This window comes from Phyllobates terribilis, unplaced genomic scaffold (genome assembly GCF_046119375.1).
Source record: "Phyllobates terribilis strain yellow unplaced genomic scaffold, ASM4611937v1 Scaffold_5__5_contigs__length_657084704, whole genome shotgun sequence".
Lineage (NCBI taxonomy): Eukaryota > Metazoa > Chordata > Amphibia > Anura > Dendrobatidae > Phyllobates > Phyllobates terribilis.
In genome coordinates, this window is record NW_027362765.1 from 227,028,035 (window position 1) to 227,316,392 (window position 288,358).

The window sequence follows — 288,358 nt, forward strand, 5'->3', positions numbered from 1 at the left end:
GTTGGTGACACTTTTAGACCCCCGCTACAAGGAGAACTTTCACTCTCTTATTCCTGAGGTGGAGAGGTCTAAAAAAATGGGGCAGTACCAGAAGGCCCTTGCTGCAGAACTGTTAAAAAATTCCCATCTAAACACGCTAGCGGCAGAGGTCACAGTTCGTTGCCCAACCAAGGCGTACAGGCAAGAGAGACACAACTACAATCCAGCAGAGGCAGGGGAACACTGTCAACATTCTGGGACAGTTTTCTGAGACCCACCCAGCTTACAGGCCCTGAGGCGCGGGGTACTCTCACAAGGAGTGGAAAGTTTCAAAAGATGGTGAGGGAGTACCTCGCCGACCGTACCAGCATCCTCCGTGATTCCTCTGTGCCTTTTAATTTTTGGGTATCAAAGCTGGACACTTGGAATGAACTCGCTCTGTACACCATGGAGGTCCTGGCCTGCCCTGCCACTAGCGTATTATCGGAGCGTGTTTTTAGTGCCGCTGGGAGAATTATAACAGATAAGAGCACTCGCCTGTCAACTGACAATGCTGACAAGCTGACTCTTTCAAAATGAACAAGGGCTGGATTGGGCCAGACTTCTCATCACCACCAAATTACAGTAGAGTAACATAAAGTCAAATCCACTGTGTTATTTCAGGAGCTGCATTCCCATGCACCGCTTCACACCCACACATGGGTATACGCTTCCTCATTCCAGCTGTATTTTGCTCTTCTCCTTATCCTCAGCCTCCACCACCACTATACCACCAGGGTGACCGTGGTCCGTGTTGCCAGCATTGCAAGTTCCTCCGTCCTAATTTTTGGTAGCTTTTGCTTGGAAGGCATAGGCAAAGACTATGGGAGACCCACTCCCCAATAATGGGAATAATGTTTTTAAGATGCAGTACTGCATGGCTCTTGTTTGCCAGCATTGCAAGTTCCTCCGTCCTAATTTTTGGCAGCTTTTGCTTGGAAGGCATAGGCAAAGACTATGGGAGACCCACTCCCCAATAATGGGAATAATGTTTTTAAGATGCAGTACTGCATGGCTCTTGTTTGCCAGCATTGCAAGTTCCTCCGTCCTAATTTTTGGCAGCTTTTGCTTGTAAGGCATAGGCAAAGACTATGGGAGACTTGTTTGCCAGCATTGCAAGTTCCTCCGTCCTAATTTTTGGCAGCTTTTGCTTGGAAGGCATAGGCAAAGACTATGGGAGACCCACTCCCCAATAATGGGAATAATGTTTTTAAGATGCAGTACTGCATGGCTCTTGTTTGCCAGCATTGCAAGTTCCTCCGTCCTAATTTTTGGCAGCTTTTGCTTGGAAGGCATAGGCAAAGACTATGGGAGACCCACTCCCCAATAATGGGAATAATGTTCTTAAGATGCAGTACTGCATGGCTCTTGTTTTCCAGCATTGCAAGTTCCTCTGTCCTAATTTTTGGCAGCTTTTGCTTGGAAGGCATAGGCAAAGACTATGGGAGACCCACTCCCTAATAATGTGAATAATGTTTTTAAGATGCAGTACTGCATGGCTCTTGTTTGCCAGCATTGCAAGTTCCTCCGTCCTAATTTTTGGCAGCTTTTGCTTGGAAGGCATAGGTAAAGACTATGGGAGACCCACTCCCCAATAATGGGAATAATGTTTTTAAGATGCTGTACTGCATGGCTCTTGTAAGGGGCATTAAAATAGTCTTGTTAAACAACTGTAACCTCCATCGCTTTTCCAAAGGGCATTTAAACCATCTTGTTAAGCTACTGCGACGTGCACGTCTCTTCCAAGGGGCATTTAAACCGTCTTGTTAAGCTACTGCAACCTGCACATCTCTTCCAAGGGGCATTTAAACCGTCTTGTTAAGCTACTGCGACCTGCACGTCTCTTCCAAGGGGCATTTAAACCGTCTTGTTAAGCTACTGTGACCTGCACGTCTCTTCCAAGGGGCATTTAAACCATCTTGTTAAGCTACTGCGACCTGCACGTCTCTTCCAAGGGGCATTTAAACCGTCTTGTTAAGCTACTGTGACCTGCACATCTTTTCCAAGGGGCATTTAAACCATCTTGTTAAGCTACTGTGACCTCCAACGCTCTTCCAAGGGGCATTTAAACCGTCTTGTTAAGCTACTGCGACCTCCACCACTTTTTCAAGGGGCATTGATATTGTCTTTTTATTCCACTGCGAACTCCACCATTCTTCCAACGGGCATTGCATTTCCTCCTAATTTTAGTCAGCTTTTGCTTTTCAATGCATAGGCGAACACTAAGGGAGACCCACTCCCCAATAATGGGTAGAAGGTTTTTAGTATACTGTAATCCACGTCTGTTTCAAGGGGCATAGCAGTTCCTCATAATTTTTGGAAAGCCTTCCATCCACTGCTTAGGCCAACAGTGCACAGGAGACCCAGTTGCTATAAAGGGAAAAAACGGTTTACTTAAGGCCCTCTGATCTCCATGTCACTTCCAAGGGGCATTGGAGTGCCTCAAAATTTTTGGTAGGCATTGCACTCACTGCATGCCCTATAACTGTGTAGCCGAACCTCTCCTTTTGGTACAGAAACATATCCTACTAGATATGTGTGGTTGACTGGCCTTATATTGATGTGAATGGTCCCTGTTCCTCCTGCTCTTTCTCCTTTGCCACCACCTCATCTATCATTCATCACCTGAAGCTTTGTTTTAACGGGAGTCATAGAACTGGGATAGTAACAGGAAAACATCCAGCAATACTCAGAGGAGGTAGGATATGCGTCAAAACGCTGACCACCTCAGGCTTAGCCGCTACTACATACATGCGCTTGCATTCCAAGAAAACAAAGCAGATGCTAACTACTATCATCATCATCATGCTCCTCACCTTGGCGCTCTCAACTCCCCTGATGGAAAAGCCAGGGCCCACCGGAGGAGTCTGGTTCTCTGGTGAGCTCGTCCAATGCTGCCCTAAAGCAGGCTGGGCTAAGAAAAGTCTGTGGGGATGTTCCACGGAGAAATCGGGGCAGCTGGGGACCGTTTATGGACAACAGGCCATCCCCAGGCGGCTCGGGACCGTGTGTGGACACCCGGCCGCGGGGCGGCTGGGGACCGAGTATGGACACCTGGCCGCCCCCTGGCGGCTGGGGACCAAGCATGTACACCCGGCCGCCGGGCGGCTGGGGACTGAGTATGGATACCTCGCTGCCGAAGCAGCCATGAGGTAGTGGCCAGCTTCGGCCTCCTCCAAACTAAAACGCCCCATTTCAAGTGAAAGCTAGCAGTATGGTATTGCAGCCTGGTTTGGCAGGTTGCACACTTACGCTTGCATTCCAAGAAAACAAAGCAGATGCTAACTTCTATCATCATCATCATGCTCCTCACCTTGGCACTCTCAACTCCCCTGATGGAAAAGCCAGGGCCCACCGGAGGAGTCTGGTTCTCTTGTGGGCTCGTCCAATGCTGCCCTAAAGCAGGCTGGGCTAAGAAAAGTGTGTTGGGGAAGTTCAGGGGAGAAATAGGAGCGGCTGGGGACCGTTTTTGGACACCGGCCGCCCCCTGGCGGCTGGGGACCGAGCGTGTACACCCGGCCGCTGGGAGGCTGGGGACTGAGTATGGATACCTCGCTGCCAAAGCAGCCATGAGGTACTGGCCAGCTTCGGCCTCCTCCAAACTAAAAGGCCCCATTTCAAGTGCAAGCTAGCAGTATGGTATTGCAGCCTGGGGGTGGGTGGGTGGCAGGCTGCATACTTGCGCTTGCATTGCAAGGTATGGGGGAGGTACAATTGAACACTGCCCTGGGACAAGAACTTGTACGGGGATAGTTGCAAGTCTGCATCTTCTGATGCGGAAAGGATCACTTCTGATGGGCACACTTTTAGGCAGTGACCTGGGTGTCAGAGATGCTTCCAGGGGTCTTCCCCATTCTGTTCCCATGTTTTCTCAGCACTGTATGCATGTGTGACATAGCACATGGCCAGATAAGATTGTAAAATATTAAAATGACATTTCCTGGTGAATGCATTTGTCACGGTTGAAAGCAATACAAAAGTGCAAAAACGCATAAAAAATGCTACTTGTGAACATAGCCCAAGGTGTGGAGGAGTATTTTTGTTTTTGGTTATTTATTTTACCTTATACACAAGTCTTTACCCTGGAAAGGAACTTCCTTAACATATTTCACAGGAAAGCACTTTCAGTTTTGTTTTTGAACGTTATCTTGTGAGCCCTTAAAAGTTGCTTAATACCTCTGACCACGTTGTTGACAGCAGTGACCTGGGGGTCAGAAATGTTTCCTGGGGTGATCCCCATGCTGTCCCCATGTCATTTGAGCACTGTCACTATGGTTTGGGGCACTTTTTAGGCTTTTTACAGACTGCCGGGGGTGCCGCCGCAAAAATGTTCGGGTCTCCCATAGACTAACATTGGGCTCGAGTATCACGGTGAGCTCGGCCTGAGCTTCGAGCACCCGAGCATTTTAATGCTCGCTCAACACTAATAATCATCAAAATGAAATAGATCACTCTGTTTGTAATGAATCTATATAATATGAATTTCACTTTTTGTATTGAGGAACTGAAATAAATTAACTTTTTGATGATATTCTAATTTAGTGAGATCCACCTGTATTTGCTCATATGATGGTAACAAGAAAGGAAATCTTGTTGAAACAGCAAGAGAACAGACAAAATGGGACAGTTACTAAATATTCTCCACCAATCTAGGTTGCCATTAGATTGTATTTTCAGATAGTTTATAAATAGGAATAGGTATTTAGAGCCTTGTCTATGCATCTAGGTAGTATGGTATATACTCGAGTATAAGCCGAGTTTTTCAGCACATTTTTTGTGCTGAAAAAGCCCCCCTCGGCTTATACTCAGGTATACACTCAAGTATATATAAATTCCCTTGGTGGATAGTAAGGGGGGGGGATTGCGGCAGCGGGGGAGCGGGACACACGCAATAGCCGCAGCTGCAGCTACCACGTGTGCCCGCTGCTAAAGGGAAATGAATATTCCCTCTTCTCCATTCCCATGGCCATGAAGAAGAATGAATATTCATTGTCTTTAGTAGCGGGCACAGAGGAGCGCTGAGCCGCAGCTCCTGCTGAGAATGCCCGCTACTAAAGAGAATGCATATTCACTCTTCTCCATGCCCATAGTCCCGGCGTGGAGAGGAGTGAATATGCCGGCAGCTCACATCAGCGTCTGCGAGCGCATGGCAGTGACGCCATGTGCTACTCAGGTGCTGACATGAGCTGCTGCAGCAGAGCAGGATGCAGCGCTGGAGCAGAGGTGAGGAAGGTGAGTGTGTTTATTTTTTTTATGTGTTCAGGAATGGGGCCATACATAACAGGATTGGGGAATGAGGGGTGCCATACATACCGTGATTAGGGAATGAGGGTGCATACATACCAGAATTGGGGGATAAGAAGGCCATACATACCAGGATTTGGGGATTAGGGGTGCCATACATACCAGGATTGGGGGATGAGGGGGCCTTGCATACCAGGATTGGGGAAGATGTGGCCATACATACCAGGATTGGGGGATGAGGAGGCCATACATATCAGAATTGGGGGATGAGGGGTGCAACACATGCCAGGATTGGGGGATGAGGAGGCCATCCATACCAGAATTGGGGATGAGTGGGCCATGCATCCCAGGATTGGGGATGAGGGGACCATACATACCAGGATTGGGGGATGAGAGGTGCCATACACACCAGGATTGGGGGATGAGGGGTGCCATACATACCAGGATTGGGGAATGAGGGGTGCCACACATACCAGGATTGGGGGATGAGGGGTGCCATACATACCAGGATTGGGGGATAAGGGGTGCCATACATACCAAGATTGGGGGATGAGGGGTGCCATACATACCAGGATTGAGGGATGAGGGGTGCCATACATCCCAGGATTGGGAGATGAAGGGTGCCATACATACCAGGATCGGGGAATGAGGGGTGCCATATATACCAGGATTGGGGGATGAGGGGTACCATACATACCAGGATTGGAGGATGAGGGGTGCCATACATACCAGAATTGGGGTATAATGGGTGCCATACATACCAGGATTGGGTTATGAGGGGTGCCATACATACCAGGATTAGACATGACGGGGCCATACATGCCAGGATTGTAGATGAGGGGGCCATACATGCCAGGATTGTAGATGAGGGGACCATGCATACCAGGATTGGGGATAAGGGTGCAATGCGTACCAGGATGGGGAATTTACCAGTAGCTGCTGCATTTCCCACCCTAGGCTTATACTCGAGTCAATAAGTTTTCCAAGTTTTTTGTGGTAAAATTACGGTAGGTACCTCGGCTTATATGGTACTTATAAAGGACATCCACTGCAGATGTATGTTGCTATGGGGTTACATGTTGAATTAATGAAGTCTTGTGTTTTCTCTCCTAATGCTATTTATGACACAACTATCTGGAACTTGTATTTATTTTTATTTATTTTACTCACTTATATAGCACCATTAATTCCACAGCGCTTTGTAGACATTATCTTCACTGTTCCCATTGGGGCTCACAATCGACATTCCCTATCAGTATGTCTTCGGAGTGTGGGAGGAAACCCACGCAAACATAGGAAGAACCTACAAACTCCTTACAGATGTTGTCCTTGGTGGGATTTGAACTCAGGACCCCAGCGCTGCTAAGCAGCAGTGTTAACCAGGGCTGTGGAGTCGTTAAGCCAAACCTCCAACTTCAACTCCGACTCCTCAATTTCCATGACACAGACTCCAACTCCATGACTCCGACTTCGACTCCCTCACACATGGCTCATGTTTAAGTGATAAATTTAGTGTAGTAAAATGGTAAAATCAGGCTTTTAATCATTATTATGATGCAATATTCAAGCTATTTCGATAGAACATAAAATATATTTATTGGAATACAACTTTAAAACCAAAAAATCTTTTGCATATTTACAATTTATTATACACTATGCAGAAAGTGGAAAAAAACTGTTTTCAACAAAAACATACTGAATAACATTTGTGCAGTCTATGAATTTGTTCTGAGAAATAGTATCGCCTCCATCAGATCCTCCTTCATAGATGACCTCAAATCTGACCTAATTTTAAAGCTAGAGAACAAGCTCTCTACACTAACTTGGGTTGGTGGCAAAGCAGTAACCACATGGGCAAGATCTCTAACAATTTAGGGGTATAAAGGAATTACCTCGTGCACAGTCAGTTTTGATGAATGATTGAACTCTTCTACTTCTTTGACAGCAAGTGAAAAATTTTGCTGAAATATGGTCAATCTGTTTTCTACGGGAGTGGAATCTTTTTCCCTGTGGCAACGCTTTGCATGCTCCATGCCGTCCCAATACTTTTCAAAATCAAACTCCTCATCTGATGAGACTGAAGAAATGGCAGCAGCAGCACTGGCAGGAGAGAGGTGTGAAGTAGCTTCAACAAGATCATCTAATTGTAAATGTTACACGCACGCCGCTAGGTTCAGATAGGGCGAGACGGGTTTCATGAATTCTTTGGAATCCTGGGGGAACCGTCTCTCAGGCACACAATAGATTGAATTGCTGACCAGACACATCTGACAAGAATCATTTTCAACAGTTTAACAGTGGAATTTAATCTGAAGCACGTCCAGTGCAATTCAGGGATATTACAGCAACATTCTTCATTACAGTATAGTCTGAGTTTCTTGAGCAACCGGCTCCAGTAACAATACAGTAGTTTCTTAACAAGGCACAGTATTACAGTCTCTTCAGTAGCATAATTCAGCATAGATTAGATCTCTTAGCAGCACACTTCTATGCATACACAACCACAGGATTTTCCTTCACAAGGACACAATAGTACACAACATTCTTTATCCTGCATGGAGATGGAGGGGGGGGAGGGTTTGATAAGGGAGATGATCCCTGTGTCAAAATTCTTTCCAGTCCTTATCTTCCTGCCCAATGATAGACTTCCTGAACTAACAGTGCAGGGTATCTGACCTGTGTTGAGCTTCACCCTGGAATTGAATCCTGTTCTCTTTCCTGCACTTATGTGAGATACAGATCACACACACCACTTCTCCCTTTGGCTGCAGCCAGAATACAATAACAAGTTCTCCACAATCCCCCTGGGGATCTGCTAAAACAATCACTGTCTCCTGTGACTGTGTTAACCCCTCTAGTTGCTGGATTCTTCTGAAGCACAACACTTCCTGTCTCCTGTGCTTGTGTTATTTGTAACAGTTGCTTGATGCTTTGGAAGCAACAGCACTACTTCTGCATAAAGAATCACATAAAGAATCATTTTGCTGTTTTTCTGTAGTAATATCTGTTTGTTCCTCAGTTATGGGAACAGGACTGTGGCCTTCCATCTCCAACATACTGAATCTGAAATGTTCTTCTAGCTGCTGTTCACCTTCATTAATCTTATTCATCAGTTTAATTGTACTTATAATGTTGAAGCATTATCAGTTATAATACCAAGAACCTGTTCTTTTTTTATTTCATAATCTTGCAGATCTTTTTCCACTAAGGCCTGGGGAAACTGGCCTTGTCACAAACACGTCAAACGTTGATAGCAAAATAGTTCACTCTGTGATGTGTGCAGGCATCCATTTTAAGAAACACAATGCATCTCTTGATAGTCTTTTTAAGATCTTCCTTTTGTTTAAGGGCTTCTTCAATGACTAATTTTCTAATACTTTCTCTTTCCAGAGAAACACCAAGTTTGCAGGCCATTTCTCCATTAAGAGCTGTAAAAGCTGGTTGTGCAAATAATGATAATGGTACACCATCCTTCACAACAAGCTCGATGAGCTGTCTTTTCAAAATATCTGTTGTTAACAGATAGAGACCTTCAACATCAACTCACCAAACAACCATTGGTGACCTGGCGTAAAGCCAGGACTCTGGGGAATATGGTCTTGAGGAGTCATTATGTTCCCCCTAGAAATCAATACTTGTTTGGCAGTAAGGGTCCACCATGGGGCTGTTCCCCCTGTGGTAGGTGCTCTATATGTAAATACGTCCCTAAAACCACTGAATTTTCTAACACTAACAGGGAAAAGAATTTAAAAATTTTGCATTTTATCACTTGTGAAATAGAAGCGGTCATTTACCACGTCAGATGCCCATGCGGCTTAGTCTACATAGGCATGACTACAAGACAATTCAAAATTCGTATCCAAGAGCACATCAGGGATATTAAAAATGCAGCTACCTCTACTGACCCCCAACTACTAAAATCCATTCCCAAACTTTTTTTTTGATGTCCATAATTGCAACCCCAAAGTCCTTTCAGCCAGGGGTATTGATAGCGTTTACATGGGTATCAGAGGAGGCAATCTAAAACAAAAGCTATTAAAAAAGAAACACGCTGGATTATTGTACTCGATACGGTTATGCCCTCTGGCCTTAACGAATCTGTGAGCTTCAAGTCTTTCTTGTAAATCTTTGCGCCATTTTAATAGTGAGCCCTATGTGTTTTTTATTTTTAGTTTTGTCCTTTTATATTGTGTTCTAACGTTCTTACATTTCTACTATAGTTCTTTGGTTCAAATGCGATAATATATCTCTGATGTCATCATATGAACAATATCTCTTCAACTTGGCTCAGCTTCAATCAAGTACCAGGATATTTGAAACATTGTCAGTACTACTATCAACATTATATGTATGGGTCTATACCATCCGACTCTATATTAATTATGGATTTTATTCTGGGCCATTACATATAAACTTTGCGAGCAATAACCAATACTGTTGGTATATGCTGATTAACTGTTATAGACTGCATTATGTAAATTACTTTGTCACTTAGTGGGATTTAATATGGAAATGTATTATTATGAATATCATGTGACATCTGATTTTATAACTGTTGGGGCTCCTTATGGGACGTCTAACTATCAGATATGATGTTTCTGTATCGGATACCTGTTTAAACATATGCGGATATTATGTATAACATGAGGAAATTCTGGATGCATTATTATTTTTTGTTTGATCCTCCTCTTTCTTTACAGTTCTCACACAGGGCTATCCCCTGTGATGCATAGGACCGATATACAGATACTCTTTACAGATAATCTTTTTGTATATCACCTTGTATGTCGGCTCCCATTTATCTCCTTCTAGATCAGACTAGTTTGGCTGATATTCTTTCTATTATATCATCCTTCTGACAAATATCTTGTATGATTGATATTGCCCTAGATTCTACTGATCAGCCTTATGCTCTTGATGCGGTTGTGTTGTCCTCACTGACAGCGGGGGACTGGCAACCCCCCCCCTGCTGGCGACGTCACACCTGTATCCTCAGCTATCACATTCTGGCCCTCTTACCTTAGACGCGCTCCGTCTATGCGCTGCTGCGCCTCCTTGGCGTCTCGGGCTGCATGGCATTGCCTGTGCGACTGGGGGGATGACATTGTTACTCCTTCCAGCCTCTCATGCTGCGTCTCTGCCCTTGTCATCACGATAGGCGTGGCAACATTGGGAATAGCACGCCGATTGGTTTTACGCCACATTACCACTACGTAAATAGGACCCATCTCTTATTTTAGACCACGCCCCCTGATGAAGCCGCTAGATGAAACGCGCATCAAGGCATCAGCTGTTCCCCCATTGAGCCCCACGCTGGTATCTATTATGACCTAAGGTAATCCTCAGTATGACTGACCCTTAGGCTATACACTCTTGCACATTATCTTGGTCACTTGCATATGGACCTAATTAGGTATTCTATCTCTATATGCTTTACTGACATGCTGTCGCCAGTTTGTGCAGCCTGCTGTTCCATGCTGATCTGGCATACTATGTGACAGCATCCATGCAGGTTTCCGGCTATATCTAACTGGTTCTAGTGTATGTGAGTGTAAATTCCCCCAGATGTCTTACCTTTTATCTGTGCAGCCTGCCATTAGGTGTTGACATTGTATGCTGTCCAGAGTCTTTTTCTGCGTGTACTGAGATTATGTTAGATCACAGCTGATAGACATCATTACACTATCACATTGGCTGCATGTCTACATGATGTGTAATTGCACATTTATATATTTACTCCTCGCTTTTACACTTGTGCCTTGTTGTATCTATCTGGAACATTATTCAGATCATATCATTCCCTATCCCATTCCCTATAGTTCCTCACACTGGGTCATTGATACCAGCTTCTTTATAGTCTATATTTCTAGTATCATACTTACCTTTTGGCTCCATTTGGGATCATTTCCAGTTCTCTGTTTGGGGTGTTTTCCATCACATCCCTGTCTAGTTTTAGCCGCTCTCTTCCAGAACTTATTATGTTATGTCAGCTATTATATTGATGTAATTTTTTAACTAATAAAATAATAATAAAATATCTTTTGTACTTCTTCAGTGTTTGGGTTTTCCCCAGAACCTACAAGTGACCCTACTCATATCAGCATCCCCCGGGAAAAGAACCCTTTGTAAGGTCGTTTGTTGTTTACTGAAGTATGCATTTCACAGCCAGGTGATTTGTTTTATGAGTTAGCTATATCTGCTGTCATTGTTACAGTAACTTTGTCACTTACAAAATATCTTGCACCTGATGTTTGAGATGCTCTTTCCTCCTCCTTTGCCTGGCAGGAAGTGCTGGGCGCAGGCTTCTTGGTGCTGCTGTTATCTTTCTGGTCTGGGTGGAAGCGTTGTAAATGTCTTTTTAGATTGGAAGCTCTTAAAGGAGCATTTTTATCACTGCCTGAGTATGCACTGATTTTGACCACAGAATTTGTTTTCATCTGGGTCACTTGTCATACACTGACACACAAAATGTTTTCTATCTAGAGTCACAGTGAAATGCTCAATTACACCTGACTTCATAAGATGCTTCTTAGACATTTTGTAATCATGTAAATTCATTCTCAAAATAATTTTGTCCTGTTAAAAAAATAAGGTATATTGTAATTTTTGCAAGAATAGGGAATCATGTACTGTATAATTTGGGATAGAAATAAAACAATCTTTGCATAAATCAATAGGATAGATGATAAGTGTAAAGTTTGTAAAATATGTTATTAGATAGCTTTACTGTGAACTTTCAATGTCAAGCTTGTCTCAGGGTACAGCTCACTAAATGCTTCACAGTCTATGAAGAGGGGAGGAGGGAGGGAGCAAGTTTGTGCTGAATTATATTCCAGAAAAACATACACACATATATACATAAAAATACAGATGCTTCTCAATAAATTAGAATGTCATCAAAAAGTTAATTTATTTCAGTTCTTCAATACAAAAAGTGAAACTCATATTATACAGTGGTTGCCAAAAGTATTGGCACCCCTGCAATTCTGTCAGGTAATACTCAGTTTCTTCCTGAAAATGATTGCAATCACAAATTCTTTGGTATTATTATCTTCATTTAATTTGCTTGCAAGGAAAAAACACAAAAGAGAATGAAGCAAAAATCAAATCATTGATCATTTCACACAAAACTCCAAAAATGAGCCAGACAAAAGTATTGGCACCCTAAGCCTAATACTTGGTTGCACAACCTTTAGCCAAAGTAACTGCAAACAACCGCTTCCGGTAACCATCAATGAGTTTCTTACAATGCTCTGCTGGAATTGTAGACCATTCTTCTTTGGCAAACTGCTCCAGGTCCCTGATATTTGAAGGGTGCCTTCTCCAAACTGCCATTTTAAGATCTCTCCACAGGTGTTCTATGGGATTCAGGTCTGGACTCATTGCTGGCCACCTTAGAAGTCTCCAGTGCTTTCTCTCAAACCATTTTATAGTGCTTTTGGAAGTGTGTTTTGGGTCATTGTCCTGCTGGAAGACCCATGACCTCTGAGGAGACCCAGCTTTCTCACACTGGGCCCTACATTATGCAACAAAATTTGTTGGTAGTCTTCAGACTTCATAATGCCATGCACACGGTCAAGCAGTCCAGTGCCAGAGGCAGCAAAGCAACCCCAAAACATCAGGGAACCTCCACCATGTTTGACTGTAGGGACCATGTTCTTTTCTTTGAATGCCTCTTTTTTTTTCCTGTACACTCTATGTTGATGCTTTTTCCCAAAAAGCTCTACTTTTGTCTCATCTGACCAGAGAACATTCTTCCAAAACGTTTTAGGCTTTCTCAGGTAAGTTTTGTCAAACTACAGCCTGGCTTTTTTATGTCTCGGGGTAAGAAGTGGGGTCTTCCTGGGTATCCTACCATACAGTCCCTTTTCATTCAGACGCCGACGGATAGTACGGCTTGACACTGTTGTACCATCGAACTGCAGGGCAGCTTGAACTTGTTTGGATATTAGTCGAGGTTCTTTATCCACCATCCGCACAATCTTGCGTTGAAATCTCTCGTCAATTTTTCTTTTCCGTCCATATCTAGGGAGGTTAGCCACAGTGCCTTGGGATTTAAACTTCTTGATGACACTGCGCATGGAAAACACAGGAACATTCAGGTCTTTGGAGATGGACTTGTAGCCTTGAGATTGCTCATGCTTCCACACAATTTGGTTTCTCAAGTCCTCAGACAGTTCTTTGGTCTTCTTTCTTTTCTCCATGCTCAATGTGGTACAGACAAGGACACAGGACAGAGGTTGAGTCAACTTTAATCCATGTTAACTGGCTGCAAGTGTGATTTAGTTATTGCCAACACCTGTTAGGTGCCACAGGTAAGTTACAGGTGCTGTTAATTACACGAATTAGAGAAGCATCACATGATTTTTCAAACAGTGCCAATACTTTTGTCCACCCCCTTTTTTAGGTTTGGTGTGGAATTATATCCAATTTGGCTTTAGGACAATTCTTTTTGTGTTTTTTCATTGAAGACAAATTAAATGAAGATAATAATACCAAAGAATTTGTGATTGCAATCATTTTCAGGAAGAAACTGAGTATTATCTGACAGAATTGCAGGGGTGCCAATACTTTTAGCCACCACTGTATAAAGTTATTACAAACAGAGTGATCTATTTCAAGTGTTTATTTCTGTTAATGTTCACGTTTATGGCTTACAGCCAATGAAAACACAGATGTCATTATCTCAGTAAATTAGAATAATTAACAAAAAACACCTGCAAAGGCTTTCTAAGTGTTTAAAAAAGTTCCCTTAGTCTGTTTCAGTAGGCTTCACCATCATGGGGAAGACTGCTCACTTGACAGATGTCCAGAAGGCAGTCATTGACACACTCCACAAGGAGAGTAAGCCACAAAAGGTCATTGCTAAAGAAGCTGGCTGTTCACAGAGTGCTGTATCCAAGCATATTAATTGAAAGTTGAGTGGAAGGAAAAAGTGTGGTAGAAAAAGGTGCACAAGCAGCCAGGATAACTGCAGCCTTAAAAGGATTGTTAAGAAAAGGCCATTCAAAAATTTGGGGGAGATTCACAAGGAATGGACTGCTGCTGGAGTCATTGCTTCAAGAGCCACCACACACAAATGTATCCAGAACATGGGCTACAAGTGTCGCATTCCTTGTGTCAAGCCACTCATGACCAATACGCAACGCCAGAAGCGTATTACCTGGGCCAAGGAGAAAAAGACCTGGACTGTTGCTCAGTGGTCCAAGCTGTTGTTTTCAGATGACAGTAAATTTTGCATTTCATTTGGAAATCAAGGTGCCAGAGTCTGGAGGAGGAGTGGAGAGGCACACAATCCAAGCTGCTTGAGGTCTAGTGTGAAGTTTCCACAATCAGTAATGGTTTGGGGAGCCATGTCATCTGCTGGTGTAGGTCCACTATGTTTTATCAAGACCAAAGTCAGCTCAGCCATCTACCAGGAAATTTTAGAGCACTACATGCTTCTGCTGACAAGCTTTTTGGAGATGGAAATTTCATTCTCCAATAGGATTTGGCACCTGTCCACACTGCCAAAAGTACCAATACCTGGTTTAAAAACAGTATCTCTGTGCTTCATTGGCCAGCAATCTCGCCTGACCTTAACCCCATAGAGAATCTATGGGGTATTGTCAAGATGAAGATGAGAGACACCAGGCCCAACAATGCAGATGAGCTGAAGGCTGCTATCAAAGCAACCTGGGCTTCCATAACAACTCAGCAGTGCCAAAGGCTGATCGCCTCCACGCCACGCCACATTGATTGTAATTGTTGCAAAAGGAGCCCCGACCAAGTATTGAGGGCATTTACTGAACATACATTTCAGTAGGCCAACATTTCGGATTTTAAAAATATTTTTCAAGCTGGTGTTATAAAGTATTCTAATTTACTGAGATAATGATTTTTGTGTTTTCATTGGCTGTAAGCCATAATCATCAACATTAACAGAAATAAACACTTGAAATAGATCACTCTGTTTGTAATGACTCTATATAATATGAGTTTCACTATTTGTATTGAAGAATTGAAATAAATTAACTTTTTGATGATATTCTAATTTAGTGAGAAGCACCTGTATATATGTCCTCATCGATACTGTTGGTGTATTTCCGAATTTGAGATGTTAGAAAACAGCTTTTCCCCTTATATTCTAAATATAGTGTATATATAAGTCATCAGAGCAGCTAATTTCTCCAAACATGAGCTTAGAGGAAAAACAAACTAAAACATCAGGCATACAGAGACAACATACATTGGACTATTGATTTATGCACAGTTTATTGAAAGTTTAGATATGCTTTAAGAAGTACGTACCTTAATCCTGCTTTCCTTTTCACTCCAGCAGTTCTGAGATGAGTGCAGGCATTCCTTGATTTTCTTCCCTGTGTGTTTGTTTTTTTTCCCCCTTATCTGTAGAGGAGAAGCTTCACTACTTATCATGTACAGAAACTGCAGCACAGATTCATCTCAGCTAAAAGTCTTAGATCAGGAATAGAACAGACATTTATAGGACATTTCATGACTTTCCCAAATTCTTATGAAAAAATAATCCCCACAAACTGCATTGAACTACTGTACCCAATTTATTATATATTTTAGGAGTCGACTCCGACTCCATGATTCTGACTCCAACTCCACAGCCCTGGTGCTAACCACTGAGCCACCGTGCTATATAAGGCACTTAGCTCTCAGAATCCCATCCCTTGTCATTTCATTTTTAACCTCTCCTCTATTTTCATCTTAGCTAAACAATGCTCTTTAGAGATGATCAAATTGCTTTGATGTGAATCGAATTTGTATTGAATTTTATGAAATTTGTAGGTCCCCAGTTTGTAATTAAATTTGCACGAATTGCAGAAGATTTCATCAGCCACAGAAGTCTCACATGACTTCTGGTGTGACAGCTCAGGCTTCCTCATAATGCCTTGTACTTATCACATCACATGTCAGATAAAGTGATTGTCTGGCCTTAGGCTACAAATCTGTAGACAATCTGATGCGCCCCCTGGGCTTGGGGCACCGGAGCCGGGCCTGTTGTAGATGTTGGGGGTTGTAGTCACCGTGGCGGCGACCCGGTCCGTGACCCAGGGTGGTCAAACCAAGGACGTATTATATGTGTAAGGTTAATGTCCGACTACCCCACCTGTGGATTGCGGTTATTGATAACCGCCGCTGTGGAGCAGTCCACTGAAGCTGGTGGTATGTGCAGCAAGGTGATGTGACTCCCCACAGGAGGAGTGTAGTTTCAGGGCAGCGTGGATGGATGATGATGATTGTAGTGCGAGGCATCAGTAATGACAACACAGAGTCTTTGCAGTGCAGTCCCAGGGTCTTTACTCACAGTTAGTAACTTCCAAGTTACAGACGTCAAGGCAACTTCCCACGTCGTGCTGTGCGTACTCAGTGAGGGGTTCAGTCCACCCTCAGATATCTCCAGAGCACTTATCAGGACCCCGTTCAATGTACCTTCCTCTGGCCTCTTCCTGAACCTCACACCCAGAGCCACTTCTATCCGGTACCCTCGGGCCTTAGCGGGCGACGTATGTTCCGTCCCCTGGTCCTATGTGGACACTTTCTTAGGGTCACTGGTGTGGATTATGGTTACAGCACGTTAGACACTGTAACCGCCGGTTTCTAGCTGAGCCTTCAATGTTTCTCCACTAGTTGAGGGATCCGGTTCCCGATTCTGGCTCTAACCCCTCCACCTCCTGGCAGCAGCGGGCGTACGGGTGGCCTTCTGCACGGCCCGTATCCCTAGGGTCCCTTCTGGATTCCTGGAGCCTTCCTGCCCCTTCTCTCTCTCCCAGGCTCAGGCCTCCTGAATAGGCCCACCCGTGGAGCAGAGCTCCTACAGAGCCTCTGCTCCTGTCACTTCTTCTCTCACACTGTCCTTTCCTTCTAAGAAGGCTACTCTCTTTTATATCTCTCACTATGTGCTCCCCTTAATTACTTCCTCCACCCATCCACTACACAGTTCCCCCTAACTAGGTGGTTCCCCTCACTCCAGCCAGGGATCAGGGACAGTTGTGCTCTCCCTTAGGAGCATTGTCACCCTGTCCCCCGGAAATGTGGTGTAGTGAATGCAGTGTTAGGGTCCTGAGCCATACTCCTTCCTTACCTGAGAGTGAGATACCACACCTCTGGGTGAGATGCAATACCTCTATGGCGACCGAACCCTCAGGGGCGCCACAAATCTATGTGACTGCAGACTTGTGAATCCTCACATCTCACACACGGCATGCTGTGAGGATTCTCCGGCGCCAGTCTCGGGTGTGTGACTGCAAGTATGTAATTTGCATACATGTGGTCATGTGCCAACTAGATGGGTACTGCCTCACTCAATGCAAGGGTACTGAGTTAGGCCAAACAAGTCTAGTCATAATGTGGCCAGAATTGTGCAAATTGCATACTTGCGGTCACATGATCGCCCACTCCTGATGCCAACACCAGAGAATCCTCACAGTGCACACTATGTGAGGATTCACAAGGCTGCAATCACACAGAGTGACTTTTACAAAAGTGTCAACAGTCACAGTCACTTTTTTGGCTGCAGTACACTGACAATGTGTTCATGATCTGGCAGAAAAACCTGACAGAATTGGCCTCCTTTTTTGAGCAATTAAACAGCAACAATCTTAATTTGCGTTTAACATACAAATTCAGTTAAAGTATCGACTTTTTGAAGTAACTGTGAAGCGTGATCACTGTGAGATGCTACAAACAGATTTATTCCGTAAAGAGACCTCTGTGAATGCTGTTCTTAATGCTTCATCTTCACGCCCTGTACAAGTCATTAATTCTATACCGACAGGACAATTCTTAGGAAACCGACGCATCTGTTCATCAGTTGCTGACTTTGAAAAAAGAGCTACAGATTTCAAAGAGAGATTTTGTGAACGTGGGTATAGCAATAGATCCATCAAATATGCGTAAAGAGGGCCAGAACTCCAATCGTCAGGATCTCATCCATACATTGCAAACGCGTCCAGCTGATAAAAATGTGAGAATAATCACCAAATATCAATCACAGTGGAAACTGATGAAGAAATGCATCTCTAAATATTGGCCAATCCTCATGGCTGATAAGACAAACAACATCTACCAACGAAACCAACTATTACACTGAGACGTAACAAAATCCTTAGAGACATACTGATTGAGAGCCATTATGACAAAAGTGATCCGACGATGTTGCCATTCTCACAGTCTCATCGGTCTAGGTGAGCATGTGCCTCAGGTGGGGAATGTGTCGCGTGCCCTAACGTTGAGCATACTATGGTATTCCACACTGCCAATGTGGGCGTACGCATCCCTGGGCATTTCTACTGGGTCGGCACTCCAGTAATGTGACCTGACTTGCACTCACATGATCCATGTGAGTGCCGACTTGGGTCCCGTGACCGGACCGCCCTCCTTAATACAGTCTCGAGATGCGCCTTCCCTAGTTCGTTGGTGTGATGTGTGCCGAATTAGACCAGTGTTTCGGCCACGTCCTGGATGGATACCATAGGGTGATCCTGCCAGGGCGTATTTTGAGTTTTATATGGGTCTTAAGGAGGTATAAGTATGGCTTTTACTGATGCATGGGCAGTTACCTTGGACATTAAGGGACTCTCTAGCTCCGCCTTTATTGGTGTAAACTAATTTGTGACTGCCTGATGGTGTAGCAAGTAAAATTCATGTTTAATTGAGCATGCCCTCCCTGTTTGTGATAAATATGACTAAATTAAATATTAAGCTCCGTAAGACCCACCTCCTGATACATTCAAGTTAGCAATTAATTCAAATCTGGTCTTCATTTTTGGGCTGATTGGTCACATATTTGTATAAGAACTTACCTCTGTAGGTGTGATGTGCTCACAGAAGAAAGCAGCAAGCTGAAACGAGCGTTGGCACCACATCCCAGTTGAAGCAATGACCTTTGCTATATAACAATGCTCTCTTGTCATCTGTTTCCGTAGTTCACTTGTTCCTGTTGGTTTAAATTATTTTATATCTAACATGTTCTTGATATCATATGAAGTAATATACTTCCATTAGGATCTATAAGATTTGTTATATGTAGGATAGAGATGCAAGGATTCTAACGCCATCTTGTGGTTTCCCACTTTTTAACATTCTTTTAATGCATGATTTTTTGTAATGTTGCAATTAAAAAACTTTCTATACATTTTTTGCTTCCCATGGTTCTTGCGTAGATTGTTTTCGAATGATTATATGACATACAGTGACTGTAGACTTGTAGCTTGAGGCTGAAAAACCCCTTTAAAAGCAATATGTCACCTCCCCGGGCGATATCAGCCCTTTACTATGGCCATACTATGGCTATGTGACAGGCCCTGTGACGTGCCCAGCTCTGCCGACCCTCCCACGCATGCACAAAGCACTGCTCCAATGAAGCGCGCTTTGTTTCACAGGACCCTGTGACGTGTAGGGGAGGGGAGAATATGGTAATTTAGCACAGAGGCCGCGATTTATGGGAATAGTAAGCAGATAGGAAGGGTTTGCTTGGCATCCCCCAGACTCCAAGCCTCTGGAAAACAGACTTTAGAAAACCAGATTTCTCTGCAATCAGACCTCTGCTATGGGCCATACAGGTGAGTATAGATTTACTTTTCTATCACCTGTATACCCATAGTAGAGGTCTGATATCGCCCAGAGGGGTGATAGATTCCCTTTAAATTACTATACTTTAAAGGACTATCAGAGCCTATATAAAAATCAAGGTAGGGAATGCAGCAGCCATTTTATGGATAGAGAGAGGATGTCAGAGTTCACAGCTCAGCAACAGAGATTGGAAAAGAAAGCCTTAAAACGCTGGACAAATATTCCAAACAGTAATATGTGGTAAAACTGCAGCACTGAAGAAGAGTAAAGTAGTCTGAGAGTAATACAGAGATTTGATAGGGGGAGAGAGAGATAGCTGTGCCAGAGTGCATTATTGATTAGTTATATGGTTTAGCTAGCTTTTCTCTTGCTGCATTTGAATTAAAATTACCCCTTTTGTTTTCCTTCTTTTCTTCATTTTTTGAAATCACATTAGCAGCACTGCAGCCAGTGAGCTCAGCAGCTCATGCCATCAACCTGGGTAGAGCAGCTGGGTGCAGTAACTGCCTGCAATGTTGTCAAATTGACATCAAAACTGCAGTCAGTAATAGAAACTGGAAGCAGTGACAGAGACCTAGTGTTGCACATGGGGAGGATGAATAAAGCATGGTTTGTTTTTTCTAAAAAACAAAATAAAAACTACTTGGGGGAGGGGGGTTATCCATAATAAGAAAATTCCTTTATTCCATTTGAAAGCAGCAGTAAGCCACAGAAAAAAATATGAAATCAGTATTAGAGACAGGGTGTTTTTTAGGCACAAGTGACTGTACTGAGGTTTTTAATTTCTTCAGCAATTTTTTTGTGAAGCTGCTAATAATTGTTTTTTTTAAGAATACAAAAGATAAATTCCCAAAATCTAGATTTTTAACTGCACCTGTCTACCTTACAAAGTGTGCAGATCGCTAACAAATTTATTTTGCATGTCAACAAAAGTAGAAGTTTACATCAGTACATGCGGCACCAATGTAGTCCCCTGTTTCTGTGGCTGGCTTTTTGGACTTGAACTTAACCCCTTCACACCCAAGCCTGTTTTCACCTTCCTAACCAGGCCACACTTTACAATTCTTTACCACATTATGAGGTAATAACTCTGGAATCAGGGCCGGCGTCAGCACCCGGCGCACCCAGGCAAGTACCGGGGCCCTGAGCAGGCGGGGGGGCCCACTCGCCATCGGGCACCCCGCCGCGCTATGGGACCCGTGAGTGGAGGAGAGCGGTGTCAGTGCCCGCTCCCCCCCCCCGCTTGCTCAGGGCCCCGGCAGCTGGCGGCACAATACTTACCTCTCCCCATGCCTCCGCAGCAGCTCCGGTCTCTTCCGCATCCTCTGACTGTGACGTCTCAGATCAGAGGGCGCGGTGACGTCTTTCCATCACGCTCTCTCCTGAGCCGTCACAGTGCAGAGCGGGAAGACGCTGGAGTCCGGAGCAGCAGCAGCAGGTGAGAAGTTAGGAGAGTATTTTATTTATTTTTTTTAATGTATGGAGGCGTGGGGCATTATAAGGGAGGGGGGTGACATCCTGCATGGGGCATTAAAAAAGGGGGGGAGTGACATCCTGCATGGGGCATTATAAGGAGGGGTGAAATCCTGCATGGGGCATTACAGTGCTGGCCAAAAGTATTGGCACCCCTGCAATTCTGTCAGATAATACTCAGTTTCTTCCTGAAAATGATTGCAATCACAAATTCTTTGGTATTATTATCTTCATTTAATTTGCTTGCAAGGAAAAAACACAAAAGAGAATGAAGCAAAAATCAAATCATTGATCATTTCACACAAAACTCCAAAAAAGGGCCGGACAAAAGTATTGGCACCCTCAGCCTAATACTTGGTTGCACAACCTTTAGCCAAAATACTGCAAACAACCGCTTCCGGTAACCATCAATGAGTTTCTTACAATGCTCTGCTGGAATTGTAGACCATTCTTATTTGGCAAACTGCTCCAGGTCCCTGATATTTGAAGGGTGCCTTCTCCAAACTGCCATTTTGAGATCTCTCCACAGGTGTTCTATGGGAGTTAGGTCTGGACTCATTGCTGGCCACCTTAGAAGTCTCCAGTGCTTTCTCTCAAACCATTTTATAGTGCTTTTGGAAGTGTGTTTTGGGTCATTGTCCTGCTGGAAGACCCATGACCTCTGAGGAGACCCAGCTTTCTCACACTGGGCCCTACATTATGCTGCAAAATTTGTTGGTAGTCTTCAGACTTCATAATGCCATGCACACGGTCAAGCAGTCCAGTGTCAAAGGCAGCAAAGCAACCCCAAAACATCAGGGAACCTCCGCCATGTTTGACTGTAGGGACCGTGTTCTTTTCTTTGAATGCCTCTTTTTTTTCCTGTACACTCTATGTAGATGCTTTTTCCCAAAAAGCTCTACTTTTGTCTCATCTGTCCAGAGAACATTCTTCCAAAACGATTTAGGCTTTCTCAGGTAAGTTTTGGCAAACTCCAGCCTGGCTTTTTTATGTCTCGGGGTAAGAAGTGGGGTCTTCCTGGGTATCCTACCATACAGTCCCTTTTCATTCAGACGTCGACGGATAGTACGGGTTGACACTGTTGTACCCTCGGACTGCAGGGCAGCTTGAACTTGTTTGGATGTTAGTCGAGGTTCTTTATCCACCATCCACACAATCTTGCGTTGAAATCTCTCGTCAATTTTTCTTTTCCGTCCACATCTAGGGAGGTTAGCCACAGTGCCATGGGCTTTAAACTTCTTGATGACACTGCGCACTGAAGACACAAGAACATTCAGGTCTTTAGAGATGGACTTGTAGCCTTGAGATTGCTCATGCTTCCTCACAATTTGGTTTCTCAAGTCCTCAGACAGTTCTTTGGTCTTCTTTCTTTTCTCCATGCTCAATTTGGTACACACAAGGACACAGGACTGAGGTTGAGTCAACTTTAATCCATGTTAACTGGCTGTGTGATTTAGTTATTGCCAACACCTGTTAGGTGCCACAGGTAAGTTACAGGTGCTGTTAATTACATGAATTAGAGAAGCATCACATGATTTTTTCAAAGGGTGCCAATACTTTTGTCCACCCTCTTTTTTAGGTTTGGTGTGGAATTATATCCAATTTGGCTTTAGGACAATTCTTTTTGTGTTTTTTTCATTGAAGACAAATTAAATTAATAGAATAATACCAAAGAATTTGTGATTGCAATCATTTTCAGGAAGAAACTGAGTATTATCTGACAGAATTGCAGGGGTGCCAATACTTTTGGCCAGCACTGTATAAGGGGTGTGACATCCTGCATGGGGTATTATAAGCGGGGGTGACATCCTGCATGGGGCATTATATGGGTGGAACAGCCGGTGTGGGGCATTATGTGGGGGGAAAAGCCTGCATGAGGCATTATGTGGGGGGAACAGCGTGCATGGAGGGCCAGTATACTGTATGGAGCGTTATATGGGGGCCAGTATCCTGTATGGAGCGTTATATGGGGGCCAGTATCCTGTATGGAGCATTTTATAGGGGCCAGTATTCTGTATGGAACAATAAATTGGGGATATGGGGATAAATGTAAGGTAATGCACTTGGGCAGAGGAAATAAAATGTATAATTATATGCTTAATTGTAAAACCCTGGGCAAAACTGTAACTGAAAAAGACCTGGGTGTATTGGTGGACGACAAGCTCACGTTTAGTGGCCAGTGTCAGGCAGCTGCTGCAAAGGCAAATAAAATAATGGGATGCATTAAAAGAGGCATAGATGCTCATGAGGAGAACATAATTTTACCTCTATACAAGTCATTAGTGCGACCACACTTAGAATACTGTGTACAGTTTTGGTCTCCGGTGTATAAGAAAGACATAGCTGAACTACAGCGGGTGCAGAGAAGAGCTACCAAGGTTATTAGAGGACTGGGGGGTCTGCAATACCAAGACAGGTTATTACACTTGGGGTTATTTACTGTGGAAAAAAGAAGGCTTAGGGGTGATCTTATTACTATGTACAAGTATATGAGGGGACAGTACAAAGACCTGTCTACTGATCTTTTTACTCTGAGGCCAGAGACGGGGACAAGGGGGCATCTTCTACGTCTGGAGGAAAGAAGGTTTAATCATAATCACAGACGTGGATTCTTTACTGTAAGAGCAGTGAGACTATGGAACTCTCTGCCGCATGATGTTGTTATGAGTGATTCACTATTAAAATTTAAGAAGGGCCTGGATGCCTTTCTTGAAAAGTATAATATTACAGGTTATATATACTAGATTCCTTGATAGGGCATTGATCCAGGGAACTAGTCTGATTGTCGTATGGAGTCGGGAAGGATTTTTTTTCCCCAATGTGGAGCTTAGTGTTGCCACATGGTTTTTTTTTGCCTTCCTCTGGATCAACATGTTAGGCTATGGGTTGAACTAGATGGACTTAGTCTTCCTTCAACCTTAAAAACTATGATTCGCCGGTTTCTGAGCTATTGTGGAATTTACAATAGATATCGGTCATGTAATGTAAGAAGTGAAATCTTTGCATTGTACTATATATATATATTTCTCTGCGGTATCTGTGCATCATGAATCGTGGTATGTGTTAAAGGGACCCACTGAGACTCTTTCGCCCAGGACCCCACAAAAACCTGGAGCCGGCCCTGTCTGGAATGCTTCAACGGATCCGACTGATTTTGAGATTGTTTTTTCGTGATATATTGTACTTCATGATAGTGGTAAAATGTGTTTGATATCACTGGGATTTATTTGTGAAAAAATCGGAAATTTTGTGAAAATTTTGAAAATTTCGCAGTTTTCAAACTTTGAATTTTCATGCCCTTAAATCAGAGAGTTATGTCACACAAAATAGTTAATAAATAACATTTCCCACATGTATACTTTACATCAGCACAATTTTGGAACCAAATTTTTTTCTTTTTAGGAAGCTACAAAACCATTTTTTAGGGACCACATCACATTTGAAGTGACTTTGAGGGGTCTATATAACAGAAAATACCCAAAAGTGACACCATTCTAAAAACTGTACCCCTCAAGGTGCTCAAAACCACATTCAAGAAGTTTCTTCACCTTTCAGGTGATTCATAGGAATTAATGGAATGTGGAAGAAAAAAGTGAACATTTAACTTTTTTCACAAAAATTTAACTTTAGACCCAAATTATTTTATTTTCAAAGGGTAACAGGAAAAAATGGACCCCAAAATTTGTTGTGCAATTTCTACACCGATACCCCATTTGTGAGGGAAAACCACTCTTTGCCTTACAGAATTTTAAAATATTGGGACATGAAAATTAAATATTACGTTTTTTTCATGAAAAAGTTGATTTAGCCTCATATTTCTCATTTTGACAAAGGAGGGTAAAAGGAGAAAATGGACCCCACAGAAAATGTGCAATTTCTCCTGAGTATGCCGATACCCCTCACGTGGTTGACAACTACATGTTAGCCACAGTGCAAAACTCAGCTAGGGAAGGAGCGCCATATTGAAGAACAGATTTTGCTGGAATGGTTTCTGGGTGACATGTCACATTGTCAGAGCCCCTGAGATGCCAGAACAGCAGAATCCCCCCAAAAGTGACTGTATTTCATACTACATCACAATTCATCTAGTGATGTAGTGAGTATGCTGACACCACAGCTGTTCCATAGAAATTTATACCATTGGGTGGTGAAGAAAAAATAATTACCACTTTTTTACCACTAAAATGTTGTTTTAACCTCACATTTTACATGGGAAAATAGGTAGATAGGTAAATGGTCACTACACCCACAGATGAATTCCCAGAGGGGTGTCATTTCCAAAATGGGGTCACTTCAGGAGGGATTCTGTTATTCCAGAACTTTTCAGAACCGCTAAGTGCCATTTTGGAAATGACACCCCTCTGGGAATTCATCTATGGTTTTAGTGACCATTTTAACTCCCTGGATGATTTCCAGAAATAAGCACACATTGGAAGTTTTAGATTTAGGAGAAACACCCGCCCCCCACACCTGTAAATTGCTAAGTGATCTCTACTCGAATGTGTCATTCACTAAATAAACCAAATGTTTGAATGACAAAATGGGATACATTTTTAGGGTATGTGCACACGATGCAGAAATGAAGCAGAAAATTTCTGCATCATTTCTGCATCTCCCTGGCAGAAAAAACGCATGCAGATTGTGCATGCGTTTTTCCTGCAGAATACATGCGGATCCACATGCAGATTCACATGCGTTTCCGCATGCAGATTGACAAGCACTTTCCAGGCGATTTTAGCATCACCTGGAAAGTGCTTGACAACTAGGTCACACTGTATAAATCCATGCAAACAGCATGGATTTATATAGTGTGACCCGAGAGAATGTATATACTTACCTCCGATGGCCCGCGCTGTCCTGCTCACTCCGTTCTCCCTCGCCGGCAACTTTGAATTGAAAGACCTGCCGACGTCAGCGTCACGTGACCCGTCACATGACTCTGACGTCACCGCAGGTCCTACAACTCACTGCAAGTACCGGGAACCAAGCGGGAGCGCTGCGCGGGCCGACAGAAGGTAAGAATACATTTATTTTTTATTTTATTCTTTTTTTTACAGCTTTTTTAATGGTACCTGGGTGTGGATGAGACTCTCCTCTCCTCCACACCCGGGTACCATCCGCACATTAGAACGCGCCAATAACGCAAGTACAAATGCTGTCTTGCGGAATTGGCGCGTTCTAATGCAAGTCAATGGCGGCGAAATCGCCGCGTTTCCGCAAAATTAATTGACATGCTGCGGATTTTTGACCGCAGCGTTAACGCTGCGGAAAAATCCGCATCATGGGCACAGCACATGCGGATTTCCATTGGGGAACATTGCTTCCCTTCTACCATGCGTTTTTCATGCATTTCCGCGGCGTTTACGCAACTGCAAAAACGCCGCGGAAACGCATGAAATACGCATCGTGTGAACTCAGCCTTACAGCTTAAAAACGTTGTTCTGTGTGGAAGATTTTAAACCAGTCAGTGAGCCATAAGGCTGGCAATAATGGACATTGTGGGCAATAGTAGCGAGTATTATGCCTCATTCCTCTCTTGGTACATACACGGCATCTTCTCTGGGGGTTCTTTCTTGTTTCTGTTGCTGTAATGAGTACAATAAAATGTCGCTCAATGAGTCTTTTCACATCTTCAGATTCTAATGGATGAGCGAGGCTAACATTTTCAAAAACAAGATTTTCAATGACCTTTTCCTGATAATCAAGGAAAGTATCTGAATTTCCTGCTTTTTTGTATAACACAAAAGAATTGTAAGTGGCTACGTGAAACAAATAAATTACTAACTTTTTATACCAGGTATATAATTTTCTTGATACTTGGTATATTTGTAGAACCTGGTCTGCAAGGTCCAAACCCCATGTGTTTGTTGTAGTTAATGACTGACACAGGTTTTTGCTTCCGAGTAGTGGATCCTAGTTCTACAGTGGCCCTTGTACATCTGTTTGGATCAAGCTGAGGACAAAAATATCCTTCTTATCCTTATACTTGAGGATAAGCAACTCTCCATTTCGTACAGCCCCTGGCTGCCCCCTTGTTTAACCAGACTTTTAAATAGGAGTATGCTGGTGTAGTTATTATCCACATACAGATTGTAGCCTTTTTGTAAAAATGGACTTCTCAGCTCCCAATTGATTTTTCCAGATGTCCCCAGATAAGTAGGGCATCCTGGTGGGTTTCGTTGGCTATTTTTCCCCTCATAAATGCGAAAAGATGATGTGTATCCAGTTGCACTCTTACACATTTTATACAGCTTTATTCAGAACCTTGCCCTCTTAAATGGAATAAATTGCTTGAGGTGCAGTTTTCCTTTGAATTTTACAAGGGATTCATCTATAGAAATGTTTTCTGCTGGGGTGTAGAGCCTTAAGAACATTTCTGTTAAGTTTTCATTGATGGGTATAATTTTATATAATTTGTCATGATCTCGGGCATTTCTACGCAGGCATTGACTATTGTCGTTAAAATGCCAAAACCTCATGAGCATTTCATAACGGGTCCTAGGAAGAATGACAGAGAACATAGGGGTGGCTTGAACAGGGCAGTTGGACTAGTAGGACCAAATGCTCGTTTTTCTAACAAGCCCCATGAAAAATGTAAGTCCTAAAAATGTTTTAATTTCTGGAACATTAGTTGACATCCATAAATTTGCCCTAGCATAATAGGATCGTGGATTCTGGCTGATAAATTGGGAAGCATATAAATTTGTTTGCACAACAATATGCAAGCTATCTGTCAAAAACAAATGAAAAAAATTAATTGGTCCAAAATCTTCCACCTCCACATTTATACCAGGAATTGCGTTAAAATCATGGCTGAATGGAGTAGCCGAATCCAAGCCTCCCATCTGGGAAATGCTACATCAAAGCCCCTTGTACATTGGCGTGCGCCAATTCAGTAGTACTAGGGTCAGCGCTTGTACTGGGCAGTGTTCACTGATTTGGAGACATTTCTCCAGTAGCGCTAATTGCCCCTCCTGTACTGGTCCTTGTGTTTGAGGATGGACCAGAATCACTACTCATTTCTGAGCTATCACTGTCACCGCTAATAAAGCCCTCAAAATCCACATCTTTATCTGACATTCGTCACCGTCAGAACATAACAGGGCATAGACCTCCTCTGCAGTATAAGACTGATGGGCCATTTTATTCATTTTTATATTTTTTGACGTGACTAATTGATGTGACTGATGTGACTAATTGACGTGACTGACGATACTAACTGACTTGACTAACTGACGTGACTAAATGACGAGACTAACTGATGTAACGACTATCAAGTTATTGGTAAAACAATTCTGATCAAGCCTAATTGTAGGCTAACTCTAACCCCAGGCTAATCCTAGGCTAACCCTAACCCTAGGCTAATCCTAGGCTAACCATAACCCTAGGCTAACCCTAACCCTAGGCTAATCCTAGGCAAACCCTAACCCTAGGCTAACCTGAGGTTAACCCTAACCTTGGCTAACCCTAACACTAAGGTAATCCAAGGCTAACCATAACCCTAGGCTATCCCTAACCCTAGGATAACCCTAACCCTAGGCTAATCCTAGGCTAACCCTATCCCTAGGCTAACCTGAAGCTAACCCTAACCCTGGCTAACCCTAACACTAAGGTAATCCAAGGCTAACCATAACCCTAGGCTAACCTTAGGCTAACCCTAACCCTGGCTAACCCTAACACTAAGGTAATCCAAGGCTAACCATAACCCTAGGCTATCCCTAACCCTAGGCTAACCCTAACCCTAGGCTAACCCTACACTAACCCTAACCCTAGGCTAACCCTAAGCCTAACTAGCCTAACTCTAACTTTCTTTATCTGTTTTTTGTACTGTAGCAAATCGCTGACTGACACATCTCTTGTCAGCAGCACTTGTCACACTATTTCTCCTCTGATCTCTCACTGACAGGAGATCTGAGGAGAAACAGCATTTTTATGAGGCAGATCGCTCGGGAAAGTTTGTTGCTACAAAAAACTTTCCCAGTGATCGCTCTCATTGACTGGCATAACGCTGACATCATCGAGATCTGAACCAATTAGGTCTCGATGAGGTCAGGGGTCACAGCCAGCATTCTGCACCAGGATCCCAGCATTATAAAGGTATGTGGGGGTCCTGATCACCGCAAAACCGGAGGTCACTATCTTTTAAATGCCGCGATCGCTATGGATCGCGGCATCTAGAAGATAGGAACAGGTTAACATGATGTCACCTGTCAAAGCTGTTGTTCTGCACCAGAATCGCAGTGCTTGCAGGACTCTGGAGGTCCTAAGCGCTGCGAGACCGACGACCGTTCATAAACATCTGCGTTGCACAGAGCCCAGCAGCGTAGACATTTATGTACAGTGAGCGGTCTCTAACCAGTTAAAGGGAACCTATCATCAGAGAAAATGCTATTAACCTGCAGATATGATGTTAATCTGCAGGTAGAGATGAGCAAACCCGAACTTAAAAGTTCAGTGTTTGTACTGGACAGTTAGTGTTCGGTGCTAAGCACTGAATACGGACTGTCAGGGACGTCAGTAATGACACAGGGGAGATCACACAATATCCCACCGCTGCTGTCACTGTCAAAATTGAGCAGGGATTCGCGCACACCCGATCCCGATTACTCACTACGTAGCTATTAGCAAGCAAGCAGAAAATGTATGGTATACACAACTCTGGATTCCAACGCATGAAATATTTGTGTACGCCCTTGTATGGTTACTGCCAGCTTCACGATAACCCAATTATTGTTATTCGCTGCCACCACCTACCCAATTTGAAATATAATACAGGCCTGGTCGGACACCTGTATTTTGCTAGCGTATGGCTTTGGGGAAGGGAGTGAATACAGGACAAAAGAAACAGGACTATAAAATTGTATATTTAATCCAAAAGGGAGGCAGTGTTTAGGAAAAATGTACAAAAGATTTTACAAAAGGAGACAATACAATACATATGCAGTTACACAAAATTATAAGGATTAAAAAAGAACTTACTATAAGATCGCAGAGATGATTCAGTATAGCTGGAGGGGGGACGCCCCACTTTGATTTGACTGTTATCAAACGTGATCCTTTGCTTATAGTCTCTATACCCCCTGGCAATAAATACTCGCCCCCCCATCAGCTGTGTCTTTTATGCCAAAGGGAGAGACCTGCCAACACACCCCCTGTAATGACCTCAACGTGGTCTGGCCTCCAGCCTTCATATTTTTATTAGAATCTCTAACTTCTGGGATAACTTATCGCTAGTGGATCGCAGAAGCCCAAAAGTGGTACCATATTTTCTATTATGAATTTACCTTTTTCCAGAGACCACACATGACCTGACTGCGGTCCGTTATTCTGGTACTTTTGCACCACAGCTCACTGAAGGGGCTTACAGCTACAGTAAAATATCCACATTGCTCCTTAGCTGACCCTGCCACTAAAAATATGGGTCCCATTATTATCAAAATTATGGAACTTCCAATATTCAATATTTCGTGTCAGTTCCTAAAAGTCGGCAGTTTGCTGTTAACCCGAAGGATTTTTCAAATGAGGGTGACCCTGCCATTATGTGGAGTGTGATAGAGTTCCTTTGAAGCCCATCTGCTCAAAGTTGTCAATCTATCACAGGTCTGTGCTAAGGGGAACCGCATTTGTATGTTAATTAGAATGGGTAATGGACCTTCTTGTACTGTTATTTGCATAAAGACAGCTTCGTAGAGTGTCAGTTCTTCTCCTCTGACAAATACTATAGGGGAGGTGGGGGTGAAGAGGGGTCTGGGAGAGAGAAATTCTTAATATTTCTATGACACGGACTTTCCCCGGAAGTCTGTTGCAATGTTCTGTGTTTTGGGGAAAGTCCATTGGATAGAGAGAAAGAGATTTTTGTTTTCAATGGGGTTCAGGTCCTTGTTGAAGTTCTGGTACAGTTCCGGTAGCCAAACCGAACTTTGGAATAAAGTTTGGGTCGAGTACCAGAACCCGAACTTCCACGGGTCCACTCATCCCGAACTGCAAGTTAATAGCATTACTAACCTGCCCAGCACCTGTTCTTAGCCAAATGCTGCAGTGAGAAAATAAACTTTATTCCCCCCCACCAGCATTCTGGTTTCAGTCACGTGGGCGGCATCGGTGTGGGTTTAGTCACCGCTCTGAGCATACAGAGCAGTGGCTGTAAGTGCACTCCCAGTACTGACTGACACTGGCTCTGCATTGGGGCCGGCTGTTAGTCAGGTCCTGGGCATTTTTTTTTTATAGTGACAGGTTCCCTTTAAAGGGAATCTGTCATCAGGTTTTTACTGTGTAATCTGAAGACACCAAGAAATAGACGCGGAAACACAGGATTCAGGGATGTGTCACTTGGTAAAGTGCGTGCTGTAGTTTACTAATGGTGAAGGATTTATCACTAAGAGATTAACATTGCTGGACTAGTCTGAAACCAAGCACCTCACTGTCTAACTGTCTATGGACTTTCTATATGGAGATCCTGGTGTGAGCCGGGTTATCTTTCTCGGCTATGCTTCATTCTTAATCTAAAAGCTCTCATTGTCAGAACCGCTGCACCCAGGAAGCTAAGTGATAAATGATTTGAATTCAGCTTCTCTTTGCCTATATCAGGCTGCTATCAGATGAGGTAGCAAAAAGCTGCTGATAGATTTCCTTTAACTATCATTTCTTATTTCATCATTATTTGGTAAATTGTTGAATTTTGATTAAAAAAATAAACGTTTCAAGAAATTAGTCATTTAACTGTGCATGTCATTTTTTGCACAGATTTTACTATTCCAATCTCACATTCGAACACACTTTATTCATGCTGCAGCAAGCTACCACATTTTGCTTTTTTTTTACGTGTACCTATCTAGTACCTAGCATTTCTTGTTAAGGTTTGAATACCTGGAGTTGAACAGATTGTCAATAGTGAAATTATATTCTTGTAAAAATATTAAAAGAAAAAGCATTAATTGCAATGGATGGGCTAGTGTAAAAGAAAAAAAATGGCTAAAAATGTGGAAACCACTAACAGAAGCAGAAACACCACAACTATCAATTGCAACAGATGTTCGTGCATGCGTAATACCAAAGTCAGGTCACAGTTGGCCTCATTTGACTCTTGTAAGTGTGCATCAATTATGTGCATCAATTACACACATGGTCAAAATTGTTGGTACCCCTCATTTAATGAAAGAAAACCCCACAATGGTCACAGAAATAACTGCAATCTGACAAAAGTAATAATAAATTAAAAATCTATGAAAATGAACAAATGAAAGTCAGTCATTGCTTTTCAACCCTGCTTCCACAGAATTTAAAAAATAATTAAACTCATGAAATAGGCCTGGACAGAAATGATAGTACCCTTCTTAACTTAATATTTTGCTGAACAACCTTTTGAGGCAATCACTGCAATCAAACGATTCCTGTAACTGTCAATGAGACTTCTGCACCCCTCGACAGGTATTTTGGCCCACTCCTCGTGAGAAAACTGCTCCAGTTGTCTCGTGTTTGAAGGTTGCCTTTTCCAGACGGCATGTTTCAGCTCTTTCCAAAGATGCTCAAAAGGATTTAGGTCAGGGCTCATAGAAGGCCACTTCAGAATAGTCCAATGTTTTCCTCTTAGCCATTCTTGGGTGTTTTTAGCTGTGTGTTTTGGGTCATTATCCTGTTGCAAGACCCATGACCTGCGACTGAAACCAAGCTTTCTGACACTGGGCAGCACATTTCTCTCTAGAATCCCTTGATAGTCTTGAGATTTCATTGTACCCTGCACAGATTCAAGACACCCTGTGCCAGATGCAGCAAAGCAGCCCCAGAACATAACAGAGCGTCCTCCATGTTTCACAGTAGGGACAGTGTTCTTTTCTTGATATGCTTCATTTTTCCATCTGTGAACATAGAGCTGATGTGCTTTGCCAAAAACTTCCATTTTTGTCTTATCTGTTCATAGGACATTCTCCCAGAAGCTTTGTGGCTTGTCAACATGTAGTTTGGCAAATTCCAGTCTGGCTTTTTTATGATTTTTTTTCAACAATGGTGTTCTCCTTGGTCATCTCCCATGAAGTCCACTTTTGATCAAACAACAACGGATGGTGCCATCTGACACTGATGTTCCTTGAGCTTGAAGTTCACCTTTAATCTCTTTAGAAGTTATCCTGAGCTCTTTTGTTACCATTCATATTATCCGTCTCTTTGATTTGTCATCAATTTTCCTCCTGCGGCCACGTCCAGGGAGGTTGGCTACAGTCCCATGGATCTTAAATTTCTGAATAATATGTGCAACTGTAGTCACAGGAACATCAAACAGCTTGTAGATGGTCTTATAACCTTTACCTTTAATATGCTTGTCTATAATTTTCTTTCTAATCTCCTGAGACAACTCTTTCCTTTGCTTCCTCTGGTCCATGTTGAGTGTGGTACACACCATGTCACCAAACAGCACAGTGAGTATCTGTAGCCCTATATACAGGCCCACTGACTGATTGCTAAATTGTAGACAACTGTGATGCTAATTAGTGGACTCAACTTGATTTTACATGTCCCTTTTGTCACATTATTTTCAGGGGTACCGTCATTTCTGTGGATAATGTTACCTCTGACAGTGAGACTATCAGTTTGAGGCCATGGCCCCACTATTAGTATTTGGTCAGTATTTTTTCTCAGGAGTGGGAGCCAAAACCAGGAGTGGGTGATAAATGCAGAATTGAGACATTTGTTTCTATTATACTTTTCCTCTGATCATTCCTCACTGGGTTTTGGCTCTCACTCCAGAGAAAAAATGCTGACCAAATCCTGACCAAATACTGATAGTGGGGCAGTGGCCTGAGTCAGAAGGTCTTTCTGATCACAAATGACTGGGAGATAATTTTTTTACTGTTTATACATTTTTAAAAACATGAAAAGTGCACTTTGTTATTAAATGGGCTGTTGGTTACAACTGGGTTACTATGTGTTTCATGTTGACATTAAAAAAGGAATATTCTCATGTTATTAAATTATATTACTTAGAGAACTTATAATAAGCAAGTTTGCAATTGACTTGTGTTACACTCACGCCCGGACTGTTTGGCCTGAGAGTGGTTTGTGGTCCCACTGGGCCACGAACCGAGGAGTGTCTGGAGTGGCGTGACTAGGAGCCTCGCCAGATCCGACCCCAGGCGGCGGCTTAACGACTCCGCGATCCGAGGAGGGACGAGGGAGGTGGCCCAGGTGCTACTCCAGGGCAGACCTCGGTCACACAGCTGTTGACCCACACTGGGTTATGCTGGAACAGGCTGGTTTGGCTGGTGTGTAGCTAAGCACCAGCAGGTGTGGTAGGTCCAAAGGGAATGCAGATAGGCAGGCGAGTACTGGCAGGCACGGCTGATGCACAAACAGGCGGGCACGGCTGGTATACAGGCTGGCAGGTACTGGCGGGCATACAGACAGGCAGGCATGGCGGCTATACAGACTGGCAGGCAGGTACTTTCTGGTATACTGGCAGGCAGGTACTGGCTGGTATACTGACAGGCAGGCAGGTACTGGCTGGTATACAGACAGGCAGGCAAGTACTGGCAGGCATACAGACAGGCAGGCATGGATGCTATACAGACTGGCAGGCAGGTACTGGCTGGTATACAGACAGGCAGGCAGGTACTGGCGGGCATACAGACAGACAGGTAGACAGGCTGGATAGGGACCAGTACAGACTGGGATACAGGAGCAGAGTGGCAAGTGTGGACTGGATGCAGTGCGGACGAGAAGTGAAGCAGAGCAGGGCAGAGCGGAGAGGCCAGGCAGGAATTCAGCAGTAGCAGCTAGGCAGGACAGGGCTCTGTTCACATGGAACATACAAGGTCAGAAAAGCGCAGGAAGATAGCTGGAATACAGAAGGTAGACACAGGGCCAGGGAAACAGGACAAGCAGAGCCAGACACACACAAGGTAGTTGCTATGAACTAGCGAGTGGACACACTCACAAGCTGAAGTACAGAGACAACAGGTAGGAGATAGGTGCTGGTGCAGACACTGCAGGATATGAGAAAGGTACTGGAAAAGACACAGGAGGTAAAGGGAAGGATCGGACATAGAGGCAAACAGGTACCGGTAACAGGCTTGGGTACTCAGACCCCAGCGTGGCAGAAACAGGCAAGATATAGGACAGGACCTAGTAACTCACAGTTGCACAGAACACACGGAAAGATAGTGTGGCTCAAGCACCTCCCACTGGCGCTGCCGCCCTAAGCCTGTAGACAAGAGACATGCACACAGCAGACAGAGGAACACAGCCTCTGCGTAGCCTGGACTGGTGGGTAAGTAGGCGGCCTTGCATGGTGGGAGATGGAAACCCATGCCGGCATACCCCCAGGGATGTTACAACTTGCTTTATTATCTGATTTTATTTTATCTTACATAGTACATAGTACACAGCTTGTTTCTGAGGAGATTGAACACCAGAACCTGGCCAACAATGCCCAGTAGTTACATTCCAAGCTGAGGAGTTAACGCATAAGATCCCAGTAAGCTCTCTTAAGCTCAATTCTAGACAGCAGTTAACTGCTCACCTACTTCCTCCATCCCCTCCCACCCTTCCCCCCCTACAATTACCTACTATACTTACCATCCACAGTTTCCAAAGCAGTTCTCCTATTTAAGGCGCTCACTTTTCTGAGCCATTTGCTTGTTCAAAGGTCCTGTTATCGCTATATGCAAATTTAATGTTAGCGGTATAGACTTCAGAACAATGACAGACTTGTCACAGTAGCAAGAGAAGCTACTGACCAAAACTGTCACTCAAGAGAGAATTGCCCACATTCCCCACAAGCAACCATAAGGTAAAGAGGCTGCAGAAAATAACTTGAAATGAGTTGGTTACAGTCCTTGGAGATTTTAGTAGATTGCACACATCTTTTCATGACAATCCAATTGGCTGTATTGAGATTCACAGCAAATCAATTAGCTGAGAATCATTTTTTTTAAACAGCTTCCTTTTCAAATATGCCATTGTGACATTGATAATCAAGAAAATCCCTCATGAGCCCTTAGTCTCCTCCATCTATCAACCTCAATGGTGACTTACATTTTCCTTCATACTGCGTAACAACATATTTACTCTGAACTTTCTACTTTTTCGTCTGGCAATTCTTCATTTGACCCATTACAATAAATACCAGAAACCTCTTACCAAAGTTACCAATGGCCCACTAACTGTTAAATCTAAAGGCTAATAGCTCCAATATTTATTGAATTCTCCTCCACCTTTGACACTATTAGGTCACGGCCCCACTATCAGTATTTGGTCAGTATTCGGTCATTATTTTTTCTCAGGAGTGGGAGCCAAAACCAGGAGTGGGTGATAAATGCAGAATTGGTGACTTGTTTCTATTATACCTTTTCTCTGATTGTTCCTCACCTGGTTTTGGCTCCCACTCCTGAGAAAAAATACTGAGCGAATACTGACCAAATACTGATACTGGGGCCGTGGCCTTATTCACTCAAGGTCTCTCTTGAATAATCTTTAATGTCTCGAATAAGAAATTTCGTGTCATCCACTACTCTTTAAAACCCTTTGCGTTGGAGCCAATTTTCATTGTTGCTCTATTGTTATTTCCTACCCTTCTTTCAAGATTCACTACTTTTTTTTTATTTTCCACTGGTATAGCCATACATATTAGGATTTGCTTATTGTGGGAAGAGTTGTAGTTTTGGGCGTCACTCTTCATTTTACCATAAAATGTACATGAAAACATGAAAAAATTCAGGGAAATGGTGAATTATATGCAATTCTGTCAATGTTTTTAAGGCTTTTGTTTTTACACACTGTTCACTGGACAGTTTAAAAAGACCTGGCAACACAATTTGTCACATCAGTATGATTATGGTGTGGCGACCACATTTTTCTTTTTCTATTCACAATGTTTATCTTGCAGATTAATACATTTTATTATTTGGTAAAGGGAATTTTATGGATGTGGTGATACCAAATATTCTTTTTGTTATTTCTTTATTTTTAAATTATAAAAAAGGGGTGATTTGAATTTATTTTTATTTTTTTTACTTTTTTGTTTTGCTTCATTTTTTAGTCCCTTTGGAGAATTTGAACCTGCTATCGTTTGACCGCTTGTCCTATGTACTACATTACTAGTGTATCACAGTATATATAAAAATGACAATCTCTTATATGACTGGGCTTCACATGAAGTCTATGATGTTAGCCATGGATGCTTTCAGTAGACCAACAACTGCCATAACAGCCCATCATCACCCTGGAACTGCATGAAGAGGGGAAACTAATGGTAGCCAGTACAATCTCCGATCAGCTCCACCACCTTGATAGCAGAATTTATATGGTAAACACTAGAGATGAGCGTTGTTCTACTCGAACTGTTCGCCAATCTCAAATTCGAGCTGTTTTGGGCGGTGTTCGAGCCGTTCGGCGAACACGAACAATTTGAGAAAAATTCGGCTGTTCGAGGTTATGTTCGATAACTGTTCGTGCACCAAAATCATAACTGGATTTTTTCTCAGTAATGATGAAAATTAATGTTAATACGCAGTTTGAGTGTACAGCGGGGCGGGGGGAGGGGCAGGGGATGGATCTCTGCAGGAACAATGAAGATCTCCATTTTTTTTTCTCTTTCCCGCATTTGCAGTGGGGAGGTGCAATCTGTCAGCCTATCAGCAGCGCACACACGGAGCGAAGTGCTTTTTTTCACACAAGCAAGGGCATGTGTCATTGGCAGTGTATGTCACATGTCCTTGCCCTATAAGACCAAGCCATTTTCCCCATCGCCACCATTTTCTCACTGCTGCAGCTGCGTGTTAGACGGCACCGCTGTTGCTGTGTGCGCTATACCTTGTTAATTTCAAGCCAATTTTCGCACAAATATACAGATAGCTTGGGAGTAGGGAATAGTTGTGATTGCAGTCCTTTTAAGGACTAGGTTACAGCATTTCCTACGACTTTTATCAGGGAGGTCTGTGCTCTTAAATAGATAGGTTGTGCGAGTAAAGACTAATTGTAATTGGAGTCCTTTTCAGGACTAGGTTACATGAGTTCCTATCAGTTTTTGCCAGGCAGGTCTGTGCCAGTGCTGTGCAAGTTTTTTTCACAGCATTTGGCTGAATCTAGCAAAGCTAATCCTTTTTGGCCTATTGCAGAGTGTGTTAGTCAGTGGAGTAGCCTATCTGTGTTGCAAGATATAACACCTGTGTATAGAATACCAATTTTTTTACTGCACCTAGTGAAGTAAAATCTTTTGGGCATAGCATCATTCTATTAGTCCATCTATACTGACCTCCATCAGGTTGCAAACTGAATATAATTTTTTTCTGCATCTAGCTCTGAAAAAATATTTGGGCTTCTAGCAGTGTGTGGGACTTGGTCTATTAGTCCATCTATACTGACCTCCATCAGGTTGCAAATTAAAAATAATTTTTTTCTTCATTTAGCTCTGAAAAAATATTTGGGCTTCTAGCAGTGTGTGGGACTTGTTCTATTAGTCCTTCTATACTGACCTCCATCAGGTTGCAAATTAAAAATAATTTTTTTCTGCATCTAGCTCTGAAAAAATATTTGGGCTTCTAGCAGTGTGTGGGACTTGGTCTATTAGTCCATCTATACTGACCTCCATCAGGTTGCAAATTGAATATAATTTTTTTCTGCATCTAGCTCTGAAAAAATAGTTGGGCTTCTAGCGGTGTGTGGGACTTGGTCTATTAGTCCATCTATACTGACCTCCATCAGGTTGCAAATTAAAAATAATTTTTTTCTGCATCTAGCTCTGAAAAAATATTTGGGCTTCTAGCAGTGTGTGGGACTTGGTCTATTAGTCCATCTATACTGACCTCCATCAGGTTGCAAATTAAAAATAATTTTTTTCTGCATCTAGCTCTGAAAAAATATTTGGGCTTCTAGCAGTGTGTGGGACTTGGTCTATTAGTCCATCTATACTGACCTCCATCAGGTTGCAAATTAAAAATAATTTTTTTCTGCATCTAGCTCTGAAAAAATATTTGGGCTTCTAGCAGTGTGTGGGACTTGGTCTATTAGTCCATCTATACTGACCTCCATCAGGTTGCAAATTAAAAATATTTTTTTTCTTCATTTAGCTCTGAAAAAATATTTGGGCTTCTAGCAGTGTGTGGGACTTGTTCTATTAGTCCTTCTATACTGACCTCCAGCAGGTTGCAAATTGAATATAATTTTTTTCTGCATCTAGCTCTGAAAAAATAGTTGGGCTTCTAGCGGTGTGTGGGACTTGGTCTATTAGTCCATCTATACTGACCTCCATCAGGTTGCAAATTAAAAATAATTTTTTTCTGCATCTAGCTCTGAAAAAATATTTGGGCTTCTAGCAGTGTGTGGGACTTGGTCTATTAGTTCATCTATACTGACCTCCATCAGGTTGCAAATTAAAAATAATTTTTATCTGCATCTACAGTACCTCTGAAAAAATATTTGGGCTTCTAGCTGTGTGTGGGACTATTTGTATTAGTCCATCTATACTGACCTCCATAAGTTTGCAAACTGAATTTTATTTTTTTCTGCATCTACCTCTGAAAAAATATTTGGCCTTCTAGTAGTGTGTCGGACTTTCTCTATTAGTCCATCTATACTGACCTCCATCAGGTTGCAAATTAAAACTAATTTTTATCTGCATCTACAGTACCTCTGAAAAAATATTTGGGCTTCTAGCTGTGTGTGGGACTATTTGTATTAGTCCATCTATACTGACCTCCATCAGGTTGCAAATTCAAAATAATTTTTTTCTGCATCTAACCCAGCCAATAGTTTTGGCCTAATACCACAGTTTGGCCACTCAGCTCTGCTCGGTTACCATCCATTGTTTTTTTGTGCAAACAACTCCAGAGTTGTGAATTAGTTAACCACCAAAATGAGTGGAAAAAGGCCTGCTGCTGGTGGAAAGGGGAATAGGCGTGTTGGGAAGGGGAAAAAAGGTTGTGTCCGTGGGGTAGGTGTTAAAGCAACAGTAACATCTGCAGAAGAAAGACCATCTTCCAGCCAAACTAAAATGTCTACTTCTTTTAGCGGACAATGTGATAAGATCCCTTTCTTACGGCCACGCCAATCGCTACAAATTCCAGATGAGGCACAAAAACAGCAGGTGCTTCAACGGATATCAAGTGCTCCTTTAAGTGGGCTCTCCTCCACATCAACTTCAACATCACAAATACTCCAGTCCTCAAAGGTGTCACCCAAATCGCACTTGCTTCCTCACAGCTCCCAAATCTCCAGCTGCCCATCTGAGTATGAGGTAGAACAGATGGTTGAGTCTGCAGAGCTGTTTACTCATACTATAGCCTGGGAATCAGAGGTCGACTCCAGCGCTTCTGTGAATCCAGACGAGGAAATGATCTGCACTGATGCCCAGAATCTTTATGAGTCGGATCCAGGACCAGACGCAGAAGGTTCTGACCATAATGTAGACCCTCATTCCCAAACTGTAACTCCTGTTGGTGGAGACAATGAGGAAGACGATGATAAGACTCAAATACCTGATTGGAGCGACAACTTTAGTTTTTTGTCAGGGCAGGAACAGGTTGGCTCTGAGGACGACGGGTGTGATAACGCACAGGGTGATGATGATGAGGTCGGAGATCCCACTTACTGTCAACCCACAGTCAGCCAAGAGATGAGGTCAGCAGAGGAGGTGGAGGAAGATGCTAGTGACGACGAGGTCAGGTTGCGCCTTCCTGGACAGAGACGTAGTACTGGAAGCACGTCAACAACTGCATCCTCAAACACAACTCTGCCTCTCACCACAAGTCGTGGTGGCTCTTCAGGTCGCATGGGTGCTAAGCCTTGGGCATTTTTTCAGATCGATAAAGATGACCCAACTCGTGTTATCTGTAACATTTGTCAGCAAAAGCTAAGTAGAGGCCAAAAAATACATAGTTTGAGTACTTCATGCATGAACCGGCACATGGACATGAAGCATAAGTTGCAGTAGTAAGCTCAGTGTGCTACAATGCGGCCTAGCCAGCCGGGCCAATCACCGTCCGCCATATCTTGTGCATCCGCGGCCTCTTCATCCTCTGTGACTGGGGGGACAGCAGTCACACCTGTTTTGGGGCGCAGACCTGCCACCTCTTTACCCGCAACAGCCAGCGTGATTGGCAGGTCATCATTTTCTTTGGAGGTGGTAACACCAGCTGGTGTTGAGCGCTGTCCGACATCGATAGCACCACCTTTGGATCAAGGCAACCTAACATGTCCGCCTGCATCTTCCTCACAGACCGGCAGTTTGCCGGGGACACCCTTATCAACCCCGTCTAAGCACAATAGCCAGCCCTCGGTCCCTCAGATGTGGACAAGTAAAAGACCATTTCCTCCTAGCCATGAGAAAGCTAAGAGGTTGAATTTCACCATCTGCAAGCTCTTGGCTACAGAAATGCTGCCTTTCCGCCTGGTGGACACAGAGGATTTTCGAGACCTTATGTCCGTCGCAGTGCCCCAGTACCAGATGCCCAGTCGGCACTACTTCTCAAAGAAAGGTGTGCCTGCGCTCCACCAGCATGTCACACACAACATCACCGCTTCTTTGAGAAACTCTGTGTGTGACAGGGTGCATTTCACCACAGACACTTGGACGAGTAGGCATGGACAGGGGCGTTACATGTCGCTGACTGGGCACTGGGTAACTATGGTGACAGCAGGACAAGGGGCTGCTGTCCAAGTCTTGCCGTCCCCACGAGTTGTGCGTCAATCCTCTTTATGTCAAAGTTCCTCCACTGCTTCTGCCTCCTCAACCTCCTCTCGGTCTTCCACCTGCACCCAAAGCCTGTCTGGTCATGCCACAAGCTTTCTAACTGCGCAGAAGGGATCCTGCACACCTCCTTACTATGCTGGCAGTAGGGCTCAACGTCATCAGGTGGTTTTTACATTGAAATGTCTGGGAAATGTGAGTCACACAGCTGAGGAGTTGTGGTCAGCTCTGGAGAACCAATTTCATGAATGGTTGTCTCCACTGGACCTGAAACCAGGGAAGGCCGTGTGCGACAATGCTGCAAACCTGGGTGCGGCCCTTCGCCGGGGCAATGTCACACACGTGCCTTGTATGGCTCACGTGTTGAACCTGGTTGTCCAGCAATTTTTAGCCCACTATCCCAGACTAGATGGCCTTCTGCAGAGGGCACGGTCGCTGTGTGCTCACTTCCGCCGTTCACATCCCGCAGCTCAGCGACTTACATCTCTACAGAAGTCGTTCGGCCTGCCACTTCACCGGCTAAAATGCGATGTGCCTACCCGGTGGAATTCAACTCTGCACATGTTGCAGCGACTGTGGCAGCACCGACAAGCCCTGGTGCAATACGTTCTGACATATAGCCTGGGCCAACGAGATTCAGAGGTGGGGCAAATCACGCTGGAGGAGTGGTCTCAGATCAGGGACCTATGCACCCTTCTGCACAGTTTTGAAATGGCGACGAAGATGTTTAGTGCTGACGATGCCATTATCAGCATGACTATTCCGGTGATTTACATGCTGGAGCACATGTTAAACAGAATTCGGAGTCAGGTGGTGGCACAAGAGGAGGTGGAGGAAGTAGAGGAGGAGGAGTTGTATGCGGAAGGGCTAACATCTGCAAGGTCCAGACGGTCGGCAGCACCAAGGCGGCAGGCATGTGAGGGTGGGGGAGATGGTTTTACCAGGGCGCATGGTAGCAGCCAAACTAGTGAGGAAGGTGCAGGAGCCCAGGAAGAAGTGGAGGATGAACTGATGGAAGACTCATCAGATGAGGGAGACCTTGATCACATTTCTGTTGTGCGAGGTTGGGGGGAGAGGACAGAGGAAGGAAGCATGATTGTTACCTCGCCACCAACACAACAGGGACTTGGTGCTCCTGGATGCGCAACACACATGAGTGCCTTCTTGCTGCACTACCTGCAACATGACCCTCGAATTGTGAGAATTAGAAATAATCCTGACTACTGGGTTGCCACACTGTTAGATCCCCGGTACAAAAGTAAATTTGCAGAAATTATTCCTGCCATAGAAAGGGATGCACGCATGCAGGAGTATCAGCAGAGACTGTTGCAGAATCTTACATGTGCTTTTCCACAAAATACCAGTGGTGCACGTAGTGAATCTCACAGTTCCAACTTGCCAACCGTGGGACCGTCAAGTGTTCAGCACTCAAACCGTAACAGAACCACAGTATCTGCTGGTAACATCAATTTTGCGGAATCATTTCACCACTGTTTTAGCCCATCCTTTGCAAGGCCACAGGAGACAAGAAGTCTGACACATAGTCAACGCCTAGAGACGATGGTACAGGAGTATCTCCAAGTAAACATTGAAGCCACGACTGTGTCACTGGACCCTTGCTCTTTTTGGGCTTCCAATCTGGATAAATGGCCGGAGCTAGCCACTTACGCCTTGGAGATCTTGTCATGCCCCGCAGCCAGCGTTCTTTCTGAACGTGTGTTCAGCGCTGCTGGTGGTGTGCTGACAGATAAGCGCACGCGGCTCTCCACTGATAATGTAGACAGACTCACGTTCATAAAGATGAACAAATCATGGATCCGAAACGACTTTTCTACCCCTGTGTCATCCTGGGGAGAGTAAAATCTTGATGATTGGTTAAAATCACCCTACCAACCGTTTTAAGCTTTCAAATTACTAATCATGTTTATCTGTATCTTGACTGGAAAATAATTTGGGCTTTGTAGCAGTGTGCAGCACTGATCCTATTAGGCCATCTATACTAAAGCTTCACCAGATTTAAAATTAAAAATAATTTTTAGCTGCATCTAGCCCGGAAAATAATTTTGGGGCTCCGAGATGCGCAAGGCACATAAGTGCCTTCTTGCTGCACTACCTGCAGCATGACCCTCATATTGTCAGAATTCGAAGTAATCATGACTACTGGGTTGCCACACTCTTAGATCCCCCAAACTTTTCGATCAACCTTTTCATTTTAATAAAGACCAAAAAAATGGTCATTTTTGAAATTATAAGCATTAGCAGGTTGTTAGAAACTGAAATCAAACAGTTTTCAACTCAAAACTTTATTCTAGGTGATGTTACATTTTCACATAGGACCCCTTGTTCGAAAGGAGCTTCTGAACTCTCTCGTCCATTGAATTTGTCAGGTTTTGGATGGTTTCTGCTTCAATTGTTTTGCATGAGGACAGAATACCCTCCCAGAGCTGTTGCTTAGATGTGAACTGCCTCCCGCCATCATAGACACTCCTTTTAATGATGCTCCAAAGGTTCTGAATGGGGTAGAGGTCAGGGGAGCATGGGGGTCACACCATAAGTTTGTCCCCTTTTATGCCCATATCAGCCAGAGATGCAGATGTTTTATGTGCAGCATGAGATGGTGCATTATCATGCAGAAAAATGATCTTGCTGTGAAATACACGGTTCTTCTTCTTGAACCATGGCAGGAAGTGCTGTTTGAGAAAATCCACATACATTATGGAGTTCATCTTTAGCGCCTTCAGGGATCCTAAAGGGGCCGACAATCTCTCTCCCCATGATTCCAGCCCAAAACATTACTCCACCTCCTCCTTGTTGGCGCTGTAGCCGTGTTTGCGTGGGGTGTCCATCAACCAGCCATCCTCCACTCCATCCATCTGGACCATCGAGCGCTGCACGGCACTCATCCGTGAACAAAACAGTTTTGAAATCAGTCTTCATGTAATGTTTGGCCCACTGGAGCCGTTTCTGCTTGTGTGAAGTGGATAGAGGAGGTCGACAGGATGGCGCATGCACAGCTGCAAACCTCTGAAGGACCCTGCATCTTGTTGTTCGGGGGACGTTAGAGGCACAAGCAGCTTCAAAAACTTGTCTGCTGCTATGACAAGGCTTTTTTGCCGCTGCTCTTTCAACCTGACGTAATTGCCTGTAGGAAAGAGTCCTCAATTTGCCCTTATCAGCAAGCACACGTGTGTACTGTGAATCAGCTACATACTTCTTGATTGCCAAGACACTTCATCCTGATCATCGCACAATGTTGATTGTAGTCATGCCTTGACCTAAACACTCCACAATTTGTTGCTTCTCAGCAGCCGACACATCCTTTTTCTTTCCCATTTTGGCAGAAAATGTAGGCTGCTTAATAATGTGAGAGAGCCTTCTTAAGTAGTCTTGCCTTTCATTGGACACACCTGCCAAACTAATTAGCACAGGTGTCTGCAATTGCTTACAGTGATATAAAGAGCCCTGACACACATCACCATCAATGAGTTTAACTGACAAACAAACAAATTCTTCCCTTATCACTCCTAAACACTTTTTGTATAATAATTTGGAACGCAGTGTACATGTGCTTTTCCACAAAACACCAGTGGTTCACGTAGTGAATCTTACAGTTCTAACTTGCCAACCGTGGTCTGTATGGAGTTGTTCAATAAAGGGCCCAAAATTAAGATAACATAGATGGGAGAGGTCTCTATGAATAGGAATTCCTAAGTATTTGATACCCTGTGAGGGCCAGGCAAAGGGAAAGTTGGACTGGATAGAATCCTATATGGATTTGGGGAGGGAGACATCGAGGGCCTCAGACTTCGCTGCATTGATTTTAAAATTTTACCATGTAACAAAGTGATCTATTTCAGCCATAACAGCATGGATGGATATATGTGATTGAGTGATATATACTAGGACATCATCAGCAAATAGAGAGCACTTGTACTCGGTGCCTCCCACCTCAATGCACCTAATATTGGGGTTATGGCGAATTGATGAGAGCAGGTGCTCCGTCACTAGGATGTATAAGAGAGGGGACAGAGGACATCACTGCCTTGTCCCATTGGTGATTGTGAAAGGTGATGAAAATGTTCTGACGCACCCCCTGGGCCTTGGGACACCCGGAGCCGGACCCTTTTTGGTGGATGCTGGTGGTTGTAGTCTTCGTGGCGGCGACCCAGTTCCGTGGCTCAGGGCGGTCAAACCAGTGGCGGAACTATTTATGTGGTTTTCATGTTTAAATGTCCGACTACGCCACCCGTGGATTGCGGTCAGAGTGAACCGCCGCTGCAGGGCAGACCGCTGAGGCTGGTGTTGTGGGTGCAGCAGAGCGTAGCATAACTCCCCACGGGAGGAGTATAGCCTCAGGGCAGTGTATGCGGAGGATGGGGGTGATGGTGCAGGGCAGCAGCAGTAACGACACGGAGTCAGTGATGCAGTTCAGGGCCTTTACTCACAGTTCTTATTATCCAGACCACGTCTGCAGGTAACGGCTGCCCACGTCGTACTGTGCTCACCAGGTGAGGGGCTCAGACAACTCCCAGATAACTTTGGAGCACTTCACAGGACCCCCTTTGTGTGTCCTTTGTCTGGCCTTTCTTACCAACACTTCTGTCCGGCTGCCTCGGGCCTCCTCTTGGTAAACTTGGCGCCAGTTTCCCTGACCCTATGTGGTGCCTTCCTAGCGGGTGTAGCGAGGGGCTGCGCCACATAAAATGTCAGAGCCTCCGGTTTCTAGCTGAGGGTCGTTTCCTGCCTCCACTAGTTCGGGGACCGGTCTCCCCCTTTGGCCTGACCCCTCCACGCAGGTGGATTCGGGCGTGCGGTGGCGACTCGCCCGTCCGCACCCCTGGGATCCCTTCATTCCTCGTTCCTGGAGCCTTCTCCGCTCCTCTTCCTTCCTTCTCCCTTTTCCAGGCCTGGGCCTCTGTTACTAGGCCCGCCTCCGGAGCAGAGCTCATGCAGAGCCCCTGCTCCCTGCCACTTCTGCTCAGACTTCTCTGCACTGAACTAAGATGGTGCCCACCTTTTATACTCCCTTCTCAATGCACCCAGGAACTGCTTCCTCCCTGCTCCTGCACTACAGGGTTCCCCTTCCTCAGTGTTCCCTCCCCCCACTCCAGCCAGGGACAGGGACTGTCGTGCCCATCTCAGGGGCATATTGGTCGCCCTGCCCCACGGCAATGTGGTGTAATGCATGCAGGTGTCGGGTCCTGATCCACACTCCATCCTTACCTGAGAGTGACATATCACACCTCTGGGTGAGGTGCAATACGTCTGTAGCAACCGAGCCCTCAGGGTGCTACAGTTCCATTTATCTTCAGCCTAGGTGACGTATTGCGATACAGGGCCGTGATTTTGGCTATAAAAGGGTCCCCTAGACCCCTACCCCAAGCTTTTTAAGAGAATCATATATGGCGTGCCAGGAGACTCTATGGAATGCTTTCTCAGCATCCAACGAGAGTATCTAATTACAATTTTTTAACTGCATCTAGCCCAGGAAATACTTTGTGCCTAGTAGCAGTGTCTGCTAGTGAGCGGATTATCCCGGCTGTTAAGCAAGCTGCACCACCTGTAGTTTAGACACTTAATTTTTTCAAAGGAAATGCTTCGGGACCATGGGCTACGTAGTGAAGAGCATCAGGAGGCACCCCAAGGCATAGGGGCTGGGACTGGCAGTAGGATGCCTTGCGGTGGACAGCCGAGCTCGATCCTTATAAAAGCTTTTTAACTGCAGCAGCTTTAGTGGACGCTACTGGAGCTGGAATTACCGCGGCTGCTGGCATGAGACTTGCCCTCCAATAGATCCTTGTAAATGGATTTAAAGTGTATTCATTCAAATTAGAGAGACAATTTAAATTAAAAAGCTTAGAGCTGCCTCCACCACAGGGGGGCTCGCTCGACCCACCAGCGGACAGGCACCAGTATTGGGAGAGGGGGGCTGGCCGTCAGGGTTCACCGCGGCTCTGGCACAAACCCGGCGACACGGAGGTGGCACGGGCAGGAGCGGACTGGCCGTGTCGGCTTCTCACTTTTTGGATTTTAGAAGAGCATGACATGCCTATATCTGTGTCTCCCCCTCCTTTTACTCCTCCACCTCTTTTACTTTCGCATGACTATATGTACTTGTCACTTTTCCATGTGTTAGTTATGTCTTCTGAGCAGTTTGTCAGCTTTTGGACACCTTTGAAGGTGTTTTCTATGTGTTTCTATGTGTTTTTGTTTGCCTGCCATTGGTTTTAACGGTGTTCGAAGGTGTTCGACGAACAGTTCGACGAACAGTTCGGCGAACACACGGGTGTTCGACGAACCGAACCGAACTCGAACACTACGGGGGTGGCTCAACACTAGTAAACACTGCAAACGGAGCTAGCTTTGTTCGTAACTGTTGCAGACAGATGCCACTTGTGTAGTACAGCTGGCAGCTGCTAGGTATAGTGCAGACTCAGCTCATCATTCTGCTCCTTACATGGGACCCAACATAAGATGTACTATTATATTCCATGCTTGTAAAGGGTTATTTAATTCTCCACATCATGTATCTGTCAGTGTACCACATGCCTTAGTACTCAGTCCCCTTCTCATCTCTATCTACAGCTATCACCTTGGTCAGCTCTCCAACAGATTTGTTTTCTAACTACATCTACATGCAGATGATAATTGAATTTATGTCTCTGCTCCCAAATAATGGAATGTGAAGAATAGTCAAGGGGCGACTCCCCCTAATTATTGTGTGGCTCAGCTTCATTTACAGATGTTCCTAAAAAAAAATAAAACAAATTGAAGTCTCCCTCTTGATTAGTCTCTTCTCTACATTGCGGTTTCTTCTTAAAGGGGTTGTCCACTACTAGGATAACCCCTTCCTGATCTAAATGTTTGGTGCCGATAAAATAAAAAAATCCTATACTCACCTCATGTGCCAACGCCATTCCAGCGGTGTCTGCACCCGCGGTCCCGCTGTAATAGGCCAGAGTATACCCCGTCCAGATTAAACCCTGGTATAGTTTGGCCAGGACCAGAGTATACCCCAGGGGATAAACTGTCCTAGGCCAAACCAAACCCGGGGGGTATAAAATAGCCTAAGCCAAACTATTCCTATCCAGGCTACAATACACTCCCCCAGGGGATAAACTGTCCAAGGCCAAACTATACCCGGGGGTACAAAATAGCCTAGGCCAAACTAAACCCCTCCAGAATATACCCTTCTATTTTATGAGCCCTTGTAAATGAAATTTTAGATGCCATTTTTTACATTTTTTACCCCTCCAGGCTACAATATGCCCCTCTATTTTCTATTTTATTAGCCCTTGTCAATGAAATGCTTGATTTTAAATGACATTTTTTACCCCTCCAGGTACAATATATTCCTCTATGAGCCCTTGTAAATGAGATTTTAGATGGCATTTTTTAATAACTTAAAACTGACTTACATGTAATGGAAAGGTATTTGTGTTGTTAATCACATGGTGAAGATTGATCTTACAATACAATGTGACTGGTAAGTCTATCATCTGAGATGTGTCATGTTTGTTGTAATGACTCAGATGTTAGAGTTCCACATCTACAGTACAGACCAAAAGTTTGGACACACCTTCTCATTTAAAGATTTTTATGTATTTTCATTGCTACAAAAATTGTACATTCACACTGAAGGCATCAAAACTATGAATTAACAGATGTGGAATTATGTACTTAACAAAAAAGTGTGAAACAACTGAAAATATGTCTTATATTCTAGGTTCTTCAAAGTAGCCACCTTTTGCTTTGATGACTGCTTTGCACACTCTTGGCATTCTCTTGATGAGCTTCAAGAGGTAGTCACCGGAAATGGTCTTCCAACAATCTTGAAGGAGTTCCCAGAGATGCTTAGCACTTATTGGCCCTTTTGCCTTCACTCTGCGGTCCAGCTCACCCCAAACCATCTCGATTGGGTTCAGGTCTAGTGACTGTGGAGCCAAGGTCATCTGGCGTAGCACCCCATAGCTCTCCTTCTTGGTCAAATGGCCCTTACACAGCCTGGAGGTGTGTTTGGGGTCATTGTCCTGTTGAAAAATAAATGATGGTTCAACAAACCAGATGGAATAGCATGCCGCTGCAAGATGCTGTGGTAGCCATGCTGGTTCAGTATGCCTTTAATTTTGAATAAATCCCCAATAGTGTCACCAGCAAAGCACCCCCACACCATCACACCTCCTCCTCCATGCTTCACGGTGGGAACCAGACATGCAGAGTCCATCCGTTCACATTTTCTGCGTCGCACAAAGACATGGTGGTTGGAACCAAAGATCTCAAATTTGGACTCATCAGACCAAAGCACAGATTTCCACTGGTCTAATGTCCATTCCTTGTGTTCTTTAGCCCAAACAAGTCTCTTCTGCTTGTTGCCTGTCCTTAACAGTGGTTTCCTAACAGCTATTTTACCATGAAGGCCTGCTGCACAAAGTCTCCTCTTAACAGTTGTTGAAGAGATGTGTGTGCTGCTAGAACTCTGTGTGGCATTGACCTGGTCTCTAATCTGAGCTGCTGTTAACCTGCAATTTCTGAGGCTGGTGACTCGGATAAACTTATCCTCAGAAGCAGAGGTGACTCTTGGTCTTCCTTTCCTGGGGCGGTACTCATGTGAGCCAGTTTCTTTATAGCGCTGGATGGTTTTTGCAACTGCACTTGGGGACACTTTCAAAGTTTTCCCAATTTTTCGCACTGACTGACCTTCATTTCTTAAAGTAATGATGGCCACTTGTTTTTCTTTACTTAGCTGTTTTTTTCTTGCCATAATACAAATTCTACCAGTCTATTCAGTAGGACTATCAGCTGTGTAACCACCAGACTACTGCACAACACAACTGATGGTCCCAACCCCATTTATAAGGCAAGAAATCCCACTTATTAAACCTGTCAGGGCACACCTGAGAAGTGAAAAACATTTCCGGTGACTACCTCTTGAAGATCATCAAGAGAATGCCAAGCGTGTGCAAAGCAGTCATCAAAGCAAAAGGTGGCTACTTTGAAGAACCTAAAATATAAGACATATTTTCAGTTGTTTCACACTTTTTTGTTAAGTATATAATTCTACATGTGTTAATTCATAGTTTTGATGCCTTCAGTGTGAATGTACAATTTTCATAGTCATGAAAATACAGAAAAATCTTGAAATGAGAAGGTGTGTCCAAACTTTTGGTCTGTACTGTATGTGTTTAGAACTCTAGGATTTAAGTTAGTTATCTTCTCACATAACTTACCTGTCAAACCTGAAACCCCATTAAGATGCTGAAAAATTAAGTAATTCTTTTGTATATCACTCAGTGCTGGGGGGTATAATCTGGTCTGAGGGGTATGAAATGGCCTAGGACATAATATACCAACGATATGATACAGCCTAGGCCGCTTTAACTCTGGGTATAGTCTGGACCAGGGGTATACTATGAAGTGTTACACTGGGGCTCCCTTGCATTTGTTATGACACGTGACCCTGGTACCCAATCAGAGCTCCCGTCACCGTCTCCACCTTTGGACAAATTGAAGATCAAGAGGAAGTGAGAGAGCATCCTCAGCCCTGACTTCCTCTTGATATTCGATTTGTGAGGTGAGTATAAGCTTTTTATATTATCGGGGCCAAGCGTATGAGAAGGGGTTTTCCAAGTAGTGAACAACTTCTTTAATCTAGATTTTCTTAGAAACACTGCAGAATTTCAGACTAACACACAGCTGTATTTAAAGCTGCTTATGGTCCTGGCAGCATGAATGTCCTGACAGGTTCCTTTAATACATTGAATAAATTAAAGGTTTTTCTTTAAATATGATGAGCTATGACCTAATTCAATATTAGATATTTTAGGGCCCGACTCTCCCCATCGATCAGCTGCTTGATGGTGCTGCAGTGCTTTGTACTACACAATGCCATGCTGTTTGCAGTAGGGGGTGGCTGTTATTGCAGCTTTGTCCCTTTCCCTTGAAGAGCACAAAGCTGCAATACCAAGTACATCTGCTACAAAAAGTACAGTAGATTGTGCAGTAAGGAAAAATAAGGCAGAGGTTGCAATTGTTCAAGTCCGGTCCCTTCAAACAACTTATCTCCAGGGATATTGAGCATTTGACATCCATAGATCTAATATTATTGGTTTATCCTAGGGAAAAGTCATCAGTTTTAAAAACCTGGATACCCATTCAAGTACAGTGGGTACGGAAAGTATTCAGACCCCTTTAAATTTTTCACTCTTTGTTTCATTGCAGCCATTTGGTAAATTCTAAAAAGTTAATTTTTTTTCTCATTAATGTACACTCTGTACCCCATCTTGACTGAAAAAAAACAGAAATGTAGAAATTTTTGCAAATTTATTAAAAAAGAAAAACTGAATTATCACATGGTCATAAGTATTCAGACCCTTAGTTCAGTATTGAGTAGAAGCACCCTTTTGAGCTAGTACAGCCATGAGTCTTCTTGGGAATGATGCAACAAGTTTTTCACACCTGGATTTTGGGATCCTCGGCAATTCTTCCTTGCAGATCCTCTCCAGTTCTGTCAGGTTGGATGGTGAACGTTGGTGGACAGCCATTTTCAGGTCTCTCCAGAGATGCTCAATTGGGTTCAGGTCAGGGTTCTGGCTGGGCCAGTCAAGAATGGTCACAGAGTTGTCCTGAAGCCACTCCCTTGTTATTTTAGCTGTGTGCTTAGGGTCATTGTCTTGTTGGAAGGTGAACCTTCGGCCAAGTCTGAGATCCAGAGCACTCTGGAAGATTCTTTCATCCAGGATATCTCTGTACTTGACCACATTCATGTTTCCTTCAATTGCAACCAGTCATCCTATCCATGCAGCTGAAAAACACCTCCAGAGCATGATGCTGCCACCACCATGTGTGACGCCTCTACTCGTAAAGCCCGTGTTTTACCCTGGGTGTTGGGGGACTCGGTGTCGGGCCCTGTTGGAGAGATGGAATGCAGCCGTGGCCCAGGCCCGACCCGTGCTCAGGGCCGTCACATTAGAAAGAGATGGTGCGGGCTTGTCTGGGTTGAGTGGCTGATTAACGACTATGCCACCTGTGGTGCCTGGTGAAGGGTCACCAGCGCCGCTACAGTCCGCTGAGGCCAGGTGTCATGGCGGCCAAAGTTCTCACTGCTCCCCACAGGTGGAGCAAGGCCTCAGGGCAGGCAAACAGGAAAGAGAGTGGGTAGTAGTGCGGGGAGTACGGGCACCGCGTTGCATGGTATGGCGCGTAATGAACAGTCCGGAGGCAATAGGGGTAAACTTCCAAGGCTTTTACTCACTTAGAGATGACAGCGGGAAGGCGACTCCCTGCTCCCCGCGGAGTCCTGCGGCCACCAGGGACGGGGGTCCGACTACCTCCGAGGAAGTCCAGTGTTCGGTAGCGACCCTACACCAGAGTGTTCCTGCACTACAGACTTCACCCTTTCCCGTATGTGCGTGTGTGGATAGGCCAGGTCTCCCTCTGAGCTCCTCTCAGGACTAGGGCACGGGTGGCAATTCCTCTCCATCCGATGCCCGGTGGGATCCTCAGGGCCTAACCGGGCTTTCCCGTCCAGGACATGGAGTACAAGGTCGGGTATCGGGGGCCGGTACCCCTCTTGCAGCCGGAATCCCTCTGAATAGATTAGGTAGGCGAGGACAGGTGGCGAGCTCCGCTCCGTCTGCATCCTCCCCGGGACCCATTTGCTAGGGAGCCACACTCTAAAGCTCCCGGGGCCTTCTTGATCCTGGTCCTTGGCGGGGTTGAGACATTCCTTGTCTACAACCTACCTCTCGTCCCAAGGCCAGGGTACGAGGGCTGTGTCCCTTGCCGGTGCAGGCCCACACAGGATCTGTGCTCCCGGAGGGAAGTCACATTAACACACAGTAGTTTGACAGCACAGCACGACCACTAGAACAGCCGAAGAAGAACCACAGCCGAAGAACCAGCAAAAGACAAAAGCACCAAGATCAAAGATGGCTTTCTATTAAATATGAAATCTAAAGTGTAACTTACTGGTAAGTCCTCCACCCTCACCCACTAACTGGTTCCTACCACTTTGTGTTCCTCAGTCTCCCTGTAACCAGGGGAGCAGCACCTAGTGCATACTAACTCCCTCTGGTGGAGAAGTGTGGTGTTGGATGCAAAAGATTAGGTCACAACCATCGCACTGGGCTTACCTCAGAGGAGGAACACCACACTCCATTAGAGAAGTGCAGCATTCCTGTGGCGGTCGAACCCTCAGGGGCGCCACACATGTTGCACTGTTGGGATTGTATTGGGCAGGTGGTTTTCTACACACATACCGCTTAGAATTATCACCAAAAAGTTCTATCTTCATCTCATCAGACCAGAGAATCTTATTTCTCATAGTCTGGGAGTCCTTTGTGTGTTTTTGAGCAAACTCTATGCGGGCTTTCATATGTCTTGCACTGAGGAGAGGCTTCCGTCGGGCCACTCTGCCATAAAGGCCCGACTGGTGGAGGGCTGCAGTGATAGTTGACTTTGTGAAACTTTCTCCCATCTCCCTACTGCATCTCTGGAGCTCAGCCAAAGTGATCTTGGGGTTCTTCTTTACCTCTCTCACCAAGGCTCTTCTCCCACGATTGCTCAGTTTGGCTGGACGGCCACGTCTAGGAAGACTTCTGGTGGTCCCAAACTTCTTCCATTTAAGGATTATGGAGGCCACTGTGCTGTTAGGAACCTTGAGTAATGCAGAAATTCTTTTGTAACCTTGGCCAGATCTGTGCCTTGCAACAATTCTGTCTCTGAGCTCCTTGGGCAGTTCCTTTGAGCTCATGATTCACATTTGGTCTGACATGCACTGTGAGCTGTGAGGTCTTATATAGACAGGTGTGTGCCTTTCCAAATCAAGTCCTATCAGTTTAATTAAACAAAGCTGGACTCCAATGAGGGAGTAGAACCATCTCCAGGAGGATCACAAGGAAATGGACAGCATGTGACTTAAATATGAGTGTCTGAGCAAAGGGCCTGAATACTTATGACCATGTGATATTTCAGTTTTTATTTTTTAATAAATTTGCAAAACTTTCTACATTTCTGTTTTTTTTCAGTCAAGATGGGGTGCAGTGTACATTAATGCGAAAAAAAAATGAACTTTTTAGAATTTACCAAATGGCAACAATGAAACAAAGAGTGAAAAATTTAAAGGGGTCTGAATACTTTCCGTACCCACTGTAAATCTGCAGGCAGCCTTAAAGGGAACCTGTCATGTAAAATAATGTTATTAACCTGCAGATATGGGGATAATCTGCAAGTTAAAAGCATGCTGACACCCATGCGGCTCTAGCACTGAGAGCCCCCTGTCAGGAGGAAATTACCTTTATTCCCCCGACAGCATACAGCTTTCAGTCATAGGAGTGGCGACGGTACGCGACTCCTATGACTAGTAAAGTTGACTAGGGTCAACTGTCTCTCATTAGCCTGTCCTTAGAAATTTAGGTACGTTAAATTAAGGGTATCAAGAAAAATGGAATAAAATTCCCTTTAGTTCTCTAGAAGGGGACTAACAAAGCAAGATGACCTAGGTAGTGAAATTCAAGACATCTGGCTTTAAGGCTAAGTGGATAAGTAAATTAGGCTAATATGAAATATTTTTTGCAAAAGTTTATTTGTAAACAAAAATATTTTAATAACCTATAGGACATATACAGTAGGAAAAAGGCATTTATTTAGTGAAGATTAACATTGCCAGTCATGAGAATAACTAAGTAGACCATTTTTTTATCCAAATTTGTTTTTATTGTGTAATTTTAAACACAGTACAATTAAAGTAATATATCAACATTTTCTTATTAAAAGAGGAGAGGAAGGGAAGAATACATGGGAATATACGGTAGGAAATAGATAGGGGAGTAGGGAGGGATAGAAAACTTAGGAAAGGTATGAGGGAGGGAAAAGGGAAAGGGAAATAGATTAGCATAGCAATTCTAATCTTGACATTTTTATATTGGGTGGCAGCAGGGGAGCAGGGACACAGCTTCAGGAGGTCAGCTGTGGCTGGAGTGGGGCGATGTTGCAGGCACCATCCTCCCAGAAGAAGTTTGCGGTGAACGGAACTCCCTTCTCCCATACATGACCCTTCTGAGAGGACGAGGCCCACAGCATCGCTCCACTCCTGCCGCCGCTGCCCACAACCTCTTGAAGCAGTTACCCTGGCCTGGCTACTGTACCCCGTTATACCGCCATCGACCCTAGAAAAGCTACTGTGAAAACTGATTATAGGGTGCACCGTTTTATTTAAAATTATTTTTTTTTATATTTTCCACCCCAAAATTTGGGGTGCGTTTTATAATCTGGTGCGTCTTATAATCCGCAAAATACGATAACTGTAAACATTTTAAGTAAGCAAAAGTAACATGTTAAATCAACTGAATTTTATGATTTTAGTCACCAGGCGTACCGATGGAAAAATTGATTCTCAGGACTCCAGTCCATCATTCTGGTCAGTCATCTTTGACCGTTGTATGGGAGGCCTGCTAATCTCCTTACCTCATGTATCATGCCACAATGATGACATCTAGCTGGTGGACTGGAGTCCTCCAAATCAATTCTACTATCTGTAATCAAGACACAAAAAAATGAAAACATCTGGATCTTAGAAAGTGTTAAAATTAATTAGATACAACCTCAGATTAACAACAACACCATGTCATAATTTATTTACTGAAAACTAGGCCAAAATGCAGAAACACTGACCAATGCTTTGAGGTTTTATATTTGGACCTTAGTTTCAATTATGATGATGATCTTCATGATCATATTTTTAAATAATATCATTATTATTTATTTGTTTAATTTTAATGCATATACTGTGTACCAGACATAAGCAACATTTCTGGAGGATGGTTTAAGAGGAAGATTCGATAAAGGTTATAGTCTTGTGGTGTATATGACGCGCCCCCTGGGCCATGTTGTTAGGGATACCCGGAGCCGGATCAGATGGGGGTTGTAGTCTCCGAGTGGCTGTGACCCGGTCCGTGCCCAGGGTGTCAAACTCAGTGTGCGGCAGTCCTTGCAGATGTTCTTAGTGTCGACTACGCCACCCGTTGATTTGCGGTCAAAAGGCCGCCGCTGCAGAATGGTCCGCTGAGGCTGGTGGTGTGTGTGCAGCTGTGGTAGTATAACCCCCAACGGGAGGGGTATAGCCTCAGGGGGTCAGACGTGGAGGATGGTGGTTGTGAAGGTGCAGCAAGGAGACTCAGAGGCATGAAATGCAGTTTCAGGGTTTTTACTCACTGGTGTTGCTCGGGTCACTCTGTACAGCAGTGACCACCCAAGCCGTGCTGCGTCCACCAGGTGCGGGACTCGGTCAACTCCCGGGCAATTCCTGAGTATGGTCCTGAGCTCCCTTCTTCTCTCTCTCTGGCCGTTCCCACCAGGGATCCACCTGTGTCCGGCTCCCTCGGGTCTCTTGGTGGTTGAACCTTCTCTGGCTTCCCTGACCCTATGCTCGGTGTGCCATTCTGGTGGATTTGGTGAGGGTCGTGGCAAATCTTGCCCACGACCTCCGGTTCCTGGCTAAGGTTTGCTTTGGCCTCCGCCAGCTTGGGATCCGGTACCCTTTTGCCGACCCTTCACCCTTATTAGTTCTCATATGGGCTCTTGGGGTCCCCTCTCGTCCTGCGCCTCTGGGTCCCTCTTCCTTCTCCTCTCCTGGAGTTACTGCTGACTCACTGACTGACTGACTGACTGACTGACTGACTGACCTAAGATGGTGCCCACCTTATATACTCCCTCTATGTGTGAGCTCAGGTGACCAGCACCCAATGAGCTCCTACATTTACCCAGACTACTCCCCCTATCTGCCCCTACACTACTGGGATGTTCCACCCCCCTCCCACTCCAGCCAGGGACAGACGCTGTCGTACCTGCACATAGACTGGTGGGAGTACCGTTGTTCTGTCCCCCGGAAATGGGATGTATGTAGTGCATGCAGCCTACTAAGCTCAGTTCCATACTCCATCCTTACCCGGGAGTGGAATACCACACCTCTGGGTTGAGGTGCAATACCCCTATAGCAGCCGAATCCTCAGGGTGCTACATTCCCCCCTGGTAAATCACAGCACGTCCTCGGGCTGTAAAAGAATAAAAACATCCAAAAACATACAATTTTTTTTTCATAACATAAACATATAGAACATCTAAACATTATCAGCAGCATAAAACTTTTCATATAAACCTTCTTGTTCCTCCGGCCACGGTGCAACTTGTGACCGGGTAAAGTGCAACAGTCTCTTCTGGAAAAACACAGTTCCTTACAAAACCAGTAGGGGGCGCCTTAGAAAGCGCAACTATGTACAAAAGGGCAATATGGCCGCTCTCAGTCCTCGGCCAGTGGGGATAAGGAATGGCTGTTCACAGTCCTCAGCCTGTTAGGGGATAGGGACACACGGTTATTCACTTGCTGGTCCCGACGGGGACTACACTTTGGTAGCAGCAGTTTTTGTATCCACACGGGTAACTATTTACATATTCTATTTACAGTTCATCAGTGGCGGTGTGCTCTTGGCTGAGAGTAATCTTTAGACCCGTCCGGGTCCTCTTGATCCTCCTCACCCCGTAGCTCCTCCTCCGTCAGTCTATGCACATGCAGGGCATACGGGCCCTTGGCGCACTGATGCCGGGTGAAGGTGACCTCATCACCCAGGTATAGATCACGACATCTGTGTCCCTCCGGCAGATGACTTTCAACGTCTCTGCGGGTGACAAAGACGTCGCCGGGGGTCTTGTGGTCCCGGATGAAACCCCACCTGTGCTCCAACTGGAATTTTATTACAGTCCCGCTGGCACGGGGACCGTGGGCAGCACGGGGGTTTCTGCGGGCTCGGCTCTTCTGCTCGGCGCTCTTCACTTGGAGCCGCTCCTCGCGGTCCCGCCTCTCTCGTCGCTCTCTAGCAAAAACCTCCAATTGTTGCTGGCAGCACTCCGCACGCTGGGCTGCGGCTGCCCGGGTCTCCTCGGTGAATCCCATTAGGTCCTCACCGGTAAAGTCCCACTCGAACTGGGCGTCCTTCAGCGGAAGCGGGTCGATTTTGGCAGGCGCCGGAGCCGGTATTAGAGGCTCATCCAGAGGCCGTTCCCTTCGGAGTCGGGGGTGGACGTATTCCAGTGGCCATACGACGAGCAGCCCGTCCGGAATGGCGTGCTGGGCAGCGAGGTTTTCGCCCAGGCGGGGTGTTGTGGAGGTAGAGGGCGCTGTGGTGCTGGCGGCGCCCAGGGGTTCCCGGCCTTGCGTCCAGGCCGAAGGTAGCCGGAAGGCAAAGGGCGCTTTAGAGGCAGTGGCGCCCGGGTCTACCAGGCCTTGCGACCAGGCCGGGGACATGATGGAAATAGAGGGCGCTGTGAAGACGGCGGCGCCCGGGGGTACTCGGCCCTGCGACCAGGCCGGTGGCGCTTCCTGCTTGGCCGCGCTCAGAATTGAGGCCCGTGACGTCACAGGGGGCGTGGCCGCGGCTCCGGCCGCTTGAGGCCTAGCTTGGAGCGATGACGCCGCGGCTACGGGAACGGTGAGTGGGGCTTCGGGCTCTGCGACGGGGAGCTGGGGCAGGTTTACGGCTTCTGGGCACGGGATGTTGTCGTCCCCATTACCTGCCTTCATCTCTTCGGCTCCCTCAGCGGCGTCGTCTCCGGCCGTCGTCCATCCTTCGCCGTCCTCAGAGGTGGACTTGCTCCTCGCTGCGGGTGGCATGCTTCGCTGGCGGGCTCCGGCCTGCCGGGCCATCTCTCGGGTCCACTCCGCCAGTGTTTCCTGCTGCACCCGGGCCATCCTTCGTGCTAGGCCCTCCAGCGCGGTCTGTGCACGCTCCCGATCTCCGGGGAGCTGCGCCAGGATCTCCAGCAGGCCTTCTGGAGTGGCGGCCTGCAACAGGCTCCTGACCACTGGGTCGGTGCTGCCTGACTCTCCCTCCATCTCCGGGTGTGTTCTCTCTAGACTCTTCCAAGCTGCTCCCATCTTCTTTCTTTTGTTCTGTATCCGCCCACATTGGGGGTCGTCCTGGGGCAACTTTGTGATTGCCAGTTCCAGGGGCAGTTCCCTCACGCTGATGGACATATCAATCATCACAGTCTCTGCTGGTGGGGGCGGTTTCCACTTTTGGCGCCATTTTCGGTCCTGGCCCACGATGGGAGGTGGCCTCCTGCCATCCTTTGGCACGCCCATAATGGCGTCCGCTCTGCCAAGGCGGGAAATCTTCTCTGATGGCGGGAATCGTCTCCCAGTGGCGGGAAACACTGCAGATGGCGGGAAAAGACTGCAGATGACGGGCAAATGGCGGGAACTGATCCGAGACGGCGTCCGATGGCGGGGACCCTCCGGAACCGGCGGGAGACTTCTTTTTGAGGTAAATGCGAACTTTTCTTCAGGCACGCAGTACCCGGTGGTTGCGGGCACGTGATCCTGCCGCCTACGCCAAAGTTGACGCGCCCCCTGGGCCATGTTGTTAGGGATACCCGGAGCCGGATCAGATGGGGGTTGTAGTCTCCGAGTGGCTGTGACCCGGTCCGTGCCCAGGGTGTCAAACTCAGTGTGCGGCAGTCCTTGCAGATGTTCTTAGTGTCGACTACGCCACCCGTTGATTTGCGGTCAAAAGGCCGCCGCTGCAGAATGGTCCGCTGAGGCTGGTGGTGTGTGTGCAGCTGTGGTAGTATAACCCCCAACGGGAGGGGTATAGCCTCAGGGGGTCAGACGTGGAGGATGGTGGTTGTGAAGGTGCAGCAAGGAGACTCAGAGGCATGAAATGCAGTTTCAGGGTTTTTACTCACTGGTGTTGCTCGGGTCACTCTGTACAGCAGTGACCACCCAAGCCGTGCTGCGTCCACCAGGTGCGGGACTCGGTCAACTCCCGGGCAATTCCTGAGTATGGTCCTGAGCTCCCTTCTTCTCTCTCTCTGGCCGTTCACACCAGGGATCCACCTGTGTCCGGCTCCCTCGGGTCTCTTGGTGGTTGAACCTTCTCTGGCTTCCCTGACCCTATGCTCGGTGTGCCATTCTGGTGGATTTGGTGAGGGTCGTGGCAAATCTTGCCCACGACCTCCGGTTCCTGGCTAAGGTTTGCTTTGGCCTCCGCCAGCTTGGGATCCGGTACCCTTTTGCCGACCCTTCACCCTTATTAGTTCTCATACGGGCTCTTGGGGTCCCCTCTCGTCCTGCGCCTCTGGGTCCCTCTTCCTTCTCCTCTCCTGGAGTTACTGCTGACTCACTGACTGACTGACTGACTGACTGACTGACCTAAGATGGTGCCCACCTTATATACTCCCTCTATGTGTGAGCTCAGGTGACCAGCACCCAATGAGCTCCTACATTTACCCAGACTACTCCCCCTATCTGCCCCTACACTACTGGGATGTTCCACCCCCCTCCCACTCCAGCAAGGGACAGACGCTGTCGTACCTGCACATATACTGGTGGGAGTACCGTTGTTCTGTCCCCCGGAAATGGGATGTATGTAGTGCATGCAGCCTACTAAGCTCAGTTCCATACTCCATCCTTACCCGGGAGTGGAATACCACACCTCTGGGTTGAGGTGCAATACCCCTGTAGCAGCCGAATCCTCAGGGTGCTACATATATCTATTGGAAAACAAATATCTATTAGCGGCATATCCCACAAATACTTGTTTTATCAGTAACAAGTTATTAAGTATTTAATATGATTTGGGTATGAGAACCTTGAGGTCCATTTTGGGGGAATATATTGGCACATGTCCACCTTTCTTTCTATGCTGTGAGGAGTGGTCGCCAGAACAATACGCAAACAGCAGTTAGAGATTGTCGATGGACATTTTCACACTAGTCCCTACCAGCTACAACAATATGGGAATAGTTATGCCACTTAATTATCGTAACTTACTCCAGAAATGTACTCCAGTTTCTGACTGGAGTACATTCCCGGTGGAGGCGCACGCCAGTTAAAGATGCGCTAAATTTATGAAGTAAAGTGCAACTCATAATGACGTAGGCACATTATACTACAGAGGCCTCCATCATTTACACTGGCATGTGTCAGTCTTAATGAATTGGCCCCTAAATCTTTCAGAAAGGGTGCCTGGAAAAAACCCTTAGTGACCACATGGGGGATTCCATGATTTTGTCTATAGAGTAGACTACCAAAAGGGCGTATAAGGGTAATTGCGTAAGATTAACAAGAGGCTAGGCTGATACTTACTATCTTTGTTAAGGTATATAAATTAGTATTTTTTCTGCTTGGACTAGGTAAAGAATTGGCATACTAATATTAGGATTAAAGATAAAGTGGGCTCTTTCCTTTACTGATGTATACTGTATTAGATTGAAGTTAATTTTAAAATATGAAATTTAATTATGAATGCAAAAAAAAAGAATTAAAAAAAATGAGTACAAAGAGCTTATAACTGCCCTCTCTGTGTAGCTAGTCTAAGCAAGTCTACCTTTCAGTACAGCCATAGTCATTAAAGGGTTATTCCCATCTTTTACTTTTTACCCACACAATAAAAAATATATTCCTCTTGTTTACTAGGGTGTCAAAAGTCAAACTCCCACATATCTAATATTGATGGTCTACTGTATGGAGGTAGCCATCAGTTTGAAAAATCTGAATACCACTTTAAGTAAACCTGGTAGCAGACTTAAAGAAAAATAAGGAGACTTGAGCCATCTGCCAATGATGTGCTTGTCCTCGCAAACTTAGCTCCATCAGTTAAAGGATATCAAGAGAAAAATGTATTTGAAAAAAATCCTCATTAGATCTTTAGAAGGGGGCTTACAAAACAAGTTCATCTAGGTTGGGGGATTCAGATAGGAAGATAAGTAAACTAGATAAAAATGATATATTTCAAGTTTTTCATACATAATAGGATTGTGATATATAATATATATGTATATAAAATTAACATACTGTATGTGCTCTACCAAATGACCATGGAATTAAGGTTGTGCTTTTTGGATGCCTATGTCATAAATTAAAGAGTACCTCCAGTTTCACAAGAAAATTATATTGCAGGATGACTCTGCAGTATAATTGTTTTTCTAAGTCAATCAATTGGCAATTTTTTCTGATAACCCACAGTATGGACCCACCGAAGACCGTGCTGCAGGCTATACTAAATTATGCAGTGTCCTGTTTGCCGCTATTAGCTACTGTCTTCAGTGCTCGCACTATATTCTGACTCCACAACTAGGCTGTGAAAGTAGGAACTTGAGACACCATTTCTAGGCTGTCTCTATGAACCAGTACTTACACGAAGAGATAACATCAGATAGCTTGACTCGACTGCTGAAGGCACGTATGAAGATTCCAGAGGAAGGTCTTTTTTCAAGCTTAATTCTTGTAGTATGCACAATTACAGTACTGTGAACCAGACATGTGCTTCCTAAGATGGCGGACACAGAATGACAGAGAAAAGAAGGGGGGTTGCTAACATCAGAGCTAGGGGGCAGACAGGGAGAGAGGGAGGACAAACTTCTAAAAGGCGAACCTTATTGCATAGCAACACAACAACAATACAATACAATACTGTATGATTCCTAAGTTGGGGGCCATGACACTCCCACACTGAAAATAATAGGCTAGAAGCAGGAATAGGACACTGTCTATATTTGTGAAACCTGTAGCACAGATTTCGGGCGGTTTGTGCTGCAGTATATCATCAAAAATGCTAATAGTGATTTAGAAGAATGACTATCCCGCTCTGTAATAATTTTCTTATGAAACTGGAAGTATGCTTTAAAACATGTATGTACTCGTTGTCAGTCTCCAAAAAGTAAAGTCGATAGTGTAAAGCTAGCAACCCACTTGGGATAGCTTTTGGCTCAGCTGAGGGAAAAAAGTCTTTGCCAGATCCCTGGCAGTAGCTTTTCTACCTTCAGAACATTTTATGCTTGTTAAAATCTACCATGACAATTCTTTATTATACCCAAAATCTGCAGTCTAGCAATGTTGGAAGAACCCCGTACATAGTAAATAGCTGACCAATCCTGCTAAAATGAGCTGGTTCGGAGAACATCTTTCTAATGTGCATGGCCACATAATAGAAGTAGTCCACAGACTTCTTAATTTTATCAACAGGCTACAAATTACGCAAAATTGTGATCAAATAATAATAACAGAGGTACATACAGGTGATAGGGGCCAAATCTTGCTATTTAATATGTATGGTCTTTCACCTGACAGAGGTGAGGAGAGGAAGAATTACGAATGTTGAATTACAGTACCTGAGCTTTCTGTTCTCCTGGGAGTTAATACATTTGGAAGCTATTTACTCAGGTCTCCCTAGTAAAAACACTCATGTAGCCTTTTCGAAGGAAAAAGACTTGATCTTTGGTGCCACCTACTGGATGTAGAAATCGTAAGTCAATATTGACTGTTTAAAGAGCCTTGCCACATGAGTTAGGATAATAAACCAGATTAGAAACTCCATTTGCAGACACTTGTTTGGGGCTGTTGCCCCACCTCAGTGCAAAGCAAGTGATCTGATTTGGCTAGGTGCATGGCTTCTGACTGAGGGTCTTAGGGTGAACGTTTCTCCTTGCGGAGAGTGACATGTCTGGCATGCCTGGGTAAGGAGACATAAAGGCCATGTAATGCTCCTTATTAGAAACACATGTATTCTTGGCCAATCTTAGTGTGCAAGTATATGACTGAGTCAGGAGAAATACTTATTGGCCACCGGTGCAATTGGCTGGTAGCTAATTGTCCTGCCAGACTGGACACATGTACACTCAGCTTACTCGAGTGTGCATGAGTTCTCAATAGTGAGAGAGGAATAAACCATTGCGAGCCACCACTAGAAGCGGCTTATCTTCTATGAGAACAAAGTATTGCGAATATCGAAATGCAACATCCCTGATCCTTTGCGTGCCATGACTTGGGACACCATTATACGCTCTAAATAGTAAAAACAGTACTGCCGAAGGCAAAATATTTCTACTTTGCTTGGCTACCTTTACAACACACCAACTTTCCCATACAGTCTGCTTTATGGGTTGTGTACACAGCCTCATATACCAGGCATCCATTAAAGGGGTGTGTTGAACATAATTTAACAGTTATGAGAAGACCTAAGTAAGTATTTTTGACTTTTTAGAGATTTACATAGGTCTTGTATATTTTCTCTTCAGATAATTGAAGTCCAATGCACATACTGCTGCTAAAGCTATGGACAATACTTAGATGTCCTTGTGAATGTGTAATATATATGGCTATAATCCAGATTAACACCAGACCTGTTATGTTGTAATCCCCCTGATTTCCCGGTGGTTATTTGTTTAGGAAATCACAAGTGACCTCAGTGAATTTTACATTGTTCTCACTAAGAAGGATTATAGGTTGCAATTGGGTTCATTATATAAGGCTCACTATCAGTTCATTGCTGTTTGCACTAGAAGATGAACTAAAAGACAAGTGAATTTTGTGCATGATTTAAAAAGGTAAGTAATATGAATGCAATGCTGACATTTGGAGGGGTCAGTGATTAAGGGCCAGTTTACATTACCCAACTTGCGTCAATTACTACTTGAATGCTTGATCAGCAGTTGTTTAGACAGGCAGACCACATTTCTTATGTAATATGTTCAGAGTGGATATGCTATCATTGTTCTCAACTGGAAAGGGTCCTGTTCACACAGGACGATGTGGTGCAAAGGTCAATGATTTTCAAGCCAACTTAATAATAATTTCATCAGATGAATGAGCACTTTGCGTGTCCATCAGGCAATTGTCAGCCTGTTTACATTGCTCGATTATCGGGGGACAGCATTCCCAGGAACACGTTCATGATAATTATAATGGGACAGTGTAAATCTAGTTTAAACCGGCATTATTCTCCATATGAGATCTCACATTCCTATTATTATCTAAATATGGTAATTGTACTTTACTTTGCTATTTTTATGATCGAAAAGCATATTTTTAGTTTATTATTTAATTGTAATTATCAATATAATTTGAACATCCTATTTCTGTAGTAAAAAGCAGGATGTGTTTAATTGATTTTTGGCATAAGGTGCTTTCAAAGAATTCATTGCAATGTAGATTATTGTAGCATTCAGCAAGAAGGTCATGGATATGTATGCAACTGATATCAGTAAATACGAAAGTATCTAAATGTAAGTATAAAAAAGAGTAATCCTTCATAATAGTAGTCTGAATTTCTGATTATGGAAGTTCATTTATTTATTGTACTTGCTTATATAGCACTATTATATTCTACAGCATGTTATAGCCATTATTAGCACTGTCCCCATTGGGGCTCACAATTTAAATTCCCTTTCAGTATGTCTTTGAAGTGTGGGAAACCCAGAAAAAAAACACACAAACACGAGGAGAACATATAATCTCCTTGACATGTTGTCCTTGGTGGGATTGGAATCCAAAACCCCAGTAGCTCAAGTCTATAGTGCTAACCACTGAGCCCCCTGTTCTCCAGTTGTTGCAACCATAGGGCAATTGGCTGCTGTACCCATAAGGCAAACAATGCAGTTGCACCATTCCATGTTTTGTCGAACACAGTGAAGAGACCTATTCCAGCCTAAGGGGTAACAACTATGCGGATGCATCTGAAGCAGAAGGGGATAATTGAACCTATATTCCTTTTTGGGGAAATGTTGAATGTTATACAAAGGCTCATAAAAATGGGGAGGAGTCTTCTGATATTGTGCTGGCCAATGTGTCCAAATGGCCTCTGTGACAGTCCATGTATATATAACACTGTATACTAGAGATGAGAAAATCAATCCGGTGCAAACCAAATTTCTGTAGAATTTTTTCAAATCTGCTGTCTTGGTAAATTCGAAAAATTTGCAATTCGATCTGCTCCAATCTTAACCACTTCGCACCAGAGCCTGTTTTTGCCTTCGTGACCGGGCCAATTTTTTCAATTCTGACCACTGTCACTTTATGAGGTAATTACTCTGGAATGCTTCAACGGATTCCCGTGATTCTGAGATTGTTTTTTTCGTGACATATTGTACTTCATGATAGTGGTAAAATTTCTTCAATATCACTTGTGTTTATTTGTGAAAAAATCGGAAATTTGGCAAAAATTTTCAAAATTTTGTAATTTTCAAACTTTGAATTTTCATGCCCTTAAATCAGAGAGATATGTCACACAAAATAGTTAATAAATAACATTTCCCACATGTCTACTTTACATCAACACAATTTTAGAACCAAAATTTTTTTTTGTTAGGGAGCTATAAGGGTTAAAAGTTGAACAGCGATTTCTCATTTTTCCAACAAAATTTACAAAAACATTTTTTTAGGGACCACATCATATTTGAAGTCACTTTGAGGGGTCTTTATGACAGAAAATACCCAAAAGTGACACCATTCTAAAAACTGCACCCCTCAAGGTGCTCAAAACCACATTCAAGAACTTTATTAACCCTTCAGGTGCTTCACAGGAATTTTTGGAATGTGGAAGAAAAAAATTAACATTTAACTTTTTTCACAAAAATGTTACTTTAGACCCAAATTTTTTTATTTTCACAGGGGTAACAGGAAAAAATGGACCCCAAAATGTGTTGTGCAATTTCTCCTGAGCATGCTGATACCCCATTTGTGGTGCAAAACCACTGCTTGGGAGCACGGCATGGCTCGGAAGGTAAGGAGCACCATTTGACTTTTGGAATGGAAATTTGACTGGAATCGATAGTGGACGCCATGTTGCATTTGGAGAGCCCCTGAGGTGCCTAAACAGTGGAAACCCCCAACAAGTGACCCCATTTTGGAAACTAGACCCCTCAAGGAACTTATCTAGATGTGTGGTGAGCACCTTGAACCCCCAGGGGCTTCACAGAATTTTATAATGTTGAAGTGTGAAAATAAAAAAACACATTTTTAACACAAAACTGCTACTTTAGCCTCAAATTTTTAATTTTCACAAGGGCAGCCAGAAAAAATGGACCCCAAAATGTGTTGTGCAATTTCTCCTGAGCACGCTGATACCCCATATGTGGTGCAAAACCACTGTTTGGGCGCACGGCATGGCTCGGAAGGTAAGGAGCGCCATTTGACTTTTGGAATGGAAATTTGGCTGGAATCGATAGCGGACGCCATGTTGCATTTGGAGAGCCCCTGAGGTGCCTAAACAGAGGAAACCCCCAACAAGTGACCCCATTTTGGAAATGACACCCCTCTGGGAATTCATCTATGGGTTTAGTGACCATTTTAACTCAATGGATGATTTCCAAAAACAAGCACACAATGGAAGGTTTAGATTCTGGAGAACCCCCCCCCCCCCCTGGAAATTAAGTGAGCTCTACTCGAATGTGTCATTCACTAAATGAACCAAATGTTTGAATGCAAATTGGGATACATTTTTACAGTTTAAAAACGTGGTTCTGTGTGGAAGATTTTAAAGCAGTCACTGACTCATAAGGCTGGCAATGATGGGCATTGTGGGCAATAGTAGCGGGTATCACGCCTCATTCCTCTCTTAGTACATACACGACATCTTTTCTGGGGGTTCCTTCTTGTTTCCGTTGCTGGAATAAGTGCAATAAAATGTCGCTCAGTGAGTCTTTTCACATCCTCAGATTCTAATGGATAAGCGGGGCTAACACTTTGAAAGACAAGATTTTCAATTACCTTTTCTTGATAATCAAGAAAAGGATCTGAATTTCCTGCTTTTTTGTACAACACAAAAGAATTGTATGTGGCCACCTGAAACAAATAAATAACCAACTTTTTATACCAGGTATAGGACTTTCTTGATACCTGGTATGGCTGTAGAACCTGGTCTGCAAGGTCCACACCCCCATGTGTTTGTTGTAGTCAATGACTGACACAGGTTTTTGCTTCGGAGTGGTGGATCCTAGTTCTACAATGGCCCTTGTGGCATCTGTGTGGATCGAGCTGAGGACAAAAATATCCCTCTTATCCCTATATTTCAGGGCAAGCAGCTCTCCGTTGCGTACAGCCCCTGACTGCCCCTTTTGGAACTTTTGGTTGACCAATGGCTGTGGAAACCCCTGACGGTTTTTACGAATGGTCCCACAAGCCCCGATGTTGTGTTCAACCAGACTTTTAAATAGGGGTATGCTGGTGTAATAATTGTCCACGTACAGATTGTAGCCTTTTTGAAAAAATGGACTTATCAGCTCCCAAACAATTTTTCCAGATGTCCCCAGATAAGTAGGGCATCCTGGTGGGTTTAGTTGGCTATCTTTCCCCTCGTATATGCGAAAAGCGGATGTTTATCCGGTTGAACTTTCGCACATTTTATAGATCTTTATTCCAAACCTTGCCCTTTTAGATGGGATAAATTGCTTGAGGTGCAGTCTTCCTTTGAATTTTACAAGGGACTCATCTATAGAAATATTTTGTGTTGTGGTGTAGAGCCTTAAGAATTTTTATGACAAATTTTCAATGATGGGTCTAATTTTATATAACCTGTCATGTTCTGGGGCATTTCTGGGCAGGCATTGACTATTGTCGTTAAAATGCCAAAACTGCATGAGCATTTCATAACGGGTCCTAGTAAGAACGACTGAAAACATAGGGGTGGCTTGAACAGGGTGGTTGGACCAGTAGGATCGAATGCTCGGTTTTTTAACAAGCCCCATGGCAAATGTAAGTCCTAAAAAATGTTTTATTTCCGGGACATTAGTTGGTGTCCATAAATTTGCCCTAGCATAGTAAGATCGGGGATTCCGGCTTATGAATTGGGATGCATATAAATTTGTTTGCACGACAATATGCTCTAGCAAGCTGTCTGTAAAAAACTAATTAAAAAAATGAATTGGTCCAAAATCTTCCACCTCCACATTTATACCAGGAATGGCATTGAAATCAGGGCTGAATGGAGCAGCCGAATCCGAAGCCTCCCATCTGGGAAATGCTAGATCATGTGGCAAAACCCCTTGTACACTGGCGTGCGCCAATTCACTAGTAGCAGGGACAGCGCTTGTACTGGGCAGTGTTCCCTGATTTGGAGACGTTTCTCCAGTAGCGCTATTAGCCCCTATTGCTGTACTGGTCCTTGGGCTTGAGGATGGACCAGAATCACTGCTCATTTCTGAACTCTCAGTGTCACCGCTACTAAAGCCCTCAAAATCCATATCTCCATCTGAGATTGCACTGTCATCACTATCAGAACACAGCAGGGCATACACCTCCTCTGCGGTATAAGTCTGACGGGCCATTTTATTTTTATATTTTTTGACTGGACTGAACGGACCGGACGGGACCGGACTGGACTGACCGGACTGACTGATCTGACAGGACTGACTGACAGGGCTGACTGATCTGACAGGACTGCAAAAAGAACTTCGGCACTCCATACTTGAAAATATAAGAAATATTGTGTCTAGACTAATGTCACTTTGAAAAATGAAGTTTTTTTGCGCATAATTTGGCCAATTTATGTGTGCCCATCAACCACGGATCTGACAGGACTGTCTGACTGACAGTACTGAATGATCTGACAGGACTGAATGATCTGACAGGACTGACTGATCTGACAGGACTGAATGATCTGAGAGGACTGACTGATCTGAGAGGACTGACTGACAGACAGGACTGACTGATCTGATAGGACTGACTGATCTGACAGGACTGAATGATCTGAGAGGACTGACTGATCTGAGAGGACTGACTGATCTGACAGGACTGACTGATCTGACAGACTCACTAACCCTAACCTTACTTTCTTTTTGATATTTTTTTTTCACTTTCACAGTGGCAAGGCTGACAGCTCTTGTCACAGTGTTTCTCCTCTGCTCTCTCACTGAGATCGGAGGAGAAACAGTGTATTTATCAGCCAGATCGCCCGGGAAAGTTTGTTGCTAAAACGAACTTCCCTGGTGATCTCTCTGATTGGCTGGTGTGACGCTGACATCATCGAGACCTGAGCCAATCAGGTCTCGATGATGTCAGAGGTCACAGCACCGGGATCCCCGCTGCTGCTAAGGTATGTGGGGGGTCCAGATCGCCGACCACCGGCTGTCACTATCTTTTAAATGCCACGATCGCTATGGATCGCGGCATCTAGAAGATAGGAACAGGTTAACATCATGGGGACCTGATCCAATCAGGTCCCCATGATGCCACATGTCAGAGATATCGCTCTGAACCGGTACCGCAGCGCTAGCAGGACCCTGGGGGTCCTGAGCGCTGCGGGACCACCCACCGTTTTTAAACGTCGGCGCTGCACAGTGCCCAGCAAGCGCCGACGTTTATGTACAGTGGGCGGTCGGGAACCGGTTAAAAAAATATTCCCACTGTCATTTTGCAGAAAGAAAAAGACTGCATCAGCCAGAGATAACTCACATGACCTATAATAGCTTGCAGCTAAAACATCACGTCAAATAACACAGACAATCAGGAGGGAAAATCACAGCCTATATTACCTGTAAACCCAAAGCAGGCAATGCAGTAATTTTAGGGTGATTTTGGATAGCGGGAGAACTTAATTAAGAGCTCACAACTCAGACATAGAAATCAGAAAAAAAGCCCTAAAACATTGGAAAAATACTTCAGACAATGTGAGTTGTACAACTACAGGGGTGAAGAAGAGGAGACTAGTAGTTTGTGAATAAAGGCTCATGCAGACGTCCGTGCCAATCAGTCCAAGCATGGCTAATGCACGGTACAGTGGGTGCGGAAAGTATTCAGACCACTTTCAATTTTTCACTCTTTGTTTCATTGCAGCCATTTTGTAAATTCTAAAAAGTTCATTTTTTCTCATTAACCCCATTAAAGCCCATGACGTACTAATACGCGTCTGTGCCCAGGGACTTAAGAGCCTGACCCGTATTAGTACGTCATCGCGATCGCGCGCGCAGACTGGCTGTGCAGGCGCGATCGCCGCCTGGTGTCAGCTGATTGTCACACCCGGTACTATGTGCAGGGAGCGGTACCGCACCGCTCCCGGCACATTAACCCCCGCAATGCTGTGATCGAAGTTGATCGCAGCATTGCGGTGGCTAAGGGGAGGTGATCGGTGTACTCACCTCCTCTTCTGGCCTCCAGCGCTGTCTGCCGCGGCTTCCCGGGTGTTGCCATGACAACCTGATGTCGTCATGACAACATCCGGGTCACCAGAGAAGCAGGAAGATTTTTTGGTCATGCACAGTGCATGACCAAACAATCTTCTCACTGTGCAGCGCTGACTGCCTGCATGGCACAGGGATGGTGCTCCATCCCTATGCTATGCAGGCGATCACAATAAAAAAATGTGAAAGTCCCATAGTGGGACAAAGTAAAAACGTAAAAAAAACTCTCAGAAAGTGAAAAGAAAAGTAAATAAAATTGTAAAAATATTAAAAAAAATAAAAAAATAATCCACCAAAAATAAAAATATAATGTACCCATCAATAAATATTATTATGAAAAAAAAAAAAAAACAATAAAAGTGCGCATATTTGGTATCGCTGCATCCAGAAAGACCTGACCTATAAAATTGTCCTACTAGTTAACCCCTTCAGTGAATACGGTAAAAATAAAAATAAAAAACGAAGCAAAAAACAATGCTTTATCATCATACCACCAAACAAAAAATGGAATAACACGCAATCAAAAAGACGAATAGAAATAAAAATGGTACCACTGAAAACGCCATATTGTCCTGCAAAAAACAAGCTGCCATAAAGCTCCATCATCCGAAAAATCAAAAAGTTATAGCTCTCAGAATAAAGCGATGCAAAAAAATATTTTTTTTCTATAAAATAGCTTTTATTGTGTAAAAGCGCCAAAAAAAAAGAAAAATAATATAAATGTGGTACAACTGTAAATGTACTGACCCGAAGAATAAAGCTACCTTATCAATTTTACCACACGCGGAGTATAATAAAAAAATTAAAAAATAAACAATTCCTGAATTATTGTTTTTTGTTTATTCTGCCTCCCAAAAGCTGGAATAGAAAGCGATCAAAAAAGTCACGTGCCTAAAAATGGCACCAATAAAAACGTCAACTCATCACGCAAAAAAACAAGCTGTCACATGACTCTGTCAGCCAAAATATGGAAAAATTATAGCTCTCAAAATATGGCGATGCAAAAACTAGATTTTACAAAATATGTGTCTTTTAGTGTGTGACAGCTGTCAATCATAAAAACCCGATATCATTATGGTATCTCTGTAATCGCACCGACCCGAAGAATAAAGTATTTTAATCACTTATACCGCACGAGGAACGGCGAAAAAAATAAACGCTAGGGCTGGGCTTGGGGTTAGGGTTGTGCTAATGTTAGGGTTGGGGTCAGAGTTGGGCTAGGGTAGGGTTAGAGTTGGGGTTAGGGTTGGGATTTTTTTCAAAAGTAAAAAAAAAAAATGACGATATGGCGACTAGTGTTGAGCGCAAGTGCTCGCTACTTGAGTTTGCATCGGGTGCTCGGGTATGCACTGAGTATCACGGGTGCTCAAATGACATGCTCGAGTCTCCGCCCCATATGCTTCACGGCCAAAAAAACCTTGCGGGGATTGCCTGCCATGCATGAGCGATCCCCTCATGTTTTTTTTTGGGGTGTCTAATAACGGTGAAACATGCCGGGCGGGGACGTGAGCATGTCACTTGAGCACGCGCGATACATGGTGCATGCCTGAGTACCCGATGCAAACTCAAGTCGTGAGCACTTGCGTTCAAGACTAATGACAACTTATTCAATATGATGACCTAATGTCATCAAATTCTGTGTCGTACCTCTGGGTTCAAAATGTTCACTATACCCCTTGATAAAATCATTGAGGGGTGTAGTTTCCAAAATGGGGTCACTTGTGGGGGGTTTCAACTATTTAGGCACATCAGGGGCTCTCCAAACGCGACATGGCGTCCGCTCTCGATTCCAGCCGATTTTGCGTTCAAAAAGTCACACAGTGCTCCTTCCCTTCTGAACACTGTATTTTCCCCACATATGGGGTATTGGCATACTCAGGAGAAATTGCACAAGTTTTTTGGGTCCATTTTGTCCTCTTACCCTTATGAAAATAAAAAAATTGGGGCTAAATCATCATTTTTGTGGAAAAAGTTTGATTTTTTTATTTTCACGGCTCCATGTTATAAACTTCTGTAAAGGACTTGGGGGTTCAAGGTGCTCACAACACATCTAGATAAGTTCCCTGAGGGGTCTAGTTTCCAAAATTGTGTCACTTGTGGGGGGTTTCCAGTGTTTAGGCACATCAGGGGCTCCCCAAATGCAACAAGGCGTCTGTTAATTATTCAAGCAAATTTTACAATCAAAAAGTCAAATGGCGCTCCTTCCCTTCCAAACCCTGCCGCGAGCCCAAACAATGGTTTTCCCCCACATATGGGGTATCTGCTAACTCAGGGGAAATTGCACAACAAACTGCATAGTGCAATTTCTTCTGTTACCCTTATGAAAATGCAAAAGTAGGAGCTGAAAAACATTGTTGTGGGAAAAATGTGAAAATTTTATTTTTATGGCTCCATGTTATAAACTTCTGTGAAGCACCTGGGGGTTCAAGGTGCTCACCACCATCTAGATAAGTCTGATTTAAGGGCATATCTCTCTGATTTAAGGGCATAAAAATTAAAATTTTGAAAATTGCAAAATTTTCAAAATTTTCATCAAATTTCCATTTTTTTCACAAATAAACGCAAGTGATATCGAATAAATTTTACCACAATCATGAAGTACAATATGTCACGAAAAACAGTCTCAGAATCAGGGGGATCTGTTGAAGCGTTCCAGAGTAATTACCTCATAAAGTGACAGTGGTCAGAATTGTAAAAATTGGCCTGGTCATTAACGTGCTAACCACCTTGGGTTGTAAAGGGGTTAAAGTACACTCTGCACCCCATCTTGACTGAAAAAACAGAAATGTAGACATTTTTGCAAATTTATTAAAAAAGAAAAACTGAAATATCACATGGTCATAAGTATTCAGACCCTTTGCTCAGACACTCATATTTAAGTCTCATGCTGTCCATTTCCTTGTGATCCTACTTGAGATGGTTCCACTTCTTCAGTGGAGTCCAGCTGTGTTTAATTAAACTGATAGGACTTGATTTGGAAAGGCACACACCTGTCTATATAAGACCTCACAGCTCACAGTGCATGTCAGACCAAATGAGAATCATGAGTTCACAGACAGAATTGTGGCAAGGCACATATCTGGCCAAGGTTACAAAATAATTTCTTCATTACTCAAGGTTCCTAAGAGCACAGACCACAGTCGCCTTCACAATCCTTACCCATTCCAGCTGAAGACAACGATCTCCAGTAATAAAAATAAAATAATTAACCAACCTCATCCTTATCTTTCCGACGTCCAAATAACGAGTGTACCACAAAGATTCCATGAACAGAGCGGCAACATAGGATGTGACTGCTCTGTTCATTTGCCAGCAATAGAATGAGTCAGTGTATTGCCAGCAAAACAGGTCACCGCATGCGCAGTGAGTACGCAACGGAGTTCAACCAAGGTGGCCAACCAGAGGGCGCCGCCTCGCTACATACATGTGTAACGAGAGCGAGGCCGCACCCACTGGCTGGGGGTATGTATAACTCATACATGCCCTCTATTCAAGGGTCTGAAGCCAGCAAATCCCTGCAGCACACAGTGCGCGCGCTGGGGGAATTCTTAAGCAATTCATGGTTTTGACCAGACAACCCGTTTAAGTAGGCTCAAACAGGAAACAAGATGAATTCCACAGGTTAAGAATCTGCCATCTTAGTAAAGAGCAATTGCAGAACACAACAGCATCCTCCAGTGGTAAGGAGGGAAATTGCAGCACAATTATTAAGGTGAACAATAGCAGCCACTAGTGGTCAAACTGTAGAAGGACAACAAGAATCCTGACACTAGGTGAAGCAATTCAGTATATCCAAACAGGTAGCCAACATCCGCCCCAAAAAACTTTTATTGGCTAAGTGTTTTCCTTTGTTTTTTAGCTACTTCTAATTTTAGAGCATACCAATAAATAATGATCTTAAGTAAATAAGAGTTTTTTGGGGGGATGCTGGATACCTGTTTGTATATGCTGAATACCTTACTATGTGCTTTAAAGGAAGGGAGAGATAATACTTTTAAAAAAATTGCTAAAAATGTTTTAAAAAATTCAGACATATAACAGTGACTATTTTTATGCACACCAGTTTTAGGAGTCAAATATGACACCCATAAACGCCACACCAATGCTGTGGGACCTTTTCCTGCATTAGGCTTTTTGAATATGTAACTGCTGTTGGAGGAGGGATAATTGTGCTAAAATAATAGCAACAAAAGTGTAAAAAGAAATCCAGACATATGCGTGACTTCTTGATACACTTCTAACTTCTATTTTACTAATTAATTATGATATCCATAAGCAAAACACCAATACTGCGGCCGGTTGCGGCATTTGACTTTTGGATGTCTACCCACCTAGTATTTCTAGTTATGTCCTTGTTGGCAATAGAGCAATAACTGGGGTTGAAAATATTAACAATTGTTAGTCATAGTGTTGCAAAAAGTATGGTAACAGTGGTAACAGAAAAAGTGGCAGCTGCAAGTAACATTATAAATACCAACATTAGCACCATTTGTCCAGGCAAAAGTACTGCCAAATAAATGTCATAATTGCCCTCTGTTGCTTATAACAAGATTATAAGTGGGGGAAAGGGAGGCAGGGCGTAATGGACTAAATGGCACATCGATTGTTTCAGACACATCAGAATGATGTTACCTATGACAGTGACACCGTCAGTGTTCTGCACAATTGTCCACTTCTGCTGCTGTAACATTTATTCTTACTTTGCAACCTTTCAATTCCATCAATGACCTCTCTACCTTTTCCATCCCTTAGTCCCCTAAGCCACAGCATTTGGATGTATAAAGACCACATTTCACAACAAGAACTTCTTCAAGTTGACTTACTGGGTGAAATGAACCATGTATCAGAAAAGATTGAGGACATGACTCAAATGTCTAGTTGTATTGGTGGCTCTGTAAGCCATGGTGGTAAGGAAACTGAAAGAAAATCAAATACAAATAAATCACAGAGCCTCAATATCATAGGAACCAAAATGAAAATAGACCCCTAAAAATTAACTTTTATTAGTATATTTAAAAGTACAACTCTCAAAGAAATCTTCCAAAAATATTTTACAGGTATAATCAATCAGGGTCATCCAAGGTTACGCACATCCAAAAATAATAAATATGTAGATGGTAAATGGGACAAACAATTCCCTAAGAGATCCCTGTCAGTCATCCTACCTGACACCCTAATGTTGCGATATGGAACCCCCGCTCCACATCGATATTCCTGAACGCACTATTCAATATTTCATAATATAAAAAGGTGATACCCCACAGACAGTGAAAAAACAAAAATCAAAAAAACAAAAAGTGTGTGTATATACAGAGAAAAAAAAGGCCTCGATTGAAAATATCATCTATTACAAATAGATACATGGCCTTCAAAAGTCAAAATATCTATGTTATATAATATTCTGAGACAATGTGTCAGTTCAGATATTGAAATTAGCTATTAAGATTATAGCAACTCTGCATTAGACATAGCCTATGTTCAATGCATGCAGGTTCAATAATATATGACAATACACCAATTCCATTGGCAGGTATACACATACCCGCTATTAATTGGTGCTCAGTGTTATAAAAGCAACCAAGCATATAGCTAATAGGATATGGTAATATAGTTTAGCCACTATGACACAATGCATCCAGTCTACATAGCACAGGTATATGTTTTGCTTGTACCAAGTTGCCTTAATGTTAAACCTATTCAACACATAAACTCATTAGCATGCTGCCCAGTACATAAAGCTACACAACCAAGGATGCAAATGTATAGATGTCAGGATAATAGAATATATTACAAAAATGTGGGCATTTTCAATGGCTGATCAATAATTAAATTTAAAAAAGCTTACTAGTAGTTACATTTGTAAGGTACAAGTATATTATTTATTAGTATACTCCATGTCTCAAAAGTAGCCCGATCTTTAGCTATAACCTCTGGTCCCAGGTCCTGGCAGAAACCAGCCTCTTTCTCTGTCATGGCTAATGCATAGAAAGAAAAAGGAGCTGGTGTACCATCAAAATAAGCAGGTAGCCTCCTTCACGCACAGCCATGACCACATGCTGACACTAGAAATACTGTACTGTACTGGACACAAACCTGAGAAGGACCTGCCAGAATGTATCTTCTAGCTGAACACTGGGGCACCTTTGAGACAATGAGTAGGCTCGTATAATTTACTAATTTTAGCACATTTGAGTACAATTATTTTGCTCTAGAGAACCTCATTAATTCCCGCTTCTCCAGTGCTGCAGCTCATTGGTCCCCTGCACTTTCTAATCACATAGGTTGGCAGCAGTAATGTGTTGTCCATGGCAGCAACAACACTGATGCCTATGACTTGATGTAGTGGTCACACAGTTGTATGGTACATGACTCTGTAGCTGAAGTAAAGGCCATGGCCCCACTATCAGTATTTGGTCAGTATTCGCTCAGTATTTTTTCTCAGGAGTGTGAACCAAAACCAGGTGAGGAACAATCAGGGAAAAGGTATAATAGAAACAAGTCACCAATTCTGCATTTATCACCCACTCCTGGTCTTGGTTCCCACTCCTGAGAAAAAATACTGACCAAATACTGATAGTGGGGCCGTAGCCAAACAAAGACTGTCAGGGACCTCACGAGATGACTTGCAGCTTGCAGAGGGTATTCTAATAAGAATAAGAAAACATAAGGCCCCATCAAGAGAGGGAACATATAACCTATAAATATAATGTATTGAGTTTCTATATAGAGAATCTCAACTCTGTAACAAAATTTTCAGAAAAGTAAAGGTCAGCACATCTGAAAATAGATATGTCATTCCAGGCATTAACATTATTTTTTATTTTGTCAGGTAAATTGATCCAAAGATGTTCAAACTGTGGCGCGTTGGCTTCATATGTATATTGCTTATCCAGGCTCATAGTCTTAGTAGTGCTGCCGGAGGAAAAAATGGTGCTGTTCTTCGAGTGTCTAAAGAAGCATTAAATAATGGTGAGATCTACATCTTATAAAATATTGAATCATTTTATGATCTAGCTATTGTTAGGGATCTTTGGACAGATAAGAATACATATCCAGTTATACACAACAAGTACATGTGAACTTTGGGTTGTCCCAGATAAATGAAATTCCCGACTCCACCACATAAAAAATCTATTCCAAGTAAAAATATAAAAAAAATACATTTACATCGCATTCACCTATTACATGTGTTACATATATGTCACATAATTGCCTTAGACAATTGCTGGGATTATCATTTGACTTTTTAAAGGCAACCCATCAGCAAATATATGGTTATGAATAGTGATAAGCAAGCACTAACATGCTCGGGTACTCGTTGCTCGGGTCAAGCAAGTTGGAATACTCGGGTGCTCGACCCGAGCAACGAGATCAATGTACAGTAAGTCTATGGGAAACTCGAGCATTTTTCAGGCGGCTCCCCCCGGCTGCCTTCAGAGGGCCTAAAAATTGCCCCAATCGATGGGAACAGTGCTCAAATGACATGGGGACAGCATGGGGAAGATCCCTGGAAGCATTTCTGACTCCCAGGTCACTTCTGTCAACAACGTTGTCAGAGGTATTATGCCACTTTTACGGACTCACAATAAAACATACCAAAACGAAACCAAAATGGATTTTCCTGGGAAATATGTTAAGGAACATCCTTTCCAGGGTAATGACTTGTATAGAAGGCCAAAAAAAAACAAAACCAAAAATACTCCTCCACAGCTTGGGCTTTGTTCACACGTTGCGTTTTTGATGCGTTTTTGCACTTTTGCATTGCTTTCAACCAAGACAAATGCATTGACCAGAAAATTTCATTTTAACATTTTACAACCTTATCTGGCCATGTGGTGTGTAACACATCATCAGACACATGCATACAGTGCTGAAAAGTCATGGGAACAGCATGGGGAAGACCTCTGGAAGCATCTCTGACTCCCAGGTCACTGCCTAAAAGTGTGCCCAACATAAGTGATCCTTTGCGCATGCGAAGATGCCTCCCGCCATGAACCTGTCATTGCAGACTTGCAACAATCACCGTCCACGTCCTTGTCCCACTGCAGCGTTCAGTTGTCCCTACCCCATTCCTTGGAATGCAAGCGCAAGTATGCAGGCAGCCAGCCACCCACCCACAGGCTGCAATACTATACTGCCAAATTTTTGACAGCTGCTTGCATTTGAAATGTGGCCTTTTAGGCTCGTGGAGGTGGAAGCTTTTTATAACCTCATGCCGGCGGCAGCCGGGTGTCCATACTCGGTCCCCAGCCGCCACTATATTTCCTGGTATCGCCTCCACCTTCCACAAGCACGGGTCCCACAACATTACCCATGCCCTCCCCAGTGCACTTACTGGGAAGGACCGCCTAACCACAAACACGTGGATAGGTGAATGTGGCCAAGGACAGTACGGAGCCAGTCCACAACTTTTTTTGCTGACAGTTGTATTTAGCTCGGTGAAAGGACTGGCATAGAGGGAAACCGTATCTACCCTGCATGTCATTTCTCCCAGGAAGTCATCTAAAGCTGCCTGCACTTGAAATGTGGCCTGAACATTACTGCTGGTACTTTTCTGTGGGAATTTGCTTGCCTCCTACCAGCCTGGAATATTTCCAGCAAACAATGGTATGACACTATGGTATTAGCACTGCCCCCCAGTACCAATAGCGAAGCCATCCCCAATTTCCTTCTAAGGAATTTTATTTGGCAGACTGAGTGTCTGCCCAAATACATTTTCTCACAAAGGACCTGAAAATAGAGTGGCAGTAGGTGCAAGTTTCTCCAGCCTGTTAGCTATTAGAGGGTGAACAGCAGCACATTGGATCTTGCAGCTCTGGGATCCTGGGTTCAAATCCCAGCAAGGACAACATCTGCAAGGACTTTGTATGTTCTCCCCGTGTTTGCATGTGTTTCCTCCTCAGTAAAAAAGCAGCCATAGAGTGTCCGGGAACCTTTCCACACACTTTTCTTAGCCAGGACTGCTTCTTGGCAGGGGTGGACGGTCCCACCAGAGAATCCTCTGGTGTGCCTTGGCTTCTACCTCAGGAGAGTTCATGATAGCGCTAACTTTGCAGCTGCTATGGGGCTCTTGAGCGGGAGAGAAAGGTTAGTCCACAGAATCAAATCCTCTGGTGGGCACAATGATTTTCAATATGAAACAGCTTCTCAGTGGGAGTTGTATTTCACCACAGCCATATTCTTTAGCTCGGTGAAAGGACTGGCATAGAAGGAAACCGTATCTATCCCGGCTGTCATTTCTCCGTCACCAGGTTCCGCCCATTGTCACACACGACCATGCCTGGCAGTATGTTCAGCGGTGAGAGCCACAGATCAGGCTGCTGTCTTACAGCTTTCAACAACTCTGCAGCGCTGGGCGGTTTGTCAATTAAGCATTAAGCATGTTATTTTCAGCACAGCCTGTTGCCGCTTAGCCAAGGCAGTGCTGCAGTGCTGTCAGCTTGTGACTGATGTGGTTATTTCGGAGATGGAGGAGGAGGTGCATGAGCTGAACAATGTGATTACATTGTTGTTAAATTTGTGACGCTGTTTTTTATACTAAAGAAAGATCCTATTGTTTAGGTATTTTTACGTTATTTTTTAAGACAAATGCATTCACCGGGAAATGTCATTTTAACTTTTTACAACTTTATCTGGCAATATGGTGTGTGACACATCATCAGACACATCATGTTTATTTATGATGGAGGGACTCTGAAAGTCATAAAGCCTATTTTTATAGGGACATCAGACGGTCCTTACTATTCTTTAAAGGCCAGCAGTCGGCCCTAGCTATTGTTAGAGAGCCATCAGCCGGCTATGCTTTGTTGTTCCCATTATTAACAAATGGGTCTCCTATACTGTTATTGCATATCCAGTGACTGAAAGGGCTGCCAAAAATTTGGACGCAACCCAATACCCCTTTGAAGAGACATAGAGGAGGGTCTCAGTAAAAAAAATGTTCCCATTATAAAGGAGCGGGTCTCCTATAGTGGTAATGCCCATGAGGTGACTGCAAGGACTGTCAAAATTTGGGAAAACCCCACTAACAATTTAAAGACACATAGAGCAGGGCCACAGTAACAAGGTACGACATGTTCCCATTAGAAAGGAGAGGGTCTGCTATACAGTTATAGGGCATGCTGTGAGTCCAACGGCTGACAATTTTAGGAAAAACCCCACTAAGAAATTAAAGACACACAGAGCAGGGCCACAGTAACAAGGTACGACATGTTCCCATTAGAAAGCAGAGAGTCTGCTAAACAGTTATAGGGTATGCAGTGAGTCCAACGGCTGACTAGTTTAGGAAAAACCCCACTAAAAATTTAAAGACACACAGAGCAGGGCCACAGTAACAAGGTACGACATGTTCCAATTAGAAAGGAGAGGGTCTGCTATACAGTTATAGGGTATGCAGTGAGTCCAAAGGCTGACCAATTTTAGTAAAAACACCACTTAGAATTTAAAGACACATGGAGCAGGGCCACAATAACAAGGTACGACATGTTCCCATTAGAAAGGAGAGGGTCTGCTATACAGTTATAGGGTATGCAGTGAGTCCAACGGCTGACCAATTTTAGTAAAAACACCACTAAGAATTTAAAGACACACATAGCAGGGCGACAGTAACAAGGTGCAACATGTTCCCATTAGAAAGGAGACGGTCTGCTATACAGTTATAGGGTATGCAGTGAGTCCAACGGCTGACAATTTAAGGAAAAACCCTACTAAGAATTTAAAGACACACAGAGCAGGGCCACAGTAACAAAGTAAGACATGTTCCCATTAGAAAGGATTGAGTCTGCTATACAGTTATAGGGTATTTAGTGAGTCCAACGGCTGACAATTTTAGGAAAAACCCCACTAAGAATTTAAAGACACGTAGAGCAGGGCCACAGTAACAAGTACGACATGTTCCCATTAGAAAGGAGAGGATCTGCTATACAGTTATAGGGTATGCAGTGAGTCCAACGGCTGACCAATTTTAGTAAAAACACCACTAAGAATTTAAAGACACACAGAGCAGGGCTACAGTAACAAGGTGCGACATGTTCCCATTAGAAAGGAGAGGGTCTGCTATACAGTTATAGGGTATGCAGTGAGTCCAACGGCTGACCAATTTTAGTAAAATCACCACTAAGAATTTAAAGACACATGGAGCAGGGCCACAGTAACAAGGTACGACATGTTCCCATTAGAAAGGAGAGGGTCTGCTATACAGTTATAGGGTATGCTGTGAGTCCAACGGCTGACAATTTTAGGAAAAACCCTACTAAGAATTTAAAGACACACAGAGCAGGGCCACAGTAACAAAGTAAGACATGTTCCCATTAGAAAGGAGAGAGTCTGCTATACAGTTATAGGGTATGCAGTGAGTCCAAAGGCTGACCAATTTTAGTAAAAACACCACTTAGAATTTAAAGACACATGGAGCAGGGCCACAATAACAAGGTACGACATGTTCCCATTAGAAAGGAGAGGGTCTGCTATACAGTTATAGGGTATGCAGTGAGTCCAACGGCTGACCAATTTTAGTAAAAACACCACTAAGAATTTAAAGACACACAGAGCAGGGCAACAGTAACAAGGTACGACATGTTCCCATTAGAAAGGAGAGAATCTGCTATACAGTTATAGGGTATGTAGTGAGTCCAACGACTGACAATTTTAGTAAAAACACCATTAAGAATTTAAAGACATATGGAGCAGGGCCACAGTAACAAGGTACAACATGTTCCCATTAGAAAGGAGACAGTCTGCTATACAGTTATAGGGTATGTAGTGAGTCCAAAGGCTGACAATTTTAGTAAAAACACCACTAAGAATTTAAAGACACATGGAGCAGAGCTACAATAACAAGGTACGACATGTTCCCATTAGAAAGGAGAGGGTCTGCTATACAGTTATAGGGTATTCAGTGAGTCCAACGGCTGACCAATTTTAGTAAAAACAACACTAAGAATTTAAAGACACATGGAGCAGGGCCACAGTAAAAAGGTACAACATGTTCCCATTAGAAAGGAGAGGGTCCGCTATACAGTTATAGGGTATGCAGTGAGTCCAATGGCTGACAATTTTAGGAAAAACCCCACTAAGAATTTAAAGACACACAGAGCAGGGCCACAGTAACAAGTACGACATGTTCCCATTAGAAAGGAGAGGATCTGCTATACAGTTATAGGGTATTCAGTGAGTCCAACGGCTGACCAATTTTAGTAAAAACACCACTAAGAATTTAAAGACACACAGAGCAGGGCCACAGTAACAAGGTGCGACATGTTCCCATTAGAAAGGAGAGGGTCTGCTATACAGTTATAGGGTATGTGACTCGCCCCCTGGGCCGTGGGGCACTCGGATCCGGGCAATAGGGAGCGATGGGAGTAGTAGTGGCAACCCGGTTCCGTGGCTCAGGGTGGTCAGGCCAGTGGTAGTCCGTTATATTGATTATGTCCGACTACGCCACCCGTGGATTGCGGCTATTAGGAACCGCCGCTGCATGCAGACCGCTGGGGCTGATGAGGTGTGCAGCTATGGTAGTTTGACTCCCCACGGGAAGAGTGCGGCCCCAGGGCAGTATAGTGGATGGTGGGAGTGATGGTAATGCTGGAGGAGCAAGGAGCACACAGACAACAGGTTGCAGTCCAGGGTCTTTACTGAAACAGGTAAACTGACCCATAAACAGTCCCAGCTAGGAGGGGACCTGGATGTCTGAGAGCAACGGGGAAATTGGCCCTGGTCAGGGTGAGGGTGTAGGCCTACCGTGCTTTCTGCGCTCCTTCTGGCTATCCCCTCCTTATAGAGTAACAGCCCACGTTTCCGAGCTTTCCGTGCTGTCTCGCCTGTATGGCCTGCGACGTGGGTTCCTTTCTGCTCCCAGCCTTGTACGGCTTTACTGGTCCCTTCGGTTGTGGCAGGGCCTCCAGGCTTCTTAGGCCAAGGAATGTACAGTCCCTTGCGGACTGGTTCTCTGCTGGGGGATGTGGAATCCTTCCAGCCTCAGACACCAAAGTCTGGTAAAGTTAAGTCTTTTCTCTGCCAAGACAGGCTCTCTTCGCCTCTTGTCTCTGGCTTGTGGCTCTCCTCCTGCCACACTTCCTCTTAGGTGCAATCAACTTTCTGTCCCTGCTCCACTCTGGGACACGTCTCAAAGCTGAGACAGGCAATCCAGTTCTCTCTAACCCTGTCCCCAGTACCAGCTTTTATAGGGGCAGCCTGCTCCCCCTACTGGCCTGAGACAGGAGGCATTGCATGCTAATGTTCCCCTGACCAGAGAACCTCCCCCTCGCTCTCAGACACAGCTTTATTACACTTGTGGCATCCAGGTAGGGTGACACATTCCCCCCTAGTGAAATTTAGTACTCCGGGACTAAACAAGAAACAAAGACAATATGCACAACAATAAAACATTAATAGACAGACGGCGCACAAATTGAGTTCTTTAGGTCACAGTGTGGTCTGTGACCGGGTGTCCATATCACCAAAACAACGGGAAGCCTTAACCAGGTGGGGGTCTGTCCTACCCCAAGTCCTTTACAGTCTTAGTTCATTCCTTGGTTAGGCTCCGAACGCAGTCCATACCAGGTCCCGGTTATAAAAAGTCCATAACCTATGAGTCCGTACGGTTGCTGCAAGAGACTGAAACACACTATTAATAAACATGCAGGTAACTTGGCAAACTATTCAACATTTGGCAACAGGGTTATTTACAATTTTAGTACACTCTATATTCTCCAGCGAGCGGGTATCTGTCCCTTTGTGCTCCTGGTTGACCTCCTTAGCCCACTGTCTGGTGGTGGACCAACCTGGCTTTCCCCACTAGCGTTAGGGGTACAGCTACCAGCTGGGTGTACAGGTAAGGCAGGCAGCTGTCTGCGGGTTCTTTGGCTTACCGCAGGCATGGCAGGCTCACTGTCAGCAGAGGGTTGACTCTCCTGGGCTGCTGGAACAGGCTCTTCTGCCTCTGGAACCGCTTGCTCCTCTTCACCTTCCGGCTCTGGTGTTGGTTGTTGCTGTGCCGGTTGCAGGAAATGCAGGACGGGTACCACTATGGCATCATTTATGCGAGTCCAGGACTGAGGGAACTCTCCGAGAACGGTGCTGATCATTTCTTCCTTGTCCTCTGCGGGTTCAAGGTCACTCTGATCCTCTTCTGCACTACGGAGTTGCTCGGGGCACCTTTTGAGGTGGTCTCTGGAGACGACACTAGTGGTTTCTCCTCCGTCCTTGGTGATTACGCACACCTTTGGGTTGTCGTGGTCAGACTGCAGTACGGTGTAGGGTTCCCTTTCCCACTGGTCGTCCAACTTATGTAGCCTTCTTTTTCGCTTTAGGACTTGCTCACCAGGTTCTAGGGGACTAGCAGCGGCGTGTTGATTGAAGAGTCTTTCTTGCTTCTCTCTCACCTGGGCCAGGCTCTTCTCCACACTCTCCTGTACCTTCTTGTACTGCAGTTGCCTTTCCGTATCCCAGTCCGCATCCGGGGAGGTGTCCTCAGGTAATAGGACTCCCATCTCCAGGTCTACGGGCAGCTTACCCGGTCTGGCTCGCATCAGGTAAGCCGGGGTGCAGTTTGTAGCGTTCACCGGGATATTGTTGTACATGTCTACCAGGTCCGGCAGTTTTTCTGGCCACAGGCTGCGTTCCTCCAGGGGCAACGTCTTCAGGAGATCAATGACTATATTGTTCATCTTCTCACACATCCCGTTGGTTTGGGGGTGGTAAGGCGTTGTCCGAATCTTCTTACAGCCATAGAGGTTGCAGAACTCCTGGAAGATTTCAGCCTCGAACGCTGGACCCTGGTCTGTCAGGACCTGTTCCGGATACCCATGAGGACGGCAGAAGTATTGTTGGAAGGCTCTGGCCGCTGTTTGGACTGTCAAGTCCTTTACCGGGACCACCACTAGAAAACGGGAATAGTGGTCCACGATTGTCAGGGCATAGATGTATCCAGACCGGCTTGGAGCCAATTTGACGTGGTCCAGAGCTACCAGCTCAAGAGGCTGCGTGGTGTCGATGGGCCTCAAGGGTGTCTCTGGCTGGTGCGGTCCTTCCTCCTCAGGTGACAAGGGCCAGTCTCTGCACCACTTTTCTACTGCTCCTCTCATGCCGACCCAAAAGAACCTTCCTCTTAGTAGGAACTCCAGTTTCTTCCAACCGAAGTGTCCTGCTCTGTCATGGTAAGCTCCCAGGACCATAGCTGCATCTCGCCTTGGGACCACGACTTGCCAGGTCAGCTCGTGCGTCCGGTGGTTGACAATCCTTCTGCACAACTTGCCTTCGTAGAGGGACAGCTTGCTCTTCTCCTTCCATAGCTGCTTGGCTTCCTCTGGGGCATCTGGATCTAGGCGGGCGTCTTCCCGGGTCAGCAGATCTTTCACCAGGCGGACAGCAGGGTCACTATCTTGGGTTTCGGCCCAGCTGTGGTGAGGTAGGGGATTCATCATCACAGTTGTTAGATCCTCCTCCTTCACGCGGTGAGAGTGTTGAGCGGCTCCATACCGGCTAAACGCGGGGAGTTCTACCTCTTCCAGCTCTTCTGGGTCTTCGTCACCTTCAGGTAAGTGAGGCATCCTTGATAGGGCGTCCGCGTTGGCGTTGGTTTTGCCTGCCCAGTACTTGATCACGAAGTCATAGTTGGAGAGACGGGCCATCCACCACTGTTCCAGGGCACCCAGTCTTGCATTGTCCAGGTGTGTCAACGGGTTGTTGTCCGTGTACACGGTGAACTTTGCGGAGGCCAGGTAATGCTTGAAGTGTTCCGTCACGGCCCACACCACCGCCAAGAATTCTAGCTTGAAGGAGCTGTAATTCTCCGGGTTCCTCTCGGTGGGCCTCAGCTTCCGGCTGGCGTATGCGATCACCCGTTCTCTGCCCTGTTGGTTTTGGGACAGTACGGCTCCCAGTCCCACATTACTGGCATCTGTGTGGAGAATGAAAGGCTGGCCATAATCAGGGTAGGCCAGGATCTCATCCCCAGTGAGGGCCAACTTTAGCTGGCGGAATGACTCCTCTTCCGGTTTATCCCACTTGAAGGGTGGCTTTTGACTTCTGGACTTGGACTGTCCGATCAGGAGGTCCTGCATAGGAGCTGCCATCTTAGTGAACCCGGGGATGGACCTTCTGTAGTAGCCTACCAACCCGAGAAACTGTCTCACCTCTTTGATGTTCGAGGGGCTTGGCCAGCTCTTGATTGCCGTGACCTTGTCAGGGTCGGGGGCCACTCCTTCCGCGCTTACCACGTGCCCTAGGTACTGGACCTTTGGTTTCAGCAGGTGACACTTCGATGGTTTCACCTTCAGGCCATAGCCTGCCAGGGCTTCGAACACCTCGGCCAGGTGCTTTAGGTGGTCCTCGTAGGTCTTCGAATAGACGATCACGTCGTCCAGGTAAAGGAGGACCGTCTCGAAGTTTCAGTGCCCTAGACAGCATTCCATCAGCCGCTGGAAGGTCCCTGGTGCGTTGCAGAGCCCGAAAGGCATACAGTTGAACTCACTCAGTCCCATCGGGGTGGTGAAGGCGGTCTTCTCCTGGTCAGCCTCTGCAACAGGAACCTGCCAGTACCCGCTAGTAAGGTCCAAAGTAGAAAAGAAGTTAGCAGATTTTAGTGCGGCTAAAGACTCTTCTATTCTAGGCAGCGGATATGCGTCTTTGTGGGTGATACGGTTGATTTGTCTATAGTCCACGCACATTCTCATGGTGCCGTCTTTCTTTTTGACCAGAACCAAGGGGGCTGCCCAGGGGCTACAGCTGTCTCTAATGACCCCAGCTTCTTTCATCTCCCTTAGCATGCCCTTGGCGTTCTGATAATGTGCAGGGGGTACAGGTCTGTGCCTCTCTTTTATTGGTGGATGGCTCCCTGTGGGGATGTGGTGTTCTATCCCTTTTACTCTGCCGAAGTCTAGCGGGTGCTTACTAAAGACTCTCTCGTACTCCCGTACCACCCGGTAGACTCCTTGTTTTTGGTGCAGGGGAGTGGAGTCAGCGCCCACGTGGAGTTTCTGGCACCAGTCCTCCTTTTGTTTCTGGGAGCCATTACCCTCCGCCTGAGGAGATGGAGGCAAGGGTTCCACGGCCCTGATAGCTTTGTGTTCGACGACAAACAGTTTGGCGAGTGTAGCGTACCTGGGTAAGTGTACTTCCCTCTCCCCAATGTTGAGGATGCGGACGGGCACCCTCCCATGACGGACATCAACCACCCCCCGGGCTGTCAAAATGGTGGGCCTGCTGTCTGAGTACACGGGTTCTACCATGGCTTGGTAGTCTCTATCTCTCAACCCGATTGCAGTCCGACACCAGATCATCATTTCACTTTTGGGAGGCATGGAATTGGGGAATGGGTCACTCAGTCTTACGCTACCGATCTCACCACCAGACAGTTCTACCTGCTGCCGTCTCATCAGGGCTTTTATCTCCTTGTTGAGGACTCTCTGTTGGCTGGAACTAGCATTCACCGCCACCTGTTGTAGAATTACAATTACCTCTGAAAGACAATTTTCAATTATGTTAGTACCCACAGTTATTTTAGGGTGACTTTCATGATGGTCAATGTCCACAATAATCACTCCCTGTGCCGGCAGTTCAACTTTACCAATTTTAATGGTCATCTCCTTGAACCCCATCTGCGGCACGGGTAAGCCATTACTGGCGATGATGCTCAAGTTACTGTCTGGATACCGTGTGATATCAGCATCAGTCCAATACTGCTTAAAAAGTACATAAGGGATTGTGGTTACTTGCGACCCAGTATCCAGCAAGGCGCTCATGGGGATACCGTCCAGCACCACGGGTAAAACCGGGCGCCCCCCAACGTACTTATCACGCCAGTTATAAGGGCCTGGTGATCTTATGCCTGGGGGACGGCCCTCTGCCCCAGGTTGGACCCGTTTAAATTACAGTACCTGGAAATGTGTCCGGGTTGGTTGCATCGACGGCAAATGGGCTGTCCATCTTCTGCGTAGCGGTCTGTGGGCCTCCCTCGGAACGACGGGATCCTCCTCTGTCGACGCCACGGGACATCCTCCGGACTTGAAGCCAGCTTGATGGGTCTTGACGGGTCCACTTGCAACGCCTGGACGGTCCTGGTCAACGCCGCGACGCTCCTGGTCAGCTCCTGGACTTGGTGGTGCAGGCCTTTCGACGGGGCTTGGTTCAGGGCCTGTGCATCAGCCTCCACGGAGTCCATAGAGGAGGGCGCCGCCTCCTGGTGGTAGGTGATAGCACGGCGCCGGGGGTTTATAGCGCCACTGGTTGCAGATTCACGGAGCACCCTTATGGCCCTGTCCTTAAATTGGGCAAAGGTCAGGTCGGGGTTTTGGAAGAACATGAGGCGCAGCTGGGCCCTGTGGGCGCTGGACAGCAGACCCTCTATGAATTGTTCTGTTAGCAGCTTATCGGTTTCCTGCACACTGCCAGGGTCAGTTTGTTGAATAGCCCTCAAGGCTTCCTGCAGATTTAGGGCATAGTCTCTGATGCTGTCCTGTGCCCGCTGCTTACACCCATAGAACCTCATTTTAATTTCAGCGGAGGTACGTGTGTCAAAGGTACCCCGCAGCCGGGCCAGAATACCCTTCACAGTCCCTTTCTCCTCAATGGGCCATGATTTTACCTCCCTTTGGGCTGCGCCAGTTAACTGCCCTGTCAATATGCTGACCTTCTGTTCCTCTGTCAGGGGGTAAACTTGGAACAAACTATACAGTCTTTCCTTGAAGTCAGTTAGGGCATGGGGCTCCCCTGAGTATTTGGGCAGCCAGGCCGCTCCAGGGATGTAGGGCAAGAAAAAGGGCATCACCGCTGCTGCAGCTGCGTTGGTGGTAGTGGGCGCCTCTGTGTCCGACATCTTCCTCCCCCCTAGTTAAGCGTGGCCTACCTTCCGACGCTCTCTCTCCCTTCCAGGACCTTGCGCAGCGTCGGTGCGTGGGGCGGAGCTTCGGGTCTCGCGCGCTTTCGGCGTCCACGCCCCTCTTCTTCCCGCGCGGCGTCCTGGAGATGGCGTCCGATGGCGGGAAACAGCTGCAGATGGCGGGAAGACGGCAGAAGACGGCGGGAAAAGGTCCAAGATGGCGTCTGATGGCGGGAATCGGCTCCGGATGGCGGGAAACTTCTCCACAGGTAAGTTTACAACAGTCTTTTTCAGGCACGCAGTACCCGGTGGTTGCGGGCACGAAATCCTGCCGACTACGCCAAAGCTGACTCGCCCCCTGGGCCGTGAGGCACTCGGATCCGGGCAATAGGGAGCGATGGGAGTAGTAGTGGCAACCCGGTTCCGTGGCTCAGGGTGGTCAGGCCAGTGGTAGTCCGTTATATTGATTATGTCCGACTACGCCACCCGTGGATTGCGGTTATTAGGAACCGCCGCTGCATGCAGACCGCTGGGGCTGATGAGGTGTGCAGCTATGGTAGTGTGACTCCCCACGGGAAGAGTGCGGCCCCAGGGCAGTATAGTGGATGGTGGGAGTGATGGTAGTGCTGGAGGAGCAAGGAGCACACAGACAACAGGTTGCAGTCCAGGGTCTTTACTGAAACAGGTAAACTGACCTATAAACAGTCCCAGCTAGGAGGGGACCTGGATGTCTGAGATCAACGGGGAAATTGGCCCTGGTCAGGGTGAGGGTGTAGGCCTACCGTGCTTTCTGCGCTCCTTCTGGCTATCCCCTCCTTATAGAGTAACAGCCCACGTTTCCGAGCTTTCCGTGCTGTCTCGCCTGTATGGCCTGCAACGTGGGTTCCTTTCTGCTCCCAGCCTTGTACGGCTTTACTGGTCCCTTCGGTTGTGGCAGGGCCAATAGGCTTCTTAGGCCAAGGAATGTACAGTCCCTTGCGGACTGGTTCTCTGCTGGGGGATGTGGAATCCTTCCAGCCTCAGACACCAAAGTCTGGTAAAGTTAAGTCTTTTCTCTGCCAAGACAGGCTCTCTTCGCCTCTTGTCTCTGGCTTGTGGCTCTCCTCCTGCCACACTTCCTCTTAGGTGCAATCAATTTTCTGTCCCTGCTCCACTCTGGGACACGTCTCAAAGCTGAGACAGGCAATCCAGTTCTCTCTAACCCTGTCCCCAGTACCAGCTTTTATAGGGGCAGCCTGCTCCCCCTACTGGCCTGAGACAGGAGGCATTGCATGCTAATGTTCCCCTGACCAGAGAACCTCCCCCTTGCTCTCAGACACAGCTTTATTACACTTGTGGCATCCAGGTAGGGTGACACATTTGCAGTGAGTCAAACGGCTGACCAATTTTAGTAAAAACACAACTAAGAATTTAAAGACACATGGAGCAGGGCCACAGTAACAAGGTACGACATGTTCCCATTAGAAAGGAGAGGGTCTGCTATACAGTTATAGGGTATGCAGTGAGTCCAACGGCTGACAATTTTAGGAAAAACCCTACTAAGAATTTAAAGACACACAGAGCAGGGCCACAGTAACAAAGTAAGACATGTTCCCTTTAGGAAGGAGAGAGTCTGCTATACAGTTATAGGGTATTTAGTGAGTCCAACGGCTGACAATTTTAGGAAAAATCCCACTAAGAATTTAAAGACACACAGAGCAGGGCCACAGTAACAAGTACGACATGTTCCCATTAGAAAGGAGAGGATCTGCTCTACAGTTATAGGGTATGCAGTGAGTCCAACGGCTGACCAATTTTAGTAAAAACACCACTAAGAATTTAAAGACACACAGAGCAGGGCCACAGTAACAAGGTGCGACATGTTCCCATTAGAAAGGAGAGGGTCTGCTATACAGTTATAGGGTATGCAGTGAGTCCAACGGCTGACCAATTTTAGGAAAAACACCACTAAGAATTTAAAGACACATGGAGCAGGGCCACAGTAACAAGGTACGACATGTTCCCATTAGAAAGGAGAGGGTCTGCTATACAGTTATAGGGTATGCAGTGAGTCCAACGGCTGACAATTTTAGGAAAAACCCTACTAAGAATTTAAAGACACACAAAGCAGGGCCACAGTAACAAAGTAAGACATGTTCCCATTAGAAAGGAGAGGGTCTGCTATACAGTTATAGGGTATGCAGTGAGTCCAACGGCTGACAATTTTAGTAAAAACACCACTAAGAATTTAAAGACACACAGAGCAGGGCCACAGTAACAAGGTACGACATGTTCCCATTAGAAAGGAGAGAGTCTGCTATACAGTTATAGGGTATGTAGTGAGTCCAACGACTGACAATTTTAGTAAAAACACCACTAAGAATTTAAAGACACATGGAGCAGGGCCACAGTAACAAGGTACGACATGTTCCCATTAGAAAGGAGAGGGTCTGCTATACAGTTATAGAGTATGCAGTGAGTCCAACGGCTGACCAATTTTAGTAAAAACACCACTAAGAATTTAAAGACACACAGAGCAGGGCCACAGTAACAAGGTACGACATGTTCCCATTAGAAAGGAGAGGGTCTGCTATACAGTTATAGGGTATGCAGTGAGTCCAACGGCTGACAATTTTAGGAAAAACCCTACTAAGAATTTAAAGACACACAAAGCAGGGCCACAGTAACAAAGTAAGACATGTTCCCATTAGAAAGGAGAGGGTCTGCTATACAGTTATAGGGTATGCAGTGAGTCCAACGGCTGACAATTTTAGTAAAAACACCACTAAGAATTTAAAGACACACAGAGCAGGGCCACAGTAACAAGGTACGACATGTTCCCATTAGAAAGGAGAGAGTCTGCTATACAGTTATAGGGTATGTAGTGAGTCCAACGACTGACAATTTTAGTAAAAACACCACTAAGAATTTAAAGACACATGGAGCAGGGCCACAGTAACAAGGTACGACATGTTCCCATTAGAAAGGAGAGTGTCTGCTATACAGTTATAGGGTATTCAGTGAGTCCAACGGCTGACCAATTTTAGTAAAAACACCACTAAGAATTTAAAGACACATGGAGCACGGCCACAGTAACAAGGTACAACATGTTCCCATTAGAAAGGAGAGGGTCCGCTATACAGTTATAGGGTATGCAGTGAGTCCAACGGCTGACAATTTGAGGAAAAACCCCACTAAGAATTTAAAGACACACAGAGCAGGGCCACAGTAACAAGTACGACATGTTCCCATTAGAAAGGAGAGGATCTGCTCTACAGTTATAGGGTATGCAGTGAGTCCAACGGCTGACCAATTTTAGTAAAAACACCACTAAGAATTTAAAGACACACAGAGCAGGGCCACAGTAACAAGGTACGAGATGTTCCCATTAGAAAGGAGAGGGTCTGCTATACAGTTATAGGGTATGCAGTGAGTCCAACGGCTGACCAATTTTAGTAAAAACACCACTAAGAATTTAAAGACACATGGAGCAGGGCCACAGTAACAAGGTACGACATGTTCCCATTAGAAAGGAGAGTGTCTGCTATACAGTTATAGGGTATGCAGTGAGTCCAACGGCTGACAATTTTAGGAAAAACCCTACTTAGAATTTAAAGACACACAGAGCAGGGCCACAGTAACAAAGTAAGACATGTTCCCATTAGAAAGGAGAGAGTCTGCTATACAGTTATAGGGTATTTAGTGAGTCCAACGGCTGACCAATTTTAGTTAAAACACCACTAAGAATTTAAAGACACATGGAGCAGGGCCACAGTAACAAGGTACAACATGTTCCCATTAGAAAGGAGAGAGTCTGCTATACAGTTATAGGGTATGCAGTGAGTCCAACGACTGACAATTTTAGTAAAAACACCACTAAGAATTTAAAGACACACAGAGCAGGGCCACAGTAACAAGTACGACATGTTCCCATTAGAAAGCAGAGGATCTGCTATACAGTTATAGGGTATGCAGTGAGTCCAACGGCTGACCAATTTTAGTAAAAACACCACTAAGAATTTAAAGACACACGGAGCAGAGCCACAGTAACAAGGTACAACATGTTCCCATTAGAAAGGAGAGGGTCTGCTATACAGTTGTAGGGTATGCAGTGAGTCCAACGGCTGACAATTTTAGGAAAAACCCCACTAAGAATATAAAGACACACAGAGCAGGGCTACAGTAAGAAGGTACGACATGTTCCCATTAGAAAGGAGAGAGTCTGCTATACAGTTATAGGGTATGCAGTGAGTCCAACGGCTGACAAGTTTAGGAAAAACCCCACTAAGAATTTAAAGACACACGGAGCAGGGCAACAGTAACAAGGTACGACATGTTCACATTAGAAAGGAGAAGGTCTGCTATACAATTATATGGTATGCTGTGAGTCCAACGGCTGACCAGTTTTAGTAAAAACACCACTAAGAATTTAAAGACACATGGAGCAGGGCCACAGTATCAAGGTACGACATGTTCCCATTAGAAAGGAGAGAGTCTGCTATACAGTTATAGGGTATGCTGTGAGTCCAACGGCTGACCAATTTTAGTAAAAACGCCAATAAGAATTTAAAGACACATGGACCAGGGCCACAGTATCAAGGTACGACATGTTCCCATTAGAAAGGAGAGGGTCTGCTATACAGTTATAGGGTATGCAGTGAGTCCAACGGCTGACAATTTTACAAAAAACCCCACTAAGAATTTAAAGACACACAGAGCAGGTCCACAGTAACAAGGTACGACATGTTCCCATTAGAAAGGAGAGAGTCTGCTATACAGTTATAGGGCATGCAGTAAGTCCAACGGCTGACAATTTTAGAAAAAACACCACTAAGAATTTAAAGACACATGGAGCAGAGCCACAATAACAAGGTACGACATGTTCCCATTAGAAAGGAGAGGGTCTGCTATACCGTGATAGGTTATGCAGTGAGTCCAACGGCTGACCAATTTTAGGAAAAACACCACTAAGAATTTAAAGACACACAGAGCAGGGCCACAGTAACAAGTACGACATGTTCCCATTAGAAAGCAGAGGATCTGCTATACAGTTATAGGGTATGCAGTGAGTCCAACGGCTGACCAATTTTAGTAAAAACACCACTAAGAATTTAAAGACACACGGAGCAGAGCCACAGTAACAAGGTACAACATGTTCCCATTAGAAAGGAGAGGGTCTGCTATACAGTTATAGGGTATGCAGTGAGTCCAACGGCTGACAATTTTAGGAAAAACCCCACTTAGAATATAAAGACACACGGAGCAGGGCAACAGTAACAAGGTACGACATGTTCACATTAGAAAGGAGAAGGTCTGCTATACAATTATATGGTATGCTGTGAGTCCAACGGCTGACCAATTTTAGTAAAAACGCCAATAAGAATTTAAAGACACATGGACCAGGGCCACAGTATCAAGGTACGACATGTTCCCATTAGAAAGGAGAGGGTCTGCTATACAGTTATAGGGTATGCAGTGAGTCCAACGGCTGACAATTTTACAAAAAACCCCACTAAGAATTTAAAGACACACAGAGCAAGTCCACAGTAACAAGGTACGACATGTTCCCATTAGAAAGGAGAGAGTCTGCTATACAGTTATAGGGCATGCAGTAAGTCCAACGGCTGACAATTTTAGAAAAAACACCACTAAGAATTTAAAGACACATGGAGCAGAGCCACAATAACAAGGTACGACATGTTCCCATTAGAAAGGAGAGGGTCTGCTATACCGTGATAGGTTATGCAGTGAGTCCAACGGCTGACCAATTTTAGTAAAAACACCACTAAGAATTTAAAGACACACAGAGCAGGGCAACAGTAACAAGGTACGACATGTTCCCATTAGATAGGAGAGGGTCTGCTATACAGTTATAGGGTATGCAGTGAGTCCAACGGCTGACAAATTTTATTTAAAACACCACTAAGAATTTAAACACACATGGAGCAGGGCCACAGTATCAAGGTACGACATGTTCCCATTAGAAAGGAGAGAGCCTGCTATACAGTTATAGGGTATGCAGTGAGTCCAACGGCTGACTAATTTTAGTAAAAACACCACTAAGAATTTAAAGACTCACGGAGCAGGGCCACAGTATCAAGGTACGACATGTTCCCTTTAGAAAGGAGAGGGTCTGCTATACAGTTATAGGGTATGCAGTGAGTCCAACGGCTGACTAATTTTAGTAAAAACACCACTAAGAATTTAAAGACTCACGGAGCAGGGCCACAGTATCAAGGTACGACATGTTCCCATTAGAAAGGAGAGGGTCTGCTATACAGTTATAGGGTATGCAGTGAGTCCAACGGCTGACCAATTTTAGTAAAAACACCACTTAGAATTTAAAGACACATGGAGCAGGGCCACAATAACAAGGTACGACATGTTCCCATTAGAAAGGCGAGGGTCTGCTATACAGTTATAGGGTATGCAGTGAGTCCAACGGCTGACAAATTTTAGGAAAAACCCCACTAAGAATTTAAAGACACACAGAGCAGGGCCACAGTAACAAGATACGACATGTTCCCATTAGAAAGGAGAGAGTCTGCTATACAGTTATAGGGTATGTAGTGAGTCCAACGGCTGACAATTTTAGAAAAAACACCACTAAGAATTTAAAGACACATGGAGCAGAGCCACAATAACAAGGTACGACATGTTCCCATTAGAAAGGAGAGGGTCTGCTATACAGTTATAGGGTATTCAGTGAGTTCAACGGCTGACCAATTTTAGTAAAAACACCACTAAGAATTTAAAGACACATGGAGCACGGCCACAGTAACAAGGTACAACATGTTCCCATTAGAAAGGAGAGGGTCCGCTATACAGTTATAGGGTATGCAGTGAGTCCAACGGCTGACAATTTGAGGAAAAACCCCACTAAGAATTTAAAGACACACAGAGCAGGGCCACAGTAACAAGTACGACATGTTCCCATTAGAAAGGAGAGGATCTGCTATACAGTTATAGGGTATGCAGTGAGTCCAACGGCTGACCAATTTTAGTAAAAACACCACTAAGAATTTAAAGACACACAGAGCAGGGCCACAGTAACAAGGTACGACATGTTCCCATTAGAAAGGAGAGGGTCTGCTATACAGTTATAGGGTATGCAGTGAGTCCAACGGCTGACCAATTTTAGTAAAAACACCACTAAGAATTTAAAGACACATGGAGCAGGGCCACAGTAACAAGGTACGACATGTTCCCATTAGAAAGGAGAGGGTCTGCTATACAGTTATAGGGTATGCAGTGAGTCCAACGGCTGACAATTTTAGGAAAAACCCTACTTAGAATTTAAAGACACACAGAGCAGGGCCACAGTAACAAAGTAAGACATGTTCCCATTAGAAAGGAGAGAGTCTGCTATACAGTTATAGGGTATTTAATGAGTCCAACGGCTGACCAATTTTAGTTAAAACACCACTTAGAATTTAAAGACACATGGAGCAGGGCCACAATAACAAGGTACGACATGTTCCCATTAGAAAGGAGAGGGTCTGCTATACAGTTATAGGGTATGCAGTGAGTCCAACGGCTGACCAATTTTAGGAAAAACCCCACTAAGAATTTAAAGACACACAGAGCAGGGCCACAGTAACAAGGTACGACATGTTCCCTTTAGAAAGGAGAGAGTCTGCTATACAGTTATAGGGTATGTAGTGAGTCCAACGGCTGACAATTTTAGAAAAAACACCACTAAGAATTTAAAGACACATGGAGCAGAGCCACAATAACAAGGTACGACATGTTCCCATTAGAAAGGAGAGGGTCTGCTATACAGTTATAGGGTATGCAGTGAGTCCAACGGCTGACCAATTTTAGTAAAAACACCACTAAGAATTTAAAGACACATGGAGCAGGGCCACAGTAACAAGGTACGACATGTTCCCATTAGAAAGGAGAGGGTCTGCTATACAGTTATAGGGTATGCAGTGAGTCCAACGGCTGACAATTTTAGGAAAAACCCTACTTAGAATTTAAAGACACACAGAGCAGGGCCACAGTAACAAAGTAAGACATGTTCCCATTAGAAAGGAGAGAGTCTGCTATACAGTTATAGGGTATATAGTGAGTCCAACGGCTGACCAATTTTAGTTAAAACACCACTAAGAATTTAAAGACACATGGGGCAGGGCCACAGTAACAAGGTACAACATGTTCCCATTAGAAAGGAGAGGGTCCAATATACAGTTATAGGGTATGCAGTGAGTCCAACGGCTGACAATTTTAGGAAAAACCCCACTAAGAATTTAAAGACACACAGAGCAGGGCCACAGTAACAAGTACGACATGTTCCCATTAGAAAGGAGAGGATCTGCTATACAGTTATAGGGTTTGCAGTGAGTCCAACGGCTGACCAATTTTAGTAAAAACACCACTAAGAATTTAAAGACACACAGAGCAGGGCCACAGTAACAATGTACAACATGTTCCCATTAGAAAGGAGAGGGTCTGCTATACAGTTATAGGGTATGCAGTGAGTCCAACGGCTGACAATTTTAGGAAAAACCCCACTAAGATTATAAAGACACACAGAGCAGGGTCACAGTAACAAGGTACGACATGTTCCCATTAGAAAGGAGAGAGTCTGCTATACAGTTATAGGGTATGCAGTGAGTCCAACGTCTGACAAGTTTAGGAAAAACCCCACTAAGAATTTAAAGACAAACGGAGCAGGGCAACAGTAACAAGGTACGACATGTTCACATTAGAAAGGAGAAGGTCTGCTATACACTTATAGGGTATGCTGTGAGTCCAACGACTGACCAATTTTAGTAAAAACACCACTAAGAATTTAAAGACACATGGAGCAGGGCAACAGTAACAAGGTACGACATGTTCACATTAGAAAGGAGAAGGTCTGCTATACACTTATAGGGTATGCTGTGAGTCCAACGACTGACCAATTTTAGTAAAAACACCACTAAGAATTTAAAGACACACGGAGCAGGGCAACAGTAACAAGGTACGACATGTTCACATTAGAAAGGAGAAGGTCTGCTATACACTTATAGGGTATGCAGTGAGTCCAACGACTGACCAATTTTAGTAAAAACACCACTAAGAATTTAAAGACACATGGAGCAGGGCCACAGTATCAAGGTACGACATGTTCCCATTAGAAAGGAGAGAGTCTGCTATACAGTTATAGGGTATGCTGTGAGTCCAACGGCTGACCAATTTTAGTAAAAACGCCAATAAGAATTTAAAGACACATGGACCAGGGCCACAGTATCAAGGTACGACATGTTCCCATTAGAAAGGAGAGGGTCTGCTATACAGTTATAGGGTATGCAGTGAGTCCAACGGCTGACAAGTTTAGGAAAAACCCCACTAAGAATTTAAAGACACACGGAGCAGGGCAACAGTAACAAGGTACGACATGTTCACATTAGAAAGGAGAAGGTCTGCTATACACTTATAGGGTATGCTGTGAGTCCAACGACTGACCAATTTTAGTAAAAACACCACTAAGAATTTAAAGACACATGGAGCAGGGCAACAGTAACAAGGTACGACATGTTCACATTAGAAAGGAGAAGGTCTGCTATACACTTATAGGGTATGCTGTGAGTCCAACGACTGACCAATTTTAGTAAAAACACCACTAAGAATTTAAAGACACACGGAGCAGGGCAACAGTAACAAGGTACGACATGTTCACATTAGAAAGGAGAAGGTCTGCTATACACTTATAGGGTATGCTGTGAGTCCAACGACTGACCAATTTTAGTAAAAACACCACTAAGAATTTAAAGACACATGGAGCAGGGCCACAGTATCAAGGTACGACATGTTCCCATTAGAAAGGAGAGAGTCTGCTATACAGTTATAGGGTATGCTGTGAGTCCAACGGCTGACCAATTTTAGTAAAAACGCCAATAAGAATTTAAAGACACATGGACCAGGGCCACAGTATCAAGGTACGACATGTTCCCATTAGAAAGGAGAGGGTCTGCTATACAGTTATAGGGTATGCAGTGAGTCCAACGGCTGACAATTTTAGGAAAAACCCCACTAAGAATTTAAAGACACACAGAGCAGGTCCACAGTAACAAGGTACGACATGTTCCCATTAGAAAGGAGAGAGTCTGCTATACAGTTATAGGGTATGCAGTAAGTCCAACGGCTGACCAATTTTAGAAAAAACACCACTAAGAATTTAAAGACACATGGAGCAGAGCCACAATAACAAGGTACGACATGTTCCCATTAGAAAGGAGAGGGTCTGCTATACCGTTATAGGTTATGCAGTGAGTCCAACGGCTGACCAATTTTAGTAAAAACACCACTAAGAATTTAAAGACACACAGAGCAGGGCAACAGTAACAAGGTACGACATGTTCCCATTAGAAAGAAGAGGGTCTGCTATACAGTTATAGGGTATGCAGTGAGTCCAACGGCTGACCAATTTTAGTAAAAACACCACTAAGAATTTAAACACACATGGAACAGGGCCACAGTATCAAGGTACGCCATGTTCCCATTAGAAAGGAGAGGGTCTGCTATACAGTGATATGGTATGCAGTGAGTCCAACGGCTGACCAATTTTAGGAAAAACCCCACTAAGAATTTAAAGACACACAGAGCAGGGCCACCGAAACAAGGTACGACATGTTCCCATTAGAAAGGAGAGAGTCTGCTATACAGTTATAGGGTATGCAGTGAGTCCAACGGCTGACTAATTTTAGTAAAAACACCACTAAGAATTTAAAGACTCACGGAGCAGGGCCACAGTATCAAGGTACGACATGTTCCCATTAGAAAGGAGAGGGTCTGCTATACAGTTATAGGGTATGCAGTGAGTCCAACGGCTGACAATTTTAGGAAAAACACCACTAAGAATTTAAAGACACATAGAGCAGGGCAACAGAAACAAGGTACGACATGTTCCCAATAGAAAGGCGAGAGTCTGCTATACAGTTATAGGGCATGCAGTGAGTCCAACGGCTGACAATTTAAGGAAAAACCCCACTAAGAATTTAAAGACACACAGAACAGGGCCACAGTAACAAGGTACAACATGTTCCCATTAGAAAGGAGAGAGTCTGCTATACAGTTATAGGGCATGCAGTGAGTCCAACGGCTGACCAATTTTAGTAAAAACACCACTAAGAATTTAAAGACACATGGAGCAGGGCCACAATAACAAGGTACGACATGTTCCCATTAGAAAGGAGAGGGTCTGCTATATGACGCGCCCCCTGGGCCATATTCTTTAGGGGGAATATCCGGAGCCGGATCAGATGGGAGTTGTAGTCTTCCGAGTGGCTGTGACCCGGTCCATGCCCAGGGTGTCAAACTCAGTTGTATGTGGCAGTCCTACAGATGTTAATAAGTTCTTAATGTCGACTACGCCACCCGTTGTATTGCGGTCACTATGGCCGCCGCTGCAGCAGGGTCCGCTGAGGCTGATGGTGTAGGTGCAGCTTTTGATGGTATAACCCCCAACGGGTGGGGTATAGCCTCAGGGGGTCAGGTGCAGAGGATGGGGGTTGTGGTGGTGCAGCATAGGTGTTAAATGAAGACAGAGTCGGGTTATGCAGTTTAGGGTATTTACTCACTGCTGATGTTCCGGTCACTCCAGCTTCAAGTGACCTCCCGAGCCGTGCTGCATCCACCAGGTCCTGGATCCAGCCAACCCCCAAGCAAGTCCGGAGCGTGACCCTGAGCTCTCCTTCTGTCCTTTCTCTGGCCGTCCCCACTAGTGATCCACCCAGGTCCAGCTCCCTCGGGCCTTCTGTTGGGAGACCCTTGGCCTTGGGTTCCCTGACCCTCCACGTGGTATGCCTTCGTGGTGGATGTGGTGGGTGGCCGTGGCAGACGCTGCCCACGGCCTCCGGTCTCTGGCTGGGGTGTGTTTTTGCCCCCACCAGCTTGGGTTCCGGTACCCTGATGCCGACTCTTCACCCGTGGATTGGATTTGGGGTCTCAGAGTCCTCTCTTCTGTTTCCCCCTCTGGGTCTCTCTTGCTTTCTCCTCTCTCTCTCTCTAGGGCTTCTCTGCTCCTCTGACTTCTCTCTGCAAAGACTCACAGCCTGACTGACTGTGGCTGACTGACTGACTGACCCTGTTCTCTGATGGTGCCCACCTTATATACACCCTCTATGTGTGAGCTCAGGTGACCAGCACCCAATGAGCTCCTATCTTTACCCAGGCTGCTCCCCCTATCTGCCCCTACACTACTTGGGATGTACCACCCCCCTCCCACTCCAGCCAGGAACAGGCTCGGTCGTACCTGCACATTTCTAAGTGGGAGTACCGTCGGCCTGTTCCTCGGAAATGGGATGTATGTAGTGCATGCAGCCTACCGAGCTCAGTTCCACACTCCATCCTTACCCGGGAGTGGAATATCACACCTCTGGGTTGAGGTGCAATACCCCTGTAGCAGCCGAATCCTCAGGGTGCTACATTCCCCCCTGGTAAATCACAGCACGTCCTCGGGCTGTAAGACATAACACCAAAACATACAAATTTTTGCATAAACATATAAAACATATAAAAACATTATATATATGTAAAACATTCTCGTCGCCTCTGGCTCCTCCTCCGGTCACTGTGCAACGTGTGACCGGGTAAAGTGCGACAGTCTCTCTGGAAAACTGGCTTTCCTATAAAACCGGTAGGGGGCGCTTTAGGACGCGCAACTATATAAAGGGATTATGGCCGCTCTCAGTCCTCGGCCAGGTATTAGGGAGGAATGACCGTTCTCAGTCCTCGGTCAGTGGGATTAAGGGAAATACGGGTAAACAGTTCACACTTGCTGGTCCCAACGGGGACTATATTAGCAACAACAGTTTCAGTTTCAGTTTACGGTTTCAGTTTACTGTGCCCCGACGGGCAACTATATACAGCTTCTGCTTCGCTGTCCTTAGCGACGGCGTCCTCCTGCTCTTGCTTTTTGGTTACCTTTGGCTCTAGTTTCAGACCCGTCCGGGTCCTCTTGCTCTTCCTCCTCACACCGCAGCTCTTCCTCCGTCAGGCGATGCACATGGAGGGCGTAGGGACCTTTGGCACACTTGTGCCGGGTGAAGGTGACCTCGTCCCCGATGTAAAGGTCACGACCTCTGTGTCCCTCCGGTAGGTGGGACTCAACGTCTCTCCTGGTCACAAAGACGTCGCCTATGGTTTGGTGGTCTCGGATGAAGCCCCACCCATGCTGCAGGTTAAACTTTATCACAGTCCCGGTGGTGCGGGGACTATGCGCTGCACGGGGGTCTCTCCTGGCCCGGCTCTTCTGCTCCGCGCTCCTTATTTGAGCTTGCTGTTCCCGGACCCGCCTCTCTCTCCGCTCCCTCTCGAAGTCCTCGAGCTGTTGGCGGCAGCACTCAGCACGCTCCGCTGCAGCTGCCCGAGTCTCTTGAGTGAATCCCATAAGATCTTCTCCGGTGGGGTCCCACTCAAACTGCGCTTCCGCTAGCGGGGGCGAGATCCTCTTGACGGGTTTTGGAGCCGGGATCAGGGGTTCATCCAGGGGTCTCTCTCTCCGGAGTCGGGGATGGTGGAACTCCGGTGGCCATATAAATGGCTGCCCATCCGGGCACGTATGCTGGGCGTACAGGTCCTCTCCCAGATGCGGCACTCTTGGTCTTATGGGCGCGGTGGTGTTAGCGCCCGGGTTGCCCGGGCCTTGCGGCCAGGCCTGGGGTATCTGGAAGGTGAAGGGCACCGTAAGGACGGCGGCGCCCTGGGCTACTTGGCCCTGCGACCAGGCCGGGGGCTCCGCGGAGGTAGGGGGCGCTGTTGGTATTGCGGCGCCCGGGGGTACTAGGCCTTGCGACCAGGCTGGTGGTACTTCCTGCTTGGTCACGCTCGGGATCGAGGCGTGTGACGTCACAGGGGTCGCGGCTCCCGTTTGAGGCCTAGTCTGCGGCGGTGACGTTGCAGCGACGGGCACGGCAGGATAGACTTCGGGCTCTGCGACGGGGAGCTGGGGCAGGTACGCGGTTTCCCGGTTTGGGGTATAGACGTCCCCTTTACCTGCCTCCACTCGTTCGGCTCCCTTCTCGGCGCCGTCTCCAGCCTTCAATCCTCCCGCGCCATCCTCAGAGGCGGTCTGTCTCCTCGTCTCGGGTGGCGTGCTCCGCTGACAGGTCTCGGTCTGCTGGGCCATCTCACGGCTCCACTCCGCCAACGTCTCTCGCTGCACCCGGGCCATCCTCCTTGCGAGGCCCTCCAGAGCGGTCTGTGCACACTCCCGGTCTCGGGGGAGCTGTGCTAGGACCTCCACTAGGCCTAGTGGGGTCGTTGTTTCCAGCAGGCTCCTGACCAACGGGTCGGTGCTGCTCTGCTCTCCTACAGTCGTCTCCAGCAGGCTCCTGGCCAGCGGGCCGGTGCTGCTCTGCTTTCTCGCCATCTCCGGGTAAGCTCCTCCGATACTCTTCTCCAGGCTTCTTGCCTCCGGGTGCGCTCGCTCTAGACTGCTCCAGGCGGCACCCATCTTTGTTCTCTCCTTTCGTCTCCTCCCACCCCGAGGGCGGTCCCGGGGCCACTTGGTGACTGTCAGCTCCAGGGGCGGTTCTTTCACGCTGACAGACACCTCTAGCATCACAGTCTCTGTTGGTGGGGGCGGTTTCCACTTTTGGCGCCATTTTCGGTCCTGGCCCACGATGGGAGGTGGCCTCTCGCCACCCTCTGGCACGCCCATAATGGCGTCCGCTCTTCCAAGGCGGGAAACCTTTGGAAATGGCGGGAATCGCTTCCCAGTGGCGGGAAACTCTGCAGATGGCGGGAAAAAGCTGTTAATGGCGGACAACCGGCAGGAATCGACTGGTGATGGGGTCCGATGGCGGGGACCCTCCGGAACCGGCAGGAGACTTCTTTTTGAGGTAAACTCGTTCTTTTCTTCAGGCACGCAGTACCCGGGTGTTGCGGGCACGAGATCCTGCCGACTACGCCAAAGTTGACGCGCCCCCTGGGCCATATTCTTTAGGGGGAATATCCGGAGCCGGATCAGATGGGAGTTGTAGTCTTCCGAGTGGCTGTGACCCGGTCCGTGCCCAGGGTGTCAAACTCAGTTGTATGTGGCAGTCCTACAGATGTTAATAAGTTCTTAATGTCGACTACGCCACCCGTTGTATTGCGGTCACTATGGCCGCCGCTGCAGCAGGGTCCGCTGAGGCTGATGGTGTAGGTGCAGCTTTTGATGGTATAACCCCCAACGGGTGGGGTATAGCCTCAGGGGGTCAGGTGCAGACGATGGGGGTTGTGGTGGTGCAGCATAGGTGTTAAATGAAGACAGAGTCGGGTTATGCAGTTTAGGGTATTTACTCACTGCTGATGTTCCGGTCACTCCAGCTTCAAGTGACCTCCCGAGCCGTGCTGCATCCACCAGGTCCTGGATCCAGCCAACCCCCAAGCAAGTCCGGAGCGTGACCCTGAGCTCTCCTTCTGTCCTTTCTCTGGCCGTCCCCACTAGTGATCCACCCAGGTCCAGCTCCCTCGGGCCTTCTGTTGGGAGACCCTTGGCCTTGGGTTCCCTGACCCTCCACGTGGTATGCCTTCGTGGTGGATGTGGTGGGTGGCCGTGGCAGACGCTGCCCACGGCCTCCGGTCTCTGGCTGGGGTGTGTTTTTGCCCCCACCAGCTTGGGTTCCGGTACCCTGATGCCGACTCTTCACCCGTGGATTGGATTTGGGGTCTCAGAGTCCTCTCTTCTGTTTCCCCCTCTGGGTCTCTCTTGCTTTCTCCTCTCTCTCTCTCTAGGGCTTCTCTGCTCCTCTGACTTCTCTCTGCAAAGACTCACAGCCTGACTGACTGTGGCTGACTGACTGACTGACCCTGTTCTCTGATGGTGCCCACCTTATATACACCCTCTATGTGTGAGCTCAGGTGACCAGCACCCAATGAGCTCCTATCTTTACCCAGGCTGCTCCCCCTATCTGCCCCTACACTACTTGGGATGTACCACCCCCCTCCCACTCCAGCCAGGAACAGGCTCGGTCGTACCTGCACATTTCTAAGTGGGAGTACCGTCGGCCTGTTCCTCGGAAATGGGATGTATGTAGTGCATGCAGCCTACCGAGCTCAGTTCCACACTCCATCCTTACCCGGGAGTAGAATATCACACCTCTGGGTTGAGCTGCAATACCCCTGTAGCAGCCGAATCCTCAGGGTGCTACACTATACAGTTATAGGCTATGCAGTGAGTCCAACGGCTGACCAATTTTAGGAAAAACCCCACTAAGAATTTAAAGACCCATAGAGCAGGGCCACAGTAACGATAAATTCCCATTAGAAAGGAGAGAGTCTCCCATAGTGTTGGCCTATGCAGTGATTGCAAGGGTTGCTAAAAATTTGGAGGCATTTCAATGCCCCTTGGAAGAGACGTGGAGGAGGGCCTCATAAAACAATGTTCACATTAGAAAGGAGCGGGCCTCCTATACTTGTAATGCCCATGCACTAAGTGTATGGGCTGACAAACATTTACCCCTGGGGGGTATACATGAACATACTGTATAAAAAAATTGTTTACGGGCATCATAAACACCCTTTAAAAAAATTAGGTGGGTGTTGTATCACGGACCACGGTCACCCCGGTGATATGGTGGTGGAGGATGAGGAGAAGGAGGAGGACAAGAGCAAATAGCCAAAATCAAGAAGCGTCTACCCATGTGTGGGTGTGAAAAGGTGCATATGAGTACACCTCCCAAGAAAAGACACTGGATTTGAGTTTATGTTATGCTGCTATCATTCGGTGGTGTTGAGAAGTCTGGCCCAATCCAGCCCTTGTTCATTTTTATAAGAGTCAGCCTGTCAGCATTTTCAGTTGACAGGCGGATGCGCTTATCAGTTATAATTCCACCAGCAGCACTAAAAACCGGCTCTGATATAACGCTGGCGGCAAGGCAGGCCAGGACCTCCAAGGCATAGAGAGCCAGTGCATTCCACGTATCCAGCTTGGATACCCAATAATTATAAGGCACAGCAGAATCACGGAGGACATTGGTACGGTCGGCAAGGTACTCCCTCAGCATCTTCCCAAACTTTGCACTTCTTGTGAGAGTACCCCGCGCCTCAGGGCCTGTCCGATGGGAGGGTCTGAGAATACTCTCCCAGAACTTTGACAGTGTTCCCCTGCCTCTGCTGGATTGAAGTTGTGTCTCTCTCGCCTGTACTCCTTGGTTGTCCAATGAAGTGTGCCCTCTGCCGCCAGCGGTTTCAGATGGGAATTTTTTTAATAGTTCGGCAACAAGGGCCTTCTTGTACAGCCCCATTTTTGTAGGCCTGTCCGCCTCAGGAATAAGAGATATAAAGTTCTCCTTGTAGCGTATGTCTAGAAGTGTCACCAACCAGTAATGACTGTCACCCAAAATTTTGAGAACGCGAGGGTCATGGGAAAGACAGCGTAACATTACCTCGGCCATGCGTGCCAGACTACTAACAGGCAAGACTTCCGTGTCCTCACCAAAAGGATGACTGGCCATGCTCTCCTCCTCCTCCTCCTCTCTGTCCTCTGGCCATCCACGCTGAACAGACAGTATGACAGCTGTGCAGGTAGTACCGTCTATAGTGCATGAAGCTAGCTCCTGTCCTTCCTCCTCCTCTTCCTCATTGTCACCCAATCCACGTTGGGATGAGATGAGGCTTGGCTGTGTGTATTCACCCTGTATGGTTCCTTGCTCCATCTCATCGTGCTCCGCCTGCAATGCATCCTCTTTGATTGTGAGCAGAGAGAGTTTCAGAAGACAGAGAAGCGGGATGGTGACGCTAACTATGGAGTCATCGCCGCTCACCATCTTGGTGGAGTCCTCGAAGTTTTGGAGGATGGTACATATGTCTGACATCCATGTCCACTCCTGAGTTCTTATGTGTGGAGTCTTAACTGAATACCGATGGCCTTGTTGATGCTGGTACTCAACAACTGCCCTCTTCTGCTCACAAATCCTTCCCAACATCTGCAGTGTAGAGTTCCAACGTGTGGGGACATCACACACCATTCTGTGAGCCGGAAGCTGCAAACACTACTGAAACACTGCAATGGCGGCGGATGCTGTAGCTGACTTTCTAAAATGGGCACACAGGCGGCGTACTTTAACAAGCAGATCCGGCAGCACCGGGTAGGATTTAGAAACCGCTGAACCACAAGGTTAAGCACATGGGCCAGTCATGGTACGTGTGTGAGCTCGCCTCGCCTCAGAGCTGCCACCAGGTTCCGGCCATTGTCACACACGACCATGCCTGGCTGTAGGTTCAGCGGTGTGAGCCACAGATCTGCCTGCTCTTTCAGAACTGTCCACAACTCTTCAGCATTGTGCGGTTTTTCACCTAAGCATATTAGCTTCAGCACAACCTGTTGCCGCTTGGCCGAGGCAGTGCTGCAGTGCTTCCAGCTTGTGACTGATGTGGTCATTTCAGAGATGGAGGCTGAAGAGGAGGAGGGGGCTGAGGAGTATGAGGTGCAGGAGCTGTAGACCATGGGGGCAACCCTGATTGACCTAGGGCCCGCAATCCTTGGAGTCGGGAGGACGTGTTCGGTCCCAAGGTCCGACTGGGTCCCGACTTCCACTATGTTAACCCAGTGTGCCGTCAGCGAGATGTACCGTCCCTCCCCACAAGCACTTGTCCACGTGTCCGTGGTTAGGTGGACTTTACCGGTAACTGCGTTGTTGAGAGCACGGCTAATGTTTTGGGACATGTGCTTTTGTAATGCGGGGTCGGCACAACGGGAGAAATAGTGGCGACTGGGGACCAAGTACCGAGGGACGGCCGCCGCCATCAGGTTGCGGAATGCTTCCGTCTCCACGAGCCTAAAAGGCAACATTTCAAGGGCAAGCAGTCGTGAAATGTGAGAATTTAGTAGTGTGGCCTGTGGGGTGTTGATTGCATATTTGTGCTTGCGTTCCAAGGACTGGGGTATGGACAACTGAATGCTGAGCTGGGACAAGGACATGGACTTGCTTCCTGATGTTGCTACTTGAGAGTGTGCAACGACAGGTGCAGGGCAGGAGGCATCTTCGCATGCACCATGGACAGGGGATTGGCTCGCATGCACAACAGCGGAAGAAGCAATGGTGCCATCCACAGACACTGTTCCTGGATCCTGGGGTTCGGCCCACAAAGTCGGGTGCTTTGCTGCCATGTGCCTGATCATGCTGGTGGTGGTCAGGCTGGTCATTTTGCCACCCCTGCTGATGCTGGCTTGGCAGGTGTTGCAAATGGCCTTTTTGGGGTTATCGGCAGAGTCTTTAAAAAACAACCAGACTCGGGAAGACCTAATAGTTGTACTGGCAACTTCCTTCATGTTGGTGTTACGGGGAACGGTTGCCTGCCTTCTGTCTGCGGACACCACACTGCTTCTTCCTGCCTGTTGGGGTGCTCTGCCTCCCTCCCCCCTGTGTGCTGCTGTTCTCGCTCTGCATGTCCTCCTGCCAGGTTGGGTCAGTTACTATACCATCCACCACCTCGTCTTCCACTTCCGCACCCTGGTCCTCCTTCTGACTTTCTGGCAATTGTGTCTCATCATCGTCCACCTCTTGTGACACTTTCCCATCTTCGCCTTCGTGTGACCGTGGCTGCTCAAATATTTGGGCATCCCTACACGCGATCTCCTCTTGCCCTGCTTCAAGTGGACCGGGCGAGAGGCCCGAATTTATAAATGGAAAAGTGAACAGCTATTCAGAGCGTCCAAGTGTGGGATCAGTTGTCTCTGGGTACTCGGCATGGTGGGAGGTAGGAGGATCAGGGTGAGGAATATGCGGTCCAGACTCACGGCTACTGAAACTTGACCATGTGGAAGACAGGGTGGTGTTGGTGGTGGCTAAGTGACTGGAAGCATTATCTGCTATCCAACCAACAACCTTTTGACATTGCTCTGGGTTCAATAGTGGTGTACTGCGGTCCCCTAGAAATTGGGACAGGAAGGTCAGGCGAGAAGATGTTAGTGTTTGTTGTGGCACAATTTAGGCTTTCCCACGGCCTTGTCCTCAGCCTCTGCATGCAGCATTACCATCACGTCCAGTTCCCCGTCCCTTGCCACGTGCCTTGCCCATTTTAAATGGAGGACAGTATCTTCCACGCTCACTACAAATGACTGAGTTTGGAGCGAATTTATATGTGATCCGTGTGACGGACAAAACTGAGTTTTAAATACCTGGCCTGTAGGTAAGTAGTTTGACTGGCAAACTGCTGTGAATTGCTTCACTGACACACTGAAAAATTTTTTAATGGAGGCCAGAAATGGCAGTATTTTCTCACAAAGTATATGTGATCCGTGTGACGGAGAAAACACGGTTTTAAATATCTGGCCTGTAGGTAACTGTTTTGAACAGCAAACCAGTGTCAAAAACTTTGCTGACACACTGAATTTTTTTTTAATGGAGGCCAGAAATGGCAGTATTTTCTGACAACGTATATGTAATCCGTGTGACGGAGAAAACACAGTTTTAAATACCTGGCCTGTAGGCAACTGTTTTGAACAGCAAACCAGTGTCAAAAACTTTGCTGACACACTGAAAAATTTTTTTAATGGCGGTCAGAAATGGCAGTATTTTGTGAAAACGTATATGTGATCCATGTGACGGAGAAAACACGGTTTTAAATGGATGGATTTTTAGCGCTGTAATATGGAAAGGACCTGGCTGTATTCTGCAGTGCCAACAAGCAAATGACGCAGAAAAACCGTGTTCTCTGGATTGCTTTTTAAGAGACCTTTTTTTGAGACCTGGGCCTATTTCCAGAAATCTAACAGCAGCAGCCGACAGATCTGGAATGCAGCCTCTTGTGCTATGTGCACTGCAGTCTGCTATATACACTGCCTGCCTGCATACACTGCCTGCCTGATATCTCTGCAGATGGATTAGTTAGTCCTCAAAAGGACTGCTTGTTAAGATGGATATGTGTAATGTATGGTTTTTCTCCCTACACTACCTAATACACAAGCAAATCTCTCCCTAGTTCAGCAGCAGCTCTTTCAACACTGTCTGATCCGGAGAAACTGTGACGAGCATGGCGGCGCCAGGTCTTATATAGACCTGATGACGCTGTGCGGCCAGCCAATCACTGTAATGCCACAACCAACTTGGCTACGGCATTACAATGCATGGCAGGCAATCCCTGCATGTCCATTGGCTCTCTAAAGAGCACCAAACATGCAGGGAGGGGACCCGAGTTCCCACCCGAGCAACCTGGAAATACTCGCCAAGCGCCGAGCTTGTCGAGCACCATGATGCTCGGGCAAGTACCGAGTAGTGGCGAGCACGTTCACTCATCACTAGTTATGAAGCATTTGTCAGAATGCTATAGGGCTCATAAATATCCTTATGACGATTTATTGGTTGTAAATGTAAGAAAACATAAGGCCCCATCAAGAGAGGGAACAAATAACCTATAAAAAATATCAGAGGCCACAAAAATAACGTAGAGAATTAGCAATTATATTAACATCAACAACAATACAATATATACCATGGTAAACAGGAATGGAAAACATACCCTTACAAATATAAACCCCCATGCAGACAATAACTCCCTATGCTTATCCAGACATTTAAAGGGATACCCAACCCTGTGTTTTGGATCCCTCTTTCCTGATTCCTAGAGTGGTAGGACATGTATGTTGTCCATTTCTGTTCACCGTTGTTTATATTGTATTATTGTTGATGCTAATAAAATTGCAAATTTTCGTAAGTATCTTTGTTGGCATCCCCCTTTTGAAATTGTGACTTTTAACAGGATCGAGACATTAAGACAACGTGCACACATTCAGTATTTGGTGAGTTGTTTACATCAGTATTTGTAAGCCAAAACCAGGAGTGGGTGATAAATGCAGAAGTGGTGACGTGTTTCTATTATACTTTTCCTCTGATTGTTCCACTTCTGGTTTTGGTTTACAAATACTGAGGAAAAATACTGACCAAATACTGAACGTGTGAACATGGCCTAACAGTAGCATACAACAATTTTATACATTTATTAACCGATCCTACAAAAAGCAGCAATTTCATCTGATGTATGATTACAAAGGTAATTATAAGCCCTATAGTCAACTTGTGGTGGTTTAAAGGGTTATTCCCTTCATATACATTTATTGCATGTTCTGTATTTGACAGATGTGGCTCTGACCTCTGGAACATGCATCTTTCTTGAAAATGTGGGCATGTGCATGTACTGCTCTTTATATTCACTTCCATGGGAGTAGTAATGGATGCATGCTCTGCTATCCTCTGGATATGCCATAAATTACTTAAATATTCCCTTTATTGCATAAGACAAAAGTAATGTAATGATGGGGCCTATTGAGTAGCATTGGGGGGGAGGGAAATAGACAAACTGGATATTCTAGTTGCAGGTAAGCTCAGCTCCAGCAGCTGAAAAATCAAATGAGATTTTACAGTGTAAAAAAAAGAATACAACTTGTTAAGTAAATATAATAATACTACCACACTTTAAAACCATAAATCTATAAAAGCAGAGTCTAGCTGGGGAGAAACACCAGATTCAGAAACCAGAGGCAGCCGGAGGGGCCAGGGCAGAGTCGAAGACCCTACTCACAGTCTCACCCCGATGCACCAAAAGGTTATTACACCCAAACGTCAAATATGGGTGAAAGAACACCAGGATGTGGATTTCTTCACCAAATGTATCTATTGAATCTTCATGCTAAATTGTGATGACAGGCTCTCTTTAAATGTATTTTAAAATCATTAAATCGGTTGACATTGTCAGATTTATAATCCCATTGTCAACCTTTAAGTCAATAGGCTAATAGTAAGCCTTTTATTCAGGACCTGCATCACTACAGTGAAAATTTAACAATGAAGAGTATTTCTCTCATCAGTGCTTTACATAACACAGCGAATTTTAACAGCACCATCCATGGCATTAAGCAGATGGTCGCAATGTGGTCTCCACAACACGACATTCTATGATTATATTATTAAAAAAAACTTTTTTTTTTTTTAATAGAAAAAGGGATTGTCTAAAGCAGACAAGCCCTTTAACTTATAAAGTAATGTAAAGGTGATGCAAAACATATAGTGGAATAGAGTATAAGACATATACATGTTTTTCATTCACAGCTGTTTCAGGCCAAATGAAAGGAAGACAATCGCAGAACAATCTGAACACAGCTATGGGTAGTGGCGGTGGTGACCTTGTTGGTGGTTTGGTTGGTGGGCTTCTTGGTGGAGGTGGTGGAGGAGGTGGAGGCCTTTTGGGTGGTCTTCTGGGAGGTGGAAATGGTGGTGGTTTATTAGGTGGTGTACTTGGAGGAGGAGAGGGTGGTGGAGGTGGCCTTCTTAGTGGTATTCTTGGTGGAGGTGGTGGTGGTGGTCTGCTTGGTGGTATTCTTGGTGGCTCTGGTGGTGGACTAGTTGGAAGCCTTCTTGGTGGTGGTGGTGGTGGTGGTAGTGGTGGCGCTGGTAGTGGTGGTGGTAGTAGGGGTGGTGGAGGTGGTCCTCCTGGCTACACCAATCCTCATGTTAATGGTGGCATCCTAGGAAATGGTGGTTTGCTTGGTGGATTGCTTGGAGGTGGAGGACTTCTTGGAATACTTGGCAATGGAGGAATTCTAGGCACAATACAGGGTATAACTGGGTAAGATATACACTATTCATGTTGTGTCTCCTGTAAGTTAAAATAAAAATCCATCCACATAGTAGAAACTTGTAAAAGAATATTTCATGCAATTTGTTGATATTGGCAAAGAATGGAGGACACTGTAAATGTTTTCCTATATACTTGTATATACAGTGACACGGTGACAGTCTTCAAAATTACCTACAAGAAACTATCCATGAAAAGAGCAGTTCTGGAGAAAAATCCAAGTGAAACACCATTCAAACTGTGGGAGAGCAACCTTAAGTCAAAAATGTATAATCGATTAGCGAGCGTGTTCTATTAACTCCTTCGGCGAGCACGCTCGGGTGCTCACCGAGTACTTTGACATGCTCAGCATTTCTTTTAATGTCGCCATGCCTGCAAGTGTCACGGCTGTTTTACAGCTGTGACATATGCAGAGATAGCCTGTCAGCTCGGGTGCTCGCTGAAGGGGTTAATAAAACACGCTCGCTCAAAACTAATCATTAACATTAAGCAGTATCATCACTTTTATTACTATGTGCCACAAGTAGCTCTTGGGTCTCCTATATATGGCATGCTCGAGGGCATTAGCTGCGAATACTTTTGCACAGTGGGTACGAAAATTATTCAGAACCCTTTAAATTTTTCACTCTTTGTTTCATTTCAGCCATTTGGTAAATTCTAAAAGGTTCATTTTTTTCTCATTAAAGTACACTCTGCACCCCATCTTGACTGAAAAAAACAAGAAATGTAGAAATGTTTGCAAATTTATTAAAAAAGAAAAACTAAAATATCACATGGTCATAAGTATTCAGACCCTTTGCTCAGACACTCATATTTAAGTCACATGCTGTCCATTTTCTTTTATCCTCCTTGATATGATTCTACTCCTTCAGTGGAGTCCAGCTGTGTTTAATTAAACTGATAGGACTTGATTTGGAAAGGCACACACCTGTCTATATAAGACCTCACAGCTCACAGTGCATGTCAGATCAAATGAGAATCATGAGCTCAAACGAACTGCCCAAGGAGCACAGAGACAGAATTGTGGCAAGGCACAGATCTGGCCAAGGTTACAAAAGAATTTCTGCATTACTCAAGGTTCCTAAGAGCACAGTGGCCTCCATAATCCATAAATAGAAGAAGTTTGGGACTACCAGAAGTCTTCCTAGACCTGGCCGTCCAGCCAAAGTGAGCAATCGTGGGAGAAGAGCCTTGGGCTTGGTGAGAGAGGTAAAGAAGAACCCCAAGATCACTGTGGCTGAGCTCCAGAGATGCAGTAGGGAGATGGGACAAAGTTCCACAAAGTCAACTATCACTGCAGCCCTCCACCATTTGGGCCTTTATGGGAGAGTGGCACGACGGAAGCCTCTCCTCAGTGCAAGGCATATGAAAGCCCGCATAGAGTTTGCTCAAAAACACATGAAGGACTCCCAGACTATGAGAAATAAGATTCTCTGGTCTGATGAGATGAAGATAGAACTTTTTGGTGATAATTCTAAGCGGTATGTGTGTAGAAAACCAGGCACTGCTCATCACCTGCCCAATACAATCCCAACAGTGAAACATGGTGGTGGCAGCATCATGCTATGGAGGTGTTTTTCAGCTGCAGGGACAGGACGACTGGTTGCAATTGAAGGAAACATGAATGCAGCCAAGTACAGAGATATCCTGAATGAAAACCTCTTCCAGAGTGCTCTGGACCTCAGACTTGACAGATGGTTCACCTTCCAACAAGACAATGACCCTAAGCACACAGCTAAAATAACAAAGGAGTGGCTTCAGAACAACTCTGTGACCATTCTTGACTGACCCAACCAGAGCCCTGACCTAAACCCAATTGAGCATCTCTGGAGAGACCTGAAAATGGCTGTCCACCAACGTTCACCATCCAATCTGACGGAACTGGAGATGATCTGCAAGGAAGAATGGCAGAGGATCCCCAAATCCAGGTGTGAAAAACTTGTTGCATCATTCCCAGAAGACTCATGGCTGTACTAGCTCAAAAGGGTGCTTCTACTCAATACTGAGCAAAGGGTCTGAATACTTATGACCATGTGATATTTCAGTTTTTCTTTTTTAATAAATTTGCAAAAATCTCTACATTTCTGTTTTTTCCAGTCAAGATGGGGTGCAGAGTGTACTTTAATGAGAAAAACAAATGAACCTTTTAGAATTTACCAAATGGCTGCAATGAAACAAAGAGTGAAAAATTTAAAGGGGTCTGAATACTTCCTGTACCCACTGTATATTAGTAACATCAGGGATTACATACCATTATTAAAATGTGCCACCAGAATCAAAATTACATGAAGAGCAGCTGAATAGAGACCGTTTTTAATTCTGGCTCTCATCCAAAATAAATTAGGGCCTCTTCATTAAACCAATCAGCATTTGCTATCTTATGGAACATTCATGCAGTCTTAAATAGGATTGTTCGCCAAATTTAATGTAATAGGTGCTGCAGAGCAGAATACATTTTTTTATTTTGTCTCTCCCTTGCAGAGATATTAGTAATCAAGGTATTTGTCACGTAAACAGTTAATTTTTTCAAATCCTAGTAAGCTTTACCAGAGAAATTTCACTTTGGGGGATGCACTTCTTCCTCTATCTGACACTGACCAATCATAAGCAGGCAGCAAAACACAGGGGAAAGAAGAACAGCCCCCCAACAATATCACTGACACTCAATCTGCTCACCTCACTGCAGTTTGATGACATCGGCTGGAGCACAGCAGACCTGAGTGTGATTAACTGACAGCTTTCAGTTCTCAGCTTTGGTAGTGTCTTTGCAAACTATAGTAATAAGAAGGCATCCACATACAAGGGGAACAAACAAGCCCTCACAACAGCTTAGAACAGGCTCTGTGTGAGACATTAATGACACAGTCTGCTCTCCTCACTGCAGAGTGATTACATATGCTGGAGCAGAGCAGACCTGAATATGATGAACAGCTTTCATCTCCAACACTCAGTGTGGAGGGAGAACAAGAGTAGCAGAAATAGTAGCACTGCACTTGCTTTGGCAATGATAATATGTATTTGGTTCTGCCCATAAAGCTCATGTTATTTAAATTTGATATGTAAACTATTAGAAGTGTTTGTAATGAGACCAAACTTCTGTAGTATTGCCCCTCCCCACACTGACTGCCACCTACCAGAGTTAAAAGCGGTCAATTAATCACACTCAGCTCTACTGTGCAGAGGCCCATGTCATCATACAGCAGTGAGGAGAGCAGACTGTTTGTCAGTGCTATTGTGAGGAGTCGGACATGTTTTTCTTTCTCATTATGAGGCTGCCTGCTTATGGTTGGTCAGCATTAGAAAGAGGAATCAGTACAATCCCCCAGTGCAATAAAAAAAACTAACTATTTAGGTGCCAAATACTTTGATAATATTTCTACAATGGAGAGGCGAACTTTAAAAAACAAAAACAAACAAAATAAAATTCCCAAATGTGCCCACGATGCAGATTTTAAGCAGAAATTTCCTGAGCGTTTTTTCCCTGGCAGAAAAAAACGCATGCAGATTTTACATGCATTTTTTCTGCCAGGGAGAAGCATTTTTTAAGCGTTTTTACATGCTTTTATGCATGCATTTTTTCAAGCGTTTTTCTTCAAGCGTATATGCTGCGGAATTTCCGCAGCGTAAACGCTTGAAAAACGCATGTATATCCGCACCCCATGGTCCCCAATGGGATTCCGCAACTTCTATGCACATGCTGCGGATTTTTCCGCAGCGTTTATGCCGCGTTCAAAAATCCGCAGCATGTCATTTAATTTTGCGTTTCCGCAAGCGGAATTGCCTTTGTCCAATGCATAAAAAATGCAAGGCAATTCCGCATGTGGAAAACGCGTGATAAACGCGCGAAAAATGCGCGATAAACGCGTGCGGAATTCCGCATGCGTTTTTCCGGGAGAGGACTTGCATTTATGCAGCAGAAATTTTCTGCTTCATAAATGCAACGTGGGCACATAGCCTAAGCATCACTTGGAAAAGGGCTTGACAAGTTGGTCACACAATATAAATCCATGCAACCGGCATGGATTTATATTGTGTGACTGAGATTTCTGCTTAAAATACTGCACCTATAGTAAAAAAAAAAAAGAATTGTAAAGTAAAAAATAAAAAAAAATATTCATAATCACCTCACCGGCGGACCCCCATCTCCTCCCAGTGACGATCCACTCTCCTCAGTGGCCCGCGGTGTACTGGCAGGACCTGCAGTGATGTCATTTAGTCAGCTGATGGTCACGCGACCATCACCTGACCGCTGACATCAGCGGTCGCGGGACCATCAGCTGACTAAATGACGTCACCGCAGGTCCTGCCAGAGCACCTTGGGCCTCTGAGGAGAGAAGATCGTCGCCGGGAGGAGAGCATGAATAATTTTTTTTTATTTTCCTCTTTTTTAACTTGCAGGTATGATGGTAACCGGGTCGGATGAGAGTCTCCTCTTCTCCAGACCCGAGTACCATCCGCGCATTGAACCGCATAACATCCGCATGTATATACATGCGGATGTTATGCGGTTCAATGCAAGTCAATGGCGGCGATTTCGCCACAAAATCGCACAATAAATGGTTGTGCTGTGGAATTTTCCGCAGTAATAATCCGCAGCGGAAATTTCAGCAGCATGTGCTCAGCACATGCGGATTATCATTGGAAAACATGGCAGACATCTTAACAAGCGATTTCAATGCGTTTCCGCGGCGGAAATACCGCCGCGGAAACGCATTAAATCCGCATAGTGGGCACACAGCCTTATTCTGCTCTGCAGGGCCTATATTACATTGAGTGTCCGATTGAACATGGAAAATTTGATGAATTGTTCTCCTTAAAGAGGACCTGTTATCAGGTCAAAAGTTTCCAGTCGTATTTTATTCCTGCTGCTTCCCTGAGTATGCCATTGTTTTTCTTTTTTAAATCCATTATGTGGTTCCAGAGATATGGGCCTTTTTGTTTAGTGCTAATTTACAAAGTGGGCATTGCTCACAGAGTAATAATAAAGAGCTGCCTGAAGACATGTCTGCACTGAATCCTGTTGGTCACAGCCCCTTGGTAAAGGCCATAAGGCTTCATTCGCACTTCAGATTTTTGTCAATGATTAATTCATCAGTGTTTGTATGACAAAGCCAGGAGTGGAACTTGCAAAGAAAAACTTTAATTGAAAGATTAATACCTATTCTGTGTTTTGGAGACACTCCTGGGTTGGCTTACAAGTACTGATAAAATACTGATCAAAAAATACTGATGTGTGAATGAGGCCTAAAAATTTGCAACAAATAAAAAGTTCCATATTTATGGAAAAACCTGGTGGATTTAAAAAAGAAAAAAAAATGTAATACCCTAAGGAGCAGCAAGAACAAAATTAGAGCAAAAGCTGGACACTTTTGACCTTGTGACAGGTCTTCTTTCAGTAAAGGTCAGAAAGGTAGTCAAGTTTATTATTTTTATATTATTCTTTTCACTTTCCTTTGCATAGAATTAGAGGGGTTTTCTAGAAAAATGATGGCTTATTTCTATGTATCAATGTTTGACTGGTGATGGTTTAATGAGTTATTGAGACTGCCACCAATTGGCAGTGACAATGCAACGAGTGCTGAGAAAGTGAATGAGGCCGAGCATCAATACCAGTTGCAGTCATGGACATGGGTAAAAAATGTATGGGTCCAGTACACTGGGAATCACTGCAGCCACTTTAGTCTGCTGATTAGAAAGAACCCCTGCATTAGATCCTCACCAATCATATATTGATTGCTTATGTGAAGACCCCTAAAATGTTGTATTTGAATATCTTCAATACAGGCCATAACTATTGCAATATACCATGGCACACAAACTAGTTCTACATACAATATTTGATATCAAATTAATCCATAATCTCATTGCTACATTGAAGAGCTGTTGTACTTTTACTATTTCTTTCAGCCTACGAATTATAGACCTAACACTTCCACAAATATCTTTGCACCTTTTGCCTGGTATTGGAGTTCATTTGCACCTGTACACAAAAGTGGCAATCAATGGTAATAGGTAAGAAAATACATTTAAATTAAGTGCGTGATGGTTTTTATTTTGACTGGATTTTTGGTCCAGGATTTAGGAGCGACCAAAAGAGTCTTGGTGGGAAAGTTTGCTCCTATACACCAGTCCAGCTCAGCAGAGTATGTTGTGTTGGATCTGGAGAAAGAACATTCTTGGTGGATGTTAGAGACAGAGAAGTGCCTATAACTGCATTTTGGTAGACTGATTTCCTTTGCCTTATCCAGAGAAAGGACTGTTTTGTTATTTACTTGTGTTGAAGGAAGGCTGCATTCATTTTGGAGCTGTAAAGTTTATGAAGGAGAATAAACTTTATTTTGTTTTGACATTAAAACTGTCGCGATTCTTCCGCTCAGTGAGTGACTGTTTTGCTGCTCTATGGAATCTGGGTCATGCAGAGTTGTGAGTGTTTTGACTGACAACTTGGCTGTCCAATCTTGCGATGAGCATGGTGAGCTGTCAGGACTTTGATTGACAGCTCGGCCATCCAATCTGTGACTGGGAGGTGCTGAGCTTTTCTCCAGGTGTTCTCTGTTCTGGAGATTGCCCAGCTACTTAACTGAGCTGTCTGCCTCTTATCCCTGTGACCTGACTTATGCCTTTTCCCATTGGTTTTCTATGTGCTCTCTTGATACTGACCCCTGAATGTCTGAGCTACCTGCCTCACAGTTTTTCCGTGAATAGTGACTGGCGTCATAAAACCTTGTGCATACCCAAGCTACTACCAGAGAGCTGAAACTCTGCTCTCTCTCTCTTTCTCTATACATATATATATATATATATATATATATATATAGTACAGACCAAAAGTTTGGACACACCTTCTCATTTAAAGATTTTTCTGTATTTTCATGACTATGAAAATTGTACATTCACACTGAAGGCATCAAAACTATGAATTAACACATGTGGAATTATATACTTATTACTTAACAAAAAAGTGTGAAACAACTGAAAATATGTCTTATATTCTAGGTTCTTCAAAGTAGCCACCTTTTGCTTTGATGACTGCTTTGCACACTCTTGGCATTCTCTTGAGAAAGGTTCTGTGAACCGAAACGTCGCCTTTGGGCTCATTAAAGTCCATTTTTTTTCAAAAATTTCTTGGAGTGCTGCCTCTTTATATTTTTTCTATTGACATGCAGCAGTTTGGACAGACTGTTTGGAGGCTTGGCACCCACTAGTGAGTAATATGAAATGGTGCTGTCTTTTATTTATATATATATATATATATATATATATATATATATATATATATACACACTGCTCAAAAAAATAAAGGGAACACTTAAACAAGAGAATATAACTCCAAGTAAATCAAACTTCTGAAAAATCAAACTGTCCACTTAGGAAGCAACACTGATGGAAAAACAATTTCACATGGAAATTATTGGCAATTATCAAGACACACTCAATAAAGGAGTGGTTCTGCAGGTGGGGACCACAGACCACATCTCAGTACCAATGATTTCTGGCTGATGTTTTGGTCACTTTTGAATGTTGGTTGTGCTTTCACACTCGTGGTAGCATGAGACGGACTCTACAACCCACAGAAGTTGCTCAGGTAGTGCAACTCATCCAGGATGGCACATCAATGCGAGCTGTGGCAAGAAGGTTTGCTGTGTCTGTCAGCGTAGTGTCCAGAGGCTGGAGGCGCTACTAGGAGACAGGCCAGTACACCAGGAGACGTGGAGGGGGCCGTAGGAGGGCAACAACCCAACAGCTGGACCGCTACCTCAACCTTTGTGCAAGGAGGAACAGGAGGAGCACTGCCAGTGCCCTGCAAAATGACCTCCAGCAGGCCACAAATGTGCATACATCTGCACAAACGGTTAGAAACCAACTCCATGAGGGTGGTATGAGGGCCCGACGTCCACAGATAGGGGTTGTGCTCACAGCCCAACAACCGTGCAGGATGCTTGGCATTTGCCACAGAACACCAGGATTGGCAAAGTCGCCACTGGCACCCTGTGCTCTTCATAGATGAAAGCAGTTTCACACTGAGCACATGTGACAGACGTGACAGCGTCTGGAGACACCGTGGAGAGCGATCTGCTGCCTGCAACATCCTTCAGCATGACCGGTTTGGCAGTGGGTCAGTAATGGTGTGGGATGGCATCTCTTTGGAGGGCCGCACAGCCCTCCATGTGCTCGCCAGAGGTAGCCTGACTGCCATTAGGTACCGAGATGAGATCCTCAGACCCCTTGTGAGACCATATGCTGGTGCGGTTGGCCCTGGGTTCCTCCTAATGCAGGACAATGCCAGACCTCATGTGGCTGGAGTGTGTCAGCAGTTCCTGCAAGATGAAGGCATTGAAGCTATGGACTGGCCCGCCCGTTCTCCAGACCTGAATCCGATTGAGCACATCTGGGACATCATGTCTCGTTCCATCCACCAACGTCACGTTGCACCACAGACTGTCCAGGAGTTAGCGGATGCTTTAGTTCAGGTCTGGGAGGAGATCCCACAGGAGACCATCCGCAACCTCATCAGGAGCATACCCAAGCGTTATAGGGAGGTCATACAGGCACGTGGAGGCCACACACAATACTGAGCCTCATTTTGACTTGTTTTAAGGACATTACATTAAAGTTGGTTCAGCCTGTAGTGTGTTTTTCCACTTTAATTTTGAGGGTGACTCCAAATCCAGGTCTCCATTGGTTAATAAATTTGATTTCCATTGATGATTTTTGTGTGATTTTGTTGTCAGCACATTCAACTTTGTACAGAACAAAGTATTCAATGAGAATATTTCATTCACTCAGATGTAGGATGTGTTATTTGAGAGTTCCCTTTATTTTTTGAGCAGTGTACACATATATATGACTCGCCCCCTGGGCCGTGGGGCACTCGGATCCGGGCAATAGGGGGAACTATGGGAGTAGTAGTGGCAACCCGGTTCCGTGGCTCAGGGTGGTCAGGCCAGTGGTAGTCCGTTATGTGCTGATGTTTATGTCCGACTACGCCACCCGTGGATTGCGGTTATTAGGAACCGCCGCTGCATGCAGACCGCTGGGGCTGATGAGGTGTGCAGCTAGGGTAGTGTGACTCCCCACGGGAAGAGTGCGGCCCCAGGGCAGTATAGTGGATGGTGGGAGTGATGGTAGTGAGAGTCCCAGTGCTGGTAGTGCTGGAGGAGCAAGGAGCACACAGACAACAGGTTGCAGTCCAGGGTCTTTACTAGAACAGGTAAACTGACCCACAAACAGTCCCGGCTAGGAGGGGACCTGGATGTCTGAGAGCAACGGGGAAATTGGCCCTGGTCAGGGTGAGGGTGTAGGCCTACCGTGCTTTCTGCGCTCCTTCTGGCTATCTCCTCCTGATAGGGTAACAGCCCACGTTTCCGAGCTTTCCGTGTATTCTCGCCTGTATGGCCTGCGACGTGGGTTCCTTTCTGCTCTCAGCCTTGTACGGCTTTACTGGTCCCTTCGGTTGTGGCAGGGCCTTCAGGCTTCTTAGGCCAAGGAATATACAGTACCTTGCGGACTGGTTCTCTGCTGGGGGATGTGGAATCCTTCCAGCCTCAGACACCAAAGTCTGGTAAAATTAAGTCTTTTCTCTGCCAAGACAGGCTCTCTTCGCCTCTTGTCTCTGGCTTGTGGCTCTCCTCCTGCCACACTTCCTCTTAGGTGCAATCAACTTTCTGTCCCTGCTCCTCTCTGGGACACGTCTCAGTGCTGAGACAGGCAATCCCGTTCTCTCTAACCCTGCCCTCAGTACCAGCTTTTATAGGGGCAGCCAGCTCCCCCTACTGGCCTGAGACAGGAGGCATTGCATGCTAAAGTTCCCCTGCCTAGAGAACCTCCCCCTTGCTCTCAGACACAGCTTTAATTACACTTGTGGCATCCAGGTCAGGGTGACACATTCCCCCCTAGTGAAATTTAGTACTCCGGGACTAAACAATAAACAAAGACAATATGCATAACAACAAAACATTAATAGACAGATGACGCACAAATTGAGTTCTTAAGGTCACAGTGTGGTCTGTGACCGGGTGTCCATATCACCAAAACAACGGGGAGCCTTAACCAGGTGGGGGTCTGTCCTACCCCAAGTCCTTCACAGTCTTAGTTCATTCCTGGGTTAGGCTCCGAACGCAGTCCATACAAGGTCCATAACCTGTGAGTCCTTACGGTAGCTGCAAGAAACTGAAACACAGAATTACCAAACAAGCACGTAACTCGGCAAACAATTCAACATTTGGCAACAGGGTCATTTACAATCTTAGTACGCTCTATATTCTCCAGCGAGCGGGTATCTGTCCCTTTGTGCTCCTGGTTGACCTACGTAGCCCACTGTCTGGTGGTGGACCAACCTGGCTTTCCCCACTAGCGTTAGGGGTACAGCTACCAGCTGGGTGTACAGGTAGGGCAGGCAGCTGTCTGCGGGTCCTTTGGCTTACCGCAGGCATGGCAGGCTCACTGTCAGCAGAGGGTTGACTCTCCTGGGCTGCTGGAACAGGCTCTTCTGCCTCTGGAACCGCTTGCTCCTCTTCACCTTCCGGCTCTGGTGTTGGTTGTTGCTGTGCCGGTTGCAGGAAATGCAGGACGGGTACCACTATGGCATCATTTATGCGAGTCCAGGACTGAGGGAACTCTCCGAGAACGGTGCTGATCATTTCTTCCTTGTCCTCTGCGGGTTCAAGGTCACTCTGATCCTCTTCTGCACTACGGAGTTGCTCGGGGCACCTTTTGAGGTGGTCTCTGGAGACGACACTAGTGGTTTCTCCTCCGTCCTTGGTGATTACGCACACCTTTGGGTTGTCGTGGTCAGACTGCAGTATGGTGTAGGGTTCCCTTTCCCACTGGTCGTCCAACTTTTGTAGCCTTCTTTTTCGCTTTAGGACTTGCTCACCAGGTTCTAGGGGACCAGCAGGGGCGTGTTGATTGAAGAGTCTTTCTTGCTTCTCTCTCACCTGGGCCAGGCTCTTCTCCACACTCTCCTGTACCTTCTTGTACTGCAGTTGTCTTTCCGTATCCCATTCCGCATCCGGGGAGGTGTCCTCAGGTATTAGGACTCCCATCTCCAGGTCTACGGGCAGCTTACCCGGTCTGGCTCGCATCAGGTAAGCCGGGGTGCAGTTTGTAGCATTCACCGGGATATTGTTGTATAGGTCTATCAGGTCCGGCAGTTTTTCTGGCCACAGGCTGCGTTCCTCCAGGGGCAACGTCTTCAGGAAATCAATGACTATATTGTTCATCTTCTCACACATCCCGTTGGTTTGGGGGTGGTAAGGCGCTGTACGAATCTTCTTACAGCCATAGAGGTTGCAGAACTCCTGTAAGATTTCAGCCTCGAACGCTGGACCCTGGTCTGTCAGGACCTGTTCCGGATACCCGTGTGGACGGCAGAAGTATTGCTGGAAGGCTCTGGCCCCTGTTTGGGCTGTCAAGTCCTTTACCGGGACCACCACTAGAAAACGTGAATAGTGGTCCACGATTGTCAGGGCATAGATGTATCCTGACCGGCTGGGAGCCAATTTGACATGGTCCAGAGCTACCAGCTCAAGAGGCTGCGTGGTGACGATGGGCCTCAAGGGTGTCTTCTGGCTGGTGCGGTCCTTCCTCCTCAGGTGACAAGGGCCACAGTCTCTGCACCACTTTTCTACTGCTCCTCTCATGCCGACCCAAAAGAACCTTCCTCTTAGTAGGAACTCCAGTTTCTTCCAACCAAAGTGTCCCGCTCTGTCATGGTAAGCCCCCAGGACCATAGCTGCATCCCGCCTTGGGACCACGACTTGCCAGGTCAGCTCGTACATCCGGTGGTTGACAATCCTTCTGCACAACTTGCCTTCGTAGAGGAACAGCTTGCTCTTCTCCTTCCATAGCTGCTTGGCTTCCTCTGGGGCATCTGGATCTAAGCGGGCATCTTCCCGGGTCAGCAGATCTTTCACCAGGCGGACTGCAGGGTCACTATCTTGGGTCTCGGCCCAGCTGTGGTGAGGTAGGGGATTGATCATCACAGTTGTTAGATCCTCCTCCTTCACGCGGTGAGAGTGTTGAGCGGCTCCATACCGGTGAAACGCGGGGAGTTCTACCTCCTCCAGCTCTTCTGGGTCTTCGTCACCTTCAGGTAAGTGAGGCATTCTTGATAGGGCGTCCGCGTTGGCGTTGGTTTTGCCTGCCCGGTACTTGATCATGAAGTCATAGTTGGAGAGACGGGCCATCCACCGCTGTTCCAGGGCACCCAGTCTTGCATTGTCCAGGTGTGTCAACGGGTCGTTGTCCGTGTACACGGTGAACTTTGCGGAGGCCAGGTAATGCTTGAAGTGTTCCGTCACGGCCCACACCACCGCCAAGAATTCTAGCTTGAAGGAGCTGTAATTCTCCGGGTTCCTCTCGGTGGGCCTCAGCTTCCGACTGGCGTATGCGATCACCCGTTCTCTGCCCTGTTGGTTTTGGGACAGTACGGCTCCCAGTCCCACATTACTGGCATCTGTGTGGAGAATGAAAAACTGGCCGTAATCAGGGTAGGCCAGGATCTCATCCCCCGTGAGGGCCATCTTTAGCTGGCGGAAGGACTCCTCTTCCGGTTTATCCCACTTGAAGGGTGGCTTTTGACTCATGGACTTAGACTGTCCGATCAGGAGGTCCTGCATAGGAGCTGCCATCTTAGTGAACCCGGGGATGAACCTTCGGTAGTAGCCTACCAACCCGAGAAACTGTCTCACCTCTTTGATGTTCGAGGGGCTTGGCCAGCTCTTGATTGCCGTGACCTTGTCAGGGTCGGGGGCTACTCCTTCCGCACTTACCATGTGCCCTAGGTACTGGACCTTTGGTTTCAGCAGGTGACACTTCGATGGTTTCACCTTCAGGCCATAGCCTGCCAGGGCTTCGAACACCTCGGCCAGGTGCTTGAGATGGTCCTCGTAGGTCTTCGAATAGACAATCACGTCGTCCAGGTAAAGGAGGACCGTCTCGAAGTTTCGGTGCCCTAGACAGCATTCCATCAGCCGCTGGAAGGTCCCTGGTGCGTTGCAGAGCCCGAAAGGCATACAGTTGAACTCACTCAGTCCCATCGGGGTGGTGAAGGCGGTCTTCTCCTTGTCAGCCTCTGCCACAGGAACCTGCCAGTACCCGCTAGTAAGGTCCAAAGTAGAAAAGAAGTTAGCTGATTTTAGTGCGGCTAAAGACTCTTCTATTCTAGGCAGCGGATATGCGTCTTTGTGGGTGATACGGTTGATTTGTCTATAGTCCACGCACATTCTCATGGTGCCGTCTTTCTTTTTCACCAGAACCAAGGGGGCTGCCCAGGGGCTACAGCTATCTCTAATGACCCCAGCTTCTTTCATTTCCCGCAGCATACCTGTAGCATCGGCGTCTCTGCCCCGTACTAGGCAGAGACGCCATCCCTCTCACCTCCCCGCTCCTGGCGCGGCATCCTCCAGCGCTTCTCTCCCCGCTGCTTCCGGCATGCGCTCCTTCCCGGCCACGGTGCTTAGGGCGCGCGCGCGCGCTCCCCCCCTCTTAAAGGGGCCACGCGCGCCGTCCTAAGGAGTCCCCGGCCAATGGCCGGAGGACTTCACCATATATAAGGCACCTCCTCCAAAATGGAGGTGCCCGAGCAATGTTGTTGCACTGTTCACTACTCTGCTTCAGCCCTCAGGTCCCGTTGCCAGTTCCTGCCAGTCACTTGCCAGTTTCCTGCCAGTTTGCTGTCTGATTCCTGCCTGATAATCCGCTTACCTGCTTGCTAGCCTGAGGTCCGACGGTCTGCCTTCCAACACCTGTCAGTCTGTCTATGGACCAGCTTGCCCGCTCACCTGGGAGCACACATCTGCTACCTGCCTGCTAGCCTACCTGGAGGCTCCGCCGTCACGTGCTGTGACCACCTGCCTGTCCTGAGACTCCTGTCCGCTCACCTGGGAGCGCTCACCTGCTGCCTGTCTGTTGGCCTACCTGGAGGCTCCGCCGTCATGTGCTGTGACCACCTGCCATTCCAAAGACTCTTGCCCGCTCACCTGGGAGCGCTCATCTGCTACCTGCCTGTTAGCCTACCTGGAGGCTCCGCCGTCACATGCTGTGACCACCTGCTTATCCAGAGACTCTCGCCTGCTCACCTGGGAGCACACGTCTACCATCTGCCTGCTAGCCTACCTGGAGGCTCAGCCGTCACAGGTCGTACCTACCCTTTACCCAGAGACTGCCCCGGTCACTTGCCGTGATCTCCTGCCAGTTTACCCAGAGACTGTCCCGGTCACCTGCTGTGACTGCCTGCCCGTCTTCCCTGGGAGCCACCCGCTTCCTTACAAGGACTGCCCCCTTGTATAGTTGCTCAGAGGTTCCACCTCCCAGACCCGTTACAGTTTGCTCGGGCCATGGAACCCGGTGGTCCCCAGATCTCCGATCTGCACCAGGAAGTCTTACGTCAGAAAACTCAGCAGGAGCTGGTACTGTCCAATATACGGTCCGTTAACTCTTGTCTAGGCGCATTGTGTGACTCGTCTTTGTCTACCTCTGGTCCAGCCGTGCCCATTCCTGCGGTACCGCAATCCAGTCCCTTCATGGTACCCGACTATGGACCTCGGCTTCTGGCACCTCCACGCTTTGCCGGCGAACCCACCTTAGCTCGGGGTTTCATAAACCAGTGCACCCTGCACTTTGAGCTATTGGCATACCAGTTCATCTCCGACCGGACCAAGGTGGCCTTCATCATGTCCCATCTCACTGGGGAGGCACTGGCATGGCTAAATCCCCTGTGGGAGAGAGGGGACCCCCTGGTGTCCGACCTGCCGTCTTTCCTCGCTGCTTTCCGGAAAGTCTTCGATGAACCTGGACGGAAAACCTCTTCTGCCTCCTCCCTGCTACGTCTCCGCCAAGGGAGTCTCACCGTGGCCCAATATGCCATACGGTTCCGCACCCTCGCTTCTGAGCTTTCCTGGGAAAATGAGGCTCTGGTGTCCGTCTTCTGGGAGGGTCTTTCCGGTCAGATTAAGGACGAGTTAGCTGGTCGGGACATTCCTTCCACTCTGGATGACCTCGTGTCACTAGCTACCCGGATTGGCATCCGGTTCCAAGAGCGTGCCAAAGAGACTACCTGGGAGAAAGACTTTTCTTGCTCTGCTCCTACTTCCCTGAGACCTGCCTCTCAACCAGTCACTCCGCGGGCGCTCTCGCCTGAACCTATGCAGATCGACCAGAACAAGATGGTCAGATCTCGCCAAGAATCTTGCCGAGCCGAGGGAAGCTGTTTCTATTGTGGCAGTATGGAGCACTTCATCTGTTCCTGCCCGGAATAGCCGGTAAACGCCAGTGTCTAGGACCGCTCGGAGAGGTCGTCCTAGACAAAAGTAAGCCCTCTCCGTCTCTGACTTTACCGGTCTCTATTGCTTGGGGAGAGAACCGTCACTTTGAACTCGCCCACCTGAATTCCGGAGCTGCTGGAAACCTCATCTCCCAGTCTCTGGTAGAGAGATACCGTATTCCCACCAAGTCCCTGGCTGAACCATTGTCAGTCGCCTCCGTGGATGGAAGACTTCTCTCGGAGACCACCCTGCTCGTCACTGAACCCATAACCCTGCAGGTGGGAATGCTGCACTCTGAGGAGATCTCTTTCCATGTGCTGTCTGGACTTTCTCACTCCCTGTTGCTAGGTCTACCTTGGCTCCAGACACACGAACCCGTATTGAACTGGCGATCCGGTGAAGTACTCCGATGGGGTCCAGACTGCCATAGGACCTGCCTGGTCCCGGTCCGCCCACTTCGTCCTCCGCCTACTCCAGCCAATTTTCCTGGCCTCCCGGCTCCTTACTGGCCCTATGCGGACGTCTTCGGTAAGAAGGAAGCAGAGACGTTGCCACCCCATAGGCCATACGACTGCCCGATCGACCTGGTTCCTGGCACCACTCCTCCCCGTGAGCGTATCTACCCGTTGTCTGCAGCCGAGACCCGGGCCATGTCTGAGTACATTGAAGAGAATCTGGCTAGGGGATTTATCCGAAAATCTACCTCCCCGGCTGGAGCCGGATTCTTCTTTGTCAAAAAGAAAGACGGCTCTCTACGTCCCTGTATTGACTACAGAGGACTCAATCTCATCACAGTAAAAAACAAATACCCCCTGCCGCTCATCTCCGAATTGTTTGACCGTCTCAGGGGCGCCAGGATCTTCTCCAAGCTGGATCTACGAGGAGCATATAACCTGGTCCGTATCCGTCAAGGAGACGAGTGGAAGACGGCATTCAATACCCGGGACGGTCACTATGAGTACCTTGTGATGCCCTTCGGTCTTTGTAATGCTCCCGCTGTCTTTCAGGAACTAGTCAACGACATCTTCCGTGACCTCCTGTACTCCTGCGTAGTGGTATACCTGGACGATATCTTGGTCTTCTCTCCGGATCTCCCCACACACCGAAGGGATGTTCGTCAGGTCCTGCTTAGGCTTCGGCAGAACCACCTCTATGCCAAATACGAGAAGTGCCTCTTCGATCAGACCTCCCTACCGTTCTTGGGCTATGTCATCTCCCAGACAGGCCTGCAAATGGATCCCTAGAAGCTCTCTTCCGTTCTAAAATGGCCTCGTCCTGAAGGTTTGAAGGCGATACAGCGATTCCTGGGCTTCGCTAATTACTATCGTCTTTTCATCCCACACTTCTCGTCTCGGACTGCTCCCATATCTGCACTTACCCGTAAGGGGGCTAACCCCAGGACATGGTCGCCTGAAGCCGAGGAGGCCTTCCTTTCCTTAAAGAAAGCCTTCGCCTCTGCTCCCGTCCTGCACCGTCCGGACTGTAATAAACAATTCTACCTGGAGGTTGATGCCTCCTCCTCCGGAGCCGGAGCGGTGCTCACCCAAAAATCTTCTACCGGGAGAATGGTAACCTGCGGTTTCTTCTCCAAAATTTTCTCCTCATCTGAGCGCAACTACTCCATTGGAGACCGTGAATTGCTAGCCATTAAATTGGCACTGGGGGAGTGACGCTATCTGCTTGAAGGGGCTCTCTACCCGGTAATTATCTACACGGATCACAAAAACCTGGCATATCTCCAAAATGCCCAGAGACTCAATCCTCGCCAGGCCCGGTGGTCGTTGTTTTTTGCCCGCTTCGACTTCATTCTTCATTTTCGTCCGGCGGACAAGAACGTCAAAGCTGATGCCTTGTCCCGGTCCTTCCTGTCCTCCGATCAGGAGGAGGAGCCTACGCACATCATCAACTCCTCCAAAGTGATGAATGTGGCCCCCTTGGATCTGACTCGTCTCCCACCCGGTAAGACGTTTGTAGCTGTACCAGATCGGGAGAGGGTTCTTCGCTGGGGACATTCTTCTAAACTAGCTGGCCATGCTGGCCAAAAGAAGACCTTCCAACTCATTACCCGGCATTACTGGTGGCCTACCCTGCGTAAGGACGTGGTAGACTTCGTCGCGGCCTGCTCATCCTGTGCTCGTAACAAAGTTCCCAGACATCTACCAGCCGGCCATCTCCTGCCCCTTCCCGTAACTGCTGCTCCTTGGCAACACATCGCTATGGACTTTATCACCGATCTTCCTATTTCTGCCGGTTGTACTATCATTTGGGTTGTCGCTGACCGCTTTTCTAAGATGGCCCACTTTATTCCCCTGCCTGGTCTCCCATCTGCACCCGAGCTGGCTAAAGACTTTATCCGCCACATCTTCCGTCTCCATGGCCTGCCCCTCCACATCGTGTCGGATCGTGGGGTTCAGTTCACCTCACGCTTCTGGAGAGCCACATGTAAGCTGCTAGACATTACCCTGGACTTCTCCTCCGCTTATCACCCACAGTCCAATGGTCAAGTGGAGCGGATCAATCAGATCCTGACCAGTTACCTCCGGCACTTCGTTGATGCTCACCACTCGGACTGGGTGGATCTCCTACCATGGGCCGAGTTCTCTTACAACAACCATGAGAGCGAATCCTCTTCCAAATCCCCGTTCTTTATAGTCAGTGGCCAACATCCCCGGATTCCACTTCCTGTCTCCGTTTCTGTGGACAACCCTGCTGCGGAGTCTCTTGTCAGCGAATTTTCTACTATTTGGGAGAGTACCAGGTCTGCTCTTCTTCTGTCCTCTGAGCGGATGAAGAGATATGCTGATAAGAGACGTCTGGATCCGCCTCAATTCCATCTGGGAGACAAGGTTTGGCTCTCGTCCAAACATGTGCGGCTCAAAGTACCCTCCTTCAAGTTGGGCCCTCGATTCATCGGTCCCTTCGAAGTCCTCAGGCAAATTAACCCTGTGGCCTACAAATTAAAACTCCCGGCCACCCTACGGATCCCCAACTCCTTCCACGTATCTCTCCTCAAACCCGTTGTCTTTAACTCTTTTTCCAAAAATCCAGGTGCCCCTCCTGCTCCGGTTTCCGCTGATGACGTCTTTGAGGTAGAGAGTATTCTGGCCTCCAAGAGGGTAAGAGGAAAAACCTTTTTTCTGGTAGATTGGAAGGGGTTTGGTCCTGAGGAGAGAACTTGGGAACCCAGGGAGAACATCAACGCCCCGCTTCTCCTTGAAAAATTTCTTTCTGGCCAAAAAAAGAGGGGGCCTAAAGGGGGGGGTACTGTAGCATCGGCGTCTCTGCCCCGAACTAGGCAGAGACGCCATCCCTCTCACCTCCCCGCTCCTGGCGCGGCGTCCTCCAGCGCTTCTCTCCCCGCTGCTTCCGGCACGCGCTCCTTCCCGGCCACGGTGCTTAGGGCGCGCTCGCGCTCCCCCCTCTTAAAGGGGCCGCGCGCGCCGTCCTAATGAGTCCCCGGCCAATGGCCGGAGGACTTCACCATATATAAGGCACCTCCTCCAAAATGGAGGTGCCCGAGCAATGTTGTTGCACTGTTCACTACTCTGCTTCAGCCCTCAGGTCCTGTTGCCAGTTCCTGCCAGTCACTTGCCAGTTTCCTGCCAGTTTGCTGTCTGATTCCTGCCTGATAATCCGCTTACCTGCTTGCTAGCCTGAGGTCCGACGGTCTGCCTTCCAACACCTGTCAGTCTGTCTATGGACCAGCTTGCCCGCTCACCTGGGAGCACACATCTGCTACCTGCCTGCTAGCCTACCTGGAGGCTCCGCCGTCACGTGCTGTGACCACCTGCCTGTCCTGAGACTCCTGTCCGCTCACCTGGGAGCGCTCACCTGCTGCCTGTCTGTTGACCTACCTGGAGGCTCCGCCGTCACGTGCTGTGACCACCTGCCATTCCAGAGACTCTTGCCCGCTCACCTGGGAGCGCTCATCTGCTACCTGCCTGTTAGCCTACCTGTAGGCTCCGCCGTCACATGCTGTGACCACCTGCTTATCCAGAGACTCTCGCCTGCTCACCTGGGAGCACACGTCTACCATCTGCCTGCTAGCTTACCTGGAGGCTCAGCCGTCACAGGTCGTACCTACCCTTTACCCAGAGACTGCCCCGGTCACTTGCCGTGACCTCCTACCCGTTTACCCAGAGACTGCCCCGGTCACTTGCCGTGATCTCCTGCCCGTTTACCCAGTGACTGTCCCGGTCACCTGCTGTGACTGCCTGCCCGTCTTCCCTGGGAGCCACCCGCTTCCTTACAAGGACTGCCCCCTTGTATAGTTGCTCAGAGGTTCCACCTCCCAGACCCGTTACAATACTCTTGGCGTTCTGATAATGTGCAGGGGGTACAGGTCTGTGCCTCTCTTTTATTGGTGGGTGGCTCCCTGTGGGGATGTGGTGTTCTATCCCTTTTACTCTGAAAAGTCTAGCGGGTGCTTACTAAAGACTCTCTCGTACTCCTGTACCACCCGGTAGACTCCTTGTTTTTGGTGCAGGGGAGTGGAGTCAGCACCCACGTGGAGTTTCTGGCACCAGTCCTCCTTTTGTTTCTGGGAGCCATTACCCTCCGCCTGAGGAGATGGAGGCAAGGGTTCCACGGCCCTGATAGCTTGGTGTTCGACAACAGTTTGGCGAGTGTAGCGTACCTGGATAAGTGTACTTCCCTCTCCCCAATGTTGAGGATGCGGATGGGCACCCTCCCATGACGGACATCAACCACCCCCCGGGCTGTCAAAATGGTGGGCCTGCTGTCTGAGTACACGGGTTCTACCATGGCTTGGTAGTCTCTACCTCTCAACCCGATCGCAGTCCGACACGAGATCATCATTTCACTTTTGGGAGGCATGGAAATGGGGAATGGGTCACTCAGTCTTACGCTACCGATCTCACCACCAGACAGTTCTACCTGCTGCCGTCTCATCAGGGCTTTTATCTCCTTGTTGAGGACCCTCTGTTGGCTGGAACTAGCATTCACCACCACCTGTTGTAGAATTACAATTACCTCTGAAAGACAATTTTCAATTATGTTAGTACCCACAGTTATTTTAGGGTGACTTTCATGACGGTCAATGTCCACAATAATCACTCCCTGTGCCGGCAGTTCAACTTTACCAATTTTAATGGTCATCTCCTTGAACCCCATCTGCGGCACGGGTAAGCCATTACTGGCGATGATGCTCAAGTTACTGTCCGGATACCGTGTGATATCAGCATCAGTCCAATACTGCTTAAAAAGTACATAAGGGATTGTGGTTACTTGCGACCCAGTATCGAGCATGGCGCTCATGGGGATACCGTCCAGCACCACGGGTAAAACCGGGCGCCCCCCAACGTACTTATCACGCCAATTATAAGGGCCTGGTGATCTTATGCCTGGGGGTCGGCCCTCTGCCCCAGGTTGGACCCGTTTAAATTACAGTACCTGGAAAGGTGTCCGGGCTGGTTGCATCGACGGCAAATGGGCTGTCCATCCTCTGCGTAGCAGTCTGTGGGCCTCCCTCGGAACGACGGGATCCTCCTCTGTCGACGCCACGGGACATCCTCTGGACTTGAAGCCAGCTCGATGGGTCTTGACGGGTCCACTTGCAACGCCTGGATGGTCCTGGTCAACGCCGCGACGCTCCTGGTCAGCTCCTGGACTTGGTGGTGCAGATCTTTCGACGGGGCTTGGTTCAGGGCCTGTGCATCAGCCTCCACGGATTCCATAGAGGAGGGCGCCGCCTCCTGGTGGTAAGTGATAGCAGGGCGCCGGGGGTTTATAGCGCCACTGGTTGCAGATTCACGGAGCACCCTTATGGCCCTGTCCTTAAATTGGGCAAAGGTCAGGTCGGGGTTCTGAAAGAACATGAGGCGCAGTTGGGCCCTGTGGGCGCTAGACAGCAGACCTTCTATGAATTGTTCTGTTAGCAGCTTATCGGTTTCCTGCACACTGCCAGGGTCAGTTTTTTGAATAGCCCTCAAGGCTTCCTGCAGATTTAGGGCATAGTCTCTGATGCTGTCCTGTGCCCGCTGCTTACATCCATAGAACCTCATTTTAATCTCAGCGGAGGTACGTGTGTCAAAGGTACCCCGCAGCCGGGCCAGAATACCCTTCACAGTCCTTTTCTCCTCAGTGGGCCATGATTTTACCTCCCTTTGGGCTGCGCCAGTTAACTGCCCTGTCAATATGCTGACCTTCTGCTCCTCTGTCAGGGGGTAAACCTGGAACAAACTGTATAGCCTTTCCTTAAAGTCAGTTAGGGCATGGGGCTCCCCTGAGTACTTGAGCAGCCAGGCCGCTCCAGGGATGTAGGGCAGGGAAAGGGGCATCACCGCTGCTACAGCTGCGTTGGTGGTAGTGGGCGCCTCTGTGTCAGACATCTTCCTCCCCCCTAGTTAAGCGTGGCCTACCTTCCGACGATCCTTTTCTGTAGGCCGCGGCTCCGCTGCTGCTGCTATGGACGAGGACCTGGCGTCGCGTCCTGATGACGTCAGCGTCGCTCTCTCTCCCTTCCAGGACCTTGCGCAGCGTCGGTGCGTGGGGCGGAGCTTCGGATCTCGCGCGGTTTTGACGTCCACGCCCCTCTTCTTCCCGCGCGGCATCCTGAAGATGGCGTCCAATGGCGGGAAGCAGCCGCGGATGGCGGGAAGATTGCAGAAGACGGCGGGAAACGGTCCAAGATGGCGTCTGATGGCGGAAATCGGCTCCGGATGGCGGGAAGCGACTCCGGACGGCGGGAAACTTCGCCACAGGTAAGTTACAAAAGTCTTTTTCAGGCACGCAGTACCCGGTGGTTGCGGGCACGAAATCCTGCCGACTACGCCAAAGCTGACTCGCGCCCTGGGCCGTGGGGCACTCGGATCCGGGCAATAGGGGGAACGATGGGAGTAGTAGTGGCAACCCGGTTCCGTGGCTCAGGGTGGTCAGGCCAGTGGTAGTCCGTTATGTGCTGATGTTTATGTCCGACTACGCCACCCGTGGATTGCGGTTATTAGGAACCGCCGCTGCATGCAGACCGCTGGGGCTGATGAGGTGTGCAGCTAGGGTAGTGTGACTCCCCACGGGAAGAGTGCGGCCCCAGGGCAGTATAGTGGATGGTGGGAGTGATGGTAGTGAGAGTCCCAGTGCTGGTAGTGCTGGAGGAGCAAGGAGCACACAGACAACAGGTTGCAGTCCAGGGTCTTTACTAGAACAGGTAAACTGACCCACAAACAGTCCCGGCTAGGAGGGGACCTGGATGTCTGAGAGCAACGGGGAAATTGGCCCTGGTCAGGGTGAGGGTGTAGGCCTACCGTGCTTTCTGCGCTCCTTCTGGCTATCTCCTCCTGACAGGGTAACAGCCCACGTTTCCGAGCTTTCCGTGTATTCTCGCCTGTATGGCCTGCGACGTGGGTTCCTTTCTGCTCCCAGCCTTGTACGGCTTTACTGGTCCCTTTGGTTGTGGCAGGGCCTTCAGGCTTCTTAGACCAAGGAATATACAGTCCCTTGCGGACTGGTTCTCTGCTGGGGGATGTGGAATCCTTCCAGCCTCAGACACCAAAGTCTGGTAAAATTAAGTCTTTTCTCTGCCAAGACAGGCTCTCTTCGCCTCTTGTCTCTGGCTTGTGGCTCTCCTCCTGCCACACTTCCTCTTAGGTGCAATCAACTTTCTGTCCCTGCTCCACTCTGGGACACGTCTCAGTGCTGAGACAGGCAATCCAGTTCTCTCTAACCCTGCCCTCAGTACCAGCTTTTATAGGGGCAGCCAGCTCCCCCTACTGGCCTGAGACAGGAGGCATTGCATGCTAATGTTCCCCTGACTAGAGAACCTCCCCCTTGCTCTCAGACACAGCTTTAATTACACTTGTGGCATCCAGGTCAGGGTGACACACATATATATATATATATATATACACAGGGTCGGACTGGGGTGCCTAGGGCCCACCAGGGGAAATGACTCTAGGGGCCCACACTACAGCCCACCATAAACGGTTTTATTACTTGTTATGCTCTTCTATAATGTACTATAATTACATGATTGGCCATGCTGTGGAGCACCAAGCGGCAGGACTTTCTTCGAACAGTCATTCCGTACTGCCAGAGTCCCTTTAATGGTAACTTGTCACCTTGAAAAACGCTATTTATCTGCAGATATAGGGGTAATCTGCAGGTAAATAGGGTTTAAAGCCTGGTTAGACGGCTTATTGGAAAAGCGTTGGCTACACGGAGAAAATTACATTTTATTCTCTCTGTCGCCACTCGCTTCCTGTTATTGAGTCGGTGCAAGGAGGGAGACATTACAGTCACCGCGAACTACAAAGTGAGCGTGCTGCAATAACGTCCGGCACCTTGATTGTGACACTTCCATGGAGCCCAACCTCAGGCTGAGCTTCATTGAATGACTAACATGGCAGCAGCACCTGGCAACTAGTGCTGAGCGAGCGTGGTCGGATAAGGTGTGATTCCAGCATGCTCGGGTGTTATCTGAGTATCTTGTAGTGCTTTGCTAATATGCTCGAGTCCCCGGGGTAGCATGTTTTGCGGCGGTAGACAGAAGCAACACATGCAGGGATTACCTAACAAACAGGCAATTCCTGCATGTGTTGCGTCTGTCTACCGCCGCAAAACATGCTACCGCAGGGACTCGAGCATATTAGCAGAGCACTACAAGATACTCAGATAACACCCGAGCATGCTGGGATCACACCTTATCCAACCACGCTCGCTCAGCACTAGTTGCCAGGTGCTGCTGCCATCTTAGTCATTCAATGAAGCTCAGCCTGAGGTTGGGCTCCATGGAAGTGTCACAATCAAGGTGCCGGATGTTATTGCAGCACCCTCACTTTGTAGTTCGCGGTGACTAATGTCTCTTATCCGACCACGCTCACTCAGCACTACTGGCAACCGAACAGCAACCTGCAACTGCGTCACAGGGGGCTGCATACACCGGCCATTGTGCTATCTAAATGCCGCTGTCAGTGATTGACAAGGGCACTTAAATACTCAAAACAGCAGCAATCAAGGCGAGCTCTGAACACTGCTGTTACATGCAGACGCTGGCTATGTAACACAGCTGACATCTGCCCGGTATGGAGCAGGCTCAGCTCCTGAACCCGCTTCATACAAGCACATCCCAATGGTGACAGTTATGACAAGGTTAGCAAATTTCACTTGTCTGTTCCTAAATATGGAAAGACAAATGGAATTCCCTAACACATGTGAAAGATACCTAATAGATTTAGTAAAGGTGCCTCAAGCATATGAATGTTATTACACACCACAATGTACAGTTACATACACGCATCTTACAAAATACATATTATTCCAGATACGCAGACGCGCACAAACACGCAGATGCGCACAAACACGCAGATGCGCACAAACACGCAGACGCGCACAAACACATCAGTACATGAATACATCATCGGAACCACCATCAATTGTAATGTCAGGTCAGACCCATATATCTTTGTATCGCCTAAACCTACAACTCCCAGTATGTAATTAACAATAGAGATACTGGGAGTTGTTATCAGTCATCATCAGACTGCGGACCATACAGGAACCACAGTACTGATGAGACACAGGCAGGATCACAAATAAACATTTACATCCAGGTATCTTACCTGAGACGTCTTCTCTGATTAGTCGTTCGCTTTCTTTTCGTCTCCATCTTGTCCAGACCCCTTGATGACTTTTCTCATCCACAGCTCGTCTCTGCAGACTTCCATCTTCTCCGGTCTTCTGCAGCACATCCTGACACGATGCCCTTAAAGATAGCAGAGTCATTATAATGCTCCTGAATAAAAATATCTACACTGAGCCCCTGAATAAACCTAACTCTTACAATGCTCCCTGCACAAAACATGACATACACTCTACCCCTCTTATGGTACCTGCACTCCACACTGTCCTCTCCTTACTATACTGGGCCCCCTCTTCACACTGTCCTCTCACACTGTGTCCCCCCTACACTGCCCAGTCTCTATACTGTGCCCCTTCATCACACTCCCCCCTCCTCAGCATACTGTTCCCTCCTTGCTGTGCCCTCACACTGTTCCCCCCATACTGCCGCATCTCTATACCTTCCCCCTCACTACCTAGTCTCTATGCTGTGTCACCTCACACTTTTCTCCCTCCATACTGTCTCCTCACACTATTCCTCTACTCTCCATACTGTTTCCTCATACATCCCCATTCTGTTCTCGCACCCATTCCTACCCCTCCCCTAGTTCACCATACTGTTTCTTCACACATCTCCCCATTATGTCTCCTAAAATTTCTCTGCCATCTCTCCCCAAATATAATAAATCTTCGGAAGAGCACACAGACATGCAGAAGCACGCTTACACACACGAAAACAAGCGCACACAGATACATACTAAGGGCTCTTTCACACGTCAGTACGTGCGGTGACAGTTTCCACACGTACCAGAGACATTGGTACACGCAGACCCATTCAAATGAATGTGCACATGTCAGTGTGTGTTCACTTTCCACAGACAGACCATGTGGTGTCCGTGGGCAAAACACGCTGACATGTCTGTTTTTTACCTGCTGCACCTCCCGCAAAACCTCCCGCACACTGATGACAGTTAGCGCTGCCCTCATCATAGATCCCTGCCGGCGCTGCAATCAGCAGCAGGGTCAATGATGAGCGTAGTAGTCTACTCCCGCCATGTCCAACTGTAAAATTAGGAATAAAATAAAAAAATCCTTATACTCACCTCTCCTAAGTGTCACCCGCTGTAATCCGTGCGAGCGCTCACGCCGAGGAGAATAACTCCTGCAGCGAGTGGACCCCGGAGCTGCGATCAATAAGCTGTGCCCTGTCAAATCACTGAGCGCAGCTCCGGGGTCCGCTCGCTTCAGGAGTCATTCCCCATGGCGTGAGCACTCGCACGGATTAGAGCGGGTGACACTTAGGAGAGGTGAGTATAAGGATTTTTTATTTTATTCCTAATTTTACAGTTGGACACGGCGGGAGTAGACTACTACTCTCATCATTGGCCCTGCTGCTGCTGATCGCAGCACCGGCAGGGATCTATGATGAGGGCAGCGCTCAGCACCCGGCTCTTGGGAACAGCGCTTACTGTACACTGATTCCCAAGCGCCGGTATGTGTCACATGGATGACACACAGGTGGACACGGATATCTCCAGTCCCGTAAATATCAGGACATATGAAAGAGCCCTAATATACCCACACAGATACACATACTCACAGAAATGAGGACACGTACACACTCAGACAATCACGCACAAAACTGCAGACACGCTGGGAAGTACGCACACACGTGTGAAGACACATATACATACGTAGACATGCAGGCTCTCAAATACATACACACAAGCACATGCAGGCATATACACACTACACACACACACGCATGCATGCAGGCATAAACACACACACACTCACATATGCAGGTATATATATACACACCCATGCAGGCAGCCATATACACACACAGGTATATATATATGTACACACACACAGGCATATATATATACACACACACAGGCATATATATATATACACACAGGCATATATATATACACACACACACACATATATATATATATATATATATATATATATATACACACAGGCATATATATATACACACACACACATGCAGGCAGCATATACACACACACACATGCAGGCAGCATATACACACACACACACATGCAGGCAGCATATACACACACACACACACATGCAGGCAGCATATACACACACACACAGGCAGGCAGCATATACACACACACACACACAGGCAGGCAGCATATACACACACACACAGGCAGGCAGCATATACACACACACACAGGCAGGCAGCATATACACACACACACAGGCAGGCAGCATATACACACACACACAGGCAGGCAGCATATACACACACACACACAGGCAGGCAGCATATACACACACACACACAGGCAGGCAGCATATACACACACACAGGCAGGCGGCATATACATACACACACACACACAGGCAGGCAGCATATACACACACACACAGGCAGGCAGCATATACACACACACACAGGCAGGCAGCATATACACACACACACACACACAGGCAGGCGGCATATACACACACACACACAGGCAGGCAGCATATACACACACACACAGGCAGGCAGCATATACACACACACACAGGCAGGCAGCATATACATACACACACAGGCAGGCAGCATATACACACACACACAGGCAGGCGGCATATACACACACACACACAGGCAGGAAGCATATACACACACAGGCAGGCGGCATATACACACACACACACAGGCAGGCAGCATATACACACACACACACAGGCAGGCAGCATATACACACACACACACAGGCAGGCAGCATATACACACACACACACAGGCAGGCAGCATATATATACACACACACAGGCAGGCAGCATATACACACACACACAGGCAGGCAGCATATACACACAAATTCATCAAATTCATACAAACACCCACAAATATTACACTACCTGTACAGTACACACGCGCTCCTAAGGCGGGAGACAGCAGTGCAGAGCGCGATGTGACGTCACTTTCAGCAGACGTGCGGCCCTGTCTGCTGAGTGTGACGCTGCAGTGCGGCTCCTGCTCTGCTCTTCGGCTCTCCTGCTCCCAGGCCCCTCCCGCTACTGTCCTGGGCATCGCGGCGGTGAGAGTGCGTGCGCGCGCCCATAAAGGGCCCGCGACCACAGAAATCTAGGCACAAGCTGCAGATATGCAGATACAACCTTATTTAAGGGGCTCTCCGAGATGTAAGCCAAGATTGCCACTATCACCTATTTTAAACTGCAACCTGCTATAGCAGGCATGCATTAAGATCTGGTTGTAACCTCAAAAATGTTGCTCAAAACATATTTCTCTGAGCTAGTTTAATATATATTAGGTTTCTTTCAGACTGCAGAGTGGCATCGTGAACAAGCAGAATTTATCTGCTCACTCAGCCTGACAGGTTTACAAAGGACTTGGAGCAGGAGGGAAAATGCTTGCTCTGTTCTATTCAGAGAGCCACCATGCTCTACAGTTTGCATCTATCTTGAGCAGCATTTCTTCAGGCTGAATCTGATACTAATGTGTTCCTAGGATTGGTGGCAGTCTGAGATAGGTGGAAGTCTCAGAGAACGTCTTTAAAAAGAAGGTATCATTAGAAAATGAGATATTGTTTAAAAACATTTTTCGTGTTACATACATTTTTGTTAATTTATGGACTCTTCAAAGGCATTTGAAATAAAATGAGAGTAATAGGACTAGGTGAATATATGTGTAACTATGTTAATTGTCTCAGAGACAGGAAACAAAGGGTGGTTATCAATGGCACACACTTGGATTGATTCACAGTTAACAGTGAGGTACCACAAAGGTCAGCTTGGGCCTCTTCTTTTTAACATATTTATTAATGACTTTGTAAGGGGCTTAAAAGTTAAATTTCAATATTTGCAGATGATACTAAATGCTCCAGGGTACTCAACACAGAAGAGGATAATTTAATGTTAAAGAGGGTTTTACATAAGCTGGAGACTTGGGCTGAGAAATAGCAATTGAAGTTTAATTTAGATAAATTAAGGTTATGCAATTGAGCAGAGGAAATAAAATATATAATTATGTACTAAATTGCAATACACTGGGTAAAACTGTCACCGAAAAAGATTTGGGTATATAGGTGGACAATAGTGATGAGCAAGCGTGTTTGCCACTACTCGATACTCAAAGGAGCATCAGAGTGCTTGGGTACACTCTTTACTCGATCGAGTATAGCGTGTGCTCGAGCACCAGGCTCGAGACCCTGCTCCACATGTTTTGCAGCTGTTAGACCAGGGGCGGACACAGACTGTAGTGGGCCCCTGTGCAAGAAATTTTTGGGGGCCCCCCCCTGCCCTTCATAAGGCAACAAAGTTATGTAAACATAACCCCCCCATGTGCAGCCCTCATCCCCCCCATATGCAGCTCTCATCCCATGTGCAGCTCACCCCCCCGTGCATCTCTCATCCCCCCCGTGCATCTCTCATCCCCCCCGTGCATCTCTCATCCCCCCCCGTGCATCTCTCATCCCCCCCATGTGCATCTCTCATCCCTCCCCCTGCATCTCTTGCCCCCCCGTGCATCTCTCATCCCCCCGTGCATCTCTCATTCCCCCCCCCGTGCATCTCTCATCCCTCCCATGTGCATCTCTCATTCCCCCCCCGTGCATCTCTCATTCCCCCCCCGTGCATCTCTCATCCCTCCCATGTGCATCTCTCACCCCCCCGTGCATCTCTCACCCCCCCGTGCATCTCTCATCCCCCCATGTGCATCTCTCATCCCTCCCATGTGCATCTCACATCCCTCCCATGTGCATCTCACATCCCTCCCATGTGCATCTCTCACCCCCCCGTGCATCTCTCATCCCCCCCATGTGCATCTCTCATCCCCCCCATGTGCATCTCTCATCCCCCCCATGTGCATCTCTCATCCCCCCCATGTGCATCTCTCATCCCCCCCATGTGCATCTCTCACCCCCCCATGTGCATCTCTCACCCCCCCATGTGCATCTCTCATCCCCCCCATGTGCATCTCTCATCCCCCCCCATGTGCATCTCTGATTCCCCCACTCCTGATTAATTAATTGTATTTAAAAAAAATAAAACTTGTTATACTTACCCCCATGCGATCCCTGCAGAATCCTGGCGCTCGTCCACGTCGCTGCCACCAGGTTCTCCTGACGTTCGGCCATGTGACGGCGCCACATACATAGCCATCAGCTTTTGTTTTGGCCAAAAGATTTTTAAAGCCGCCACCACGATAAGGTAGACTCTTCTGGCCGGGCCCTACTCTAAGCTATTAAAATTTTCTTAAAATATCCAATACTCTTTTTAGATATATTTTTATTTAGTTTTCTTTAAGGGAATGTGTCATATACATTTTTTTTTTAAATGACCAATAATACCACATACAGGGAATACCGCCACACCATGACCAGACCACATATTACCACAACATAGTGGCCGAATAATACCACACAGAAGGGAGAAAAACTGCCACACCATGACCAGACCACATATTACCACCACATTACTAATATTACCACCACATTACTAATATTACCATAAGTGTCATTATACACGGGAGCTCTATACATGGTATGTATAATGTAAGTGTCCAGGTAATCTAGTGATCACCAGTGACATTATACACAGGAGCTCTGTATATAGTGTACAGGTAATACAGTGATCACCAGTGACATTATACACAGGAGCTCTGTATATAGTGTCAGTGTACAGGTAATACAGTGATCACCAGTGACATTATACATAGGAGCTCTGTATATAGTGTACAGGTAATACAGTGATCACCAGTGACATTATACACAGGAGCCCGGTACATAGTATATAGTGTAAGTGTACATGTAATACACTGACTCACTGGTGACGTCTCTAGGTGAAGTCCTTCAGCTACGCTTTTCTCCTTCATTCAGCACAGACCGCCATCACGTCTTCCAGCCAGGACTTGTCTCTGCATAAAATAACACAGTTATCTAGAGCACATTCCCCAACTTCTACATTACGCAGCTGAATACAGACGTGCATCCACCATCAATATATGGTTAGTTATTATGCCACCTACCATTCCAAATATAAATTGTAATCCACCACGGTGCCCCCATTAACTGTAAATAGGCACTTAATATATAATTTAATTAGAACCTCTACTCTTTCCGCCAATTTGTTACCAGTTACACTCCTGCATCCGCAACGCCCCCTACTCTATGCTTCCTGCTCCCCGCATTCATTATTTACATGCACCCCCTGCCCCAATTCATTATATCATGTCCGTGCTCTCCCCACCCCATCATCATTTACTCTCCCCCACCCCACATTCATTATGTGCAGCTCATTATCCCCCTACTCCCAATTCCCCCATGTGCAGCTCATTTTCTCCCAATTCCCCCATGTGCAGCTCTCATCCCCCCCATGTGCAGCTTTCAAACCCCCCCATGTGCAGCTCTCAAACCCCCCCATGTGCACATCTCTCACCACCCCCCCATGTGCACATCTCTCACCCCCCCATGTGCACATCTCTCATCCCCCTCCCCCACATGTGCCCCTCTCTCATCCCCCCCATGTGCATCTCTCATCCCCCCACATGTGCGGCTCTCACCACCTACCCATGTGCACCTCTCTCACCCCCCCATGTGCACCTCTCTCATCCCCCTCCCCCACATGTGCACTTCTCTCATCCCCCTCCCCCACATGTGCACCTCTCTCATCCCCCCCACATGTGCATCTCTCATCTCCCCCCCCCACATGTGCCTCTCTCATCCCGCCCCACATGTGCCTCTCTCATCCCCCCCCCACATGTGCATCTCTCATCCCGCCCCACATGTGCATCTCTCATCCCCCCCCCCATGTGCATCTCCCATTCCCCCCACTCCTAGTTAATTGTATTTAAAAAAAAATAAAACTTGTTATACTTACCCCCATGCGATCCCTGCAGAATCCTGGCACTCGTCCAAATCGCTGACACCAGGTTCTCCTGACTTCCGGCCATGTGACGGCGCCGTCACATGACCGGAAGTCAGGGGAATCATGAAGGCGCTGCCACGGCAGCGCAGCGCAGCGCTGAGATGTCCCGGACCCGGCGCTTAGCATGGGGCCGGAGGCCCCATCAGGCGAGAGATGCACAAGAGGGGGGCCCCCAACGGGGCTCCGAGGGGGCCCCTACCGGCCGGGCCCCACACTGGAGTCAGGGCAGACATGCCCTGATGGCGGCCGTGCTGGAGGCTGGAGGGGCCCCCTCTCCCTCGGGGCCCCCGTTCAATGAACCGGCTGCACGGGCGGTAGTTCCGCCCCTGTGTTAGACAGCCAATAAACATGTGGGGATTGCCTGCCATACTTGGCATGCCTTGTTGGCTACTGGTATTACTGTGATTGGCCAGCCGCATCTCATCATCAGGTCTTATATAAGACCCAGTGATGCGATGCTTGGCACACTCTTCTCTGGAAGCAGTTCAGGGAGAGTTGATCTAGGAGGAAGAGCTTACATTAGAGCCATATAGGCAGAGTTTTATTTCTATTGCAGTACTTGTATATTGCTGCTACACCATTAAAACAAAAGTCCTTTTCAGGGCTACATACTGTCTTTTCTCTAGTTAAACCACTGTTACCTGCATTCAGTGTAGGGTAGAGGAGGGATAGTTTTGAATTAGGGGCATATAGGCAGGGTTTATTGCTTTACAGTCCTTCTATAGGTATACTGCTGCTGAAACCTAAAAACAAAAGTCCTTTTCAGGGCTACATATTTTCTCATCCCTATTAATACAAGAAAGTTTGCAGGCATAAAATTATATACATAATTTAAAGTGTGCAAGGTGTGCAGTAAGGGATGGGAAAGTGGACTTGCTGCTGATGGTGCTCGCAGAGGCCAAAGCCAAGGGTCAGATGAAACTGTGCCTGCTGGGGGAGCACAAAAAACAAGCTCATCTGTGAGACCTAGCTTCCTGTCCCACTTTGCAGGGGGGGCATGGGATACCACTCTTGAGGCCAGAACAGAGCGAACAGGTGGTCGGCTGGATGGCAGATAATGCTTCCAGTATGTCTCCCAGCACCACCGTGTCTTCCACGCGGTCCAGTCTCACTAGCAAAGAGTCTGGACCACATAACACTCACTCTGGTCCTCCTTTCTTGCACCATGGTGAGTCCTAGGAGACAAGTGATCTCGCACTTGAACACTCCGAGGAGCGCTTTACATTTCCATTACTGGAAATCTATGACAGTGGGATTTAACACATGTCGAGAAGGGGGCACGTCATTCCTTGCTCTCATTGGCGTGTCCGTCACATGATCATCGAGTGCCGAAGGGTTGTCATGACAGCCAAGGATCTGCTGATGACCTCCTTGCCTGTCAGTACTATCATCCTGTGAAAGCCTCCTGTGGCTGGCATTCATAGGAGATAATGAGTTTCTCTATACATGCACTGCTATGTATAGTACAAGCGATCAGACGATCACAGTTTTAAGTTCCCTAAGGCCACCATTAAATACAGTAAAAAGTGAAAAAAAAAATGTTTTAAAAAATATGAAAAAAAAAAGACAAAAGTTCAGATCACACCGTGTTTTACCCCATTAGAAATAAAACAATAAAAAAATACACATATGAAGTCCGATATATCAAAATATAAAATAAATTTGATCGGTAAATGGCGCAAGGAAAAAAAAATTAAAAACGCCAAAATTACATTTTTTTGCCAAAATGGTATCAGTAAAAGCATCAGCTCAGTGGGCAAAAAATAAGCCCTCACAGCCACAGATCTCAAAAGATGAAAACGTTACGGGTCTCAGAAAATTGTGAATATATATATATATATATATATATATATATATATATATATATATATATATACACACATATATATATATATATATATTTATGTATACATATATATATATATTTATAAAATGTATATATAACATATATTTTTTACAAATTTCCAAATTTTTTTACCACTTAAATAAAACAAAAAATATACATATTTAGATTCTGCATACTCATACTGACCTGAAGAATCATATTGCCAGCTCAGTTTTACCATACAGTGAACATGGTATATGTAAAAAACAAAAACAATTGTACTTTTTTTGCAGTTTCAATGGACTTGGATTTTTTTTTTCCATTTCTAGTACACTATGTGATAGAATAAAGGTGTCATTCAAAAGTAAAACTTGCCCTGCACAAAACAAGACCTCATACTATTATATTGACAGAAAAACGAAAAAGTTATGCCTCTTGAAAGAAGGGGAGGAAAAAACAGGAAAATTGCCATGTCCTGAAGGGGTTAATATATGGGGCCAGATTAACAATGCCCTATTGTGGCCCCACATATTACCATTTCCCTCCTTGTTGCCTTATACATTATTAATTTATGGGGGCCACGATTTTTAATGTTCTTCCAACAGTAGCAATGCTTGTGTGTTTCCTTCTGCAGAGCCTAGCTGTGGCTGGAAGAAGTCATAGTGGTCTGCAGTAAAAGAAGAAGAAAAGTGAAGATGAATAACTTCAATTGGAGAGATCATTAGTTAACCACTCAATTTACCTGTACACAATATATACTATCTACAGAACTCCTGTGTATAATGTCACTGGTGATCATTCTATTACCTGAACACGTACACTGTACAGTATATACAGAGCTCCTTTGATATTGTCATTTATGATCTCTGTATTTCTTGTACACTTTGTGGTAGATTGCTCACTCAGCTGCACACGGAGGTAGACACAGGTACGCTGTCTCTTTAAAACTTCTGGTTGGTTTATTATTAGTGTTCAGCGAGTATGTTCTATTAACCCTTTCGCCGAGTATGCTCGGGCCGAGCTCCGAGTATTTATAGCTGCCCGGTGATATGGTTGAATCGCTCCCGTGTGCATGATTTGCAACTGTTTGACAGTTTTATTACATGTGAGGAATGTCTATTTCTTACACATTCCTCACATGTAATAAAGCAGTCAAACAGTTGCAAATCATGCACACGGGAGCGATTCAACCATATCACCGAGCAGCTGTAAATACTCGGAGCTCGGCCCGAGCATACTCGGACAGAACATACTCGCTCAACACTATTTATTATAATGCAGAACAAACCAACACTGAGTCCATAAAAGAAAATACGGCCCTTTGGACCAAACAGGGAAAACGAAGCAAAATGGTAACATACAAAGCACAGTTCTTGTGGTAGCCGGGATCCGCCTGCTCAGCGTTTAGCAACTCCACATGGTTCAGGCTAGCTCCACACAAACAGCTCTGAAGTTCCTCTCTCCAGACCTACTGAACACTGAATGCCTCAGCAGGCTGAGTATTTAAACCCCAGACAACACCCTGGGGTGGAGATATGGTCAACGACCTCCCACCCTCACTATGGTCGTTGACTCAAACTGGCCCATGTACAGTACATATTGCTGATTGACCCTCTCAGCACATACCATGCAGGAGAAGACTTCCAGTTTCACATCACTAAAGCTAACAGCCTCAGTGAAACATATCTCCCCTCTGACACTCAGCCAGTGACTTTGTCACAACTTACACTATATACTACTGTGACAGAGTCACTGGTGTGATATACGTTGGAGGTATGTGTCACTCAGGTTGTTCTCCTGTGTGAACTAAAACCTACTAAATTTCTGCCAGCATGTTATATGCTGCGGGTTAACTCCCTTAAAGCGTGTGGTTTTATGGGAAAGGCAAAGAGGGTGGGAGGCTATTCCCCTACCTCCCCTCAAGGTGTGGCTGAGCAAGCTTAAAAACTCAGTCACTATTTTTTTTTCGGTTGTTGTGGTTTGGAGAGGCAAGGTCTCTAGACTGGGAAAACATCACCTCAGGATGGAGCTGAAGGCTGGGACTACAACCTGTGTGGGCGAATCCCACACTCATATGGACTGTGCTATCATTTATCTTTTGATTTTGTCGTTTTGCCAGTAAGGCTGTGTTTATTTACGCTAGAGTTGCAGGGCTTTGTGCCATATAATAAAGCCTGCAGAGAAAACCGTGGTTCCTGAGTCTACTTCTGGAAGCGGCAGAGCGAGTCGTCTTACCACACTACCTACAGAACTCCTTTGTTTATTTTCACTTGTGATCACCATATTACCTGTACACGTATACTATACAGTATATACTGTATACTATGTACAAAGCTCCTGTGTATAATGTAACTGGTGATAATTTAGTGTTATTCTTGTGGTTTTGTTAATGATTAATATGGTTGTATTTTTCAATCACTATATGGTGTAATATGTGGTCTGGTCATGGTGTGGCAGTATCTGTCCCTTGTATGTGGTATTATTCAGTCAAGTGGTGGTATTATGTAATTTGGTCATGGTGTGGCAGTATTTGTCTCTTGTATGTGGTATTATTGGTATATTGGTCTTTTTATAGTGGATTGTGTTGTGTATGGGGATCAATTATTCTCTTTGTTGTCTATAAGAAGATTCTTTATATCCATTAAAGATATCCAGACAACTTCCCCGTGTTCCACAACCTGGCCCTATGTCTTTATCCCACTATTTATATCAATTCCAATAAGCCCTTTTCCTATAATTTCTGTTAAATTAATTTCATAAAAGAGTTTATTTAATTTAGCCAAAGTTATGCAAATCAAATGAGCAACTAGTCTAGGGGTGTCGTATTCCCCTGTGCTTACCATCCCTTTAAATCATGATATCACGCCGCGGTGGGCATGAGTAACATGATTTGCACCATCGGCAGCACCGCTGGCTATTTGCATTTTTCCTCCTTGACATTGCACACCCTAACTTTATAGGTGCACTGCGCATTTCCAGGGAAGCAGTGGTGGTGTTGGACGAAGACAACTGGGCGATTTACAGGGCCGGCAGTAACAGCTGGCCATGCGCTGTTTTACCACTGCCTCACTGGCCATATTCATTGCACTGATAAAGCTTGGGTTCGTACACCCGGCTTACTGTACATTGTCAGGGATGCAGAGATTTGCAAAGACCCAGCGGTGACAACGCTTTTGCAAATCAAGTTACTCACATCCACAGGGACATAATAGCATGATTAGTGTGACGACTAGGCTACGTTCCCACGATGAGCTTTTGGTGCATTTTTGACGCTGCAGATTTTTGGTGCATCAAAGTGGATGGGATTCATAGTAATCTCCTCCCCACTGTGCTTTTTTTTTCACGCAGCGTAATCTGAACTGCGGCGCGTTTTTCTAATCCTCAGCATGTCAATTTCTCTTGAGGGTACTCTGAGATTTCTGTGCGGATTTACTCCATAGACTTGTATTAGGTGCGTAAATTCCGCATTTAAAAAATGCTTATGCGACTTTAGTGTGTTTCTACAGCAGAAACACATCAAAAACACATGTAATTTTGTACATAAGTATATCAACAAGGTTGTGTCTATACCAAATACTAGGGAGTATCAAAAACATAGCATATTTATGTAAAGCATGACATACCCTCAAGAGACAAAAACTTGATAAAAAAAATGCATATTAAAAAAACGCACACAAAAACGCAATGAAAATCTGCAATTAACCCAATTCAAATAACAGGCCCAGAAATGGTGCAGAAATTCTGCAACATCAAAATGCATTAAAAGGTCATTGTGGGAACGTAGCCTCAGTCATGGGGAAGAAAACATACCTTCAACTAATCACCCACTAATTTCCATAACCCCAGCCTTAATAAATAGACGATTTTATGGAAATTAATAAATAAACAGTAAACAAAATAAATGGGTGTGTTGGAAGCAGTAGAAAGAATGGGATAAAGACACGGGGCCACTTTGTGGGACATGGGGACGTTGTCAGGTTTCCTTTAAATACTTGGAAGTTTAACTCCTCCATGCATAGTATTACACAGTTGCCGAGATTCTCTTAAAGCGGTATTCTGGTAAAAACAAGTTGTCACCTATCAATCTATCCTATCCCGACTACCGATACCCGTACTGATCAACAGAATGGAGACAGAGGATCGGTGATAACTTGTTTTCACTGAAGAACCACTTTAATGTAAACCACCATAATTGTACATCACAGTTATGGCGTGGGCATATTAGATGCACAAAAGCCACTTATTTTTACAGTCGACACTGCACTATAACAGGGATAACGTCTTAACAGATTTGCATGTAGATGTAGTGTGGCTCCTAGGGTTAAATCTACCTGTGAGCCCTCGGTACACCAGCCCGACTTAATTTTTTGTATTGGAGTGTCCATTGAGCCTGTGCAAAGTTCATTGTGAAGGGAGAGGGAGTGAGGGAAATCTATGACATCTCCCATAATAATGATTGGGGAATGCTTTGTTATTTGCTGTATATAGAGGTGTTGCTTGTCATTGCAGTAAATAATAGCGGAGGGGTAAAACTAATAAACTTTATTGAACTATTCTTAAAATGGAACGACAGAGTGCAATAGTTTAGTGAGTGCACCACATATAAAAATATACACTCCAGATGTACTAAGAAAAGACACATAAGAAAATATATTCCAATAAGGACCAAAATTGCCCCCAAAGGTTTGGGGCAAATGGGACCCTAGCTGTATATGATCTTATATTATAAAAATGCCAACTCCAATACAGGCAAGAGGGGGGTAGAGTCCCTATTCAGGTCAACTCCACAACAGATCATATCAAAATTAGCAAGTTTTATAGCCAAATGTAGAACACAAGCGGCGCCAGGCTCAATATGCAGTGTCTAAACTCTGTATATGGCCATATACAACAAACCAGGCTAAATGAGTACATATTAGTTCAGCCAGAACAAATGTATTGAGGCAAACCTTAATATAAATGGTTCAATTAATACACAGAACCACACATAATAAATTCACTATAAAACGTGGTATAGATAGAATATAACACCAGGACACTCATAGGAGATAATATGTCAACTTATCTGATCCTCCATTGGTGGTGGTATTCTAACATAGGCGGGCTCCCAACGTGTTTCCCTTTAGTCATCAGGGGAGTTCATTGCCCAGAATTATGCCCCCATCTCATTAGACACATAGGAAGGCTCCTATGAGTGTGCTGGTGTTATATTCTATCTATACCATGTTTTATGGTGGATTTATTATGTGAGGTTTATCTTGTCATTGCAGTCCAGTGTCTGGTGATATAGAACATTACTAAAAATTCTTCCTTAAAGAACAGAAGGTACTTGTCTTAAAAAAAAAGCCCCTGTGGCCAGTGTGAGAATTTCAAGAATATTTGATTTTTAATAAAAACCGTGATATGAAAAAAATAATCACTGGTATTTAAAAAAAAATACTTGAAACACAAAATTGTATTTAAACAATAGGTCTCTTCTGATGATTGCTTCCCTTTAAGTTCCAATAACTTCTTCAGTGAATATGATTAATATAGTAATTAAGCATTTTTATTATTAAAAACATTTTTAAACATACATTTTCATGAAAAGACATTTTTAAAATAATCATTTATGATTTTAAGTCTTCTAGGATTTCTTGATATATTGGTGGAAGTAAATATTACAGCAAGAACCAGACTCACACAAGAGGCATCAGGAGTTCCCCGGTTGGTTATCGAAGACTGTCAAGCACTACTTGGGGGAATAAATATAAGGCTACTAAGAGGGTGAGGAGCAGCAGGTACATTTCCAAATTTGTAAATTAAATATTTCACAACTGAAGAAACATTGTGTTTTCTATGACATAGATTACTATCAGGGATCCTGGATGGGCTTCTCAACAACGTTCTTCGAAATATTTTACCAGGAGTGGTAAGTTTCAAACAACAAAGTATCTTTTATGTTTTCTTCTCAATACAGAGCAGCTAAGAAAGTAAATGTATTTTATTTCACAAAATATACATAGGGATATCATAGGTCAAGAGTGAAATAAAAATGAATTGGGCAAGATAGGTTAATGCCTTGAGTAGTGTGCATTATGAGGTAAATATAATATTGCAAGGTCAAAAATTTGTCGTCGAGCCTCTCAAAAATATGCACTCACCAACACCTATTAGCCTACAGTATTTCAAAGCACCTCTGTAGGCCAAATTTAGTTGACTACTTCATTGCTAAATCTTTCTTCCAAGAGATATAACTTTTTTATTTTTCATTCAACAATAAAGAGGCTTGTTTTTCGCATGACAATTTGTCACCATTCATTTTACCTTATTATATATTGAAAAATGGGTGAATTAAATATACTTCAGCCACAGTTTTTTGTCAGAGCCGAGACAAGATATTTTGGTGTCCTAGGCAGATGAGACCAATGGTGCCCCCCAAGACTTCACTTCCATGTAATGGTTCAGAAAGTAAGGTAATAGTACCCCCCAACAAATCCCCCATCCTCCCCAGATGGTTCAGGTAAAAAGCTCTGATGACTATTTCCCCTAGAATTATTAGAATTGTTACCTTTTTTACCCAAAAAAGTTAATGTTAAATGTCAAATCCAAGGATAGTCATGGACACTAACATAGTATAGCTATAATAGTAGTCATTTGGTTTCAATTAAAGAAGCACTCCTCCTATCAAAGTTTTTATGCTCTTAATATATTGCAATCATCATATTATATAGCAGTGTGTACTTACAATTGCTTATTTTGCCTTTCTACCCCGTTAATTCTTCTCTATTCTCTGCTCTATGTAAAAACAGGAAATCTCTTGTCCCTGCTTTACCAGCCCCCTCTTCAACTTTCGACCCAGCTGCTCTGCTCCTTCCCCTGCCAGGGACTTTTGCAGTGACTGATGAGTCATACAGGGAAAACTGACCTCCTATTTATACATAGAACTTAGAAAGATTCAGCTAGTTAGTTTTTAATCATGTGATGATATAGACCTAATGGAAAAGATAAGAATTTGCTGGGTAGAAGGGCAGCATGAGCAATTGTAAGTACACAGTGCTATATAATATGACTATTGCAATATACGGAATCAAGAAGATAACAATTTTGATGGGAGTGTTTCTTTAAGGTGTCAAGCATTAGAGGTTTCCCTAATGGAAACCAAACAGACTCCATTTTAGTTAAAGACATGCATCTGAAGGGATTTTCAGTCATAGGTCAAATACAGCTTGCAACAGCTTGTGGTTTTTGTGCAGCACTCACGTACTGATGGTGGTTCTGGTGACATATTCATGTAGTGATGGTAGTTCTGTTGATGTTTTCATCACCGGAATCATCATCAGTTCATGAATACGTCACCAGAACCATCATCTGTTTATGCATATGGCACCCAATACCATCATTAGTAAAATAAATACAGCACCAGAACCACCATCAGTACAAAGCTTAGTACAGCAATCAATTGCAATTTCAGGTCAGTCCCATGTACTTTTGTACTGCATGAACCTAGAATTCCCAGTATATCCTTAGCAATAGTAGGGAGATGCTGGGAGTTGCTGTTACCAGCCACCATCAGACTGCGGACCATACAGGAACCACAGTACTGATTAAAAGAAGGCAGTAATCACAAATAAACATTTTCACTCAGGTACCTTATATGTGACATCTTCTCTTACTGGAGTCATTTTCATCCCTTTTGTCTCCATATGTTTTTTTCAGGACCAAGCTAACATTTTTATTGATATAAATTTGAAGTATATATGATATTATGATTGCTATTTATTGTACTTAGTTAAGAAAAAAGTCAATTTTGGATTTTTACATTTTTTTTTCTTTTTGCTGATTAATGTACTGTTTAAATAATTTTTTATTTTGTTAAATTTGAGGTTTTTCTGAACACAGCGATACCAAATGTGTTTGTTTTTTTATTTACTTGTAAATGGTGAAAAAGAGGGTGATTTAACTTTTCTAATTTTCATTTTTTTTTACTTTTACTTAAATTTTTTGTCCCCTTACGACAGGAATGTCAAACTCATTTACACAGGGGGCTAAAAAGATGGGCAAAGTCATGGGTCAACCTTGTTATTTATTAAAAAAATGTCTACAAATTGAGGAAGTTTTTTCTTATCATTCTTTAGAGAACAAGTCCTCCATCCTTTACAATAAGACCTCCATAAAGAATAATGGGTCCCACATAGTCCTCCATACAGAATAATGGGCTCCACATAGACCTCCATGCAGAATAATGGGCTCCACATAGTCCTCCATGCAGAATAATGAGCTCCACATAGTCCTCCATACAGAACAATGGGCCTCACATAGTCCTCCTTACTGAATAATGGGTCCCACATAGTCCTCCATACAGAATAATGGGCCCCTCATAGTCCTCCATACAGAATAATGGTGCCTCGCATAGTCCTCCTTACTGAATAATGGGTCCCACATAGTCCTCCATACAGAATAATGGGCCCCTCATAGTCCTCCATACAGAATAATGGGCCCCACATAGTCCTCCTTACTGAATAATGGGTCCCACATAGTCCTCCATTACAGTATTATGAGCCCCACATAGTCCTCCATACAAGATAATGGCCCCACATAGTCCTCCATATGGAATAATGGGCCCCACATAGTCCTCCATATAGAATAATTGGCCCCACATAGTTCTCCATTCAGTATAATGGGCCACCTTATAGTCCTCCTTGAAGAATAATGGGTCCCACATAGTCCTCCATGCAGAATAATGGGCCCCACATAGTCCTCCATACAGAATAATGGGCTCCACATAGTCCTCCATACAGCATAATGGCCCCACATAGTCCTCCATACAAAATAATGGGCCCGCATAGTCTTCCATACAAAATAATGGGCCCGCATAGTCCTCCATACAGAATAATGGGCCCCGCATAGTCCTCCATACAGAATAATGGGCCCCGCATAGTCCTCCATACAGAATAATGGGCCCCGCATAGTCCTCCATACAGAATAATGGGCTCCACATAGTCCTCCATACAGCATAATGGCCCCACATAGTCCTCTATGCAGAATAATGGGTTCCACATAGTCTTCCATACAGAATAATGGCCCCACATAGTCCTCCATGCAGAATAATGGGCTCCACATAGTCCTCCATACAGTATAATGGGCCCCACATAGTCCTCCATACAGAATAATGGGTCCCACATAGTCCTCCATACAGTATAATGGGCCCCACATAGGCCTCCATACAGAATAATGGGCTCCACATAGTCCTCCATACAGCATAATGGCCCCACATAGTCCTCCATACAGAATAATGGGCCCCACATAGTCCTCCATACAGAATAATGGACCCCACATAGTCCTCCATACAGCATAATGGCCCCACATAGTCCTCCATACAGAATAATGGGCCCCACATAGTCCTCCATACAGTATAATGGGCTCCACATAGTCCTCCATACAGTATAATGGCCCCACATAGTCCTCCATACAGCATAATGGCCCCACATAGTCCTCCATACAGAATAATGGGCCCCACATAGTCCTCCATACAGAATAATGGGCTCCACATAGTCCTCCATACAGCATAATGGCCCCACATATTCCTCTATGCAGAATAATGGGCCCCACATAGTCCTCCATACAGTATAATGGGCTCCCCATTAAAAAAATAAAAGATCTCTACCCTGTTCCCTTGCTGTTTCGGTCTCTGCAGCATGTTTTCTGCAGATCTTCACTTCTCGGGTTGACAGTGTCAGCGGGCCAGAGTTTGACATGTGCGCCTTAGAGGATGAGAATCTTCATATATTTGATCACTTATACTGTATACTGCAATACAACAGTAAGAATACAACAGTAAGGATACATTGTGGTTCTCCTATGTGGGTCTCCTATGATTTAGTTTCACAGGAGGATTAAGATGCCAGCCATCGGCTCCAAGTAATTGCATGACAGAGGTGCCAATGGGAACCAATTGAGCCATTTAAATGTCAGTGTCAATGATGGACAGATTCTTCCAATTTGTTAACAGCAGCACTCTTACAGGCAGATGCCGGCTGTGTAATAAAGTTGGCATCTGTCGCATATGAAGTGTACTCAGTTACTGAGCTTGTTACATATAACCCTCAATGACCGGTGACAAAAATGTGCATCACAGGTTGATAAGGGGTTAAAAACACTTTGCACCATAGAAACAGATATACAGGCAAAAGTTGGTAGAAAGTGCTGTCATTTACCCAAACATCTTATTATTCCCTGCAGCTGTGTCCAGTTGTGAACATTGTGCTTGACTTAACCAATGGACTTCTTATGACTGTGAACTGTAAGTTGAATGAATATATAAATATTAAAGTGGTGGTCTCACTAGTAATTATATTTAGTGTACATATGAGCAATTAATATTGTTGTCATTTATGGTGTACATGTATGAAAGGTAACCTGTCATGTCAAAAAACGCTATTAATCTACAGACAGGGGGTTAATCTGCAGGTTTATAGCGCTCAAAAGCTGCCCATCGCCCGCACTGAGAGCCCCGCTGCCGGGAGAAATTGAGCTTTATTGTTCCCGGCAGCCTCAGTCTCTCAGTCATGGAGGCGCAGAAGGAGCAGTTTTAGTCACCGCTCAATACATAGTGAGTGGCAGCTGTAACCACTCCCTTGGCACTGACTTGCAGCCGCCTCTGCTTTACATCTCCAAATTCAGCACAAAATGCCCCTTCTATTGTCTACTGCTGTGTGAGAACTATTAACCCTTTGAACTGAAACCCTCATAAGAGCACACATCTCCAAATCAGAAGTCTCAAGCACATATCATAATTAAGGGATTAACTAATAATGGGAAAAAAGATATCAAATACCTGATATCAAGAGTGTGGTCCAAAAAGTTAAGAGAAGAGATCATTGTTGGCACAAACAAGGAAAAGGATACAAAGAGATAGCCAAGACATTGAGTGTTCTTAGAGATACAGATGGATGCAAAATTCACAAGATCAAAGTTTAAAGAACGCTGGCTATATGCACTGGATGGGGTAGAAAGAGGAAGATGGCACAAGTTGTCACCAGACTCCTGAGGAGGCAGGTGATCAAAAACCCTCAAGTCCTTCTCTTCCCCTCTCCAATTCTTGTTTAAAGGCCCCGCTATCAGTATTTGGTCAGTATTTGGTCAGTATGTTTTCTCAAGAGTGGAATCCATGACCAGGTGAGGAACAATCAGAGAAAAGGTATAATAGAAACAAGTCACCAATTCTGCAATTATCACCCACTCCTGGTTTTGGCTCCCACTCCTGAGAAAAAAACTGACCGAATACTGACCAAATACTGATAGTTGGGGTCATAGCCTAAGAGGAAAAACTGCGAAAGACCTGCAGCAAGATTTGATGGCAACAGTTTGCACAATAAGATTATTAGAACATGCCCTGGACTCACATATGATCTATCAAGTACTAATCTGATCAGTCAAGTATATAAAGTTCTGTCAATACAGTACTATATAGATAACAATTAGCATAAGGATCCTAAAAAAGTATCATTGACACATATCTGCCTAGAACATGGAATGGCAGACCATCCGGAAGAGATACATCTACCCAAAGAAAGAAAAAACACCCGAATTAAATGGTCATAAAAAAAAGTCAGAATCAATTAAAAAACCTTTATTGAACATCCAATGATTATATGGTGGCAATGTACAACAAGAGTGCACACACCATTAAAACAACATATAAAAATGTGTATCAAATAAATATACAGTAACAAAGAAATTATTAAAAATCCAGAACAAAGAATAAATAGGACGAACAAGAATTATATCAATGCAACCCACATGGGGTAGCCAAAGAGAACCTATAATAATTTCTAGTCATTGATCGTTGTAAAAAAACAATCTCACCTGTAGAGCAAATAATAAGTGGGTGATATATAATTAGAAATCCCAATAGTATCCACTAGGTGGCATGGTGGTATCACAAATGTGTTGCCACAGTGTGAAATAACAAACCTGTGTATAATTTAAGGTATTCATTCGAAAATAAAGGTCACAAATATACAAACTACCAATCATTTAGAAAGCTTCAATTAGCCCACAGTTGAAGCAGCAAACATCCAGGAAGAGATATAGAGTCACTAACTTGCTATTATTAATTCACAATTATATAGGTTATATTGAATAAGTTACAGTATATTATGATCATAGAAATAAAGCACTAATAGGTACAAAACCTGATATATATTGCGGTATACAGCTTTCCCTAGAGGGCAGGTATAAATTATAATAGTGTAAATCTCAATAGCCTCTACCAGGTAGTATAATGCCTATATCTATTTTAGCCTATATCTATATTGAAATGCTCAAACATAGAAAACACTGATATACATGCTATCCATCATTTACGCAGGCTACAGTAAGCCTGACATTGGCCACCAAAACCAGAGAGAGATATAAAAGATCATTGGCTTACTGCTATGAATCGCGATTGTGTGGGCTAGAATCTATACGTCTAAACTTATAGCCATGCAAGGGAAGTACAAGTGGGTGTTACACCCCCGGTGGCACGTGACACAATAAGATGAATACTAAATGCTGAAAGTCTCAATGCTCAAACTATAAGACATGTACCTCTACTTTCCCAAAAGCACAAGAAAAGTTGTGTCTAATATACTGAAAAATTTATAAATAAGACACTGAAGTTTTGGAATTCTGCTCTGTTGAGAGAAGAAATAAAATTAGAACTCTTTCAGCCTGTGGATTTATGACATGTCTGGAGGAGCAAAAAGAATGAAGAGAACATACTGCCTACAGAAAAGCATGGTGATGGCCCGGGGAAGCTCTGGAGCTGCTTTGATTTCTCTAGAAGTGGGAACCTCTAGAGTATGGAGGGCAAGATGAATTAAAAGTATCAAGAAGTCCTAGAAGAAAACATCACGGCTTCTGTGGGAAGCTGAAGTTTGGGGGTCATTTCACTTTTCATTAGGACTCTGATCAAGGCATATCTCAAAGTTCACCAAGGCTTGGTATAAGAATACGTTTTGGAAGATTCTGTAGTGGCCGACAGTTTCCTAACTTGAACTCTGTAGGAAATCTTTGATGGGGTTTGAAAAAAGTGGTTACAACTTGAACCCTATTGTTAATAAGGCATGTGCTAAGATTCGTCATGAATGACAAAAGTTGGTGTCTGGCTTTTCAACATGTTTCCAGCAGGTCACAACAGCCATAGGTGCTCTACTAAGTACTAAAGACACTTGCAATGAAGCGGTTGGACCATTCTGAGTGTGCTGTAGTAATTAGAAATTGCTTTTCTGTTAAATTTGGAGAAACCAATTGTAATAATAGCTGTGTTGAGTTTTTGAATTCTTGTTTGACTGATTTGTTGCGGAAAGTTTGTAAATGTTGCTAATAAACCTAATACCTTTGATTGTAACTGCACACAGTATGATGCCACCTGGTGTTTAAAGTGCTTTCACCAGTTTGAGTGTGTTAAACTGGCCACATCATTGATATTGCACCTGTTTTTTTGTGTAATTTTGTGTTTTGCTTTTTTGTTTGTAGCCAATTTATTATTTTATTTGTGACTTTTTTTTAACATCTGTTTTAAATATGCTCCTCTGATTTTTTCTTTTTTTGGTATATCAGCAGAGTTTAGCGATTCCAGATGATTTTTCCTGATTAATTAATTGTGACTTTTTGAAAAGTCGCTAAGTACGTTCCAACTCCACTCCAGAACCATCCTAACGTGATGTTATGCATGTTTCTCAAAAATCCCATTTTTTTTTACATTTTGAAGAACAGGCAACTTTATGGTCAAAACGTAGCAAAAATGGTTAATGACAGGAAAAAAGACAATTTTTTACTTTGTGCAAAATTCCATGCGCCTTTTTGAAGAATTTGGCACTAAAAACTTCAACGTATACCAAAAGACAAAGAAGAAAAGGGACTTAAAAATAAATGCAAATGATTAATCACGGCTATAGTTTATATTTTTTCATTTCTCATCTCCGTTGTGGTAATATTAGCTTGACAAGATTAGATTACAATTTATAATAAACCTAACTGGATGTTACCTGAGAATTGTCTCTGGGGGAGTGTACATTTTTTTCCTGCATGACATTGGCCAATCATAAGCAAGAGACACCTTGCAAAGAAAAGAAGAACACACCTCCAGAAGGTCAAAAGATCATGCTTTCTCCTGTGATATAATGACAGACAATCCTGCTCACAGCCCTGATACCTGTGGCTACTGTGTAGACTACAGCAAAACTCAGTGTGTTTGCAAACACCTTCACCTTTCATCTCATGGCAGTGTCTGGGGAGGGGGGATTGTTACACGAACGCCGTCTAAGTTCAGATAGGGGCGAGACCGGTTACATGAATTCGTTGGAATCCTGGGGGAACCATTATTCAGGGCGACCATAGGCTGCAGCTTCTTTCAGGCACACGATAGATTCAGTTGCTGACCAGACACATTTGACAAGAGTCTTCATAAACGGTAGAACAGTAACATTTAATGAGGCACGGCCAGTGCAATTTAAGTGTCTCTTTGAGCAACAGGCTCCAGCAACAACAGTACAGTCTCCTTTGCAGCACAGTAGTACACAGTCTATCCAGTAGCACAGTACAGCACAGTTTTAATGCATACACAACCACAGACTTTTCCTTCATAAAGACTCAATAGCACACAGCATTCTTTATCCTGCATGGAGATGGAGGGGGGGAGGGGTTGATGAGGGAGATGATCTCTATGACAGGCTTTCTTCCAGTCCTTATCTTCCTGGCCGATAATACTCCTCACTGTTAGCTCAGGGAGTCTATCTGAGCTTTGTTTAGCTTCCCTCCTGACTGAATTCTGTTCCCTTGCCTTCTGTGAGATGCAGATTATACACCACCTTTCTCTTCGGCTCTAGCCAGACAGTAAACGAGTTCCCCACAATCCCCCTGGGGCTCTGTTAAAACACTCCCCTTCTCCTGTGACTGTGTTAATCCCTCTAGTTGTTGGATTCTTCTGGAGCACAAAACTTCCTGTCTCCTGTGCTTGTGTTACTTCTAATAGTTGCTGGATACTTTTGAAGCAACAGCACTACTTCTGAATGTCACAGGATACATCAGTGCTGATAACAACCCTGAGAGAAGGCAGCTGCAATAGGTGTTTGAAATCACACTCAGTTAAGTTTTACCCCCCTTTGCCCCACACTGAGTGCTGTGAGATTAAAACTGGAGGGTCTGTAATCACACTCAGCTCTGCTGTACTTTACACAAAAGCTGCAGAAATTAGGAATGAGAGCTAAGCTGTCTATCATTATATGTCTCACAGGAGTTATGTTCTTCTGACCTTCTGAAGGCGTGTTCTTCTTTTCTCTGCATGGCATCCCCTGCTTATGATTGGTCAACGTCATGCAGTGGACAAAATACATGCCCTTTAAGAGAAGAATCTCAGCTAACACCACCTGGATTTATCATATATTATATTCTAAACTTTACAAGCTAATCTGGACAGGAAAAATGCTTTATTTAGCTCTGAAGACACTATTCTATGATGAAGCCAGTTAAACATGATAAAACTGATGAAATGTCATCTTTAACATAACTTAAAAAAAAATTAAATTGTACCTTATCTACATCTTATTGTTGGTTCTGCTGTGCTCTGAAGCTTTGGAATTTTCTTGCCCAACTCTAGCTGAAGGGGTGGACATTTGGCCCAGTGACGTATGACAGTACTTCATGCTCCACCTTAGCTGCTGCATTGTGCACAGGATACCAAAATATTACTTTGTTTGACCACTTTGAGGTATATTGTGAAATGCTGTTGTTATTGCAAATTTGACACTTGACAAATTGACATTTTTCCCAAATTTTGTAGTAACCATGGATTTTTGCCACAATTTTGTGGAATTATACCATAATGTGGTCACACCAGCTAATATTGTGAATTACAGAAAATAAACAAACTTATAAGAAATATGAATGTATCACTTTGTATAATGTATTGGAGTTGTATAATTACAAAAGTCAAAAAAGTTGTAGCATTCATTATCACCTTTAGAGAGCAGTGTCTGCATTCACAATCAGTATAATTATCTGCCTAATATTACAGTTGAGGCATGAGGCATATGCCTTTATTCTCTGTAGCCGGTCCCCAATGATTGATTAATGACTTTCTTCACCACAAGATATTAATTCTCCATGTAGGTATTCTCCGATCACTTAGCAGCTTATGCTAAGTAATCGTCCCACTTTAGTGGGTGCACAACCTACTGTCCAGGGGGCACATGCCTGCCTTTGTCTGATGGTAGCTCGTATTTATGTTTATGTCAGAGAAGAGAGAAGCGACACATTGATGGAGCAGCATCGAGTAAGTACCAGTGGTGTGTATAGCCAAGATCAAGACCCCATATATTGGCAAAATGGGGGTCTCCCCATTAAAACCACAATGGAAAAATCTACATGCTTACATGATCTCTTGGAAGTACAATCAGCAACTATCAAATATTTATAGCATATACATATGATGTCATAAATGTCCTAAATGTAAATACCTCTGTAAATATTATTGTGGGCATTGGTGTTGATTCAGTCTGACTGCTTGACTATCGGGCAAGAAAAGGTTGTGAATCTCTGCAATAGTGGTAAAGGTTCCTTATTATGGGAATTGCTCACCAGTGTCATTGCCAGCCCCATTTACTGCCATATGTCACTATTTTGGAACACAAATTGTCCTCTGATATTTTAACCACTAGAGCTAAACTGTGGACTATGTTTCATTTTTATTTTTGGACAGCTTTGGTGCCCCTTGGATTAATTGGCAGTATTCAATATACGGTGTCAAGTCTTCCAATAGTGACTGGGCAGTTCATTGAAGTGGATTTAAATGTAAGTTAAGGCACAGGTAATTATACCAATGGCATATCCACATTGTCTGATGATAAACTCTGTGACTAGGCTGAGAATATCTCTATGGTAAGCATGGCTTACAAAGCCTGTCTTTCCAGTTTAGAAACCGTTCATGGAAGAGAAAAACAATGATGTGACAAAACTGTGGTATATGCCTTTACATTTCTCCTTCAGTCTAGAGCAAGGATGTCAAACTCGAACACACAGAGGGCCAAAATGAAAAACTTGGACAAAGTCGTGGGCCAACCAGTATATACTACAATGGGCCTCACACAGTCCTCCATACAGAATAATGGGCCTCACACAGTCCTCCATACAGAATAATGGGCTCCACACAGTCCTCCATACAGAATAATGGGCCCCATATAGTCCTCCATACAGTATAATGGGCTCCACATAGTCCTCCATACAGAATAATGGGCCCTACATAGTCCTCCATACAGAATAATGGGCCCCATATAGTCCTCCATACAGTATAATGGGCCCCACACAGTCCTTCATAGAGAATAATAGGTTCCACATATTCCAAACTATACAAAGGCCCCACATAGCTTTACATACAGAATAATGGGTCCCACATAGTCCTCAATACATAAAAATCTGTCCTACATAGTCCTCCAAACAGTATAATGGCCCCACATAGCTTTACATACAGTATAATGGGCCCCACATAGTCCTCCATACAGTATAATGGGCCCCACATAGTCATCCATACAGTATTATGGGCACCACATAGTCCTCCATATACAGAATAATGGGCCCTGCATAGTCCTCCATACAGAATAATGGGCCCCACATAGGCCTCCATACAGAATAATGGGCCTCACATAGGCCTCCATACAGAATAATGGGCCCCACATAGTCCTCCATACGGAATAATGGGCCCCACATAGTCCTCCATACAGTATTATGGGCACCACATAATCCTCCATACAGAATAATGGGCCCCACATAGTCCTCCATACAGTATTATGGGCACCACATAATCCTCCATACAGAATAATGGGTCCCACATAGTCCTCCATATAGAATAATGGACCCCACATAGTCCTCCATACAGTATTATGGGCACCACATAATCCTCCATACAGTATAATGAGCCCCACATAGTCATCCATACAGTATAATGGGCCCCACATAGTCCTCCATACAGTATAATGGGCCCCACATAGTCCTCCATACAGAATAATGGACCCCACATAGTCCTCCTTACAGAATAATGGTCCCACATAGTCCTCCATACAGAATAATGGGCCCCACATAGTCCTCCATACAGAATAATGGGCCACGCATAGTCCTCTATACAGAATAATGTCTCCACATAGGGGAGGTGGTTCTGGTGTCACGCGCCAAATATATTCACTCTGCGGGCTAGATTTGGTCCACGGGCTAGCGTTTGACATGTATGGTCTAGAGTTATACAGGTTTGTATGTATTAGGACTGCCTATAGTTTACTGGCAAATTAAAAAACAAACACCTAGAATTTATTGCCTTCGGTGTACCCTATGTTACCTTTTGTCCCCTTCCTCACATAAGAGGCTATTTGCATATTTCAGACCCCTAGAACACTAATATGTTATCCGAATTACCTAATTACTGACCTCTAGACCACTCAATGATCCCGAAAACAGGGCTCTGCAAAACCTCATCTAAATGAAGTGGCGCTCTAGCATGCAAACTTCCTCTCCAATCATTATCTATGAGACTGTTGGCCCCAGCAATCAGTAATAACTCCCTTACCCCATGAATAGGGGATAACTAACAAACTTGGTACAAACCTTTTAATGTTTCAACAAATATTTGAAATTACAGTAGTTGTTTAACAAAGTGAATGTGCTAATGTGTTAATTTTATTTGAATAGGATCTGTCACCAGATTTCAAAATACAATTTGCATACATTATTAGACTTGATGAAGCTAATGTGCTTACTTTGAAAATCAGTACCAGTATGGCTGTATAATAGTGATACAGTATTTCAATTAGTATTTTTACAATATACAGGTATTCTGACATGGATGTTCAAAGTAAGTACACCAGCTTTAAGAGGTATAAGATATATATTTAATAATATAAGCATTTTTTATTGTGAAATCTGGTGACAGGTCATGTTTAATCTTCAAATAGGACAATATAGTGATGTTTTTATAATGCATCTTTATTTTGCCATAGACAGTGGTAGGTCAGCTGGGTGGTGGCCTTATTGATTATCCTTTTGGCAACAATGAGCAAATATATTTGCCACCAATGAAGGAAGCATCAGAATCCCAACTTGGTCTCTCTACCAATTTCCTTGGATGTGTTTTAACTGCTCTGCAAAAAGAGGGCCTGATGGACATTGAATTATCAAACGGAGACGTGAGTTCATTTAGAATTTGCAATCATAAAGTAGAGATCTAGTTTTATTGTAATTGCTATTTAAAGAGTTGGAAAGATTATATGCAGTGTTGCATGACAATCAATCACTGCCCATCACTGCTCTGCACTTCAGGCATCAAGGCCAGTCTTGATCATAGCAACCTAAAAACTATCCACTGATGAAAATCTTTAAAATTAGGTGACAAATTAAAATCAGATAATTGCTCATTATTTGTGATATACAGTGATATATAGTACTTTGCAAAAGTTTTAGGCAAGTGTTGAACAATGCTGCATAGTAGGAATGCTTTTAAAAATAGAAATGGTAGTAGTTTACCTTTGTTAATAAATGAACAAACTACAAATCTAAATCAAATCAATATTTAGTGTGACCCACCCTTTGCCTTCAAAACAGCATTGATTTTACTAGATATACTTACACACAATTTTTGAATGAACTCGACAAAGAGGTTGTTGGAGAACTAACCACAGATCTTCTGTAGATGTAGGCTTGTACAAATCCTTCTGTCTCTTCATGTAATCCTAGACAGCATTAATGATGTTGAGATCAGGGCTCTGCGGAGGCCATAGCATCACTTCCATGACTACTTGTTCTTCGTTACTCTAAAGATAGTTAGAATAGTTATTAATGATATTGGCTGTATGTTTGGGATTGTTGTCCTGATGCAGAATAAATTTGTAGCCAATCAGGTGCCTCACTGATGGTATGTCATGGTAGATAAGTATCTGCCTGCATTTCTCAGCATTGTGGACGCCACTAATCCTGACCAAATTCTCAACTTAATTTCCTGAATTTCGTCTCCAAACTTGAAAGGAACCTTCACCATGCTTCGCTGTTGCCTACAGACTCTTATTATTGTCCCACACTCCAGAATATCAGGGAACAAATTACTCTCCATGTTCAAGGTATGATTTTTGGCCGATTTTTGGCTTTAAGAACTATCCACAGCATAAAGAAGAACAAAGAGCCCTGAAAGTGATATTACCCACACAGAGTCCTAATCTCTACATCATCAAGTCTGTCTGGGACTATAGTGTTACATACATGTCCCAGATATCCAAGGCTCTGCTTCCTTCAATACTGAAGAGATAAAAAAGGTATCCAGCTCCAGGATCCGAGGAAACAGGAAGATTTTAAAATAGCAACTTTATTAGAAAAAAATCATAAAAATTACTCCATCCAAAAAATGAAGGAATGGTGCAATTGAATGGCTGTTACTATTTTCAGCAACGTGTTTCGATCGCTCAGAGGCGATCTTTTTCAAAGCTCTGCTCCCTTCACCTTGGTCCCCTCAGTTGTGCTCCACATCAGGTTTTGCAGGTTGCCCGGAGTGGCTCAGTGACGTCAACACCCTAATACTATTTAAAGCCCACTGAGACCCACAACTATGTCTTAGAATTATACTCCAGAGAACTAATCTCTGTTGCTTTTCGTACGGTTTGTATGTCTTTGTTCCCAGTACCCTGCTCTTTCCTTTTTTCTTTTACGTTCTAGTAGGTTTTCCACATATTCCGTTTGTAGTTTGGTTCTTCCGTCCTTCCTGTGTGACAGTATGAACACATCCTTAGCCCCACATCTCACCCTCTGCTTGTGTGCACTACTTTCTGTTGTTGTTATTTTGGAGTACACACTGTATGTAGTTTAGGGTGCAGTTAAGAACACTCAGGGTCAGCCGACGTTAAGTGGGGGCACCATTCTGTATATTAGGGTAACAACCTCTGCGGTCAGGCAGGGACAAATCAGGGACAGTTTAGGAATTGCCTGTTCTGAATAGGTTTGCAGATTTATCATCTCCACTGGTTTGTACATAACCCGTGTGAATCTGTTTATACAGTCATAACAGAATTTTATTAATTGAGAAAAACAAACTATTAATACTTTAATCTGTTAACCTCTTTATGACTTATGATGCATAAATACAACATGTCCCTGCATTCCATGCGGGCTCTTGCCCTGAGCCCACATGTTTTTAGGGACATGACAGCTGATGTGATCAGCTGTCATGTGCCCCTAACAGTTGCAGGTGGTATTGCGATCCACCTGCAGCTGTTAACATGTTAAATGCTGCTGTCAATCTCCGACAACAGCATTTAGCATGGCTTTGCTGCAAGCGCGTCACTAATCCCACTCATCGTTGCGCCCGTCACATGATTGCGGGTCGATATAAAATATGAAATCTAATCACCCCCATTTTGCCCATTCAAAATAAAACAATAAAAAATATACATATTTGGTATTGCTGCATTCAGAAATGCCCAATCTATCAAAATATAACAAGAATTAATCCGCTCAGTAAACGGCGTAACGAGAAAAAAATCTAAACTCCAGTATTAATTTTTTTGCAATGTTCCCTGCAGCATTGCAATAAAATGCAATAACGGGAGATCAAAACATCATAATTACCCCAAAATAGTATCAATAAAAATGTCGGCTTGGTGCACAAAAAATAAGCCCTCAACCGGCCTGCCCCTATCCCAAAAAACGGTCTCGGAAAAAGGCTCCTCTTTTTTTTTTCTTTACAAACTTTGGATTTTTTTTTCCACCACTTACCATAAATAAAAAAGAACCTATACGTGTTTGCTATCTGCAAACTCATAATGGCCTGAAAAATCATAATGTCAGGTCATTTTTAGCATTTAGTGAACATGGTAAGAAAAAACTAAAAACAATTGTGAAATTGCGCTTTTTTTTTTGCAATTTCACCGCACTTTGATTTTTTTTACGTTCTCCAGTACACTATATGGTAAAACCAATGGTGTCGTTCAAAAATAAATGAAAAAGTTATGGCTCTGGGAAGAAGGGGAGCAAAAAACAGAAACGCAAAAATGGAAAATCCCAAGGTCGTGAAGGGGTTAAAGAATTTTTTTTACTTTCCTACACCTGCCTAAAAATTTTACAAAGTACTGTATTTTCTGTTTAAATCTTTTCCATTTGTCTCGGATTTTTTTTTTAATTCTTTGAATTATTATATACATTTCATCTAAATGAAACCTAAATTATTTATTCACTTGTGTTCTCATACATCATAAGTAAGAAAAGAATTTGGCAATGTACAGTGCTTATGTCACAGAAGAAATAAATCTGATCAACAAGACTACATAATACACTTGAAGCATCGCAGAAAGAAAAATTCCCTGAGTACCTGGATACACAGAATACTTGAAGGGTTTTTTCTTATGTTCATTTATCGTTAAATTTGCAAAGTTCTTGTAAAAACAAACAACTTTACAATTTGTTAAAAATCCTGTCCATTCTCAAGAACGGAGTTTTTTTTTATTTTATTCTTTACTTCTTGTTGTCTGGGGAACTGACACTACTGTTGTCTAGCAGTGATGAATATACATGCGTAGTCTTTACAAGCTCTTTCCATTAGAAGCTGGTTGAATTGCTGGAGTGCCCTCTTTTCAGGCAGATTCAGCTCCAAAAACTTCCTGAAAAAGCTTAAAAAACACTCAACAGAATGAACATATGCATTTTCATGTAAAAATGACTTGCTGTTCATGCGTTCAGTCAAAATTTACCTACATTTCCAAAGACACAAAGTGGTTAAAAGAAGTGAGCCGACCATTCTTCAGGTGTTTTGTGCTCAGAAGGCACCCTTGTTTCACCAGCATTTTTGCTACAAAAGCAGTTAGTTTCTTATTTTTTGGAGTTTACAAAAATCAATGTAAAATGGCAGTTAAGAAGACGTTTCAAAATAATGGTAAATTGCTCAAAATAAAAACAAAAACCATTGACTGCCTAAAAATGACCATAAAAAATGCTAAAAATGATAGTTCTGGAAAAACGATGAATCGTCTTCCTCAGCAAGTTTGCCCCCTTCAAAAAGACGTCATGTGCTCACATCCCTAGTTGCAACCAGCTCAGTGCACTCCTCCAATGCTGCACAGCCAAAGCTGCCATTGCTTCTAGCATCGGGTAGGGCACAGTTAGGGTCAGGGCGCAATGATGTCTCTGGTACGAACCAACAATCAATCAGAAAAAGTTGACAAATTTAAATTACATCTTACAAATTACATCTGTTATAGTATATTTGAAGTCATGTGGAAATATTTTTTAATCTTTATTCAAATAAAGATATTTTCACTTAGCACTAATTGTCCCCTACAGATACCAGGGATTCCACCACTTACTACAACTGTTCTCAGTGGAATAATTCCAAAGGTAAGAAGAAACTCTAATAACTTATGCTTACTAAATTGTTACATAATATATAATATACAGCCAAGGGGTCAGAGCTAGAAAGTGATCCCTACAGGTAGGATTCTAACTATTTGTCTGGGCTTTAAGGCATTGGGAATATTGTAATGCTTCCTTATGGTCATCTAATAAGTCATTGCATTTAGTTAATACAATTACATAAAGTAAAAGGAAATTAGGTTTTGAGGCTTCTTTGTTGATTAATTCCTTCTTGTAGGTCTAGCAAACATTTGACTAATAGCACATGATGTGCATTTGCACATCTTCGTCTTTCCAAGGTGTCTGCTATGTATAGCGAAGAAAGGCCATTATTATTGAGGATTACTGTTCCTGGTCCTCCAGTTGTTAAACTGCAGGATAAAAGAGCTGTTGTGACATTACTTGTCAAAACAGAAATCCTGGTCTGCAATGAAGATTCTACAAAAACCTCAGTGTGTGTCCTTGGAGTTGTAAGTAAGACTTTTCTTTGCATCTTGTAAAGTTGACTTCTTGGATTTGGTTCTCATTTGGCTAAGAAGTATTTCCTGCAGTTTCTACTTGTATACTGGTGAAAGAAAAAAATCATGTGCTTCACCTGTACTGACCATCAATTGGTGGCAAGTACAGGTGAAGTGTTCACATGCTAAATTTTTCTTTGTTTTCAAGGGTTAAAAAAAGCATGGTATTTTACAGTACCAGCAAAGCGATTGAGATTTCTACAATCTCATGCACATGCTGCTTATTTTTTCCTTGTGAATCTGAACCATCAAAGTGTTTTTTTCAGTAGAATACAGCATGTCAATTATTTCAGTGTTAATTGCAGTTTTTTTTCACCGATTCTTGTGAATTGGAAAAAAATGCACTAAAATCCCATAAAAAAAAGCAAGTAAAAGCACAAGTATCCTACATTGCATTTTTCAGGAATGACAAGGGCCAGTACAAGTCTTTGGGTCTGTATAAAAAACGTACAACACATGGATGGCCACCAGTGTTCTGTATGTGTTTAACATTGGAAAGTATAGGAGAAGCTCAGTAATTTCTTTTTCTTTAGCCATACCAAAAAAACACTGATGTCACACTGGTGACACACTGATCCAAAACACTGATGAAACCCGTACTGTTTTTTCTGGTACTGGTTTTATATGAACATGTAAAGGAGGCCTTAGTCTTATAAGATGTTTACAAGTTTCGCTTGCGTCGAAACCATGACAAGTCGCAAATTGATTTGAAGAGCTACGTAGTACACTACGGCCATGCAGACGCCCTACGAAAACCCAGACTCTACATTCAGATGGATTAGTCCCACAGTGGATTTAAATGGCTATTTGGAGTAAAGGGTTAAATTAGCATCAGTAATGGATATAGGATAAAGTCCGTACTTTACTGATATTTACAAGAAAAATCTAAAACTAGAGAAAGTAGGAGAAAACATCTTCAAACTGTGCTTTTTGCCATAAATGTTTGATTGTTGGGATTGCTGGGAACACATGATTCTGAGAACTGATGATTAGAGATGAGCGTTGTTCGACTCGAATTGTTCGCCAATCTCAAATTCGAGCTGTTTTGGGCGGTGTTCGAGCCGTTCGGCGAACACGAACGATTTGAGAAAAATTCGGCTGTTCGAGGTTATGTTCGATAACTGTTCGTGCACCAAAATCATAACTGGATTTTTTCTCAGTAATGATGAAAATTAATGTTAATACGCAGTTTGAGTGTACAGCGGGGCGGGGGGAGGGGCAGGGGATGGATCTCTGCAGGAATAATGAAGATCTCCATTTTTTTTTCTCTTTCCCGCATTTGCAGTGGGGAGGTGCAATCTGTCAGCCTATCAGCAGCGCACACACGGAGCGAAGTGCTTTTTTTCACACAAGCAAGGGCATGTGTCATTGGCAGTGTATGTCACATGTCCTTGCCCTATAAGACCAAGCCATTTTCCCCGTCGCCACCATTTTCTCACTGCTGCAGCTGCGTGTTAGACGGCACCGCTGTTGCTGTGTGCGCTATACCTTGTTAATTTCAAGCCAATTTTCGCACAAATCTACAGATAGCTTGGTAGTAGGGAATAGTTGTGATTGCAGTCCTTTTAAGGACTAGGTTACAGCATTTCCTACGACTTTTATCAGGCAGGTCTGTGCTCTTAAATAGATAGATTGTGGGAGTAAAGACTAATTGTAATTGCAGTCCTTTTCAGGACTAGGTTACATCAGTTCCTATCAGTTTTTGCCAGGCAGGTCTGTGCCAGTGCTGTGCAAGTTTTTTTCACAGCATTTGGCTGAATCTAGCAAAGCTAATCCTTTTTGGCCTATTGCAGAGTGTGTTAGTCAGTGGAGTAGCCTATCTGTGTTGCAAGATATACCACCTGTGTATAGAATACCAATTTTTTTACTGCACCTAGTGAAGTAAAATCTTTTGGGCATAGCATCATTCTATTAGTCCATCTATACTGACCTCCATCAGGTTGTAAATTGAATATAATTTTTTTCTGCATCTAGCTCTGAAAAAATATTTGGCCTTCTAGCAGTGTGTGGGACTTGGTCTATTAGTCCATCTATACTGACCTCCATCAGGTTGCAAATTAAAAATAATTTTTATCTGCATCTACCTCTGAAAAAATATTTGGGCTTCTAGCTGTGTGTGGGACTTGTTCTATTAGTCCATCTATACTGACCTCCATCAGGTTGCAAACTGAATATAATTTTTTTCTGCATCTACCTCTGAAAAAATATTTGGGCTTCTAGCTGTGTGTGGGACTTGTTCTATTAATCCGTCTATACTGACCTCCATCAGGTTGCAAACTGAATATATTTTTTTTCTGCATCTACCTCTGAAAAAATATTGGGCTTCTAGCTGTGTGTGGGACTTGTTCTATTAGTCCATCTATACTGACCTCCATCAGGTTGCAAACTGAATATAATTTTTTTCTGCATCTACCTCTGAAAAAATATTTGGGCTTCTAGCTGTGTGTGGGACTTGTTCTATTAGTCCATCTATACTGACCTCCATCAGGTTGCAAACTGAATATAATTTTTTTCTACATCTACCTCTGAAAAATTATTTGGGCTTCTAGCTGTGTGTGGGACTTGTTCTATTAATCCATCTATACTGACCTCCATCAGGTTGCAAACTGAATATATTTTTTTTCTGCATCTACCTCTGAAAAAATATTGGGCTTCTAGCTGTGTGTGGGACTTGTTCTATTAATCCATCTATACAGACCTCCATCAGGTTGCAAACTGAATATATTTTTTTCTGCATCTAGCTCTGAAAAAATATTTGGGCTTCTAGCAGTGTGTGGGACTTGTTCTATTAGTCCATCTATACTGACCTCCATCAGGTTGCAAACTGAATATCATTTTTTTCTGCATCTAGCTCTGAAAAAATATTTGGCCTTCTAGCAGTGTGTGGGACTTTCTCTATTAGTCCATCTATACTGACCTCCATCAGGTTGCAAATTAAAAATATTTTTTTTCTGCATCTAGCTCTGAAAAAATATTTGGCCTTCTAGCAGTGTGTGGGACTTTCTCTATTAGTCCATCTATACTGACCTCCATCAGGTTGCAAATTAAAAATAATTTTTTGTCTGCATCTAGCTCTGAAAAACTATTTGGCCTTCTAGCAGTGTGTGGGACTTTCTCTATTAGTCCATCTATACTGACCTCCATCAGGTTGCAAACTGAATATATTTTTTTTCTGCATCTACCTCTGAAAAAATATTGGGCTTGTAGCTGTGTGTGGGAATTGTTCTATTAATCCATCTATACAGACCTCCATCAGGTTGCAAACTGAATATAATTTTTTTCTGCATCTAGCTCTGAAAAAATATTTGGGCTTCTAGCAGTGTGTGGGACTTGTTCTATTAGTCCATCTATACTGACCTCCATCAGGTTGCAAACTGAATATCATTTTTTTCTGCATCTAGCTCTGAAAAAATATTTGGCCTTCTAGCAGTGTGTGGGACTTTCTCTATTAGTCCATCTATACTGACCTCCATCAGGTTGCAAATTAAAAATATTTTTTTTCTGCATCTAGCTCTGAAAAAATATTTGGCCTTCTAGCAGTGTGTGGGACTTTCTCTATTAGTCCATCTATACTGACCTCCATCAGGTTGCAAATTAAAAATAATTTTTTGTCTGCATCTAGCTCTGAAAAACTATTTGGCCTTCTAGCAGTGTGTGGGACTTTCTCTATTAGTCCATCTATACTGACCTCCATCAGGTTGCAAACTGAATATATTTTTTTTCTGCATCTACCTCTGAAAAAATATTGGGCTTGTAGCTGTGTGTGGGACTTGTTCTATTAATCCATCTATACAGACCTCCATCAGGTTGCAAACTGAATATAATTTTTTTCTGCATCTAGCTCTGAAAAAATATTTGGCCTTCTAGCAGTGTGTGGGACTTTCTCTATTAGTCCATCTATACTGACCTCCATCAGGTTGCAAATTAAAAATAATTTTTTGTCTGCATCTAGCTCTGAAAAACTATTTGGCCTTCCTTCTAGCAGTGTGTGGGACTTTCTCTATTAGTCCATCTATACTGACCTCCATCAGGTTGCAAACTGAATATATTTTTTTTCTGCATCTACCTCTGAAAAAATATTGGGCTTGTAGCTGTGTGTGGGACTTGTTCTATTAATCCATCTATACAGACCTCCATCAGGTTGCAAACTGAATATAATTTTTTTCTGCATCTACCTCTGATAAAATATTTGGCCTTCTAGCAGTGTGTGGGACTTTCTCTATTAGTCCTTCTATACTGACCTCCATCAGGTTGCAAATTCAAAATAATTTTTTGTCTGCATCTAGCTCTGAAAAAATATTTGGCCTTCTAGCAGTGTGTGGGACTTTCTCTATTAGTCCATCTATACTGACCTCCATCAGGTTGCAAACTGAATATAATTTTTTTCTGCATCTAGCTCTGAAAAAATATTTGGCCTTCTAGCAGTGTGTGGGACTTTCTCTATTAGTCCATCTATACTGACCTCCATCAGGTTGCAAATTAAAAATAATTTTTTGTCTGCATCTAGCTCTGAAAAACTATTTGGCCTTCTAGCAGTGTGTGGGACTTTCTCTATTAGTCCATCTATACTGACCTCCATCAGGTTGCAAACTGAATATAATTTTTTTCTGCATCTAGCTCTGAAAAAATATTTGGCCTTCTAGCAGTGTGTGGGACTTTCTCTATTAGTCCATCTATACTGACCTCCATCAGGTTGCAAATTAAAAATCATTTTTTGTCTGCATCTAGCTCTGAAAAACTATTTGGCCTTCTAGCAGTGTGTGGGACTTTCTCTATTAGTCCATCTATACTGACCTCCATCAGGTTGCAAACTGAATATATTTTTTTTTCTGCATCTACCTCTGAAAAAATATTGGGCTTGTAGCTGTGTGTGGGACTTGTTCTATTAATCCATCTATACAGACCTCCATCAGGTTGCAAACTGAATATATTTTTTTTCTGCATCTACCTCTGAAAAAATATTTGGGCTTCTAGCTGTGTGTGGGACTTGTTCTATTAGTCCATCTATACTGACCTCCATCAGGTTGCAAATTGAATATAATTTTTTTCTGCATCTAACCCAGCCAATAGTTTTGGCCTAATACCACAGTTTGGCCACTCAGCTCTGCTCGGTTCCCATCCATTGTTTTTTTGTGCAAACAACTCCAGAGTTGTGAATTAGTTAACCTCCAAAATGAGTGGAAAAAGGCCTGCTGCTGGTGGAAAGGCGAATAGGCGTGTTGGGAAGGGGAAAAAAGGTTGTGTCCGTGGGGTAGGTGTTAAAGCAACAGTAACATCTGCAGAAGAAAGACCATCTTCCAGCCAAACTAAAATGTCTACTTCTTTTAGCGGACAATGTGATAAGATCCCTTTCTTATGGCCACGCCAATCGCTACAAATTACAGATGAGGCACAAAAACAGCAGATGCTTCAACGGATATCAAGTGCTCCTTTAAGTGGGCTCTCCTCCACATCAACTTCAACATCACAAATACTCCAGTCCTCAAAGGTGTCACCCCAATCGCACTTGCTTCCTCACAGCTCCCAAATCTCCAGCTGCCTGTCTGAGTATGAGGTAGAACAGATGGTTGAGTCTGCAGAGCTGTTTACTCATACTATAGCCTGGGAATCAGAGGTCGACTCCAGCGCTTCTGTGAATCCAGACGAGGAAATGATCTGCACTGATGCCCAGAATCTTTATGAGTCGGATCCAGGACCAGACGCAGAAGGTTCTGACCATAATGTAGGCCCTCATTCCCAAACTGTAACTCCTGTTGGTGGAGACAATGAGGAAGACGATGATGAGACTCAAATACCTGATTGGAGCGACAACTTTAGTTTTTTGTCAGGGCAGGAACAGGTTGGCTCTGAGGACGACGGGTGTGATAACGCACAGGGTGATGATGATGAGGTTGGAGATCCCACTTACTGTCAACCTACAGTCAGCCAAGAGATGAGGTCAGCAGAGGAGGTGGAGGAAGATGCTAGTGACGACGAGGTCAGGTTGCGCCTTCCTGGACAGAGACGTAGTACTGGAAGCACGTCAACAACTGCATCCTCAAACACAACTCTGCCTCTCACCACAAGTCGTGGTGGCTCTTCAGGTCGCATGGGTGCTAAGCCTTGCATAGCCTGGGCATTTTTTCAGATCGATAAAGATGACCAAACTCGTGTTATCTGTAACATTTGTCAGCAAAAGCTAAGTAGAGGCCAAAAAATACATAGTTTGAGTACTTCATGCATGAACCGGCACATGGACATGAAGCATAAGTTGCAGTGGGAAGCTCAGTGTGCTACAATGCGGCCTAGCCGGCCGGGCCAACCACTGTCTACCATATCTTATGCATCCGCGGCCTCTTCATCCTCTGTGACTGGGGGGACAGCAGTCACACCTGTTTTGGGGCGCAGACCTGCCACCTCTTTACCCGCAACAGCCAGCGTGATTGGCAGGCCATAATTTTCTTTGGAGGTGGTAACACCAGCTGGTGTTGAGCGCTGTCCGACATCGATAGCACCACCTTTGGATCAAGGCAACCTAACATGTCCGCCTGCATCTTCCTCACAGACCGGCAGTTTGCTGGGGACACCCTTATCAACCCCGTCTAAGCACAATAGCCAGCCCTCGGTCCCTCAGATGTGGACAAGTAAAAGACCATTTCCTCCTAGCCATGAGAAAGCTAAGAGGTTGAATTTCACCATCTGCAAGCTCTTGGCTACAGAAATGCTGCCTTTCCGCCTGGTGGACACAGAGGATTTTCGAGACCTTATGTCCGTCGCAGTGCCCCAGTACCAGATGCCCAGTCGGCACTACTTCTCAAAGAAAGGTGTGCCTGCGCTCCACCAGCATGTCGCACACAACATCACCGCTTCTTTGAGAAACTCTGTATGTGACAGGGTGCATTTCACCACAGACACTTGGACGAGTAGGCATGGACAGGGGCGTTACATGTCGCTGACTGGGCACTGGGTAACTATGGTGACAGCAGGACAAGGGGCTGCTGTCCAAGTCTTGCCGTCCCCACGAGTTGTGCGTCAATCCTCTTTATGTCAAAGTTCCTCCACTGCTTCTGCCTCCTCAACCTCCTCTCGGTCTTCCACCTGCACCCAAAGCCTGTCTGGTCATGCCACAAGCTTTCTAACTGCACAGAAGGGATCCTGCACACCTCCTTACTATGCTGGCAGTAGGGCTCAACGTCATCAGGCGGTTTTTACTTTGAAATGTCTGGGAAATGTGAGTCACACAGCTGAGGAGTTGTGGTCAGCTCTGGAGAACCAATTTTATGAATGGTTGTCTCCACTGGACCTGAAACCAGGGAACGCCGTGTGCGACAATGCTGCAAACCTGGGTGCGGCCCTTCGCCGGGGCAATGTCACACACGTGCCTTGTATGGCTCACGTGTTGAACCTGGTTGTCCAGCAATTTTTAGCCCACTATCCCAGACTAGATGGCCTTCTGCAGAGGGCACGGTCGCTGTGTGCTCACTTCCGCCATTCGCATCCCGCAGCTCAGCGACTTACATCTCTACAGAAGTCGTTGGGCCTGCCACTTCACTGGCTAAAATGCGATGTGCCTACCCGGTGGAATTCAACTCTGCACATGTTGCAGCGACTGTGGCAGCACCAACAAGCCCTGGTGCAATATGTTCTGACGTATAGCCTGGGCCAACGAGATCCAGAGGTGGGGCAAATCACGCTGGAGGAGTGGTCTCAGATCAGGGACCTCTGCACCCTTCTGCACAGTTTTGAAATGAAGATGTTTAGTGCTGACGATGCCATTATCAGCATGACTATTCCGGTGATTTACATGCTGGAGCACATGTTAAACAGAATTCGGAGTCAGGTGGTGGCACAAGAGGAGGTGGAGGAAGTAGAGGAGGAGGAGTTGTATGCAGAAGGGCTAACATCTGCAAGGTCCAGACGGTCGGCAGCACCAAGGCGGCAGGCATGTGAGGGTGGGGGAGATGGTTTTACCAGGGTGCATGGTAGCAGCCAAACTAGTGAGGAAGGTGCAGGAGCCCAGGAAGAAGTGGAGGACGAACTGATGGAAGACTCATCAGATGAGGGAGACCTTGATCACATTTCTGTTGTGCGAGGTTGGGGGGAGAGGACAGAGGAAGGAAGCATGATTGTTACCTCGCCACCAACACAACAGGGACTTGGTGCTCCTGGATGCGCAACACACATGAGTGCCTTCTTGCTGCACTACCTGCAACATGACCCTCGAATTGTGAGAATTAGAAATAATCCTGACTACTGGGTTGCCACACTGTTAGATCCCCGGTACAAAAGTAAATTTGCCAAAATTATTCCTGCCATAGAAAGGGATGCACGCATGCAGGAGTATCAGCAGAGACTGTTGCAGAATCTTACATGTGCTTTTCCACAAAACACCAGTGGTGCACGTAGTGAATCTCACAGTTCCAACTTGCCAACCGTGGGACCGTCAAGTGTTCAGCACTCAAACCGTAACAGAACCACAGTATCTGCTGGTAACATCAATTTTGCGGAATCATTTCACCACTTTTTTAGCCCATCCTTTGCAAGGCCACAGGAGACAAGAAGTCTGACACATAGTCAACGCCTAGAGACGATGGTACAGGAGTATCTCCAAGTAAACATTGAAGCCATGACTGTGTCACTGTACCCTTGCTCTTTTTGGGCTTCCAATCTGGATAAATGGCCGGAGCTAGCCACTTACGCCTTGGAGATCTTGTCATGCCCCGCAGCCAGCGTTCTGTCTGAACGTGTGTTCAGCACTGCTGGTGGTGTGCTGACAGATAAGCGCACGCGGCTCTCCACTGATAATGTAGACAGACTCACGTTCATAAAGATGAACAAATCATGGATCCGAAACGACTTTTCTACCCCTGTGTCATCCTGGGGAGAGTAAAAGCTTGATGATTGGTTAAAATCACCCTACCAACCGTTTTAAGCTTTCAAATTACTAATCATGTTTATCTGTATCATGGCTGGAAAATAATTTGGGCTTTGTAGCAGTGTGCAGCACTGATTCTATTAGGCCATCTATAATAAGCTCCACCAGATTTAAAATTACTAATCATGTTTATCTGTATCTTGGCTGGAAAATAATTTGGGCTTTGTAGCAGTGTGCAGCACTGATTCTATTAGGCCATCTATAATAAGCTCCACCAGATTTAAAATTACTAATCATGTTTATCTGTATCTTGGTTGGAAAATAATTTGGGCTTTGTAGCAGTGCGCAGCACTGATCCTATTAGGCCAACTATACTAAGCTCCACCAGATTTAAAATTAATAATAATTTTTAGCTGCATCTAGCCCGGAAAATAATTTTGGGGCTCCGAGATGTGCAAGACACATAAGTGCCTTCTTGCTGCACTACCTGCAACATGACCCTCATATTGTCAGAATTCGAAGTAATCATGACTACTGGGTTGCCACACTCTTAGATCCCCCAAACTTTTCGATCAACCTTTTCATTTTAATAAAGACCAAAAAAATGGTCATTTTTGAAATTATAAGCATTAGCAGGTTATTAGAAACTGTTTTCAACTCAAAACTTTATTCTAGGTGATGTTACATTTTCACATAGGACCCCTTGTTCGAAAGGAGCTTCTGAACTCTCTCGTCCATTGAATTTGTCAGGTTTTGGATGGTTTCTGCTTCACTTGTTTTGCATGAGGACAGAATACCCTCCCAGAGCTGTTGCTTAGATGTGAACTGCCTCCCGCCATCATAGACACTCCTTTTGATGATGCTCCAGAGGTTCTGAATGGGGTAGAGGTCAGGGGAGCATGGGGGTCACACCATAAGTTTGTCCCCTTTTATGCCCATATCAGCCAGAGATGCAGATGTTTTATGTGCAGCATGAGATGGTGCATTATCATGCAAAAAAATGATCTTGCTGTGAAATACACGGTTCTTCTTCTTGAGCCATGGCAGGAAGTGCTGTTTGAGAAAATCCACATACATTATGGAGTTCATCTTTAGCGCCTTCAGGGATCCTAAAGGGGCCGACAATCTCTCTCCCCATGATTCCAGCCCAAAACATTACTCCACCTCCTCCTTGTTGGCGCTGTAGCCGTGTTTGCGTGGGGTGTCCATCAACCAGCCATCCTCCACTCCATCCATCTGGACCATCGAGCGCTGCACGGCACTCATCCGTGAACAAAACAGTTTTGAAATCAGTCTTCATGTAATGTTTAGCCCACTGGAGCCGTTTCTGCTTGTGTGAAGTCGATAGAGGAGGTCGACAGGATGGCGTATGCACAGCTGCAAACCTCTGAAGGACCCTGCATCTTGTTGTTCGGGGGACGTTGGAGGCACCAGCAGCTTCAAAAACTTGTCTGCTGCTATGACAAGGCTTTTTTGCCGCTGCTCTTTTAACCTGACGTAATTGCCTGTAGGAAAGAGTCCTCAATTTGCCCTTATCAGCACGCACACGTGTGTACTGTGAATCAGCTACATACTTCTTAATTGCCATGACACTTCATCCAGATCATCGCACAATGTTGATTGTAGTCATGCCTTGACCTAAACACTCCACAATTTGTTGCTTCTCAGCAGCCGACACATCCTTTTTCTTTCCCATTTTGGCAGAAAATGTAGGCTGCTTAATAATGTGAGACAGCCTTCTTAAGTAGTCTTGCCTTTCATTGGACACACTTGCCAAACTAATTAGCACAGGTGTCTGCAATTGCTTACAGTGATATAAAGAGCCCTGACACACATCACCATCAATGAGTTTAACTGACAAACAAACAAATTCTTCCCTTATCACTCCTAAACACTTTTTGCATAATAATTTGGAACACAGTGTACATGTGCTTTTCCACAAAACACCAGTGGTTCACGTAGTGAATCTTACAGTTCTAACTTGCCAACCGTGGTGTGTATGGAGTTGTTCAATAAAGGGCCCAAAATTAAGATAACATAGATGGGAGAGGTCTCTATGAATAGAGATGAGCGGTGTTCGACTAGAACTGTTCGCCAATCTCAAATTCGAGCTGTTTTGGGTGGTGTTCGAGTTGTTCGACGAACCCGAACGATTTGCAAAAAATTCGGCTGTCCGAGGTTATGTTCGATAACTGTTCGTGCACCAAAAGCGTGTCCTGCATGTCTGGCGCTATTTAGAGCACCAATCATGCAGGGATTGTCTGCCACTCACTGTAATGCCACAGCCATGGTGGTTGTGGCATTACAGTGATTGCCCAAATCGATGGGAACAGTGCTCACAGTGAAACATGAAAAGCCGGCAATTCAGCATCGGCATACACCGGTACCCGACAATTTAGAACCGAAAGAATAGAGCTTCACACATAGATTAGATAGATAGAAACATGTCAGTCACACATATAAGAAGCACAGTGACAGTGTTGCTTACTGTACTTGTCATTTAGTGTAAAGGATTTATCAAAAAAAATAATAGTGTTTTCATGCACCGTCTCTTTAAAAAAGCCGTCTGGCAATTCAGCATCTGTACCCGACAATTTAGAATAGAAGGAATAGAGAATCACACATAGATTAGATAGATAGAAACATGTCAGCCACATATATACGAAGTACAGTGACAGTGTTGCTTACTGTACTTGTCATTTAGTGTAAAGGATTTATTAAAAAATATAATAGTGTTTTCGTGCACCGTCTCTTTAAAAAAGCCGGCCGGCAATTCAGCATCTGTACCCGACAATTTATAACAGACAGAATAGAGCTTCACACATAGATTAGATAGATAGAAACATGTCAGTCACATATATATGAAGTACTGTGACAGTGTTGCTTACTGTACTTGTCATTTACTGCAAAGGATTTATTAAAAAAAATAATAGTGTTTTCATGCACCGTCTCTTTAAAAAAGCCAGCCGGCAATTCAGCATCTGTACCCGACAATTTATAACAGACAGAATAGAGCTTCACACATAGATTAGATAGATAGAAACATGTCAGTCACATATATAATAAGTACAGTGACAGTGTTGGTTACTGTACTTGTCATTTAGTATTAAAATAAAGGATTTATTATTAAAAAAAATTGGCGTGGGGTTCCCCGTAATTTTAGTCTCTAGCGGAGGTTAAGCAGACGGCTGGGGCAGATGTTTGAAGCCTGGGAAGGGGGTAATACCCACGGAGCTTCCCAGGCTGCTAATATCAGCCCCCAGCTGAATACCTAGCCTTTACTAGCTATTAAAATGGAGGACCCCCCCAAAAAAAATGACGTGGGGTCCCCCCTAATTTAATAGCTAGCAAAGGCTAGGCAGACAGCTGGGGGCTGATATTAATAGCCCAGGAAGGGAGCCATGAATATTGGCCCCCTCCCAGGCTAGAAACACCAGCCGTCAGCCGCCCCAGAAATGGCGCATCCATAGGATGCGCCAATTCTGGCACTTAGCCTCGCTCTTCCACGCTGCCCTGGTGCGGTGGCAGGGGGTAATAGGGTTGGGGTTGATGTCAGCTTATAATGCCAGCTGACATCAAGCCCAGGTTAGTAATGGAGAGGCGTCTATAAGACACCCCCATTACTAACCCCATAGTCAAAGTTAAAAGAAAACACAAACACCCAGAATAAAGTCCTTTAATTGAAATAAAGACACATTCCTTTATTGTTCTAAATTAAACCATACTTACCGTCACGCCCATTCCAGCTGAAGCCAACGATCTCCTGCAATAAAAGAAAAATAATAAAGCAACCTCATCCTTACCTTTCCATGGTTCCCACGACAGCTTCAGCTCTGCTACATCGAGATAACAGTCTGGACCGCAGCAGAACGCTGCCATCCAGCCTGTCATCCCGCAGACACTGAGAAGCGCAGGCATGCTTGCGCTCCTCAGTGTCTGGCTGTGACGGCGTAAAGATGAGACGAGTTCATGTCCAATGAACTCGGCGCACCTCATGCACGTCACTGACAGCGTGGGAGAATTCTCCTGCACTCAGCACTTCAGCGTGAGAATTCTCCCACGCTGTCAGTGACGTGCATGAGGTCAGCTGAGTTCATTGGACATGAATGAGCTCACCTCATGCACGTCACTGACAGCGTGGGAGAATTCTCCTGCACTCAGCACTTCAGCGTGAGAATTCTCCCACGCTGTCAGTGACGTGCATGAGGTGAGCCGAGTTCATTGGACATGACCTCGGCTCATCTGGATGCCGTCACAGTCAGACACTGAGGAGCGCAAGCATGCCTGCACTTCTCAGTGTCTGCGGGATGACAGGCTGGATGGCAGTGTTCTGCTGCGGTCCAGCCAGTCATCTCGATGTAGCAGAGCTGAAGCTGTCCTGGGAACCATGGAAAGGTAAGGATGAGGTTGCTTTATTATTTTTCTTTTATTGCAGGAGATCGTTGGCTTCAGCTGGAATGGGCGTGATGGTAAGTATAGTTTAATTTAGAACAATAAAGAATTGTGTCTTTATTTCAATTAAAGGACTTTATTCTGGGTGTTTGTGTTTTTTTTTTAACTTTGACTATGGGGTTAGTAATGGGGGTGTCTTATAGACGCCTCTCCATTACTAACCTGGGCTTGATGTCAGCTGGCATTATAAGCTGACATCAACCCCAACCCTATTACCCCCTGCCACCGCACCAGGGCAGTGTGGAAGAGCGAGGCTAAGTGCCAGAATTGGCGCATCCTATGGATGCGCCATTTCTGGGGCGGCTGACGGCTGGTGTTTCTAGCCTGGGAGGGGGCCAATATTCATGGCTCCCTTCCTGGGCTATTAATATCAGCCCCCAGCTGTCTGCCTAGCCTTTGCTAGCTATTAAATTAGGGGGGACCCCACGTCATTTTTTTGGGGGGGGTCCTCCATTTTAATAGCTAGTAAAGGCTAGGTATTCAGCTGGGGGCTGATATTAGTAGCCTGGGAAGCTCCATGGGTATTACCCCCTTCCCAGGCTTCAAACATCTGCCCCAGCCGTCTGCTTAACCTCCGCTAGAGACTAAAATTACGGGGAACCCCACGCCAATTTTTTTTAATAATAAATCCTTTATTTTAATACTAAATGACAAGTACAGTAACCAACACTGTCACTGTACTTATTATATATGTGACTGACATGTTTCTATCTATCTAATCTATGTGTGAAGCTCTATTCTGTCTGTTATAAATTGTCGGGTACAGATGCTGAATTGCCGGCCGGCTTTTTTAAAGAGACGGTGCATGAAAACACTATTATATTTTTTAATAAATCCTTTACACTAAATGACAAGTACAGTAAGCAACACTGTCACTGTACTTCGTATATATGTGGCTGACATGTTTCTATCTATCTAATCTATGTGTGATTCTCTATTCCTTCTATTCTAAATTGTCGGGTACAGATGCTGAATTGCCAGCCGGCTTTTTTAAAGAGACGGTGCATGAAAACACTATTATTTTTTTTAATAAATCCTTTGCAGTAAATGACAAGTACAGTAAGCAACACTGTCACAGTACTTCATATATATGTGACTGACATGTTTCTATCTATCTAATCTATGTGTGAAGCTCTATTCTGTCTGTTATAAATTGTCGGGTACCGCTGCTGAATTGCCGGCCGGCTTTTTTAAAGAGACGGTGCACGAAAACACTATTATATTTTTTAATAAATCCTTTACACTAAATGACAAGTACAGTAAGCAACACTGTCACTGTACTTCATATATATGTGACTGACATGTTTCTATCTATCTAATCTATGTGTGATGCTCTATTCCTTCATGTCTAAATTGTCGGGTACCGGTGTATGCCGCTGCTGAATTGCCGGCCGGCTTTTTTAAAGAAAGCGTCTTCTGAGCAGTTTGTCAGCTTTTGGACACCTTTGAAGGTGTTTTCTATGTGTTCCTATGTGTTTTTGTTTGCCTGCCATTGGTTTTAACGGTGTTCGACGGTGTTCTAAGGTGTTCGACGAACAGTTCGACGAACAGTTCCTCGAACATCCCGGTGTTCGACGAACCGAACCCGAACACTACGGGGGTGGCTCAACACTATCTATGAATAGGAATTCCTAAGTATTTGATACCCTGTGAGGGCCAGGCAAAGGGAAAGTTGGACTGGATGGAATCCTATATGGATTTGGGGAGGGAGACATCGAGGGCCTCAGACTTCGCTGCATTGATTTTAAAATTTGACCATGTAACAAAGTGATCTATTTCAGCCATAACAGCATGGATGGATATATGTGATTGAGTGATATATACTAGTACATCATCAGCAAATAGAGAGCACTTGTACTCGGTGCCTCCCACCTCAATCCACCTAATATTGGGGTTATGGCGAATTGATGAGAGCAGGTGCTCCGTCACTAGGATGTATAAGAGAGGGGACAGAGGACATCCCTGCCTTGTCCCATTGGTGATTGTGAAAGGTGATGAAAATATTCTGATGCACCCCCTGGGCCTTGGGACACCCGGAGCCGGACCCTTTTTGGTGGATGCTGGTGGTTGTAGTCTTCGTGGCGGCGACCCGGTTCCGTGGCTCAGGGTGGTCAAACCAGTGGCGGAACTATTTATGTGGTTTTGATGTTTAAATGTCCGACTACGCCACCCGTGGATTGCGGTCAGAGTGAACCGCCGCTGCAGGGCAGACCGCTGAGGCTGGTGTTGTGGGTGCAGCAGAGCGTAGCATAACTCCCCACGGGAGGAGTATAGCCTCAGGGCAGTGTATGCGGAGGATGGGGGTGATGGTGCAGGGCAGCAGCAGTAACGACACGGAGTCAGTGATGCAGTCCAGGGCCTTTACTCACAGTTCTTATTATCCAGACCATGTCTGCAGGTAACGGCTGCCCACGTCGTACTGTGCTCACCAGGTGAGGGGCTCAGACAACTCCCAGATAACTTTGGAGCGCTTCACAGGACCCCCCTTTGTGTGTCCTTTGTCTGGCCTTTCTTACCAACCCTTCTGTCCGGCTGCCTCGGGCCTCCTCTTGGTAAACTTGGCGCCATTTTCCCTGACCCTATGTGGTGCCTTCCTAGCGGGTGTAGCGAGGGGCTGCGCCACATAAAATGTCACAGCCTCCGGTTTCTAGCTGAGGGTCGTTTCCTGCCTCCACTAGTTTCGGGGACCGGTCTCCCCCTTTGGCCTGACCCCTCCACGCAGGTGGATTCGGGAGTGCGGTGGCGACTCGCCCGTCCGCACCCCTGGGATCCCTTCATTCCTCGTTCCTGGAGCCTTCTCCGCTCCTCTTCCTTCCTTCTCCCTTTTCCAGGCCTGGGCCTCTGTTACTAGGCCCGCCTCCGGAGCAGAGCTCATGCAGAGCCCCTGCTCCCTGCCACTTCTGCTCAGACTTCTCTGCACTGAACTAAGATGGTGCCCACCTTTTATACTCCCTTCTCAATGCACCCAGGAACTGCTTCCTCCCTGCTCTTGCACTACAGGGTTCCCCTTCCTCAGTGTTCCCTCCCCCCACTCCAGCCAGGGACAGGGACTGTCGTGCCCATCTCAGAGGCATATTGGTCGCCCTGCCCCACGGCAATGTGGTGTAATGCATGCAGGTGTCGGGTCCTGATCCACACTCCATCCTTACCTGAGAGTGAGATATCACACCTCTGGGTGAGGTGCAATACCTCTGTAGCAACCGAGCCCTCAGGGTGCTACAGTTCCATTTATCTTCAGCCTAGGTGACGTATTGTGATACAGGGCCGTGATTTTGGCTATAAAAGGGTCCCCTAGACCCCTACCCCAAGCTTTTTAAGAGAATCATATATATGGCGTGCCAGGAGACTCTATGGAATGCTTTCTCAGCATCCAACGAGAGTATCTAATTACAAATTTTTAACTGCATCTAGCCCAGGAAATACTTTGTGCCTAGTAGCAGTGTCTTCTAGTCAGCGGATTATCCCGGCTGTTAAGCAAGCTACACCACCTGTAGTTTGGACACTTAATTTTTTCAAAGGAAATGCTTCGGGACCACGGGATACTCAGTGAAGAGCATCAGGAGGCACCCCAAGGCATAGGGGCTGGGACTGGCAGTAGGATGCCTTGCGGTGGACAGCCGAGCTCGATCCTTATAAAAGCTTTTTAACTGCAGCAGCTTTAGTGGACGCTACTGGAGCTGGAATTACGCGGCTGCTGGCATGAGACTTGCCCTCCAATAAATCCTTGTAAATGGATTTAAAGTGCATTCATTCAAATTAGAGAGACAATTTAAATTAAAAAGCTTAGAGCTGCCTCCACCACAGGGGGGCTCGCTCGACCCACCAGCGGACAGGCACCAGTATTGGGAGAGGGGGGCTGGCCGTCAGGGTTCACCGCGGCTCTGGCACAAACCCGGCGACACGGAGGTGGCACGGGCAGGAGCGGACTGAACGTGTCGGCTTCTCACTTTTTGGATTTTAGAAGGGCATGACATGCCTATATCTGTGTCTCCCCCTCCTTTTACTCCTCCACCTCTTTTCTTTTCGCATGACTATATGTACTTGTCACTTTTCCATGTGTTAGTTGTGTCTTCTGAGCAGTTTGTCAGCTTTTGGACACCTTTGAATGTGTTTTCTATGTGTTTCTATGTGTTTTTGTTTGCCTGCCATTGGTTTTAACGGTGTTCGAAGGTGTTCGACGAACAGTTCGACGAACAGTTCGGCGAACACACGGGTGTTCGACGAACCGAACCGAACTCGAACACTACGGGGGTGGCTCAACACTACTGATGATCCCATTGCAGAGACTGCGCTAAACACGCAGTCGGGTGACACAGTGGCCGCACAATACAATGTGTTGCTCATGGAAGATGTCAAGGGCTGCTACCAAAGATGAGAGAATGTGTTCGAGTTGAAATTGATTCTACTCAAAAACTACAAAATTCACATCTGCCAAAATGTGGATTTTTTTTGGAAATCGCTTCCATGAGGATTCAGTAAAAAGGCGGCTTCTGGCTGCCATTTTACTGAGCCGTAAAAAGCCATCAAAAAAGGTTAAAAAACAAAATACTTATACTCACCTTATACTCATCTCTCTGGCCCATTCGCACCTCAGTTTCACTCATTCGGTCCTTGTCATATCTTCTTATCATCGCTGATCGCACAGAATCCCGGGGACTCTTCATGCAGGGCCAGAACTCCTGGTTCTTTTGAGGCCCAGAATATTTCTGCCTATCCATGTGCAAGGTCACAGCGTGCGTCGTGACATTATGACCTTACATGCATTTGCACAGAAACATCCCGAGCTTCATCAGATCCGGAAGTCATGGCCAAGCGTGAAGAGGCCCAGGGATTCAGTGCGATCAGCGATGATAAGAAGATGCACAGCATGGATGACAGTGAGGAATGGGGGGCTGAAGAGGTGAACGGTAAGAGGAGTATAAACTTTTTTAAATTTTTACATGTTACATTTATTCTGCTCTAAGAACATTGAATTTGCGAAGAATGACTTCTTTGCTGATCAAATTTCCTGGGAAAACCCACTTGAACAGGCGAATTTTAATATTACCTGAGCCACTCATCTCTAGCTGATACACAACCTTCTACAATGTGGCTGCTCTGCCATTACTGGTGTAGACAAGTCAGTTACTTTTCTATTTAAGTTAGTCCATTTTGAAACAAGAATAACATTGAAAGTCATGAAGGCAAGCAGGCAATTTCACCACTCTGCTTCTGTGTAAGCTTTTCCTAACTCACCAACTGAAGACATCTCATTCTAGGATGCACATTTAGGAGCCCAGTTTTCTGTAGCAGGAGATAAACTGAAGATTTCCATGTCACTGGACAGGTAACTCATAAACATATCATGGGATATAATGGGGAATATACATCAAAGATGTCTAATTCTTTTCAAACTTGTCTAAATAGTTCAAGCTGTTTTGAAAATCTGTCTAATTTAAAAGACCGTCTAGTCTAAGTTTACACTACCTATTAATTGGCTTTCTTTGTGCCAGAAATGGGTGCTACAATTTTGGCGCATTTTGTTTTTACATTGCGTTACATTTTATGCTGTGCCCCTTTTCTTTCAAACCATTCCCATTTTCAACAAGGCAATGCCCCCATACCTGGACAAGTGTCTAAAACACATCAACAGTTTGCAAGTCATGAAAAACTGTTTTGGGTGAAAATTATGGCAGAATAGCCTGATAAATATACCAAAACTTGTGTAGGACTAATATACTAAAGATATTATCTGGTGACAACTTGGAATCAGGCAGATATCATTAGAAAGGTGCCTGGGCGCTGTACTAAAAGTGCGGCAACTGGGAGACAATTAACGTTATTCTTCCTGGGATCCTGCGGCTTTCACCCATACAGGCGTGCCTACAGCTTCTGGGTGCTCATAGCAAAGTGAGCAGTGGCTGTAAGAACGCGTCGGCACTTTGACTGACAGCCGTCTCTACATTGATGCGCTGCATAGTGAGCTGTTGATCCAAGAGGCGTCGCTCTCAGTGATGGGCTGGGTGACTGGAACTGCGCTAGCACGCCTGTATGACAGAAAGCGGCAGCTCCTGGGAGAAACAAAGTTAATTTTAGTCGTGATTTTAGTGCTGCGGCCAGGTACCTTCATAAAGCTATTAACCAGCAGATTAACCCCATATCTGCAGGTTAATAGCATTATCCAACGTGACAGGTTCCCTTTAATAGAATGAAGAGGTTATGCTTATATTAAACACTTTATTTCCTTTATAGTTCCTTATCAAATCAGGAATCATGAGTAAAGTTGATTTTACCTTTCTCTCCACATTTTAGATTTTAATCCTAGTGGACTTACGTGAGAGACATTCATTGTTGTTCTGGTAAAATGAGTGCCCATGCATTGATACTATGACCCCATACAAGCAACATGTGCCAATGTACAAAATTCAGAAAGGACGGTCAGCAGTATACAATTTGCTGGGTGTCATATATGAGCATTGAATTTTATGTCTCAACATTTACGTTTCTACATGCTCCTTCCAGATAATATTGTTTGCATTTAACTCAAGCAGGAGTCACTCGCAACAAATCTTTTCCTAGTTTGTCATGACAGGAATCGATCCTGGCAATAAATGCAAATACTATCCGATTCTATAGAGACCTTTACAAATATTAGTTACATTGGTAAATAGACCATCATGGCAAGTCAATGTAATTGTAAAGCAAGAGCACAATATTTACTGCAGCAAAATCTAGCCAATATCTCGCATAACCACTAGGTGTCAGTACAAGACAATTAGCGAAGATAATCAGATATCTGGCTGCAATATTATGAATGGTGCAAGTTTAGTTGCTGAACTAATATCTAGGGTTTCATTAGTCACATCAGTTAAGATACTTAAAGTGAAACTGTGACATCCCAAAATGATATTAACCTGCAGATATGCAATTAATCTGTCTGTTAATAGCATTCCAAAGGTTCCCCGCTGCATTAAAAGTGCAGCTACAGGGAGAGAATGATGTTTATTCCTCCTGGCAGCCTCAGACTTATAGTAATAGAAGCACGGCCAGTGCTGCTTCAGTCACTGCTCAGTACATAGTGAGAGAACCACGCCCCGGCACTGACTGAAAGCCGACTCAGCAGTATATCGGTTCAGAGCCGGCTGTCAGTCAGTGCTGCGGTGTGGTTACAGCAACTGCGCACTATGTACTGAGTGGTGTCTGAAGCCATCCCGCCACGTCTCTGAGTGAAACCCAGAGGCTGCCCGGAGGAATAAACTTCATTTCCTCCCAGCAGCCGGGATTTCATTGCAGCCATACAGCATTGGAACGCTATTAACCCCATATCTGCAGGCTAATAGCATTTTGGGACTTAACAGGTTCCCTTTAATGATGAGACATAAAATAAGGTATATGTGGAGACCTCTATGAATATGAGCGAGGGGGTCTTACCTGTTGAAAATGGATGCAGTAATTTTTTTTAAGATGACCTTTCACCAAATTTTTCATTTTGAACTGTACACACAATGCATTAATGGCTACAAAGGAGAATAAAATGTCTTTTTGATTTCTCCTATACATTGTAGAGATAATAGTAATCAATCTATTCATCACTTAATCGGTTTACTTTTGTTAAATCCAAGTAAGTATTATCAGAGATTTTACTGGGTGCGTGTATTTCTTCTCCCTGTATGATAATGGCCAATCATAAGCAGGCAATAACACACTGGAGGAAGAAACTCCACCCCCCACCTAATAGCATAGAGCAGGTTTCTCCATGTGTGACATTTAATGATATTAAGGTCTAACTTTCTGCATGATTAGAAAGTGCAGAGAGTAGAGTACAGATCACCAACACTTTAAAGATAAGGTCAATGTCAGGGAAGGGGCTGCATAGCCCAGTTTAGCTCTCTTGCATTATAAACACTTTTATCAGCTCTACTACACTTATATAGAGATGAGCGAACATGTTCGAAAAACATTTGCCAATCTCAAATATGGCATGAACATTGCATATTCGGATACGTGTTTGGACCCCAAGCATTTTTATTCAAAATCAGCAAAATTTGGCCGAGCCCGAACCAAGCATTAGTGGTTTCCCATGCTGTCATCTGTGTGACAGAGCAGGAAACAGGAGATTTGATCGGTAGTAACATTGCTTGATCCCGCAGCTGTGACTGTGGACCACGGTAAAAAGCTTACTGTGGGTCACAGGCATCAGCTAATGAGACTACTACCCCCATCAGCCTACACCTGCTGTCACTATAAACAGTGAGCGAGGGCGCCGCTGATGGGAGGAGTAGTCTCTCATCAGGTGGCGCCTGTTCTCCAAGTAAAAAAAAGGTAAAATTAATAGCTAAATATTCAAATAAAATAAAAAACACATTATACTCACTTACACCTAATCCCCGATGCCTATGTCACCTGTAAAAAAGAAAAAATAATAAACCACCATATTCCTTACCTATCTGCCATTATCCAGATAATCCAGAGTGTCCCACGCCGATCTCACTTATAGAACAGTTACATCGGGAGACTGTTATTGTTTATTATTTTTCTTTTTTAACAGGGGACAAGGGCATCAGGGATTAGGTGTTAGGTGAGTATATTGTTGTGTTATTTTTAAATAAAAAAATAAAAGTGTTTTTTTTTTTTATTTCAAATAAAGGATTTTTTTCTGATAGTGTCTTTATTTCACAAATTTTACTATGGGGTTAATAATGAGGGTGTCTTATAGACGCCTCTTCATTACTAACCCCTTGGCTTCATGTCAGCTGCCAATACAAGGCTGACATGAACCCCAACCCTATTACCCCACCTCCCACCGCCACAGGGCAAGTGGGAAGATCAGAGGCTAAGCACCAAATTTGGCCTCATCTTATTGATGCACTAATTCTGGGGCCGCTGAGAGCTGATGCTATTAGCCTTGGAGGGGGCCACGATCCATTGCCCCTTCCCTGGCTATTAATATCAGCCAGCAGCTGTCCACCTAGCCTTTGCTGGTTAGAATTAATAGGGGGGACCCCAAGTCAATTTTTATTCTGGGGTCTCCCTGTAATTTAGCTAGTAAAGGCTAACCAAACAGCTGTGACCTGTTATTAATAGCCAAGGAGAATTTTTGGCTAATGGCCCCTTTCCCTGGCTAGTAACATCAGGCGCTAGCCGTTGGCTTTCCCTCTGCTGGTTATGAAAATTACAGAGGACCCCGCACCGTTTTTTTTCATTTTTTTTTTTATTTATTAACAAGTACAGTATTGTAATGCACACGCCCGGGCTGAGCGGCATGTGTGTGTGATTCCACTGGACCGTGCCGGAGAGTGAATGCCTGGAGGGACGTAACTAGGTATTCACCCGATCCGACCAGGGTCGCACGACGGCATACGACGCCAGTGCACCAAGGAGGAACCGAGCAGAGGGACCAGGTGCTACTCCAGGACAGACCCCGGACACGGCTGTTGACCCACACCGGGGAATACAGGAACAGACAGGTTATGCTGGCACACAGACTGGTGGGTATAGGCAGGCACGACTGGTATGCAGGCAGGCGGGTATGCAAGCAGGGGGGTACAGGCAAGCACGGCTAGAGTGCAGACAGGGAGACACTAGCAGGTTGGAACACAGGCGGGATAGGACCCAGTACACACTCGGACTCAGGAATAGAACCACAGATGTGGCGGACAAACACAGCAGAGTGAGACCGCCCAGAGAGGTGAGCGAGAGCAGGGCAAGACGAGACCGCCTAGAGCGGTGAGCGAGAGTAGAGCAGGACGAGGCCGCCTGGAGCGGTGAGCAAGAGTAGAGCAGGACGAGGCCGCCTGGAGCGGTGAGCAAGAGTAGAGCAGGACAAGGCCGCCTGGAGCGGTGAGCAAGAGTAGAGCAGGACAGGGCGAGACTGCCGGGGCAGTGAGCAAAGGAGTCAGAGCAGAGCGAGACTGCCGGAGCAGTGAGCAAAGGGTCAGAGCGGAGCGAGACTGCCGGAGCAGTGAGCAAAGGGTCAGAGCGGAGCGAGACTGCCGGAGCAGTGAGCAAAGGGTCAGAGCGGAGCGAGACTGCCGGAGCAGTGAGCAAAGGGTCAGAGCGGAGCGAGACTGTCGGAGCAGTGAGCAAAGGGTCAGAGCGGAGCGAGACTGCCGGAGCAGTGAGCAAAGGGTCAGAGTGGAGCGAGACTGCCGGAGCAGTGAGCAAAGGGTCAGAGCGGAGCGAGACTGCCGGAGCAGTGAGCAAAGGGTCAGAGCGGAGTAAGACTGCCGGAGCAGTGAGCAAAGGGTCAGAGCGGAGCAAGACTGCCGGAGCAGTGAGCAAAGGGTCAGAGCGGAGCAAGACTGCCGGAGCAGTGAGCAAAGGGTCAGAGCGGAGCAAGACTGCCGGAGCAGTGAGCAAAGGGTCAGAGCAAACCAGAACCGCCGGAGCGGTGAGCAAAGGCAGAGCAGGCTAGAACCGCCGGAGCGGTGAGCAAGGCAGAGCAGGCTAGAACCGCCGGAGCGGTGAGCAAGGCAGAGCAGGCTAGAACTGCCGGAGCGGTGAGCAAGGCAGAGCAGGCTAGAACCGCCGGAGCGGTGAGCAAAGGCAGAGCAGAGGGGACAGGGCTCTGTACACACAGAACAGGCAGGAAGGGAAAGGCAGAACCAGATACCCACAGGATACTTACAGTGAAGTAGCGAGTGGACCACAAACTCACAAACGGAAGTACAGTGACAACGAGCAGGAGTAAGGTACGAGTTCAGACTCTGCAGAAAAAGGAAAGGTACAGACACAGGAAACAGGCTAGAAGAGTATACAGACAAGAACAGACACAGTAGCAAGATATAAGAGCGGGTCTAGGTATGCAGCCCCTAGAAGGCGGGAGGAACAGGCTAGGAGCGTGTTCAGACAGGACAGACAAGATACAGGAGCGGGTCTAGGTATGCGGCCCCTAGAAGGCGGAACGAACAGGCAAGGAGCGTGTTCAGACAGGCCTGGAAATACAGCCTCCAGGAAGGGCAGGCAAGCAAACACAGAAGGGGACCTGACACATTCAGAGTGAGAGCACACTGAATGAAACACAATGCTCAGGCATGGGTTAATTGGAGCAGCTGGTTTAAATACCAGGTGACAGACAGCAATAGGCTGAGGACGCACAAGGGGTGTGCCTGCAGCAGGTACAAAAAGCAGGAAGTGATCGGGCGCCGCCCTTAAGCAGCAGAAACAGAATCAAACAGACAGCATGGAGGGAAGCCAGAGAGACATTCTGGATTGGAGATCAAGTGCGTGCTCTTGCACAGTGGGAGATGGACCACTATGCAAGGACGCCACCAGGAATGTTACAAGTATAATACACACTCAAGGCAAACTTAGTTCACAGCCTCCAGGTGTTCCAGCAGCTGGAAACTACTGTACAGTGAACTTTAAATGTCCCTCAAAGTTATCCATGAGTTTTCCAGGCCTCGCAGCTGCTCTAGTGCCAGACTGTTAAATGCTGGAGTGCTAGTGCCGGACAGGAGCGGGACAGGCACTGTGAGTGCAGCTCACATCACTGTCGCCTGGACTCTCTGAGATCCGCGTGACCAGGTGACAATGATGGACGTTGTAGTCAGCACCCGCAGTGTACATTATGTGTAAATAAAATAATTAAATAAAAAAAACTGCGTGGGCTTCCGATGATTATTCTTAATCAGCAGAGAGAGAGCCAACCACTGGGGACTGATATTACTAGCCAGGGAAAGGGTCAATCAGCCAAATATCTTCCCCGGCTATTAAAAACAGCTCAGAGCTGTTTGATTAGCCTTCACTGGCTAGATTACAGAGGGACCCCAGAAAAAAATTGACGTAGGGTCCCCCTATAAAATCTAACCAGCAAAGGCTAAACAGACAGCTGTGAGCTGATATTAAGAGCCAGGGAAGGGGCCCTAAATGCTGGCCCCCTCCGAGGCTAATATCAGCCCTCAGCGGACCCAAAAATGGCGCATCAATGAGATGAAACAATTCTGGCGCTTAGCCTTACTCTTCCCACTTTCCCTGGTGCAATGACAAGTGGGGTAATAGGGTTGGGGTTCAAATTAGCCTTATATTGGCAGCTGACATGAAGCCCAGGTTAGTAATGGAGGGCATCTATAAGACACCCCCATTACTAACCCCATAGTAAAAGTTTGTGAAATAAAGACAGAGCTAGAAAAAAATCCTTTATTTGAAATAAAACACACTTTTACTTTTTTATTTAAAAATAACAAACACAGTTATACTCACCTAACACCTAATCTATAGGTGAGTATATGGTGTTTTTTTAGTTTTTACAGTGGACAAGAGCATCAGGTATTAGGTGTAGGTGAGTATAATGTGTTTTTTATTTTTGCTTGAATATTTAGTTATTAATTTTAACTTTTCTTTTTACTTGGAGCACAGGCACCTGCTGATGAGAGACTACTCATCCCATCAGCGGTGCCCTCGCTCACTGTTTATAGTGACAGCAGGTGTGGGCTGATGAGGGTAGTAGTTTCATTAGCCGATGCCTGTGACCCACGGTAAGCTTTTTACTGTGTACCGCGGGTCACAGTGACAGCTGAGGGATCATGCTGACATCTGACAGTGTGAGCCCGCAACGAGACCTGCGGTAACAATGTTACCGCCGATCAAGGCAGATGACAGCGCAGGAAACCACTGATGTTCGGGCCTCAGTCGGGTTCGGGTGCCCGAACACAAACTTGTGTAGCTGTTCGCCAAAAGTCAACGAACCCGAATATCAAATGGTTTGCTCATCTCTACTCTTATACAGTTGTACAGCCCCTCACCCCATACTTAACTAAAAGTTAACTCAAATACTTTGATTGCTAATATCTTGGCAACGGAGAGGCAAAATTAAAATAATAAAAAGCAAAATACTTTTATTCTGCTATGCAGCCTCTATTACATCATGTGTTTGGTTCAACATGAAAAATCTGGTGAACTATCCTCTTTAAATCAAAATTTTGTCTCACAGCCATCGAGTTTCTATGCACATCTAGAGCAAAGGATGTTAAACCACAGTCATAATTAAACAATTCATTGGCAACATAAACAATTATTTTATTATTTTTAACGTATTAGAAGTTATCAAGGATAGTTCTGTCGCAGGAGACCTCTAGTCATCTTGTTTCTGTGAGAATATTTTCTCCATAGACCAGCATCTTACTGACTGACTATGCTAATAATATCTGGAGGCCTAGCCTTGGTTTCTTTTAGCTGATTTTATAAAGCTGGAAAATAGCTGGCATATATTCATATAATATAACATATTGGCAAAATTTGTACTATAATAGCTGCATTGATTATTTTCTTTATAAACTTATATCCTATGCTGGAATAGGGTTCTACTGTAAAATGACTTTTTTCTTATTCTTCTTCTAGCACACATCTTTCTATACTATCGAGTTCAGTTGGAAAATTTGATGTACGTACCCCTTTTAACTGTTAATATAATAAGCATACATAAATGTATATAATATATAAAATATGCTATATACTTATAAAAAACTCTCTCTTCCAGATTTCTGCTGTAGAGGGCTTGGTCGGTAACATATTCAGCCTTGCGTTCCTGCCAACAATAAACAGTAAGGATTTAATGTCACATACAAAATTTATGAGGACGTTCATGTATTTCATGTTTCATAATAAGTAAGGAAGCAACTTGAAGCCCCTAGGCCCCAATGAAAAATATGTAATAGTGCCCTCAAAACTACCATGTGCCAATTATACAACTGTCTTTTATGACAGAGAAGCTTTTAGATCTCTTCACTATAACATCTATTGTTATTTAGCATTCTACTAAATGGCCTATTGGGCATTCATGATGAACATTATTTTTCTCTAGTAGCAATGTTTGTGATGAATCATGCCACAAGTATTACAGTATTACTTACTTCTCACAGAAGCCATGGAAAATCACATCCCTGTATATCTTCATGTAATATGAAAAGCCATATGGGTGATTAATATGGACCAATGAGTTGAACATGTCAGTAAAAATCTTTGGCCACAAGTGCCTTTTCCTATGCTAGTCTTTATGATGTAGGAAAAAGATTTACTTGATTCATTAATTGACACACACTACTGAATAAATGGAGTGCATCTTATCACTGATATGCACCAACGTATGCCTGAGCAGAAATGTTACTCCAGTCACAATCTGGAATAACATTTCTGAAGCAAAAAAAAAAGAAGAAAGAGACAATGTAATATGGAAATACACACCTATGAGTCAATAGTGTTAAATCAAAAAATTCCAAAATGTATTAATGTACACTGACACAAGCATGCTAAAACCAATTAAAAACAAAAATCATACAAAAAGACCATGTCCACAAGTAATCAATAACCTGAAAGTACAAATAATGACATAGATCAATTGCTAGGTACACTCTCCCATAAGAACATGTTACAAATAACCGCCATACATCAAATACTGCAGTTTGGTTAAACAAAATGGCAGGTATAAAGGATCATATAGGCAGAAACATGTAGGTATATAGTATAATAAAGATATAGAACTCAAGACCATGCGTCCCTGGAGAGAATATTTAACCTCAGTAAAGCACCTATATAATGGCTCATATAAAACATATATAACTATACAGATTCAGTGTGCGGGCAAAAAGCCTGAAATGCCGACTAGTGTAGCCACTCCAACCTGTCAAAGTCAATGTTACTCATATAGACCCCCATGTGGTGGGATGAAGAGGAATGCATGTGGATGTAGCGGGGAAAATGGGAGAGGGACCATAGGAGTGAGTGAAGCCCATGCGTATCGCCGTCAATACGGCTTCATCATGGCAGGTCCTCAGGTTCTTTTTTTGCTTCAGATTATCTTGTCAATGTAGGTATTTTGCACCCGGTCATTTTTTGCTCTATGATTGGCACTGGTGCACCCCCATTTACATATATTTATCATTGGAATAACATTTCTGGCATAAAGAATGCTGCTACTCTAAATTAAGTTATCAGGCGGGCATTGCTACACCCTATCCCAGTCCCACCCGACTTCTCCCCAGCTCTGCCAAACTGGTGTAAAAATGTCAAAAGTCGCTAAATGTTTGCACAACTTCATGTTGTACAAAAATTCTGCAACACTTGAAGGTGTGTTAGACCGTAAACACCATGATGAATCAGCGCCCATATGTTAGCTTGAGCCCTGATACTTATCGAAAATGTTCAGTGTGATATTAACCTGAATATATGTATTGTTGCTACATTTCAGCTGTTGTAGGGAACGGAATACCTTTACCAAAGCTGATGAACATAGACTTTAATGATGCAGATATTGATATTCTGGAGGTAAGTATTAAATATTATTTGATATTATTTGATTGCAGTATATGTCTGTGTAATTTGTATCACCTTAAAAGCGGTGGTCTGGTCTAAATTGATGTCTGCAGTCACTCTATATGACTGCAGACTTCTGAATCCCCCCCCATGCACGCACTGTGCTGCAAGGATTCTCCAGTTTCTTAGCCGGGAATGGCGATAGTGTATGCGATATGTATGCTCCTGGGCAGAACCTGTCTAATGGGCTCAGCCTTGCTCAATACAAGTGTACGGAGCGAGGCGACACCCACTAGTCGAGCTCTGGGCGGGAGTATGCATATGTATCCGCCCCGTCGGTCCCGACTCAGAAAGCAGTGAAGCCTCGCAGCATCCAGTGTGTGCGCTGGGAGTATTCATATGTCTGCAGTCACACTGAGTGACTGCAGACTTATACATTTAGACTGGACAACCCCTTAAAAGTGGCTATCTCATGCCAGTGATATATAATATATCCACAAGGTTTGCCAGAAATATCTAATAGATGCTAGTCCAAAATCCAGGAATTACAACTATTTTCAGAACAAGGATCCCTCGTCCCGACTGAGTGCATTAGCTTGGCAGTATTCAGAACCCCTATAGCAGTGAATAGAGCGTGCTCGGCCAAATCTTCTCTCACTGCAGGTCTAGCATCAACTCGGACAAAGAACTCGGGGGCCTCATTCTGAAGATAGATGTATCTATTATACATTTATAGCATATCCTGCAAATATACCATGAATGCCTGGCATATGTTTTTGCTGTGGTAAAAAGTTTTTCATTTTATTATTAATTAGGGAGACATCAGAATCATTATTTCTAAAATAAAGTACAAAACACTTGAAATGCAAGAGTTGATATATTGTTCTTTTTTTATTCTCAGAATCTTGTTGTATTAAATGCGTGAATAAGGTAAGATAGCAAATTATCTAATTGAATACAGTGGCATGTAAAAGTTTGGGCATCCCTGGTCAGAATTACTGTTATTGTGAACAGTTAAGCAAGTTGAAGATGAAATGATCTCTAAAAGGCCTAAAGTTAAAGATGACACATTTCCTTTGTACTTTAGGCAAAAAAAATTGATTTACATCTTTTACATTTTAAAAATTACAAAAAGGAAAATGGGTCAATGGAAAAGTTTGGGCACCCTGCATGGTTAGTACCTAGCAGCCACCCCCTTTTTGCAAGTATCACAGCTTGTAAACGCTGCTAAATCTTTCTGAAGGTCTTTTGCAGTCAACCGGGGGTTCTGATTTACCTCTCTAGCAATCCTATGAGCAGCACTCACTGAAATGTTGCTTGGTCTTCGAGACCTTATCTTGACCTCCACTGTTCCTGTTAACTTCCATTTGTTAATTACATTTCAAATTCAGGAAAGGGCCACTTGAAAATGCTTTGCTATCTTCTTATAGCTTTCTCCTGCTGTGTGGGCCTCCACCATTTTCATTTTCAGCATTTTCAGAGTGCTGGGCAGTTGCTTAGAAGAACCCATGACTCCTGTTTTGTAGCACAAGGTTAGAGGAGGCTGGGTTTTTATAAAGCTGAGCAATTTGCATCATCTGGCCTTTCCTAACGATGATAGTGAACAAGCCATAACCCTAATAGGCTAATTAAGGTCTGAAAACTTGGTTAAAGTTATCTGAACACACAAATCTCCAAGGGTGCCCAAAGTTTCGCATAGCCCCATTTTCCTTTTTGTAATTTTTAAAATGTAAAAGATGATAAAAAATATATATAATTTTTTTTTTTGCCTAAAATACAAAGGAAATGTGTCATCTTCAACCTTAGGCCTTTTAGAGATCATTTCATCTTCAACTTCCTTAATTGTTCACAATAACAGTAATTTTGACCAGGGGTGGCCAAACCTATGCAATGGATAGGCCATCAATATTAAAGTACAAAAACAACCCCTTTAAGTTATTTATTCCTGCACCTTACTGACTTTCTTTTTTATTTGCAGAAATTAATTATGATGATACTTCCAAAGGTTATAGTCATCAACCAAATAATCTATGTGCCCTTATACAAATCAATAGGTGCTTTCCAGATCCAGCAAGCAGCATCTATTGCTTTGTATGTCAGAAAGAGAAAGAATGCAGTGTCTAAGATTTCATTCCATCAATAAAGAACTCACAGTCTCTAAAGTGTCTCTGGAAAACATTTTATTGTATTAAAAAATTGCAATCACTCTTAATCTGGGTGGTAATGGACATAGATCTCCATATTAATAAAAACAAGGTAGCAGTTCCAAGCTTAGTGAAAAAATAGAAAATTGATCTTTATTTGGTTAGTCGTACCACTGGTGCATCCCAAAAGTACAGTGCTTGAAAATAGCAACATAGAAGAGCTGAAATGTAGCAAATTTCTGAGGTTTGAGTGAATAAATCACAACTTTGTTTGAAATTTGGTTTCTGGTTTCCCTTTCCTTCTTGTTGACCATTGATAATCCAGAAGTTCTCTGCTATTGACCCATTCTTTCTGCAACTGTTGGGAATAGAGTTGCTCGCACACCTAATAATTAACAATCTAGTACGTGTAATTCCAACTCACCCATAACAAGAGGTTTTCCAACTCAGGCTTGAATAAACTAGCACTTTGCATAAATACTGTCAAAACAGCTCTTTCCCGCCTGTTCCCGTTTCTTCACCATTCCTCTCCTTCCTTGCACACAATGGGCTCTCTTCTGTCCCGCACACTTATCCCCATATTATTCCTTCTTTCCAGCAAACCCTTCACCCAGGAACTTTGTTTATAGTGCCCCCATCACAAGCTACTTGTGGTTTTGATTAAGGGAAGTTGACAAGTGTTGCCAGGTTTCCCCCACAGATTACAAGCATTGCTGAGGTTTCAATTCCTCAGTCTATTTCTGGAGGGTTATGCTAACAAAAACGGCATCAATAAAAGAATAGTTAACATTCTATTAATGTTTTTAAAATTGCTCGAATATCTGGGTATCTCATTCAACATCCAAACATTTTATCCAGTACATGGGTTTTTAGTACCGGTTACTGATAGAGATGAGCAAATCAGGCAAAATGTAAATTTGCTGATCGTGCAAATTTTCCCAGGAAATTTGATTTACAGATAGGTGACATTCAATACACAGAGAAAAACTTATTAGGCACAACGCTCATATTCCTCACTGTGCCCCTTCTGCTGCTCAGTATATCTTCTATTACTTCCGCTCGTGTTCAGTCCCTGGGCCTGTTCATGCTGGGCCAGGGCTTGTGTTATGATGAGGTGTGGGCACGGTTTTGTGCAAGCATGAATAAGGTTGTGTTGTCATGATATCATGACATGTGCTGTGACCTTGAGAGTGCATGATCAGAAATATCCCAGGAATCATCAGAGCTGGAAGTCTCAGCGTGAAGAAGCCTGGGAATTCAGCGCGAGCGGCGGCGATAAAAAGATGCAACAAGGACCAAACAAGTGTTGGTGAGCAGCAGAGGGGCCACAAAGGTGAATGAGTACAAGTATTTTTTTTTACATTTTTTAATCTTTTGATGGTCTTTTATGAAACAGGAAAATGGAGGCCAGTGGTGGAAGTGAATAAAAAAATCCACATTTTAGCGAATGCAAATTTTTGTAATATTGGAGTATAATATACTCAATCATCTCTAGTAACCAAGGTTTAAATTTTCTTTTCATATTATTACATACTAAGCAAAGGTGTGATTCAGACAGTTATCCAAAACATAAAGCCAAGTCTGCATCTGTGCAGTTGAAAATACATAAGGTTACCATATAAATGGACCACCATGGTTTTGATCATCTGTTCTCTAGAGCATAGTCTGCTCTCTAGCTCTCCATTTTGACTCGAAGCACAGGATCTAAGTCTCTCAGTGGGTGCATGCGCAGAGGAAGTCATACTTCCCTTTAGAAGAATCAGCCTATTCATACAGTATATGTGTTGTCATACATGATGTCCTATACAATGTCCAGGCTGGAAGAGAAGGCCAAGACAAATGTTCAGGACATCACAGAAGTCCTGAAAAATCAGAAACAGGGCTACATGTGACTGGTGCTGGAAAAAGCAGCACGTTAAAACAGTGAGTGGAGGATCCTTCTCTGCGACTTCAATATGTGCCATAATAGACATTAATAGACATTACTCTCTACAACTTCTACATTTATATAATAGACAGTAATAGACATTACTATACTCTATGTTGAGTATCAGTTCTTGTTTGCAAAATGAATGAACTGTGGATTATTATGTGCATTGTTTCTACCTTGCAATGCATTGGATTAAAACAGTAGGAAAAACCTTAAAGTAAACACCTTTTTTATTCAGCCAATAACCACATGATGTGTGAGGTATTATTCTTGATACATAAAGCAGCTTTAGGTAACAAAGGACAATTAAATAAAGTCACTGAACTTTAGGTGCCATTTGCTTTCCTGTCCATTTCTCAATAATGTCACTGTTCAGCTCATGGATAAGATCAGCAATTGTTATTTTGCAGATATTCACGGTCACTGCTCCAATTCATGATGTTTTTCAAAGGAAGTAACTTTAAATGTGACAAAAAGAAACTTGTGTCCACAAACTGTTACAATAATATAGGCTTACATTAACTTAGATAACATGTCAGAAGATACTGAGGCACATTCATCATTCAACAAAAGTTTCTAAATAATATGTTCTGCATAGTAATGTGTGCAACTGTATACCAACCCACGGCTGTCGTACATATATACCAGTATTTTTGCTCCAAAAATAATGGAAAATAATAAAATAATGAACAAACAAACAAACAATTGTGGAATGGATATATTACACCAGTACACCATAAGTGTGAAATATTGTAAATGGGTTTGATCACGGGCAGCTCTACGATGTTGCATTACGTCTACAATGTTAAAAAGAATCTGTCTGCTACCTCGATATCTATGTTTTCGGAAATATAATTCTTCATAAAATGACAATTCTAGAGCATTTTTGCTTAGAAATATGTGGTATTTTGTATAGTTCCTCTTTATTTCTAGAAAACTCAGAATTAATTAAAAATTGGGCATTAATAGCAGGGAATGTGTCCCCACACACTATCATACTGTCCAGTTAGTGCTGATAGAACTGCTAGCAATGTAAGAAAGTTTGTCCATTGCCATTCTTGTAGCCAGCCACATCCACGAGTAGTATGTGGCCATTGTCATCATCATCACCCTCAAAATCATCACCATCTACTGGATTTTATAATCTGACTTATCCTCTTCCCTTCATTCCATCATCAGTTATCCATACCTGATTGCGTGACCAGTATACAAAAGTTTTCTTCCCAGTTATGTGCTTGTGTGCCACCTGGCAAAATTGCTGGTGGTGCGTTGTATTCCACTGTCTTTAGTCAATGGATGGCATGCACTCAGCCTTAGTGAAGGATACATAGCCATCATTATTTCTCCAAAAAGCCATCCGTGTATTGTACTCTCAACATGGTGGAGAATGTGGGCTCTTGAAATCGTCATTTTGTGGCAAAGAATAGACTATTGTTGACAAGTGGAGCAGTAGTCATGGCCAAGAACAGTACATGTCTTTCACAGCCCTCTGGGTCAATGGTTTGCTTGCCATCAGCAATGATGCACCACTGCATCCTGAGGCTAGGTGCTATTGATACATTCATGGTCAAACAGGTTGGTTCCAACATCAGGCAGCGCTTATTCATCTACTCCACATCCTCCTCATCTTTCCATCTCCAACACCAGCAGTGCAAGACATTGCTTCCACTCCCCCTCAATCCATTCATATATGTAAACTGAGGTGTTGCCGTGCTGTCTTACAATTGATGAGCCTCGGTAAAGCAACAGATTTTGCAGAATGGTCTATCAACTGAGGAACATAGCAACAAAGGCAGAAATGTTCTGGCCCTATTGTAGTTGGGCTATGATTACATTCTCCCTTCATGGCACATGTTCTAAATGTGGAGGTGCAATGCTTTTTAAAAACATATAGCAGCTTGAAGAAGGTGATACCCATTGCCGGAGAGTGTCTGCACATTTCAGCCATTCTTATCTGGCTAAGAATGCCCTACTGGATTTGGAATGACAGAACAGTCTGCCTTTTCACTGCTTAATCTGCGATGTTCTAACATGTGATAATTCAACCCCGTGTTCAGTGATTGCATCAGTAAACTAAGTTAGCTCAATGCTATCAGTAGGGATTAAGTAATATTTCTAATATAATCCAATAGCCAACAAATCCCATGACGCGCCCCCCCTAGGACCGTGTGGTACTCGCCACCGGGTCGGTCGGTTCCTTGGGATTATCACGGGGGCGTGACCCGGTCCGGGGCCCTAGGCAGTCATTAAAAAGCAAGGACAGTTTGTTTAGGGGAAAAGTTTTGTGACGCCACCAGTGGTATGCGGCTATAGGTGGCTGCCGCTGCTTAAAGTGACCGCTGGGGCCGTTGGTGACGCAGCTGGGATGGATTTGCTCACCACTGGTAGAGCAGGGCCCCAGGGCTACCGGTACGGTTTATGTAGGGGGGCTGTGGATGTTGGGGTGCAGGACTGAGGGTGCAGATAATGACCAGACGCCACATTCCCCCCTAGTTAAATTCAGTACTCCCGGACTGAGAACACCTTTAGAGTTAAACAATTAACAACAATAATGATTCATATTACCAAAACTTTACAAAGTCTCAAAAAGGCAAAAATTACAGAACAAAAAAAAATAAAAAAATTGGGAACAGTCATTATGGCGCTTATTCTTTATGTCTCTATCTGGGAATTGTCTTTTTCCAAGCACCAAAAGGTTGGTTGGTGGGAGCCGCCTTAACCCAATTCGTGTATCGTCCCAGGGCGTGGCTTCAGGGCACTCTGTTGGTGGGCCTGGTTTTCGGCCACGCCTGCGATTTATTATCAAGGCTAACAATCAACTTTACTCAATATTGTTCTGTTCACATCTAGTCCTGTGGTCCATTTGTCCATAAATATAACTATATAACTATATATACTCAAGATTTCTTAAAAGTTCGTACAGGAAATCTCTGTAGGCTTCATGCTTAACGGCTGTAATTATACACTATACACTATTATCTTATTACACCTTAGTCCTTATAACGGGCAGGAAGTTGACCTCTGGTACTATGGGTTGATCTACACAGTACAGTTATTGCTAATGACCTACCCGGGTCTCTAGTGTCTACCGCTGGTGTGGTGGGTGCACTATTCACTATGCTACTTGTGGACCTACATAGTACTGGTATACCAGATTGCCTTCTGAGAACTCCTAAACTCACCATGGGACTGACAGATTCACCGCTAGCAGGGGGTAGATTCACTCATTCCACTGCGGTTGTGGCATCTGTTGCTGGGGCCGTCTGGTCTCCCAGCTGTTCTAGAGTCTCTGCGGCTTCTGGTAAGGCTACTTGGGGAAAGGTCAGGACAGGTACCATGATTGCTTGGTTCACCTGCGTCCAAGACTGGGGAAATTCTCCAAGGATAGTTTGGACCATCTCTTCCACCTTTTCTGTGTGCTGGGGGCTGTTTTGGTCTTCCTCTTGGTGTCTCAATTGATCAGGGCATATCTTTAGGTGGTCTCTCCTCCATCTTTAATGATGAGGCATACCTTGGTGATGTCGAAATTTGAAGGTAAGATGGTGTATGGCTCAACCTCCCACTGATCGTCTAATTTGTGAACTCGTCTCTTCCTTTTGAGTACCTGTTCTCCAGGTGACAAGGGAACTGCAGGTGCGTGCTGATTATAAATTGTTTCCTGCCTCTGTCTCGCCTGGGACAAACTTCTATCTACACATTCTTGCACCTTGCGGTATTGTTGCTGCCACTCCGTATCCCAGTGTGCATCTGGTGATGTTGTCTCAGGTGTTAAAATTCCCATGTCTAAGTCAATGGGTAACTTGCCAGTTCTTGACCTCATCAGGTAGGCGGGTGTACAGTTGGTGGAGTTCACCGGGATGTGGTTATATAGGTCTACCAAATCCGGTAACTTCTCTGGCCACAGTCTACGCTCTTCAAGGGGCAGCGTCTTCAACAGGTCTATTACTACCTAGTTCATTTTCTCACATAACCCGTTGGTCTGGGGATGATACGGCGTCGTCCTTATTTTCTTGCAGCCGTACAAGTTACAGAATTCCTGAAACACTTCTGCTTCAAAGGCTGTGCCTTGGTCGGTAAGCACTTGTTCAGGGTAACCGTGCGGGTGACAAAAGTGTTGTTGAAACGCTTTGGCTGCCATCTTAGCCATCTGATCCTTCACTGGCACTACTACCAGGAACCGGGAGTAGTGGTCTACTATGGACATAGCCTGACCGGCTTGGGGCTATCTTCACGTGGTCCAAGGCTACCAGTTCAAGTGGTTGTTTGGTGACTATGGGCTGCGGGGAGCCCTCTGGCTATCACGGTCTTTCCGTCTCAGGTTGCATGGACCACATTCTTGACACCATCTGTCGATAGCTTTCCTCATGCCAACCCAGTAGAATCGCTCACATAGCAGGACTTCCAACTTCTTCCTCCCGAAGTGTCCTGCTCCATCGTGGTATGCCTCTAAGACCATTGGCGCATCCTGCCTTGGGACTACCACCTGCCAGACCAGTCAATGTGTCCGGGAGTTGATGCTTCTCCGACACAACTTTCCCTCTTAGATGAACAGCTTGCCCTTCTCCTTCCACAACTGTTGGGTCTCCTGTGGAGCATCTGGACCAGGGTGCGAGTCAGCTTGTGTCAGCAAATCCTTTACTAGGTGAACAGCCGGGTCCCTATCCTGTATCTCTGCCCATCCATGGTAGGACAATGGGTTAAACATGGCCTCTCTGTTGGCGGAGCACTTGTCCCTCACACAGTGGGAGCACTGGGTCACCCCGTGATGATGGAAAGCCGGTATCTCTAAAACCTCCAGTTCTTACGGGTCTTCTCCCCCATCTGGCAAGTCGGGCATCCTGGACAGCGCATCAGTATTAGCGTTTTTATGCCCCGCCCAATACTTGATGGTAAACTCGTAGTTGGACAGCCGGGCCATCCATCGCTGCTCCAGCGCACCTAGCTTCGCCGTTTCAAGGTGGGTCAGCGGATTATTGTCTGTGAAAATGTTAAACTTCACTGCAGCCAGGTCATGTTTGAAGCGCTCCGTTACAGCCCAGATTATGGCTAGAAACTCCAACTTGAAGGAACTATAGTTGTTGGGGTTCCTTTCCGTGGGATGGAGCTTCCTGCTGGCGTAGGCAATCGCTCTCTCTCTGCCTTGCTTTACCAGGGACAGCACCACTCCCAATCCCACGTTACTGGCATCCATATAGAGTATAAAGGGTTGGCCATAGTCGGGGTAGGCCAGGACTTCGTCTCCCGTAAGAGCCACGTTCAGCCGAGTGAAGGATTCTTCTTCTTTTTTACCCCACTCAAACGAAGGATTCGGGTTCTTGGCCTTCTTGGACTGGCCCACTAAGAGGTCCTGTATGGGTTCCACTATCTTGGTGAAATCCTTGATGAATCTCCTGTAGTTGCCTACCAGCCCGAGGAACTGCCGCACTTCCTTGATAGTGGATGGTCTTGGCCAGTCCTTGATCACGGTGACTTTTTCAGGGTCTGGTGCTATACTTTCGGCGCTTACCACATAGCCTAGGTACTGCACCTTGGGCTTCAACAGGTGGCACTTGGATGGCTTTACTTTCAGGCCAAAACTGGAAAAGGCCTCGAACACCTCGGACAGGTGCTCCAGGTGGTCTTCGTACGTCTTTGAGTAGATGATTGTGTCGTCCAGGTACAGCAGAACGGTTTCAAAGTTTTTGTGTCCTAGGAAACACTCCATTAACCAGTGGAATGTTCCCGGGGCATTGCAGAGCCCGATTGGCATGCAGTTGAACTCGCAGAGGCCCATTGTTGTCGTAAATGCGGTCTTCTCTCTGTCCGCCTCTGCCACGGGAACCTGCCAATACCCACTGGTAAGATCTAAAGTGGAGAAATAGTTAGCAGATCTCAGTGCAGCTAATGATTCCTCAATTCTGGGTAATGAGTAGGTGTCCTTATGTGTAATGCGGTTAATCTGCCTAAAACCAATGCACATCCTCATTGTACCATCTTTCTTGCTAATGAGAGCTAATGGAGCTGCCCAGGGGCTACAACTATCTCTGATCACCCCAGCCTCCTTCATCTCCCTTGGAGCTATTGTCCTCCGCCTGTTCGGACGGAGGCAAGGGTTACACTGCCTTTATTGCGTTGTTACTGACAATGAACAGCTTAGCAAGGGTGGCATACCGGGGTAAATGGACCTCTTCCTCCCCACAATTCAGGATGCGTATCGGTACTCTCCCCTTGCGAACATCGACTACCCCCTGGCCGTCAAGATGGTGGGCCTACTATCAGAGTACACGGGTTCTACCAGGGCCTGATAATCTTGACCCCTGAGACCTATTGCTGCCCAACACCATATTAACATTTCACTCCTAGGGGGTATTGCAATGGGGAATGGATCACTCACTCTGACACTGCCGACTTCTCCACCAGACAGCTCTACCTGTTGTCTCTGCATGAGGGCTTTGATCTCCTTCTGCAGAACTCGCTGCTGACTAGAACTGGCAGTCTCTGCGACCTGTTGCAACAAAACAATAATTTCCCCAAGACAATTCTCTATTACATTGGTGCCTAAGGTTCTCATAGGATGGCTTTCTCGGTGATCAATATCTACAATAATCAACCCTTGTGATGGCAATTCTACTCGGCCAACCTTTATGGTCACCTCTTTATACCCCACCTGAGGCAAGGGCTGACCATTGCTAGCAAATATGTCAAAGTGTTCATCTGGACTGTGGGTAATGTCTGAATCAGCCCAGTACCGTTTAAAAAGGATATATGGCATCGTTGTCACCTGGGAACCGGTGTCCAGTAACGCGTTCACCGGGATGCCATCAAGCATGACAGGCAGGACCGGTCGTCCTCCCACGTACTTGTCTTGTCAGCATTTGTGGGCCTGGTCGTCTTACTCCTAGGGGGTTGACCCTCTGCCCCAGGGGTTGCTCGTTTAAATCGCAGAATTTTGCAATGTGCCCCGCCTTTTGACAGCAGTGGCAGATGGGTTGTCCATTCTGGTCGTAGCGATCGCTGTCTCTCCCTCTGGTTGGTGGAATTCTTCTCTGCCGTTGCCATGGGATGTCATCTGGACTGGAAGCAAACTGGATCCTTTCCTTTTGGAGACACTTGCATGGCCTGCACGGTTTCGGTTAGTGTAGCCACACTTTTGGTCAGCTCCTGGACCTGAAGGGGTAGGTCTGCAGAAGGGTCATTATCTAGGGTCTGTGCGTCAGCCTCCACAGGTGCCAGGGAAATGGACGCCGCCTCCTGGTGGTATGTGATAGCTGAGCGCCGGAGGGGTGCAGTGCCATTTGGGGTTGATTCTCGCACACCCGGATGGCCCGGTCTTTAATTTGTGCAAAGTCTAGATCAGGGTTTTGCAGAGCCATAATGCGCAGCTGTGTCTGGTGAGCGTTAGACAGGAGCCCCTCAATAAACTGTTCGGTTAGCAATCTGTCCTCATCTCGCACACTGTCGGAGTCTACCTGTTTAATGGCCCGCAGCAGCTCCTGCAGGTTTAGAGCATAGTCCCGTACACTGTCCTGCACCCTTTGTTTGCACCCGTAGAACTTCATTTTAATCTCCGCTGCTGTGTGGGTGTCAAAGGTATCCTTCAACCTGGCCAGAATTTGCTTAACAGTTCTTTTGTCCCTGCCCGGCCAGGACTTCACCTCCCTCTGGGCTGCACCGATTAGCTGGCATATAAGGATGCTGACTTTTTGCTTCTCAGACAGGGGGTACACTTCGAACAAACTATGCAGTCTCTCCTCAAATTCGCTCAGGGTGTGCTACTCCCCTGAGTACTGAGGCAACCACGCCACCCCTGGGATATACGGCATGGATAAAGGCATTACAGTTTCTACGGTCGCGCCCGCAGCTGGATCCTCTTCTAGGTTGGGCATCTTCCTCCCCCCCTAGTGAACCTCAGCCAGGTCCTCGGTTTCTGCTGGCGTACCAGTCTGCTGCTCTGCAGGCGAGAGGGATCGCTTACCCTGCAATTTCAGATCGGGGCCTCCTGCTTCCCCCCGGCTGACGTCAAATGACGTGATTATACAGTTCAACAAAGTCTATGGCACACAGTACCCGGTTATACCGGGCTACGACAATCCTGTTCGTGATGCCAAAAATGAAGCGGCCCCTAGGACCGTCGGGTACTCGCCACCGGGTTGGTCTGTTCCTTGGGATTGTCACGGGGGCGTGACCCGGTCCAGGGCCCTAGATTGTCCATAAAAAGGAAAGTTTGTTTAGGGGAAAAGTTTTGTGACGCCACCAGTGGTATGCGGCTATAGGTGGCTGCCGCTGCTGAAAGAGACTGCTGGGGCAGTTGATGACGCAGCTGGGATGGATTTGCTCCCCACTGGTCGAGCGGGGCCCCAGGGCTACCGGTACGGTTTATGTAGGGGGGCTGTGGATGTTGGGGTGCAGGACTGAGGGTGCAGATAATGACCAGACGACACAAGAATGGCGGTTTCCTCTACCTTTACTTGAGGTTTGATGGTGTAGACCTGGGCACTGGTAACAGAAGGTAATGGAGATCCGGACGGCCTAGAAGCAATTTGGGGATCCACCTCACCAGGTGGAGTTGTAGGCCTTCCTTCTGCGCTGTCCTCTTTGGCCCCGCTGCCTAAAGCTATGCTGCGGCCCTATTTCCTGAGTAAACTTTTAATCCTCACCCGTAAGGCAGGCAGCTCGAGTCTTTTTCAGGCGTTGCTCCTTCGTGGCAGCTCCGGGCTCTAGTATGCTGCTGAGCCATAGGGTGTTTGGTGGGGCCAGGAGACCTGTAGTCTCCCGCCCTCTGGATCTAGCTGCCGGGACTTCAGTACCGGAACAACCAAGGACTCTGGTGTCCTGTTTCTCATGCTTTTCTCTGGGGCGAGCTTGGTCACAGCTACCCTCCCCAGGTTTTCCCTCGTCGCTCTCCTGTCTCCAACTGACTTTTCTCACTCCAACCGTTCTTTCCTGCCTCTGTCTCGCCTGGGACAAACTTCTCCCTACACATTCTTGCACCTTGAGGTATTGTTGCTACCACTCCATATCCCAGTCTGCATCTGGTGATGTCATCTCAGGTGTTAAAACTCCCATGTCTAAGTCAATGGGTAGCTTGCCAGGTCTTGCCCTCATCAGGTAGGCGGGTGTACTGTTGGTGGAGTTCACTGGGATGTAGTTATATAGGTCTACCAAATCCGGTAACTTCTCTGGCCACAGGCTACGCTCTTCAAGGGGCAGCGTCTTCAACAGGTTTATTACTACCTGGTACATTTTCTCGCAAAACCCGTTGGTCTGGGGATGATACGGCGTCGTCCTTATTTTCTTGCAGCCGTACAAGTTACAGAATTCCTGAAACACTTCTAAGCAATCGTGAGTGTATATAGTTATTATATTTATGGACAAATGGACCACAGGACTAGATGTGGTCAGAACAATATTGAGCAAAGTTAATTGTTAGCCTTGAAAATAAACCGCAGGCGTGGCCGAAAACCAGGCCCATAGACAGAGTGCCCTAAAGCCACACCCATGGACGATACACGAAGTGGGTTAACGCCAACCACCCTTCAGGTGCCCGGAAAAAGACAATTCCCGGATAGCGGCATAAAGAATAAGCGCCGCAATGACTGCTCCCAATTTTTGTTTTTTTTGTTGTTCTGTAATTTTTGCCTTTTTGAGACTTTGTAAATTTTTGGTAATATAAATCGTTATTGTTGTTAATTGTTTAACTCTAAAGGTGTCCTCAGTCCAGGAGTACTGAATTTAACTAGTGGGAATGTGAACCCCTGGAGCCAGGAAATGTGTTGGATGCTGGTGTTACCTGATAAGGGGACCCCTCCTTGCTTCCAGGCATAGCATCACCCCCTGTGAGGGAGGCAGTGGCAATGTGGCAACCGGACCAGAAGGCGGAGCTCTAACCCGGTTTCAAGGGAGCTTCCCCTTTAAATTGGAGCCCGGAGGCGGGGGTTAGAAAAGTCAGTTGGAGTGAAAAAAGTCAGTTGGGGATGGAGGAGAGCGAGCGAGAGACGACCAAGCTTGCCCCAGAGAAAAGAGCGAGAAACCCGACACCTGAGTCCGTGGTTGTTCGGGTACTGAAGTCTCGGCAGCTAAATCTGGAGGGCAGGAGATTGCAGGTGTCCTGGCCCCACAAACATCCGGCGGCTCAGCAGCATACTAGAGCCCGGAGCTGCCACGAAGGAGCGACACCTGTAAAAGGCTCGAGCTGCCTGCCATACGGGCGAGGATTTAGTGATCACTCAGGAAAGCGGGCCGCAGCATAGCTTTAGGCAGCAGGGCCAAAGAGGACAGTGCAGAAGGAAGGCCTACAACTCCACCTGGCGAGGTGGATCCTCAAATTGCTTCTAGGCTGCCCGGATCTCCATTACCTTCTGTTACCAGTGCCCCGGTCTGCACCATCAAACCTCAAGTAAAGGTAGAGGAAACCGCCATTCTTGTGTCGTCTGGTCATTATCTGCACCCTCAGTCCTGTACCCCAACATCCACAATCCCCTACATAAACCGTACCGGTAGCCCTGGGGCCCCGCTCGACCAGTGGGGAGCAAATCCATCCCAGCGGCATCACTAACGGCCCCAGCGGTCTCTTTCAGCAGCTGCGGCCACCTATAGCCGCATACCACTGGTGGCGTCACAAAACTTTTCCACTAAATAAACTGTCCTGTTTATTGACCGCCTAGGGCCCCGGACCGGGTCACGCCCCCGTGACAATCCCAAGGAACTGACCGACCCGGTGGCGAGTACCCCATCGTCCTAGGGGGTGCGTCATTTTTGGCATTACAAAATCCCATATTAACCAATCCAAAATAAAACATAACTTTTAATTGTTAAATTAAAAATATGAGTAACTAGTGCAAATTATATACTAAGATACACATTAAAATTATGCTCTGTTCCTTATTGGTCCTGCCTATGTTTAAATATATCCCAAGCGGTCAGATTGCTACACTGGTTGAGTCATTCAGCTGTAAGATACATATGGATAAATCTACCTATTTGTAGCTACATTGGTGTACAGCTCCAATAGCCTCATATTGTATGACTGGCGTAAAGCAAGAGGACTGTCATCTATTATCTAATCATCAGGGATGGTATCCTATTTTGTAATGGTTAATGATCAGTGGAACAAGGCGCTATTAAAATAGAAAAAGCGCCGACCCACCATGTTTCACTCTTACAGGCTTTATCAGGATAATGAGGCAAATGTAAACCAAAATGGCCGAATAAAGTATTTATGACCCCCTTCATCTGACATAATACTTACCTTACCATTATGATTCCCAATCTTCAGTCAATCTGATCTTTCATAGTGCTGCGAAAATGTACATCTATCAGAATAGGGTCAAAGACATACATCCATGTCACATGTATGTTTACTAACCTATCAGCATGGTCTATTGTATGTAGCCAATGAAGAACAGGTCGCCATTTGATTACATCATCTGTATAAAGGAAAACATAAAATCATACTGGTCTCCAAGAAAATGGTGTCCGCTCCATACTATACGCTTAGAATAGATGGCTGCACAGTGGAGGAAATGTCATTCAAACAACATCTTCAAGAAAATGGTGCTGATGTTATACTTTGGAGTCCTTCAAAATGGCCATGATGACTACGTAATGTGAAGAGATGTCAAAGACCTCAAAAAGTAGTCGAGAATACTGGGGAGCAAGACAAGTGCAAAACTGGGTCTTAACTGGTAACACAAAAGAAGAAAAGTGGAGCATTCCGCTCACCGGATAAAGTTGCACATTTGCAACATTTAAACGCATGACACAGCTGCTGCAGAATACGGGTCGAAGAGACCAAAGAGCTTGCTGATCCAGGTATAATAGAAAAAAGTGCGCCAATTCTGCATTTATTACCCACTCCTGGGAAAAAATACTGACCGAACACTGACCAAATGCTGATAGTGGGGCTGTGGCCTTAGGGTAATGTTTGTGGTGCCAAGTGCAACTGCCCTAAACTGTACGTGGGAAAAATGATTCAAGAATCTCACCAACGGATTTCACAGCATCTTAGCTCACTAAATACTGAAATAGATACCCCCATCTCTAGGTATATGAGATTCTTTCACAAGAAAACCTTGATTGCTTTATCCATTTTGGGCATACAAAAATTAACTCCAGGCCCTTGTAAAGACAATCTGGAAAGACTACATATCCAGGAAGAGGTAAGATGGATCTATAGGCTCAAATATAACTCCCCTCAGGGTCTTATAATAAGTCCTATATTAAGTCCCTTTAAATGATGGTTATAATAAGTGGGCTCTATCTCTTTAAATTATTACTAAGTGAGGTCTATTAATAATAAGACCTATATTAAGTGGGCGTTATCTATGTAAATGACAGTTAAATTAGTCTGCCGCTATCTCTTTAAATGATTCTTCAGGCCATTATCCAATACAGGTGTATTCTAGTATATTATACTCCATTGTGCAGGCACTGTGGCTATTTTGAAGAAGCTCAAAGTATAAGACTAATGCCATCTCTTTGAAGACTTTTGACATTTCTTCACATTACATAGGCATTGTGGCCATTATGAAGGAGTCCAAAGTATAAGACCAGCACCATTTTCTCCACTGTGTGAGCATTACGGTCATCTTTTTTTTATGGAGCGGACATCATTTTTTTGGAAACCATTACAATTCTTTGTTTTCCTTTATACAGATGGTGTAATCAAATGGCGACCTGCTCTGTATTTGCTAGATACAATAGACCATGCTGATAGGTTAGTAAACATATATGTGATATGGATATACAGTGCCTACAAGTAGTATTCAACCCCCTGCAGATTTAGCTGGTTTGATAAGATGCAAATAAGTTAGAGCCTTCAAACTGCAAACGAGAGTAGGTTTTATGAACAGAAGCATAAATCTTACAAACCAAAAAGTTATGTTGCTCAGTTGAATTTTATTAAATTTTAAACATAAAAGTGTGGGTCAATTATTATTCAACCCCTATGTTTAATATTTTGTGGAATAACCCTTGTTTGCAATTACAGCTAATAATCGTCTTTTATAAGACCTGATCAGGCCGGCACAGGTCTGTGGAGTTATCTTGGCCCACTCCTCCATGCAGATCTTCTCCAAGTTATCTAGGTTCTTTGGGTGTCTCATGTGGACTTTATTCTTGAGCTCCTTCCACAAGTTTTCAATTGGGTTAAGGTCAGGAGACTGACTAGGCCACTCCAACACCTTGACTTTTTCCCTCTTGAACCAGGCCTTGGTTTTCTTGGCTGTGTGCTTTGGGTCGTTGTCTTGTTGGAAGATGAAATTACGACCCATCTTAAGATCCTTGATGGAGGAGCGGAGGTTCTTGGCCAAAATCTCCAGGTAGGCCGTGCTATCCATCTTCCCATGGATGCGGACCAGATGGCCAGGCCCCTTGGCAGAGAAACAGCCCCACAGCATGATGCTGCCACCACCATGCTTGACTGTAGGGATGGTATTCTTGGGGTCGTATGCAGTGCCATCCAGTCTCCAAACGTCACGTGTGTGGTTGGCACCAAAGATCTCGATCTTGGTCTCATCAGAGCATAGAACCTTGAACCAGTCTGTCTCAGAGTCCTCCAAGTGATCATGAGCAAACTGTAGACGAGCCTTGACATGACGCTTTGAAAGTAAAGGTACCTTACGGGCTCGTCTGGAACGGAGACCATTGCGGTGGAGTACGTTACTTATGGTATTGACTGAAACCAATGTCCCCACTGCCATGAGATCTTCCCGGAGCTCCTTCCTTGTTGTCCTTGGGTTAGCCTTGACTCTTCGGACAAGCCTGGCCTCGGCACGGGAGGACACTTTTAAAGGCTGTCCTGGCCGTGGAAGGCTAACAGTAGTTCCATAAGCCTTCCACTTACGGATGATGCTCCCAACAGTGGAGACAGGTAGGCCCAACTCCTTGGAAAGGGTTTTGTACCCCTTGCCAGCCTTGTGACCCTCCAAGATCTTGTCTCTGATGGCCTTGGAATGCTCCTTTGTCTTTCCCATGTTGACCATGTCTGAGTGCTGTTCACAAGTTTGGGGAGGGTCTTAAATAGTCAGAAAAGGCTGGCAAAAGAGATCTTTAATCCACACATGTGAAGCTCATTATTCTTGGTGCCTGAACTACTTCTTAATACTTTAGGGGGACCAAACAGAATTCTTGAGGTTTGAGGGGTTGAATAATAAATGACACTCTGAATTAACTTTTAACGTTTTAAAAAAAAAACAAAAAAAAAAAACAAAAACAAAATTTGCTGCAGTGCATTTCCCACTTCCAGGCTGATCTACAGTACAAATGTCACAATGCCAAGTTAATTCCGCATGTGTCAACCAGCTAAATCTGCAGGGGGTTGAATACTACTTGTAGGCACTGTATGTCTTTGACCCTATTCTGATGATTCTCAATTTTAATAGCACCTTGTTCCTCTGGTCATTAGACATTACTAAATAGGATACAATCCCTTATGATTAGACAATGGATGACAGTCCTTTTTCTTTACACTAGTCATACAACATGAGGATATTGGTGCTGTACACCAATGTAGATACAAATACGTAGATTCATCCATATGTATATTACAGCTGAATGACTCAACCGGCATAGCAATGAGACCGCTTAGGATACATTTAGACTTAGTCAAGGACCAATAAGGAACAGAGCATAATTTTAATGTGGGAAGTGAAATAACAGCCTTGCATTTCTTCCATTTGTGCTAAATCTGTCTGACTGTGTATGAATGGAGTCCAAACTCTTTAGATACGGTTTTCTAACCTTTTCCAGCCTGATCAGCATTCACAACTCTTCTTCTAAGGTTCTTAGAAATCTCCTTTGTTCATACTATGAAACATATATTCTTGTTCTTTAAATAAAACAGGTCAACTACTCACACCTGATCGTCATCCCATTGATTGAAAAAAACATAATTTCAGACTGATGTGATTTGAGAGTTCATTTATCATCTTTTTTTCACTAGAATCCACTATGAACATACTTTTGAATGTATATTTCATGAAAGTGAATGTTTTTGTTGAGTTTTACTTTGTTTTTCATAAATATAACAATAAAACTGAAACTGTTCTCTAATGAGGAATAACTTTTGGACATACGACTAAAATAAGGTATTGTTTCTTCTTATACAATTCTGTCTTGCTGCTGCTGGGAAGGAATATTGCCCTGAAAACGGTAAATATAACAGCAAAACAAACCTGAAACTCCCAAAAAGGGATAATTTTTGGACAGATGGAGAAAGCAAGACATTGCTTTTCATGTTCCATGATGTTATGTTACTGCTGGGAAGGAACTCTTCTCTGCACTGGGTAAATAACCAAACCTGAAACTGCTCCCAAATATTTGTTGGATAACTAAACGAAACCATTAGTTCTTTATATTCCAAACAGCAAACTAGTGGCTAATCCCAAAAAGGTATTTTTGGGACGAATAAATAAATGCTTTTGGACTATTTTTGACTAATCAGGATAATTTTTGGACTGCTTGTTAAAAAGTTATTGCTTCTTCCAATCCCAGCATATCTGTATAAACCCCAGGAACTTCCCCAAAAAATGTATCATTTTTGGACATTTTTTTAATTTTAAAATGCATAAAAAATCAGACAGTGAAATGTGTTATTAAACAGGCTGTTTGCTACGATGGCTTACCATCCATGTACCCTTTTCCATGTATGTTAATGTCACTTTGACATAACTATGGCTGTCTTTGCAATAGATAGCTTGAACTGGATTAAATACAGTCTTCGGAGACCTCAGAATTAGAGATGAGCGTTGTTCTACTCGAACTGTTCGCCAATCTCAAATTCGAGCTGTTTTGGGCGGTGTTCGAGCCGGACGGCGAACACGAACAATTTGAGAAAAATTCGGCTGTTCGAGGTTATGTTCGATAACTGTTCGTGCACCAAAATCATAACTGGATTTTTTCTCAGTAATGATGAAAATTAATGTTAATACGCAGTTTGAGTGTACAGCGGGGTGGGGGGAGGGGCAGGGGATGGATCTCTGCAGGAACAATGAAGATCTCCATTTTTTTTTCTCTTTCCCGCATTTGCAGTGGGGAGGTGCAATCTGTCAGCCTATCAGCAGCGCACACACGGAGCGAAGTGCTTTTTTTCACACAAGCAAGGGCATGTGTCATTGGCAGTGTATGTCACATGTCCTTGCCCTATAAGACCAAGCCATTTTCCCCGTCGCCACCATTTTCTCACTGCTGCAGCTGCGTGTTAGACGGCACCGCTGTTGCTGTGTGCGCTATACCTTGTTAATTTCAAGCCAATTTTCGCACAAATATACAGATAGCTTGGGAGTAGGGAATAGTTGTGATTGCAGTCCTTTTAAGGACTAGGTTACAGCATTTCCTACGACTTTTATCAGGGAGGTCTGTGCTCTTAAATAGATAGGTTGTGGGAGTAAAGACTAATTGTAATTGGAGTCCTTTTCAGGACTAGGTTACATGAGTTCCTATCAGTTTTTGCCAGGCAGGTCTGTGCCAGTGCTGTGCAAGTTTTTTTCACAGCATTTGGCTGAATCTAGCAAAGCTAATCCTTTTTGGCCTATTGCAGAGTGTGTTAGTCAGTGGAGTAGCCTATCTGTGTTGCAAGATATAACACCTGTGTATAGAATACCAATTTTTTTACTGCACCTAGTGAAGTAAAATCTTTTGGGCATAGCATCATTCTATTAGTCCATCTATACTGACCTCCATCAGGTTGCAAATTGAATATAATTTTTTTCTGCATCTAGCTCTGAAAAAATATTTGGGCTTCTAGCAGTGTGTGGGACTTGGTCTATTAGTCCATCTATACTGACCTCCATCAGGTTGCAAATTAAAAATAATTTTTTTCTTCATTTAGCTCTGAAAAAATATTTGGGCTTCTAGCAGTGTGTGGGACTTGTTCTATTAGTCCTTCTATACTGACCTCCAGCAGGTTGCAAATTGAATATAATTTTTTTCTGCATCTAGCTCTGAAAAAATAGTTGGGCTTCTAGCGGTGTGTGGGACTTGGTCTATTAGTCCATCTATACTGACCTCCATCAGGTTGCAAATTAAAAATAATTTTTTTCTGCATCTAGCTCTGAAAAAATATTTGGGCTTCTAGCAGTGTGTGGGACTTGGTCTATTAGTCCATCTATACTGACCTCCATCAGGTTGCAAATTAAAAATAATTTTTTTCTGCATCTAGCTCTGAAAAAATATTTGGGCTTCTAGCGGTGTGTGGGACTTGGTCTATTAGTCCATCTATACTGACCTCCATCAGGTTGCAAATTAAAAATAATTTTTTTCTGCATCTAGCTCTGAAAAAATATTTGGGCTTCTAGCAGTGTGTGGGACTTGGTCTATTAGTCCATCTATACTGACCTCCATCAGGTTGCAAATTAAAAATAATTTTTTTCTTCATTTAGCTCTGAAAAAATATTTGGGCTTCTAGCAGTGTGTGGGACTTGTTCTATTAGTCCTTCTATACTGACCTCCAGCAGGTTGCAAATTGAATATAATTTTTTTCTGCATCTAGCTCTGAAAAAATAGTTGGGCTTCTAGCGGTGTGTGGGACTTGGTCTATTAGTCCATCTATACTGACCTCCATCAGGTTGCAAATTAAAAATAATTTTTTTCTGCATCTAGCTCTGAAAAAATATTTGGGCTTCTAGCAGTGTGTGGGACTTGGTCTATTAGTCCATCTATACTGACCTCCATCAGGTTGCAAATTAAAAATAATTTTTTTCTGCATCTAGCTCTGAAAAAATATTTGGGCTTCTAGCGGTGTGTGGGACTTGGTCTATTAGTCCATCTATACTGACCTCCATCAGGTTGCAAATTAAAAATAATTTTTTTCTGCATCTAGCTCTGAAAAAATATTTGGGCTTCTAGCAGTGTGTGGGACTTGGTCTATTAGTCCATCTATACTGACCTCCATCAGGTTGCAAATTAAAAATAATTTTTTTCTGCATCTAGCTCTGAAAAAATATTTGGGCTTCTAGCAGTGTGTGGGACTTGGTCTATTAGTCCATCTATACTGACCTCCATCAGGTTGCAAATTGAATATAATTTTTTTCTGCATCTAGCTCTGAAAAAATAGTTGGGCTTCTAGCGGTGTGTGGGACTTGGTCTATTAGTCCATCTATACTGACCTCCATCAGGTTGCAAATTAAAAATAATTTTTTTCTGCATCTAGCTCTGAAAAAATATTTGGGCTTCTAGCAGTGTGTGGGACTTGGTCTATTAGTCCATCTATACTGACCTCCATCAGGTTGCAAATTAAAAATAATTTTTTTCTGCATCTAGCTCTGAAAAAATATTTGGGCTTCTAGCGGTGTGTGGGACTTGGTCTATTAGTCCATCTATACTGACCTCCATCAGGTTGCAAATTAAAAATAATTTTTTTCTGCATCTAGCTCTGAAAAAATATTTGGGCTTCTAGCAGTGTGTGGGACTTGGTCTATTAGTCCATCTATACTGACCTCCATCAGGTTGCAAATTAAAAATAATTTTTTTCTGCATCTAGCTCTGAAAAAATATTTGGGCTTCTAGCAGTGTGTGGGACTTGGTCTATTAGTCCATCTATACTGACCTCCATCAGGTTGCAAATTGAATATAATTTTTTTCTGCATCTAGCTCTGAAAAAATAGTTGGGCTTCTAGCGGTGTGTGGGACTTGGTCTATTAGTCCATCTATACTGACCTCCATCAGGTTGCAAATTAAAAATAATTTTTTTCTGCATCTAGCTCTGAAAAAATATTTGGGCTTCTAGCAGTGTGTGGGACTTGGTCTATTAGTCCATCTATACTGACCTCCATCAGGTTGCAAATTAAAAATAATTTTTATCTGCATCTACAGTACCTCTGAAAAAATATTTGGGCTTCTAGCAGTGTGTGGGACTATTTGTATTAGTCCATCTATACTGACCTCCATCAGGTTGCAAATTCAAAATAATTTTTTTCTGCATCTAACCCAGCCAATAGTTTTGGCCTAATACCACAGTTTGGCCACTCAGCTCTGCTCGGTTACCATCCATTGTTTTTTTGTGCAAACATCTCCAGAGTTGTGAATTAGTTAACCACCAAAATGAGTGGAAAAAGGCCTGCTGCTGGTGGAAAGGGGAATAGGCGTGTTGGGAAGGGGAAAAAAGGTTGTGTCCGTGGGGTAGGTGTTAAAGCAACAGTAACATCTGCAGAAGAAAGACCATCTTCCAGCCAAACTAAAATGTCTACTTCTTTTAGCGGACAATGTGATAAGATCCCTTTCTTACGGCCACGCCAATCGCTACAAATTCCAGATGAGGCACAAAAACAGCAGGTGCTTCAACGGATATCAAGTGCTCCTTTAAGTGGGCTCTCCTCCACATCAACTTCAACATCACAAATACTCCAGCCCTCAAAGGTGTCACCCAAATCGCACTTGCTTCCTCACAGCTCCCAAATCTCCAGCTGCCCGTCTGAGTATGAGGTAGAACAGATGGTTGAGTCTGCAGAGCTGTTTACTCATACTATAGCCTGGGAATCAGAGGTCGACTCCAGCGCTTGTGTGAATCCAGACGAGGAAATGATCTGCACTGATGCCCAGAATCTTTATGAGTCGGATCCAGGACCAGACGCAGAAGGTTCTGACCATAATGTAGACCCTCATTCCCAAACTGTAACTCCTGTTGGTGGAGACAATGAGGAAGACGATGATAAGACTCAAATACCTGATTGGAGCGACAACTTTAGTTTTTTGTCAGGGCAGGAACAGGTTGGCTCTGAGGACGACGGGTGTGATAACGCACAGGGTGATGATGATGAGGTCGGAGATCCCACTTACTGTCAACCCACAGTCAGCCAAGAGATGAGGTCAGCAGAGGAGGTGGAGGAAGATGCTAGTGACGACGAGGTCAGGTTGCGCCTTCCTGGACAGAGACGTAGTACTGGAAGCACGTCAACAACTGCATCCTCAAACACAACTCTGCCTCTCACCACAAGTCGTGGTGGCTCTTCAGGTCGCATGGGTGCTAAGCCTTGCATAGCCTGGGCATTTTTTCAGATCGATAAAGATGACCCAACTCGTGTTATCTGTAACATTTGTCAGCAAAAGCTAAGTAGAGGCCAAAAAATACATAGTTTGAGTACTTCATGCATGAACCGGCACATGGACATGAAGCATAAGTTGCAGTGGGAAGCTCAGTGTGCTACAATGCGGCCTAGCCGGCCGGGCGAATCACCGTCTGCCATATCTTGTGCATCCGCGGCCTCTTCATCCTCTGTGACTGGGGGGACAGCAGTCACACCTGTTTTGGGGCGCAGACCTGCCACCTCTTTACCCGCAACAGCCAGCGTGATTGGCAGGTCATCATTTTCTTTGGAGGTGGTAACACCAGCTGGTGTTGAGCGCTGTCCGACATCGATAGCACCACCTTTGGATCAAGGCAACCTAACATGTCCGCCTGCATCTTCCTCACAGACCGGCAGTTTGCCGGGGACACCCTTATCAACCCCGTCTAAGCACAATAGCCAGCCCTCGGTCCCTCAGATGTGGACAAGTAAAAGACCATTTCCTCCTAGCCATGAGAAAGCTAAGAGGTTGAATTTCACCATCTGCAAGCTCTTGGCGACAGAAATGCTGCCTTTCCGCCTGGTGGACACAGAGGATTTTCGAGACCTTATGTCCGTCGCAGTGCCCCAGTACCAGATGCCCAGTCGGCACTACTTCTCAAAGAAAGGTGTGCCTGCGCTCCACCAGCATGTCGCACACAACATCACCGCTTCTTTGAGAAACTCTGTGTGTGACAGGGTGCATTTCACCACAGACACTTGGACGAGTAGGCATGGACAGGGGCGTTACATGTCGCTGACTGGGCACTGGGTAACTATGGTGACAGCAGGACAAGGGGCTGCTGTCCAAGTCTTGCCGTCCCCACGAGTTGTGCGTCAATCCTCTTTATGTCAAAGTTCCTCCACTGCTTCTGCCTCCTCAACCTCCTCTCGGTCTTCCACCTGCACCCAAAGCCTGTCTGGTCATGCCACAAGCTTTCTAACTGCGCAGAAGGGATCCTGCACACCTCCTTACTATGCTGGCAGTAGGGCTCAACGTCATCAGGCGGTTTTTACATTGAAATGTCTGGGAAATGTGAGTCACACAGCTGAGGAGTTGTGGTCAGCTCTGGAGAACCAATTTCATGAATGGTTGTCTCCACTGGACCTGAAACCAGGGAAGGCCGTGTGCGACAATGCTGCAAACCTGGGTGCGGCCCTTCGCCGGGGCAATGTCACACACGTGCCTTGTATGGCTCACGTGTTGAACCTGGTTGTCCAGCAATTTTTAGCCCACTATCCCAGACTAGATGGCCTTCTGCAGAGGGCACGGTCGCTGTGTGCTCACTTCCGCCGTTCGCATCCCGCAGCTCAGCGACTTACATCTCTACAGAAGTCGTTGGGCCTGCCACTTCACCGGCTAAAATGCGATGTGCCTACCCGGTGGAATTCAACTCTGCACATGTTGCAGCGACTGTGGCAGCACCGACAAGCCCTGGTGCAATACGTTCTGACGTATAGCCTGGGCCAACGAGATTCAGAGGTGGGGCAAATCACGCTGGAGGAGTGGTCTCAGATCAGGGACCTATGCACCCTTCTGCACAGTTTTGAAATGGCGACGAAGATGTTTAGTGCTGACGATGCCATTATCAGCATGACTATTCCGGTGATTTACATGCTGGAGCACATGTTAAACAGAATTCGGAGTCAGGTGGTGGCACAAGAGGAGGTGGAGGAAGTAGAGGAGGAGGAGTTGTATGCGGAAGGGCTAACATCTGCAAGGTCCAGACGGTCGGCAGCACCAAGGCGGCAGGCATGTGAGGGTGGGGGAGATGGTTTTACCAGGGCGCATGGTAGCAGCCAAACTAGTGAGGAAGGTGCAGGAGCCCAGGAAGAAGTGGAGGACGAACTGATGGAAGACTCATCAGATGAGGGAGACCTTGATCACATTTCTGTTGTGCGAGGTTGGGGGGAGAGGACAGAGGAAGGAAGCATGATTGTTACCTCGCCACCAACACAACAGGGACTTGGTGCTCCTGGATGCGCAACACACATGAGTGCCTTCTTGCTGCACTACCTGCAACATGACCCTCGAATTGTGAGAATTAGAAATAATACTGACTACTGGGTTGCCACACTGTTAGATCCCCGGTACAAAAGTAAATTTGCAGAAATTATTCCTGCCATAGAAAGGGATGCACGCATGCAGGAGTATCAGCAGAGACTGTTGCAGAATCTTACATGTGCTTTTCCACAAAATACCAGTGGTGCACGTAGTGAATCTCACAGTTCCAACTTGCCAACCGTGGGACCGTCAAGTGTTCAGCACTCAAACCGTAACAGAACCACAGTATCTGCTGGTAACATCAATTTTGCGGAATCATTTCACCACTTTTTTAGCCCATCCTTTGCAAGGCCACAGGAGACAAGAAGTCTGACACATAGTCAACGCCTAGAGACGATGGTACAGGAGTATCTCCAAGTAAACATTGAAGCCACGACTGTGTCACTGGACCCTTGCTCTTTTTGGGCTTCCAATCTGGATAAATGGCCGGAGCTAGCCACTTACGCCTTGGAGATCTTGTCATGCCCCGCAGCCAGCGTTCTGTCTGAACGTGTGTTCAGCGCTGCTGGTGGTGTGCTGACAGATAAGCGCACGCGGCTCTCCACTGATAATGTAGACAGACTCACGTTCATAAAGATGAACAAATCATGGATCCGAAACGACTTTTCTACCCCTGTGTCATCCTGGGGAGAGTAAAAGCTTGATGATTGGTTAAAATCACCCTACCAACCGTTTTAAGCTTTCAAATTACTAATCATGTTTATCTGTATCTTGACTGGAAAATAATTTGGGCTTTGTAGCAGTGTGCAGCACTGATCCTATTAGGCCATCTATACTAAAGCTTCACCAGATTTAAAATTCAAAATAATTTTTAGCTGCATCTAGCCCGGAAAATAATTTTGGGGCTCCGAGATGCGCAAGGCACATAAGTGCCTTCTTGCTGCACTACCTGCAGCATGACCCTCATATTGTCAGAATTCGAAGTAATCATGACTACTGGGTTGCCACACTCTTAGATCCCCCAAACTTTTCGATCAACCTTTTCATTTTAATAAAGACCAAAAAAATGGTCATTTTTGAAATTATAAGCATTAGCAGGTTGTTAGAAACTGAAATCAAACAGTTTTCAACTCAAAACTTTATTCTAGGTGATGTTACATTTTCACATAGGACCCCTTGTTCGAAAGGAGCTTCTGAACTCTCTCGTCCATTGAATTTGTCAGGTTTTGGATGGTTTCTGCTTCAATTGTTTTGCATGAGGACAGAATACCCTCCCAGAGCTGTTGCTTAGATGTGAACTGCCTCCCGCCATCATAGACACTCCTTTTAATGATGCTCCAAAGGTTCTGAATGGGGTAGAGGTCAGGGGAGCATGGGGGTCACACCATAAGTTTGTCCCCTTTTATGCCCATATCAGCCAGAGATGCAGATGTTTTATGTGCAGCATGAGATGGTGCATTATCATGCAGAAAAATGATCTTGCTGTGAAATACACGGTTCTTCTTCTTGAACCATGGCAGGAAGTGCTGTTTGAGAAAATCCACATACATTATGGAGTTCATCTTTAGCGCCTTCAGGGATCCTAAAGGGGCCGACAATCTCTCTCCCCATGATTCCAGCCCAAAACATTACTCCACCTCCTCCTTGTTGGCGCTGTAGCCGTGTTTGCGTGGGGTGTCCATCAACCAGCCATCCTCCACTCCATCCATCTGGACCATCGAGCGCTGCACGGCACTCATCCGTGAACAAAACAGTTTTGAAATCAGTCTTCATGTAATGTTTGGCCCACTGGAGCCGTTTCTGCTTGTGTGAAGTGGATAGAGGAGGTCGACAGGATGGCGTATGCACAGCTGCAAACCTCTGAAGGACCCTGCATCTTGTTGTTCGGGGGACGTTGGAGGCACAAGCAGCTTCAAAAACTTGTCTGCTGCTATGACAAGACTTTTTTGCCGCTGCTCTTTCAACCTGACGTAATTGCCTGTAGGAAAGAGTCCTCAATTTGCCCTTATCAGCACGCACACGTGTGTACTGTGAATCAGCTACATACTTCTTGATTGCCAAGACACTTCATCCTGATCATCGCACAATGTTGATTGTAGTCATGCCTTGACCTAAACACTCCACAATTTGTTGCTTCTCAGCAGCCGACACATCCTTTTTCTTTCCCATTTTGGCAGAAAATGTAGGCTGCTTAATAATGTGAGAGAGCCTTCTTAAGTAGTCTTGCCTTTCATTGGACACACCTGCCAAACTAATTAGCACAGGTGTCTGCAATTGCTTACAGTGATATAAAGAGCCCTGACACACATCACCATCAATGAGTTTAACTGACAAACAAACAAATTCTTCCCTTATCACTCCTAAACACTTTTTGCATAATAATTTGGAACGCGGTGTACATGTGCTTTTCCACAAAACACCAGTGGTTCACGTAGTGAATCTTACAGTTCTAACTTGCCAACCGTGGTCTGTATGGAATTGTTCAATAAAGGGCCCAAAATTAAGATAACATAGATGGGAGAGGTCTCTATGAATAGGAATTCCTAAGTATTTGATACCCTGTGAGGGCCAGGCAAAGGGAAAGTTGGACTGGATGGAATCCTATATGGATTTAGGGAGGGAGACATCGAGGGCCTCAGACTTCGCTGCATTGATTTTAAAATTTTACCATGTAACAAAGTGATCTATTTCAGCCATAACAGCAGGGATGGATATATGTGATTGAGTGATATATACTAGGACATCATCAGCAAATAGAGAGCACTTGTACTCGGTGCCTCCCACCTCAATCCACCTAATATTGGGGTTATGGCGAATTGATGAGAGCAGGTGCTCCGTCACTAGGATGTATAAGAGAGGGGACAGAGGACATCCCTGCCTTGTCCCATTGGTGATTGTGAAAGGTGATGAAAATGTTCTGACGCACCCCCTGGGCCTTGGGACACCCGGAGCCGGACCCTTTTTGGTGGATGCTGGTGGTTGTAGTCTTCGTGGCGGCGATCCGGTTCCGTGGCTCAGGGCGGTCAAACCAGTGGCGGAACTATTTATGTGGTTTTGATGTTTAAATGTCCGACTACGCCACCCGTGGATTGCGGTCAGAGTGAACCGCCGCTACAGGGCAGACCACTAAGGCTGGTGTTGTGGGTGCAGCAGAGCGTAGCATAACTCCCCACGGGAGGAGTATAGCCTCAGGGCAGTGTATGCGGAGGATGGGGGTGATGGTGCAGGGCAGCAGCAGTAACGACACGGAGTCAGTGATTCAGTTCAGGGCCTTTACTCACAGTTCTTATTATCCAGACCACGTCTGCAGGTAACGGCTGCCCACGTCGTACTGTGCTCACCAGGTGAGGGGCTCAGACAACTCCCAGATAACTTTGGAGCGCTTCACAGGACCCCCTTTGTGTGTCCTTTGTCTGGCCTTTCTTACCAACACTTCTGTCCGGCTGCCTCGGGCCTCCTCTTGGTAAACTTGGCGCCAGTTTCCCTGACCCTATGTGGTGCCTTCCTAGCGGGTGGAGCAAGGGGCTGCACCACATAAAATGTCAGAGCCTCCGGTTTCTAGCTGAGGGTCGTTTCCTGCCTCCACTAGTTCGGGGACCGGTCTCCCCCTTTGGCCTGACCCCTCCACGCAGGTGGATTCGGGCGTGCGGTGGCGACTCGCCCGTCCGCACCCCTGGGATCCCTTCATTCCTCGTTCCTGGAGCCTTCTCCGCTCCTCTTCCTTCCTTCTCCCTCTTGCAGGCCTGGGCCTCTGTTACTAGGCCCGCCTCCGGAGCAGAGCTCATGCAGAGCCCCTGCTCCCTGCCACTTCTGTTCAGACTTCTCTGCACTGAACTAAGATGGTGCCCACCTTTTATACTCCCTTCTCAATGCACCCAGGAACTGCTTCCTCCCTGCTCCTGCACTGCAGGGTTCCCCTTCCTCAGTGTTCCCTCCCCCCACTCCAGCCAGGGACAGGGACTGTCGTGCCCATCTCAGGGGCATATTGGTCGCCCTGCCCCACGGCAATGTGGTGTAATGCATGCAGGTGTCGGGTCCTGATCCACACTCCATCCTTATCTGAGAGTGAGATATCACACCTCTGGGTGAGGTGCAATACGTCTGTAGCAACCGAGCCCTCGGTGCTACAGTTCCATTTATCTTCAGCCTAGGTGACGTATTGTGATACAGGGCCGTGATTTTGGCTATAAAAGGGTCCCCTAGACCCCTATCCCAAGCTTTTTAAGAGAATCATATATGGCGTGCCAGGAGACTCTATGGAATGCTTTCTCAGCATCCAACGAGAGTATCTACTTACAAATTTTTAACTGCATCTAGCCCAGGAAATACTTTGTGCCTAGTAGCAGTGTCTGCTAGTCAGCGGATTATCCCGGCTGTTAAGCAAGCTACACCACCTGTAGTTTGGACACTTAATTTTTTCAAAGGAAATGCTTCGGGACCACGGGATACTTAGTGAAGAGCATCAGGAGGCACCCCAAGGCATAGGGGCTGGGACTGGCACTAGGATGCCTTGCGGTGGACAGCCGAGCTCGATCCTTATAAAAGCTTTTTAACTGCAGCAGCTTTAGTGGACGCTACTGGAGCTGGAATTACGCGGCTGCTGGCATGAGACTTGCCCTCCAATAGATCCTTGTAAATGGTTTTAAAGTGTATTCATTCAAATTAGAGGGACAATTTAAATTAAAAAGCTTAGAGCTGCCTCCACCACAGGGGGGCTCTCTCGACCCACCAGCGGACAGGCACCAGTATTGGGAGAGGGGGGCTGGCCGTCAGGGTTCACCGCGGCTCTGGCACAAACCCGGCGACACGGAGGTGGCACGGGCAGGAGCGGACTGGCCGTCTCGGCTTCTCACTTTTTGGATTTTAGAAGGGCATGACATGCCTATATCTGTGTCTCCCCCTCCTTTTACTCCTCCACCTCTTTTCTTTTCGCATGACTATATGTACTTGTCACTTTTCCATGTGTTAGTTGTGTCTTCTGAGCAGTTTGTCAGCTTTTGGACACCTTTGAAGGTGTTTTCTATGTGTTTCTATGTGTTTTTGTTTGCCTGCCATTGGTTTTAACGGTGTTCGAAGATGTTCGACGAACAGTTCGACGAACAGTTCGGCGAACACACGGGTGTTCGACGAACCGAACCGAACTCGAACACTACGGGGGTGGCTCAACACTACTCAGAATGTCATAAATATCTTTTCAGGGTTATTGGAGGCTTTGGAGCAGTAAAGAGTCATGCTGAATCAATTCAGTTTGATCTAATTTTTTAGCCAAATTAGACAAATTGAGCTCAAAATAAATTTTAGGAAATTTGTTTATCTCTAGTTATCATATTATATGTCCAGACAGCCTGTTTAAGCATGGACTAATGGTAATGTGCTACAGGAGACAGCATTTAAAGGAAATCTGTCAGTAGGATGGCTGTCTCTATGGGGATGCGGATCATAGGAAGCTGAATGAAATGATACCTTGTTATCTGCGATCCAATGTCTTATTCCAGAGAAATCCTCATTTTTCTTATATGTAAATGACCTCTTACAAGCTATGGGGAGAATGTTGCCTGGAAGATATCTCTAGAGAGCTTATTTTAAATAAAAGGGGACGTTACCAGTGTGAGACAAGTAGCATACATAGAAGAGAAATTAACTTTGTCTTACAAACACATTTTTTTGCAGCTCTCAGAGCTCTGCTGTATGGTAACACTGCTGTAACCCTGTTTACCTGTGAGATGGAAGCTGAAGCTGATAGGAGCCTGCAGATGTGTCAGGTATAATCACACACAGCTCTGCAGTGAGATCAGGAGAGCAGAGAGCGGCCATTACATATCATACTGGTAACTCCTCCTTCATGTAAAACAAACTCTGGAATCAGATTTATCTTCCATACAGCATCCTCCCCACAGCCTGGAAGAGGTCATTTATATCAAGTGATAAAAGATAATTTCTCAACAACAAGGCATCTGATGTGAGACATACAGGGATGACTTTTTTCAGCTATATATAACCTGTATGCCTATATTAACAGCTTAGATAGGTCAAATGTGGTGACAGATTCCCTTTAACTACAGTAGTAAAGATTGTTTTGCAAAGAAGTTCCAAATTATGGAGTTAAAATTAATAATGTTCCAGCTGTCTTCAGCCACCACTTGAAGAAACCTTAAAATAGCCTGTCACATTATAAATGTACCACTTTATAGAGCATGATGAGATTGATAACAAAACTTTGTGGGAAATGTTACAGAAAAGTTTTTACTCTTTGTTCTTTCTTTGCTTAGGAGCAATTCTACTTAGTGACTGACCATTATGTAAGCATTTAAGCTCCCCCTAGTGCTGGCTGCAGGCAGTGAGAATTCAATCTGTTAAAGCACCACTCCAGCAGGTTTTTTCATTGCAGTGCTAGAGTGGTGCCACTAATCTAAGTTCCCTTCTCCTAGTTTTATACTTGCCATCTTTTATCCTGCTACTCTGGTCAGTTTTTAGCAGTTTGTGATCTGCTTGATCATGTCAATGTTTGCTAGAGCAATCTGGAAGTCACAGCTCAATGTAAGTCTATGAGTGCGCAAACGAGGCTCTTATAAACTTTCATTGAAAGTTTGTGATCGTTACCTCTGACTTCCGGTCAGTCGTAAATTGGGGTCACAAGAAGGCAGCACGGGGCCAAGTGTCATAGGGAAGAGCTGAAGACAGCGGGTGGTGAGTATGACTCTAGAGTCAGGCAGCTTAGATTAGTAGCACCACTCCAGCGCTGGAATAGAAAAAAACACAGGAGCGGTGCTTTATCTTTATTTCTATGAAGAGAATGCAGAGCTCCGCATGAGAAAAAGTAAATCATCATGATCTCTAAAAAGATATATAAAGAAATAAACCTAAGATAATACCTAGACATGATATATTGTTAAAATTGGACATTCACTTGAAAAAGAGGACTTGTACTCTATATCGCCACCTATTGGAAGTAGCAAACCTACAAGTCACAATCAACCCTTTAACGAGTTGTGCAATAAGACATAGGATAAAAGCCAAATCAGGATCTCAATTTGTAGACACGGTGTTTCAGGCTGTTGGCTCTCTTCTGTGCAAAGTATGAGAACTGATTTGGCTAGGCATATTAAATTACCCAGAGGAGCATCGCATGGTGAATAAGCCTCCTTACCTTGACGTGTCAGAGTTGGTGTGTCACTCTCCATAAGGAGAAACGTTACCCTTTAGACCTCAGTCCAGAGCCTCTCACCTAGCCAAATCAGAGCTCATACTTTGCACTGATGAGGGGCAATACCCTGAAACACCGTGCTGCAAATTGAGATTCTGATTTGGCTTTTATCCTAAGTCATATTGCACGACTCGTTAAAGGGTCAATAGTGACTTGTAGGATTGCTGCTTCCAATAGGTGGCGCTATAGAGTACAAGTCCTCTTTTTCTCTGAAGAGTTAATTTGCATATTAAATTTCCCAGAGGAGCATTGCATGGCAAATAAGCCTCCTTACCTTGACGTGCCAGAGCTGGTGTGTCACTCTCCATAAGGAGAAACGCTACCCCTTAGACCACATTCACTTGAAAGTTTCTTGATTTTGTGGTTCTCTAGGTTTTGCAATTTTGATATGGAGTGAAGGTCCATAAAGCCTTATTTTTCTTTTAACAGTAAAGTTATTGTAAATCCAACTGCAGGTTCTCCGTAAGGTTTTGCCAAAAGGATAGGTAAACATGACATTTACTTATCTTTTTATTGGAAAAACATCAATGGTCATAAAGATAATCATAATTTGATATTATATATACTTCACTGAACAATTGTTTGTATTTTTATCACTGTGTATATAATGAATGAAATAGCCAGTCAATCTCTTGTTCCAAAAGTGTGGCACAAGAAGTCTGGCCCATCCCTGTGAGAGGTAATATGTTGCTGTTCTGTTATTTGCTATGATTTTTCTTATCAAACATATACACATGAATTGGATATAGTAGCTTTATAAGTCACTTTCTGTGAATAATTGTCTATAAATTAATTTCAAAAAGTAATTTAAATAATAAATCTAATAAGTATAGTTTCACATTTGATAGGAATTAGAGAAAGAAATGTATATAGAGTTTTTTTGAGCACAATCAATGGTATGAATGAGCATGGTCCCGGTAGGGTCCTTCAAGACTGCCCGGGGAATAGAGATCCTGGTTACAGCAGATATTGTATTCTTACTATGATGTAGTGGACCTATACTGTCATAAATCAGCCAGTGATTGCTGAGTAAGGAAGAGCAAGCTTTACTGTACCCCCACTGATCCTGAGAACCAGGGCTCTAAAGAGCCATGTGTGAATGGAGCGGTGGGCGGTCATGCACACTGCTACTCCATTTATTCTTCTGGGAGTCAAAAAGACCTAAGACCAGCTGAGCACAAGCGCTCATCTATCTATGGCAGCATCATTAAAAGGTAATGGAGCGGTATTGTGCAGAGCCTAGCTCTAGAGATCGGTGGAGGCGCCACTGGTAAGAGCCCCATCTATCTGGAAGTTATCCTCTATCCCATGGATAACAGATAACTTCAAAACTTGAGAATGCCCTTTTAAGGGCTCGCTCACACGAGTGTATAACATGGCCGAGTGCTATCTGATGTTTTAACGGATAACACTCGGACCAACGTTATACTATTAGGCATGAGAAAATAATCTCAGCATGCTGCAAGTGCAGCCGATGATCGGACCAAGCACACCCATACAAGTCTATGGGTGCGTGTTTTATATCGGACTGCACTCAGATGTCATTTGAGTGCAGTCCGACATCCGCGGACACAGAGGATGGGGAAGATGGAGAAATTCAGTTCTCCGTCTTCTCTGCACCTGTGCTACGATTCTCTCATGCAAGAGTATCGGATCACATTAAGGTGACACTCAGCTCAAATCCGAGTGACATTAGCATAATTGGCCCGATTCTCTTGCATGAGAGAATCAAAGGCCTTGTGACCCAGGCCTATAAAAAAGAGGGTGGATAAGATAGATGAAAAACAAGTAGCAAACACAACAATAGATCTCAACACTAAGTGGCCAATTCATCAAAGCTATTATGCTATAAAAGTGGTGTAAACCTATGAAAAGTTGCAAACATTTTTTGCTATTTTTGGTGTTTTCACATCGGTTTGCACAGTTCAGCTGTATGGCTATGGCCGCCTGTCCAATTCATTAAAAATGTCTGTTTGTACAGTAGAAATGCTACTCAAGCCTCTAATTGGAGTAGCATTTCTGGTGAGTAGCACAAAGAAGATAGATATAAATAAGAGATAACTTCCAAACTTAAGGATATCCCTTTCATTGACTGTTCTATTCTGGCTTTTCTGGAGTCAAAGGAGGGATGAGATGGACTAGTAAGTGGAAAAGTGCACTGAACTGCTCTGTCTTGCCAAGGGTGCACCAAGCACTTCATCATTAGCACTTTTGAGAACAGACCTATTTCTGGCTGCAAATGCAGCAAAGGATTTGAACTCTAGAGGCACAGTTTTTATTAAAGCTGTGTCCCCTATAAGGTGCTGTGCTTTGTTTGAACAGTCACACTCTCCAAGTTCTTTGGCTGAAGAGTAAATATCTTATCTTATGGCCTTATCCCATAACTAACATTTATCACCTAATCACAGGAGAGATGAAAAATGTTTGACCACTGTGGTCCAGCAGCCCGGACATCGACTGAAATAAGTGATGGGGTGGGGGAAGAGAGGGTAGATTTATTACTGAGCTGTCAGAACTCTCAATTTTACTTGAGGAAGAGGTAAGAAGTGAGGCTAAGGCAGGCAGGATGCCTAAACTTGTGTGAGAGTGGTGTAAGCATGCACTGCTAAAATAAAATTGTAATTAAAAAAAATCTAGATTTTTACTTATTAAAATAATTAAAATATAATCGTAGTGTAAGCCACATTACAGTTCATTTACCTGCTTCGGTTGTTGGAACCAAATATTGCAAGTATTGTGGCAAAATACCCTGTCCCAGCTCCACATTCACTTGTGGCGGGCACTCAGTTTGCTGCCATAGCCCTTAGTCTACACTAGCTAAGGTGAAGTGACATGCTAGCAAACTGTCTTGTACCCTGTACATGGTTGAACATAGTCCTTAATTGCCCTTAACCCCTTTCTGACGTGGGCAGTACTATTACGTATCTGTGCCCTGAGCCTTTTGGGCCAGATAAGTATTAGCATGCCCTGGCAATTTCGATCGCCACTGGGTGTCAGCTGAATGTCACAGCTGAGACCTGGTGCTATGTGCTAGGAGCGGTGCCGCACCGCTCCCAGCACATTAACCCCCGAAATGCTGCGATCGACTTCGAATGGAATAAAACGCAATAAAAAAGATGAATGTAAATAAAAATGGTACCACTGAAAACGTCATCTTGTCCTGCAAATAACAAGCCGCCATACAGCTCGATTAGTTGAAAAATAAAAAAGTTATAGTTCTCAGAATAAAGCGATGCAAAAAAAAATATTTTTTCTATAAAATAGTTTTTATTGTGTAAAAGCTCCAAAACATAAAAAAACAATATAAATGTGGTACCACTGTAAACGTACTGACCCAAAGAGTAAAGCTACCTTATCAATTTTACCACACGCGGAACGGCATAAAAAAAAAAAAAAAAAAAAAAAAAGCAATTCCTAAATTGTTGGTTTTTGTTTATTCTGCCTCCAAAAAATCGGAATAGAAAGCGATCAAAAAATGTCATGTGCCTGAAAATGGTACCAATAAAAACTTCAACTTGTCCCGCAAAAAGCAAGCTGTCACATGACTCTGTCGGCCGAAATATGGAAAAATTATAGCTCTCAAAATATGGTGATGCAAAAACTAGTCTTTGCAAAAAAAGAAAGTGTCTTTTAGTGTGTGACAGCTGTCAATCATAAAAACCCGATATGAATCTGGCATCGCTGTAATCGCACCGACCTGAAGAATAAAGTCGTCTAATCACTTATGCCGCACGAGGAAAGGCGTAAAAAATAAACTCTGGGGTTAATGTTAAGGTTGTGCCAGGGTTAAGGTTGTGCCAGGGTTATGGTTGTGCTAGGGTTAGGGTTGTGCAAGGGTTAGGGTTGTGCTAGGGTTAGAGTTGTGCTAGGGTTAGGGTTGTTCCAGGGTTAGGGTTGTGCCAGGGTTAAGGCTGTGCTAGAGTTAGGGTTAGGGTTGTGCTAGGGTTAGGGTTCTGTTGGGGTTGGGATTTTTTCAAAAGTAAAAGAAAAAAAATGATGACAATATGGCGACTAGTGCTCGCTACTTGAGTTTGCATCGGGTGCTCGGGTATGCACTGAGTATCGCGGGTGCTCGAGTGACATGCTCGAGTCTCCGCCCAATATGCTTCACGGCGGTGTCTAACAACCGTGAAACATGTGGGTGGGGACTCGATACATGGTGCATACCTGAGTACCTGATGCAAACTCAAGTAGCGAGCACTTGCTCTCAAGATTAATGACAACTTATTCAATATGATGACCTAATGTTATCAAATTCTGTGTCGTACCTCTGGGTTCAAAATGTTCACTATACCCCTTGATAAAATCCTTGAGGGGTCTAGTTTCTAAATTGGGGTCACTTGTGGGGGGTTTCCACTATTTAGGCGCATCAGGGGCTCTCCAAATGCGACATGTCATCCGCTCTCAATTCCAGCCAATTTTGGGTTCAAAAAGTCACACAGTGCTCCTTCCCTTTTGAACTCTGCTGTGCGCCCAAACACTGTATTTTCCCCACATATGAGGTATCGGCGTACTCAGGAGAAATTGCACAAAACTTTTTTGGGTCCATTTTCTCCTCTTACCGTTGTGAAAATAAAAAATTGGGGCTAAAACATCATTTTTGTGGAAAACTTTGATTTTTTTTTTTCACGGCTCCATGTTATAAACTTCTGTGAAGCACCTGGGAGTTCAGGGTGCTCAACACACATCTAGATAAGTTCACTGAGGGGTCAAATTTTACATTCAAAAAATCAAATGGCGCTCCTTCCCTTCCGAACCATGCCGTGCATCCAAACAGTGGTTTTCTCCCACATATGGGGTATCAGCTTACTCAGGAGAAATTGTACAACAAATTGTATGATGAAATTTTTCCTGTTACCCTTATCAAAATGCTAAATTGGGGGCTGAAAAACATTTTTGTGAGAAAAATGTGAAAATTGTATTTTTACGGTTCAATGTTATAAACTTCTGTGAAGCACCTGGGGGTTCAAGGTGCTCACCACACATCTAGATAATTTCCCTGAGGAGTCTAGTTTTCAAAATGGTGTCAGGAGAAATTGCACAACAAATTTTGTAGTCCATTTTTTCATGTTACCCTTGCAAAATTAAAAAATATTTTTTTTTCTTCCACATTCCATAAATTCCTGTGAAGCACCTGAAGGGTTAATAAACTTCTTGAATGTGGTTTTGAGCACCTTGAGGGGTGCAGTTTTTATAATGGTGCCACGTTTGGGTATTTTTTGTCATAAAGGCCCCTCAAAGTCACTTCAAATGTGATGTGGTCCGTAAAAAAATGGTTTTGTAAATTTTGTTGAAAAAATGAGAACTTCCTAATAAAAAAAAATTTTGGTTCCAAAATTGTGCTGATGTAAAGTAGACATGTGGGAAATGTTATTTATTAACTATTTTGTGTGACACATCTCTCTGATTTAAGGGCATGAAAATTCAAAGTTTGAAAATTGCGAAATATTCAAAATTTTCTCCAAATTTCTGTTTTTTTTCTACAAATAAACGCAAGTGATATTGAAGAAATTTTACTACTATCATGAAGTACAATATGTCACACACAAAAACAATCTAAGAATCAGTGGGATCCGTTGAAGCATTTCAGAGTTATTACCTCATAAAGTGACAGTCATTAATGTGCAAACCACCCTAGGGGGTAAAGGGGTTAATGAGAACCTGTCACAATGAAAATCTGTGGGTACCATGTTATAGAGCAAGAATAGTGGACTAGATGGATATATAGTTTTGTGAGACAAGATTCAGTATAAACTGTGTTCTCATCACATAAACATCTGCTCTTTCTGGCATTGTTGTAAAAGTGTCATGGATTGATAGTTATCTCTGTATAAATGTACAGGCAGAGAGCAGTCAGTCACTGATAGGACTGCCTACTGAAAACACAGGTTAGGGGCAGGGCTCATTCAGACATCAGTTTTTCTCATAGGAGTGCCATTCGTGTTTTTCATGGATAGCACTCATATCCATAATAGTGAATGGAGCTGTTCACATGTCTGTGATTTTTCACGGACCTAGCAGTCTGCACAAAATCACGGAGACATGTCCGATATTGATCCGAGTGTAATACAAGTTTATGGGTCCGTAAAAAATTTGGACAGATGAGTGCAGTCCAATTTTCACGGACTGCAGATTTTTTTTGTTTCTAAGTATGAAAAAAAATTGATGACACTCAAACCAAACTCTGATCCCAAAAAATCGGTCTACGCTTCTCGTATGTAGAAAATACTGACGTCTGAATGAGCCTTTACACTAAATCTTTTCACACAAACCATATATGAGCCCTCCATGCTCTCGTATATCATGGTGCCTGCAGACTGGACTGAAGTTTCATGGTGACAGGTCTTCCTTTTAAAATCAAGTAATTTTTCGGTCCAGCATACTGTGCTGATTGATGTACATGATGGCATGGTTTACGCTCATATAGTTGAAATACTCTTACGTATGTAGCACCTGTCTTTCTCCTACCACAGGAATTTAATAAAGCAATTATTTAATTTGAGGAAGGAATGTCTTTATACAACTCTGTGAAAATAGAAACACGCGCTTTGATTAATTTATCATTCAAATAAGCTGCATCAGGAAAAGTAAATACAACTGTTTGCACGGCGCAAGAGAATTATATACACGCAAGACAGGAGCCATGCTTAAATGGCACCACACTAAAAGCTACAAGCAAAATACAAGAAATGATGTAAAACTAGTTTGGAGTGTCTTCAGAACTGCCAGATTTGTGCAATTCAGAGAAGGACATACAACCTCATTTTCTGCCAGATCCCTTACATATGTTTTTAAATTGTTTTTCCACATTCAATGCATTACAAAGCGACCTAAATTTGACCAGTTTTACTACCAGTTTTATTGTTTATATTGATTTCCTTTTTTTTACGCAACCCTATTTTTAAAAATTCTGCACATGACCAATAACAAGCCTACAATCTGTAAAAAGTAGGATCAGTAGTTCAGCATAATCCAAAATTTATGGTAAGAGATTGGTCAGGGCCATAACGGTAGTGGACCCAGAGGGCGCTACCATGACCGAGCCGGTGGAGGAAGAGGGCCGGCCAATGGCAGCACCATTTTCAGCAGAATGTGCATCCTGAAATGAGCTGACAGCCACCAGCTCTAGCTATACTAGACTCCTGCATATCAAAGGCGGGCTGCTGAGGTGGACTTACCCATCGCGAGTGGTGCATGACGTTACTGTCATGCGCCTCCCCGTCCTCCTGCACTGGCTGTGCAAAAGGAAGAAAATGCTTGCTGCTCATCATGGCAAAAGCAATTGTTTTGATTTTTTTCGTTTTTCAATTTCAAATGTGTTAAACATATAAAGAAAGACTAGACGTACTATATATAATTCAAAGACATAACTTTATTATTACCATATAATATCAATTAAAACATGTACGTGAAGACGATCTTATGAATACCAATAAAGAGATAAGTGGTTATGTTTACAGTGGCATGTAAAAGTTTATGCACCCCTGGTCAAAATTACTGTTATTGTGAACAGTTAAGCAAGTTGAAGATGAACTGATCTCTAAAAGATCTAAAGTTAAAGATAACACTAGGGTTGAGCGAGCACTAAAATGCTCGGGTGCTCGAAGCTCGGGCCGAGCTCGCCGTGATACTCGGGTGCTCGACCCGAGCAACAAGCCCTATGTTAGTCTATGGGAGACCCGAGCATTTTTGCGTTGGCACCCCCGGCAGTCTTTTAAAAGCCTAACAAGTGCCCAAAACGATAGTGACAGTGCTCAAATGACATGGGGACAGCATGGGGGCCGCCCCAGGAAGCATTTCTGCCCCCCAGGTCACTGCTGTCAACAACATGGTCAGAGGTATTAAGCCACTTTTAAGGGCTCACAATAAAACGTTCAAAAACGAAACTGAAAGTGCTTTCCTGTGAAATATGTTAAGGAAGTACCTTTCCAGGGTAAAGACTTGTGTATAAGGTAAAATAAATAACCCAAAAAAAAAATACTCCTCCACACCTTGGGCTATGTTCACAAGTAGCATTTTTTATGCGTTTTTGCACTTTTGTATTGCTTTCAACCGTGACAAATGCATTCACCGGGAAATGTCATTTTAACATTTTACAACCTTATCTGGCCATGTGCTGTGTGACACATGCATATGTAGCACCCTGAGGATTCGGCTGCTACAGGGGTATTGCACCTCAACCCAGAGGTGTGATATTCCACTCCCGGGTAAGGATGGAGTGTGGATCTGAGCTCGGTAGGCTGCATGCACTACATACATCCCATTTCCGAGGAGCAGACCGACGGTACTCCCACTTAGAAATGTGCAGGTACGACCGAGTCTGTTCCTGGCTGGAGTGGGAGGGGGGTGGTACATCCCAAGTAGTGTAGGGGCAGATAGGGGGAGCAGCCTGGGTAAAGATAGGAGCTCATTGGGTGCTGGTCACCTGAGCTCACACATAGAGGGTGTATATAAGGTGGGCACCATCAGAGAACAGGGTCAGTCAGTCTGTCAGCCTTTTGCAGAGAGAAGTCAGAGGAGGAAGAGGAGCAGAGCAGTCCCAGAGAGAGAGAGAGGAGAAAGAAGGAAAGACCCAGAGAGGGGACAAAGAGAGGACTCTGAGAACCCAAATTCAAGCTACGGGTGAAGAGTCGGCATTAGGGTACCGGAACCCAAGCTGGTGGGGGCAAAAACACACCCCAGCCAGAGACCGGAGGCCGTGGGCAGCGTCTGCCACGGCCACCCACCACATCCACCACGAAGGCATACCACGTGGAGGGTCAGGGAACCCAAGGCCAAGGGTCACCCAACAGAAGGCCCGAGGGAGCTGGACCTGGGTGGATCAATAGTGGGGACGGCCAGAGAAAGGACAGAAGGAGAGCTCAGGGTCACGCTCCGGACTCGCTTGGGGGTTGGCTGGATCCAGGACCTGGTGGACGCAGCACGGCTCGGGAGGTCACTTGAAGCTGGAGTGACCGGAACATCAGCAGTGAGTAAATACCCTAAACTGCACAACCCGACTCTGTCTTCCTTTAACATCTATGCTGCACCACCACAACCCCCATCCTCTGCACCTGACCCCCTGAGGCTATACCCCACCCGTTGGGGGTTATACCACCAAAAGCTGCACTTACACCATCAGCCTCAGCGGACCCTGCTGCAGCGGCGGCCATAGTGACCGCAATACAACGGGTGGCTTGGTCGACAATCAAGAACTTATAACATCTGTAGGACTGCCACATACAACTGAGTTTGACACCCTGGGCCCGGACCGGGTCACAGCCACTCGGAAGACTACAACCCCCATCTGATCCGGCTCCGGATATTCCCCCTAAAGAATATGGCCCAGGGGGCGCGTCAACTTTGGCGTAGTCGGCAGGATTACGTGCCCGCAACACCCGGGTACTGCGTGCCTGAAGAAAAGTGCGAGATTACCTCAAAAAGAAGTCTCCTGCCGGTTCCGGAGGGTCCCCGCCATCGGACCCCATCACCAGTCGATTCCCGCCGGTTGTCCGCCATTAACAGCTTTTTCCCGCCATCTGCAGAGTTTCCCGCCACTGGGAAGCGATTCCCGCCATTTCCAAAGGTTTCCCGCCTTGTCAGAGCGGACGCCATTATGGGCGTGCCAGAGGGTGGCAGGAAGCCACCTCCCATCGTGGGCCAGGACCGAAAATGGCGCCAAAAGTGGAAACCGCCCCCACCAACAGAGACTGTGATGCTAGAGGTGTCTGTCAGCGTGAAAGAACAGCCCCTGGAGCTGACAGTCACCAAGTGGCCCCGGGACCGCCCTCAAAGGGGGAGGAGACGAAAGGAGAGAACGAAGATGGGTGCCGCCTGGAGCAGTCTGGAGCGAGCGCACCCGGAGGCAAGAAGCCGGGAGAAGAATATCGGAGGAGCTTACCCGGAGATGGCGAGAAAGCAGAGCAGCACCGGCCCGCTGGCCAGGAGCCTGCTGGAAGCAACTGTAGGAGAGCAGAGCAGCACCGACCCGCTGGTCAGGAGCCTGCTGGAAACAACGACCCCACTAGGCTTAGTGGAGGTCCTAGCACAGCTCCCCCGAGACCGGGAGTGTGCACAGACCGCTCTGGAGGGCCTCGCAAGGAGGATGGCCCGGGTGCAGCGAGAGACGTTGGCGGAGTGGAGCCGTGAGATGGCCCAGCAGACCGAGACCTGTCAGCGGAGCACGCCACCCGAGACGAGGAGACAGACCGCCTCTGAGGATGGCGCGGGAGGACTGAAGGCCGGAGACGGCGCCGAGAAGGGAGCCGAACGAGTGGAGGCAGGTAAAGGGGACGTCTATACCCCAAACCGGGAAACCGCGTACCTGCCCCAGCTCCCCGTCGCAGAGCCCGAAGTCTATCCTGCCGTGCCCGTCGCTGCAACGTCACCGCCGCAGACTAGGCCTCAAACGGGAGCCGCGACCCCTGTGACATCACACGCCTCGACCCCGAGCGTGACCAAGCAGGAAGTACCACCAGCCTGGTCGCAAGGCCTAGTACCCCCGGGCGCCGCAATACCAACAGCGCCCCCTACCTCCGCGGAGCCCCCGGCCTGGTCGCAGGGCCAAGTAGCCCAGGGCGCCGCCGTCCTTACGGTGCCCTTTACCTTCCAGATACCCCAGGCCTGGCCGCAAGGCCCGGGCAACCCGGGCGCTAACACCACCGCGCCCATAAGACCTAAAGTGCCGCATCTGGGAGAGGACCTGTACGCCCAGCATACGTGCCCGGATGGGCAGCCATTTATATGGCCACCGGAGTTTCACCATCCCCGACTCCGGAAAGAGAGACCCCTAGACGAACCCCTGATTCCGGTTCCAAAGCCCGTAAAGAGGATCTCGCCCCCGCTAGCAGAAGCGCAGTTCGAGTGGGACCCCAACGGAGAAGATCTCATGGGGTTCACTCAAGAGACTCGGGCAGCTGCAGCGGAGCGTGCTGAGTGCTGCCGCCAACAGCTCGAGGACTTTGAGAGGGAGCAGAGAGAGAGGCGGGTCCGGGAACAGCAAGCTCAAGTAAGGAGCGCGGAGCAGAAGAGCCGGGCCAGGAGAGACCCCCGTGCAGCGCATAGTCCCCGCACCACCGGGACTGTGATAAAGTTTAATATGCAGCATGGGTGGGGCTTCATCCGAGACCACCGCACCCTAGGCGACGTCTTCGTGACGAGGAGAGACGTTGAGTCCCACCTACCGGAGGGACACAGAGGTCGTGACCTTTACATCGGGGACGAGGTCACCTTCACCCGGCACAAGTGTGCCAAAGGACCTTACGCCCTCCATGTGCATCGTCTGACGGAGGAAGAGCTGCGGTGTGAGGAGGAAGAACAAGAGGACCCGGACGGGTCTGAAACTAGAGCCAAAGGTAACAATAAAGAAAGAGCAGGAGGACGCCGTCGTTAAGTACAGCGAAGCAGGAGCTGTATATAGTTGCCCGTCGGGGCACCATAAACTGAAACTGAAACTGTTGCTGTTGCTAAATATAGTCCCCGTTGGGACCAGCAAGTGTGAACTGTTACCCGTTTAACCCCTAAATCCCACTGACCGAGGACTGAGAGCGGTCATTCCTCCCCAATACCTGGCCGAGGACTGAGAGCGGCCATATCCCTGTATATAGTTGCGCGTCCTAAAGCGCCCCCTACCGGTTTTATAGGAAAACCAGTTTTCAAGAAGAGACTGTCGCACTTTACCCGGTCACACGTTGCACAGTGACCGGAGGAGGAGCCAGAGGCGACGAGAATGTTTTATGCTGCTAATATATGTTGTTTTATATGTTTTATATGGTTATGCAAAAAAATTGTATGTTTTTGGTGTTATGTCTTACAGCCCGAGGACGTGCTGTGATTTACCAGGGGGGAATGTAGCACCCTGAGGATTCGGCTGCTACAGGGGTATTGCACCTCAACCCAGAGGTGTGATATTCCACTCCCGGGTAAGGATGGAGTGTGGATCTGAGCTCGGTAGGCTGCATGCACTACATACATCCCATTTCCGAGGAGCAGACCGACGGTACTCCCACTTAGAAATGTGCAGGTACGACCGAGTCTGTTCCTGGCTGGAGTGGGAGGGAGGTGGTACATCCCAAGTAGTGTAGGGGCAGATAGGGGGAGCAGCCTGGGTAAAGATAGGAGCTCATTGGGTGCTGGTCACCTGAGCTCACACATAGAGGGTGTATATAAGGTGGGCACCATCAGAGAACAGGGTCAGTCAGTCTGTCAGCCTTTTGCAGAGAGAAGTCAGAGGAGGAAGAGGAGCAGAGCAGTCCCAGAGAGAGAGAGAGGAGAAAGAAGGAAAGACCCAGAGAGGGGACAAAGAGAGGACTCTGAGAACCCAAATTCAAGCTACGGGTGAAGAGTCGGCATTAGGGTACCGGAACCCAAGCTGGTGGGGGCAAAAACACACCCCAGCCAGAGACCGGAGGCCGTGGGCAGCGTCTGCCACGGCCACCCACCACATCCACCACGAAGGCATACCACGTGGAGGGTCAGGGAACCCAAGGCCAAGGGTCACCCAACAGAAGGCCCGAGGGAGCTGGACCTGGGTGGATCAATAGTGGGGACGGCCAGAGAAAGGACAGAAGGAGAGCTCAGGGTCACGCTCCGGACTCGCTTGGGGGTTGGCTGGATCCAGGACCTGGTGGACGCAGCACGGCTCGGGAGGTCACTTGAAGCTGGAGTGACCGGAACATCAGCAGTGAGTAAATACCCTAAACTGCACAACCCGACTCTGTCTTCCTTTAACATCTATGCTGCACCACCACAACCCCCATCCTCTGCACCTGACCCCCTGAGGCTATACCCCACCCGTTGGGGGTTATACCACCAAAAGCTGCACTTACACCATCAGCCTCAGCGGACCCTGCTGCAGCGGCGGCCATAGTGACCGCAATACAACGGGTGGCGTAGTCGACAATCAAGAACTTATAACATCTGTAGGACTGCCACATACAACTGAGTTTGACACCCTGGGCCCGGACCGGGTCACAGCCACTCGGAAGACTACAACCCCCATCTGATCCGGCTCCGGATATTCCCCCTAAAGAATATGGCCCAGGGGGCGCGTCACATACAGTGCTGAAAAGACATGGGAACAGCATGGGGAAGACCCCTTGAAGCATCTCTGACACCCAGGTCCATACTCGGTCCCCAGCCGCCCCGCGGCCAGGTGTCCACACACGGTCCCCAGCCGCCTGGGGGCAGCCAGGTGTCCATAAATGGTCCCCAGCCGCCCCTATTTCTCCTTGGAACATCCCCCCACACACTTTTCTTAGCCCGGCCTGCCTTAGGGCAGCATTGGACGAGCCCACCAGAGAACCAGACTCCTCCGGTGGGCCCTGACTTCTCCATCAGGGGAGTTGAGAATGCCAAAGTGAGGAGCATGATGATATTGATAGAAGTTAGCATCTGCTTTGTTTTCTTGGAATGCAAGCGTAAGTGTGCAGCCTGCCACCCACCCACCCCTAGGCTGCAATGCCATACTGATAGCTTGCACTTGAAATGGGGCCTTTTAGTTTGGAGGAGGCCGAAGCTGGCCACTACCTCATGGCTGCTTCGGCAGCGAGGTATCCATACTCAATCCCCAGCCGCCCCTATTTGTCCCGGTGTGCCTTATACATAAGATTAAGCGCGCATACCAAAACATTACCTGTGCCCTCCCCAGTGCATTTAGTGGGAAGGACAGCCTTTTCCACTGTAGTGTGTGCATGCCAAACCCCTGTTCATGGTACATGCGAAGATGCCTCCCACCCTGCACCTGTCGTTGCAGACTTGCAACTACCCCCGTTCAAGTCCTTGTCCCAGGGCAGTGTTCAATTGTACCTCTCCCATTCCTTGCAATGCAAGCGCAAGTATGCAGCCTGCCACTCACCTACCCACCCCCAGGCTGCAATACCATACTGCTCACTTGCACTTGAAATGGGGCCTTTTAGGCATGTGGAGGCGGAATCTGGCCACCACATCATGGCTGCGTTGGCTGCCTGATACCCATACTCAGTCCCCAGCCGCCCAGCGGCCGGGTGTCCACACTCGGTCCCCAGCCGCCAGGGGATGGCCGGGTGTCCATACTCGGTCCCCAGCCGCCCCGTGGCCGGGTGTCCTCACACGGTCCCCAGCCGCCTGGGGGCAGCCGGGTGTCCATAAACGGTCCCCAGCCGCCCCTATTTCTCCTTGGAACATCCCCCCACACACTTTTCTTAGCCTGGCCTGCTTTAGAGCAGCATTGGACGAGCCCACCAGAGAACCAGACTCCTCCGGTGGGCCCTGGCTTCTCTATCAGGGGAGTTGAGAGTGCCAAGGTGAGGACCATGATGATGATGATGATAGAAGTTAGCATCTGCTTTGTTTTCTTGGAATGCAAGCACATGTATGTAGTAGCGGCTAGGCCTGAGGTGGTCAGCGTTTTGGCGCATATCCTACCTCCTCCGAGGATTGCTGGATGTTTTCCTGCTACTATCCCAGTTCTATGACTCCCGTTAAAACAAAGCTTCAGGTGATAAATGATGGATGAGGTAGTGGCAAAGGAGAAAGAGCAGGAGGAACAGGGACCATTCACATCAATATCAGGCCAGTCAACCACATATGTCTTTTAGGATATGTTTCTGTAACAAAATGAGCGGCTCGGCTACACAGTTATAGGACATACAGTGAGTGTAATGCCTACCAAAAATTTTGAGGCACTCCAATGCCCCTTGGAAATGACATGGAGGTCAGAGGGCCTTAACTAAACCGTTTTTTCCATTTATAGCAACTGGTTCTCCTGTACACTGTTAGCCTAAGCAGTGAATGGAAGGCTTTCCAAAAATTATGAGGAACTGCAATGCCCCTTGAAACAGACGTGGATTACAGCATACTAAAAACCTTCTACCCATTATTGGGGAGTGGGTCTCCCTTAGTTTTCGCCTTTTCATTGAAAAGCAAAAGCTGACTAAAATTAGGAGGAAATGCAATGCCCGTTGGAAGAGTCGTGTAGGTTAGAGGTAATTAAAAACAACATTTCAATGCCCCTTGGAAGAGCTGTGGAGTTCAGAGTGGCTTAAGAAGACGCTTTTAATGCCCCTTTGAAGAGACGTGGAGGTCACAATAGCTTAACAAGAAGCTTTTAATGCCCCTCAGAAGAGACGTGGAGGTCCCAGTAGCTTAACAAGATACTTTTAATGCCCCTCGGAAAAGTGGTGGAGGTCCCAGTAGCTTAACAAGATGCTTTTAATGCCCCTCAGAAGAGACGTGAAGGTCCCAGTAGCTTAACAAGAAGCTTTTAATGCCCCTCAGAAGAGACGTGGAGGTCCCAGTAGCTTAACAAGACGCTTTTAATGCCCCTCAGAAGAGACCTGGAGGTCCCGGTAGCTTCACAAGATGCTTTTAATGCCCCTCGGAAAAGTGGTGGAGGTCCCAGTAGCTTACCAAGACGCTTTTAATGCCCCTCAGAAGAGACCTGGAGGTCTCAGTAGCTTAACAAGACGCTTTTAATGCCCCACGGAAAAGTGGTGGAGGTTTCAGTAGCTTAACAAGGCGCTTTTAATGCCCCTCGTAAAAGTGGTGGAGGTCACAGTAGCTTAACAAGACGCTTTTAATGCCCCTCGGAAAAGTGGTGGAGGTCCCAGTAGCTTAACAAGATGCTTTTAATGCCCCTCGGAAAAGTGGTGGAGGTCCCAGTAGCTTAACAAGACGCTTTTAATGCCCCTCAGAAGAGACGTGGAGGTCCCAGTAGCTTAACAAGACGCTTTTAATGCCCCTCGGAAAAGTGGTGGAGGTCACAGTAGCTTGACAAGACGCTTTTAATGCCCCTCGGAAAAGTGGTGGAGGTCGCAGTAGCTTAACAAGACGATTTTAATGCCCCTTACAAGAGCCATACAGTACAGCATCTTAAAAACATTATTCCCATTATTGGGTAGTGTGTCTCCCATAGTATTTGCTTATGCCTTACAAGCAAAAGCTGCCAAAAATTAGGACAGAAGAACTTGCAATGCCCCTTACAAGAGCCATGCAGTACAGCATATTACAAACATTATTCCCATTATTGGGGAGTGTGTCTCCCATAGTCTTTGCTTATGCCTTCCAAGCAAAAGCTGCCAAAAATTAGGACGGAGGAACTTGCAATGCCCCTTACAAGAGCCATGCAGTACAGCATATTACAAACATTATTCCCATGATTGGGGAGTGGGTCTCCCATAGTATTTGCTTATGCCTTCCAAGCAAAAGCTGCCAAAAATTAGGATGGAGGAACTTGAAATGCCCCTTATAACAGCCATGCAGTACAGCGTATTACAAACATTATTCCCATTATTGGGGAGTGTGTCTCCCATAGTCTTTGCTTATGCCTTCCAAGCAAAAGCTGCCAAAAATTAGGACGGAGGAACTTGCAATGCCCCTTACAAGAGCCATGCAGTACAGCATATTACAAACATTATTCCCATGATTGGGGAGTGGGTCTCCCATAGTATTTGCTTATGCCTTCCAAGCAAAAGCTGCCAAAAATTAGGACGGAGGAACTTGCAATGCCCCTTACAAGAGCCATGCAGTACAGCATATTACAAACATTATTCCCATTATTGGGGAGTGGGTCTCCCATAATCTTTGCTTACGCCTTCCAAGCAAAAGCTGCAAAAAATTAGGAGGAAATGCAATGCCCGTTCGAAGAGTCGTGGAGGTTAGAGTTAATTAAAAACAAGATTTCAATGCCCCTTGGAAGAGCTGTGGAGTTCAGAGTGGTTAAACAAGACGCTTTTAATGCCCCTCAGAAGAGACGTGGAGGTCCCAGTAGCTTAACAAGACGCTTTAAGTGCCCCTCAGAAGAGACGTGGAGGTCCCAGTATCTTAACAAGATGCTTTTAATGCCCCTCAGAAGAGACGTGGAGGTCCCAGTAGCTTAACAAGACACTTTAAATGCCCCTCAGAAAAGGCGTGGAGGTCCCAGTAGCTTAACAAGACGCTTTTAATGCCCTTTGGAAAAGTGGTGGAGGTCACAGTAGCTTAACTAGATGCTTTTAATGCCCCTTACAAGAGCCATACAGTACAGCATCTTAAAAACATTATTCCCATTATTGGGGAGTGTGTCTCCCATAGTATTTGCTTATGTCTTCCAAGCAAAAGCTGCCAAAAATTAGGACGGGGGAACTTGCAATGCCCTAACAAGAGCCATGCAGTACAGCATATTACAAACATTATTCTCATTATTGAGGAGTGGGTCTCCCATAGTCTTTGCTTATGCCTTCCAAGCAAATGCTGCCAAAAATTAGGAGGAAATGCAATGCCCGTTCGAAGAGTCGTGGAGGTTAGAGTTAATTAAAAACAACATTTCAATGCCCCTTGGAAGAGCTGTGGAGTTCAGAGTGGTTTAACAAGACGCTTTTAATGTTCCTCAGTAGAGACGTGGAGGTCCCAGTAGCTTAACAAGACGCTTTAAATGCCCCTCAGAAGAGACGTGGAGGTCCCAGTAGCTTAACAAGACGCTTTTAATGCCCCTCGGAAAAGTGGTGGAGGTCGCAGCAGCTTAACAAGATGCTTTTAATGCCCCTTACAAGAGCCATACAGTACATCATCTTAAAAACATTATTCCCATTATTGGGGAGTGTGTCTCCCATAGTATTTGCTTATGCCTTCCAAGCAAAAGCTGCCAAAAATTAGGATGGAGGAACTTGCAATGCCCCTTACAAGAGCCATACAGTACAGCATCTTAAAAATATTATTCCCATTATTGGGGAGTGGGTCTCCCACAGTCTTTGCTTATGCCTTCCAAACAAAAGCTGACAAAAATAAGGATGGAGGAACTTGAAATGCCCCTTACAAGAGCCATGCAGTACAGCGTATTACAAACATTATTCCCATTATTGGGGAGTGTGTCTCCCATAATCTTTGCTTATGCCTTCGAAGCAAAAGCTGACAAAAATAAGGACGGAGGAACTTTCAATAATGGCAACACGGACTACGGTCACCCTGGTGGTATAGTGGGAATGGAGGCTGAGGATAAGGAGAAGAACATAAAACAGCCAAAATGAGGAAACGTATACCCATGTGTGGGTGTGAAGCGGTGCATGTGAATACACCTCCCGAAAAAACACAGTGGATTTGACTTTATGTTACTCTGCTGTCATTTGGTGGTGATTAGAAGTCTGGCCCAATCCAGCCCTTGTTCATTTTGATAAGGGTCAGCTTGTCAGCATTGTCAGTTGACAGGCGAGTGCGCTTATCAGTTATAATTCCCCCAGCGGCACTAAAAACACGCTCCGATAACACGCTAGCAGCAGGGTAGGCCAGGACCTCCAAGGCGTACAGAGCGAGTTCATTCCAAGTGTCCAGCTTGGATACCCAATAATTAAAAGGCACAGAGGAATCACGGAGGACGCTGGTACGGTCGGCAAGGTACTCCCTCACCATCTTTTGAAACTTTCCACTCCTTGTGAGAGTACCCCACGCCTCAGGGCCTGTAAGCTGGGCGGGTCTCAGAAAACTGTCCCAGAACGTTGACAGTGTTTCCCTGCCTCTGCTGGATTGGAGTTGCCTCTCTCTTGCTTGTACGCCTTGGTTGGTCAACGAACTGTGACCTCTGCCGCTAGCGTGTTCAGATGGGAACTTTTTTTAACAGTTCTGCAGCAAGGGCCTTCTGGTACTGCCCCATTTTCCTCTCCACCTCAGGAATAAGAGAGTGACAGTTCTCCTTGTAGCGGGGGTCTAAAAGTGTCACCAACCAGTAATGACTGTCACCCAACATTTTGACAACGCGAGGGTCACGGTTAAGACAGCGTAACATAAAGTCAGCCATGCGTGCCAGACTGGTAATGGGCAAGACTTCCGTGTCATCCCCAAGATGACGACTGACCATGCTCTCCTCCTCCTCCCCCCTGTCCTCAGGCCACCCACGCTGAACCGATGGTATGACAGTTGTACAGGTACTACCGTCTACAGCGCATGATACAAGCTCCTGTTCTTCTTCCTCCTCCTCCTCCTCTCCTTCATTGTCACCCAATTCACATTGGGATGAGATGAGGCTGGGCTGTGTGTAATCGACCGCTACAGCTTCTTGATCCATCTCATCATACTCTGGCTGCAATGCCTCCTCTTTAATTCTCTGCAGAGAGCGTTGCAAAAGACAGACAAGTGGAATGCTGGCGCTAATGATGGCGTCATCGCCACTCACCATCTGGGTGGACTCCTCAAAGTTTGTCAGGATGGTACAGATGTCAGACATACAGGTCCACTCCTGAGGTCTTAAGTGTGGAGTCTGACCTGAATATCGATGGCCTTGTTGCAGCTGGTACTCCACAACTGCTCTCTTCTGCTCACAAATCCTTTGCAACATGTGGAGGGTAGAGTTCCAACGTGTGGGGACATCACACACAAGTCGGTGTGACGGATTCTGCAAACACTGCAACAACACAGCAAGGGCGGCGGAAACTGTAGCCGACTTGCGAAAATGAGCTGACAGGCAGCGAACTTTGACGAGCAGATCTGGCAACTCGGGGTACGATTTAAGAAACCGCTGAACCACGAGGTTAAGCACATGAGCCAGGCATGGTACGTGTGTGATCTCGCCTCGCCTCAGAGCCGCCACCAGGTTACGCCCATTGTCACACACGACCATGCCTGGATGTAGGTTCAGCGGTCTCAGCCACAGATCTGCCTGCTCTTTCACAGCTGTCCACAACTCACAAGCAGTGTGAGGTTTCTCACCTAAGCTTATGAGTTTCAGCACAGCCTGTTGCCGCTTGGCGGAGGCAGTACTGCAGTGCTTCCAGCTTGTAACTGATGTGTTGATATCTGAGATGGAGGCTGAACATGAGGAGGAGGAGGATGATGCGCATGAGCTGTACACTGTGGGGGCAACTCTGACTGACATAGGGCCCGCAATCCTCGGTGTGGGGAGGATGTGTTCCATCCCAAGGTCCGACTGGGTCCCGGCTTCCACTATGTTTACCTAGTGTGCCGTCAGGGAGATGTACCGTCCCTGGCCACAAGCAGATGTCCACGTACCGTTGTCAGGTGGACTCTCCCAGTAACTGCATTGTTGAGGGCACGGCAGATGTTTTGGGACACGTGCTTGTGTAGTGCGGGGATGGAACACCGGGCAAAATAGTGTTGGCTGGGGACTGAGTACCGAGGGACGGCCACCGCCATAAGGTTGCGGAAGGATTCCGTCTCCACCAGCCTAAAAGGCAGCATTTCCAACGCAAGCAGTCGTGAAATGTGCGAATTTAGGACTGTGGGCTGTGGGGCGTTAGCTGCGAATTTCCGCTTTCGTTCAAAGGTCTGGGATATGGACAATTGAACGCTGCGGTGGGATGTGGATGTGGACGTTGATGCTGTTTCTTGAGAAACTGCCATAACAAGTGAAGACTGAGAGGAGGGGACATCTTTGCATGCAGTATGGACAGGGGATTGCCTTGCACACACAACAGGGGGTTCTATTGCACGCACAACAGCAGAAGAAGCAGTGGTGACACCCGCTGACACTGGTCGTGGACCCTGGGGTTCGCCCCACAAAGTCGGGTGCTTTGCTGCCATGTGCCTGATCATGCTGGTGGTGGTCAGGCTGGTAGTTTTGTCACCCCTGCTGATGCTGGCCTGGCAGGTGGTACAAATGGCCTTTTTGGGGTTATCAGCAGAGTCTTTAAAAAAATTCCAGACTCTGGAAGACCTACCGGTTGTACTGGCTAACGTCCCTCGTGTTGGTGTTCCGGGGAACGGTTGCCCGCCTTCTGTCTGCGGCCACCACACTGCTTCTTCCTGTCTGTTAGGGTACTCTGCCTCCCTCCCCCTGTGTGCTGCTGGCCTCACTCTGCATGTCCTCCTGCCACGTTGGGTCAGTTACTAGATCATCCACCACCTCCTCCTCTTCCACTTGCGCACCACAATCCTCCTCCTCACTTCCTGGCAATTGTGTCTCGTCATCGTCCACCTCTTGTGACAAATTGCCAGCGCCGACTTCCTGTGGCCATGGCTGTTCAAATATTTGGGCATCGCTACATGGGATCTTCTCTTCCACCACTTCAAGCGTAGCAGGCGAGTGGCACAAATCTGGAAATGGACCAGTGAACAGCTCTTCAGAGTGTCCAAGTGTGGGATCAGTTGCTGTCTGACGACACTCGGCATGGTGAGAGGAAGGAGCATCAGGGTGAAGAGGAGTATGCGGTCGAGACTCAAAGGCTACTAAGAGTCGACCGTGTGGAAGACAGGCCGGAGGTGGTGGTGCCCAGGTAACTGGAAGTATTATCTGCTATCCAATTAATAACCTGTTCACACTGATCAGTTCGCAATACTGGTGTTGTTCTGTGCTTCCCTAGTAATTCGGTCAAGAAGTGGGAGCGAGCAGGTGAGGCTGTTGGTTGTGGCACATTTTCACCTTGGCCACGGCCCCGTCCTCTGCACGCACCATGACCAGAACGTCCACTTCCACGTCCCTTGCCATGCACTTTGCCCATTGTAAAGGAAGTAAAATAGCTTACACTCGCACTATCAATGGAAAAAGGGTAATAAAAAGTAGATTAGAACCGTGGAAGAGGAAAACCACAGTTCTATTTCTCTGGCCTACACGCGACTCTTTTAAACAATCTGAACAATCAGGGAGAAACTATTACTGTTTTTCTTTATGGAAAAAATACCAAAAGCTGAATAATAGATTTCTTACCGTGGAATAGCAAAACCACAGTTATAATTTACTGGTGTATACCAGACTTTTTAAAATATATATATATTTGCGGCTGAACAGTGAGCGACACACTTTTTTAGATACAAATGGCCCAAAAGTGGATAATACAGAGGTTTGAACCGTGGAACTGCAAAACCACACTTGTATTTCTCGGGCCTACACCAGACTATTTTCAACAGATATATTTGTGTCTGAACAATCAGGAGACACTATTATTTATTTTTTATGGCAAAAAATGCCAAAAGCAGGATAATAGAGATTTTTTTACCATGGAACCGCAAAACCACAGTTATAATTTACTGGTGTATACCAGACTTTTTTAAATATATATATATTTGCGGCTGAACAGTGAGTGACACACTCAAACTGTTTTTTTAGATACAAATGGCCCAATAGTGGATGATACAGAGGTTTGAACCGTGGAACTGTAAAACCACACTTGTATCTCTCGGGCCTACACCAGACTATTTTCAACAGATATATTTGTGTCTGAAAAATCAGGGAGACACTATTATGTTTTTTTTACGGCAAAAAATGCCAAAAGCAGGATAATAGAGATTTTTTACCGTGGAACGGCAAAAGCACACTTCTGTCTCTCTGGCCTACACCAGACTATTTTCAACAGATATATTTGTGTCTGAAAAATCAGGGAGACACTATTATTATTTTTTTTACGCCAAAAAATGCCAAAAACAGGATAATAGAGATTTTTTTACCATGGAACAGCACAACCACAGTTATAATTTACTGGTGTATACCAGACTTTTTTAAATATATATATTTGCGGCTGAACAGTGAGCGACACACTCAAACTGTTTTTTTTTAGATACAAATGGCCCATGGAACTGCAAAACCACACTTCTATTTCTCTGACCTACACCACACTGTTTTCAACAGATATATTTGTGTCTGAAAAATCCGAGACACACTTTTTTTTTTGGGGGGGGGGGGGACACCAAAAGGTTAATAGGTTAATAAGACTGCTATTTGTACAGTGTGAAGGAGGAAAAAAAAAAGAGGATTTAGATGAAAAAAAAAGGATTTTTCCTGGCCCCCGAGACCTGGAGCTAAGTCCAGCAATTTCAGCATCAGGAGCACACAGGACGGCAATGCAGCGTTTGCTGGTATAACCACTGCGTCTCCTATACAGCCTGCCTGCCTGCCTGATATCTGGGATGGATATTAGTCCAGAGAAGGACTGTTTGCTTGATCTGGCAGCCTTTACAGACCCTACACTAACTATTTTGCAGGATATATCTCTCCCTAAATCAGCAGCGCTGTCCCCACACTGTCTAATCCAGAGCGACTGTGTTCAAGATGGCGGCGCCCGCTTTTAAATACTCGAGGTGACGCTGTGCGGCCAGCCAATCACTGCAATGCCCACAAACAACATGACTGCGGCATTACAGTGACTGGCTGGCAATCCCTGCATGTTCATTGGCTCTGTAAAGAGCGCCAAACATGCAGGGCGGAGACCCGAGCTCCCGCCCGAGTAACCCGGAAATGCTCGGTGCTCGCCGTTCATCCCTAGTAGCGTGATGCTCGGGCGAGTACCGAGCAGTGTCGAGCATGCTCGCTCAACACTAGATAACACATTTCGTTTGTATTTTAGGCAAAAAATATATATAAATATTTTCAGATTTTACATTTTTCAAAATTACAAAAAGGAAAATGGATCTATGCAAAAGTTTTGGCGCCCTGTATGGATAGTACCTAGTAGCACCCCCTTTTGCAAGTATCACATATGTAAATATGGTAAACTTTCCTAATATATAAATTCCATTCTGCAATATCACAGTGTCACCACTGAGATAGATACAGTGGGTACGGAAAGTATTCAGACCCCTTTAAATTTTTCACTCTTTGTTTTATTGCAGCCATTTGGTAAATTCTATAAAGTTCTTTTTTTTCTCATTAAAATACACTCTGCACCCCATCTTGACTGAACAAAAACAGAAATGAAGACATTTTTGCAAATTTATTGAAAAAGTAAAACTGAAATATCACATGATCATAAGTATTCAGACCCTTTGCTCAGACACTTATATTTAAGTCACATGCTGTCCATTTCCTTGTGATCCTCCTTGAGATGGCTCTACTACTTCATTAGAGTCCAGCTGTGTTTAATTAAGCTGATAGGACTTGATTTGGAAAGGCACACACCTGTCTATATAAGACCTCACAGTTCACAGTGCATGTCAGACCAAATGAGAATCATGAGCTCAAAGGAACTGCCCAAGAAGCTCAGAGACAGAATTGTAGCAAGGCCCAGATCTGGCCAAGGTTACAAAAGAATTTCTGCATTACTCAAGGTTCCTAAGAGCACAATGGCCTCCATAATTCTTAAATGGAAGAAGTTTGGGACCACCAGAAGTCTTCCTAGACCTGTCCGTCCAGCCAAACTGAGCAATCGTGGGAGAAGAGCCTTGGTGCGAGAGCTAAAGAAGAACCCCAAGATCACTGTGGCTGAGCTCCAGAGATGCAGTAGGGAGATGGAAGAAAGTTCCACAAAGTCAACTATCACTGCAGCCCTCCACCAGTCGGGCCTTTATGGCAGAGTGGCCCGACAGAAGCCTCTCCTCAGTGCAAGACATATGAAAGCCCGCATAGAGTTTGCTCAAAAACACATGAAGGACTTCCAGACTATGAGGAATAAGATTTGTGGAGAAAACCAGGCACTGCTCATCACTTGCCCAATACAATCCCAACAGCGAAACATGGTGGTGGCAGCATCATGCTATGGGGGTGTTTTTCAGCTGCAGGGACAGGAAGATTGGTTGCAATTGAAGGAAACATGAATGTGGCCAAGTACAGAGATATCCTGGATGAAAACGTCTTCCAGAGTGCTCTAGACCTCAGACTTGGCCGAAGGTTCACCTTCCAACAAGACAATGACCCTAAGCAGCTAAAATAACAAAGGAGTGGCTTCAGAACAACTCTGTGACCATTCTTGACTGGCCCAGCTAGAGCCATGACCCAAACCCAATTGAGCAACTCTGGAGAGACCTGAAAATGGCTGTCCACCAACGTTCACCATCCAACCTGATGGAACTGGAGAGGATCTGCAAGGAAGAATGGCAGAGGATCCCCAAATCCAGGTGTGAAAAACTTGTTGCATCATTCCCAAGAAGACTCATGTCTGTACTAGCTCAAAAGGGTGCTCATACTCAATACTGAGCAAAGGGTCTGAATACTTATGACCATGTGATATTTCAGTTTTTCATTTTTAATAACTTTGCAAAAATTTCTACATTTCTGTTTTTTTTCAGTCAAGATGAGGTGCAGAGTGTACTTTAATGAGAAAAAAAAATGAACTTTTTAGAATTTACCAAATGGCTGCAATGCAACAAAGAGTGAACAATTTAAAGGGGTCTGAATACTTTCCGTACCCACTGTATATATTTTTTTTAATGGGAGGAGGGAGCAAACACGTATGTCTTTATACAATCTAGTGTTAGAACTCTCCTGTTAGGTTTTTTTGAGTTTGCTGGTCACATGACCATTTTTGCCTATTTAATCCGGCTCCGCCCTCCTTGCCTTGCTGGACTTCATTGTATTTACTACTCTTGAGCTAGCTTGGTGCTCTGTTGCTGTTCTCTGTTAGTTTTGCTAGGTCTTCTGACCTCTATGCTTTTTGTTGTGTGTTTGTCTTTGACTGCTACTATTTCTGCTAGGAGGTGTCCAACTTATCCCAGTCCCTAGTTCTTGTAGGGATACCTCCCTCACATCTATAGGTCTTCGTACAGACTAGCCGAGGACTTTAGCGGGTCTGATCGCAGGATCAGGTTCCCCGTTACATCGTAGGGATCTAGTTTAGTTCTATTGTAGGGACAGATCTCCTGTCTTTCCTTAGTCTCTGTAGCAGATCATAACAGTAAGTCCAGCCCTAAAAAAAAAAAAAAAAATTTCTCTAAGGAAAGACCTCCAGTTTTCCATCATGGTCTCGGTTCAAGATTTGGCTCAACGCTTGCAGGGACTCTCTCTGGAGGTGGTCAAGCTCCAACAACACGTGAGTAGCTGTCCTGGAGCACATTTTGTTGAACCAAAGGTACGTCTGCCTGATTTATTTTTTGGCGAACAACAAGATTTTTTTTCTTTTAAAAATGCTTGTTTATTGTATTTTCGTTTGAGACCCGGATCCTCTGGTGATGAATCACAGCGCATAGGGTTCATAATGTCACTTTTGCACAAAGATCCTCAGGGATGGGCCTTCTCTCTCCAACCTAGTGATCCGTGCTTTAGATCAGTGGATAGTTTTTTTTCTGCTTTGGGTTTGTTGTACGATGATCCTGATCGTGTCTCATCTGCTGAGTCTGAATTAAGACGTTTGAGGCAGGGATCGGGTAATGTGGAAAAATATTGTTCTCACTTCTGTCGGTGGTCTGCCCAGGTGGGGTGGAACGATTCAGCTTTGAAAAGCTTGTTTCTTGCAGGGCTAGGTGTAAGGGTTAAGGATTTACTGATTGCTTATCCCACACCTGGAAACTTGCAGGAGGCAATGCAATTAGCTATACGGGTGGACAGGAGACTGCGTGCAAGGATTAATGAGAGCAAATCCTCTGTTATGTCAGCTCCGGGTCTTGAGAGGGTCTGTGCTGACAATGGAGAGCCGATGGAAATTGGGGCAATGGCACCCCGCTCTCAGGAAAAAGACCGCCGACTTTCTGAAGGCTTGTGCTTCTATTGCGGAAATTCTGGTTATTTTATTAAGAGCTGTGTGCTTCGTATGAAGAAAGAAAAAAAAATGGTCAGTCATGCCCGTATTGCCTGTTTAAATTCTAAGGGAGTATTCCTATCTGCCACTACTGCTGCTCAGGATGAATTAATTGAATTTCGGGTATTTTTGGATTGTGGTTCTACTCTGAATGTGATTGATGGGGGATTCTTGGAAAAACTTAGATTAGAACCTAAAACTTTGTCATCCCCTATTTCTGTGGTTTCTGTTGATGGCTCTCCCTTGAAGAGTGTTACTCACAAGGTCTGTGAATTTCCCCTCACTATTAATGGTATTCATCAAGAGAATTTGGATTTGGTGGTATTGGATACTTTGCCTTCTCCAGTAATATTGGGGTTACCCTGGTTAAAATTGCACAATCCTGTATTGGATTGGTCTACCAATGAAATTAAGTCCTGGAGCCCTAAGTGTTATGACAAGTGTTGTAACGGGCGCATTGCTGCGGTGGAAAAAGGGGAATTACCTGTACCTATTCAGGATTTTTGGAGAGTTTTTTCTGAGGAGGAGTCGCAAATTTTGAAACTATGATTGTACCATTGAATTTGTCCCTGGAGCGACTCTTCCTAAAAGTCGTTTATTTAATCTGACTATTCCTGAGAGAAAGGCTTTGGAGGAATACATACAGACAAGCTTGGCCGCCGGTCACATTAGGCCTTCCAAGTCTCCTGTGGCGGTTGGATTTTTTTTTGTAAAAAAGAAAGATGGCGGTTTACGTCCTTGTCTGGACTTTCGTGAGATTAATAAAATTACTGTACGCAATCCTTACCCACTGCCATTGATTCCTGATTTATTTAACCAGTTAGTGGGGGCCAAGTGGTTCTCTAAAATTGATCTCCGGGGGGCATACAATTTGTTGCGCATGAAGGAGGGTGATGAATGGAAGACTGCTTTTAACACTCCTGTGGGTCATTTTGAGAATCTGGTGATGCCTTTTGGTCTTACCAATGCTCCAGCATTTTTTCAGAATCTTATTAATGACATCCTTAGACCTTTAATCGGCAAAAATGTGGTTGTGTATTTGGATGACATTCTGATTTATTCGCCTGATCTGGAGTCTCATTGGCGGAGCGTACGTGAGGTATTACAGTTATTAATGGACAATTCGCTTTTTGCTAAGCTGGAGAAATGTGAGTTCGCTGTACAGAGAATTAGTTTTTTGGGTTACATTATCTCCAGTGAAGGTTTTGAGATGGACCCGGTTAAAGTTCAAGCTGTGCAGGAATGGCCTAGGCCTATTGGTTTGAAATCGATACAGAGGTTTTTGGGTTTCGCCAATTATTACAGAAAATTCATAAAAAATTTTTCTATTATTGTCAAACCGCTGACCGATCTCACCAGGAAAGGTGCTAATGCGGTTCAGTGGACTTCTGAGTCCATTGAAGCTTTTGTGTTTCTAAAGGAGAGGTTCACCTCTGCTCCCATCCTCATGCAGCCTGATGTGACTAAGCCGTTTTTGGTTGAGGTTGATGCTTCTTCGGTGGGGGTCGGTGCGGTGTTGTCTCAGGAAAACAAGGATGGAGTACATCCCTGTGCCTTTTTTTCAAATAAATTTTCTGAGACTGAACTTAATTACGATATTGGTAATCGGGAATTGCTGGCGATTAAACTCGCATTTGAACACTGGCGTCACCTCTTGGAAGGTGCTGAATTTCCCATTCAGGTTTTCACTGATCATAAAAATCTGATCTATCTTGATGCTGCCAAGCGCTTGAATGCCCGTCAGGCTAGGTGGGCACTTTTTTTCTCGCGGTTTAATTTTTCCGTTACTTACATCCCGGGTACCAAGAATGTTAAAGCGGATGCTTTGTCTCGCAGCTTTTCTCCCATGGTCGGTGTTGAGGAGGAAGAGGAGACCATTTTACAAGAAGGTGTTGTGATTGCTGCTTTGGACTCCGTTTTGGAGGATGAGATTCTTAAAGCTCAGGACAATGCCCCATCTAACACTCCCCATGGGAGGTTGTTTGTGCCTAGGACCTTTAGGAGAGATTTGTTTGTTGAGTGTCATGAGTCTCGGTTGGCAGGTCATCCAGGAATTTCTGAGACCAAGAGACTTGTGGGTCGCAGTTTTTGGTGGCCTGGATGGCAGAAGGAAGTCATTAAGTGGGTGCGCCAATGTACTCTGTGTGCAAGATCCAAGTCTTCGCATGCTCCTGCTGCGGGGTTGCTTTGCCCTCTGGAGGTTCCTAGTGCACCTTGGACACATCTGGCTATGGACTTTATTACTGACCTTCCCCCCTCTGAAGGTTTCACGGTCATCTGGGTGGTCGTGGACCGTTTTAGCAAGATGTGTCACTTGGTTCCCTTCATCAAACTGCCCTGCGCTAAGACACTCGCTAAGGCCTTTGTCAAGGAAATTGTCAGACTACATGGTGTTCCTACTGACATTGTTTCTGATAGGGGACCTCAGTTCGTGGCTCGTTTTTGGCGTGCCTTTTGTGACAGGTTGGGAGTTCATTTGTCGTTTTCATCCGGATATCATCCTGAGTCTAATGGCCAGACAGAAAGGAAGAACCAGGATGTTGAGCAGTTCTTGCGTTGTTTTGTGGCAGACAATCAAGAGGGGTGGTCTGAGTTTCTGTCACTTGCTGAATTTGCTCTTAACAACCATACATCCTCTTCTGCTGGGTGTTCGCCTTTTTTTTGTTGTTCTGGGAGACATCCGTCTTTTGGGTCATTCTCCAAATTGGTTTCGGCTGTGCCTGAGGAGGAGAGTTTTTCCGGTGATTTGGAGAGAGTTTGGACGGATGTGCGTGGTAATCTTCAGGAGGCTAACAAAAAATCTAAGAGGTACTTTGATAGGAAACGGCAAGAGGTTTTGTTTGCTGTTGGTGACATGGTTTGGTTGTCCTCTAAGAATCTGCGATTGAGGATTCCTTCTAAAAAATTGGGTCCCAAGTTCGTAGGGCCCTTTAAGGTGCTTCAGATAGTTAACCAATCTGCTGTTAGGTTGGAGGTTCCTACGTCCTGGAAGATTAACCCGGTGTTTCATGTTTCTCTATTGAAAAAAGCTGATGTGTCGGATGGTGACGCCTCTGCCACTGTTCCTCCGGTGGTGGAGGACCGGGAATATGAAATTTCCCGCATCCTAAATTCTAGACGGTATAGAGGGAGTTTGCAGTATCTCGTCGCTTGGAAGGGTTTCGGACCTGAGGATAACTCATGGGTGAGGGCGGATGATGTTTCTGCTTCCAGACTTGTCAGAGCGTTTCACAGGAGGTTTCCTGGTAAGCCTGGGCCTAGGGGATCCGGAGGATCCTCTTAGAAGAGGGGGTACTGTTAGAACTCTCCTGTTAGGTTTTTTTGAGTTTGCTGGTCACATGACAATTTTTGCCTATTTAATCCGGCTCCGCCCTCCTTGCCTTGCTGGACTTCATTGTATTTACTACTCTTGAGCTAGCTTGGTGCTCTGTTGCCGTTCTCTGTTAGTTTTGCTAGGTCTTCTGACCTCTATGCTTTTTGTTGTGTGTTTGTCTTTGACTGCTACTATTTCTGCTAGGAGGTGTCCAACTTATCCCAGTCCCTAGTTCTTGTAGGGATACCTCCCTCACATCTATAGGTCTTCGTACAGACTAGCCGAGGACTTTAGCGGGTCTGATCGCAGGATCAGGTTCCCCGTTACATCGTAGGGATCTAGTTTAGTTCTATTGTAGGGACAGATCTCCTGTCTTTCCTTAGTCTCTGTAGCAGATCATAACATCTAGAATGCTATAGGGAACCCTACATCTGACCAACATGCTGATTGGAGCCCAGGATCAAATTTTGCATTGGGCCCCTAGGACTCCAGTTACACCTCTGAGTATGGTATAATGTCCTTTTAGATGAGTCAACAATCAGCAAATAATCATACACTTGTTGTCGATTATTGGCCCACCTAAAAATGCTGGCATTCACCTGATTAACAAGCAAAGTGCTTGTTTGTTGGGTGATGGGATCATTTATGAGGACAGAAAAGTCATCGTTATCAGCAGCACATTACCTTGTTTAAATATGATGCTGTATTAGGACAGAACGATGATTATTATATTCCCATTAGCTTTCCTTGCAAACAGCATAGAAAATAAGCTCTGATCAAAAATATTTAAATTGATATAAATTGGCCTAATGTTCAACAACCAGTTTAAAGGGAATCTGTCACCCCCTGGCACTTATCTGACCTCTAATATGTGCATACAGCTGATAGAAATTTAAATCTATTCCTACCTGTATGCCTCATATTAGAGGTCTTGTGGCTGTGAAATGTCTTTTTATTCATACAAGTTTCTGATGTGTTCCAATCCCAGGGACTGGAAGAAATCCCTGCCTCCTGTGGTAATTAGAATGTTTCCCCCCTCCCCTGTACATCACAGTGCCTGGATTTGGCTGCTGCAACTGCTCATCACAGGGCACTGTGACATGCAGGGCAGGGGGGGAAACATTATAATTACCACAGGAGGCAGGATTTTTTCCAGGCCTCGGGACTGGAACACATCAGAAACTTGTATGAATAAAAAGACATTTCACAGCAACAAGACCTCGAATATGAGGCATACAGGTAGAAATAGATTTACATTTCTATCACCTATATGCCCATATTAGAGGTCAGATAAGTGCCAGGGGGTGACATATTCCCTTTAAATTACATGAATACGGCTGAAGTGCCTTATACATGGCTAGTGTTTAAATTTGTATTGTACTGATTGCGTTGCTTTTAGGTAAGAAGCCCTAAAATCTAAATTTTTTCTCTAATTAGATACATTTGTCTAATTATAAATATTGTTTCGCCATAACTTTATATGTTTATTATAATTAGTCTAGAGGAAAACTTTGAAACATTTGCCCAGATTAGATCAGGGTAGAATTAGCTTTGCTTCCATAATATATCTTGACATGGAAACATAAATTTGTTGAAATTGATTTTTTTGTAAAACATACAAATTGCATTATTCTGTCTGCACTCCAGAGATAGGACATTATAATGACATTATGAGGAATGACTCATCTCATCAAAAGATAGTAGGACAGTGATAGCCAAGTAAGGACATGGTGGACCCCATTAATTCACTCCTGGGCTGCGACAAAATATATAAACAGTATATATTGAAAATCAGAAAGCAGGCAGAACTCTATAAATATACAGTAGTAATGTTAAAATGGGGATAATTTATGGACCCTATATACATGTCCAAATTGTATAATAATTTTATTAAAGAACATAAAAAAACATACTAGCAGGTGGCTACATCATATAATACATCTGATTGACCAATATTTGAAATAAACTCTGATTCTTGACTCCTTCACAAATAAAAAATAAATAAATACACCAAAATCAATGAGCTAAAATCAACCCGATGAAGCAGCGCCCTGAGTTAGTCTGGTTTTAAGACACTTGTAATGAAGCAAAGTATTGCTCTCACGTGGAAGCTTGTTGGCATCTTACAATAATACATTTGCCTCCTGTTGTCCTTGGCCATCTGCCGTCAGGTTTATATTGATCAAAACAATAGCATTTTTAATCACAGCCATGGGTATCAAGAGTAGCTTAAGAACAATTTCTAATAAGGAGCATTTTCTGGATGCAAAGTGTTTGAACTCCCATCTAATTGAGTTTGAAAACTATAGCACGGTAGGTGCCCAAATTTGTGGTGATAAATAGAGATGAGCGTTGTTCTACTCGAACTGTTCGCCAATCTCAAATTCGAGCTGTTTTGGGCGGTGTTCGAGCCGATCGGCGAACACGAACAATTTGAGAAAAATTCGGCTGTTCGAGGTTATGTTCGATAACTGTTCGTGCACCAAAATCATAACTGGATTTTTTCTCAGTAATGATGAAAATTAATGTTAATACGCAGTTTGAGTGTACAGCGGGGCGGGGGGAGGGGCAGGGGATGGATCTCTGCAGGAACAATGAAGATCTCCATTTTTTTTTCTCTTTCCCGCATTTGCAGTGGGGAGGTGCAATCTGTCAGCCTATCAGCAGCGCACACACAGAGCGAAGTGCTTTTTTTCACACAAGCAAGGGCATGTGTGATTGGCAGTGTATGTCACATGTCCTTGCCCTATAAGACCAAGCCATTTTCCCCGTCGCCACCATTTTCTCACTGCTGCAGCTGCGTGTTAGACGGCACCGCTGTTGCTGTGTGCGCTATACCTTGTTAATTTCAAGCCAATTTTCGCACAAATATACAGATAGCTTGGGAGTAGGGAATAGTTGTGATTGCAGTCCTTTTAAGGACTAGGTTACAGCATTTCCTACGACTTTTATCCGGCAGGTCTGTGCTCTTAAATAGATAGATTGTGGGAGTAAAGACTAATTGTAATTGGAGTCCTTTTCAGGACTAGGTTACATCAGTTCCTATCAGTTTTTGCCAGGCAGGTCTGTGCCAGTGCTGTGCAAGTTTTTTTCACAGCATTTGGCTGAATCTAGCAAAGCGAATCCTTTTTGGCCTATTGCAGAGTGTGTTAGTCAGTGGAGTAGCCTATCTGTGTTGCAAGATATACCACCTGTGTATAGAATACCAATTTTTTTACTGCACCTAGTGAAGTAAAATCTTTTGGGCATAGCATCATTCTATTAGTCCATCTATACTGACCTCCATCAGGTTGCAAACTGAATATAATTTTTTTCTGCATCTAGCTCTGAAAAAATATTTGGGCTTCTAGCAGTGTGTGGGACTTGGTCTATTAGTCCATCTATACTGACCTCCATCAGGTTGCAAATTAAAAATAATTTTTTTCTTCATTTAGCTCTGAAAAAATATTTGGGCTTCTAGCAGTGTGTGGGACTTGTTCTATTAGTCCTTCTATACTGACCTCCAGCAGGTTGCAAATTGAATATAATTTTTTTCTGCATCTAGCTCTGAAAAAATATTTGGGCTTCTAGCGGTGTGTGGGACTTGGTCTATTAGTCCATCTATACTGACCTCCATCAGGTTGCAAATTAAAAATATTTTTTTTCTGCATCTAGCTCTGAAAAAATATTTGGGCTTCTAGCAGTGTGTGGGACTTGGTCTATTAGTCCATCTATACTGACCTCCATCAGGTTGCAAATTAAAAATAATTTTTTTCTTCATTTATCTCTGAAAAAATATTTGGGCTTCTAGCAGCGTGTGGGACTTGTTCTATTAGTCCATCTATACTGACCTCCATCAGGTTGCAAATTAAAAATAATTTTTTTCTGCATCTAGCTCTGAAAAAATATTTGGGCTTCTAGCAGTGTGTGGGACTTGGTCTATTAGTCCATCTATACTGACCTCCATCAGGTTGCAAATTGAATAAAAAAATTTTCTGCATCTAGCTCTGAAAAAATATTTGGGCTTCTAGCGGTGTGTGGGACTTGGTCTATTAGTCCATCTATACTGACCTCCATCAGGTTGCAAATTAAAAATAATTTTTTTCTGCATCTAGCTCTGAAAAATATTTGGGCTTCTAGCAGTGTGTGGGACTTGGTCTATTAGTCCATCTATACTGACCTCCATCAGGTTGCAAATTAAAAATATTTTTTTTCTTCATTTAGCTCTGAAAAAATATTTGGGCTTCTAGCAGTGTGTGGGACTTGTTCTATTAGTCCTTCTATACTGACGTCCAGCAGGTTGCAAATTGAATATAATTTTTTTCTGCATCTAGCTCTGAAAAAATATTTGGGCTTCTAGCGGTGTGTGGGACTTGGTCTATTAGTCCATCTATACTGACCTCCATCAGGTTGCAAATTAAAAATAATTTTTTTCTGCATCTAGCTCTGAAAAAATATTTGGGCTTCTAGCAGTGTGTGGGACTTGGTCTATTAGTCCATCTATACTGACCTCCATCAGGTTGCAAATTGAATAAAAAAAATTTCTGCATCTAGCTCTGAAAAAATATTTGGGCTTCTAGCGGTGTGTGGGACTTGGTCTATTAGTCCATCTATACTGACCTCCATCAGGTTGCAAATTAAAAATAATTTTTTTCTGCATCTAGCTCTGAAAAAATATTTGGGCTTCTAGCAGTGTGTGGGACTTGGTCTATTAGTCCATCTATACTGACCTCCATCAGGTTGCAAATTAAAAATAATTTTTTTCTTCATTTAGCTCTGAAAAAATATTTGGGCTTCTAGCAGTGTGTGGGACTTGGTCTATTAGTCCATCTATACTGACCTCCATCAGGTTGCAAATTGAATAAAAAAAATTTCTGCATCTAGCTCTGAAAAAATATTTGGGCTTCTAGCGGTGTGTGGGACTTGGTCTATTAGTCCATCTATACTGACCTCCATCAGGTTGCAAATTAAAAATAATTTTTTTCTGCATCTAACCCAGCCAATAGTTTTGGCCTAATACCACAGTTTGGCCACTCAGCTCTGCTCGGTTACCATCCATTGTTTTTTTGTGCAAACAACTCCAGAGTTGTGAATTAGTTAACCACCAAAATGAGTGGAAAAAGGCCTGCTGCTGGTGGAAAGGGGAATAGGCGTGTTGGGAAGGGGAAAAAAGGTTGTGTCCGTGGGGTAGGTGCAGAAGAAAGACCATCTTCCAGCCAAACTAAAATGTCTACTTCTTTTAGCGGACAATGTGATAAGATCCCTTTCTTACGGCCACGCCAATCGCTACAAATTCCAGATGAGGCACAAAAACAGCAGGTGCTTCAACGGATATCAAGTGCTCCTTTAAGTGGGCTCTCCTCCACATCAACTTCAACATCACAAATACTCCAGTCCTCAAAGGTGTCACCCAAATCGCACTTGCTTCCTCACAGCTCCCAAATCTCCAGCTGCCCGTCTGAGTATGAGGTAGAACAGATGGTTGAGTCTGCAGAGCTGTTTACTCATACTATAGCCTGGGAATCAGAGGTCGACTCCAGCGCTTCTGTGAATCCAGACGAGGAAATGATCTGCACTGATGCCCAGAATCTTTATGAGTCGGATCCAGGACCAGACGCAGAAGGTTCTGACCATAATGTAGACCCTCATTCCCAAACTGTAACTCCTGTTGGTGGAGACAATGAGGAAGATGATGATAAGACTCAAATACCTGATTGGAGCGACAACTTTAGTTTTTTGTCAGGGCAGGAACAGGTTGGCTCTGAGGACGACGGGTGTGATAACGCACAGGGTGATTGATGATGATGAGGTCGGAGATCCCACTTACTGTCAACCCACAGTCAGCCAAGAGATGAGGTCAGCAGAGGAGGTGGAGGAAGATGCTAGTGACGACGAGGTCAGGTTGCGCCTTCCTGGACAGAGACGTAGTACTGGAAGCACGTCAACAACTGCATCCTCAAACACAACTCTGCCTCTCACCACAAGTCGTGGTGGCTCTTCAGGTCGCATGGGTGCTAAGCCTTGCATAGCCTGGGCATTTTTTCAGATCGATAAAGATGACCCAACTCGTGTTATCTGTAACATTTGTCAGCAAAAGCTAAGTAGAGGCCAAAAAATACATAGTTTGAGTACTTCATGCATGAACCGGCACATGGACATGAAGCATAAGTTGCAGTGGGAAGCTCAGTGTGCTACAATGCGGTCTAGCCGGCCGGGCCAACCACCGTCTGCCATATCTTGTGCATCCGCGGCCTCTTCATCCTCTGTGACTGGGGGGACAGCAGTCACACCTGTTTTGGGGCGCAGACCTGCCACCTCTTTACCCGCAACAGCCAGCGTGATTGGCAGGTCATCATTTTCTTTGGAGGTGGTAACACCAGCTGGTCTTGAGCGCTGTCCGACATCGATAGCACCACCTTTGGATCAAGGCAACCTAACATGTCCGCCTGCATCTTCCTCACAGACCGGCAGTTTGCCGGGGACACCCTTATCAACCCCGTCTAAGCACAATAGCCAGCCCTCGGTCCCTCAGATGTGGACAAGTAAAAGACCATTTCCTCCTAGCCATGAGAAAGCTAAGAGGTTGAATTTCACCATCTGCAAGCTGTTGGCTACAGAAATGCTGCCTTTCCGCCTGGTGGACACAGAGGATTTTCGAGACCTTATGTCCGTCGCAGTGCCCCAGTACCAGATGCCCAGTCGGCACTACTTCTCAAAGAAAGGTGTGCCTGCGCTCCACCAGCATGTCGCACACAACATCACCGCTTCTTTGAGAAACTCTGTGTGTGACAGGGTGCATTTCACCACAGACACTTGGACGAGTAGGCATGGACAGGGGCGTTACATGTCGCTGACTGGGCACTGGGTAACTATGGTGACAGCAGGACAAAGGGCTGCTGTCCAAGTCTTGCCGTCCCCACGAGTTGTGCGTCAATCCTCTTTATGTCATTTTTCCTCCACTGCTTCTGCCTCCTCAACCTCCTCTCGGTCTTCCACCTGCACCCAAAGCCTGTCTGGTCATGCCACAAGCTTTCTAACTGCGCAGAAGGGATCCTGCACACCTCCTTACTATGCTGGCAGTAGGGCTCAACGTCATCAGGCGGTTTTTACATTGAAATGTCTGGGAAATGTGAGTCACACAGCTGAGGAGTTGTGGTCAGCTCTGGAGAACCAATTTCATGAATGGTTGTCTCCACTGGACCTGAAACCAGGGAAGGCCGTGTGCGACAATGCTGCAAACCTGGGTGCGGCCCTTCGCCGGGGCAATGTCACACACGTGCCTTGTATGGCTCACGTGTTGAACCTGGTTGTCCAGCAATTTTTAGCCCACTATCCCAGACTAGATGGCCTTCTGCAGAGGGCACGGTCGCTGTGTGCTCACTTCCGCCGTTCGCATCCCGCAGCTCAGCGACTTACATCTCTACAGAAGTCGTTGGGCCTGCCACTTCACCGGCTAAAATGCGATGTGCCTACCCGGTGGAATTCAACTCTGCACATGTTGCAGCGACTGTGGCAGCACCGACAAGCCCTGGTGCAATACGTTCTGACGTATAGCCTGGGCCAACGAGATTCAGAGGTGGGGCAAATCACGCTGGAGGAGTGGTCTCAGATCAGGGACCTCTGCACCCTTCTGCACAGTTTTGAAATGGCGACGAAGATGTTTAGTGCTGACGATGCCATTATCAGCATGACTATTCCGGTGATTTACATGCTGGAGCACATGTTAAACAGAATTCGGAGTCAGGTGGTGGCACAAGAGGAGATGGAGGAAGTAGAGGAGGAGGAGTTGTATGCGGAAGGGCTAACATCTGCAAGGTCCAGACGGTCGGCAGCACCAAGGCGGCAGGCATGTGAGGGTGGGGGAGATGATTTTACCAGGGCGCATGGTAGCAGCCAAACTAGTGAGGAAGGTGCAGGAGCCCAGGAAGAAGTGGAGGACGAACTGATGGAAGACTCATCAGATGAGGGAGACCTTGATCACATTTCTGTTGTGCGAGGTTGGGGGGAGAGGACAGAGGAAGGAAGCATGATTGCTACCTCGCCACCAACACAACAGGGACTTGGTGCTCCTGGATGCGCAACACACATGAGTGCCTTCTTGCTGCACTACCTGCAACATGACCCTCGAATTGTGAGAATTAGAAATAATCCTGACTACTGGGTTGCCACACTGTTAGATCCCCGGTACAAAAGTAAATTTGCAGAAATTATTCCTGCCATAGAAAGGGATGCACGCATGCAGGAGTATCAGCAGAGACTGTTGCAGAATCTTACATGTGCTTTTCCACAAAATACCAGTGGTGCACGTAGTGAATCTCACAGTTCCAACTTGCCAACCGTGGGACCGTCAAGTGTTCAGCACTCAAACCGTAACAGAACCACAGTATCTGCTGGTAACATCAATTTTGCGGAATCATTTCACCACTTTTTTAGCCCATCCTTTGCAAGGCCACAGGAGACAAGAAGTCTGACACATAGTCAACGCCTAGAGACGATGGTACAGGAGTATCTCCAAGTAAACATTGAAGCCACGACTGTGTCACTGGACCCTTGCTCTTTTTGGGCTTCCAATCTGGATAAATGGCCGGAGCTAGCCACTTACGCCTTGGAGATCTTGTCATGCCCCGCAGCCAGCGTTCTGTCTGAACGTGTGTTCAGCGCTGCTGGTGGTGTGCTGACAGATAAGCGCACGCGGCTCTCCACTGATAATGTAGACAGACTCACGTTCATAAAGATGAACAAATCATGGATCCGAAACGACTTTTCTACCCCTGTGTCATCCTGGGGAGAGTAAAAGCTTGATGATTGGTTAAAATCACCCTACCAACCGTTTTAAGCTTTCAAATTACTAATCATGTTTATCTGTATCTTGACTGGAAAATAATTTGGGCTTTGTAGCAGTGTGCAGCACTGATCCTATTAGGCCATCTATAATAAGCTTCACCAGATTTAAAATTAAAAATAATTTTTAGCTGCATCTAGCCCGGAAAATAATTTTGGGGCTCCGAGATGCGCAAGACACATAAGTGCCTTCTTGCTGCACTACCTGCAGCATGACCCTCATATTGTCAGAATTCGAAGTAATCATGACTACTGGGTTGCCACACTCTTAGATCCCCCAAACTTTTCGATCAACCTTTTCATTTTAATAAAGACCAAAAAAATGGTCATTTTTGAAATTATAAGCATTAGCAGGTTGTTAGAAACTGAAATCAAACAGTTTTCAACTCAAAACTTTATTCTAGGTGATGTTACATTTTCACATAGGACCCCTTGTTCGAAAGGAGCTTCTGAACTCTCTCGTCCATTGAATTTGTCAGGTTTTGGATGGTTTCTGCTTCAATTGTTTTGCATGAGGACAGAATACCCTCCCAGAGCTGTTGCTTAGATGTGAACTGCCTCCCGCCATCATAGACACTCCTTTTAATGATGCTCCAAAGGTTCTGAATGGGGTAGAGGTCAGGGGAGCATGGGGGTCACACCATAAGTTTGTCCCCTTTTATGCCCATATCAGCCAGAGATGCAGATGTTTTATGTGCAGCATGAGATGGTGCATTATCATGCAGAAAAATGATCTTGCTGTGAAATACACGGTTCTTCTTCTTGAACCATGGCAGGAAGTGCTGTTTGAGAAAATCCACATACATTATGGAGTTCATCTTTAGCGCCTTCAGGGATCCTAAAGGGGCCGACAATCTCTCTCCCCATGATTCCAGCCCAAAACATTACTCCACCTCCTCCTTGTTGGCGCTGTAGCCGTGTTTGCGTGGGGTGTCCATCAACCAGCCATCCTCCACTCCATTCATCTGGACCATCGAGCGCTGCACGGCACTCATCCGTGAACAAAACAGTTTTGAAATCAGTCTTCATGTAATGTTTGGCCCACTGGAGCCGTTTCTGCTTGTGTGAAGTGGATAGAGGAGGTCGACAGGATGGCATATGCACAGCTGCAAACCTCTGAAGGACCCTGCATCTTGTTGTTCGGGGGACGTTGGAGGCACAAGCAGCTTCAAAAACTTGTCTGCTGCTATGACAAGGCTTTTTTGCCGCTGCTGTTTCAACCTGACGTAATTGCCTGTAGGAAAGAGTCCTCAATTTGCCCTTATCAGCACGCACACGTGTGTACTGTGAATCAGCTACATACTTCTTGATTGCCAAGACACTTCATCCTGATCATCGCACAATGTTGATTGTAGTCATGCCTTGACCTAAACACTCCACAATTTGTTGCTTCTCAGCAGCCGACACATCCTTTTTCTTTCCCATTTTGGCAGAAAATGTAGGCTGCTTAATAATGTGAGAGAGCCTTCTTAAGTAGTCTTGCCTTTCATTGGACACACCTGCCAAACTAATTAGCACAGGTGTCTGCAATTGCTTACAGTGATATAAAGAGCCCTGACACACATCACCATCAATGAGTTTAACTGACAAACAAACAAATTCTTCCCTTATCACTCCTAAACACTTTTTGCATAATAATTTGGAACGCGGTGTACATGTGCTTTTCCACAAAACACCAGTGGTTCACGTAGTGAATCTTACAGTTCTAACTTGCCAACCGTGGTCTGTATGGAATTGTTCAATAAAGGGCCCAAAATTAAGATAACATAGATGGGAGAGGTCTCTATGAATAGGAATTCCTAAGTATTTGATACCCTGTGAGGGCCAGGCAAAGGGAAAGTTGGACTGGATGGAATCCTATATGGATTTAGGGAGGGAGACATCGAGGGCCTCAGACTTCGCTGCATTGATTTTAAAATTTTACCATGTAACAAAGTGATCTATTTCAGCCATAACAGCAGGGATGGATATATGTGATTGAGTGATATATACTAGGACATCATCAGCAAATAGAGAGCACTTGTACTCGGTGCCTCCCACCTCAATCCACCTAATATTGGGGTTATGGCGAATTGATGAGAGCAGGTGCTCCGTCACTAGGATGTATAAGAGAGGGGACAGAGGACATCCCTGCCTTGTCCCATTGGTGATTGTGAAAGGTGATGAAAATGTTCTGACGCACCCCCTGGGCCTTGGGACACCCGGAGCCGGACCCTTTTTGGTGGATGCTGGTGGTTGTAGTCTTCGTGGCGGCGATCCGGTTCCGTGGCTCAGGGCGGTCAAACCAGTGGCGGAACTATTTATGTGGTTTTGATGTTTAAATGTCCGACTACGCCACCCGTGGATTGCGGTCAGAGTGAACCGCCGCTACAGGGCAGACCGCTAAGGCTGGTGTTGTGGGTGCAGCAGAGCGTAGCATAACTCCCCACGGGAGGAGTATAGCCTCAGGGCAGTGTATGCGGAGGATGGGGGTGATGGTGCAGGGCAGCAGCAGTAACGACACGGAGTCAGTGATGCAGTTCAGGGCCTTTACTCACAGTTCTTATTATCCAGACCACGTCTGCAGGTAACGGCTGCCCACGTCGTACTGTGCTCACCAGGTGAGGGGCTCAGACAACTCCCAGATAACTTTGGAGCGCTTCACAGGACCCCCTTTGTGTGTCCTTTGTCTGGCCTTTCTTACCAACACTTCTGTCCGGCTGCCTCGGGCCTCCTCTTGGTAAACTTGGCGCCAGTTTCCCTGACCCTATGTGGTGCCTTCCTAGCGGGTGGAGCAAGGGGCTGCGCCACATAAAATGTCAGAGCCTCCGGTTTCTAGCTGAGGGTCGTTTCCTGCCTCCACTAGTTCGGGGACCGGTCTCCCCCTTTGGCCTGACCCCTCCACGCAGGTGGATTCGGGCGTGCGGTGGCGACTCGCCCGTCCGCACCCCTGGGATCCCTTCATTCCTCGTTCCTGGAGCCTTCTCCGCTCCTCTTCCTTCCTTCTCCCTCTTGCAGGCCTGGGCCTCTGTTACTAGGCCCGCCTCCGGAGCAGAGCTCATGCAGAGCCCCTGCTCCCTGCCACTTCTGCTCAGACTTCTCTGCACTGAACTAAGATGGTGCCCACCTTTTATACTCCCTTCTCAATGCACCCAGGAACTGCTTCCTCCCTGCTCCTGCACTGCAGGGTTCCCCTTCCTCAGTGTTCCCTCCCCCCACTCCAGCCAGGGACAGGGACTGTCGTGCCCATCTCAGGGGCATATTGGTCGCCCTGCCCCACGGCAATGTGGTGTAATGCATGCAGGTGTCGGGTCCTGATCCACACTCCATCCTTATCTGAGAGTGAGATATCACACCTCTGGGTGAGGTGCAATACGTCTGTAGCAACCGAGCCCTCGGTGCTACAGTTCCATTTATCTTCAGCCTAGGTGACGTATTGTGATACAGGGCCGTGATTTTGGCTATAAAAGGGTCCCCTAGACCCCTACCCCAAGCTTTTTAAGAGAATCATATATGGCGTGCCAGGAGACTCTATGGAATGCTTTCTCAGCATCCAACGAGAGTATCTACTTACAAATTTTTAACTGCATCTAGCCCAGGAAATACTTTGTGCCTAGTAGCAGTGTCTGCTAGTCAGCGGATTATCCCGGCTGTTAAGCAAGCTACACCACCTGTAGTTTGGACACTTAATTTTTTCAAAGGAAATGCTTCGGGACCACGGGATACTTAGTGAAGAGCATCAGGAGGCACCCCAAGGCATAGGGGCTGGGACTGGCACTAGGATGCTTTGCTGTGGACAGCCGAGCTCGATCCTTATAAAAGCTTTTTAACTGCAGCAGCTTTAGTGGACGCTACTGGAGCTGGAATTACGCGGCTGCTGGCATGAGACTTGCCCTCCAATAGATCCTTGTAAATGGATTTAAAGTGTATTCATTCAAATTAGAGGGACAATTTAAATTAAAAAGCTTAGAGCTGCCTCCACCACAGGGGGGCTCTCTCGACCCACCAGCGGACAGGCACCAGTATTGGGAGAGGGGGGCTGGCCGTCAGGGTTCACCGCGGCTCTGGCACAAACCCGGCGACACGGAGGTGGCACGGGCAGGAGCGGACTGACATGCCTATATCTGTGTCTCCCCCTCCTTTTACTCCTCCACCTCTTTTCTTTTCGCATGACTATATGTACTTGTCACTTTTCCATGTGTTAGTTGTGTCTTCTGAGCAGTTTGTCAGCTTTTGGACACCTTTGAAGGTGTTTTCTATGTGTTTCTATGTGTTTTTGTTTGCCTGCCATTGGTTTTAACGGTGTTCGAAGGTGTTCGACGAACAGTTCGACGAACAGTTCGGCGAACACACGGGTGTTCGACGAACCGAACCGAACTCGAACACTACGGGGGTGGCTCAACACTAGTGATAAACTGACTATATACAAGTAGCTAATTTACAGTGGTTTGCTTTACATTTTACCCCTATATTGACATTATCACTACGATTTGGTGACAAGTAACACTATATAGGTGGGATACAACAGTGTTCTATTATTTGATCAAATGATAGTTTGTGTAACTAATATAATGAATAGTCATTAGCAAATTTATTACTTATACAGTGGGGAAAAAAGTATTTAGTCACCCACCAATTGTGCAAGTTCTCCTACTTAAAAAGATGAGAGGCCTGTAATTGACATCATAGGTAGACCTCAACTATGAGAGACAAAATGAGAAAACAAATCCTGAATATAACATTGTCTGATTTGGAAAGAATTTTTTTCAAATTTTGGTGGAGAAAAAGTATTTGGTCAATTACAAAAATACATCTCAATACTTTGTTATATATCCTTGGTTGGCAAAAGGTGAATAGGGCTTCTATTATTTTAGAAGGGGGAATATAGTGTTTGAGCAGGGGCTGTCTGAGTAGCGGCCAACCCTTTAAACATTATTTTGTTTCTCATCTAGAACAGCTCTCAAGATGAAGAGAATCATAGTGATTGGGCTTTTATATAATTTGCTCCTCCAAGCATCTAGTGAATCCATGGTGATGGTGCAACTTTGCAATGATATCTTTATAAAAGGTAAATGTTACAAGTGTCCTTCCTTATATGTATTTTTATAATATTACTTGTGTCACTTTATACTTAATAAAGATATACTCAAATACCTGTAAAACACACATCTTGAAAGTAATATTAGATACTTGGTCATCTTCTTTAAGACCTCCCTAGAAGGCCACCTTTTAATTGTACTTGTAATAAAGAGATAAAATATACTGCGTGTGTGTAATATACATATATATACAGTACAGACCAAAAGTTTGGACACACCTTCTCATTTAAAGATTTTTCAGTATTTTCATGACTATGAAAATTGTACATTCTCACTGAAGGCATCAAAACTATGAATTAACACATGTGGAATTATATACTTAACAAAAAAGTGTGAAACAACTGAAAATATGTCTTATATTCCAGGTTCTTCAAAGTAGCCACCTTTTGCTTTGATGACTGCTTTGCACACTCTTGGCATTCTCTTGATGAGCTTCAAGAGGTAGTCACCGGAAATGGTTTTCACTTCACAGGTGTGCCCTGTCAGGTTTAATAAGTGGGATTTCTTGCCTTATAAATGGGGTTGGGACCATCAGTTGTGTTGTGCAGAAGTCTGGTGGATACACAGCTGATAGTCCTACTGAATAGATTGTTAGAATTTGTATTATGGCAAGAAAAAAGCAGCTAAGTAAAGAAAAACGAGTGGCCATCATTACTTTAAGAAATGAAGGTCAGTCAGTGCAAAAAATTGGGCAAACTTTGAAAGTGTCCCCAAGTGCAGTTGCAAAAACCATCAAGCGCTACAAAGAAACTATCTCACGTGAGGACCGCCCCAGGAAAGGAAGACCAAGAGTCACCTCTGCTTCTGAGGATAAGTTTATCCGAGTCACCAGCCTCAGAAATCGCAGGTTAACAGCAGCTCAGATTAGAAACCAGGTCAATGCTACACAGAGTTCTAGCAGCAGACACATCTCTTCAACAACTGTTAAGAGGAGACTTTGTGCAGCAGGCCTTCATGGTAAAATAGCTGCTAGGAAACCACTGCTAAGGACAGGTAACAAGCAGAAGAGACTTGTTTGGGCTAAAGAACACAAGGAATGGACATTAGACCAGTTGAAATCTGTGCTTTGGTCTGATGAGTCCAAATTTGAGATCTTTGGTTCCAACCACCGTGTCTTTGTGCGACACAGAAAAGGTGAACGGATGGACTCTACATGCCTGGTTCCCGCCGTGAAGCATGGAGGAGGAGGTGTGATGGTGTGGGGGTGCTTTGCTGGTGACACTGTTGGGGATTTATTCAAAATTGAAGGCATACTGAACCAGCATGGCTACCACAGCATCTTGCAGCGGCATGCTATTCCATCCGGTTTGCGTTTAGTTGGACCCTCATTTATTTTTCAACAGGACAATGACCCCAAACACACCTCCAGGCTGTGTAAGGGCTATTTGACCAAGAAGGAGAGTGATGGGGTGCTACGCCAGATGACCTGGCCTCCACAGTCACCAGACCTGAACCCAATCGAGATGGTTTGGGGTGAGCTGGACCGCAGAGTGAAGGCAAAAGGGCCAACAAGTGCTAAGCATCTCTGGGAACTCCTTCAAGATTGTTGGAAGACCATTTCCAGTGACTACCTCTTGAAGCTCATCAAAAGAATGCCAAGAGTGTGCAAAGCAGTCATCAAAGCAAAAGGTGGCTACTTTGAAGAACCTAGAATATAAGACATATTTTCAGTTGTTTCACACTTTTTTGTTAACTATATAATTCCACATGTGTTAATTCATAGTTTTGATGCCTTCAGTGTGAATGTACAATTTTCATAGTCATGAAAATACAGAAAAATCTTTAAATGAGAAGGTGTGTCCAAACTTTTGGTCTGTACTGTATATATATATATATATATACCGTATATATATATATATATATATATATATATATATGTATATATATATATAACAGATATATATAGATAGATAGATAGATAGATAGATAGATAGATATATCTTAGTCACTGCACCTAAAAAAGAACATACACAAATCAGTCTTGACTGCCACATAACTGGAAATGCCTGTTTCCCATTTTAGAAGCCTAGGATAAATAACTTAGCTTGTTAAAAGATGCACTTTCAGACAACTGTTTGGATCGAGAGGAGACGCACCCTTCTCTTCCAACTCAGAAACCAGACCATATTTCACATTTTAAAAAACTGAAAGGAAAAAGAAAGCTTAAGATTTCACACTCTATGAGAAACACTTATTTTTCATGACTAAGTTGTTTTGCGATAGATATGAGATAGATAGATATGAGATAGATATATAGATAGATATGAGATAGATAGTAACAATCTTTAATATGCACAAAACAAATAGTTTAGTTTTTAGTTTCATAACCAAGCTAAAACCCCTCAACATCCTAAGTCTGTCACCATCCTGGCAAATTTTCAGATTGGTGCCATACTGTTAACTTATCATCGGAATACTTTATGGATCCAAATACTTATATATATATATATATATATATATATATATATATATATATATATATATATTGTAGGGATTTGTACTCACTGAGCCGCGTTGGAGGTAGGCACGGGTTCACACAGTGATGCAGTCCACGGGTTCAAATAAACTGGTGGTTTATTTAGTGTCCATACACCAGTTAAGAAACAAAAGTAGCAGCCTTTTCCTGGCACAAAAAGGAATAACAGAACAAAGCTCAAAACAAGTCCATGCAGCACGGCCTCAGCCGTTTAAACAAGGTGCTTTTCTCTGCCTCCTGCAGAGTCTAAGAAACACCTGCAAGGTCTGCTCACCTGGCCCAACAAACAGCCAGAGACAGGCGCAGCTGTCTTAAATTAGCCTTCCAAGACCTGGACTGGAGGTAAGTGAGCAGCTGTTCCCCCCTGCTCTTTCAGCTGCTCGTAAAACCCGGCCCTCTAATCCGGGCCCATTAAATTCCTCTCAGCACTATGTGTGCTGGAGCCTGCTTCTCCGGGTCCTACATCACTGAAGCTTGGCACTTCGGGGACACATACCTCCCGTCCACGACCTGTCCGGCAGCCACCTTACATACCCCCCCTCTGCCCAAAGCCGGGGGGCTTGGCACCTTCTGTCACCATACAATAAACCCTTGACAAGGCATCAGCATTCCCATGTTGTTTCCCAGGCCTATGCTCTACGTGGAAACTAAAATCTTGTAGAGCCAGGAACCACCTAGTCACTCTGGCATTGTTCCCCTTCTTTTCTCGCATCCACCTCAGTGGGGAATGGTCTGACACTAACCTGAACCTTCTACCTAACAGGTAATACCTCAGAGTGTCTAACGCCCACTTAATGGCCAAACATTCTTTTTCTACAATGGAGTAGTTCTTCTCACAAGCGGAGAGCTTCCGGCTGAGGTATATTACAGGGTGTTCTTCTCCGTTAATCTCCTGGGACAAGACTGCTCCCAGCCCAACATCCGATGCATCCGTCTGGACCACAAACTCCTTGGAGAAGTTGGGCGCCACCAAGACTGGTTGTTTACAGAGGACCAGTTTCAATTCCTGGAAGGCCGCTTCTGCTTCCGGGGGCCACTTGGCCATAGCTGACTTCGTCCCTTTCAGAAGATCCATCAGCGGGGCTGCTATCAGGGCAAAGTTAGGGACAAATCTTCGATAGTAGCCCACAATGCCTAGAAACGCCCTAACCTGTTTCTTCGAGAGGGGCTGTGGCCAGTTCAAGATCGCCTCGACCTTATTCATTTGTGGTTTTATTTCCCCTCTTCCAACCACGTACCCTAGGTACTTGGCTTCCTCCATCCCCATGGCACATTTCTTTGGGTTGATAGTAAAGCCCTCCTTCCTTAGGGCATCAAGTACGGCTTGAACTTTGTCCAGATGACTTTCCCAGTCCTGGCTAAATATGACGATGTTATCTAGGTAGGCCGCTGCATACTTTTTGTGGGGTGCTAAGATCCGGTCCATGGCTCTCTGGAAGGTGGCCGGAGCTCCCTGCAACCCAAACGGCATCCTGATGTATTGATAACACCCGTCTGGCGTCGAGAAGACTGTCTTCTCCTTGGCCTCCTTGGACAGGGGAATTTGCCAATATCCTTTGGTGAGGTCCAGAGTGGTGATGTACCGAGCGGGTCCTAGCCTTTCGATAAGCTCATCTACCCTAGGCATTGGGTAGGCGTCGAACTTGGAGACCTCGTTCAGCTTCCTATAGTCGTTGCAAAACCGCCATTCCCCATTTGGTTTCGGCACTAAGACTATAGGACTGGACCATCCACTTTTGGACTCTTCAATGACTCCCAGGTTAAGCATCCGCCTCACTTCTTTTGAGATCACCTCTCTGCGGGCTTCGGGGATCCAGTATGGTTTTAGATTGACGCGAACATGAGGCTCTGTGAGAACTTCATGCTCTATGACCCGAGTGAGTCCTGGCAACTCCGAAAACAGGTCTTTATTTCGCTGTAACAACTCTTTGCACTGATGCTTTTGGGCACGTGACAGTGACTCTGCCACCTTGACCTCTTTCACATCGGCCTCAGCCACTAAACAGGGAGCTTCCGGGGGCTCTCTATTTTGCCATGGCTTAATCAAGTTAACATGGTAAATTTGGTAGGGCTTCCTCTTCCCTGGTTGGTGGATTTTATAGTTGACTTCCCCCAGTTTCTCTACCACCTCAAAGGGGCCCTGCCACTTGGCCATGAACTTGCTCTCCACTGTGGGCACTAGCACAAGCACTCGATCTCCTGGGTTGAACAATCTCACCCTGGCTGACCTATTATACACCCTGGACTGCACCTCTTGTGCCTTGAGGAGGTGCTCCCTCACAATGGTCATCACATGGGCAATCCTCTCTTGCATCTGGGCAACGTGCTCCACCACGCTCCTGTAGGGAGTGGTCTCAGCTTCCCAGGACTCTTTTGCCACATCCAGGAGTCCTCGAGGGTGTCGTCCATAGAGTAGTTCAAACGGGGAGAAACCTGTGGAAGCTTGGGGAACTTCCCTGATGGCGAACAACAGATAGGGAAGCAGATAATCCCAGTCTCGGCCATACTTTTCCACTGCTTTCCTCAACATTGCTTTCAAGGTTTTGTTAAACCTCTCAACCAGTCCGTCCGTCTGGGGATGGTACACGGAGGTTCTCAGTTGTGCAATCTGCAGTGTCTTGCACAATTCCCTCATGACCTTCGACATAAATGGAGTTCCTTGGTCTGTTAGGATCTCCTTAGGCAACCCCGTTCTTGAAAACATGTGGACTAACTCCAGGGCTATACACCTGGCGGAGGAGTTTCGTAGTGGTACTGTTAGAACCTTGCTGTTAGGTTTTTTTTCCTTTGCTGGTCACATGACCTTGTTGGCCTATTTAATCCTGCTCCGCCCTTCTGGCTTTGCTGGACTTCATTGTATATCTACTTTCTAGCTAGCCTGTGCTCTGTATCTAACTCTGTTAGTTTGCTTGGTCTACGGACCTCTATGTTCTATCTATTTTGTTTGTTCGTCTGTCTGCTACTATTTCTGTTAGGAGGTGTCCCATATTCCTCCCAGTCCTTAGTACTTGTAGGGATTCCCTCCTCACATCTATAGGTCTCCGTACAGACTAGATTAGGACTTTAGCAGGTCTGATCGCAGGATCAGGTTCCCTGTTACATCGTAGGGATTCAGCTGAGTCTTATAGTAGGGACAGATCTCCTCTCTTTCCTTAGCTTTGGTAGCAGAACATAACAGTAAGTCCAGCCTGCAAATTCTCTAAGGAAAGATTTTTTTTTTTTTGTTGTTTTTGTTCCATCATGGTGTCGGTTCAGGATTTGGCTAAACACCTGCAGGGACTCTCTCTGGAAGTGGCCAAGCTCCGTCAGCACGTGAGTAACTGTCCTGGAGCATATTTCTTGGAGCCTAAGGTATGTTTGCCGGATTTATTTTTTGGTGAACATCGAGAATTTTTTTCATTTAAAAATGCTTGCTTATTGTATTTTCGTTTGAGACCCAAGTCCTCTGGGGATGAATCCCAGCGCGTAGGGTTCATAATGTCACTTTTGCGCAAAGAGCCTCAGGAGTGGGCCTTTTCTTTGCAACCTAGTGATACCTGCTTCAGATCAGTGGATAGTTTTTTTTCTGCTTTAGGACTATTATATGATGATCCTGACCGTGTGGCATCAGCTGAGACTGAGTTGAGACGTTTAAAACAAGGATCAGGTAATGTCGAAAAATATTGTACTCATTTTCGTCGTTGGTCCACTCAAACAGGGTGGAACGATTCTGCTCTGAAAAGTCTATTTCTTGCTGGGCTCAGTGAAAGGGTTAAAGACCTGCTAATTGCTTATCCTACACCTGAGGATTTGCAACAGGCTATGCAATTAGCTATACGGGTGGATAGAAGACTGCGTGCTAGGGTTAATGAGAGCAAATCCTCTGCTATGTCAGTTTCTGGTTATGATAATGTGTGTACTAACAGTGGTGAACCGATGGAGATTGGATCGGTGGCACCTCGCTCTCAAGAAAAAGACCGTCGTTTTTCAGAAGGCTTGTGTTTCTATTGCGGAAAATCTGGTCATTTGATTAAAGGCTGTGAGCTTCGTATGAAGAAAGAAAAAAAAATGGTCAGTCACGCCCGTATTGCCTGTTTAAATTCCAAGGGTATATTTTTAGCTGCTTCCACGATTGCTCAGGAAAAATTAATGGAATTTCGGGTGTTTGTTGATTGCGGGTCTACACTGAATGTAATTGATGGGGGATTCGTGGAAAAACTCAATTTAAAACCTGAACCTTTATCATCCCCCATTGCTGTGGTTTCTGTGGATGGCTCCCCTTTGAAGAATATTACTCTCAAGGTCAGTGAATTTCCTCTCACTATTAATGGTGTTCACCATGAGAAATTGGATTTGGTAGTGTTGAATAACTTGCCTTCTCCAGTAATATTGGGTTTGCCCTGGTTAAAATTTCACAATCCTGTACTGGATTGGTCTACCAGTGAAATTAAATCCTGGAGCCATAAATGTTATGACAAGTGTTGTAACGGGCGTATTGCAGCTGTGGATAGGGGAGAATTGCCTGTTCCTATTCAGGATTTTTGGAGAGTTTTTTCTGAGAAGGAATCGCAGGTTTTGCCTCCCCATAGAGACTATGATTGTTCTATTGAATTTGTCCCTGGAGCGACTCTTCCTAAAAGTCGTTTATTTAACCTTACCATTCCTGAGAGGAAGGCTTTGGAGGAATACATACAGACAAGTTTGGCCGCCGGTCACATTAGGCCCTCTAAGTCTCCTGTGGCGGTTGGATTTTTTTTTGTAAAAAAAAAGGACGGCGGTTTACGTCCTTGTCTGGATTTTCGTGAGATTAACAAAATTACGGTACGCAATCCTTACCCACTGCCATTGATTCCTGATCTGTTTAACCAGTTATTGGGGGCCAAGTGGTTCTCTAAAATTGACCTTAAGGGGGCATACAATCTGTTGCGCATGAAGGAGGGTGATGAATGGAAGACTGCTTTTAACACTCCTGTGGGTCATTTTGAGAATCTGGTTATGCCTTTTGGTCTTACTAATGCTCCTGCATTTTTTCAGAATCTGATTAATGACATCCTTAGACCTTTGATCGGTAAAAATGTGGTTGTGTATTTGGATGACATTTTGATTTATTCGCCAGATCTGGAGTCTCATTGGCGGAGCGTGCGTGAGGTATTACAGTTATTAATGGACAATTCGCTTTTTGCTAAGCTGGAGAAATGTGAGTTCGCTGTACAGAGAATTAGTTTTTTGGGCTACATTATCTCCAGCAAAGGTTTTGAGATGGATCCGGTTAAGGTTCAGGCTGTGCAGGAATGGCCTAGGCCTATTGGTTTGAAATCGATACAGAGGTTTTTGGGTTTCGCCAATTACTACAGAAAATTCATAAAAAATTTTTCTAGTATTGTCAAACCTCTGACTGATCTCACCAGGAAAGGTGCTGATGCGGTTCAGTGGTCTTCTGAGGCCATTGAAGCTTTTGTGTATCTCAAGGAGAGGTTCACCTCTGCTCCCATCCTTATGCAGCCTGATGTTACTAGGCCGTTTTTGGTTGAGGTTGATGCTTCCTCTGTGGGGGTTGGCGCAGTATTGTTTCAGGATAACGGGGATGGATTACATCCCTGTGCCTTTTTTTCAAAAATTTTTTCGGAGACTGAACTGAATTACGATATTGGTAATCGGGAATTATTGGCTATTAAACTCGCATTTGAACACTGGCGCCACTTCTTGGAAGGTGCGGAATTTCCCGTTCAGGTTCTTACGGATCATAAAAATCTGATATATCTTGATGCTGCCAAGCGCCTGAATGCCCGTCAGGCTAGGTGGGCACTGTTTTTCTCGCGGTTTAATTTCTCCGTTACTTACATCCCTGGTACTAAGAATGTTAAGGCGGATGCCTTGTCTCGCAGTTTTTCTCCCATAGTCGGTGCTGAGAAAGAGGAAAACATTTTACAAGAAGGTGTTGTGATAGCTGCTTTAGACTCCGTTTTGGAAGATGAGATTCTTAAAGCTCAGGAGAATGCCCCATCTAACACTCCTCATGGGAGGTTGTTTGTGCCTGGGACCTTTAGGAGAGATTTGTTTGTTGAGTGTCACGAATCTCGGTTGGCAGGTCATCCCGGAATCTCTGAGACCAAGAGACTGGTGGGTCGCAGTTTTTGGTGGCCTGGATGGCAGAAGGAAGTCATTAAGTGGGTGCGCCAATGTACTATATGTGCTAGATCTAAGTCCTCACATACTCCTGCTGCGGGGTTGCTTTGTCCTTTGGAGGTCCCCAGTGCTCCTTGGACACATTTGGCTATGGACTTTATAACTGACCTTCCCTCCTCTGAGGGTTTTACTGTCATCTGGGTGGTCGTGGACCGTTTTAGCAAGATGTGTCACTTGGTTCCCTTCGTCAAACTGCCCTGCGCTAAAACTCTCGCTAAGGCCTTTGTCAAGGAAATTGTCAGACTTCATGGCGTTCCTACTGACATTGTTTCTGATAGGGGTCCTCAGTTCGTGGCTCGTTTTTGGCGTGCCTTTTGTGACAGGTTGGGAATTCATTTGTCGTTTTCGTCCGGATATCATCCTGAATCTAATGGCCAGACAGAAAGGAAAAACCAGGATGTTGAGCAGTTCTTGCGTTGTTTTGTGGCAGACAATCAAGAGGGGTGGTCTGAGTTTCTGTCACTTGCCGAATTTGCTCTGAACAATCATACATCTTCTTCTGCTGGTTGTTCGCCTTTTTTTTGTTGTTCTGGGAGACATCCGTCGTTTGGGTCGTTCTCCAAGTTGGGATCTGCCGTGCCTGAGGAGGAGAATTTTTCCGGTGATTTGGAAAGAGTTTGGACGGATGTGCGTGGTAATCTTCAGGAGGCCAACAGAAAATCTAAAGACTACTTTGATAGGAAACGACAGGAGGTTTTGTTCGCTGTTGGTGACATGGTTTGGTTGTCCTCTAGGAATCTGCGGTTGAGGATTCCTTCTAAGAAATTGGGTCCCAAGTTTGTAGGGCCCTTTAAGGTGCTTCAGGTTGTCAACCAATCTGCTGTTAGGTTGGAGGTTCCTACCTCCTGGAGAATTAATCCGGTCTTTCATGTCTCTCTGTTAAAAAAAGCTGTTGTGTCGGATGGTGACGCCTCTGCCTCTGTTCCTCCGGTGGTGGAGGACGGGGAATATGAAATTTCTCGCATCCTTGACTCTAGACGGTATAGAGGTAGCTTGCAGTATCTTGTGGCCTGGAAAGGTTTCGGACCCGAGGATAACTCTTGGGTGAGGTCAGATGATGTTTCCGCGTCCAGACTTATCAGAGCGTTTCACAGGAGATTTCCTGATAAGCCTGGTCCTAGGGGATCCGGAGGATCCTCTTAGAAGGGGGGGTACTGTTAGAACCTTGCTGTTAGGTTTTTTTTCCTTTGCTGGTCACATGACCTTGTTGGCCTATTTAATCCTGCTCCGCCCTTCTGGCTTTGCTGGACTTCATTGTATATCTACTTTCTAGCTAGCCTGTGCTCTGTATCTAACTCTGTTAGTTTGCTTGGTCTACGGACCTCTATGTTCTATCTATTTTGTTTGTTCGTCTGTCTGCTACTATTTCTGTTAGGAGGTGTCCCATATTCCTCCCAGTCCTTAGTACTTGTAGGGATTCCCTCCTCACATCTATAGGTCTCCGTACAGACTAGATTAGGACTTTAGCAGGTCTGATCGCAGGATCAGGTTCCCTGTTACATCGTAGGGATTCAGCTGAGTCTTATAGTAGGGACAGATCTCCTCTCTTTCCTTAGCTTTGGTAGCAGAACATAACAGGTACGGCCTCCGGATACCATGTAGCATAATCTAATACCACCAGGATATACTGATGCCCTCGGGCAGACTTGACCAGAGGCCCCACTAGATCCATTGCGAATGGAACCTCGATGACAGGTAGGGGCACTAGAGGACTGCGGAAGTGGGCCACTGGGGAGGTTATCTGGCATATGGGGCAGGAACGACAATAACTCTTTATTTCTCTATAGCAACCTGGCCAGTAGAATCTCTGGAGGATCCGTTCCTGAGTCTTGTCTGCACCCAGGTGACCACCCAAAAAATGAGAATGAGCCATGTCTAACACCCTGCGTCTATAGGGCCCTGGCACCAGCAACTGTTCTATTACCTCACGCCTTGGCTTGGTTACTCTGTACAGCAAATCCCCATTCACAGCAAAATGGAGGGAGCCAAGTGTCAGCCCCCAGTTCCTGAGGCACCCCATTTAACACAGTAACATTTTCAAAGGCCCCTTTCAGAGTTAAATCCCTGAGTTGGGCAGTTCCAAAGTTTCCCTCGGACACCTCCAGCTCAGGGATATTGGCCTCAGGGGATGCTACTTCATCCTCATCGCCCACCAGCACACACATGGGAAACTCATCTACAATGTTCTGCGGGCAAGTTTCCTTAGGGGCGATCTGGCTGTCATCCGAGGAACCAGGTGTCCCCGCTTTCCCCCACATTTCCCAGAATAATGCAAAGTCACGTCCATTTATTATTGTGGGATGCAATAGGTCCTTAATGACCGCCACTTCATGAGATGTGGTGCCACAGTCTGTGTTTACATCCACCTGGGCCACAGGATAGTTCTTAGCGTCCCCATGGATACACCGGACACCCACCACCTTCCCAGGAACCAGCCGATGAGGGAGTGTGGCCCTTATCAGGGTCACCAAACTTCCTGAGTCCAATAGTCCAGAGACTTGTGCCCTGTTTACTGACACTGAGCATGCCTGAGGGCCCTCGCCATGTTGAGGAACCGCGCTGCAGGCGGGGTAGG

At 45.2% G+C, this 288,358-nt stretch overlaps 1 protein-coding gene and 1 long non-coding RNA gene across 2 annotated transcripts; one reads left to right on the forward strand and one right to left on the reverse strand.

Annotated features, from left to right (window-relative positions):
• The first annotated feature begins 78,706 nt into the window (after positions 1–78,706).
• On the forward strand, positions 78,707–201,234 carry LOC141271069 (BPI fold-containing family B member 4-like). The gene is made up of 15 exons (XM_073681171.1): positions 78,707–78,904; positions 113,753–114,269; positions 120,186–120,290; positions 153,483–153,626; positions 153,708–153,771; positions 158,082–158,142; positions 164,587–164,678; positions 166,871–167,056; positions 171,189–171,242; positions 171,557–171,727; positions 190,340–190,407; positions 198,399–198,441; positions 198,538–198,601; positions 200,245–200,321; positions 201,211–201,234. Exons 1-15 carry the CDS (start codon positions 78,781–78,783, stop codon positions 201,232–201,234), a joined length of 1,794 nt encoding a protein of 597 aa, XP_073537272.1. The 5' UTR covers positions 78,707–78,780.
• Positions 112,187–142,178, reverse strand: LOC141271070 (uncharacterized). Its single transcript, XR_012321819.1, has 3 exons — positions 142,010–142,178; positions 139,120–139,262; positions 112,187–114,243 (listed from the first exon to the last, which is right to left on the reverse strand). It is a non-coding gene; the product is annotated as an uncharacterized lncRNA (long non-coding RNA).
• Positions 201,235–288,358: the final 87,124 nt, after the last annotated feature.

Coding starts and splice junctions, on each gene's coding strand:
- LOC141271069 (XM_073681171.1), top strand. CDS start 78,781: ATGTTCAAACTGTGGCGCGTTGGCTTCATATGTATATTGCTTATCCAG. Junction 171,728..190,339: donor CAGTGTGTGTCCTTGGAGTT/GTAAGTAAGACT, acceptor ATCTCATTCTAG/GATGCACATTTAGGAGCCCA. Junction 190,408..198,398: donor ATTTCCATGTCACTGGACAG/GTAACTCATAAA, acceptor TTCTTCTTCTAG/CACACATCTTTCTATACTAT.